The sequence below is a fragment of the Saccopteryx leptura genome, chromosome 4 (genome assembly GCF_036850995.1).
Source record: "Saccopteryx leptura isolate mSacLep1 chromosome 4, mSacLep1_pri_phased_curated, whole genome shotgun sequence".
In the NCBI taxonomy this organism is placed as follows: Eukaryota; Metazoa; Chordata; class Mammalia; order Chiroptera; family Emballonuridae; genus Saccopteryx; species Saccopteryx leptura.
Genome location: NC_089506.1, coordinates 220429005 through 220713506, shown reverse-complemented (window position 1 = coordinate 220713506; position 284502 = coordinate 220429005). Strand labels below are relative to the sequence as shown.

The 284502-nt window shown below is 49.6% G+C and overlaps 2 protein-coding genes and 1 long non-coding RNA gene across 13 annotated transcripts; 2 read left to right on the top strand and 1 right to left on the bottom strand.

Moving 5' to 3' along the window:
• Positions 1-27084: 27084 nt before the first annotated feature.
• Positions 27085-33627, bottom strand: LOC136403988 (uncharacterized). Of its 3 annotated transcripts, none has more exons than XR_010751208.1 (3): positions 33389-33627; positions 32486-32757; positions 27085-27449 (listed from the first exon to the last, which is right to left on the bottom strand). It is a non-coding gene; the product is annotated as an uncharacterized lncRNA (long non-coding RNA). The 3 variants fall into 3 exon arrangements; XR_010751207.1 differs by having other exon boundaries at positions 32534-32757; positions 33389-33624; XR_010751209.1 differs by lacking the exon at positions 27085-27449 and adding an exon at positions 30840-31015 and having other exon boundaries at positions 32534-32757; positions 33389-33626.
• A 9196-nt stretch (positions 33628-42823) lies between these two features.
• RBBP6 (RB binding protein 6, ubiquitin ligase) lies at positions 42824-73967 on the top strand. 2 transcript variants are annotated; one of them, XM_066383398.1, is made up of 18 exons: positions 42824-42989; positions 47007-47106; positions 50108-50144; positions 54826-54870; positions 56953-57041; positions 57163-57259; positions 57589-57728; positions 60547-60719; positions 63638-63741; positions 63870-64204; positions 65242-65338; positions 65459-65537; positions 65630-65684; positions 66805-66873; positions 68173-68532; positions 68822-68923; positions 69833-71581; positions 71922-73967. In XM_066383398.1, the coding sequence occupies exons 1-18, from the start codon at positions 42824-42826 to the stop codon at positions 73546-73548; spliced, it is 5424 nt and encodes a 1807-aa protein (XP_066239495.1). In that variant the 3' UTR covers positions 73549-73967. The 2 variants fall into 2 exon arrangements, with proteins under 2 accessions (XP_066239495.1, XP_066239496.1); XM_066383399.1 differs by lacking the exon at positions 68822-68923.
• A 16784-nt stretch (positions 73968-90751) lies between these two features.
• Positions 90752-273923, top strand: TNRC6A (trinucleotide repeat containing adaptor 6A). Of its 8 annotated transcripts, none has more exons than XR_010751205.1 (26): positions 90752-91002; positions 115680-115808; positions 188589-188636; positions 208773-208860; positions 217790-217811; positions 237416-237754; positions 237978-238031; positions 245758-248355; positions 249596-249772; positions 250672-250847; positions 251919-251951; positions 253414-253494; positions 253819-253870; positions 255998-256140; positions 256790-256927; positions 257339-257467; positions 258904-258978; positions 259188-259398; positions 262096-262227; positions 266250-266408; positions 266940-267080; positions 269012-269119; positions 269688-269909; positions 271233-271303; positions 271722-271849; positions 272036-272170. XR_010751205.1 is itself a non-coding variant. In XM_066383396.1 (26 exons), exons 2-26 carry the CDS (start codon positions 115726-115728, stop codon positions 272796-272798), a joined length of 5889 nt encoding a protein of 1962 aa, XP_066239493.1. In that variant the 5' UTR covers positions 90752-91002; positions 115680-115725; the 3' UTR covers positions 272799-273923. The 8 variants fall into 8 exon arrangements, 7 of the variants coding, with proteins under 7 accessions (XP_066239493.1, XP_066239487.1, XP_066239488.1 ...); XM_066383396.1 differs by lacking the exons at positions 237978-238031; positions 271722-271849 and adding exons at positions 256523-256669; positions 272423-273923 and having other exon boundaries at positions 272036-272175; XM_066383390.1 differs by lacking the exon at positions 271722-271849 and adding an exon at positions 272423-273923 and having other exon boundaries at positions 90753-91002; positions 272036-272175.
• The last annotated feature ends 10579 nt before the right edge of the window (positions 273924-284502 follow it).

The following is a 284502-nucleotide window of genomic DNA, read 5'->3' as shown; positions in this document are numbered from 1 at the left end:
CCTGTCAGAATGTCTGGGGAGGGGACCGCCCACACATTTCCTGCTTCACTCAGCCCTCCAGGAAATTCTGACGCACACACGTTTCAGACCCACTGGATGAGCCGGTCTCTGCGTCTCTCAACCACCGTTAAGGAACATGAAGAAGACAGGCAGGCAAGGTGACAATTCTTCTTGGTACCCTTGACACTCTCGATGACCATTCTTCTTCCCTCTGCTTCCTCCCCGTCTTCACTGATCACCGCCTTCCCCTCTGGTCTCTGGGGCTCGCCCACGCCGCTCGGGGGCAGCAGGCATTGTGTGGACGGTCACACGCCTCTTCTGCACGACCACCACCGAGCCGCCATTTCTGAGCCGGCTCTGGGGATGCAAACAGGAGCTGCACCTGTTGGTCCCTGGCTGTACCTTTGGCTCTTAGGATGGGGCCTGGCATAGGGGGGGCCCTCCGTAACTATTTGGGTGAACCCTGCATTCCCCCCCCCCCCCGCCAAGGGCCCCTGAAGGTGACAGAGAAATTCTCAGACCTGTCCTGGAGTCTTATCTTTGTCTGCCCGGGCTGTGGTAACAACATACAACAGGCTGCAGGGCTCAAACAATAGAAATTTTTTTTCTTCTCACAATTTTGGAGACTTGGACTGAGATCAAGGTCTAATGGGCTCAGGTTCTGAGGAGGGCTCTCTTCCAGGCTGACAGGAAGCAGCCTTGTCCCTGTGTCCTCACATAGCCTTTTCTCCTTTGTGCAGAGAGAGAGAGAGAGAGAGAGAGAGAGAGAGAGCAAGCTCCCGTGTCTCTCCTCTTAGATTCTAAGACTTAGAAGGACACCGATCCCATCTGAACGGGGCCCCACCCTGATGACCTCATTTAACCTTAATGACCTCCTTACTCCACCTGTAGCCACACTGGGGTTCGGAGCTTCCACGTGTGACCTTGAGGGGACACAAAGCATTCAGTTTCTTGGCTAAGCAAACAGTCCCCTAAGTCTATGGCATGGACCACTATCTCAGCTGTAGCGGTTTGGAAGCCTTCCGCTGTGACACGCTCCCTGAAGGCAACAGGTTTTTTTTATTTCTGAGGGTTTGAACAAAAAGGGTCATGGGGTAAGGGAACTCTCCAAGGGGCAAATCGCAGAGCAGAATGCTTCCCCTCCACACAGATCATCAAAATGTGAGACCGGCACTACATCACGAGAGGGACTTTTCCGTTCCAGCTAAGTGAGAGAGGGGGAGATGAAGGGGGGAAAAGACGTTTAAGATGAGAACAATCACAGATGTAAAATAATTTTTAAAAAGCAAAGTGCAGAACCTCATAGATGATGTGACCTCATTTTAATTAAGGAGTGAGTAGCAATATGTTTACAGAGGGGGGACCCTGAGTGAGGCACACACCCACATGTTCACAGGGAGTGAGAGTGGGAGAAAGGGGAGGTTTTAGCCTCCTATTTTATGCACCTCTGCCTCTAAATAAACCTATTACAGGCTTCATGTGAATAAAATGTGAAGTGTTACGGGAGGGAGAATGAAAAGGCTGGGTACTTGAGATACAATTATTCTTTTATTAACAGTCCAGTCGAACAATGCTGAGATTTTATTTTATTTTAAAAATAAGTGTGGCTTGATATGAAAGAATGGGAATCAATGCTAAGAAGTTACAACAGACACTGCAGGTTTTAAGAATACCCTATGAAAAATGAAAGGTAAAAATGTTCAAGTTGAAAAAGTCAAAAGATATGACCGTGAGGAAGGGACTCGAATCTATATTGAAAAAGAAATTGTAGAAGAAAATAAGAAAACAAAGACCCAAATTTAGAGACCTCAAAGAAGGTGAAGGAGGGCAGGTGTTAGAAGTAGCTAAAGAGGACTTAGCTGGTTGGCTCAGTGGTAGAGCATTAGCCCAGCATGTGGACATCCCGGGTTTAATTCTGGTCAGGGCACACAGGAGACGTGACCATCTACTTCTCCACCTTTCCCCCTCCCTTCTCTCTCTCTCTATCTCTCTCTATTCCTTCCTCTCCTGCAGCCATGCCTTGAATGGTTCAAGTGAGTTGGCCTCGGGTGCTCAGGAAGGCTCCATGGCCTTGCCTCAGGCACTAAAAATAGCTTGGTTGCTGAGCAATGGAGCAACAGCCTCAGATAGGCAGAGCATCTCCCATCTGGGTTTGTCGGGGGGATTTCAGTTGGGACACACGCGAGAGTCTGTCTCTTTGCCTCCACACCTCTCACTCAAAAAAAAAAAAAAAAAAAGCAGCAGCTAAAGGTGAAGCTTTGTTAATACAATTCCAGCCTGGCTTCCCCATGAAAAGTCTCCCATCAGAATCACCTTGTCCAGTGGACACGCGCAGCCCGCTCTGTCTTCACCTCATACCCCCGGTGGCTCCACTTCTGTCTCCAGGCAACGGTGTGATCACAGGGTACGGCTCCTTAAGTCAACAAAAACACAGCCCAACAGAAAGCCAGTGCGCCGGGGGGCCCTGGGCGAGAGAGAGAGAGAGAGAGAGAGAGAGAGAGAGAGGCAATGTCTGTCCTTGGCGGCTCAATCAGCTTTGCAGAACGTCGCTGGAATCCTCGCTGCCGCTGCCGCTGCCGCTGCCGGAGGGGGCGCACGGTCACCCTCACTGCAGCGGGACTGAGCTGAGTTCAAACCCAGGCAGGTCCCCTTCCCCACACCTCCATCTCCTCTTCTGCAAAGTGGGGGGACACGGCGAATCCGCCTGGTGGGACTGTTAGAGGGCCGAGCACACGTGAAAGGTCATTAGCCAACACTCAGGGGAGTCTTTGGTTCTCTCCTTCTTTGCAGAGGAGTGGAAGGCAGTCGGAAGTCTTGTCCAGCAGCACGCGGCACAGAGGGAGGGGCGTTTCCTGTCTTCTCTCCAGGGGCCACGGGTCAGTCTGCCAGGCTTTGTTTGGGGGGAGTGACATTTCTTGTTTGTCTCCAAGGGACGCTTTGGGTTGCATGTCCTCAAAGGTGTTGAGAGGTTTTCACTGAGGGAGGCTGTCACCTCCTCCCGCCGCCCCCACTCTCTGAGGATGAGTAGAGCCCCCTGAAGCGGGTTACAGGTTCAGCTTTCACTGGAAAGAACCTCTCTCTCCCTTTAAATAAGAGGAAGACGCTTGGGTCCCCCCGCCCCGAGGTCGGGTGGGAGGGCACCTTGGCCTTTCATTTCCCTGTCATTCCGTTCCCTCATTTAAACACACCGACTGAAGGGTTAGAAGAGGGCCATGTCCTGGAGTCGTCTTTTTGTAAGAGGAATCAAAATGATATGAAAATACTAAAACGAACCAAACAGACATTAAGCAGTTAGGAACTGCCCCCTGCACTCTTGATCCAGGAATTCTGGAGGTCCACAACCCTTGGGGGGGGGGGGTCCTTGGCTTTGAGCAGGAAAGAGTTCAAACCCAGCCAGCTTAGAGTTAAAGTGACAGTGAGTTTATTACTGAAGCAATGAGATAGAAAGGGGAGGGGGGGGGCTACTCCAGGGACCTGGCAGCCCCTCCCTGGGGGCACTGACTGCTTTTCTTGAGGCTCATTTCATCCAGGGGTAGGACATTCAAGAACGGGGAGGAGCATTGAGGATTGTTCTGGGAAAGGGGTGGAGACTTCTCAGAAGAGCCCCGTTGGGCATTTTGTGTCTTTATATGGGCTTTCTGTTTTCTCATCCTGCCGTGGGGGGGGGGGGGGGTGGGGAGGGGGCGTTTAGCATGCTAATATATCACAGTGAGCGTGCAGTGAGGCTAGTGGTGACTGCAAGGTGGAATCAGTCGCCCTGTTGGATGGAGCTGGTCTCTGCGGTCCTAAATCATCAATGCCTTTGACAGTCCCGGTAGCCAGTAGCCGTTATCAGTTACAGCCCTCTCGCCACCTACCCTAACTCAGCCCCAGAACCCAAGGCTACTTGAAACTCTCTAACATCAGGACTCACAGCCAAGAATGGGATTAACCCAAGGGAAGCAGGCCCAGAGGAGAGGGTGGAACCATCTCAGTCTCCTAAGCCAAATTCCCTTGACCGCTTCAGTTACTCCAACCAGTATCTTATTTTTAAGCCGGTGCGCTTGGTGTCTCTGCCGACTGCAATGGAAAAAGAGCCTTGGCCCTGGCCGGTTGGCTCAGCGGTAGAGCTTCGGCCTGGCGAGCGGGGGACCCGGGTTCGATTCCCAGCCAGGGCACATAGGAGAAGCGCCCATTTGCTTCTCCACCCCCCCCCCCTTCCTCTCTGTCTCTCTCTTCCCCTCCCGCAGCCAAGGCTCCATTGGAGCAAAGATGGCCCGGGTGCTGGGGATGGCTCCTTGGCCTCTGTCCCAGGCGCTAGAGTGGCTCTGGTCGCAACAGAGCGACGCCCTGGAGGAGCAGAGCATCGCCCCCTGGTGGGCAGAGCATCGCCCCCTGGTGGGCGTGCCGGGTGGATCCCGGTCGGGCGCATGCGGGAGTCTGTCTGACTGTCTCTCCCTGTTTCCAGCTTCAGAAAAATACAAAAAAAAAAAAAAAAAAAGGAAGAAAGAAAAAGAGCCTTAGAAATATGCCCCCCTCCCCCCCTCTCTTCCCAAAGAAGTTTTTAGGCTGAACTGTCCTGCTTCAACAGTGGACTCACCTCACACCCATCACATGGCAGCTTGGAGACTAGTGGGGACGAAATCCCAGTAATTTCAAACGTGTGCTCTCTCTTCGGGGGTAATCCCAAAGGCCAGCAGGGTCACCGTGTCGCCCTGGTATCATTCATTCAAACCATAATGAGGAGGGGACTCCAGGCTCTCCTCCAGGGACACTGGTTCGTCACTGCGTTCAGATTCCAATGACACTGCATGATGTCTCCCCGACCCTGGGCCAGGCAGGGGTCCATCCACCTTTATGGTTTGTCTTTCGTCCAAAGAATGGCTGACAACACCTGTCCAGCGGCCTCTGTGTGTGTCTCTGGGGTTCTCAAAACGCCTCCACGATGTCGCCTCCCCGTCTAGCCTGGAAGCCACTCTATGCCAGCAGTCCTTTCCGCCCCCGGGGACTCTGCCCTGGCGCATCGGGCTGTCCCCAGACTGCTCACCACCCTCCACTGGCCCCCCACTCTTCACCGCCACCGCCACTGTCCTGGTCACCTGGACTGCTTCAGCTTCTGGCCCCTTCCGCGCGCCTCCACGACTCTCCGTGGCCCCTTCCGCGCGGCTCTCCGTGGCCCCTTCTGCGCCCCCCCCCCGCGGCTCTCCGTGGCCCCTTCCGCGCCCCCCCCCGCGGCTCTCCGTGGCCCCTTCCGCGCCCCCCCCCGCGGCTCTCCGTGGCCCCTTCCGCGCCCCCCCCGCGGCTCTCCGTGGCTCCTTCCGCGCCCCCCCCCCCGCGGCTCTCCGTGGCCCCTTCCGCGCCCCCCCCCCGCGGCTCTCCGTGGCCCCTTCCGCGCCCCCCCCCCGCGGCTCTCCGTGGCCCCTTCCGCGCCCCCCCCCCGCGGCTCTCCGTGGCGCCCCCCCCCGCGGCTCTCCGTGGCCCCTTCCGCGCCCCCCCCCCGCGGCTCTCCGTGGCCTCCGTCCCTCTGGCGGGCCAGGAAACACCCGCCCCTGCAGCACCCGGACTTTCTGAAGCACCTCACCTTCCTGTCCTGTGTCTGGCGGAAGCAACTGCCCTGAACCTGACCCCCCCACGCGGGGCAGCCAGAAAGCTGACAGTGGTGCTTAGCGGGGGGCAAGCGAGACCCACAGACTGGTCGGTCTGAAGATGCCAACCTGGTTGGTGCCAAACGAGCAACCGTCTTGGACCCCTTGGGCTGCCGGAACGGGACCCCAGGGACTGGGCACCTTACAAAGAACAGAGATTCGTTTCTCAAGTGCTGGAGGCTGGAAGTCCAAGTCCAAGGTGCCAGCACAGCCGGGCCTGGTGTCTGCTGAGGACTCCTTTCCTGGTTCACAGACAGCGGGGTTTTCAGTTTCCTCGCAGGGCTCTCGAGGGTCCCTTTTCCAAGGGCGCTAACCCCCTTTGTGAGGGTTTCACCCCCACAACATCCAGAGAGCGTGCTGTACGTGCTCCTGAAAGTTCAGTACCAGAAACATTTCCTTCTCATGTCAATAAAAACACCTTTTCCCTTTTTTTTTTTTTTTTTTTTTTTTTGCTGTTACAGAAATCTGAATGTAAAACTTTTTTTTTTTTCCCTGCGTGGCCAGTGCTCTCTCAGCGTAGGACGGGAATGGAGACAATAGGAGACAAAGACAGGTGTTGACAAGTGTTTTTTTCTCCTTCCCATTTTCATTTGTGTGGGAATTTTTCATGCCACGCAGGGGCATAAAAGCCTTCACGCAGGTCAAACTGTTGGGTGAACAATTCTATGTAATAATCGTAAATAAACCAAGTAGCTATTTTCTGAACTATGGCGACATCATGGATTTTTAATACAAGTACATTTCTTTCTTTTCTTTTTTTTTTTTTTTTCCGGTAGAAGATGAAATTTATTTCAGATTTAGAGATAAAGCATCAGTGCTTTGAGAGCAGTGTGACACTCAGTCACAGGTTGTGAAAGACTAGAAACACATCCACGGGAATGTTTGAAAGACGTTAAAACAGGATTTTAAAAGTTACCGCTGTCAAAGAGTAATTAATTGGTAAGTACTCCTAGCACTAATTAGAGACCAGAGAAGAATGCATCAAATTTAGTAAAATCAACATGACAGGCTGTTGGTATTGACAACATACTCCTCACTCGGAGTAAGGGCCACCCATACTCCTTACCTGGTCAGGGAATTCCGAGTCCAGCTCCCGGGAGCACTCTTTCTCTGTTGTGAAGACTGCCCTCTTCCAATGACAGTCATCTATAGGCAGGTACCTTTCTTTCTTTCTTTCTTTCTTTCTTGACAGAGACAGAGAGAGGGAGAGATAGGGACAGACAGACAGGAAGGGAGAGAGATGAGAAGCATCAATTCTTTGTTGCAGCTCCTTAGTTGTTCATTGATTGATTTCTCATATGTGTCTTGACTAGGGGGCTACATACAGCAGACTGAGTGACCCCTTGCTCAAGCCAGCGACCTTGGGCTTCAAGCCAGCGACCCTGTGCTCAAGCTGATGAGCCTGCGCTCAAACGGGCAACCTCAGGGTCTTGAACCTGGGTCCTCCACATCCCAGTCTGATGCTCTATCCACTGTGCCATCATCACTGTTCAGGCTAGCAGGTACCTTTCTTTTTTATTTTTTATGATTTTTTTAAAGATTTTATTTATTCATTTTAGAGAAGGGGGAGAAAGAGAGAGAGAGAGAGAGAGAGAGAGAGAAAGGGGGAGGAGCAGGAAGCATCAACTCCCATATGTGCCTTGACTGGGCAAGCCCAGGGTTTCAAACCAGTGACCTCAGCATTCCAGGTCGACACTTTATCCACTGCGCTACCACAGGTCAGGCCACAGGTACCTTTCTTACGGGTGACCACTAACGGATGTTTGTAGCACCTTTCATCGTATGGTAAATTCCATTCATTCGTTTAAAAAAAAAAAAAAGAAAGAAAGAAAGCCACCCTACAGGTAAACACAGGTGTGAGTGTACTTCCCTGCTGTCCCCGTGTGCTTGCTATTAGCAGGGAGTGACTTGGATGTGTCGATATCATGTTTAATGTCATGCACAGCAGGACAGCATTTATTTTACTAGGAAACCGAAGCCTGGTGTGGTGTGGGGTGGGGCTTCAGAAACAGTCCTGTGCATCCACATCACCTGGGTTGTCCGGTTAAAATGTGGTTCCGGTTCAGCGGGCCTGGATGTGTTGTAAAGTAGCGTCCCACCGGGTCTACGTAGAGACACTAAGTCCGAATGAATTTTTAGGAGTCTTATTAATAGGAGGAGATTTATTGATAAGCCGGCTGCCTATGACAAACACGGGGTATAGCTGACCCCAATCGTGGTGTCCAGAATATAGCTCTGAGGCTGGTTACAGACCCTTGATCACATACAGGTTGGCGGGGAAAAGGAGGGGGGAGGGGAACATGACATCATCATTAACATTCGTCTGTAGGATTTATAAAAAACATTCTTACATATTAAAACTTATAAGGTGACGCAATAGTGAAAAATGTTGTTTTACATATTAAAAGACATCCCTAAATCTTTTCGTGTTTATCTGCCATCCCTTTGTTTCAGAGGTACGTACATCAGTCGCACGTTTTCAGGATGGGAGGGGGCTCACAGGATGTCACAGGATAAGCGTTTGTGAATCGCCCATTAAGGAGAAAGAAAAGGGGGAAAAGGAAAAGGCTGCTTACTCTTTCTTCCTTCCTCCGCACCTGGCTAGCCCTTTCCCTCCTTCCTCACAGGTGGGGAGGGGAGGGGGCCCAAGGCTCCTTCCTACTTTCATTCGAAACCCAGTACAAAAACCTCTCCGTTTACAATATAATAGCCCTTCCTAAGCATGAATGCGATCCCACCTTGAGCTGTTGCAAATCACACACAAGTATAAAAATCATACTTACAAAATCTCTCTGAATGCTTGGCCTAAATTAAAAAAAAAAAAAAAATGTCTTTGAAGCCTCCTAGTAAAAAGGGGTTTCTTATCTCAGTACATAGGATGTCCAGGAAACTCCCACATTCCTCTCCCTCCGTTCTCTACAGAGAGGAGGGGGCAAAAAAACCTGACTCTTCCTCCTAAAATATTAATCTTTGCGATTCTTCGGTACGTTACTACAGATGGGGGCCTGAGATGCTGCATTTCTGACAAGCTCCCGGGTGACGCCTGGGGACCGCGCTTTGCAATGAGGGTTTATCCTCCTCAGACCCGCACGGCTCGGCGGTGGCCCTTGTGGGAAAGAAGATGTGGGTCTCCTTCTGTTTCCACGACACTGCCCGGACTTGACTGTTTCATGAGGCCATCGTCCAGTCCATCATCCAAACCGGACACACGTTTATAAAGCAGAAGGGAACGCCCACGGCCGGCCGGCACCAGGCAGGTAGGAGGGCTGTGGACCGTCCACCAGACTTACGGGCACCCTGCTTGGCTTCACCAGAAGTGGAGATTATCTCCCAGGGCACAAGATGATTAAAGCATTCATTGTAAACCCATCGGCAAGAAGCGCCTTAACTTCCTCCAAGAAAAAGAAAAAAGGAAAAAAAAAAGAGCCCATCTAAAATATTTTGCCGTTGCTGGAGAGATGGTGGGAAGGAAGGGTAAATCAGGACTTGAGGAGAAGAAGAGGCATGCGTTTAATTTGTCTGGTTGTTCACCAGGCTATTGATAAGGTGCTCAGGGGAACAGCTGATAAAGATGAGTCAGCAGAGGACGGAAGGACTGCTCCTTGGTGATAGGAAGCTGACTGGGAGCCCAGAAAACAAAGGCCACGGATAAATAGGCTCTTATCTAGCCTCGGGTGGGTGGCCAGCCAGCTGCAGCGCCTGCCTGCCACCCCCCCCACCCCCACCCCCACCCCTAGAAAAAGGACAGGTGACGGGATTGGCTGTAAGGCTCTGAGAAGGTGTACTTGGCTTAAAATAAGGCAACTGAGCGCCTCAAAAATGCAGCTGCAAGGAGTTTCGGCACAGGAGTGGGTGAACGGGGAGGGTAGGCTCCATGCAAGGAGGAGATACCGCTCTGAATAGGGATCAGCCTCTCTTTTACTCAAAAGGCACAGGAACTTCAAGGCAAATGCAATTTAAAAAGGAAAAAAAAAAAAAAAAATTTGCTCAGCTTGTCAGTTCGGATGAGGATCGAGAGCAAAGTGTGTGACTAAGGGGAATACTCTGCAAAATTGCAACGAGATCTAGCAGAGTTTCTAGCAGAGGCTCCACACCAGCTGCCTGCCTGCCACCGTCACCGAGGGGGGGGCGGCGGGAGGGGGGGGGCATCTCTGCAAGCTGGCAAGGCCCAGGCTCCAAGCGGGAGCTGCTTGAAATGACAGGCTCCAGGAGAGGTGGGCTCAGGCCTCTGCGTTTGAGGGTAGAAATGCTGCCCCCCCCCCCCCCGCCCCGGGAGATTGGGACACACAGCCCAGGCTGAATAACAATGAACTGACTAATAAGAATGATGTAGGGATAAAGGCTGGTGTGTGTTAACCAAAGAAAAGGAATTTCAATTAGTTAATGGAGCAGAACAGCCTGGTGTGTAATTCTTAATCTTCGTCCTCCTCCAGCCCTCGATGATTGAGAAATAGAGCTCGCTCCTTCTGCCTAAAGCACATAGAACTTAGATCGTGTACAGCGGACACGCGTGAAACCACCACCGTATCCAGAAGGAAGGTGATGGCCGGCCTCCCGGGAGTCCCGCGTGGGGCCCCCTCCCTTCCTCTTTACCCTCAAGAGGCAACCACAGTCCTGGCCCTTTCATAATCGATCCTTCACCTGACCAGGCGGTGGCGCAGTGGATAGAGTGGACTGAGCATCGGCCTGGGACGCGGAGGACCCAGGTTCGAAACCCCGAGGTTGCCGGCTTGAGCGCGGGGGGGTCGCCGGTTTGAGTGCGGGATCATAGACGTGACCCCACGGTCACCGGCTTGAGCCCAGCGTCCGAGCCCTTCCCTCCCGGGAGGAAGCCACCACCGTGGTGGTAGTACCCAGGCGAGGAGAGGGCAGGCTCTGGGGGGTCTGAGCAGCCTGAATTCCAGCTCCGAGCAGCCCGCTTCACGTGCGACCTTGGGCGCGTGACGTGACCTCCTGAATCCTCGATCCTCTCATCTAAAGAGGGTGTCCACGGCGCACGCCTCGCACGGCTGCTGTGGGGATTGAGATACGATTGAGTTCACGGTTGAGCGCTCAGTGATTAATTTCAGCCGAGATGTATGTTGAGATGCCTCTCGAAGCGTTTTCACGCTGTGAAGAACCTCAGACAGACAGTGTCTCGTTGCGCTGAAATTTTACAAACGAGAAACTGAACCCCCCCCCCCCCCAGTTCACTCCACTGGACTATATCCATACATTCAGTGAAATGCTATACATATGGAATAAAATGACATATCTCTGCTGGGTTTTGTTTTTTTTTTTCATTTTTCCGAAGCTGGAAACGGGGATGCAGTCAGACAGACTACCACATGCACCCGACCGGGATCCACCTGGCATACCCACCAGGGAGCGATGCTCTGCCCACCAGGGGGCGATGCTCTGCCCATCCAGGGCGTCGCTCTGTCGCAATCAGAGCCACTCTAGCGCCTGGGACAGAGGCCATGGAGCCATCCCCAGTCCCCGGGCCATCTTTGCTCCAATGGAGCCTTGGCTGCGGGAGGGGAAGAGAGAGACAGAGAGGAAGGAGAGGGGAAAGGGTGGAGAAGCAGATGGGCGCTTCTCCTGTGTCCCCTGGCCGGGAATCGAACCCGGGACTCCTGCACGCCAGGCCGACGCTCTACCACTGAGCAAACCGGCCAGGGCTCTGCTGTTTTGTTTGTTTGTTTTTGTTTTTGTGTTTTGGTCTCCAGAGTCTTTGATACTGAGACGTAATGTGTCTATTCCAGGCTTTGGAGACACAAAGCTCCCTGCTCCTACGAAGACAGATACTGCAAAGCACAGGAATATACGGAGTCCTCCGGGGTCCCCTTCAGGCCGTTGGTTTGGGGGTGTCTGATGAACCTGTGGGTCAGAAAGACACCGCCGATGACACAGGGGGACAGGGAGAGCAGCCACTGGCGAGGGCAAGGCAGTGGACGGGAACTCCGGGCGTCCACTGAGAGGGGTCTGAGGCAGACAGCCGAGACCGTCACGCCTGGCTCTGTCATCAGAAATCAGCTCATTAGTTCAAAAACAAATAGAAATTGGACCATAATTAGGCCCAATTAACTCATCCTTCAGACACATTTTCTGTCGTGGACATCTGTTGTTGTGACTGCCTTTCTGGTAATTAGAACCCATTTTCCCGTGTGACTGTTTGAGAGTGACCCTGTCCCTAACTCCAGGAGGGGGGCCCCACTAGCTTAAGCCAATCAACTAACTTCATTCCCCCCACATCCCAGTCCAGGGACAGGGTCAGAATCTATCAGATCTAAGGAGACTGATAGGGTGTCCATCGGGGGAAAGAGGTCATTCTTCCTCTAGACCAGGGGTCCCCAAACTACGGCCTGCGGGCCACATGCGGCCCCCTGAGGCCATTTATCCGGCCCCCGCTGCACTTCCGGAAGGGACACCTCTTTCATTGGTGGTCAGTGAGAGGAGCATAGTTCCCATTGAAATACTGGTCAGTTGGTTGATTTAAATTTACTTGTTCTTTATTTTAAATATTGTATTTGTTCCTGTTTTGTTTTTTTTACTTTAAAATAAGATCTGTGCAGTGTGCATAGGGATTTGTTCATAGTTTTTTTTATAGTCTGGCCCTCCAATGGTTTGAGGGACAGTGAACTGGCCCCCTGTGTAAAAAGTTTGGGGACCCCTGCTCTAGACGCACTGCGGCCATCTTGCCAGCCTGTGGAGGGAGGGGGTCTGAGGAACGGCGTGCTCTGGCCGTCTGAGCCTGAGAGCACACCGCTTCCCGATCTCTCTCAGTGCTGTGCGCCTGCGCTGCCGTGTGCGCTCAGGACAGACGACCTTACACACACACACACACACACACACACACACACACCGGGAGATGTCGAGAGTAGACGACCTTACACACACACACACACACACACACACACACACACACACACACACCGGGAGATGTAGAGAGTTGTCCTATATTCTCCAGGATGCCCAGGGCTCAGAATTATCTTGCTTGTGTCACAGAAGCTAGGCTCTGCACCCGGTCCTCGCTGCAATCCTCTGTAATTCTCACAACAAACGAAGGCTCGGAGAGTTGAAATAACGTGCTCCAAGTCACACCGAAGGTCGGTAATGTGGAGTTGGGCTCCTCATTCAGAAATTTTTCTCTAAACCCGGTGTATTCCACTCTCGGGGCTAATTTTTGAGTCAGATAGAACAAACAGGATTAACACATGCTTTTAGGAGCGAGTTTCCAGAGCCTGAGGCTCGTGTACTCAGACTAAGTAGATGCTAGTTGCCTATAGATCTTGTTATTTTTTATTTTTTATTTTTTTTTTTAGATTTTATGTATTGATTTTAGAGAGAGAGGGAGAAGCAGGAAGCATCAACTCATAGTTACTCCTCATACGTGCCTCGACCAGGCCAGCCCAGGGCTTCAAACCGGCAACCTCAGCGTTCCAGGTCGACGCTCCATCCCCCGCACCACCGCCACCAGTCAGGCTAGATCTTGTTTTTAAGCTCGCTCATTGATATGATATAAGAAGAGGAGCAGGAAAGAGAAATATCATAACCTCATTAAGTGCGGACAGATGCCCAGCTGGGTCTGTCTCCCTGCAAGGGGGGCGTCTATGGGATGGTAGTAGTAGCTCCCCCGCAAATCCGGTCCCTTCTCTCTGGGTATGTGGCTGAACTACATTTCCCAGCCTCCCTTGCACTTAAGGCATTACCATGTGATTTGGTTCTTGCCAATGGAATTCGAGTGGAAGTGATGTGCATCCTAGACCTTCCTCGGCGGTGGGAGTGGGTCCTCCACGTCCTTCTCCTTTCCCTTGGATGGGACCCTTGACCATGCAGAAGAGGTTAGTGCCCCAGTATATGACAAAGCAACACGATGGAAGGAACCTGGTCCCTGAAAGAACCTGTGGATTAGAGACACCCCGGCAATCAGAAACGCTCGCCTCAGGACTGTTACGTGAAAGAGAATAAACAATTTCATTCTTGAAGCCAAAAATTGTTGGATAAAGTTATCCCCTCTTATCCTCAGGGGATACATCCCAAGACCCTCATGTCTGAAACCTTGAAACTTTGGAGAGTACCAAACCTTGTATGTACTGTTTTTTCCTACACATACATACTTATGGTGAAGATTAATTTAGACCCTGGCAGGTTGGCTCAGTGGATAGAAGGTCCGCTCGGCGTGAAGATGTCTTGGGTCAGGGAAGACAGGAGAAGCGACTATCTGTTTCTCTTCCCCTCCCTCTCCCCATTCTCTCTCTCTTCCCCTCTCACAGCCAGTGGCTGGGTTGGTCCGAGCGTCGGCCCCAGACATGCTGAGTGAGGATGGGTTGGTTAATTTGAGCATCGGCCACGGACAGGGGTTGCCAGGTGGATCCCGGTTGGGGCGCATGCGGGAGTCTGTCTCTCTATCTCCTCTTCTCTCATTAAAAAATAAAGATTAATTTATAAAAATCTACAGTAAGAAATTAACAATAATAACTAATAAAGTAGAAAAGACTGTAATAAAAATTACATGAATGGCTTTAGAGCCATTATTGAGTAAGATCCGTGTTTCTTGAGCCGGAGCGCTGATACCACTGACAGTCTCTCTGATGGCTGAGACGGCTACTAAGTGACAACGCTACTAAGTGACAACGGGCAGGAGGCATACACAGCACAGAGACAGCGGACAAAGGGACAGCTGACGTCCAAGGTGGGACAGAGCGGGATGGCACAAGACTTCAGCACGCTACTCAGAACAGCATGCAATTTAAAATTTGTGAACTGTTTATTTCTGGAATTTTCCACTTAACGTTTTTGGACCACGGTTGACCATGGGTAACGAAAACCACAGAAAACAAAACCGCGGGTGACAGGGGATGACTGTATTCTTGTCACAGCAGCCCAGCGTTCTACTCTACCCCAGCTAAGACCAGGGTCTAGAGGTCCCGCGGGAGAACTCGTCACCTGGCAGGTGAGCTCAGGGAGTGCGTAAGCTCCGCCCCCTAACTCAGGTGGAAAGCTAGTCTCCCGCCTCTCCCTCCCAGTGTGAAGACTCACTGCCGCCCGTGAATCAGTCCAGTCCCTCCGCGGGCTGTGGAGGTCTTGAAGCGGGGGAGGGGGAAGGGGGGGCGGGGCGGGGCAGCAGCTGTGGCAGACCCCAGAGGAAGGGGGCCACGTACCTGGGAGTGTCTCCTAAAATCCTGGTGCCATGAGCAGAGCCTTGGGAACTGGTGGACCCCAGAGATGTGAAGACCAGAGACAAAAGGACTCCTCTGCCTGGGGTAAGCTTCCCAAAATATTACTTTGATGGGATTCCTTAAAAAAGAAATCAGGCCCTGCCCGGTTGACTCAGCGGTAGAGCGTCGGCCTGGCGTGCGGGGGACCCGGGTTCGATTCCCGGCCAGGGCACATAGGAGAAGCGCCCATTTGCTTCTCCACCCCCCTCTCCTTCCTCTCTGTCTCTCTCTTCCCCTTCCGCAGCCGAGGCTCCATTGGAGCAAAGATGGCCCGGGTGCTGGGGATGGCTCCTTGGCCTCTGCCCCAGGCGCTAGAGTGGCTCTGGTCGCGGCAGAGCGAAGCCCCCTGGTGGGCAGAGCGTCGCCCCTGGTGGGCGTGCCGGGTGGATCCCGGTCGGGCGCATGCGGGAGTCTGTCTGACTGTCTCTCCCCGTTTCCAGCTTCAGGAAAAAAAAAAAAAAAGAAATCAGACAGTCCAGAGATTCATTGATAGCAAGGGCTAGAACTCTTCTCCCTCTCTCTCTCTCTCTCTCTCTCTCTCTCTCTCTCTCTCTTTCTCTCATAGTACCAGCACGTGGAAATCACCTTCTGGTGAATTCATTTCCCCAGTATAAGTAGTATAGACTCCCAGTCCCTTGGAGCAGATAGATATTACCCGTGCAGGCAAAGGTACAGGGAGGTGACCGCCTCAGTCTGCTGCTATGGATGATGAAGAAGAGCACAGTGTGGTGGTTAACAGCTAGGACTCAGCCTGACCAGGCGGCGGCTCGGTGAATAGAGCATCAGACTGGGACGCAGAGGACCCAGGTTCGAAACCCCAAGGTTGCTGGCTTGAGTGCTGGCTCACTGGCTTGAGCGTGGGCTCACCAGCGCTTGAGCCCAAAGGTCACTGGCTTGAGCTCAAGGTCACTGGCTTGAGCAAGGGGTCACTCGCTCTGCTGTAGCCCCCAGGTCAAGGCACACATGAGAAAGCAATCAGTGAACAACTAAGGAGCCACATGAAGAATTGATGCTTCTCATCTCTCTCCCTTCCTGTCTGTCTGTCCTTATCTGTCCCTCTCTCTGTCTCTGTCACACACACACACACAGAGAGAGAGAGAGAGAGCGCTAGGACTCAGAAGCCAGCTCTACCACTCACTGGCTCCATGACCCGGGCACATGCGGCTGATTCAGCTTCCTCGTCTGCAAAACGGAGACGATAGTAACTGTCCCTGCTGCATGCCATCGCCCTGAGATGCAGGTCTTAGGATAGTGCCTGCCCCATCATAAACACTACGGGACATTCGTGAAATAAACATTGATACCACCTCCAGGATGAGCTTTTGACCACAAATGTTAAAAGCCTCAACTCAGCAATTCCACCTGTCAGAATCTTTCCCAGGGAGATCATCTTTGACACGTGCAAAGATTTATCCTCCAAGAAGCTCTCTGCAACCCAGCCCTAAGTAGGACAGGCAGCAATGGTGGTCGTATTTATACGAGGGGTGGTATCGTCGAAGACCCCACAGCACACAACAGTCCTGCTGTGCTAAATGTCCTACAGAAAACCGGGGGCAAAGCAAGATATACGTTATTCAAATGTGGCCCATAAAGCAGTAGTCGATTAATATTTTATATCCCATGATTTCAAAGTGCGTAACTCACATTGTCATTAAATGTCACCTGACTGGGTCTTTATTATGAAGCCGCACAAAAAATTTGTTACGGCAGAGTAAGCAATGGCACCCATGAGCCGTCCACTCTAGAAAGTGTGGCCCAAGGCTCTATTGGAGCAAAGATGGCCCGGGCGCTGGGGATGGCTCTGTGGCCTCTGCCCCAGGTGCTAGAGTGGCTCTGGTCGCAACATGGCGACGCCCAGGATGGGCAGAGCATCGCCCCCTGGTGGGCAGAGCGTCGCCCCTGGTGGGCGTGCCGGGTGAATCCCGGTCGGGCGCATGCGGGAGTCTGTCTGACTGTCTCTCCCTGTTTCCAGCTTCAGAAAAATGAAAAAAAATAAAATAAATAAATAAAAAAAAAAAGAAAGTGTGGCCCTGTTTTCATCCGAAGCTTTTTTTTTTCTTTCCTATTTATATATTTATTTTTAACTCTATACAGATTTTTTTTTTAAAGATTTCCATTTATTTGAGAGAGAGAGAGAGAGAGAGAAGCATCAAGTCATTGTTTCAGTTCACTGTTCCATGTGGTTGTGAGCTCCCTGGTCGCCTGTTCAACACTTTATCTGCTGAGCCACCGAGCCAGGGCCAACGCGATAGGAATCTTTCACACCGAAGTCCTCAGGACTCTCAAAACAAAACAAAAAAAAAGTTCTCTGGAGGTTGAGAAGAGATTTTCTTCTCCTTGTATGGCAGGACATGCGAGGTCACGGGGCTGCTTCCACGATGCTGTCAGTGGTTGGACACGTCTTGCCGCCCGGCTGGGCCGTGGGTGTGGACCGGAGCTGTGCTGCGTGGCTTCGGTAGGGAGTTGACGATGACGAGTGGGTTGGGCTGGCCCAGCGCCCCCTCGCTCACCGAGATGCCATTCAGGGACTGCTGGGGCGTCCCGAGAATGTCCGTCCATCCGTCCGTCCGTCCGACAACTGGGCGCGTCTGCGCTGGAGGCTCGGCTGCCCCGGTCTCGCCTGGTTGCACCGTTTCCAGAAATTCTCCGTCTGCCGTCTCCTCCGCCAGGTCCTCCGTGAGCTCGCCGGGGCCGGTTTCCTCTCTCTCCTCCTGCTCCTCGGGACTCGAGGTCGATGAATAAAAAGGCAGTACTTCTTCCTCCCCTGCCTCTCATGTCCTACCTACTGCGGGAAGTTTTGGGGTCTCGGCACCCTTACCGACAATCTTCCTCGGGGCCTTGCGGGCGGGAGGCGTGACTCTCCGGCGGGGGGTGGACTGAGTTCTCCTGTGTCCTCTGGACCTTAGGTTATCGCAGTTGTGCAAGAACCAACTGCGTGTCATCACAGATGCACCGGTTCCTTCTTCACCCGCACGGCTGTGCACTGTGACCATGCCCATTACGGTCACCAGGGACTCCTGCAGTCTCTCTATTTCTTTCACCTGGGTGCCCATCTCTTCTGGTCCTTTGGGGCAATGGTGTAATTCTCGAATGCATTCTGGATCCTTCCCCCACAGGTCTTCCCCCACCTTCTCTAGCTGCAGCCTTAGAAAGTTCCTGTCTCAATTCTAGAAAGTGGCCCCAAATTAGCCCATGCTTGGAATGACCCTGTGAGTGTCATTCCCCCGGCAACCTCACACACCCTCGCGCACTTTACAGCACAGTAGAGCGCAGGGGTTGCCCATGATAATGGCTGTGTTTGAGGTCGTCCCACGAGCTCTGGGGACTTCGGCTTGCTTTCCTACTCAGAATCTATACCAAGGGTCCCCAAACTTTTTACACAGGGGGCCAGTTCACTGTCCCTCAGACTGTTGGAGGGCTGGACTATAAAAAAAACTATGAGCAAATCCCTATGCACACTGCACATATCTTATTTTAAAGTAAAAAAACAAAACGGGAACAAATACGATATTTAAAATAAAGAACAAGTAAATTTAAATCAACAAACTGACCAGTATTTCAATGGGAACTATGCTCCTCTCACTGACCACCAATGAAAGAGGTGCCCCTTCCAGAAGTGTGGCGGGGGCCGGATAAATGGCTTCAGGGGGCTGCATACGGCCTGCGGGCCGTAGTTTGGGGACCCCTGATCTATACGGTTCTGCTCGGTAGCCAAGAAGGCATCTTGTAGGGAGTGAATCTCTTCTTCATCCCGGCCCATCGCTGTCTTCCTCTGGGAGATGAGACTCCGTCCCTGCTCTCTTCTGTCTCCGCCTCCTTAGTGAGGGTCTCCTGCTCCGGGTTGTAGTTTTCCTGCAGGGTGTGGAGTCGGCATCTCTGCAGGGCCAGCCGCTGGCCAATGTTGTGCCCGCGGCCGGGCAGGGCGTGGTGTTACTGCCCCTCGGCTTCTGACAGGTCCTTAGCTGAACCCTGGGTAGGAAACAGAGTTACCGTGTCAGCCGGATGGCTTTGCTCTGCGTGCCAGCGCTGGGCCACCTGGGACGGATGGGGCTGGATTGAGTTGTCCGGCACCAGTTCAAGAGCCGGGCACAGGCATTTTTTTTAAAATGCTGAGAAAATATATATCAACATGAAAAGTGTGCTGGCAGGATTACTGGAAACATTTTTTTTTTTTTCCGAAGCTGGAAACAGGGAGGCAGTCAGACAGACTCCTGCATGCGCCCGACCAGGATCCACCTGGCATGCCCACCAGGGGGCGATGCTCTGCCCATCTGGGGCGTTGCTCTGTTGCGACCAGAGCCATTCTAGCGCCTGAGGCAGAGGCCACAGAGCCATCCTCAGCGCCCAGGCCATCTTTGCTCCAATGGAGCCTCGGCTGCAGGAGGGGAAGAGAGAGACAGAGAGGAAGGAGAGGGGGAGGGGTGGAGAAGCAGATGGGCGCTTCTCCTGTGTGCCCTGGCCGGGAATCGAACCCCGGACTCCTGCACGCCAGGCCAACGCTCTACCACTGAGCCAACCGGTCAGGGCCTTTATTTGTTTATTTTATTTACCTACGTTTTCTATGTTCTGGACAAGAAACGTGTATCATTTTTCTAAGAAGAAACAACAAGAGGAACGTTAAGGAACAAACGTAACATTGATACTAAGAGAACTTTGAAAAGGGTTACAGAAACATTTATGCAAAACAAGCCTATTCATAAAGGAAGATAGCTCCAACCTGTTCGGTGATGTCTCTAGTCGGTGAAGCGGAGATTGCTGTTCTCTAGTATTTGGTCCCGGGAACAGATCTGGACAGGACACGGCGGAGCTGACCAGAGCTCAGACGGAGCTCCCATCACCCATTTCCAGACAGAGTTAAGTAGAAGCCACAATACACTGGGTCCTGTGCTCCAGATGCCTGGGCATGTGTCTCCTTTGAGACTTGAGGATGCTCTTACACAAAACAAAATGCTCTGGCGACTCAGAAAAGAGCAAGGGACACTTAAGAGTCGTCAGCCAACTGCCCGAGCTCAGTTTGCCTGACACGCTCCATGTAGAGTGAGAAGGAGAAGGAGGCTGCAGGTCTCCACTCACTGCCTCCTGCCCAGGGAGGGGACGGTGGGGACGTGGCAGGGGCGGGCGCCCAAGGGGAGGAGGGGTCCCCCTCAACAGCCATGCAGGCTGTGGCTTCCTGAACCGCCCGTCCGTCCCAGGGTTGGCAGATGGTGCCGTTAACGCTCATTCACGATCTCACTGACCTCATTCCTCACACCCGCCGTCCCGAAAAATTGCCCACTTGAAAACTCCTTTTTCCTTTTCTTCACTTTGACAGACGCTCTGCGCGAGGTGAATACATGCACACGGCTCACCTGGTTTAAGCGTCACAAAGACGTCTGTGAATTTTCGGCTGTAAGAGGAGTCGGTTCTGAGGGTCTCATGCGAAACATGGGGGTGGACAGTGGGTGGACGCTGTACTGCATAACTGAACTTTGCCAAGAGAGTAGAATTTCAATGTTCTCACCACAATGATTTTTTTTTTTTTTTAAGAAGAAAGACAAGTAGGTGAGGTGATGACGTGTTAAGGAGCCGGATGAGGGACCCCTTCCCCCAGGCAGATGTATGTCACATCACCGTGAGGCACCGCATTTCCCCCCATGTGTAAGACGCTCCCACGTAGAAAACGCACCTTAATCTTGGGGCCCAAAATTAAAAAAAAAACAAAAAAAAACGGTATTACATAAAGTTATTGAACTCAAGTTTTATTCATCATCAAATTCATACCACTCCTCATCGCTGTCAGAACTCCCGTCCGTGAGCTTGTCCTCCTCTGGGTCTGATGACGCATCCCCGTCTTCAACCACGAGCGCAAAGACAAGCGCTAAAAAGCGGGAAACGCAAGTAAAAAAAAAAGTCTCCAGCTGCCGTCTAAGATGCACCCAGGTTTTAGACCCCAGATTTTTTTGGAGAAGGGGGCGTCTTATACAGGGGGGGACACGGTTCACTGAAATCCCTTCCGGTCTGGTCCCTGAGACTCCAGGCCGCTGACACGGAGAAGCCGAAACGAAGGAAGCGCCCGCAGCCGACACGACAGTCCCCCATTCTCGCTGAGCGGAGGGGACAGTGCGGCAGGCAGCCGGGCGCTTGGGCTCCCGCCCGGGTCCTGGGTCCGCGGGGCTCCTGAGGGGCGGCCGCTTCACCTGTCCCTCCTGCCTCCTCCTCCGTCACGTGCGGTGACCTCGTGGTTCGCTGTGGCGAGGTCTGAGAAGAGAGCCCCGCACGGAGCAGACGTTGGGTCCACGTTCACGGTGACGCGCTGGAGGAGGAGGGCTGGACTGTCACCTGGCCCGTGGTCCTGCGACAGGGCAGTGGGTGAGAAGCTAGGAAGAGTCCTGGGCAGGTGGAACGGGGAAACTGAGGCAGAGGGCTGAACACACTGGCCGAGCAGTTCACAGCCAGAGGCAGAGTGTCACCTCCTCAGACGAGATCGGGCGCCTTCAGGGTGGTCTGGCCGCAGACTGCATGTCACCTCCCCAGAGATGAGGTCGAGGCCTCAGTTGTGTTTTGGCTCCAGGCCCAGGTGGGCACAGCCCTGACCCTCTTCTCCAGCACCCTCCTCCACCCCCCTCCTGCCCCGCTCATGGTCCCCTGGGGCTGGCTGCTCGGTGGGGTCTCACTCGGACAAGCAGATGAATATTCTGTTGAAACCCTCCCCTAAACTCCCAGTCTTTAAAAAAAACACACCTCCAGGCCCTGGCCGGTTGGTTCAGTGGTAGAGCGTTGGCCTGGCGTATGGATGTCCTGGGTTTGATTCCTGGTCAGGGCACACAGGAGAAGCAACCATCTGCTTCTCCACCCCCACCCCCTCCTTCCTCTCTGTCTCTCTCTTCCCCTCCCGCAGCCAAGGCTCCATTGGAGCAAAGATGGCCCGGGCGCTGGGGATGGCTCCTTGGCCTCTGCCCCAGGCGCTAGAGTGGCTCTGGTCGCAACAGAGCGATGCCCCGGAGGGGCAGAGCATTGCCCCCTGGTGGGCAGAGCGTCGCCCCTGGTGGGCGTGCCGGGTGGATCCCAGTCGTGTGCATGCGGGAGTCTGTCTGACTATCTCTCCCCATTTCCAGCTTCAGAAAAATAAAAAAAATTAAAAAAAAAAAACAAAACAAAAAACACACCTCCAAACACACCATTTCCTTCCCCTTCCCCTCTTCTCACCCTTTCTCTCTTCTCTCCCCTCCTCCACACCCCCAGCCCTAAACTTGCAACCAGGGGGCCCATGGACAGTGGCAGCTGGTCCCGGGCTGACTCCCTGAACCTGTCCCCAAGGCCCCCTTTTCTCTGCTCACTTCTTGCCCTTGAGGTTCCTAACGAGCCGAGGTAGACCCCCCCCCCCCGCCCCACGCCCTCTGTTCCTCCTTCTGTTCTAGGCCCGTCCTTGTGTCACCGTCCTGTCCTACCCCCCCCCCCCCCGGCTTTAACAGACGTGCTCTCAGGATCACCTAGACCCGTGCTGTGACGTCTGTCCTGCAGGAAGTCAAGCACCCGCACACGACTGGCTGGCCCTCGGCAGGCCCGTAGGTCCCCGTGCCCGTCCGGTACCGCGTCCACGGCCAGTGTCGGAGCCCAGGGAGGCCCGGGCTTCCTGGAGGTCCTCCGAGCTGGAGGTTGGATGTGGGCCTCTTCTGTTTCTCAGTGTCTTTCATGAGCCAGCCCGGGCTTTCCGCTCCCTGCTTGAGGATACAGAGTATCTTTCTAATGGCTGATTGAGGGTCCTTGTCACCTGTCCCATCCTCTGTGTCATTCCTGGGCTGTGTCTATCGATGCATTTTTTTTCTCCTCATTAGAGCTCATTTTTCTGCTTCTTTGCATGCCTGGTGATTTTGACTTTTATCAGATGCCAAACACCATGAACTTTACATTAAGTGCTGAAGTTTTGTTTTGTTTTGTTTTGTTTTCTTGTCCTTTGGATTCCTTTAAATATTTTCGGGTTTGGTTCCAAGATGCCGCTCAGTTGCTGGAAATGATTTGAACTTTTTGAGTCCCGCTGAGGGATGAAGGGTGCTGGGCAGGACCAGAACCACGTTCCGTCTCGAGCTAATCCGGGCGCTACCTGGGCGGGACCTTTCTCGGGGTTCTGCTTGGGTCAGTCCCTGTGTTCGGAGTGCTTTTCTATCAGGCTGAAGAGAACACCAGTCACTTCTGACCCTCTGTAAGGTCTGCCTGAGAGTTCTCGGAGGCCTTTCCTGGGCCCGGGGGGGTTTCCCCGTGGGCCCGTGCTAACCAGCACATGTACAGATTTGGGGGGATCCCTCTGCAGACCTGCAGGGGCCTCGTCTGCCGGACACAGGTGGTCTCCCTGCCCCAGGCCCTTGCACAGCCGCTGAACTTGCGAGGTCTGCCACAGTGCCTTCGAATTAATACATATTGTACTGCTCTCCGTGAGTTAAGCCGACTTGGGTCACAGGGCTTAGCCTTCTGGAAAACCTGTCACAATTGGCAAATCATGGGAAGATTCGCCCTTCAAAGAGAACAAAACTTTATGTCTCCAAGAGAGATTAAATTGGAGATAAACATAGCCCTGTGTGCTTAGGGCCATCTCCTTAAAAATAGGATGTAATGAATTTTTATTCTGATAACATGTTGAAGCCATGACAGTTTAGACATACTGGTTCAATAAAACATTTTTTTTTAAAATAAATTTTTATTTGAATGGGGTGACATCAATAAATCAGGGTACATACATTCAAAGAAAACATTTCCAGGTTATCTTGTCATTTAGTTCTGTTGCATACCCATCACCCGAAGCGAGATCATCCTCCACCACCCTCCATCCAGTTCTCTCTGTACCCCTCCCCCTCCCCTTCCTCCTCTCCCTCCTTCCCTCCCCCCACCTCCCGTAACCACCACACTCCTGTCCATGCCTCTTAGTCTCGCTTTTATGTCCCACCAATGTATGGAATCCCGCAGTTCCTGTTTTTTTCTGATTCGCTTATTTCACCCCGCACAATGCTACCAAGACTCCACCATTCCTCTATAAGTGATCCAATGTCACCATTTCTCCTAGCTGAATAATATACCATGGTGTATATGTGCCCCATCTTCTTCATCCAGTCCTCTATTTTTTTTTACAGTGATTAAAAGCCTTTAAGCAAACTCTTGGCCAATACAACAAGAATCCCTAAAAGAGTAGTGTCCTTAACATGTTCCCCAAGTCCAAGTTGGCCCCATCACCATGCCAAATCCCTGAAACATGCAACCCAACCACAGTTCAGTCTGTTAGGAGCTGTCACAGGGAGCAGGAGTCCAGGAAAGTTCCCCACAGGAAAAGTCCGCATGGCACTGGAATTGTTGTCACCATTCTATATTTTGCAGCTCATGTCCAAGTCCCAATGACCGCTGCTTCTAGCTGGTAATGATTCAGGTAGACTGGAAAAAGCCATTTGCAGCATGCGTGGATATGAAGCTTCTGTTCTCCTCTGCCTGGAGAGTTGAGACCAGGTAGCTTTTTCCTGGAGCTCTGTGAGTGGGGCCTGGTAAAGAGAACCTTGGGATACACTAAGCTGGGTGGCAAAGGTAAATTCATAATACAAGTTGGCTAAAGGAGGAAAGAGAGCTCTAAATTAGGAGTAGGTCCCAGCCTGAAATATGAGTGGGGCATTGAGGTAGGAGGGATAAAGGAAACACTATATATTAAGCAAAGCAGCAGTCAATAAAACATTATTAAGATGAATTCCAGCCTGACCCGTGGTGGCGCAACGGATAAGATGGCGACCTGGGAATGCTGAGGTCGCTGGTTCAAAACCCCAGGGAGCTTGTCCGGTCAAGGCAGGTATAGGAGTTGATACTTTCTGCTCCCCCCCCCCCGTCCTCTCTTCTCTCTCTGTAAAAATGAATAAATAAAATTAAAACTAACTAACTAAATAAATAAAAAGCCATCGCTTGAAGATTTTAAAGTAAATAAATAAAATGAATTTCACTGGAATCTTTTTACCCTTCTCAAGGAAAACGTTTTCAGTGAGGCGTGTGGCCCGCGCGCTGTATATTTCCGTTGGCCAGCGCTGTCCTGGAGGGAGAGGACATCCCAGAAGGGCAGGCCTGGGCTGGCTGCAGAGCCTTAGACCCCAGCCCCCACCCCTGAGGCTGGCAGGTCGGGGGGGACCTCCTGGGAAGGCAGCAGAAGGGAGGCAGGATCCAGACAGAGGCGATACATTCCGATACATTCCACCTCGAGTTCCTTGCTCTGACTCTGCTCCCCACCCGAACCCCCCCCCCCCCCGCAGGCAGCGTAGCCTGAGTCACCCCTCCATCCCCTTAGGGAGGAAGCTGTCAGGCAAAACCAGAGAACAAGGGCAGCCTGTTCTCAGCGTTTAAGATCAAAAGCCAGAGGAAAAGTCAAGCTCCAGGCTACGTAGAGCCACCACCGCCTTTCTTGGACAACATCCTAGACAAGGAGTCCGGACAATGGATGGATGACATTCAGACCCAGCTGTGCCCCGTGCTGGCTGTGTGACCTTCGACCACGGACACGAAATTTGTGTACGTCAGTTTCTTCTTTGGTAAAACGGGGCTCTTACCAGTCAGTACCCGCCTCACAAGGCTGCTGTGGGGGCTAATTTGTATCAGGGCTGCCATCCTGAGTTGATGCTTCCTGCTCCTCCCCCCCTTCTCTCTCTCTCTCTCTCTCTCTCTCTCTCTCTCTCTCTCCTCTCTAAAATAAATAAATTTTTAAAAAATCTTAAAAAGTAAATAAAATTTCATTAACCAATGTCACCCCATTAAATTCAAAAGACAAAAATAAAAATAAATAAAAAACAAACAAAGAAAAGGACAGATAAGAAACAACCAACTATAACTTGATTAAATGATGAAAATATTTCTTAGGGAAAAACAAACAAACAGGCTCCCTTCAAGAATTCATATTCCAAAGGAGACAGAAGAGGGAGTCAGAGAGGTTGGAGGGTTACCTGTAAGGAAGGGTCTACATTTTCCAGAGGGGAAACTGAGGCTTAGCCAGGTACACACTTGCCCAGGCCACACAGCCGGCGAACAGCAGCGCCAGCATTTGAACTCACGTTCTCTGCGTACCCCCAAAGCAAGGGGTCACGGGCCCTCCGTCTTCCCTCGCACTTGGACGACGTAGCCCAAGACCAAAGACTCAGGCCCTGGGAGGTGGCTCCCAGCCAGTGGCATCCCACAGACCCCAGACCTGGAAGAAAGCAGCTGGTTCTGAGCCGCCTGCCTGGACCCAGGCCCATCTCGATCTTTTCAGTCTGTGCTCCAGCCTTTCATCTGTAAAATGAAACTAAAAACACCTGCCCCACAGCGTTCTGTAAGCCCTAAGGGGATGTTATGAACGCTTCCAGCACAGAGCTGACACCCAGAAAGTCTTCTTACTCTCAGCGTTGTCCTTTTTTTTTTTTTTTGTCTCCTGATATTTCTCAGAAATATATGATTCAACGTAGTTTCCCTCAATGGGCGTCCCCAATCCTCTCAGCCTGGGTGGGAAAACGTTGAGTGCTGGTTGGGAAGGACAGAGACGTACGTGTCCGGTGTCACCGGACCAGGTGACTCTGATCTTTGGACACCAGACCCCGGTTTCTTGGTTAGGAGCCTTTAACTTTGGGGTTAGCCTGACCTCTAGTGGCCAAAGAGAGGACTCAGCGGGAAGCGTGCTCAGATGTTGAAACGTTAAAAAAAAAAAGCTCCAAGGTCCATGGGCTTTTATTGAGATCTTACTGGACGCTGAGCTGTGCTCACCCACAGAGAAGTCACACCCGTGGCGCAGCCCACACGGTGTATAGGCGGCAGGGGTGGGTTTTGATCGAATCCTGGCTGGCTTCAGAATCCTCTGGCTTATTGTCTATCCACAAGGCAGGCACAGCACCTGGCTGGAGAGAGCCATCGTCGTGGACTCGAAAAGAAAGTCCCACTTACGTATCAGGAAGCCCTTTTAATAAGTCAGAACCAGAGGGGTGGTCCCCGCTCCTCACTCACCCAAATGCTCTTTTCCCTGTGACCCTGGGGACACTGCCACGGAAAGCCGGCTTGTTCGGGCGGGGACGGCTGGTCTTGGTCTTCCCACCTGAACTAGAGACTCAGCTTACACAGGCTTTCCGCGGCTTTATTTATTTATTTTTATCTATTTATTTTTTTTGTGACAGAGGCAGAGAGAGGCGCAGACAGGAACAGACAGGCAAGGAAGGGAGAGAGATGAGAAGCATCCATTCTTCATTGTGGCACCTTAGTTGTTCATTGATTGCTTTCTCATATGTGCCTTGACCGGGGGGGGGGGGGGGCTAGAGCAGAGTGAGTGACCCCTTGCTCAAGCCAGTGACCTTGGGGTCAAGCTGGCGGCCTCAGGCTTTCAAACCTGGATCCTCCACGTCCCAGTCCAATGCTCTATCCACCGCGCCTGGTCAGGCTGACCATGGTTTTATTGGCTCCTGCTGTGTCTTGTCCTCGGGTCCTCGGGTGGGACCGTGCCTGCGGCTCAGGACGTCCCTCGTTTACGTGGGTGGGAGGGGCTTATGTTCCACGAACACGATTACTGCCAGGGTTAGGGATTGCTGGTTGCACGTGGGCCCCGCCTGGCACGCCACTCAGCGTTCCCCATGCGTCCTGCAGTTCATCCTCACCGCACCCCGACGGGCCGGTTCTATACAGAAGAGGAAACCCTGAGTCCAGTTCTGACTCCAAACCCCACACTTTTACCAGGACACTCTATCCCAGGGGTCCCCAAACTTTTTACACAGGGGGCCAGTTCACTGTCCCTCAGACCATTGGAGGGCCAGACTATAAAAAAAACTATGAACAAATCCCTGTGCACACTGCACATATCTTATTTTAAAGTAAAAAAAACAAAACAGGAACAAATACAATATTTAAAATAAAGAACAAGTAAATTTAAATCAATCAACTGACCAGTATTTCAATGGGAACTATGCTCTTCTCACTGACCACCAAGGAAAGAGGTGCCCCTTCCGGAATTGCGGTGGGGGCCGGGTACATGGCCTCAGGGGGCCGCATGTGGCCCGCGGACTGTAGTTTGGGGACCCCTGCTTTATCCCCTGTAGAGACCAACCAGGGGATGCCCAACGTGAGCTGGCTGTCGTTAGACCCACCGCGTCACAAGTTTGGGCAAGTACGACAGAAACCCAGAGGACAGCAGAAATGGCCCATTCAGGACCGTTTCTGAGCAGGTCAGAGGGCTGACTTCAGTTACACAGACACAACACGTGGCCCAGACCTCCCTGTTATCTATCTCTCTGGCTGTGACACTCTTCCTCATTCAGACCTCTGTCCTAACGAAGGGCTTTCCTCCACACAGACACGGAAAGTAAGAAAAGCCAAGCCCGGTCCACGGACACTCGGTCCATCAGTATGAGCTGAAAACACTCCGTGTCCCCATTCAGGGGCAGGTTCAGGGGACTGGACAGAGCGACTGGACATTAGACCTGGTCATCCACGTGGTGAGAAGAGCGAAGGGACGCCTGGGCAGTGGTGAGTGGCCCACAGGACGGGTCAGCAGCCTTGAGGGAGCGAGATGGGCAGTCAGAGGCTGTGAGGCAGAATCCACAGGTGACCCCGTAACTCGTGTCCGTGCCGCCAGACAGCACCCTCCGAAAGAAGGTCACTGACCGGGCGGACGGGCGGACTCGTCCAGCAGAGACGGAGCAGCCTCTGTATTCAGCTATCACTGGGCGACCGCGGTGAGCCCGTGCGAGAGATAACTGTAAGGTGGGTGGATAGAGGGATGGTCACATAGGCGGAGACTCGGCCCGGGCCGCACCACGGGGCTTCCTCCCACCCAGGCGGACCCAGCCACTGCTGTCACGCACAGTTTGCCTCTTGGCATCATCTCTTGACCCTATGTACGGAGCCACGACTAGGAGACCCCAGGCAACCCACTGGTGAAGAGCTGCTTGCCTTGGACGCCGTCTACCCTGGAGCGGACAGTGACTGGTCCCCGCTGTGACCCACGTGGACCCCACCTGGAGGCTTGTTTGCCTTTCCTGTCCACAGTGCCTTGGTCAGCACCAACTACCTCGAGACTCACAAAGTGTCTGATTTCCCCCCGCGGGGTCCTGGATAACACACTCTTGGGCTCCGGGACTTAGTTTATGCTGAAGGAGAGCTGACCGTGGACATGAGTGATAGTCACCGTCGCTCCAAAGCTGTGTGTCTGGTCAGCACTGACGTGGCCTCTTGGGAGTGACAGACACCTCGGCCAGGGTGTGGTCCCTCCAGCTGCAATCTGTCCTTTGAACCGATGGTCATTGTGTGGCGCTGTGTCCCCACAAGTTAGGATGAACGGGTCTGAGAACCAGCGGGTGGTGGCCGCCCCTCCATGGTCACTCCCGGCGACCCGCTTAGGAATCTGTGTTTCCTCGCCCAGAAATTTTAAGCTCTGCTGAAGGGTAAGCCCTGTTTCCCACAGGAGGGGTGCTCCTCCCCGGTGAGAGAGTCACCCTGCCACTCACCTGACCCCGCTACCTGGTCATTTGGGGCTCCTTATGCCAGCAGCCCAACAGGGAAAAACAGAAACACACCCCAGCGGCTCCTGCATTGTCAGGGCTGCCTGACGTTCACTCTCACGAGGACGTGGCCTCTCTCTGCTGGAGAACGAGCACAGAAAGGGGGTTCCGAGGTGCAGAGGACGCACCGGGGTGCCCCTGGCTGCTCCCGTACGTGATTTTAACCGTGGAGAAGGCGATGACAGCCACCCCGACTTCCTTTAGGCAAGAAAACCAGGGGCACCAGAAATCTTCGAGGATGAAGAAGATTTAGGCCGGATCATTGGAGGAGCAAAACGCAGAACCGGTGGTCAAACTAAGCAGACAAGATGACACTTTACCATCGGTCGTTAGGGAAACGCAAATAAAGCCACCGTGAGGAAGCACCCCACACCCACCAGGGGTGGCCAAAATCAAGAAGAACAAGCGTCGGCAAAGACGTGACAGACACCAGCGCCCTCCGGCATTCCCGGTGGGAGCGCGCCAGAGCACAGCTGCTGTGCAGAACAGTCTGGCAGTTCCTCAGACGGTGACGAGTTGGCACTTGACGAAGCCGTCCCACCCCTGGGCATCTCCCCAGGAGCAACGGAAACAGGTGTCCACGTAGAGACTTGTACACGAAGGCTCACGGCAGCCCTGTTCAGAGTCGCCAAAACGTGAAATGAGTCCATCTTCAATGAATCAACGGAAATAGGACATTTCTACAGTAGAATATCATTCCGCCACACACAAAAAAGAATGAATTACTGATATGTGCATGCTATAGCATGGGCGACAGACTCCTTGAGAATATTATGCTCCGTGGAAGGTGATCACAGATCGGGTGATTTCAATTCTGTGACGAGTCCAGAATAGGCAAATCCTCGGAGAGAACAAGTAGATCAGTGGTTGCAGGGTGCTGGGGGTGGGGGTGGGGGTGGGGAAGGGAGTGGGAATGACTGCTAATGGCTAATGGGTACAGGGTGATAAACAGGGTTTTGTTGTTATTGTCATTGTTGTTTTAATTCAGTGAGAGGAGGGGAGGCAGTCAGACAGACTCCTGCATGCACCCCGACCAGGATCCACCCAGCAAGCCCACTGGGGCATTGCTCCATTGCTTAGCAACCAAGCTCTTCTTAGTGCCTGAGGCAGAGGCCATGGAGCCATCCTCAGTGCCAGGGCCAACTCGCTCCAATGGAGCCATGGCTGCAGGAGAGGAAAAGAGATAGAGAGAGAGAGAGAGAGAAAGAGGAGGGGAGAAGGGTGGAGAAGCAGATGGGCGCTTCTCCTGTGTGCCCTAAGTAGGAATCGAACCCGGGACATCCTCACGCCGGGCCGACATTCTACTGCTGAGCCAACAAGCCAGGGCCAAACATGTTTTAAAACTAGATAGTAGCAATGGTTGCACACTTCTATGAATATATGTAAAGCCACTGAATTGTATATGTGTCAAAGGTAAATATTATGGTATGTGAATTATATCTCACTAATGCTGTTATAAAGACAAGACAGTGGCAAATAAGCCCATGGAACGATGCTCCAATTAATCAACTATTGGGAAATTTACGTAAGAAGCACAATAAGAATGTCTAAAGCAAAAGACAGTCGGCACCATGTGCCAACAAGTTTTCATTCGAAAGGAATAAAGCCAGTTCAAATGCAACATGTTCCGTGAAAGACACCAGCCTCAACCAGCAAACACACTGTGTGATTCCATTTATACAATGAGCTAGAAAAGGCAAAACAGTAGGCATTAGACCCTGGCCAGTTGGTTCAGCAGTAGAGCGTCGGCCTGGTGTGTGGAAGTCCCAGGTTCGATTCCCGGCCAGGGCACACAGGAGAAGCGCCCACCTGCTTCTTCACCCTTCCCCCTCTCCTTCCTCTCTGTCTCTCTCTTCCCCTCCCGCAGCAGAGGTTCCATTGGAGCAAAGTTGACCCCGAGCGCTGAGGGCAGCTCCATGGCCTCTGCCTCAGGCGCTAGAATGGCTCTGGTTGCAACAGAGCAACACCCCAGATGGGCAGAGCATCAACCCCTGGTGGGCATGCCGGGTGGATCCTGATTGGGCACATGCGGGAGTCTGTCTCTCTGCCTCCCCACTTCTCACTTCAGAAAAAATACAAAAAAATAAATGAAAAAAAAAAATGGTAGGAGTTAGAAAGCAGGTTGCCAGTTGTCAGGGGCTAGGGGTCGAGGGCCACAAAATTCAGAAGGTGATGAAGATGCTCTGTATCCTGACTGTAGCGGTTGTCGCGTGACGGTAGTGAGCTAAAAATCAGAAAACTGTATGTAACCCAAAAAGGGTGGCTTTTTGGTATGAAAATCATACTTTAATGAATGTGACTTAAAAAAAAAAAAAGACCACTTTTTGCATCCTATATTGGTTCTGCTTCCTAGGTTGGTTGACCAACCACTCAATTTCATTTCCTCTTCCCGGAAAACAGTGCTCTTCCCAGCGTGGGGGCACCCTCTCAGCTTTCCAGAAATATTCTACGTAGACACAAGCGTATATGTACATATATGCACATAGCATGTGCATATACACATGTACAGATATAAATATAGATGTAGACGTAATTTAGAAGTATAGTATACAATGTTTTATTGTGCCTTCTACTTAACTATATACATATACTGCTCAGAAAAATTAGGGGTTAGGTCAAAATGAATATGAAGCGATAAAAAAAAAAGGAAGCATTTGATCTTTTTTTTTTATGAAACAAGAACATCAGAAAAGCAAACGGCAAGTCAAAGAAAGTGGTTTGATTATGCAGATGAGATGCAAAACCAACTTGTAATTCACGGGTGACCGTGCGCTTCTATAACAGGCTGGTCGTACTGGAGTGGCTGCACGTTCCCCGACCCCCTAATTTCTGCGAGCAGGGTAGTTGCATACCCTGTCCTATGGGCACACTGCGTGACTGCCTCCCGGGGGTGAGTGGCAGCTGGAACACCAGCTCGCCCTCGTCCAGCCCTGGCCAGGAGAGTTGACCTGCCCACAGAGATCCGGGCCGAGTCCACACACGGTCTCTGAGGCTACTCCTCCCCCAGGAATCCGCCCTCCGCTCCCGCTTCCGGGGGCCGTGTTTGTGCGTCCCTGTCCCGGTTCTGCGGACCAGCGCAGCGAGGTGGTATTCCAGCCCAGCTCCCGCCCCGCTCCGCTCCCTCCGCAGGGACTGGTCCTGCCTCTGCGACACTCACCCAGCGTTGTCCCTTGCCTCCCAGGGACGGCACCCCTCTAGCGCTTGCCTGGGTTCGAGTGCTCCCCAGTGTTTCCAGGGAGTGACATTTTCTCCAGAGTTTATAGTCGTCATGTGTGCAGAAGTGATCTGTGACGGACACCGGGCGTCTGCCCGTCTCTGACCGCTGCATTTCACCTTCGGCACAACCCTGCTCGAAAGGTCCTATGATTGCCTCCCGTCTGCAAACAGGGGCGCTGTCTGCCTGGTAACGCTCAGATCACGTGAGTGAGCCTTTGGGGGTGGAGTGTGGAGCTTTTTGTTGTTGTTGTTGTTGTTGTTTGTATTTTTGTTTTTGCAAATAAAAAGCCCTGTGGAGTCAGACGCTGGGGGCTCTGCACTTGGAACAAGCCCCAGGCCTGGGCACAGAGGGCATTCCTCTCCTCTCTGCACCTCTCCCTCTCCTGCCTCGCGGAGGAGGACTTCTGCGTCCAGTCACAGGCCCAGACCAAGCAGCAAGGTTACCTTTAATGGATGGCTGACAGATCTCTGTCACCCGCCTGCAGGACAGGGGATCTCTGTCACCAGCCTGCAGGACAGGTGGAGCAGGCCCCAGGAAATACAGGATCCGTCTTGGGGCCAATCCCTCCCCGCCTGCCTGAAGCCTGAGCCCTGGTGACTGGTGACGTGACCCTGGGGAACAGGCTGTGAGCTAGGCAGGGCCTGTGCAGCACCGCCCTCTGCCTTTTAAGTAAGACCCGCCCAACACCCCTGCGCTTCCCTGGGCCTCCCAGGATGCGCTGAAGGTAATCAGAGCTTGGCAGTAACTTGCCTCTTAGGGACCTGTGCTTCCCCCCCCCAGCCCCCCTCCATACTCCAATTGCCCTGAATATTATTAACACAGGGTGGTCCTGAGTTCTCATACCTTTCTAGAACATTCCTCTCTCAAATAAAAATGTTCAGATGGCTTTTATAATCCTACAGGATCTGGCCTCTGCCCTTCTCTCTGGCCGAAGGCCTGTCACCCGCCTCATGACCCATACCTCAGCCACACTGGCCTTTCGACTGTCCCTGGATCACACCTCAGGACTCTCGCACGTGTCCCTCACTCCGCCCAGAAGCGTCTTCCCCTAGGACCTCACCCCACCTGTCATTAAAACGCCAGCTCAGATGCCGTCCCCTCCCGAAGCCCTTTCCTGACCGCGCCGCGCCCATCACCCCTTCCCACTCCATCTCCTTAGCTCTGCCTCACTGTCTTCACGACATGTGAGCGCTGCCTGCGAGGTTGAGGGCTTCTCTCGGCTCCTCTGGCTGCTCCCTGGGTCTCCCGCTCACTGGAAGGGACACTCCGGGTTGGCAAAGCCTTGCCCGCCCTGCTCATCTCTGCGCTCTGAGCACCGAGAGCGGTGCCAGGAACAGGCTGTCAGCCGGTGACCGTCTATAGAATGAATGAGTGCTTTCCTCCCATCCACCCCACCCCCACCCCAGGCCGCTTTTATCCAGGGGCAAAGCCAGCAAACCAAAGGCCAGGTATGTCCCCGACACCAGCACGGGTATGACAGACTCCACCAGGAACAGCCTGTCCGGGAAAGTGAGCTCACCACTGAGTTCGAATACCGGCTCTCCGCCTGCATGAGCTGGAGAGGAGAATGGCACCCCCCCACCCCCCCACACACTCCCCCACCCCCACCTTGTGGTTAAGTCTGAAGGAGAGAGCCCGGGGGACATGGGGGGGCACTGAGCCTGGCACTGCTGGAAGGGGAATGTGGCCCAGCCACGGGGGAGAGGGGGGGGGAGAGCAGGTGGAGGCCGGACAAAGCCCCAGAGGACACCGTGTGAGTGAGGGCGTCCCCGTCTGCCCTGAGCCCCTTCCGCAGTAGAAGGGGAGACTCCGGCCACTGCCCTGCTCCCATCTCCCAAGCTTGTGACCGCTGGAGAAGCCGGGCAGAACCAACTCCTCAGGAGTCATCTGGGGCCCCACCGATAACCCGGCAGCACCTGGCAGGTGCCCTCGGGGAGGACGTAGAGAGGAAGCAGGGGAGGTCCGTGCCCTCCTGGAATTGGATCGGGGAGTAGGGACGAGATAAAAACATGAGACCAGAGATCCGAGGATAAGCGGGAGCCAGAGGGAGGAAAGCCTGCCAACTGTGGCTGGCACGGGACCCGCTGTGCCCCCGGTGCCCCGACAGAGGCAGTCCCTTCCCTTGGGCCCTCGACAGGACAGTCACTGGGGCCAGAGACTAGTCAGTAGGGAAGAGACGGCCCTTCCCAGCCGGGCCCGCCCTGTTTTACATTGTGGCACCTGTGTGACCTCAAGCGGGTGACTTCACCTCTCTGAGCCTTGTGGCCACGTTTCTGACACGGGGATAATAGTGGGATGTGTCCACAGGGCGCCTGGGAGGCTTGGAGGGAAGATTACACGGAAACTACTCGGCAAGGGCGTGGTGAGGAGGAAATGCTTGGTGAATGCCAGCCGTCGTTTTCCGCGGTGGCGTTGAACGTGCATCCAAGTTGGAAGCACTTCAAAGGGACATCTCTAGCATTTGCCGCTTGAATTTACTTCCCAAACAACACTTTTAATGGTGCTTGTGTGTCCTAGGCACTGTTGTGGAATTGTCTTAATAACCTTATCAGGAAGGTACTATTTTCTTCTGTCCTTTTTTTTTTTTTTTTTTTTTATAACACATAACGTGACATTTTTCATCCTAACCATTTTCAAGTGCACTGCTCACTGGTGTTCAACATACTCGCATTTTGATACAACAGATCTCGGAAAGGTGTTCATCCAAAACTGAAACTCTCTGCCTCCTGACTATCAGCCCCCATGCCCCTCCTCCCCCAACCCCTACTTTCTGTTTCTAGGGAGGCACTATTTTAACTGTTTTGCAAATCAAGAAGCCAAGACTAGCTACATAATATGCGGGGGGGGCAGGACAAAATGGAAATGATGATGAAAATGATGAGCAGGACCAAGATGGCCACAGCAGACCCTGAGAGCAAGCACTGGGTCCTTCCACGTGCCGTGAAGGAACCAAGGGCCAGAGACGTTACATCACTTTACCAAGGTCACACAGCAAATCCTGGAGTCTCTCAAAGTAGATGACTTCCCTTACTTTAGACTAGGAAACGCCCTGCAGTAGGGGCTCTGATCTGTTGACCACAGATGGCCAGGCCCCCCAGCCCGGCACCTGGCACGCATCAGCACTTGTGACATAGTTTGTATCCGGGGAGAGAACGAACCAGTTGCACCCGCTCAGAGAAGAGGTGTCTCTGGCACGCTGTGCTCTGCCTTGGCTCCGGCACAGTGACACCCCCATTGCTGCTCCCCCATTGCATTCACCGAAAGCTCCTTGACTTCCTGGGGGAAGCCAGCATGATGACATGTGTCTGCCCATCTCTAATGTCCCAGGGGGGGGCCCCTTTTATGAGGCCCCGCCTCGTACAGGGATCCCTGGTGTTGAGTCCCACTTGGATAGGGTGGAAGGAAGTGAGAAGTCCCTGGATGGTGTGCAATCACCGGTGACATTTGTGTGACTCCGGGTCTCCAGGAGTCCGGCCAAGTCCCTTGGCTGATCTCAACACAAGAAAACCAGAGCCGAATTATTATAGGATAAGTAAAAATGAGTTTTTCTTGTGCTTATGACATTCATGTTGTGAAAGAGTTTAGGAAGCTAGGCTAATTTTTTTGTTTCTCAAAGGGACTTTTTTTTTTTTTTCCTCCCTCTGTACAAATGCTTGTGACATTCTTGGTTGGGAAGAAGGGAGGGAGGGACGGAACCTCAGAGGCATGTTGGTGGATTAGTCACACCTCTGGCCTCATGGCCTCTCGTCCGCATTGTACTGTGCCTGGCTCCCTTCTGACTTGCCTGTCCTCACTTGGTTCTGTTTAGCAAAATAGAATATCTGTGAACCCGCCCAAGAACGAGATTATCACCAATAATTCCTATTCCATCTCCTAGGTAATCACTATGCTGAATTTTGTGTTTTCAGGCCATTTTCTTTCAGATGGGTTAAATTTGTGTGCCTCGCTAAATAATGTAGTATTTTTTAGTTTTATTTGTTTTCCAAACTTACAGAAAGGGTATGATTATACAATTTTTCATCTTCTGAAACTTGCTTGTTTTGATTCAAGAACAGCTACAAACATCCCCATCACCATATTGTTGGATGTAGCTGTGGTTTATTCATTTTCACTGTTGTGTAATATTCCACTGTCTGGATAGACTATAATGTGCTTGTCTCTTCTCCTGTCATGAGCATTTGGGTTGTTTCAGCTTTTCACGATTAAAAAAAGCTTCCATGAAATTCCTGAGCAAGTCCATATGCGTTCAATTTGGCCTGAGGCCTACAACCAACTCATAGGGTGTAGAGATTCTTAAATTTACAAGAGAATGCCAAATTGTTCTTCAAACACTCCTCCAATGGATGCTCCTCCAATGCTCATAGGGGATCCCACCGATCCCCATCTCCCACAATGGGATTTTCAGATTTTTTTCATTTTGCCATTTGAACGTGTGTTGAATGAATAACTGAGTTAATAGTGGAGAAACAATAGATTGCTTACATCCATTTTCAAAAAACTGGGCCGTGGCCGGTAGGCTTAGTGGTAGAGCATCAGCCTGGCGTGTGCAAGTCCCAGGTTCAATTCCCGGTCAGGGCACACAGGAGAAGCACCCATCTGCTTCTCCACACTTCTTTACACTTCTTCTGCAGGGTTCTGATCCACTCTACTCTGAGGGCGTGGCCTCCGTCGAGTGCATCAAACTGATTAAATTACCGTGAAATGAGGTGGGCAGAGATTAGCCACAGACTAGTGAGAGGATATAGACAGAGATGGTTCCTCATTTTCTTGTCTGGTTTTTCTTTCATTTGAGGCAATTTCCCCCCTTTTGTTCTCATAGAGATTCTTCAAGAAGAGGAGCCATTCTGAAGAGGGCGCACAGGCAAGAAAGTTTGGCTGCCTTACGGAAGAAGATAAAGGTGGGAGGCATTGGTTACATATTGTTTTAAAAAGGAGACAACAGGCTCAATAAGGATTTACTTATGGCGGGCCCCACATCAGCAACACCAAGATTTAATACTTAACCTAACTGCAGTTTCAGCGCCCCAGTGACATAACCTTTAACCTGCCGACACGGTCAGCGCTCGTGAGACCATCTGATCGGTGGGACGTCACTTCTCCCCTCAGGAGGGCGGCACCCCCTTTCCACAGCCATGAGGAGCTCCCGTCCATTTGCTGTGGGATGTGGCCTGGCTCGTGGGTCTTTCCATAAAGCCACTTAGATCATGAAAATTGGACTCAGTTCAATTTTGATAATACAGTGCTTGCTTCAGCAGCGCATATACCAAAATTTCAATAATACAAAAAGCACTGGTATGGATGATGTGGTTGAGTTGAACTGGATTTTCATTTCTGGGGCTGGCTTGACTTACCAAAAGCTTATTGCCATGATATTTGTGTAGATCATGCAGAAACACACACAAAAAGTGTAGTTGTTTAACACACATTGATTGAGTGCCTACTATGTTTAGGCAATGTTCTGGGAGTTGGAGCTACAACACAAACAAGAGACAAACCCTTGTTCTGAGGTGCAGGGGGGACAGAAAATTAAAAAACACAATATAGCCCTAGCCGGTGGCACATTGGATGGAGCAGTCCTGGAGCACTATGGTCACTGGCCTGTTCCCCAGGGCACCTGCTCGGCTGGAGGACAGCCACGGTGAGGGCACATATAAGAAGTAATCAATGGCACAACTAAGTGGAACAAGAATTGATGCTCCTCTCTCTCTCTCTCTCTCTCAAAAATAAATAAAGCTGGCCCTGGCCAGTTGGCTCAGTGGTAGAGCGTCGGCCCAGAGTGTGGAAGTCCCTGGTTCAATTCCCAGTCAGGGCACACAGGAAAAGCAACCATCTGCTTCTCCACTCCTCCTCTCACTTCTCTTTCTGTCTCTCTCTTCTCCTTCCCTCCTGCAGCCATGGCTCAACTGCAGTGAGTTGACCCCAAGCGCTGAGGATGACTCCATGGCCTCCGCCTCAGGCACTAAGAAGAGCTCTGTTGCTGAGCAACAGAGCAATGGCTCAGATGGGCAGAGCATCACCCCCTAGTGGGCTTGCCGGGTGGATCCCGATCCAGGTACGTGTGGGAGTCTCTCTGCTTCCCCTCCTCTCACTGCATAGAAATAAACAAATAAACATATACCACATGTAGCAGTGATGGGTGTCTGGTAAAAACGAGTCTAAAGGAACAGAGAATGATGGTCCTCCTGTTTAGATAAGGTAGTTTTGGGAAGACTTTTCGGACAAGATGACGGAGTTAAACCAAGTTCAGAGAGAATGTGGAGTCTGCATTTAGGAGGTCCCTGGCACATTTAGCCACCTCTTGGCTGTGTGATCTTGTTCTCAGTGACTGACCCAGCAAGGATGAGGAAAACGCATTGTAAATAATAGTGTTACAGTTCATGAATGCAATGTTATTATATTATGAATGTTATGGACGTAATAACTTCCACAGGCCCCCGGGGAAAAAATATTCCAATCCACTGAGGGATATCTTGGCACAATTTCCAACTTTTATAAATGAGATTTTGGACCCGCCACTAAGCAGGCATTGCCCTGACTGTGCGAATACAGAAAATTCATGATGGCTAGTTTCAGTTCCCTCCTCTGTAAACTGAAGATAATGGTTGTGCTGACCACCCAGGGTTTTCTGTTGATGTTGATAAACTGACATTGATCAAACCACACTTATTGAGACACACTGAACCCTATTCCAGGCAGGATCCTAAACAGTGGAAATGCATTCAATAATTTAATCCATAACGACTCGGTAAACCAAATACTATTTTTAATGGAATTTTTTTTTTTTTTTTGTATTTTTCTGAAGCTGGAAACAGGTAGAGACAGTCAGACAGACTCCCGCATGCACCCGACCAGGATCCACCCGGCACGCCCACCAGGGGCGATGCTCTGCCCACCAGGGGGCGATGCTCTGCCCCTCCGGGGCCTCACTCTGCCACGACCAGAGCCACTCTAGCGCCTGGGGCAGAGGCCAAGGAGCCATCCCCAGCGCCCGGGCCATCTTTGCTCCAATGGAGCCTCGGCTGCGGGAGGGGAAGAGAGAGACAGAGAGGAAGGAGGGGGTGGGGGGGTGGAGAAGCAAATGGGCGCCTCTCCTATGTGCCCTGGCCGGGAATCGAACCTGGGTCCCCCACACGCCAGGCCGACGCTCTACCGCTGAGCCAACCGGCCAGGGCTTAATGGAATTTTTTAAGAAATTAAATGTAGCCTAACCTGTGGTGGCGCAGTGGATAAAGCTTTGACCTGGAACGCTGAGGTCGCTGGTTCAAAACCCTGGGCTTGCCTGGTCAAGGCACATATGGGAGTTGATGCTTTCTGCTCCTCCCTTCTCTCCCTTTCTCTCTCTCTCTCTCATCTCTAAAATGAATAAATAAATAAAAAAGTTAAAAAAAAAAAAAAAAAAAAGAAATGTACTGGGATGGCCGTGGTTAAGAACATTATCTCGGTGTCAAGTATGCAAAACTGCAACACAACATCTGTATCTTGCCTGGTGCGCTCGTCACCCAACATGTATGGCGACTGATGCAAGGAGACCAGACTTGACCAGCATGCTCCAGCCAGTGAAACTGCCGTAGGCAGTCAGACAGGCATGAACCGATGGGTCAAGCACAGAAGGTCAGGGGGCAGAAAAGCCCCAGGTGCCTAGCAACGGGCAAAACTGGCAAAACAAGGACCTCGCCACCAGGGTAACTTTTCCTTCCCTAGTTTGTCACTGCTTAGAGCCTCCCTAACTAATAAGGGGCAAAATTAAAAGGACACACCAGGAAAGCTGACAAATAGTCTATGCAGATCCTCCCCAAGACCGCCCCTAAAATCCGGGTTCTTAAAAGCCATTAGGGGCTCTGGCCGGTTGGCTCAGCGGTAAAGCGTCGGCCTGGCGTGCGGGGGACCAGGGTTCGATTCCCGGCAGGGCACATAGAAGAAGCGCCCATTTGCTTCTTCACCCCCCACCCCCTCCTTCCTCTCTGTCTCTCTCTTCCCCTCCCGCAGTGAGGCTCCATTGGAGCAAAGATGGCCCGGGCGCTGGGGATGGCTCCTAGGCCTCTGCCCCAGGCGCTAGAGTGGCTCTGGTCGCAGCAGAGCGTTGCTCCTGGTGGGCGTGCTGGGTGGATCCCGGTCAGGCACATGCGGCAGTCTGTCTGTCTCTCCCCGTTTCCAGCTTCAGAAAAATACAAAAAAAAAAAAAAAAAGCCATTAGGCCAGAGGATCCCGTGCAGCTGTCTCTGACTCTCTTTCTCTCTATCCAGAAACACACCAGCGCTCCACACACACACACACACACACACACTTCTTTTGCTTCTCTCTCTCCTAAGCTCCAAGGGCCCGTCTTTCGCCTCTGTAGCTTCTTTCCTGAGCCCCTTCCTTCTGCAGCTCACCTTTCTACCTCCTCCCGTTCGAGCCTCGACTCTAAACTCTTTCTTAGCCAGAACTCAAATACCCCAGGTCGCTGAACCAAGACCCGGCGGCGTGACATCCACCTGTCTAAAACCTGCTGCTGCTACCCTGTCCCCCACGGAACGGTGGCGCAGAGTTAAACCGAGGAGCCCGCAGGCGGGTGGCCTGGGTTCCAGCCCACACAGCGTGGCTGCAGAGCCTCGCCCCGAGCACGCAGCACGAGCTCAGTCCATCTGCCCGGTTCTCTCCCGCGGTTGCTCCCTTCATTTTCCCCTTAGGACAGCAGAATGCAGCGAGTCTGTTACCCCGGGAAGCTAAGGGACGCATGCACAACGGCCAGCACGCTCACTTAAATTGCGGGGTGCTCGGAGGAGTCGGGGGCGTGGGCACTGGGGAGTTAGCCCGGAAGTTTGCACTCTGCGGTGCACGCGGGTGCAGTCGCAGCTGCTGCTGCCGCGGCTGAAATCGGAACTCCCCCTCCCGGATCCGCCCGATGAGCCGGTCTTCTTTGCATCCTTCTCCCCCCCGCCCCGTGGAGGCAGATGGTTTCTTCCGTCCTCCCGGCTGCTTCCGGTTCCGTGCTCGGGCGTCACAAAGCGCGGCGGGGAGAGGTGGGGGTGTCACGTGGGGAAGAGTGAGCTTTGTGACGCCGACGGCCCCGCCCCTCGAGCCGCCGACGCGCGCACGTCGGCCCCGCCCCGCCAGCGCCGCCCGTGCGCTCCGTGCTTAAGAGACCCCGCGGAGTGGGCGCTCGCCTGGAGCCAGGCCGCGTCCGCCATAGTGCCCGGTTCGGAGTTGTCGCCGCGGCTGCCGCCTGGGGACAGCCCGAGAGCGGCCGGGTCAGGACAGAAAAAAAAAAAGAAAAGAAAAAGGAAGGAAGGCCTAGTCGTCGTCGTCGTCGCCCGGCGGCGTCCCGGGCGGGTGCTCGCCGTTGCGGGCCGAGCAGCGCCGGGAGCGGAAGGCGAGGGAAGCGCGGAGCCGTCGACGAGACAGGAAGCGTCGGGGAACTACCAGGGTCCGCCGGGGGCCTCCCCGCCTGCCCGGCCGCGCTGCGGGGCCCGCGGAGGCCCGCGGCCGGCCCCGCGGAAGCGGCGGCGGCGGGGGGGTGGCGGCCGGCCGCGCGTCCGGGCCTAGGCGGCGGCGTGGCCGCGGCCTCTCCGGGGAGCCGGCGCCAGGGCGTGCGGGGGCCTGCGCATGCGCACGCTCCCGGGCCCGGGGCAGCGACGCCGGTCGTCCGGAAGCCGGGAGGAGGCGACAGGCCGCCGCTGGACTCCGGGCCTCCGGGCCTAGGCGCCCTGTGCCCGCCGCGGCCCTCTCCCGGGGTCCGGTCGGGTCACCCCCGACCGCGGAGAGAGAGAGAGGGGGAAAGAGACCCACCCACCGCCCACCGGGAGGTGCGGCCGCGCCATGGACCCCTGACCCCCGCGGGGTCATCCGGACTCTTTGAACGTGTGGACTGACCGCTACTGACTGCACCGCCTTCTGCCCCCACCTCGGGCTCCGGCCGGCCCGTCGCCTGAGCGAGGGGGACGCCGCCGGGTGACATTGTGCCCGTTGGCCGCGTCTCCGCTCCCCTTGTCCCCGCTCTCGTCCGCCTGCTGCCCGCACAGGCGGCGGTGGTTCTGAGCGTCGGGGGTTCTGGATCGCTCGTTTCACGGACCCCCCAGCTCCCCCCACACACACACCTGCCTGTGGTTCCGCTGGGACGGACGGGGTGGGGGGTGTTACTATCGAATCCGAGGCCTGCGGGCCCTGCCGTGTCTTTTCTTAAGAGTGTCTTGTGTGTGTACCTTATTCTGCTCTTGAGTTGATAAATACACATTAACGTTGAGCGTGTCCACGTGGGTCTCCTCGCTGAACCTTAGGGACCCTCCTGTCGGCACCACCATGTCTTGTGTGCATTATAAATTCTCTTCCAAACTCAACTACGACACCGTCACCTTCGATGGGCTGCACATCTCCCTCTGCGACCTCAAGAAGCAGATAATGGGGAGAGAGAAGCTGAAAGCCGCCGACAGCGACCTGCAGATCACCAACGCGCAGACCAAGGAAGGTGAGAGCGCGGGCGCGGCCCGTCGGGGTGCAGGTGGCTTGCTTGGGGGGCGCGTCGCCCCTGCGCCTCCCCGGGGGCCCGAATGCTTTCCCCGCAGCGCTCGTCGATACCCGGGGTGGTGGGGCTTTAACCGGGTTTCTGCGGACGTGGATGGTCTGGAACAGGCCCATCCACAAACGTGGGAGTCGGCTTGCCTTCAAATGTGTGCAGATGAGGGTTTGGGTGGGGAGAGGAGGGGGGTTCTCGGGGTGCTCGCCTTTCATTGGCAGGAACGGGGGAGAGCAAAGACCCAAGGCTTCTCATTTTTTGTAAAACCAGATACTTGTAACTTTTCCAACCGGACAGCGCGTTGGGGGCTTCAGGGCAGATTTTGTGTCCTTTTCTCCCTCCCCCTGCCTTGTCTGTTTTTCATTTTTGGAGTTGCCCGTGTTGTGAAGGGATCCTCACTTGAATATTTCGGAGGCTTGGATCCAGCCAATCTTCAATATTGCAATTGCTTTGGAACTTGATAGGTTGTAATGTCACCCCCTTTTGTCTTGTGTAAATTTTAGAACTCAGTCATACAGTAATTAAGTAGTTGAACTCTTTGTTCATGTTTACTAAGTATCCCAAGTAGAGACTTCAGAAGTTGAATTGCTGGACTTGACATGATTCTGTTGATAACTAGACTACTGAAGACGAAGTTGCTGCCTCATGAACCCCAGTAACCCACTGACTGTACTCTTCTTCTCTTTAAAGGCACTTTATAATCCTGAGAATTTTAACAGTCAATATGAAAATGGGACTGACCTTAGATTCGAACTCTGACCCTGTTTTGGTTTCTTTTCCTTGGTATTGGGATGATGATCTGTAGTGTTCAGTTGGTCAGTCTTTTTTAGTTTGATCGATGACACAAGAAGAAACAAAGGGAAGTTCTCAGTAGATGAGGGTTTTTCTTGATTTCTAAATTTGGTTTATGGTGACAGGTTCTTTTGGGTGCGGTTGGGGGTGCCCCCTTCTCGCCTGCTGTTGGGTAGTTAGTATGAAAGAGCTCACGTGCCAGTCACATCCAGACCCAAGTGCCTGTGTTGTGTCAGGGAACAGCACTGCTCACCGTGCTCACGGTCACTAGTCAAGAACACTCACTAAGGAAGAATTTTATTTACTCGCGTGATAATATGTGAAGGAATGGTCTTCACTTCCCCCTTTTTAATAAAAGTTTCGTACCTAAGGGACACTTCATGTTAGGCTGTAGTCATTGTAATTATGTGCAGCGTCTCTACTTGAGAGGAAACATTATTGGTCATGAGCATTTGAGAAACAGTTTTTAAAAATACTATTCAAAAAACACCTTAAGGGAAATACTGTATTCTTTAAGTTCACCATACATAAGCATTCCTTAAGTATGACAGTCACCCTTCACAGGGGAGTGTATAAGAATGTCAGGCCTTGAGAGGATAATGGGGTACTTATGAATGGAGTTAGAGGAAATGAAGTCAATCTTAATCATTACACACTAGGCAAGTTTCATTTGGGGCTAGACTGTTTGTTTTTTCCACCTAATAATTGAATATGACTTCATTAGGAGTAAATTTGATGGAATAGGGTCGATGAAATTCTTGTCCAAAATTTAAGAGCTTTGTGATGTGTTATTTTTGCTTTGCCCAGCAGCAGATTTATTTTGAATATCTGTGTGAAGCTTCCTTATTGGGGAGAGATTTGGTAGATGGGTTAAGAGAAGGAACTTCAAGGGAGAAAATGTACACTATTTGCAGTCCTCAAATTGGGTTTTTTCTTTCTCTCAATCAAAAATTGTTTCATTTTTTATAAGAGAAATATTGTAGTGCAGGGGCTAGTCTGTGAGTTTTATTGGAAGTACGTAGTATGCAGTGTCCCACGACGGCTAAGAGTGCTGTTTGGTTTTAGCGCCGTCCAGTGAATTAAAGGGGACAAAGGAATGTTTACAAAGCTTCATAATTAGGAGATTGTCTAGGAGAAAATGCTGAAGTGTATCATCACAAGTTTGAATTAATGTTTAAATTTCCTAGTCTATTATGCTCGAGATTCTCAAATCTTGATTAGATCAAAATGGCTGGCTCAGAATTTCATGTTTTAGATGTAAGAATCCTCCTTTATTTCTACACTGTATTTCAAAATGCATCCAGTAATCTTTTTCCTATATAACCTAACTATTTAAATTTGTTTTCCTACGTTTCTATAGCCCCACTCCCCCCAAAAACCTTCGTTTTGAATTTAGTCTGAAAGATTAGGAAGCTGAGATTGAAGTATTTTAAAAATACTTCTTTCTTCATTTCTCAAATTCATCTTGTTTTTCATTCTGTTTGTGTCTGCATATGTTTTTAGACTAAAAAATTACACTGGTGGGTAGAAGGGGCCTTTTGAAGTTAATAGGCTACTTGTTAAAGAAGTATTTAAGGGCAGAAAATCATTGTACATAAAAATGAAAAGGTCAATTAGAGCATCTGCTGTTCGAGCATATGAACACATGTGCTATTCCCCACCCCCCAGCGAACGCTTTCGTTCTTACGTATTCAGAAACTGTCAGGTGTTTGACACCAAGTTTTGATTCTAGAATTTGCTTTTTAAAGATTCCCCATCTTGTCTGTTTCTAATTTTTCTTACTCAGAGCTTGCTTGAAATCTGGACTGTCATGAACTGTGCAAGGTGATGGGCTTATGTTGGTATTCTCGGATGTAGGAAATTGCATCACCCTAACTGAACACTGTAAGATACAGTTTGCTGCTTGAAACAGACTGAAGAGACCCCTCTCCTGAACAACGTACTTGTAACAGGAAATACTAATAGTATTAGGATTAAAAATAATAGAAGTGGTATATAAGGTATATAGGTATATATATGTATGTGTGTGTATAAGTTGAAAATGCTTAGGTGTGTGACAAACTTGAAGTACAGTCATTGGAAATCAGTCACTTGGTGCTGAGTAACTCGGGGACACAGCGATCCCTGCCTCGCCCGAGGAAACCCTGCTCTCTGATGGTGTGACTAAGGGAGACGGGCACATTTTGACAGCTAGCTCCCTGTAGTGGATTATTTTTCTTTTGGTAATTTGACAGATTCTCTCCTTAGCAACTCTTTTTACCATTGTTAAATGTATTGGTCTGCTTAACTTTTAAAATTCCATTCCTACAGAAATATTGCAGTAATAGTTCAGAGTAGAAAACTAGTATCCACTTATCTTCCCATTTGTCTTCTCAGAAGGTGACATCACTGTTCATCCAGTTGCTTAAACTGGGAACCCAGAAATTCATGCCCAATTCCCATTTCTCCTTTACCCCCAAACCTTAGCAAACCTTGTAGGGGTTTGATTCACCCCCAAACCTTGGCCTATTCTGGCGCCATCCCCAGCACAGACCGTCCTCGCCTCCAGCCTGGACTGTGCACACTGCCCCCTGAGTGAGCCTTGTTCCTGCTGTCACTCCTCTCTGGGTTCACCTCCACCAACTACCACAGTATCTCTGCTTGTTTATAACAAACTGCCATCGTTTGTGTTTAAGTTCCTTTAGCGACTTGTTGTACTTAGAAACAAAATTTAGGTCAATGTATGATCAGTACCTTTCTACCTGTATTTAATGTCAGTCTTTCATTTTCTTCAGCTATTTGGTTTTTTTTGTGTCATTTTCTTTTTCACCTGCTTTTCTGTGTCTTACTATAAATTACAGCTTTTTTCATAGTGCAGATGTTCAGCGTTATTGGCGAACCAAACAAGAGACTGACTTAGTCTCACTGAAACTTGGGGTTCCGCAGACATAGTGTGCTGGGGCCAAGAACCAGCTGACACTATTTGGGTCCTTTAAAGAGAAGTACCTTGTGGTTTTGGATATTTGTTCTGACAGTATTGGTAATCAAGATGTAAGGCACATGGAGTTGTTAATACTCCTTTTATAGTTAACTTTAATTCCCATAAAATTCATCTTTGGTTCAAGTTCTCTAATTCCTGAGGACTGTGACTTACCCAAATCCCCAAATAGACATTCAGTTCTATTGTTTTATTTACAGACTATACTGATGATAATGCTCTAATTCCGAAGAATTCATCTGTAATTGTTAGAAGAATTCCCTTTGGAGGTGTTAAATCTACAAGCAAGACATATGTTATGTGAGTATTTATCAAATTTCATGTATTTAAGTTCTCAAAATAATAGACCTTTTTTTTTTTTGTATTTTTCTGAAGTTAGAAGCAGGGAAGCAGTCAGACTCCCACATGTGCCCGACCGGGATCCACCCAGCATGCCCACCAGGGGGTGATGCTCTGCCCCTCTGGGGTGTTGCTCTGTTGCAACCAGAACCATTCTAGCGCCTGGGGCAGAGGCCACAGAGCCATCCTCAGTGCCCGGGCCAACTTTGCTCCAATGGAGCCTTGGCTGTGGGAGGGGAAGAGAGAGACAGAGAGGAAGGAGAGGGGGAGGGGTGGAGAAGCAGATGGGCGCCTCTCCTATGTGCCCTGTCTGGGAATTGAACCCGGGACTTTCACATGCTGGGCCGACACTATAGCTGAGCCAACTGGCCAAGGCCTAGACTTTTTGTTTAAGAAAGAACCAAGGGTATTTTAGAACCAAACTCATTATTTTAGCCTAATGAATATATCTCCTGAAGCATTAAAATTGTGAGGATGAGATTGTTTTTTTCTCAAATTCTTCCCCCAGTTAGGTTAACTTAACCTATATAGTTAACAGAAAGCGCTATTAGAAAGAATTTTTGCACAAGAAAATGATGTTCAAATAGTGAACAAATATTTCTGTACCTTCCTTGTTTTTATTTGCTTCTGTGCTTTCTTTTTTTCCCCTACTGTTAAAAAATGTATTCTCAGTTTCTTAGGAGATCTGTCCTAAATATTTTGACAGCATCAAGAATACTCGGTAATGCTAACACTCGCTCCTTGTCAGGAAGGGTTTTTGTTGGGAGGCTAGAGGGCTCATGGGAGTTATGAACAGACCCTGGAATCAGACTTCGGTTTGACTCCCTGTCGCTTCACTTGTGTGACTTGTGTGACTTTGGGGTAGTTACCTAAAGTCTGTGCCTCGGAGTCAACAACGCCTCCGACGTGGTAAATGGCCGTTGTTAGAGGGAAAACAGCAACATGTGCAGAGGAGCCCAGAGGTTAAAAAACGTCACTAAAGGGGCAGGATTAACATTTTTGTCTTGAACTCTCTGCTTCCTTGCAACGTGGATAGATGTGTTGCAATTCTAACGTAAGCACAGCAACCAGGCTGGTGAAAGGACAGGCCTTTCCCTTAGAAGGCAGGTGGCCTTATTTAAAATCTTGACAAATCCTGCTTTTGGTTACTGAGGAACTCTGGGTTGTCAGTTTGCCAGTCCTGGGACATGGAGTGGGTTCTTGGAATTGAGGTGCAGGCGTTGATTTCCCTGAGCTTCGGCCCCGGTGGGCACGCGTGCACTCTTCCAGGTCGTCCGCGTGAATGCCACTGTGTCGCCACGCTCGGAGTCCTTTCGTGTGAGATCCCCTGTCCAGTGACAGCCCGAAAAGCAGAGTACCTCCTGGGTGGGCCGTTCACAGCAAGTGAGCTGTGTGCTTCTTAACTTAATGGATTTTAAGAAATCATAAGGAAAGATTGACTTCTAGACTCTAGTATGAAATTACACTTTCTTTTCCAAGTTCCTTTTAAAACTACTGAGTTTCAGATTCTTTTGATATTCAGAACTCAAATTATTTGAAGAACCTGGGAAAATAAGTTGGCTGTTATGGGATTGCATGTTTTTTCACTGTGGGTGTGGCTTCCTTTGTAAATGTGTTTGTCTCATAAAATGGGTTTGCTGAGCAAATAGTAGAAAATGAAAACTTTATTTGTATCTCAGGACTTCCAAATCATGCACAAACTTACAAACTTCTTTCAGGTGCTGGCTAACATTCCTCCAGAGCAGGGTCGTCAGCCTTTTTATCCCTACCGCCCACTTGTGTATCTCTGTTAGTAACATTTTCTAACTGCCCACTGGTTCCACAGTCATGGTGACTTATAAAGTAGGGAAGTAACTTAACTTTATAAAATTTATAAAGCAGGGTTACAGCAAGTTAAAGCATATAATAATAATTACTTATCAAGTACTTTATGTCGGATTTTCGCTAAGTTTGGCAGAATAAATCTTTATAAAAGAACTTACTATAGCTAAATCTTTTTATTTATACTTTGGTGGCTCCGCTACTGCCCACCATGAAAGCTGGAACGCCCCCTAGTGGGTGGTAGGGACCGGGTTGACCACCACTGGTCTATAGTGTGAAGTTAAATGGAAACGAAGCATCTGGAGGCTGTACTTAGCCGTTCTCCTCTGGCCTGTTTCCTGTGGGGACTTTTACAGGAATTTCTTTTAGGGCTTATTTGTGTTCTTTTTCAAAAATCAATGTGTCCCAGTTCTCCGTAACTGTTTAACTTACTCTTTTTTCTAAAATGTTCTGTCAGATTGTGGTATTTTTCTGCTAGTTAGAATTCTTGTTTAATCTTTGACCATTGTTTTGAGACTTTTTTAAAAATTAAAGTTACTATCCAGTAGTACATAAATTTTAAAAGCAATTCTGTATCAATAAAGTGTTTTTCAAACTAAAAAAAAAATTAAAGTAACTCTATCAATCTGTGTTTCTGTATTTGAAATCTGTTTTTGGAGCTCAGCCATTTCTCAGGGATCCAAATTACGAATGTCACAGTGGTCTTCCTTTCAGAAAATCGGACGTATGAAAATTTACATCCCTGCCTGTTAAAAACCAGGGGATGATTTAATTGTTCAGCCTTCTAAGAAATAACCACAGAGTTTCTCAAGAAGTCCTCAGACTTCCTTTCAGAAAACAATGTAAGTGGCAAGATCCACCTATTCTAGTAATTTAAATTTAAAAAGAAAAGTGTACCTATTCTAGAATTCCCCAGGATGGATTTTTTTTAAACCACATATTAAACTGTGTTCAGAGGTGATAAAGATTAATCAAAGTAGTGCATTCCTTATTTTGGAGAGTAACCACTTTTAGATCTTTGTCCCAAAGGAAAATTGTCCTATAAATGAGTGATTTAAAGATATGTGTTAAGGATTTATAGCACAGAAGTTTCTAAATAGCTGCTTATAGAGCTAATGTTATTTTTGTTTTTGTTTTTTAGAAGTCGAACTGAACCAGTGATTGGAACTTCAAAAGCAGTATGTAAAAACACAATCTCACACTTTTTCTACACATTGCTTTTACCTTTATAATGTAGCAGTGAAGTAAATCATTTCAGACCTTAATATCCTACTGGTCATAGTACATGTTGTAAATAAAATGTATTTTGCTGACAGCTCAGTTGAATCTGGATATATGTGGCATAATTTTGCACACTTACTTTGTAGAAATGGGGAATTTGTGCCCAAAAACCACATGTTCATATTTCCTATGACAGCAACCCTGTATGACACTGTGTTGCACAGCTAATGTATGATCCTCTTTAGATCGTGTAGGTTTTACACTGATGAACATGGGACCGTGTTCACATCTGTCTGTCTAGAGTTAGTATTTTGTATGTATGTACAGGCTGTTGTGTGCTTTTTGTTTCTTGCAATAAAAAATGTTTGGAGTGTATATTTTGCCACTTTCACGTTGTATCACTTAGTTTTTGTTAGATTTTTTTTCCCTGCCTGATGGGTGGCTCTGAAAAGTGCATTAGCCACCACATTAAGGTTTGATGCTTTCTCCGAGTTCAGACACACGTAGGGGAGAGCATTCCAGAGACCCCTGGTGCAGCTCAGTTACTTAGTTTTGCTTTATTTGTCATTTTGAGCTCCTGTTCTGTTTTTATCCATACTATAAAGTGAAACCTGAAATTGGGTCCCCACAAGTGTATCAGTGTCTCCTGGATGATTTTGATGATTTTATACAATTGAGTACATTGTTTCCAAATTTTAGTACAAGGTCTTTCAGTGCTAGTCTGCCCAAATTAAAGTATTTTCATCTTTCTCGTAGATATTAAAATACTGTGTTAATGGTAAGCTGATTAAGAGTTGTAGCTTACCAAAGGTAACTACCCTTAACCAGGGTACTGTCCTGATTTTATCACAGACTAACCTGAGGTGCGACACCCTTTTTACTTGGAGCTCACAGTTAGTAGCATTCCCCAGCTGTGGGCTGAAGCGTCTGTTTCCGAACACAGGTCTGCAGGGATGGGTTCCGTAAACTCATGGCTCTGTGAACATGACTGCTCAGGCTGATTTGTACACAATACAGGGGGTCCTAAATCTTCATTTAGAAGTCAAGGGGACGGCCTGCTGCTTCACTTGATCCTTTTTCGATACTGATCTTGAATTGTGTATCAGGCATTTCACTAACCTTGGACCACTGGGTCTTAAACATGATCATAGAGACAATCTGAACTTTGGACTTGCTCTCTGAAGTATATGTGGCCTTTAGTTCCCATGGAACTAAGTACAGTGATCCCAAACTCATAGTGTTTGGGTCCCCCCTTCTCCCCCTCTTTTGGGGTATATTTGGGGTTTTGTTTTTGTTTTTTAAGCATAATGCTGTAAAAACTGTCCAAGTTTCTGTTTTGCTGGTAATTGGTTTAAAACTGATTTTCATGTATCCAAATGCTAGCACGAAGTAGATGCCTATCCTGGTGACTGTAGTGGTTAATGTAACACATTTTGTATAAAGTACCTTTTATATAGTATTTAAACGCATTCAGATGAAATTTTATTTCTTGAAAACAGTTATTTCCTTTTTGTTTATTAGCATGTGTATAAACACAAATCACATGTTCATAAATAAAGTTAACATTCTTTTAGCCTTGTGTGTTCCCTGGCATGTCTGTATTACACTTATAAGAAGCAGTTTATTTTATGCTTTTTAGGTTTCTCTTTTTTTTTTTCTTTTTTTTTTTTTTTAAGTACTTTAAAAGTGGCTTTAATTTTTAGGTAGAATTATCTGAAACAGATGTTAGGTAGTTGGATACCCCCGTCATGGATTTGTTTGCGGTGCGTTGGCTGACGTTGAGGATGAGAAGAGGGTCACTCAGTGTGACCTGTGCCCAGCTGGGGAGACTTGAGAATCCACATGTGTTGTACCCACTCACAAAGGCCGAGTAAGATGGAGCAACCAAACCAGGCTTTTAAATTCTGATTAGTGAGAGGGAATGTATGAACACGTTGGTAACTTAGCCGTCTCTAATCAAAGATGGCTGTTCTCTTCAGCTTTGTTGACTTAGCTGTACTTCTGCCTCGAGACATCAAAGCTGACTGCTCCTCTACTAACTGAACGTCAGAATTACATTGCGTAGGGTCCTATCATTTCAAGCAAGTGTATTTGGCATAAAAGATTTTAGATTCTTGCTCCCAGAAGTAAGACCACAAATTAGATGTGGAGAGAAAGGTGTCTTAATTTCAATGATGTCTACAGTGTGCATCAATTAATTGTTTTGAAGACTCCTTTTTTTTAAGGTAGCGGATTTTTTTTTTTGATTGGTGGTATCTGAGAGTTACTGCATTTGCTGACGTTTAGTACATATAAATTTCTAGTCATTTTTAAGCCATTCCCCGTAAGCAGTTTCCCCTTACGTGTTCATACCTTGCTATACGTAGAAAACAATAGGATGGCCTTCATGTGACTTCCTTGTGGATGATAAGATATTTAGGTGCTATGGTGATTGTTTGGTGGAAAAAAAGTGATTTAGATGCTGTTGAATGTCTGCAACCACTTTCAACCCAATAAATATATATACTAATAACAGGTTGGCAGAAAGCTAAAAAAAAAAAAGGACAAGGAAATCTGGCATAAGAAAGAACAAAAAGCTACATTTTAAGTGTCAGGAGTAGGAAGAGCAAAAATGTTCCTTTTTTTAGTTCCGGCCTTAAGAAAGTAAGATTACTTTCTAAGGAAATAATCAGTGTTATAATCTCGGTAGTAATAGACCAGGAGTCGGGAACCTATGGCTCGTGAGCCAGATGTGGCTCTTTTGATGGCTGCATCTGGCTCACAGACAAATCTTTAATAAAAAAAATGATAACATTAAAAATATAAAACATTCTCGTATTACAATCCATTTCCTTCTGCTCATGTTCATGGTTGTGGGTGGCTGGAGCTAATCACGGCTGTCCTCCGGGACAACACCAAATTTTTATTGGATAATGCGTAATGTACATGGGTCGTTGTATGGCTCTCACGGAATTACATTTTAAAATATGTGGTGTTCATGGCTCTCTCAGCCAAAGAGGTTCCCGATCCCTGTAATAGACTGTTTTTAAAGACTCTTTATTTCATTGATTAGAATCATAATATAGATGACGGCTGACCGGCTGACCACAGTTTTTGTTCAGTTCTTGTTACTTAAATTCAAGTAATTGCTGGCTGAGGTAAAATGTATCCCCGCTTTAAAATAGATTGACTAGGTCAATTTATTCTGGCTAAATACAGGGTATTGTAAATTTTTTTAAAATTTACCCCGAGATTAGTTCGATTAGAAAAGAAAACTTCAAAGCTGGACAAGAACTAAGAACCCAGGGGTAGATTATATGGTTATGTATTAGGAATGTGGGATTAGTGCATTATGAGCTCTCGTTAGTTCCTCAGTATAGAGCTAAGAACCTTACGGATAATTATATAAGCATCCCGGTAATAATATCCATCAAACTAGCTTTTAAAATCATGTTATTTATAAGATAAAATTTAAATTTAGTCGACATTATTTTTATTTGCATTTATTGAATTTCTACTGTGGTGGGCATTGTGCCAAGAGGTTCATATTGAAATTTGTTACATTTCTGTTTGGGGCTCTTAAAATCATGGTGCTTTTTTTTTTTTAATACTTTAAATTCTGTGGAACATTTGGAAAAATACCCAATGAAGACTTACTTCTTTTTGTTTTCCTTCTTTGATTCAGACATTCTTCCCATTTTTAAACTAGAGTTATGACCAAGGATGCATGAGAGAATCAGAGCATGCTCCTTACTTAGTACACAGGAAGCTAGTATTTCCATTTGGGTACTCCTGTGGGGGCATCATATCTTTATAGTTACATGCTAACGATATATGTGTATGTATGTGTGTGTGTGCATACACACATACACACACACACACACTTTTAAAAAACTGATAGATTATTTCAGGGAACCAAAGAATGAAAAATTCAAGAATGGCACTTTTGAGAAACACATTTTAAAAAGCCCTCTTATATCCTTCATATATAATCCTTGCTTCGTTTAATGAACTTTTCTTCACATATGAAAGTCACCCTCACATGTACCAGTTCTGCTGGCCCGTGCCCCCGAGCACCTTCTGTTTGCCTTACCATCTTGGCCTTGATAAAATGGTGGTTTCCGGGTCAAGAAGCTATGTTCCTCTGTGTGTAAGGGGGGGGGAGTAAGCGTTCTCAGACTGAGGAATTATGTGGGTCTTGTTTTATTGAAGAAGGTCTGAGCCTTTAAGGAGCTGCTTGTTTTACAATGTATAACAGTGGTGTTCCAGGGCAGTTAGATTTCCTCTCCTCTCTCCTGCTGTCCATTGTCTTGAGCGTCATCAAACTTAGCGACCATTGCCAGACGCTGGAGCGCAGGACTAGTCTGAACAGAGGGCCTCTGTGGTCGAGACCAGATTTTTGCCCTGCCTGCCTTCTCGTTGTGGCTGAGCCCCTTGACTGTTAGCCTTTACTAGTCGGAAGGGCGTGGGGGACCGTGAAGGGGGGGGCGGGTAAGCTACATGGGCAGCTTTAAAACTTTTTTTTGAAAATAACATTCTTTAGGAAACGTCTAAGAAAATGCCCAATATTTAAGCATTAAGTGGCAGTAGGGACTAAATGAGCACTTTCAGATGTTATCAGTGTGGAACTTGAATGTGTGTTTAATTTTTTGTGAACAGATTGATGACTCTTCTGCATCTATTTCTCTGGCCCAGCTTACAAAGGTATATATACATATATATATATATATATACATATATTGAAAATATAAATCTTTTTCTAACATTGTAGTTTTGTGTGGGACAATTGTTTAGGAGGGATTGGGGGAGGAGGTATTTTGTAACAAACAAACAAATCACGTTGTACATGTTCTTACTATCCTGTGAAGAGTAGTTGTGGTTTTGAGAAGATAGAGGGAGTGTTTTATCAGCCTCACCATAATGTTGGAGTATTTTCATCTTCAAGACAGAAGAAACACGGGAAGCTACACTTGTTATCCCCCCCCCCCCCCATACATTTGTTTAATTACACATTGGAAACTTAGAAAGTTCTGGAGGAACTCCCTGTTTTTGGCTGTAAATTACACGGACTTTTCTCTGAGCAGCCAAATAGAAGCTTTCCTTTTCACGGACGATTGCCTGGTTCTTTCTTGAGTCTTTGAATTGAACCCATGATGGTCAACATTTTAAATGGGATACAATTGCTCCTTTATGCTATAGACTTGTAGTCTGTCTGCATTAGAAGAGTTTTTAAACAACTTAATTTGTTTGAACACAGACTACATGAATTGTGTAAATGTGTGAAGCTGTTTGCAGGAATATTCCAATGTGTGTGTTTGGCAGAGGGGCAAATTGTCGCCTCCTGAAATTACTGTATATGCCGTGTTTTGCTATAAAATTGCCTACATTTTCTACTCAACGATGTGTACTTTTTGTTTGGGAAAGCACTAGTGATGATGGACCACTTTTTAAAGCAGAAGCTCTAACTTGCAAATCATGCCTTAGAAAGAAAAGGCAAATATCACAGGATAGGCAGATTTTTGAAGGCCAAGAAGAAAGTTTTTCAAAAATTATTTTTTCCTACTACCAGAAACGTGCAACCAAATCCACCACCAAGATGAACGAGTTGGGTTTGCTGCTGGTGCTGTCCTCTCCTTTCCTTGGCTTTGTGGTAGATTGTGTCCTTTTCCTAGAATGTATCCCCCAAAATGTCTTAGTTACAAATACAGCTTTAAAGCTCCTTTTCTGGGAAAAGTAAACATTAAAATTGATGACTCTAAAACACAAAGTGGGCTGAAGCCATCTGCTCAGGATTTTCTCATGCCAGGTGGGTGTAGCACAGAGGTAACATCATTAGTAGCTTATAGTTTACTGTTTTAATCTTACGTGCTTGTAAGGACCATATTTGAGTTTGGGTCTATTTCTACCGTTGTTTCTCTGGGAAGCAGTTGGGGAATTTTGGAGGTTTGGGGGATTTTTTTTTTTAACTATTTGTAAATTAATGTTTGGGTTCAAACAAATTAGTTGTTCAACATCTGTAATCCAGTTTTCTGTAACTGTTGCTGCTGTTCTAAGCTCTGTTAATGTTAAGCATTCTTTGTATATAAAATTACAATAAAATGTTAAACCTGGTTGCTTGTTTTGTGGATGAATGTAAAGATGAAAACCCAAGTGAATGGTGGTGTGAGTGCTAGGTGCCTGGAGATTCCCGTTGTAAGGGCGGGCTCACTCCCTTAGACCCTGCTTATATCTAGACTGTCGTATGGCCCTGAAAGAGGAAGTTCAGAAATCTCTGGAGAGTTGGAATTTAAATGATGAGCACTCATTGCATGTGCTTTGCACTTAATTTGATACTGACACCACTCCCTAAAGAGCCTCCTGATTGTGAACATCAGCTGTGTAATGAGTTCAGCTGTTCTGCCCCCACTGCTCCCTCCCCAGTTTTAAGTATAAATTGAAGTCTACACGCTGTGAACACTTGAATCATTTTTAAGGTCGCAAAGCATCAAGTGTTGCTTTCTAAGCTGAATCTCAGGTTTTAACTCTTAGAGGAGTGTTCAAATCTTAACGCAAGGTACAAACAGGGTCTAAGGTCTTGAGTGCCCCCAGAAAGACTCTCCAGCCCCCCCCGCCCCAGGCATTCAGACACCCGAGGGACCCCAGGGCCTCTCCTGGGGCGTCCGTGTAAATAGCCGTGTTTATGGGAGACTAGCTGACTGCTCTTTACAGGATGCGTGGTGTAGTCTTTGGCTGTGTGGTCTTAAATGTGTTTCTAATGTGTGTGTCAAATAATTACCTGTTAAACAGACCGCCAATCTGGCTGAAGCCAATGCTTCTGAAGAAGATAAAATTAAAGCAATGATGTCGCAATCTGGCCATGAATACGACCCCATCAAGTAAGTCTGAAGTACTTTCTATACAAGTAGGGACTTTGGGGTGGGTGTCCCCCACCCCCAATGAGACGCGTTCTTTTTTTCCCAAGTCTCTGTGTACATGAATTTTCTTTCTCCCTTTCAGTTACATGAAGAAACCCCTAGGCCCACCACCTCCGTCCTATACCTGTTTCCGTTGTGGTAAACCCGGCCATTACATTAAGAATTGCCCGACAAACGGGGTAAGTGCGGAGTGCGAAATGGGGTTACAGCTTATTTTTCTTGCAGTTACTGGTTAGCTGTTGTCATTTTTCTTGGTCACGTATGTAGTACAATGGCCAGTGGCCACAGCCTCTGCAACCCAGGGGCCGCGCTGGCCGAGCGAGCCCGCTCCCAGCCTGTGCTCGTTGTGCTGGGAAGTGACCAGGGCAGCCTCACGTGGCTGCCCCGGGGGCTCAGTGAAGTCCTGTGTGGAGCAGCCCACGTAGCATGCTGTAATAAGCACCGCGTTCCGGCCGCTGGGAAGTAACGGTGACTGCTTCTCTCCCTCTCTCCTTTCCGCGCTGCCAAGGATAAGAACTTTGAATCTGGTCCTAGGATTAAAAAAAGCACTGGGATTCCCAGGAGTTTCATGATGGAAGTGAAGGACCCGAACATGAAGGGTGCCATGCTCACCAACACGGGGAAGTACGCCATACCGACTATCGACGCGTGAGTGTTCACTCTGGGCTGGCGGGCGGCCTGCTGTGCTGTTCTGTGCTGTGCTGTTCTGCTCGGGCCGGGGGCCGGGGGCCAGGGGCCAGGGGCTGGGCTGCCGGTGCTCCGTGCAGAGCACGTGTAGAATCGACTTGGGGCCTTCTGTTCTCAGGAGTGCCACTTCCCTTGTGGTGGTCCAGATTTTTCTTTCTCCGCCATTCCCTGCTTCCTTCCTCATTCATCCACCTGCTGCCCCACACTCTGACATGCTACCTGAACTTTTTAAGTGAGCGAGACAAGTGCCTGAGTCATTTTGAGTAGCAAGAGGCTGCGGTGTGAGTGCCAAGAAGCGGCCTCGGTTCTGCGGGCAGCCCGGCCTGGAAGCCGCTGGGTCACCCCGAGCTCTGGGAGCCAGACCTCGGCCTCCCTTCCCTGTGCTTTCAGGTTCTGTTTCTGAGCCAGTTTGTACTGAAATTGGCGATAGTCATGAAAACCCAGGGAAAGAGTTCAGCTAGATAAGTCACTGATCTCGGTGCTATCAGCTAAGTCTTCGAATGATCTTGTTACCCTCAGCAGTTGTGAACTCACACGTGCAGTATTCTGTGTTTGGGGCCTGGGATTCTCTGTCGTGCATGAGGATCTGGGAGATGAAGTGGTCTGGCTACGTGCCTCCTCACCGCCTCCGTTTGACTCGGGCTCCGTACTAGGACTCTGGTTATGCGCTTTTAACAAGTCCCCCAGCAGATTATGAAATTCCTGCAACACACATGACTTCAGAGAGGGGTGCCCCTGTTCTCAGTGACAGGACCGCTGTATGTAGAGCACGGTCTGTCCTGGGCTGCTTGCTCTGTGGTGGAGACGCCAGGGGAGGAGGGGGCCTGGCGGTGCCCTGGGGCGGGACTGGGCAGGCGAGGGTCTCTGAGGAGGGGGCGTGGTGGTGCCCTGGAGCGGGACTGGGCAGGCGAGGGTCTCTGAGGAGGGGGCGTGGTGGTGCCCTGGAGCGGGACTGGGCAGGCGAGGGTCTCTGAGGAGGGGGCGTGGTGGTGCCCTGGGGCGGGACTGGGCAGGCGAGGGTCTCTGAGGAGGGGCTGAGGAGGGGGCATGGCGGTGCCCTGGAGCGGGACTGGGCAGGCGAGGGTCTCTGAGCGGGTGCTCAGGCGGAATCGCTGTTTTCTGGTACTCCCAACTTCGCCCCCATCTGTTCTGTTTCTTTTCTCAGTCACCATCTTATGTTTTTGCCTCATCTTAGAGCAGTCAGTCTGTTACGCTTCCCTAATTCCCACATTTCATACATGCTTCCAAACAACTTTAGGTTAAAATTAATGACTCTTCAGCTGCAAGAGCAGACCACTTTATCTTAATAATATACTGAAGAGAAAGTATTAAAGTACATAGAAATGTGTGTTGAGAAATGAGCGTTGCCTGTGAACGTAACTAGTAATCCATTGCTTCTGAATGCTGAGATACAAACGGCCGAGCACACAGCCCGTGCCGGGGAGGGGGGTGCCCAGACGCTGTCCTGAAACGCTCACCTTCTCCACCAGCACACTAACAAGCGACTCAGACGCTTCTTCTGTTTCTTTTTCTGTCCTCTCTCCTCCTTTGTTTGTTTTCTTTCTCGGGCAGTGGGAGACTCCTCTTTCACAAATTGGGAACACTGGGGCATAAGCAAATTGACACTTATTTCTGGACTCGTGGTGATGTCTGTGGAGCAGCTGCAACACAAATAGCACACCTCAGGTACCTCCTCGTCCGGCCACGATGAGCACACTGTCCCCCCGGAGGCAGAGAGGGCGGCTCCAGGGAGCCCCGTTTCCCAGGCCGGCCCGCGCACAGAGAAGAGGGGGTGTCGGAGGCGGCGCTGCCGATGAGTCTGAGGGGAGCAGATTTCCTGTCTTTGCTTTTAATTATATTGAATATCTAACATTTCTGCAGAATCATATCTACAAAAAAAAAGAAAAGAAAAAAAGACCCAACATGTCTAATGAAGTAAACTTGAAATTTTTGTCACGCGTTCAGGGTGGGGCAGTTGTAGGTTTACAGTTACTGAAGCAGACAGTCTGTTCTTCTGTTGTTACTTTTCATTATTACAGTATTTCCCATACCAACAACTGTAAACCTGCTTTTGCTCCACTCTCTATTCCAGTTGTTTAAGTAAAATTGACTATAAATAGATAAATCTTTTTTAAAATGCCAATTATAGGTGGACCCCTGGCTGTTGGCATGGGTGGTGGCACCAGTTTAGTGTCCCGTGTCAGCACACTCACCCTCAGGACTTCCACGGGGTCAGGGGTCAGGGACTGCTGAACCGCGGAGAGGAGCTCTGTTCCTCCGGGCAGCACGGCAGGGTGGATGGTTCAGTGTCCCATGTCAGCACGCTCACCCTCAGGACCTCCACGGGGTCAGGGGTCAGGGACTGCTGAACCGCGGAGAGGAGCTCTGTTCCTCCGGGAAGCACGGCAGGTGGACAGTGTTCTGAGGGCGCCGTCCCGTCCGAGCCGAGACCCTGTCCCTGCCGGGGGTGGCCCTGAGTGCGTCACTTGACCTGGCAGGCCCCCAGTCTCGAGTTACGAGTTCTAAGACCCTTCCAGCCACCTCTGAAGCACTTCTGTGTTTCTTCCTGTTAACTTGCTGAGGCTTTTGTTTTGTGTCTTTTTGTTGTTTAGCAGGGAAATGTCCCTAACTGCTCCCTGGTTTTGGAAGGTATTTGCTTGTGTCAACTAATGAGGCATTGTGCTGAGTGACACGCCATTTTGGTGTAGCAGAGCGTGCAGCTGTCTGGGACATGCTCCGCCTCCTTGACGGCGGTGACAGGCCCGACGTTCTTTTACAGGGAAGCGTACGCAATTGGGAAGAAGGAGAAGCCCCCGTTCTTACCGGAGGAGCCGTCCTCCTCCTCCGAAGAAGATGATCCCATCCCAGACGAACTGCTGTGTCTCATCTGCAAAGACATCATGACTGACGCGGTGGTCATCCCCTGCTGCGGCAACAGCTACTGCGACGAATGTGAGCCGTGGGGTCCTGGGGAGGTGGAGGCTGGGGTGTGCAGAGTGGGGGCCGGGGGGCCGACCCCTGTACACCGGCTAGTGAGAGAGAGAGCAAGGGGTCAGCTGCCTCCCATTCCTGATACTCGGAGAGAACTTTGACTCCCCCAGAGCTTAACCACCGAGAGCCCGCTGTGGACTGGGAGCCTTCCCGAAGAACCCGTCCATTGACACAGAGTGTGTGCTCCAGGCCTTGTGTTCTGTATTCCCCCAGGGAAGTACGCTAGAGAGAAGTTATCAAGAAAATCATTTGACCGGGAACGCTGAGGTCGCCAGTTCGAAACCCTGGGCTCACCTGGTCAAGGCACCTATGACAGTTAATGCTTCCTGCTCCTCCTCCCTTCTCTCTCTCTCTCTCTCTCTCTCTCTCAAATGAATTTTTAAAAATTAAAAATAAGTAAATCATAAGAAAGAAAATATTTTCACAGTAGATTACACACTTAGGAAAAGTTAATGCATAAATGGACCCGTGCATTTCAAACCCATGTTCAAAGGTCAAGTGGCTGTTTTACTGCCAACGGCACCTAGCAACATTGTGTCTTTTAATAAGATAGGAAATACTGGTAATTGACGTAGCGTTTAATAATGAGAATTCTGTTTTTGCTGCTATACTTTTTTTGTTTTTAAACAACAGCCTCATTCTTTTAATATTAGAATTAACTACTGTACCTTCACCAGGGCAACTGACTGTACTGAGGTTTTACAAACTGTAGAATTTTAATTTCCTACACATTTTAAATGGTATACAGAACTTTAAAAGCCTTTTTGGGCCTTTGTAATCTGGAAATATTTTTATTTTTTATTTATTTATTTATTTTTGTATTTTTCTGAAGCTGGAAAAGGGGAGAGACAGACAGACTCCCGCATGCGCCCGACCGGGATCCACCGGGCACGCCCACCAGGAGGCGCCGCTCTGCCCACCAGGGGGCGATGCTCTGCTGCCACCAGAGCCACTCTAGCGCCCGGGGCAGAGGCCAAGGAGCCATCCCCAGCGCCCGGGCCATCTTTGCTCCAATGGAGCTTCGCTGTGGGAGGGGAAGAGAGAGAGGAAGGAGGGGGTGGGGGTGGAGAAGCAAATGGGCGCTTCTCCTAAGTGCCCTGGCCGGGAATCAAACCTGGGACTTCTGCACGCCAGGCCGACGCTGTACCACTGAGCCAACCGGCCAGGGCCTGGAAATATTTTTAAATGGTAACTAATTCCCTTTCCTGGATTATAAAAATATTTTACTGTAGTTCCCCTCTTATCCGAAGCTTCACTTTCTTTTTTATTTTTTAATTTAATTTTATTTTTTTAGTGAGAAAGAGAGCAAAGGAGAGAGATGAGAAGCATCAACTCAGTTATTTCACTTTATTTGTTCATTGATTGCTTCTCATATGTGCCTTGACTTGGGGGGTGAGGGGGCTCCAGCTGAGCCAGTGACCTTGGGCTCAAGCCAGTGACCTTGGGTTCAAGCTGGCAGCTCCACTGGCGACCCCACACTCAAGCCAGCAACCTCAGGATCTCAATCTGGGGACTTCCGCGTCCCAGGTTGACACCTGATCCGCTGAGCCACCACTGGTCAGGTTGAGACTTCACTCCTGTGATTTCAGTTAACTCAGTCATCCATGGTCTGAAAATATCAAATGGAAAATTCCAGAAATAAACGGTTCATAAGTTTTAAATTGCGTGCTGTCCTGTGTAGCGTGAGAGCATCTCATGTTGAGTGGTTTTGTCCCCCGGGACCTGGCTCCTCCCTCTGTCCAGCGTCTGTGTGCTCTGGACACTCAAGGCCCCCCTCCCTTGAGTCACTGAGGGGCCGTCTCGGCGTCTCCTCGGCTGTCATGGTCTCACAGTGCTCGTATTCAGGTCACCTGGTTTTCCTTAACAACGGCCCCTTGCACGGAGTCCTGAGGCTGGCGGTTCACGTTTGCCAAAGAGAAGCTGGGAGGTGCTTCCTCTGAGGGCAAAGATACAGGGAACGTAGTATATTTAGGGCTCAGCACTGGCCAAGATTCCGTTCAGGTGTCCACAGTGGGGTCTAGGAATGTGTCCCCTCCCACCCCCGTCCCGCAACGGAGAAGGAACAACTACGCCCCAACACTTCGCCATGTGGTTCTTGTGACTTTGTTTTTCTGATGACTCACACTGGCATTGTCTGTCCCCTGCCACTATCCTAAGTTCATTTCACTCGTACTGGCATTGTTTGTCCCCTGCCACTATCCTAAGTTCATTTCACTCACACTGGCATTGTCTGTCCCCTGCCACTATCCTAAGTTCATTTCACTCGTACTGGCATTGTTTGTCCCCTGCCACTATCCTAAGTTCATTTCGGAAGATAGTTTTGAGATATAAATCTGTATTTTGGGGCCTCTTTAGAGAAGCCCAAATTCATTCAAAAGAGGAGGTCACTTAAGACATGTTTCCAGAGTGCGCCTGGGACTTAACAGACCCCTTACTGCTGAAGTTTCTGCCGCTCTGGAACAGTGAGCCTGAGCTCAGTCATTCCTGCTCAGGAAATCTCTGATTTCTGTGAAGAGTGTTTCCGTTTCTTATAATGCCCTTCTCCCATGATGTTTTTTTTAAACCCTGTGTAAGACAGGTGAAGTTTCTCTTTTTCAAGATAATTTTTCCCTGTAACATTCCAATTACTAGCTCAACCAAGAGAATAGTATCTGGGAAAGAGGGCTTTTTCCCCTCCATTTAGATGTTTTTTAAAATTATATTCATGAATTCTGTTTTTAAAGCAGAAAGGTATTAGAGCAGAGTGCTAGAGGCAAGAGATTTTGCGTTTTTGAAGTTTCTTAATCTAAGAATACACATGATTAGTGACATACTTTGGAAAACAGTAATGTAACTGAACAGGGCTACACTTTTATTAATATTTCAAATTTTTTATATAGGTATAAGAACAGCACTCTTGGAATCAGATGACCATACATGTCCAGCGTGTCACCAAAATCATGTCTCTCCTGATGGTTTAATTGCCAATAAATTCTTACGGCAGGTAGCTATCCTTCTCTTCCTTACATGATAACCCTTTTGCGGAAAAAAAAATGTTTAATCTTATAACTGATTTAACTCTATTGAGTAAACTGCCTTACGTTCTCTACCTTTTTATGTTTGTATCTGTAGGCTGTTAATAACTTCAAAAATGAAACGGGTTATACAAAAAGACTACGAAAACAGTTACCCCCACCGCCGCCCCCAGTCCCACCCCCGAGACCCCTCATTCAGCGGAACCTGCAGCCGCTGATGAGGTCCCCGATATCGAGACAGCAGGACCCTCTGATGCTTCCTGTGACATCCTCGTCAGCTCACCCCGCCTCCGTGTCCTCGTTGACCTCCAGTGCGTCCTCCTTGGCCCCCGTGGGGCCTGGCAGCGTGTCCTCTGGCCCCGCGCCCGTACCTGACATCACGGCCACGGTCTCCATATCGGTCCACTCAGAGAAGCCAGACGGACCTTTCCGGTAGGTTGGCGGGTTGCTCAGGGTCCGGAGACAAGCAAGGACCCGCTGTGTGGCTTTCGTGGTTGTCTATTGCTTCAGTGGTTGTCTTGGTGATCTGCAGTGTGTGTGTCCTGTGGACTGTGCACTCAGTAAGGGGGGTGACTTGTAAGAAATGGCTTAGTCTTACAGGAGGAAGAGGCAGAAAAGAGAGATTGATTGGCAAATAATTAAGCATCCCAAAGTCCAAAAGTATACGGGTTGCCAATGCCCCCTGGTAAATGTTGCACTGTATACACAGCTGCTGTGCAGTTCATGGGGAGAGTCCCTGTGGTCATAACGGATGGTGTTGAGGAAGAATGGGTGTGAGCAGAACCAAGAACCATTTCCAATAGGTAGAGAAGGAGGGATGTAAAACATCAGTAGAGGTCGAGACCTGAAATAATCATTGTTTTGGATAATAATTCTGTAGGAAAGTAGTGAAGACGCACTGAAATTCTTCTGCTTGAGGAATAAAAGGGACCCTTGACCAGGTAGTCCAGTGGCTCATCAATTCTTTAAATAAGCAACCAGTTTTTGGGAAGTAGATGCCAGGGGCCTGTCCCAGACACACTGGAGGGCACCTTTGCATGTAGATTTAAGGGAGCCCACTGACCAGGGTAGGCTGTGTGCTGAACACAGCAGGACCAGGCCCGGGGTTCTTGGCTTGCCTCAGAATTGCCCTTTGATTTTAATGATGGAGGCAGAAGTAGAATTTAATCTTAACCCTGGCTGTTTTTTTGTTTTTGGTCCCGCACTTGGAACTTTTTTTACGCTTTACTCTCCTGAACTGCTTTCTGTCGTCCCCATCGTAAGTCCTCGAGGACATTTACGGAAGTTTCTTCTTCTGGCTTCTCACTTGTATATGAACGGCTCTCCAGAAGTGCAGTCTCTCGATTGCCTCAAATGTTGTTGTGGTCTCTGGTTTAACTCGTCTTAATGCAGGTGGTCAGTAAATCGTGACTCTTAACCCCTCGTTTCTGCAGACGTTTTGATCCACTGTCGGTCACATTGTCTCCTAGGGATTCTGACGGTAAAATGTTGCCGGCCTCGGCCCTAGCGGCAGAGCACCCGAAGGGAGCCTCTTCGATCGCGATCTCGGCTCTTATGGAGGAGAAGGTCAGTTCCATGGACGTTTACACTGGAGGACTTTTTTTTTCTTTTTTTTTTTAATATTTTGTTTGTTTATTTGGGGGGTGATTTTTTTTTAATCATTCTTTTTGTGTCTTTTCCCCAAAGGGTTACCAGGTGCCGGTGCTGGGAGCCCCTTCTTTGCTGGGACAGTCATTACTGCACGGGCAGTTGATCCCGACGACTGGTGAGTAAAACAGTCTGGGCGGGGCTTTTGTCCTGTGGCTGGGCTCAGACATAACTTCGTATTTACTTACTGTTTTTATTTTTGCTTCCAAGGTCCAGTAAGAATAAATGCTGGCCGTCCAGGTGGTGGCCGGCCAGGATGGGAACAGTAAGTATATATATATACGTTTAAAATAACCCTCCGCCGCTGGCTCAGACCTAGATAAGGGAAGCGGGGTCCAGTTGTAATCCACGCACTCCGCGTGTCCTCTGTTAAAACTCTCTCATGTCATGTCAGTGTTTTTATGTAGAATGTCACACATTCAACATTGTAAGAATTATTCTCTAAAAGACTGAGTAAGTAATTCTTTTCTAAAACGTAATACCAATTCTTTTTACTTTTATGTCTTAACAAATAGTGATCTTGACAAGGTTATAATTAATGACTAGATAAGAATTACTTAAAAGAATATTTTAAATACTGAGTCGCTTACTCAAATGAACTAAAGTTCTGAGTGTTCAAAACTTGAATAAATACATATTAAGATTAAAGCTTACTGAACATAGAATTTCTCATGTTGAATAGTCTGTGTTAATGGAATTTCACTGCATATTAAAATCTATAGGATGTGGTTTTCTGCCCTGAAATACAAAGAATTTAGACTTTCTTACAGGATGTTGTATGGCATTAAAAAATCAGTCAATTTATTTATTATCTTTTTATTTATGTAATTATTTCTTACATAATTCATATAAATAGGCTTGTTTGTTTGAAAGATAAACCAAATTTCCTATAGAAGGAGTTTGTTAAATTAGAGACCAGCAGAATGTATCGGTAGAAAGAATGTGGGGTCTGGAAATGGGCAGAGCTGGGTTTGAATCCCAGCGCCTCCATCTGCCAGCAGCGCGACAGAGGCGTGTGGTCTGACCTCAGCCTAACTGCGTGTCTAAGAATTGAATGTGCGCTGCCAACCTCTGCATGTAGCTTGCCTACACAGTGCCCAGCAGATACAGGGCTTTCTTCCATTTCTCACAGACTTCTAGAATGCCAGCTAAAATATATTGCAAGAAATAGTCTATATTGAGGTATAATTATTGTTACAATATGTTAATCAGAAAAATTAGTTAAATTTTAAGCAAATGTAATGCTTCTTTATATCTGATCTGTCTGGAACCAATGTAAGAGTTGGGATCAAGGAGTAAGAAAAAACGTTCAGAGTAGTTAAAAGCGTGTGCACACTAGAAGGTAACGTGTTGTAACCAGGCCTGTGTACTCTGTTTGCACACAGCTCCAACAAGCTGGGGTATCTGGTTTCTCCGCCACAACAGATGAGAAGAGGGGAGAGAAGCTGCTACAGGTAGGCCTGCTGGAAATCGCCAGGTGCACTCATCTGATGACTCTGAGAGACAGAGCAGAGATTAGAGCATAGCAGTGGTTAGAGCACACACAGATTAGAGGCAGTGGGCTCCACGTCCTCAGTCCTCAGGAGCTGCCCTCAACTGGCCCAGAGAAACAGATGACCCTTAGTGTGTTAATGATGGTTTTCAAGGCTTCTCCCCAGTGACTGCTTCCTCCCTGTCGGCACACAGCAGGGTATTGGCTCGCATTGACTCTCTCCAGGGCAAAAGGAAGTCGCTAAGGAAGGCCCAGGCAATATTTAAGAGGTTAACCAGCTCAGCTCCCAGGTGTGGAGAAAGAATTGCATTTGTTTCTCTTCTGGACGCAGTTGTCCTAGTCTTGTCTTTTCCTCCAGCCCCCGAGAGGGGAAGGGGGTGTGAGGGGCTCAGGGCTGCACTGGCTCGGGCAGTGTTCCTCTGAGAAGGACGCGTGGGTCTCACCGTGTAGGGCATCCTCGCCCCCAGGTGAGGGCTCCTCCAGATCACCTTGGAAACGGCATGAGTCAAGGTGTTTTTTTAATGCACATTGAGACTGTGCCGAACTTCTGAAACTTGACTAAGATTTTGTTACAGGTCATGTCAATGAAAGATATATTTACTAAATCAGACTGAAAAGAACTTAAAACCTAACACCTGCTGCTGTGTACCACTGACCTATCATTTAAGACTCTAGTTGAACAGAAAGGCCACTCTTTCTTTGATGAGGCACAAGTCAGAAACTTTGGGCAGCACTGTTATTTTACCCTTTGAGAGGAAACGGAAATTTTCAGTTGTTCATTACAAATGTTAAAACTAGTATCTATTCTACTTTGCAGGGTATTTACCCACTTCTTCCCTCAAAAAAAAAAAAAAAAAAAATGACAGGAACTGCTTTTCCTTCTTTTAAACTTTTGGAGAGAACTGAGTGCCTAGGTTACAGAGACAACTGTCAGCGAGTTCCTTTCAAGGACAGATGAGGAAGTGATGAGACCTTGTGGAGTGGGACTGAGTCGGAACTTCACAAGAGAGCCTTTAAATACAGCGTTTCCATAGAGAGAAAGCCCTAAACAGACATCCCCCCAGCCCCTGGGTGGCCGTGGGGATTGTTTTCACATATCAGTGGTGGCACACAGTAAATGACATGGGTTCTCATGATTACTTGTCCTTCCTCTGTTCCCTCATCTGTGAGTTTGAGAGTAACTGTGGATAGAAAAGCCAAGCTTACTTGTCTCAGAGGATTTTAGTTTGAAGGAGTAATATCTCGGAATTTATTTCTCCAGAAGTATAAACCGTGGACGACACCACAGCGAAAGATCACAGAGAACGCAAGGCCCGTCACTACCAACAACGCCTGTCTTTGTGCCCGTCCCGCCCCCTCCTCTGTACCCACCGCCCCCGCACACACTGCCACTGCCAGGTGTTCCTCCCCCGCAGTTCTCTCCGCAGTTCCCTCCCGGCCAGCCGCCCGCTGCGGGGTATAGCGTCCCTCCCCCGGGGTTCCCTCCCGCGCCAGCCAGTTTGTCCACACCCTGGGTGTCGTCAGGCGTGCAGACCGCTCACGCAAACACCATCCCCACCACACAAGCACCGCCGCTGTCCAGGGAAGAGTTCTATCGAGAGCAGCGACGGCTGAAAGAAGAGTAAGTGTTTTCATTCGAGATCAGTCCGCACTCTCATTTCCTGATGTGACCTTAAGTCGGCACCTTTGGAAACACTTCCCAGTGTCTCCCGCTAGCACGAGAGCAATCACCTAGAGGCCGAGCCAAAGCCACGCAAGCACCTTCCTCAGGGACTCCTAGTTATCTGTAGTTTTAAAGTGGAAAACTAATGGCAATTTCATTCATTTCATTCATGGTCTGATTACATTTGTCTTGTTAGTTTTCGTAAATGGTTTTTGTTAACTTTCACTCTTTAACTTTATTTTACTAGGGAAAAGAAAAAGTCCAAGCTAGATGAGTTTACAAATGATTTTGCTAAGGAATTGATGGAATACAAAAAGATTCAAAAGGAGCGTAGGCGCTCATTTTCCAGGTTAGTGTTTTGCAAGCCTTCACAACAGAATGACAAACGGGACTTTGCATATCCAGGGACTAGCTGTGGATATAAGTAACACTGCACTTGCATATCCAGGGACTAGCTGTGGATATAAGTAACACTGCACTTGCGGAGTTTTCTGATTCGGTCTAGAGATATATCTATATGTAGATAGAGATGTAGCTGACTTCCCAATATCCTTTAATTGAATAATGTATTCTCAATGTCAGTTCTACTGTGTGTAACTAGCAGTTATGGGGATTAAAGTGCCCTTGTCCCTCGAACTTATTTATACTGTGACAGAATCGGGAAATGTGTGTGGAAGCAAAGGAAATAGGGGAACAGCCACAGCACATTTCTGAGGACCCTGTTACTTAAGGCTACAGCTTCTTGCTGGAACATTAACCTGTGTAATCATAATATATGGCAGAAAATAAGTTGCTTTTTATTGATAGAAAAGCTAAATTGTAAAAATTCCCTGGAAATTTGTTAAACTTATACTTGAAATGTGGTTTCTTTTCAAGTTAGACCATTGGCCAAGATAAAACAAACAGAAATTGCTCATACTTAAATAAGCAGAGAGGAAGTAAAACTTAAATTTAATTGGCATTTTTTAAAAATATTAAGTTAATTAGCTCGTATGACTCACGGTACATTAATGCACTTCACTCTTGACGGTTGAGATTCCGCTTTTGTTCTGTAGCTAGTGATGGGTCTGACCTGTCTGTACCTTATTTCATTCCGTAGAGGCCTCTGCGCCTCTCGAATCATCCAAGATGAAATTTGGTAGAAAGATGGAGCCGTGAGAAGCATGCTAGAATAGGAGATTTCATTTTGTATCTATTTCTGTCTTTTATTTTGTATATACTTCTCAACTGTCAACTATTGTTTTGTTTTTGTTTTTAGGTCTAAATCTCCCTATAGTGGTTCCTCATATTCAAGAAGTTCTTATACTTACTCTAAGTCAAGATCCGGTTCAACGCGGTCACGTTCTTACTCTCGGTCCTTTAGCCGCTCGCACTCCCGTTCCTACTCACGGTCACCTCCGTACCCCAGAAGAGGCCGAGGCAAGAGTCGAAATTACCGTTCACGGTCTAGATCCCATGGATATCACCGGTCTAGGTCCAGGTCACCCCCCTACAGAAGATACCATTCACGATCAAGATCCCCTCAAGCGTTTAGAGCCCAGTCTCCCAATAAACGCGCGGTACCTCAAGGGGACACGGAGCGTGAATATTTCAATAGGTACAGAGAAGTTCCACCGCCTTACGACATGAAAGCCTATTACGGGAGGAGCGTTGACTTCCGAGACCCGTTTGAGAAGGAGCGTTACCGCGAGTGGGAGCGGAAGTACCGCGAGTGGTACGAGAAGTTCTACAAAGGCTACGCGGCCGGGGCCCAGGCTCGGCCGTCTGCAAACAGAGAGAACTTCTCTCCGGAGAGGTTCCTGCCGCTGAACGTCAGGAACTCCCCGTTCACGAGAGGCCGCAGAGAAGAGTATTCCGGCGCGCAGGGTCATCGAAGTCGAAACTTAGGGGGCGCCTATCCAGAGAAGCTGTCCACACGGGACAGTCACAACCAGAGGGACGGCCCCAAGTCCAGGGAGAAGGAGAGCGAGGGCCCCGGGGACAGCAAAGGCAGCAAGCACAAGAAGCACCGGCGGCGGCGGAAGGGGGAGGAGAGCGAGGGCCTCCTCAACCCAGAGCTGCCGGAGGCCAGGAAGCCGCGGGAGCCTGCCAGTGGGGAGGAGAGCAAGCCGGACGCGCTGTTCGCTCCGCCCAGCAGGGATGACGCGACGCCGGTCCGCGACGAGCCCATGGACGCCGAGGCCATCCCTTTCAAGTCTGTGTCCGAGAAGGACAGGAGAGAGAAGGATAGACCAAAAGGAAAAGGCGACAAGAGCAAACGGAAAAACGATGGGTCCGCCGCGTCCAAGAAAGAGAGCGTCGTCAAACCGGGGAAGGGGTCCCAGGAAAACCCGGAGGAGGAGCGTGAAAAATCGCCCCGGTCCGAACCGCCCGCAAAAAAAGCCAAAGAGGAGCCCCCGAAGACGGACAGCACCAAGTCGTCATCGTCCTCCTCTCAGAAGGAGGACAAGAGCGCCGGCACCCCCAGGAAGGCGCACTCCAAGTCGGCCAAAGAGCACCAGGAGCTGAAGCCCGTCAAGGAGGAGAAGGGGAAGAAGGACTACCCCAAAGACACCAAGCCAGAAAAGCCGCCCAGCAAGGAAGACAAGGCCAAGAAGCCGAACGAGAAGAGTAAGCCGCCAGACAGCAAGGCCGAAAAAAGAAAGAGGAAAACGGAAGAAAAGGGTGCAGATAAAGATTTTGAGTCCTCGTCCACAAAACTCTCTAAACTGGAAGTGACGGAGATAGCGAAGCCGTCGCCTAAGCGCAAGATGGAACCTGACCTCGAGAAGATGGATAGGACCCCGGAGAAGGACAAAATGTCCTCGTCAGCAGCCCCAGCCAAGAAAATCAAGCTCAACAGAGAAACCGGGAAAAAAATCGGAAGTACAGAAAATTTATCGAACACAAAAGAACCCTCTGAAAAATTGGAGTCCACATCTAGCAAAGTGAAACAAGAAAAAGTCAAAGGAAAGGCCAGGCGGAAGGCCGCGGGAGCCGAGGGCTCCACCCTCGTGGACTACACCAGGTATCTGACGGCGGGCCGGGCCGGGCGTCCCTCTGGGAGGGCTCGGGGGTGAGCGGGGCTGGTGGGTCTGTCCATTCAGGTAGAACTCGTCTGTTCAGAGTGTGTTGATATTAGAGGTTAGTCGGTTTACTCTTGTCTTTAAAAGGAAGGAATTGTTCAAGATAAAGGGTGTAAGTAGATTTGGGGGGTCAGTCCCAGTTTTATGCAGTCCTCTACTTCAATCAGAATAGTTCCTTTTGAAGGTTAAAAAAAAACCCTTATCATTTGTTAGCCTTTTATATTTATCAGTGTTTAATAATAGTAAATTCTTCATTAATTAAAAATATATTTTTTTCTTTAGCACAAGTTCAACTGGAGGCAGCCCTGTGAGAAAATCTGAGGAAAAGACAGATACAAAGCGAACTGTCATCAAGACCATGGAAGAATACAATAATGACAACACGGCCCCTGCCGAGGATGTCATCATCATGATCCAGGTTCCTCAGTCCAAGTGGGACAAGGACGACTTTGAGTCGGAAGAAGAGGATGTTAAAGCCACACAGCCCGTGTCGAGTGTCGGGAAGCCTTCCAGCATCATCAAGAACGTCAGCACCAAGCCGGCAAACCCAGCCAAGTACCCCGAGAAGGACAGCGAGCCGGCAGAGAAGCTTCAGAAGCTCGCCAAGGAGATGAGCCATGAGCTCCTGCAGCACGAGGCCAAGGGTTCGAAGAGCGCTGTGTCCAGCGACAAAGGGAAAGGCAGAGACCGCGAGCACCCCGCACCGGAGAAGGACACCGCCGAGAAGAGGAGGGGCGGCGCCCCGGTGGAGAGGGACGGGGGCGCGGACCGCCCGACCGAGCAGGGACACGCGAAAGGCTCGTCTCAGTCTTCCAAAGAGACGCGGGCTTCAGAGAAGCACGATTCCTCCCGGGGGCCCTCCAGCAGAGACTTCACTCCCAGCAGAGACAAGAAGGCGGACTACGACAGCAGGGAGTACTCGAGCTCCAAACGCAGGGACGAGAGGGGTGAGCCAGCAAGGAGGAAAGACTCTCCTCCTCGGAGCAAGGACTCCGCGTCCGGACAGAAAACGAAGCCCCGGGAGGAGAGAGATTTGCCTAAAAAAGCAACAGGGGACTCCAAGAAAAGTGCTTCTAGTCCCTCGAGAGACAAAAAACCTCATGATCACAGTAAAGCCACTTACGATACTAAACGCTTAAGTGAGGAGACAAAGCCCGTGGATAAGAACCCTGGTAAGGATCGTGAGAAGCACGTGTCGGAAACGAGGAACAGCAAAGAGCCAGGCGGCAATAAGTTACTTCACATCCTTAACCCGCCGGACCCAGCAACGGAGAAGGAGCCGGCCCCTGGGCCCGGTGACAAGACGGACAAGAACGCCGCCAAGCCCAAAGCCCAGTCCAGCCACTCCTCGCGGCTGTCCTCCGACCTCACCAGAGAGACCGATGAGGCCGCCTTCGAACCAGACTATAACGAGAGCGACAGCGAGAGCAACACCTCGGTCAGAGAGGAGGACGCCTCCGCCAAGACGTCGAAGGAACCGAAGGAGAAGGTCGTGGAGAAGGCCAGGGCGAGCCCAGACCCTGCCTCCGCTGCTGCCGCCACCACCACAACCACCACCGCCACTGGCCAGGCCACGGCCACGGCCGCCGGGGCCCAGAGCCAGAGCAGCCCGAGCGTCAGCCCCAGCAGAAGCCACAGCCCCTCCGGGAGCCAGACGCGAAGCCGCAGCAGCAGCGCCAGCTCCGCGGGCAGCCAGGACAGCAAGAAGAAGAAGAAGAAGAAGGAGAAGAAGAAGCACAAGAAGCACAAGAAACACAAGAAGCATAAGAAGCACGCTGGCCCCGAAGCGGACTTGGAGAAGAGCCAGAAACACAAACACAAGAAGAAGAAGTCCAAGAAGAGCAAGGACAAGGACAAGGAGAAGGAGAAGGAGAAAGACGACCAAAAAGCGAAATCTGCCCCGGCGTAGAGGCAGATTTTTAACCATTGACTTAATTATTACTAAGTCATCTGTATTAAATTTTGTTATAATGTAAAGAGATTCAAGCCTTGTAAATAATGGTATGGAAGACCCCGTGCTGCACTTAAATATTGCTGCTTGAGTATTTGATTTTTACATCAGAGCTTTATAACACGGACTTTTGTACAGAACTGTGAGTGGTGACCATGTAACAGGGGGTCTCGCAGGGACCTCTTATTTTTAACCACCATTAATTAGTTGGGGTGGAGTTTACTGTACTGTGAAATTTTCACATTTGAATTTTTTTAATTGCCTGGCAGAAGCTGATACCAGTTCTCAAAGGTCAGCAGAATGATTTGCTGGATTCATTACAACCCCTGTTATGTCCGTTTTTGATTACAATAAAAGTTTTCAGTAAACTTTTCAAATGTGGGCTGTTCGACATTATTTGGAGGAAGGTGTGCTGCGCCTTTTTCTCATAATAACCGGGTGAGCCTGTGCTGTCAGGTGAGCCGGACAGACAGAATTCCGAAGTGAACACAGAAGGAAGGTATGCTTTACAGGGGCTGGCAGGCGGTAGTGGCCAAAATAAGAAGTCAGGATTGATTGGAGATTTGGTTGAAATAAATCTAGAAGGGCCTTGAACGGTCATTAGCAGTTGGACTTGAATTTTTAGAGATGAGGAGTTGTGATTTTGTTTATGGTCCTGTGTCTTTCTTGAAACCCTGATGAATGAGTATGAAATTCCTTGATAAAGTGCCAATAAATATGTGCCCCGTCGACAAAGACAAGCCGTGAGGTCCAGGAGCCCTGGGTACAGCTGAGGGACTTCCTTAATGGCTGTGGTGCAGGAAGCACTGTGTAGACAAGTGGTTGTCAACCCTTTTACACTCGAGGACCAGTGAAGATAGGATTATTTCAGCAACTGCCAAGGCAGAAGTGTCACCCTGAGCATAAGCGAATTTGACTATCATCTGCATAGGACACCAGGGTGGTCAGCTCTTGCATGGACTGGCAGGAGACTTCTGGCGGCTGCTCCACAGTCCAGCAGTTGAGAAAAGTAAACACTGGTGTGGGCAATGAAAAGCTGTTGGAAGGATTTGGGAGTTAGGACCCTTGGAAACATGGCCATATAAACAGGGATTGGATTAAGGAGACAGTGGCTAAAAGGGGGGGGGGGGCAGCTCTGGATTCAGGGTCCCCTGAGTGTGCGTGACTCCAGTACTGTATACAGTCATTGGTACCTGATTTCTGGTGGTACCCAGACACACTTTCATAGATGTTTTATAATGCAGTGTTTAATATTTAAAGAAAAATCATGCAGGGAACACCTGAAAGCTGTTATGGACTGAGTGTAATTTGGGAAATGCTACCTTTCCATGAAGCCTGCTTGAAAGGGCTCTGTTTTTGTTCCCATTCTCAAATCACATTTATTTTATCCCCAGACATTTGTCACTAAGGACATCCTGCCCACTCCCAGCTTCCCCGGCCCCCCACCCACAAAACACACCAGCCCTGCTGCTTGAGGCATTCTGAATTCCTAGCAGTCTGGACCCAGACCCAGGTTTCATCTCCCACAGTCACCGAGGATGATCGAAAACTTTGCCGGGCGGGGTCGGTTTTATCACCTAGGCTCCCTGTCCTTTAATTTTTAAGCTCACCTGACCTTCGCTCCTGAGACCGTTTTTTGAGATTTGTCATCACCTGTGGTCATTCCCCTCCGGAGTTTTAAACTCAACATTTCCTCTACGATCTGGTCTTCCAGCTCTCGTCCCGGTCCCGGCCTGAGCTGTCCACTCATTCCTGAAGTCACTGCTTTCTACTGTTTCCTTTTTGTGGTGGTCTGCATCCTGACATTTCAACCACATAACACCCCCTCCAGACCTGCTCCCCTTGACCCATCCCGGTGTGCCTCAACAGCGTCACCGCCTAACTTAGGTCAGGGTGCCGAGCCCTGCCTGCTGACATGAGAGACGTTAAAATGGAGGAGATAACCTTGCCAGGCACAGTACTAGGCACTTGTACTTATCTGACCCTTAAGAATGTCTAGTAGCCTGACCAGGCAGTGGCGCAGTGGCTAGAGTGTCAGGCTGGGATGCGGAGGACCCAGGTTCGAGACCCCGGAGGTCGTCAGCTTGAGCGCGTGCTCATCTGGTTTGAGCAAAAGCTCACCAGCTTGGACCCAAGGTCGCTGACTCGAGCAAGGGGTTACTCGGTCTGCTGTAGCCCCACGGTCAAGGCACATATGAGAAAGCAATCAATGAACAACTAAGGTGTCTCAACGGAAAACTGATGATTGATGCTTCTCATCTCCGTTCCTGTCTCTGTCCCTATTTATCCTCTCTCTGACTGTCTGTCTCTGTAAAAAAAAAAAAAAAAGAATGTCTAGTAGTTCACGATGTCTGATATGCTACTTTGAACAGGAAACGCCACCTGCCAGGGAAGGTCTGGTCCAGTCTGGAATACTCAAGCCCGGTGCCTGACCAGTCACCCTCTTCCCTGCCTATCGGAGGAACTGGACACCGCGCCAGACCCGCCCGTGTTAACGGTCCCCCGAAAGGCCGCCTGTCTCCCTCTGTATCTTCTGCCTTTGGCGGTTCCACCTGGCCGGAATGTTCTTTCTCCTCCGCCTCCCTCACGGTTTCCTACTTACTGTTCAGGAGTCAGCCTTCCTTTTATGAACGACTCCCGCACAGTGCCCGCCCACCCACGCCCACACGCAACAGCCGTGGCCGCGAGGCGTGTGCTCCGGCGACACGCCACGTTGTCTTCCCTGTGCCTGGTCTCCCTCGCTGGACTAAGTGTGAGATCCTCTACAGGAAGGCATCTGGTCTCATTCCAGAAGCCAAGCCCTGCCCCGGCCCCTAATGTTTGAACTGATCAAATGAAAGGACTTTTGTTGTTTTTAGATTTTGCAAACTTGCTGTGCAAACCAGTGGTCTGTCGCCTTTTCCAAGGGCAGAAAATAATTTTTGAGCTACGTAGGTTAGGAAAAGAGTATCCTTCCAATGCCTAGCTGCTTCTTTCTGTGTGCCAAGGGAATTAGGAAGCCTTACAATTGCCGGGGGGGGGGGGGGGGGTCCTGCCAGGGGGGCTGAAAATAACTCCTCTGCTGAGTGTCCTGCAAAACGGGTACGCCAGGATTCCGGAGCTGCAGAAAGCTAGCTGATGGTTTATTCATCCCGATTCGTTCAAGTGTCCCCATCTGCCTGTCCACTTTCTCCCCGTCCCGAACTCCTTTCATGAATGCCGTTATTGTACAAAACTATGGAACAAAAGCCCGACTCGGAACATGCACTTCTTTTCTGAGTCCTTTTATACGACGGCCATTCACCCAGTCTGGCTCCAGCAGGTCTCATTTTAACAACAAAAAAGCTTCACGAATACATAGATGCGTACATCGCGTCCCCTGCTGCTTCTCCTCCTACGTCCTCAGCACTTGGAATTTTAAGAACTGCACGGGGTCACGAAAGAAGAGAACTGGACAGTGTAAACCACGTCCATCCTTGACCCCGAGCACCATGGACGGCTGTCTGTAGCAGTCCAGCCCACTGGAGAAGAGGGGAGGCCCTCTGGTTCCGTGGGCATTGCCAATGCAGTTTAAACAGCGTATCAAGCCTCCTCTTTGTTTTTAAGTCAGATTATTTTAAAGCTCATGTTAATGTGACTGAAAAAGAGCTATTGCTATTTCTTTCTGCACGAGATAAATAGCTAATGGAGGGTGAACAGTGATTTCATGTTAAAGCCAAAACCAACCTGAATCTTTTCTCCCCCCCCCTCCCCCCACTTGGAAAAGGAGCTATTTGGTAATTTGCTCTGAACTAAGCTTGGCCAGTATAAATATTTTTCTATTTGGTTTTCATTTTTTAGTAATAAAAGATACTAATGGAGGAGTGGACATAAATCTAGGATTCAAAATAAAACCTTCGGTAGAACCATTGGCCCCTTAATACAATTAAAATCTTTTTAAAACTTTAAATTGCAGTTAGTGATCAATATATTCCAGGTGTGCAACCCAGTGATTACACATTTAAGAAGTGATCACCCCAACAAATCTCGTACCCACCTGACACCATACAAAGTTATTACAATGTTACTGACTACATTCTCTATATGTACTTTTACATCCCGTGACTATTTTGTAACAACCAACTTGTACTTCTAAACCCCTTCCCGGTGTTCCCCCACTGTCAGACCCCCTTCCATCCGGCAGCCGTCGAAATGGCCTCTGTCTCGAGTCTGTTTCTGTTCTGCGTGTTCGTTTATTTCGTTTTTTAGATTCCACAGGAAGTCACTTGGCGTCTGTCTTTCTCTGACCGACTGCACTCAGCACGGCAGCCTCCAGTACATCCATGTTGTTGGCAAAGGGGAAGATTTTATTCATTTTTAAAGCTGAGTCATATCCCATTGTATCTATGCACCACTTCTTTATGGATACAAGTTGCTTCCATATCCTGACTGTTGTAAATAATGCTGTAATAAAACATATAGAGGCACATGTCTTTTTGATGTAGTGTTTGATGTTTCTTCAAATAAATACCCAGAAGTGGAATTGCTGGGTCTTTCTCTGTCTCCTTTCTGTCCTTTGTTCTAAAGTGTATTTTGGCTGGTAAGGCTCTCCCAGCTTTTATTCTGTTTCCATCTTCATGAGATTTTTTTTCCCATCCCTTTACTTTCAAAGCGTCTCTTGAGCTGAAGGAATCTCCTGTAGACAGTCTATGTAAGGATCTTGTTTTCTTATCCATTTAGCCACCCTACATGTATCTTTTGATTGGAGCATTTAAGCCATCTGCATTTAAAGTAATTGTTGATAAATGTATTTAGTGTCATTTTATTGTTCATATTTTTTATCTTTTTTTCTTTTCTTCTTAAAGAAGACCCTTTAACATTTCATGTAATGCTGATTGGGTGGTGATGAACTCCTTGAGCTTTTTCTTGTCTGAGAAACTCTTTACCTGTCCTTTGATTCTAAGTGACAGCTTGTCTGGGTAGAGTCATCTTATTGTAGGTCCTTGCTTTTCACCACTTTGAATATTTCCTGCCCCTCCCTCCTGGGCTGCAGAGTTTCGCTTGAGAAATCAGCTGACAGTCTTATGGGAGCTCCCTGCTAGGTAACTAATTGCTTGTCTCTTACTGACTTTAATATTCTCTCTCTGCCTTTGACCTTTGCCATTTTAATTATGATGTGTCCTGGTGTGGGTCTCTTTGGGTTCATCTTGTTTGGGACCCTATATTTCCTGGATTCGTGTCTTTCTACTTCACCAGGTTAGTGAAGTTTTCAGTCATTATTTCTTCAAATAGTTTTTCAATCTCTTGCTCTCTCTCTCATTCTGGTACTTCTCTGATGCAGATACTGTTATGCTTGATGTTAATCCCAGAGGTCTCTTAAACTGTCTTCATTCTTTTTCTTTTTGCTGTTCTGAAGGGGTGTTTTCTGCTACCTTCCAAATCACCGATTTGATCCTCTGCTTCATCTGATCTGTTGATTCCTCCTAGTGTCTTCTTCATTTTCTTCACTGTATTCTTAATTTCGGACTGGTTCCTTTTTCTGGTTCCTTTCTATGCCCTTTAGATGCTGTTGAAGTTCTCACCAAGTTCCTTGAGCATTCTTATACGTTTTGTTTTGAACACTGTGTTTATTACAGCTAGTGCTCGACTTACGACCACGATTGGTTCCGACAGACCGGTCGTAACACAATTTGGTCATAAGTTGAGTAGGCTATATGTACAGTACTGTGAAATGATGTTATAAAAATCTTTAAGTCATATTTTCTCATAATTTTCTTTCATTATTGTTATATATCATAATTTTCTTTATTTTATGCCACTTGTATCATCTCTACACCATTTTGTTTATTTTTACATTCATCAGGTTTAAGTAAAACACTGCATTACCAGTACAACTGGTTTAATATTTGCAAAGACAATTTCCTCTTGGTAGACAACTTGGGAGGAGTTTGATGAAAAATATCCAAGACACAAAACACAAATTGCTGTACCGAGTCTGTGATAACAGTTGAAATGGTGCACGCGGAGATGGTAGTGCTGCCGGAAGCTGGTCCGCACTGTTGTATACCCAGCTGGGCAACGCTTGTGCTGCCAGACACGGAGCAGTCGTGGCTAGCGATTGTGGTCGTAAAGCCGAATGGTCGTAAGTTGCATAGATCGTAAGTCGATCGGTATTTGTAGTTTGCCTGCCTCCATTTCATTTAGTTCTTTTTCTGGAGATTTCTCCTGTTCTTTCATTTGGGACGTGTTTCTTTGTCTTCCCGTTTGGACTGTTTCCCTGTGTTTGTTTCTATGTATTGGGCAGGGCTGATATATCTCCCAGACTTGGTAGGGTAGCCTAATGTAATAATGTCTCATAGGTCCAATGGCTCAGCCTCCCAGGCCATGAGCTGGCGCTCCGGGTGTGCCTCCGTGTGGCCTGTGTGCACCCTCCTGTCGTAGTGGAGTCTTGAATGCTGTTGGGGTAGAAGTGGAAAGGGTTGACCCCATGAGGACTGGCCACAACTACAGTGGGAGAGCAGCTGCGTGGGGCCTACCCCATGGAGCCGGACTTGCTCCAGCCAGTTCTATGGCCTGATGAGTCTGCCCCTGGAGTGTGTCACCCGTGGCAGTGATTAGGTGGTGTTACAGCATGGTCTGCAGCTGTCCACTGGATGTGCTGGCCCTGGGGCCTCCTGGGAGATGAAGGCCAAGGTCGGCCACTGCCTTTGCCCTGACCAGGGCCACCTGGCATGAGCTACAAGATGATTTTCAGATGGTTGCTACTTATACTGGGCTTTGAGGGACCCAGGAGAGGCCAAGCTGCAAACTGGGACCAGCTGCTACTGGTGCAGGGCCTGGGACCACTTAGCAGGAGGTACGGGGCACCCTGCAGGCAGATGCTGCGTTTGGGGGTTTTGTGAGATTTCAGGAAATGCTGCAGCATGAGCAGAGTCAGGCCATGGAGAAAGCCACTGGATGCAGCACCAAGATGGGGGGCGGGGTCTCGAGGAATCGCCGGGGAGGGTAGGACAGTGGGAGCCAGGGTGATGGAGGCTCAGAGACGGCACCCACCTGTGCCCACAGAGGCGGGGTCTCGAGGAATCGCCGGGGAGGGTAGGACAGTGGGAGCCAGGGTGAAGAAGGCTCAGATACGGCACCCACCTGTGCCCACAGAGGCGGGGCTCAGCGGAGGAATCGCCGGGGAGGGTAGGACAGTGGGAGCCAGGGTGAAGAAGGCTCAGATACGGCACCCACCTGTGCCCACAGAGGCAGGGCTCAGCGGAGAATCAGTGGTCTCGGTCCACCTTCAGACAATCTCATTCCTTCCCGTGTGTCCTCAGTGCCTTTTGAACTGCAGCCCCCAGCGCTGGAGCTCAAAGTGAGTCCAACTGCATCCACACGCAGACAGGAGGGGGGCCCCTGGGAGCAGCCCTGTGTCTCACCCGGCCAAAATCCCCACAGGTTTTCACAGCCAGAAGCTACGGGGACTTCCCTTCCTGGCACTGGAGCCCTGCGCTCGAGGGCCTGCTGTGGGGCTGGGACGCCTCATTCTTCAGAGGGTGGTGTGGGTGGGGCTCCACAGCCAAGACGTCCCTCCTGATCCTCACCCACCAGACGTGGGGGTGGGACCAGCCGGTTCCGAGTCCCCGCCCCTCCCCCCGGTCCCGCTGTGGCTCCTTCCTCTCTCTATCCTGACCCGTAGGACTTCTGTTCGGCTAGACTGCAGGTGGTTCCGAGTCTCCGCCCCTCCCCCCGGTCCCGGTGTGGCTCCTTCCTCTCTCTGTCCTGACCTGTAGGACTTCTGTTCGGCTAGACTGCAGGTGGTTCGGAGTCTCCGCCCCTCCCCCCGGTCCCGCTGTGGCTCCTTCCTCTCTCTATCCTGACCTGTAGGACTTCTGTTCGGCTAGACTGCAGGTGGTTCGGAGTCTCCGCCCCTCCCCCCGGTCCCGGTGTGGCTCCTTCCTCTCTCTGTCCTGACCTGTAGGACTTCTGTTCGGCTGGACTGCAGGTGGTGCTCACTGGCGGTGGTTCAGGAGTGGAGCTGGAATGTTGGTGTGGTCATAACAGGATGACTGTACATTTACCTCCTCTGCCATCTGGCCGGGAAGCTCCCCTTGATACAATTTTGATCATTGTTTCTAAGTATGTTTTAAGCCAGGCATAATAGTGATGTCTAAATAAAGCTGGTAGAATGATTTTTTTGTTTTGTTTTCTGAAACAAGGACAATAACAAATTTGACCAGGCGGTGGCACAGTGGATAGAGCGTCAGTCTGGGACACGGAGGACCCAGGTTCAAAACCCAGCAGTTGCTGACTTGGGTGCGGGGTCACTGGCTTGAGTGCGGGGTCACCGGCTTGAGCGTGGGATAATAGACATGCCCCTCCATGGTCACTGGCTTGAGCCCAAAAGGTCACTGGTTTGAAGCCCAAGGCCACTGACTTGAGCAAGGGGTGACTGGCTCAGCTGAACCCCGCCCCCACCCCCCCACCCCCCCCACCCCCGGTCAAGGCACATATGAGAAAGCAATCAATGAACAACTAAAGTGTTGCAACTATGAGTTGATGCTTCTCATCTCTCTTCCTTCCTATCTGTCCCTGTTTCTCTCTCTCAAAAGAAATATTTTTTTTGATGAAAAATGAGTACGGGGCGGGGGGGGGGGGGGGGGGAGGATGTATCACTGCTAAAAGCCAGGAATAGAACGAGAGTGGCAGACATAGCCAGAAATGGAAAATTTTTGCCATAAGACCACATTTTAAAAGTTTTTAACGAAAGACATGCCCAGAATTGTCTCTTTTGAGAAAGAAGAGGCCGCCCTCTTGGGTAGTACGAGCAGAAGGTCCTGGGCAGCGTGAGCACCTTATAACCAGGAAGGATGGGAGTAATAGAGCACATGAGAGTCATTGCCTTGAAGGTCACCTCACATGATGGAAGTCACCCAAAGTCACCCAAAGGAAAACTCAGGCATGGGGCTAGGGGAAGGCTCTATGCTCAGGTGGGCCTGCTACCCTTGGTCTCACTGCCAGGGAGGAATCCAGGCCAGACTGGCCTCGGTCCCCTCCCTGACTGTCACGGGGCGGGGAGGGGGGGCACACTCAAAAACACACCGTTTTCAGAGTCCACGGTGCTCACCATTGCACCCCCGGACCTCCAGTGTCCGAGTCTCAAATCATGGTGGTCTTGGTGCCGAACTAGGCACTAGACAAACACATCGGTAGAATTGAATAGTCCTCCAGCGATTGGCCCTAATAGAAAGGCATTTAATAATGGTTAAAAGAATAAATGTCTTAGTAGTTTTGAGAGTAATGGATAATCCTTCAGAGAAATCTCTATAAATTTTTGTCTATTTTTCATCGAGCTATTTCTTTGTTTGCTGTGGAGCTGTGTGAATCCTTGCTATATTTTGGGTATTATCCCTTTATCAGAGAGATGGTTTGTGAATGGATTTTCCACTTTGCAGGATTTTTTTTAGATTTTATTTATTCATTTTTTTTATTAGAGAGAGAGAGAGAGAACAGGGGGAGGAGCTGGAAGCTTCAACTCCCATATGTGCCCTGACCAGGCAAGCCCAGGGTTTTGAACCGGCGACCTCAGCATTTCCAGATCGACGCTTGATCCACTGCGCCACCACAGGTCAGGCCCACTTTGTAGGTTTTGCCTTTTCACTTTGTTGATGCTCTCTTTTTCTGCGCAGAAGACGTTTAGTTGGACCTGTTTATTTTTGTTGCTGTGGTTGTTGCTTGTGTTTTACATGTCATACCCCCCCCCCAAAAAAAAAAAAATATCCAAAATTTTATGTCATCGTGTAGCCCGAGTGCTGATCAGTTTTCCTCCAGTTCCAGGACCCCCTTCTCTTTAGTAGGTTAGGTCTCTTTTTTTTTTTTCCAAGTGGCTGGTAAGACAACCAGGATCTTCCCCCAACATTTCTGTCGCTGCCCTGAGACCGGGAGACCTGCTCTGCCTGGCTTTGCGCCTTTCTGGTCTCCTGAGGTTTCCTCCTGGCCCTCATTTTTCTCTCCGGATCCCCGCTGCGGCGGCGTCTCAGTCTTCACGAGCTTCACGACACTTCTCCCGGAACACATCGCGTCGCCCTCTCCTTCTCTGTACACCACACCCCTTCTTTTCGGCCCCACGCCCCGGGTTCCTTATCTTTCAAACTCAGAGGAATCAGGAAGGTATTTTTCTGAGCCCAGAAACAATTCCTCCATGATGAATTATGCCATTAGAGGGCAGAAGAAGCTGTGGTTAGCCCCTTTAAAAAGAAATTTATTTTTCCTTCTCAGATTTTTTTTTTGAAAATTACCAACTCAACTAATACACAGAAATACATACAAATGGCCGATTAACATTTGAAAAAGTTAAATGTCACTGGTTATAAAAACGCCAATAAAACGAAGTTCCGTTGTGTTCAGGCATTTAGAGTCACCTGTGAGTCCCACTCCTACCTAATTCTCAATCCTCCAAAACCCTGACGTCACCCCCAGCCTTTGTCTATGATGGATTTGACTTCATTGCGTTTACCAAGATCATAAGATGCAGTCTCAATTTCAGGCTTAAACATTTTTTTGTTTGTTTTTATTCCTAACAAAGCCAACCATGGTTTAAAAAGTCACAAGTTCTTTCAAGACAACAAAAACCTTCAGTCTCCAGCCCTACCTATCGCACTCTGACACCAATTCTTCAGAGACAATTAATTTCAACTTTTTTTTTTTTAAGTGAGAGGAGGGAAAGGCCCTGGCTGGTTGTCCCAGGTTCGATTCCCGGCCAGGACACACAGGAGAAGCACCCATCTGCTTCTCCACCCCTCCCCCTCTCCTTCCTCTCTGTCTCTCTCTTCCCCTCCCGCAGCCAAGGTTCCACTGGAGCAAAGTTGGCCCTGGGCACTGAGGACGGCTCCATGGCCTCACTTCAGGCACTAGAATGGCTCCGGCTGCAAATGGAGCGACGCCCCAGATGGGCAGAGCATCATCCCCTGGTGGACATGCTGGGTGGATCTGGTCAGGCGCATGTGGGAGTCTGTCTGTCTGTCTGATTGCCTCCCTGCTTCTCACTTTGGAAAAATACAAAAAAAATAAATAAAGTGAGAGGAGAGGAAATAGACAGATTCCCGCATGTGCCCCGAACAGGATCCACCTGGCAACTCCTGTCTGGAGCTGATAGCTGATGCTCGAATCAATCGAGCTATCCTCAGCACCCAAGGCCGACGCTCCAACCAACTGAGCTACTGGCTGTGGTAGGAGAAGAAGGCGGGGGGAGAGGAAGGCAAAGAGAAGCAGATGGTCGCTTCTCATGTGTGCTTTGACCTGTCCATATGCTGGGCTGATGTTCTATCCACTGAGCCAGCCGGCCAGGGCACAACTTATTATTTATATTATTTTTATATTAAGTGAGAGGCAGAGAGACTCCTGCATGCACCCCAACCGGGATCCACCTGGCAAGCCCACTAGGGGGTAATGCTCTGCCCATCTGGGACATTGCTCCGTTGCTCAGCAACCAAGCCAAATTAAGCTCCTGAGGTGAGGTCACGGAGCCATCCTCAGTGCCCAGGGCCAACTTGCTCAAACCATTTGAGCCATGGTTACAGGAGAGGAATAGAAGGAGAAGGTGGGCCCTGGCCGGTTGGCTCAGCGGTAGAGTGTCGGCCTGGCGTGCGGGGGACTCGGGTTCGATTCCCGGCCAGGGCACATAGGAGAGGCGCCCATTTGCTTCTCCACCCCTCCCCATCTCCTTCCTCTCTGTCTCTCTCTTCCCCTCCCGCAGCCAAGGCTCCATTGGAGCAAAGATGGCCCGGGCGCTGGGGATGGCTCCTTGGCCTCTGCCCCAGGCGCTAGAGTGGCTCTGGTCGCGGCAGAGCGACACCCCCGGAGGGGCAGAGCATCGCCCCCTGGTGGGCAGAGCGTCGCCCCTGGTGGGCGTGCCATGTGGATCCCGGTCGGGCGCATGCGGGAGTCTGTCTGACTGTCTCTCCCCGTTTCCAGCTTCATAAAAATACAAAAAAAAAAAAAAAAAAAAAAGAAGAAGGAGAAGGTGGAAGAATGGAGAAGCAGGTGGTAGCTTCTCCTGTGTGCCCTGACTGGGAATCGAACCCAGGACTTCCACACGCCGGGCCAACTCTCTACCAATGAGCCAACTGGCCAGGGCCACAACTTATTATTTAAATGTTAGACTTTTCTGGGATAATCCTCCAATATTCTTATTCCTTTTCACTTATTTTCCATCTGTTTTTGGGTGGTGAAGTTTCTTAAACATTTTCCAATTTTTATTTCCGCTACCATATTCACAATTTCTCAGGATTGTTTGTCTTCTTGTTCCCTTTTTATAACCTTCTGCTCTTGTTTTCATGGATGTAAAACCGGGTTTGCAGAGACCCGCAGAGTTTCTTGATTGTCTTAACGCCCCTTGCGTTAGTGACGGTGTGCAAGTTTGTCAAGTGGGTTCCCTTGTTAGGCTGATCTGATTGGGTCACTCTGTTGGGGATCCCCAGCTGCCGATACTGTCGAGGCACTTTCCTTGGGCTGGTGTCCCCGGAGAGGAGCCCTCCACGCTTTAGAATGAGATGGAAGAGACGCCGCTGTCTAACAAACCCGGCTACGGGCTCCGTTCGGTGTACAGACTCCCTCATCGGACCTCAGTCCGGCGTGACCTGCTCACGGCTCTGCCTGGTGTCCTCCCACCCCAACGCTTTCCGTGGGGTGGTCCTCACATACCTGCTTATTGCAATTACCTGGGGAGCTTTGAAAAATCCTGATAAACTGGGGAGCTGCCACCCCGAGTTTCGGAGTCACTACATCTGGGTGACCTGAGCATCAATCAGGGTTGCTAGACTCTGCCCCGGTGACTCAGGCAGGCAGCCGAGGTTGGGAGCCACTGTCCCGGTGAACCTCCCCAGCGGGCTAGCCCCCATAGGCCCCATTTCCGGGCTTTCTCTGTCTGTTCCATCGACCTATATGTCCCCGCCCCTTTGGCCCTGGCTGCATTCCTGCGTTCAGTCGTGTCTGTCACCGACACATTCTGGTTTTTTTCTGGGCTTCTGTTTAATGAACAGTCGGTCTAGCTTGGGGCTTCTGAGCCTGAGCTCGGATTTTCTGGTCTGCTGTATACGTCAGTTACCTCTTGTCCATTAGAATCCCACCTTCCCAGATGTGTTGCTCTGATTTCCTGTGCTAGTGGCCTCTTTGTTCTTGTTTGTTTAAGCCTCCCCCCCCCCCCTTATTGTCAGTATCGTGTACTTTCGGAAAGAAGCAAAGGGAGTTTCTTCAGTCCACCACCTGGAGCTGGGATTTCTCAGCCCTGCCCTTTCTCAACAAGAATATCGTTAAAATGTCAGCTGGCAGCTTGCCAAGGCCTCCAGCTTTAGCAAAACTTGGGTCTGTGGAAGGAATGTCAGGGCTTCCCCCAAGGTTCTGCGCATTTCTGAACTGCTCATGTTTCCAAAGCGATTCTAGACGTGCGATGTCTCAGGCTCCTTGGTCAACCGAAATTCTTTCGTTAGATCGGGAAAGTTTTCTTTTCTTCCATGATTTCCTTTTTCTTTTTCTCCTCATCTGCCAATTTTCTTTATTTCTTTCTTTTGGTAAATTTGTTGTAGGGTTGGAGATCAGGGTTTTAGAGAGAGGAGAGAGAGAAGCGGGGGAGGAGCAGAAAGCATCAACTCCAAGTAGTTGCTTCTCATAGGTGCCTTGACTGAGCAAGTCCGGGGTTTTGAACTGGCAACCTCAGCATTTCCAGGTCAACGCTTTATCCACTGCGCCACCACAGGTCAGATAGACCTTTATGGTTTTGAGTCTAACATTTAAGTAGTCTTCAATCCATTTGAGTTGTCTTTATGTGGTTTTGGAATTAGGATAATGCTGGCCTTGTAAAAGGAGCTTGGGAGTCTTTCTTCATCTTGAACTTTTTGGAATAGATTGAGGATAGGTGTTAGTTCTTTGAATATTTGGTAAAAATTCTCCTGTGAAGCCAGGGCATTTTGTTAGGAGTGTTTTGATTACTGCTTCACTTTTACTAGCTGTAATCTGTCTATCCAGCTTCTCTGATTCTTCCTGATTCAGTTCTGGACCATTGTATGTTTCTAAGAATTTACCCATTTTGTCCATATTGTTCCATTTGTTGGCATATAGTGGTTCATAATATCAATATATTTTCTTACAATCTCTCGTTAGCATACCGTCGGCTCTTGCTTTTTTATTCAATCTGACAATCTCTGTTTTTGAACGAGGTCTTTCTAGACCGTTTACATTTAATGTCATTATTGATGTGGATAGGTTAAAATAACCTGTTGTTTGTTCCCCCCTTTTCCTTTTTTTCCTTTCTTTCAGATGAAATACATATTTTTTATCCCATTTCATTTTTTACTGGCTTAGTAACGATGATTCTTAATTATGTTATTTTGGTGGTTTCTCCAGGTTTTATAGTCTACATCTGACTGTTTTATCACATAAAATTTACAGGATCTAATCATGCTCTTTTGTTTTGTTTTCTGGGGCTTTTCATGTTATAATGGGTGCTGGATAATTTTGGTTATAAACTCATTTGCAACAGGAACTTAATTTGTTGGACATTCTGTGAGGCCTGGGTTTGGGGCACTTGCCTCTCAGTCAGGTTTCCGTTTGCCTCTCTGAGGTTCTTCATGTTTTCTTACGTTCGGTATTCCTGAATCAGGAAGGTCGTGTACATTTCAATATCAGGGGCACACGAGGACAGGCTTTGGTTATTAATTATTAGAAGGGTCATTTTTTTTTTCTTTGACCCAGAATTTAGGTCAAATCATACACGCTCCTCTGTCTCTCTGGATATAAAGGTAAACTTCTTGTTGTTGTCCCACCTTTTCACGGGGGATATACTTTTTTTTCTTTTTCTTTCTGAAGCTGGAAATGGGGAGAGACAGTCAGACAGACTCCCGCATGCGCCCGACCGGGATCCACCCGGCATGCCCACCAGGGGGTGACGCTCTACCCACCAGGGGGCAATGCTCTGCCCCTCTGGGGCGTCGCTCTGCCGTGACCAGAGCCACTCTAGCGCCTGGGGCAGAGGCCAAGGAGCCATCCCCAGCGCCTGGGCCATCTTTGCTCCAATGGAGCCTTGGCTGCGGGAGAGGAAGAGAGAGACAGAGAGGAAGGAAGGGGGTGGAGAAGCAAATGGGCGCTTCTCCTATGTGCCCTGGCCGGGAATCGAACCCGGGTCCCTCGCGGGGGATATACTTTAAGGGCCCTACGTTGAGGTAGAAATTTCAGTTTCAGCTCTCCCAGGCACCCGACACTATCTCCTACACCTGTTGAGGGTCCAGTCCTACGGCTGCCACGTCCCCAACCAGCACCGGTCCCCCGGGGTGGACACAGTCTTCACTCTTGTGCTTACCTCTCTGGTTTTCTGTTTCTTTTTCCCTTTTCAGAATGTCTAGCATAGTTTACTCAGAAATTGGCAACAGCCAAGTTCCAAGGGGTGCTATTTTGGTTCGGATGTGTCCCACCCCAAGTGATCAAAAAATCCCCGACTAGAAAATGGCGTACATCTTTCTAAGATAGGCGGGCTCTGGAGTAGGCCAGGTGTTTGCCACATCTACCTTCTCTGCCACATCTACCTTCTCTGCCACATCTACCTTCTCTGCTTCTACCTTCTCTGCCACATCTACCTTCTCTGCCACATCTACCTTCTCTGCCACACCTACCTTCTCTGCCACATCTACCTTCTCTGCCACATCTACCTTCTCTGCTTCTACCTTCTCTGCCACATCTACCTTCTCTGCCACATCTACCTTCTCTGCTTCTACCTTCTCTGCCACATCTACCTTCTCTGCCACACCTACCTTCTCTGCCACACCTACCTTCTCTGCCACACCTACCTTCTCTGCCACATCTACCTTCTCTGCTTCTACCTTCTCTGCCACATCTACCTTCTCTGCCACATCTACCTTCTCTGCTGCTCTTGTGGAGGTGGGTGTAGAACAAAACCTCTGCTTTGGAACAGAGGCGTTTTATACCTCCCGCTGCCCAGAAGTCTGGAAACACAACCCTCCTTCACTCAGACAGACCCCGAGACGGCAGAGTGACCATCAGACTATCCCCTCCTCCGGGACACGGTCCATACCGTGTGTTTACTAGTGTATCAGAGCTGAGCATCAACCGTAGGGTGTGGCCTGACTGAAGAGAATTCTGTAACTTGGCTTTCAAGCTGAAGCAGAGAAAAAAAATCACTCCGATGAGTTTGTTTGGAAGTGACTGGGTGGCATTTCCCATATTGGGCAGAATGGGGGTAAAGGGGGAGGGCTGGAGGAACGAAGTCCCCGTGTAGACAAATACAGGATTTCTGTGTTTGCCTGCCTGACTTTGGTTGACCCTCAGATTTGTTTACGGCTTTGCCGCTTCTAGCAGACAACGTGTATGGACCTCAAGGTCAGACGTCTTGTTCTATGCGTCTCTTGAACACCTTCCGCACCCTCCCCGCCTCCCTCCTGGGTGCCCAGCCCGGGACTGCGACGCCGCAGGCGTTCTGCCAGCCGTTCATCTAGTTAAAGATCGCTTGAGTCCATGAATAAATGAGAAATGGAGGTGACGACGTTGCGAGGAAACAAGCCTCGCTGATTTTTTTTTTAAAAAAACCAAATCGATTTCACTGTGTTGAGAGAGAGAGAGAGAAACAGAGAGAGAACTGCAGACACAGAGCAGAGCTGCGGCCGCTGAGTGAGGAGCAGACAACCTAATCCGAGAGCAGAGGGCCCCACCTGGCTTCTACTGCAGCTGGGAGGGAAAGGACTAGAAGGTTCGGCAGGAGCTCTGTCCCCTTCCGCAGCCCACAGTCCCGCCCCCCCCCCCTCCCTCCACCGCTCAGGAGGGGCGTGGACACCGCGCGCGGGGAGGCACCAGGTTGGGCTCTCCAGAATGCAGCGGGATGGTGTGAGCTCCAACGCCCTGCAGTGGCAGGCGACACTGGAGTTATTCACAAAGGCTGGCATTCAAATGAGCCTGGCACCCCTCCAAGTCGCAGTGGCTGGGGAGAGGGAGGATGGAGCCCGGCGCGGGCTTGGAGGGGGGGGTGCTCCATCTGCATCCCCCCCCCCCATCGCTGATGGGGGGGCGGGGGAGAGGGGGCGCCTCTCCAGAAACACTTGAGCTGTCAGTCTGGGAGCCGGAGGTGGGGGTGGGGGGGTGGGGGCTGAAGTGAGGCAGATTGGTCTCATCACATGATGGGGACCTGTATCATGTGACGACTCCGGTGAGGTTGGAGGCAGCATGTGACTCTCAGGGCTACGTGGGCTCAAAAACAATTTAAATACAAAAACACAAGCAGGTTCCCCTTCTCTCCCTGGCCTTCCGGGCTGGCTCTCCCTACCTGGGGGTGGGAGCCTGGCTGCACCGGAGAGCTGTCATCGTGCAGCCCCTAAGCTGTGCGCACCGGGGACCTGCGGCCAGGCCCCTCTGCCGCCCCCGCCCCCCGAAGCTGTGCCCAGCATTCTGCAGCCCACTGACTCCCGGCTGGTAAGTTACGGAGCACTCGCAGCAATTATCTGCCAGGCTGCCCTGGACGGCCTCCTGAGCGCGCGCCGGACATCCTGGTGGGGCGCGCTGCGAGGAGAGTGCCCACGGCCGTCCCCGTCCCGGGCCGCTGTAGCCCACAGCCCCGAACTACGCAGGCTTCCTGGGGGGGCAGTGCTGGCTGCCTGCAACGCTGCTGCGGTAGAAGGGGCTTCTCCCTCCCCTCTTTCAACCCCCTCTCCCCTCCTTCTCCTCTCCCTCTTCCCTCTCTCTTCACCTCCTCCCCTCCCTCTCTCCTCCTCCCCTGCCTCTCCCTTCCTGCTCCCCTCCCCTCCCTCTCCCCCCTCTCCCCTGCCTCTCCCTTCCTGCTCCCCCCTCCCCTCCCTCTCCCCCCTCTCCCCTGCCTCTCCCTTCCTGCTCCCCTCCTCTCCTTTCCCCTCCCTCTCCCCCCCTCCCCTGCCTCTCCCTTCCTGCTTCCCCTCCTCTCCCTCTCCCCCCTCTCCCCTGCCTCTCCCTTCCTGCTCCCCTCCTCTCCTTTCCCCTCCCTCTCCCCCCTCCCCTACCTCTCCCTTCCTGCTCCCCTCCTCTCCTTTCCCCTCCCTCTCCCCCCTCCCCTACCTCTCCCTTCCTGCTCCCCCTCCCCTCCCTCTCCCCCCTCTCCCCTGCCTCTCCCTTCCTGCTCCCCCCCTCCCCTCCCTCTCCCCCCTCTCTCCTGCTTCTCCCTTCCTGCTCCCCCTCCTCTCCTTTCCCCTCCCTCTCCCCCCCTCCCCTGCCTCTCCCTTCCTGCTCCCCTCCTCTCCTTTCCCCTCCCTCTCCCCCCTCCCCTGCCTAGCCCTTCCTGCTTCCCCTCCTCTCCCTCTCCCCCCTCTTCCCTGCCTCTCCCTTCCTGCTCCCCTCCTCTCCTTTCCCCTCCCTCTCCCCCCTCCCCTACCTCTCCCTTCCTGCTCCCCTCCTCTCCTTTCCCCTCCCTCTCCCCCCCTCCCCTACCTCTCCCTTCCTGCTCCCCCTCCCCTCCCTCTCCCCCCTCTCCCCTGCCTCTCCCTTCCTGCTCCCCCCTCCCCTCCCTCTCCCCCCTCTCTCCTGCTTCTCCCTTCCTGCTCCCCCTCCTCTCCTTTCCCCTCCCTCTCCCCCCTCTCTCCTGCTTCTCCCTTCCTGCTCCCCCTCCCCTCCCTCTCCCCCCTCTCCCCTGCCTCTCCCTTCCTGCTCCCCCTCCCCTCCCTCTTCCCCCTCTCTCCTGCTTCTCCCTTCCTGCTCCCCCTCCCCTCCTCCCCTCTCTCCCCTCCCTCTCCACCCCTCCCCTCCCTCTCCACCCCTCCCCTCCCTCTCCCCCCTCTCTCCTGCTTCTCCCTTCCTGCTCCCCCTCCCCTCCCTCTCCCCCCTCTCCCCTGCCTCTCCCTTCCTGCTCCCCCCTCCCCTCCCTCTCCCCCCTCTCCCCTGCCTCTCCCTTCCTGCTCCCTCTCCCCTCCCTCTTCCCCCTCTCTCCTGCTTCTCCCTTCCTGCTCCCCCTCCCCTCCTCCCCTCTCTCCCCTCCCTCTCCACCCCTCCCCTCCCTCTCCACCCCTCCCCTCCCTCTCCCCTCTCTCTCCTACTTCTCCCCCCTCTCCCCCTTCTCCCCTCCTTCTCCCCTCCCCGCCTGCCTCCCTCCCTTCTTTCACTCTCCCCACTCAATCTCGCTCCTCTGGGTCTCTCTGCTCAGTCCCTCTGACCTCTCACCTGCTCCTCTCCACCCTCTCTCCATTCTCTTTTTATTCACCCCCCACCTTTTCTTTCTCCCCGACTCTTTTTCTTAGGGTTCCCTCTCCCCTTCACCTTTTAAGCTTATTTTTGTTGAACCCATAGCTTTTCTGTTCTTTCTGTCCAGAGCCTGAGAGCAGCCCCTGTAGTGACCGGAGACGTGCTCAGCGGCCCCTGTAAAACGTTTCCCTGCCCGAGACTGTGCGGGCGGCTCAGGCCCAGGTCCTGCTGGGCATGCGCGCTGTGTGCCTCCGCCGTGAGAGGGAGCGGCGTATTCCTCGGGGCCATCAGAACTGTGGAGTTCTTGGGGGGGATGTTTGTTGGCTCAGCGAGGGGAGCATCAGGTGGTAGAAAGGGCAGTTACAGCAGTATAAACAGGAGTATGGATGTAATCGAAGCCGTGCCCCAGCCCACACGGGAAGGCGATGTGGGCTGTTTCAGGAGCTTCTGGTTTGCTGTCACCCAAGTATGTTGACGTCGTTTGGCAAGTAATAATTGACACCTGTATTGAACACAATCCACCCAACAGCCCCACCGGCCGGTGCTATTTTTACCCCCATTTTAGAGGTGGGGAAACTGAGGCACAAAGCAGGTAGGTGCGTCGCTCGGCCAGTAAGTGATAGAGCTAGGATGTGAGCCCAGACCTCTGTCCTCCAAAGCCTCAGTTAACCACTATGGTGACCTGCCTGGAACAAGGTCTCTCCGCATTACCAGGTGACAGGTCGTGTGCGGAGTTCGGGCTACATTTGTGAATAGAACGTCCTATTCTCATAATCTTTACAACCCAGCGGCGCAGGTGGCTGTGAAACATACCGTCACACAGGACAAGGTAGGGTTTCGAATTGGGGTGTCTGCTAAGAGAGGGCAGGAGCAGGGCGTCCTGAGAACATCGAACCAGAGACACGCGCCTTTCGGAGGGTGAACAGGGAAGAGTTGGTCAGTGCAGTCCCCTGGATGTTCTATTTCAGTTGTGACCTGAGAGGAGAGCAGGGGTCAAGCAGGTGGAAAGCAGGGAAGAGCATTCCAGACAGAGGGAAGAGCGTGTGTGAGGGCCCTGAGGTGGGAAAAAGCTGAGACCCCTGGGGGAGCACGGCGTGGGAGAGGGCCCGTACGAGGAGGAGGTGAGGCCGTCCAGGATGTGGGGGGGTCTCCGTGGGCGTGGCTAAGCGACTCGGGTTTGACCCAGGACCAATGAATAATGATTGATTAAAGCATTTCGAGTAGAAAAGGAGCACCAATGGGTTTGCAATATAAAAAGACTTCTTCAGGAGGTGTCTCTGGGTTTTTGCTACATCACAAACTACCCCAAACCTTGGTGGCTCAGAACAGCCATCATTTATACCTCCTTATGCTGGGAGTTGGTTGGGACAGTACTTCCACTCCTGCCTGGGTTCACCCGTGCAGCTAGTCCACGCTGCTTCATACGGTGGCTGGGTGGGTGCCAAAGGCTGCAAGAGAGGGGGAGCCCTGGCGCTGGCCGGTGGGCTCAGCGGTGGAGTGTCAGCCGGTGTGTGGAAGTCCCAGGTTCAATTCCCACCCAGGGCACACAGGAGAAGCGCCCATCTGCTTCTCCACCCCTCCCCCTCTCCTTCCTCTCTGTCTCTCTCTTCCCCTCCTGCAGCCAAGGCTCCATTGGAGCAAAGTTAGCCCGGGCGCTGAAGGTGCTAGAATGGCCTCCACCTCAGGCGCTAGAATGGCTTCAGTTGCAATGAACAACACCCCAGATAGGCAGAGCATCACCCCCTGGTGGGCATGCCGGGTGGATCCCGGTCGGGCGCATGCGGGAGTCTGTCTGACTGCCTCCCTGCTTCTAACATTGGAAAAATACCAAAAAAAAGGGGGGGGGGAGCCTCAATGCATAAGAACTTCGTAAACATCTGCTAGTGTCATGTTTGCTAGCGTTCAACTGGCCTAAACAAGTGACGTGGTCAAGGGAGGGAGAGATACACCTTTTGACCGCAGGAGCTCCAAAACATTGTGTGTGTCTCTTTCCATTCTCCTCCATGAACTGAAACGGAGACGCAGGGTCGTTTCTTCCGTTATTCGAGGAGGAACTAAAAGCCAAGAGGAAATCTGGTACCCGTTTTGCTCTAATGGGAGATGAACTTAGACTTGGTTGTGTATCAGACTTTGTTTTTTTGCTTAGAGCAAGCAGGAGCCTGAGCATTGGTTTTGTAGATATAAATCAGTAGGGTGTCTAGAACGTGGTGTAGAAATGTCTCTTTCTCTTTCCACTGAGTATTTGGGAAGGACTTGGAAGTCCAGGAAGACCTGTGAGGTTATTGCGGGAGAATGAAAGTTGGGCCATGCGAACCTCAGGATGGGTTTTAAAGGTTCTAGGCAAGGCCGCAGCGTGTGCAAAGGCCCCGAGGGGAGGACGTAGATGGCTTTCAGGGAAAATAAGAGGCAACTTAGTTTAACATAATGATAGTGGAGAGGAAATGGGAGTGGATCGGAAAAAATGCTCTAGGACAGTGGTCCCCAACCCCCAGGCCGCGCATCAGTACCGGTCCGTGGGCCGTTTGGTACTGGTCTGCAGAGAAAGAATAAAAAGCTTACATTATTTCCGTTTTATTTATATTTCAGTCTGAACAATGTTTTCTTTTTAAAAAAATGACCAGATTCCGTCTGTTACATCCGTCTAAGACTCACTCTTGACGCTTGTCTCGGTCACGTGATACATTTATCCGTCCCACTCTAAAGGCCGGTCTGTGAAAATATTTTCTGTCATTAAACCGGTCCGTGGCCCAAAAAAGGTTGGGGACCACTGGTCTAGGAGGTGGAAAGGACAAGCTCTGCTGATGGGTTTTGATAGAAGTTGAAGGAAAGAGAGACATGAAGGAAGCCTGATTGATAAGACTCTTTCCTAAGGCGGAGGGAGCAGCGGAGGGCTGGACCACTTTGGGGGTGGCAGGCGGAGGGGGCGCAGGAAAGGGCAGAGAGCGAGCAGGCGTTCTGTCTACTGGGGAAAGTGCCGAAACGCTGAGGTAACTGAAGACAGGAGAGTGTCTACCTGACTCCACAGCACAGAGGCAGCTGAAGACTTTGACGCGAGCGATTTTGGTGACGCGGTGGGAATGGAAATCACACTGGAGCAGGTTAAGGAGTGAGTGAAGGTCAAGACACTGTAAACGGAAAGACAGAAATCAGGCAGTATTGAGCTGTGAGTCAGGGTCAAGGAACTATCTTGATTTTATTTGCTTAAAAAAGAAAAATCAATACTATCAGGAGCCTCTAGATCAGTGGTAGTCAACCTGGTCCCTACTGCCCACTAGTGGGCATTCCAGCTTTCATGGTGGGTGGTAGCAGAGCAACCAAAGTATAAATAAAATGATAGATTTAACTATAGTAAGTTGTTTTATAAGGATTTATTCTGCCAAACTTAGCGAAAATCCGACATAAAGTACTTGGTAAGTAATTATTATTATATGCTTTACATTGCTGTCACTCTGCTTTATAAATTTTATAAAGTAAAGTTACTTCCCTACTTTATAAATCACCATGACTGTGGAACCGGTGGGCGGTTAGAAAATGTTACTACTAACAGAGATACACAAGTGGGCGGTAGGTATAAAAAGGCTGACCACCCCTGGTGTGGATCCTGCAAACTGTTGGAGCAGTCTGGTTGAAAGGGAGATTAAACAGGACCCAAAGTGTGTGTGTGAACGAACAGGTTATGCTATATTTTAATTTTATATAAGAAGGAATCACAGGAAATAAGAGAGCAGATAGGTGAAAGGTGAAAGCTTGTGTATTTGGTGTTGAAAGAATGAAGAATTCCCTGTCAACTTTTATTTTTACAATGAAGTCTAAGGCATGGCCATGAGCCGAGAGAGAAAGACGTAGGGAGAGCGAAGAGGAGATCATAAAAGCCGGTCATCTTGGAGAGGTAGAAGGAAGCACTGTGAGCAAAGAAGTAAGGCTGTGGGCCCCTTAGGGGGAGAGAGAGGGGGGGGGGAATGTAATGGGCTGTGTTCTCCAGCATCGTTCAAGTGCATGGGTTCACGCACCTGGGTTGGGAGCGTGCCTTCAGGTTAAAGGTTTGCTGGACAATCTCCGCAGAAGAGAAAAGGGCCAAGATGGTGGAGAGGTGGACAAGGGTGTGCTTGCCGAGATAAACTGCAGACTCTCTTCCAAGATGAGCCTGGAAGGAGTGATGGAGGATGCGGAAGTGGTAGGCTCCGCGGGACAGAGGTTCTGAGGAGGGGAAGACCTGCGTTCTTAGAGGCGGTCTGCGCTCAGCCTCACGGGGGCGCCTGCGACGAATGCAGGACCTCACACCCCAGCCCAGATCTGCTGCCGTCAGTCCGCAGTTCAACCAGATCCCCGGGCGAGCCACATGCATGCTCAAGATTGACCGGCAATGACTGAGATTGTCTCGTGGGAGAGAAGGGTGTTGTTCTGGGCAAGGTGAGAAGGGAATGAACCCCAAATAAGCCTTTCAAAACAGATCTCAATTTAGCAAAAGTTTTCATTTATTGCCTGAGTTTTTATTTGTTTGTTTGTTGATTGATTGATTGAGAGAAAGACAGGCAGAAAGGGAGAGAGATGAGAAGCATCAACTTCTTGTTGTAGCACTGTAGTTGTTCATTGATTGCTTCTCGTATGTGCCTTGATGGGAAGGAGGGCAACTCCAACCAAGCCAGTGACCCTTTGCTCAAGCCAGCAACCTCGGGCTCAAGCCAGCAACCTCGGGCTCAAGGCAGCAACCTTGGGCTCAAGCCAGCAACCTCGGGCTCAAGGCAGCAACCTTGGGCTTCAAGCCAGTGACCTTTGGGCTCAAGCCAGTGACCATGGGGTTTAACCCACGCTCAAGCTAGTGACCCCACACTCAAGCTGGAGACCTTGTGGTTTCGAACCTGCTTCAGTGTTCTAGGTTGATGTTCTATCCACTGCACCACCACTTGTCAGGCATACTTTAATTTTTAAAATGCAAAATTTCAAACGTTAAAATTTCATGAAACCTAATATACCATCATTAGCTTCAGTAATTTTCAACTAACAGACAATCCTGTGGGGTTTTTGTTTTGTTTTGTTTGTTTTTTATTCCTTTTTTGTTTGTTTTTATTTTTTGAGAGAGAGAGAGAGAGAGAGAGAGATGAGAAGCATCAACTTGGAGTTGTATCACTTTAGTTGTTCACTGATTGCTTCTCATATGTGCCTTGACTGGAGGCTCCAGCTGAGCCAGTGACCCCTTGCTCAAGCCAGCGACCTTGGGCTCAAGTCATCGACCTTGGACTTCAAGCCAGAGGCCTTTGGGCTCAAGCCAACAAACTTGGGATCATGTCAACGATCCCATGCTCAAGCCGGCGACTCTGAGCTCAATCTGACGAGCCCGTGCTCCAGCCAGCAACCTCAGGGTCTCAATCCTGGGCCCTCAGCATCCCAAGTCGACGTTCTATCCACTGTGCCACCTCTGGTCAGGCAATCTTGTGTTCTTTATACCAACCCTCCCACCCAGAATTATTTTGAACCAAATCTTAAACTGATTTAATTTAATTTTTTTATTTCATTCATATTTCATTAACTAGCTCTAAAAGACAAGGATCACCCCCCTCCTTTCAAAACATAACCACTGTACCAACACTTCGTCCCAGTAGAATCAAGAATCAATCCTTCTTATCCTCAGATATCCAGTTAATGTTCGCGTATCTGCAATTGTTATGATATGTAATTTGTAATTTGTTTGTTTGAATGGGGTCCAAACAAGGTCCCTGCATGGCAATTGGTTAATTTGTCTTTTATGTTTTGTAATTCCAGGCTCCTTCTTTATCTCCTTGTTTTTCCTGGAAATTTTGTATCAAAGAAACAAGACAATCTGTCCTCTAAATTTTCCCAGAGTCTAGTCTTTGGTGATTGTTTGGTCATGGTGCATTTTTATATGTTCCGATCCCCTTTGTGTTTTCTGTAAACTGGTCATTAGAGCTGAAAAGAATTGCTTTTGAAAAACACTTTTATGGTGAAACACATCACATAAAGCATATATAAAATATATATGTATAGACTGAGGCATTAAAGTAGCCTTGTAACAACCACCCAGTGTCTCGGAAGCCCATTAATCGCATCCTTGTTCATCTTTCCTAGAGGTAGATGCTATTTTGACCTCTGTAAAAATAAATAAATAAATTTCTGCTAATTTTATCACGTATGCGTACTTCCCTAAGCGATATACTATTTAGGGTATTGTGGGGTTTGTTTGTGTTTTGCAAATTTTTGAGTTGTCTGTAAAGATACTCATACCGCAGATATTTTTCTGTGACATTTATTTTGCTCAATATTTTATTTTTGAGGCTCACCCACATTTAAGTTTCTAGCTACTGTGCATGGGTTTCACCGATGTGGAGTCATCCATCCTCTGAACGTGCCACAGTTTATTTATCCATTCTACTCTTGATGGGCGTTTGGCCCCCGCCCCAGTTTGGGGGTATTGTAACGAATACTGCCACGAACATTCTTGTACGTGTCTTGTGTACGCATGCAGGAATTTCTCTAGGTAGATATCTAGAAGTGAAAATGTTGAATCTCAGAGTATGCCTAAGTTCAACTTCACACAAAAAATGCCAGATTGTTTCCTGCAAGTCAATTTTGTTTTATTCCAATTTTTATACCCTGTAATTTCTTTTTGTTGCCTCATTCGACCCACTCTGGCTTCAAATACAGCACAGGAGAAAAAAGCAGTTATCCTTGTCTCATTCTGATCTCAAAGGGAAAGCATTCGATGTTACACAATTACGTAATGTGTTTGCTGAACTTTTTTTTTTTTTCTGAAGTTGGAAAGGGGGAGGCAGTCAGAGAGACTCCCGCATGTGCCTGACCGGGATCCACCCGGCACGCCCACCAGGGGGCGATGCCCTGCCCATCTGGGGCATCGCTCTGTTGCAACCAGAGCCATTCTAGCGTCTGGGGCAGAGGCCATGGAGCCATCCTCAGCGCCCGGGCCATCTTTGCTCCAATGGAGCCTTGGCTGCGGGAGGGGAAGAGAGAGACAGAGAGGAAGGAGAGAGGGAGGGGTGGAGAAGCAGATGGGTGCTTCTCCTGTGTGCCCTGGCCGGGAATCGAACCCGGGACTCCTGCACGCCAGGCCGACGCTCTACCACTGAGCCAACCGGCCAGGGCCCTTTTTTTTTTTTTTTTTAATCAGATTAAGAAACTTCCTCTCATTTTCTTTTTTGCTCAGAGGTGGGTTGGCTTTTTTTTTTTTATGGTGACTGGTGAAATTTTTTTTAATTTTATTATACTTTTCCTGCATCTTTTGAGATTATAACATAATTTTTCTACTTTATTCTTTTAGTGTAGTATACTTTATTCATTTTCTTTGTTATTTTCCCCTGCTTTATTGCCATATTGACATATAACATGTAAGTTTAAGGTGTACATGTGTGGTGATTTGTCTGTTTTCTTTTTATTGAATTTATTTGGGTGTACACATGGTAATTTGATACACATATATATATAGTGGCATGATTACCACCATAGCATGAGCTGACATGTCCATCACATGATGTAATTACCATTTTTGTGAGTGTGTGTGTATGTGTGTGTGAGGTAATAACATTTAAGATATACTCTTACCAACTTTCCAGAGTATCACACAGTATTGTTACTTACGGACACGATGCAGTACGTACGTTCCATCCCCAGGAGGCGTCCTCTCAGCTGGAAGTTTACACCCTGGAGCCCACACCTCTCCATTCCCCCACCTCCTAGCCTAGCCCTTGGCAACGAACATTCTCCTCTCTATGTCCGGGGGTTCAAATTTTTAGATGCCACCTGGGAGAGAGGACAAACACTGTTTGTCTTTCTCTGACTTATTTCACAAAAGTCATTAGGCCTACACGTGTTGTCACAAAAGGTGGAACTCCTGTTTCTTTCTGGGTGAATAATGTGTATTGTACCGACATGCCGCAGTCTGGATTCATCCATCAACGGGCATTCCGGCTGTCTCTCTGGCTCGGCTACTGTGAATAATGCTGCAATGGGTTGGGTGCAGATATCTCTTTGACATAGTGATTTTAGTTCCTCCACATATATAGCCAGAAGCAAAATTGCTGGATTATGTGGTAGTTTTACTTGTAATTTTTTGAGATGTCTCCATACCGCGTTCTACGGTGGCTGCACCAGTCTGCGTTCCCACCAACGGGGCCGGAGGGCTCCGTGGTCTCCACATCCTCGCCAGTGCTGGTCTCTCGTCTTTTAGAGAATCGCCATTCTGATAGGTGTGAGGTGGTGGTTTATTCTGATTTGGATTTGCTTTTACCCAGTTAGTGATGCTTGAGTACATTTTTTTATGTACCTGTTGGCAATTTGGGTGTCTTCTTTGGGAAAATGTCTATTCAACTTCTTTGCCCATTTTTTTTATTTTTTTATTTTTTTATTTTTATTTTTTTTCTTTTTTTTCATTTTTCTGAAGCTGGAAACAGGGAGAGACAGTCAGACAGACTCCCGCATGCGCCCGACCGGGATCCACCCGGCACGCCCACCAGGGGCGACGCTCTGCCCACCAGGGGGCGATGCTCTGCCCATCCTGGGCGTCGCCATATTGCGACCAGAGCCACTCCAGCGCCTGGGGCAGAGGCCAACGAGCCATCCCCAGCGCCCGGGCCATCTTTGCTCCAATGGAGCCTTGGCTGCGGGAGGGGAAGAGAGAGACAGAGAGGAAAGCGCGGCGGAGGGGTGGAGAAGCAAATGGGCGCCTCTCCTGTGTGCCCTGGCCGGGAATCGAACCCGAGTCCTCCGCACGCTAGGCCAACGCTCTACCGCTGAGCCAACCGGCCAGGTCTTTGCCCATTTTTAATTGAATTGTTTTCTTTTTCTTTCTGTTGAGTCGTACAAGTCCCTTATATAGCTTTAGACATTAGCCCTGTATCGGATAGATGTTTTAAAGATATTTTCTCACACTCTGTTGGTTGCCTTTTTACTTTGCTGATTTTTGCTTTTGTTGTGTAGAAGCTTTTAGCTTGATGTAGCCTTACTTACTGATTGTCTCTTTTGTTGCTTGTGCTTTCATTGTCATTTCTTTTTTTTTCACCATTTTTTTTTAAAGTGAGAGGAGGGGAGATAGAGAGAAAGACTTCTGCATGCATGCACTCCAACTGGAATCCACCCAGCAGTCCCCGTCTGGAGCCAATGCTTGAATCAACTGAGCTATCCTCAGCACTTGAGGCTGACACACTCAATCAACAGAGCTGTCCTCAGAGCCCAGGGCTGATGCTTGAACCAATGAATTGAGCCACTGGCTGCAGGATGGGAAGAAAGAGAAATGGCAGAGGGGGAGGGGTGGAGAAGCAGATGGTCGCTTCTCCTGTGTGCTCTGACCGGGAATCAAACCCAGGACATCTACATGCTGGGCTGACGCTCTACCATTGAGCCAACTGGCCAGGGCTATGGCTTTAAGCTTTCCTGTTCAAGCTGCTTTGCTGCTTCCTATTCCTTTTTTGTGTGTAGTGTTTCCATTTTTGTTTGTGTCTAGATATTTTTATATTTCCCTTTCAATATCTTCTGACTCATTGCTTGTTCAAGAGTCTGTTGCTTAATTTCTACATATTTGTAAGTTTTCCAGTTTTCCTCTTGTAACTGATTTCTAGTTTCATGCCCTTGTGATCAGAGGAGATACTTGTTATGATTTCAATCATCTTACATTGGCCAAGCTTGTTTTGCAACCTGGCGTATGCTCTGTTTTGGAGACTGTTCCATGTGTGCTTGACAAGAATGCATATTCTGCTGCTGCTGCGTGGAATGTTCCGTCTATGTATGACTACATCTCCATCTTAGGTGTAGTTCAAGTCCAGAGTTTACTCCTTAATTTGCTCTCCGGATAATCTGTCCGTTACTGAAATGGGCTATGAGAGTTCCCTGCTATTATTGTATTGTTGTCTGTTTCTCCCTTCAGATCTATTAGCATTTACTTCATTATATATATTTAGGGGCTCTCATATTGGGTGCATTTATGTTTACAACTATTCTATCCTCTTGATGAATGAACAATTTATCATTATCATTATATACAATGACCTTCTCTGTCTCGATGCCTGCTTTAGAGTTCATTCTGTCCGATGTAAGTGTGACTTTGTTCTTCTTTGGTTTCCGTTTGCATGGAATACATGTTTCCACCCCTGCACTCTGAGCCTGTGTGTGCCCTTAATGCTGACGTGTGACCGTTGTCAGAAGCGTGGAGACAGGCCTTGAGTGTTTAACCCAGTAGCTACTTTCTGCCTGTTGATTGGAGGATTTCATCTGTTTACATTTAAAGTAATCGTTGCTAGGTAAGGACTTACTAATGCCATCTTACTGTTTTGTTTTTTTTTAACTGCCTGTGCAATTTCTCAGTTTGGTTTTTTCCTCCTCTTTCGCTATCTTTCTTTGTGAATCGATGATGGTCTCTTGGTTCCTTTCTCTTTATCAAGTTTTGTATATATTAATATATCTACTGTCCGGTTTTGCTTTGTGGTTACCCCTAGGATTGCATAAACATCTTTTTTGTTTGTTTGTTTGCCACTGGCAAGTTTATTACATGATTATAGTTCCAAATAAAAAAAAAATAATAATAGTAACCAAAATCTCAGCAGGGAGGCTAGAGCCAGAGTCTGGGAGGGCTGCTTCTCCGTCCCCAGCCTCTTGGGCCAAACCCAGCCCTTGAGCTCCGTCTGGCCCCGTCAAGCTCCCCCCCAGGACTCGCTCCAGTGCCCTGGACGTCTCTGCTGTTCCCACTGGGGACCGAGGCCTCCGGCACCGGGGCTCTGGTGAGGGCCCCAAACACAGCCCTGGCCTGAGCCACCAGAGTGGTGACATCACTGGGGTTGAAGTCCAACAGAGGACAGCGTTGGCATCCTCGGCCAGTCCGGAGAACATGCCTGCACACTGCTCAGCCACAGCCGGCGAGGGAGGCGGCTGCACCTCCGCTGTTGGTGTTGGAGCCGCAGCCAGGATGAGAACAGCTTCAGCTTTGGCCGTGGCCTCGGCCTTGGCCTTGACCAGAACTGCACTGGCTTCTCCTGCTGCCTGATTTATCTGTGTTCCACCTTTTTCTGGCTCAGAGGCCAGGATCTGTGCCTGCTTCTTCTCCCGCAGCCGTGACTTGATTGTTTCGAGTGCATTAGCCTCGGGCTTTTTGGAGCCGCCCCCTCAGGCACTAAAAATAGCTTAGTTGCGAGCATGGGCCCCAGATGGGCAGAGCATCAGCCCCAGATGGGGGTTGCCAGGTGGACCCCAGTAGGTCAGGGCACATGCAAGAGTCTGTCTCTCTGTCTCCCCTCCTCTCACTTGGAAAAGAAGGGGGGAAAAAGCAGCCCACATTTGCAGGGGCGCAGACACAGCGTCTCGGCTGCGATAGTGAGTGTTCAGAAGAGCTTAGAGACCCCTGCTCCGAGCCTCTGCCTTCTATATTCTCCTCAGAAAGAATACAGCTAACGGGCTCACTTACAGCTTTCTTAATTACAGCTGATCTGAGGATATATTCTTGTCACCTTGGGAGAGCTGTGGTTTCCAAGTATCCATAAGTACTATCCCCACGATCTCTCAGAGATAGTGAATTTAAAACGTTATCATTATCACGGGTCTCACTCTCAGAGAGTAAATAGAAGAGGCTAACACAGAGAAAAGATCCTCTGTGCCTCATGAAGTTAACTAGTTGTGATTATAGACGCAATCAGAATTCATTCCGCTCCCCCGCCACCTGAGAATAACACTGTCGGTAGGGAATTACCTATTAATTGAGGCATAAGTCAATAAGCAGAGCTGACTCATGGCAAGCCAGGGGACAGGTCGATACAATGTAGTAAATTATGTTCTGTCGTGTTGTCATTCTCCATCACTCAGCTGTCACTCTAGACACCTGTGTGTGTCTCTGTCCGGAGACTGGAAAGACATAAAAATTTGGGCTGATGTTACAGGCAGAAGAACAATCCTAGGAAGTGGGCGGAAGGAACGACTTCGCAGAGAAGACTCCTGAACGGGGTCGTTCGTGGAGGGGGAGTGAGAGTTCAGCAAGGTGACAAGGGGAGAAAGGAGAGAGAACACTCCAGACAGAGGAAACAAGCCGGGCACAGACACAAGCAGCAGGTCACCTCACTGGGTAACGGAGGCCGTGGGGCACAGCCGGGGCGCACGGGGGGCGCGCGTGTCCGTGAGAGGATGCAGCAAGGGCCCGAGGGGCGGACTGGGGAAGCAGGTCAAATGGCTTTGAGGAGTGAGACCAGCTTGGGGGCAGATTCCTGATTGGCCTCTGGCAGGCTCTGTGACCCCGAGCAAGTAGCTGGCCTCATTCACGTTTGCCTATCTGTAAATTCACAGGCAACTGGGATGCTCACCTCCCACCTCCCCAGGTGATTGTGAGCTTGTGAGGGAATCCGTTTGTGATGCTGAGAATGGTCACCTAGGACCATGTAAGGCCCCGGTAAATAAACACTGTCATTGTCATACTAATCGAGGGCTAAGATGATGAAAGGATTTATCTACCATGTGAAAGAGTTCGGGCTCTATGGTTTAATTCATTGTTTCTAAAATGTGATCAATCTGTCTGTAAAACAAATGGCTCTCAAGTAGTTTGGCAGTTTTAGTGGCATAAACAATGAAAAAGAATGTGCTTAAGATTTTTTTTTTAAAGGGTTGGTTCAGTGGTAGATAGAGCATAGGCCTGGCGTGTGGAAGTCCTGGGTTCGATTCCTGGTCAGGGCACACAGGAGAGGCAACCATCTGCTTCTCCACCCCTGCTCTTCTCTCTCTCTCTCTTTCTCCCCTTCCTGCAGCCATGGCTCAAGTGGTTCAAGAAAGTTGGCCATGGATGCTGAGGATAGCTCCATGGCCTCACCTCAGGCGCTAAAATAGCTTTGGTTGCCGAGCAACAGAGCAGCCACCCCAGATGGGCAGAGCATCACTGGAAAGGGGGCTTGCTGATAGATCCCGGTTGGGGCGCATGCGGGAGCTTGCCTGCCTCCCAGACTCTCACTTAATGAAAAAAAAAAGAATTAAAAAATCTTTTTTTAAAGAAGATTTTATTTGTTGATTTTAGAAAGAGGAGAGAGAGAAACGCGGGGGCAGGGGTAAGGAGCAGAAAGCATCAACTCGTAGTTGCTTCTTATATGCGCCTTGACTGGGCGATTCGGGGGTTTCGAACCAGGGACCTCAGCATTCCGGGTAGATGCTTTATCCACTGCGCCACCACTTAAGAATTTTTGAACTCTGAATTGGAGCCGTTATCAAATACCATTATGTTCATTAATAATGGACAAATGTGCAGATGGCTCAAATCGGTCAGACTCTTTAACAAGGCGTAGTTAAAATTCGGTTGCTAAGGTAGCCTGTCTTAGCAATAACATTTGCACAGCGTCGTCTATGTGTATAGAACCTGCGTTTATTTTATGGTTACCATGATGCTGGCTTATGGCTCTGGTGCACACAGGTAGATGAAATGACTAAAAGGTGGTTTCCTGAATTGCAAACGCAATGACAAAATCAATGCTACCAACACTGCAGCTCAGAAGCATAATTAGTGAGCGGGACTTCAGGACCTGTTGGCACAAGAGCATCTGTGAATGCGATGATTTCACCAGAGCCGCTCAGAGGAAAAAAAAAAAAAAGTGTGAATGAGAAGCGTGGCCGTGAATACCGAACAGCTGGGTTTCATTGAACAAGAGCTCTATTCCCGTCCTGTCGGCATGCTTATAAAATCAGCTTCTAAGGCGGGACAAATAAAATGCTTGGAGAGAAAGCAAAGGTAGCCACCGGCCAACCTAATGAGAGCGTTGTCTGCCCGCCCACAGCACAGACACAGACAAATATGGCAGAACTATTCTGATTGTCATGAGGACGGCCCGATATTTTCACAGCCGAGCGAAACCATGGGTTGGGGACACCAGCTCCTTAACTCAGCTGTGTATGTACGAACGGGAAAGATATAGTCGATCATTTGAGTTCTATTGATCAATGAATCCGATGTTCTTTTTTTTGTGAGACCAGGTACCAGTTAGAAACGTACAGGGGGTGACGGCCGGTGGAGGACCCCGTTGCGTATCCAACAAGAATGCAGAAGCAACGGCAAGCCACGTCTTTTAAATAACAAGACTTGACTCACCTCCTGAGTCTGCAGGCCAGCTGGGAGCTCTCTCCACTTCAGCGAGGCTCTCTCAGGGGCCAGCGCTGAGATATGGAAGGGCCGGCTCCGTCATTTGTGGAGCTCGGTGCAAGATAAAACTCTGCATCCCTTACTCAGAGATTATTAACGATCAAGAATGGAGCCTCTCTTAGCGCAGGACCCTATGGGACTGCAGTGGTCACATGGCCATGAAGCCAGCCTGGGCTGTGGGTCATGCGGGCAGGCTGCTGCCCTTGGCTGGGTTCTTTCACATGTCTGGGTATTAGCGTGCCCTTGGCTGGTCTGGGATAGACCTGGCCGGGACAGCTGGGGTCATGCAGCTCTACCCCAGGGATCTTATCCTCTGGCTGGCCGGCCGGCCCACGCCTGTCCTGTGGCCCAGCACATGAGCAAGGATGAGCAAGCCCAAATAGGCAAGCACGTGTCAAGTCTCCGCTTGGGTTCCATTCATTACCATCCCATTGGGTCACAACAGGTCACGTGGCCAACTCGGGGGGGGGGGGGGAGAAGGGGATGCCACCCTGATATACGACAAAAGGCATGGGTACAAAGCAGGTGGAAGAATTGGGGCCATTTTTGCCATCTACCTCACTTGGCTACTCAAACTTAGTGGTGTGTGAGTGCTACACTGTCCACTGCTTTCCTTCCTTTGAGCCAGGGGTCTCCAAACTTTTTACACAGGGGGCCAGTTCACTGTCCCTCAGACTATTGGAGGGCTGCCAAATACAGTGGTCCTCTCACTGACCACCAATGAAAGAGGTGCCCCTTCCAGAAGTGCAGTGGGGGCTGGATAAATGGCCTCAGGGGGCCGCATTGCGGCCCGCGGGCCGTAGTTTGGGGACGCCTGCTTTGAGCAGTGCGCATCCTATGTTGATTATTGGAGAAGTAATGAAAATTGTCAGCGCCATCAAATCTCAGTAACGAAATCAGTCTTTCCTGTGTTTGTGGGGAAGTGGATGGCAGGGTGGCGGGTGCTGATACTGCTTTTCCACCCGAAAGTGGGCTCACTGTCCAAGGGGCAGGCACGTGTGTGAGCGACCAAAATGAGAGAGGAGATAAGATGTCTTCCCCCCCCCCTTTTAAACGTTTCTTTCTTGATTTTAGAGAGGGAGGGAGAGAGATAGAGAGACAGGAATATCGATCTCTTCCCCTATGTGCCCCGACCGGGGATCGAACCGGCAACCTCTGCGCTTAGGGACAATGCTCTAAACCAACCAAGCCCATCTGGCCAGGGCAAGGTGTCTTTATGACGCCGAGAATGCCATGGAAGACCAGAAACCACCCATCGGGACTTTGTGGTCATCACCAGTGTTGTTGTACAGAAATGTTATCTCTACGGTTTCCAGTGGGGTGTCGACATGCTGAGGTCAGTAGCTGGAAAAGCTTGAACCCCTCATTCCAGGCCCAACAGGACAGGTCATCACTCAGAGCCGCGGGTGAGATGTCAGGAAACGGAAACTGTGGTACATGCAAGTGACTGCAGCAGCAGCAGTGCTGACTCGCGTGCCCCTGGATCTTCTTCCTTCTCTGGAGAGCGAAACCCATGACGTCTTCGGGGGCACGTTTAAAAACCGCCCCCCGTGCCAGAGACCAGGGAGGCGTTCTTGCCAGGGCTGCGTGCTAACAGAAAACAGTGGGTATTCATTGGGGGCGGCCAACCTCCCCGCCTTTGAAAGTGGTCTTGAACAGTTTTTAGGTTTATGTCTCATCCAACTACACAAAGCCATCAGTCAGGGCCACCAAACATCTCCCACTTTATCTAATATCCTGTCATTCTTATTGAGTGCTTTTAGAGAGGAGAGAGAGAGACAGAAAGAGAAGGGGGGGGAGGAGCAGGAAGCATCAATTCCTATATGTGCCTCAACCAGACAAGCCCGGGTTTTGAACCAGCGACTTCAACATTCCAGGTCAGTGCTCTCTATTCACTGCGCCACCACAGGTCAGGCCTTAGTGCTTCCTAATTTAATAAAACAAAATAAATTGAATCCACTATACATACATATACATATATTATATATTTTAACGTTCGACTGCAAACAACAGCAGCGCTTTTGCTGATGTGATGATGTTTCCAATGATCTGACATTTGCTACGGCAACTCTCTCTACCCGAATTCAGGATCTGAGTATATTTCAACACTTCCTTTTTCTAGTAAGGCTGGTATATACTACACTATCCAAACTCTTGCTTCTTGTTATCCAGAATTCAAGTACCGAGTATATGGGAATTACACTGGATGTATCCTTCGCTACATGACCTTGAGGTACTCTGCCTCTGTCTGTTGCCTCCCCTGGAGCAATTCAAGCCATAACATACTTTTCAAGCCCTTTCCCTGGCCCAGCGTCAACGGAAATCTTATGAAACTCTAGTTCTAGATCTTCATCACCAGTGTTGTTTTCCTCACAACATGCACGTCCACATTTATTTAGGGATAGCCATACGTTTTATTAGGTCTTTTTTTTTTTAGACACTATGCTTCTAGGACGCACCACTTCTTTTCTGTGGAATTTGCGCCGTGAGAAGCCGAAATCCCCTTGCAAATGAGGTCCCAGTCCTTCAGGCACCAATTCCTGGACTCTTAAGAGATAGAGGTAACCCGGACTGCCCGCCCCCAGGTAGCTTGTATTCTAGGGGGGAGGCATTCTAGCCTTCCTGGGAGCTGAGGATCACCCAGGGCCCTGCTAGCCTCTTTCGCAGCCCCTGTGCCACTCAGCAGTGCCCCACCTTGGCGAGCTGCCCGGGTACTGTGTGTGTGTGTGGGGGCGGGGGGGGGCAGGCATCGGAGACCGCCTTCCCTCTGCCCCCCCAACCTCAGCCCCTGTTGTTACGCAGACCCTGTTCAGAAAGGCTCTGCTTTCCCAGCCAGGCCAGCCTTTGGGTGTTGAGAGCCTTCCCCAGGAAAAGGACCCATTCACTGCTTCAAAAAGTAGCCCTGGGTCTTTATCCTGGGGACTGAACCCTCCCGAAGCTGCCAGCCAGAAGGGGACCTTTGACACAGCCAGGCCACTGGTGGTCCTGTATTTAATGATTTAATGACCATGACGACTGTGCTGCCCCCCCCCCCCACCTGACCCCATTGGTCACACCCGAGACCACGCGCTGGGGGGGGGCTTCACTCTGCTCATTGGTTAAACCCGCTGGGGGCCTGGCTCAGCCCATTGGTCACGCCCAGTCCTGGGGGCGTGCCCGGCCCATTGGTTGCACCCAGGACTGTGCTAGGGGACCTGCTCAGCCCATTGGTCACACCCGTTTCCCCAGGCTCCCTCGGGAGAACTGCCCTCCCTCAGGACTGTTCAGCGTCCCGTGTCTCTATCCTGTGTTGCCCTCCTGTGTTCTCTCTTACAGGAAGTCCTCACCGTTTCTAAGTTATTGATAGGACTCTGTTGTTTTTTAGCAATTATGGATCCATTATGCAAAATTTGCATGTGTATGTACACATAAGATACACCTACATTTCTCTGTCACTTCCGTGGAATTTTGGAACAGAGGAGGAAAAGATTGAGAAAATAAAACAGAGAGACTTGGTATCAGATGGCATCTCATGGGCAACGGCCATATTTTTTGCAGCTAAATTTGGGAGTTTGTGCATAAAAGAGTGCACTTCCCGTTACTTGTGTTTTAACTAATGTTCAGTTTACTGAAGTTGTCGATGGAAATAGCTTGTTTTCTCCAAGTCTTTAATATACAACTCAAAGATCATAAAGCTGGCCTGACCTGTGGTGGCGCAGTGGATAAAACGTCTACCTGGAAATGCTGAGGTCGCCGGTTCGAAACCCTGGGCTTGCCTGGTCAAGGCACATATGGGAGTTGATGCTTCCAGCTCCTCCCCCTTCTCTCTCTCTCTCCCTCTCTCTGTCCTTTCTAAAAATGAATAAATAAATAATTTTTAAAAAATCATAAAGCTAAGCCTAGCTCTATCTTACCTGCAGTATAACTAATTTTTATTTGTTCTTATATCCATGTTAAATTGTAACTTTAACATCACTTATAAACTTGATCAATTACATTTCCTTGGCTTGGGTGTTTTTACCCACAATTACAAATTTAATTCTCTTAGGTGCTTCAAACATCTGACAAGACAGACTTATAAATGCAAGGAACAGAATTGCTAAGCACTGGAACAGTATTTACAAACCTAGTAAGTCTGGAGTTATTGACTAAGCCAGAAGTTTTTAAATGTTTAGTTTTAGTCTAAGTCAATCAACTTATCTTAAATATTGTTTTAGTGATTTATTTTTATTTTTATTTTAGCAAGAAGAGAGACAGAGACAGACAAGAAGGGAGAGAGATGAGAAGCATTAACCATAGTTGCGGCACTTGAGTTGTTCACTGATTGCTTCTCATATGTGTCTTTTTTTTCTCTCTCTCATGTGTCTTGACTGAGGGGCTCCAGCTGAGCCAGAGACCCCTTACCCAAGCCAGCGACCTTGGGTTCAAGCCAGGGACCCTGGGCTTTGAGCCAGCAACCTTGGGATCACGTTGATAATCCATGCAAGCTGGTGAGCCTGAGCTCAAGCCAGCGACCTCCGGGTTTCGAACCGAGGACCTCAGCCTCCCTGAGCGTCACTTATTCCTCATAGTCCGCCGTTTCCGTTTTAGAACTCTTCCTCTTCCTGCAGCATTTTCTTTTTGTTTCTGCCGCTGCAAGTCTTGACTTTTCACCAATACGGGGGCGCTCCTTCTTCTCATTCGTGGAACCCGCCCCGGTACCTTCTCTGTCTGCCTCCGAGCCGCATCCGCCATCGTTCCGGAGACGTTCCGTTGGGGGAAACTATTGTGCTCTTTCTGGGTTTATTTCGTACACTACTGGGACTCTGTTATTAGTTCTCAGAGTTGCTGGAGGGTTCTCTCGGGTTACACGCAGGGAGAGACCAGTTTTGTCTCGTTATTTCCAAGCGCTCGGCCTTACTTTGTCTCCACGGTGTGTTTGTTTTGCTTGCGTTTCCGGTGGGGGGGGGGGCGGGGGCGGGGAACACTGTATAAGAATGGCAGCTCACATCCTGGCTTCGTTTTTTGACTTTAAAGGTTTTCCTTCGGCGTTCTGTTGTTAAGTACGATGCTGACTGTTGATCTGAGATGCTTTTATCATCTCTTCTTTAATTCCGTACATCTTGATTGGTCCCCGTCCAAATGCATTGGACTCGGCCGTATGTAGGGCGCCGACCGCCTCGGGGAATCCGTTCCCCTGGCGCGGCGCCAAGCAGAAGCAGGGTGCAGTGGTTCGCGGAGAGGCCTGCGGTTCAGTGACAGGCTTCCGGAACGTTGATGAAAATGGGCCAAGAGTGTTCATCAGGAACGTAGCTGATGTCTTTTTAATGCTGCTGCTGCCTTTTTTTTTTTTTTTTTTTTTTTTTTTTACAGCCTTTATTAGTTAAATGGTAGGGTTATTTTTTTTTTTATTTGACAAGTTGGGATGATTTAACATAGTAATAGATTTTCATTCGTTCATTCATTCAAGAAATATTGATAGTTGAGTGCCTACTCTACGTCAGCCAGCCTTCTATTGTCATTTTAATTTTGTGATTTTTTTTTTTTATAAAATGTCGAGTTTTGTGATTTTTAAATATCAATTTTTTTTTTTACTGTACTGGAATAAATTCCACTCAGTTGTGGCGTGTTATTCTTTAACTTTGTGCTACTAAATCAATGGTTCTTATTATTAAGAATTCCAGCCTGACCTTTGGTGACTCAGTGGAACGCTGAGGTCACCAGTTCTAAACCCCGAGCTTGCCTGGTCAAGGCTCATATGGGAGTTGATGCTTCCTGCTCCTCCCCCCTCTCCTCTCTTTCAGTCATGTCTCTCTCTTCCATCTTAAAAGTGAATTTTTAAAACAATCTAAATTCAAAAGATGCGAAAGCATATAAAGCCAGCAAGTTCACAACTTCCTAATATCCCAAGGAAGAGTTCCTATTGATAGACATTTCTAGACCTCTTTCTTTTTTCAGTTTTTTTAAATTTTTTTAAAATTTATTTATTCATTTTAGAGAGGAGAGAGAGAGTGAGAGAGAGAGAGAGAGAGAAGGGGAAGGAGCAGGAAGCATCAACTCCCATATGTGCCCTGACCAGGCAAGCCCAGGGTTTTGAACTGGCGACCTAAGTGTTCCAGGTTGACACTTTACCCGCTGCGCCACCATAGGTCAGGCTCTTTTTTTCAGTTTTAATAACCCTTGAACACTCATTGGCAGGCATTTTCTGTAGGATTTTCCCATTGATGATATTCACGGTCCAGGTAACCCAGTAGGAGAGCTACACCTGACTCCACATCCGGGTGCCCCCTCCTGCTAAATGGCACTTGGGTGCCGTTCCTGAGCCATCTCCTCTGTCTGGGTGGCATGGTGTCCCCACCAGCTCCAGGCGTGCTGGGTGCCATGCAGAAGTAGCCGAGGTTCACCGGTTCCAAAGGTATTTACTGAGCCCTTATCGGGCCGTAGGGAGCTTGCGCTCTAGGCAAGGGGCAAATCCTAAAACACATCTGACGTACAGTGTGTTAGATGGTGGTGAGAGCTAGGGAGGAAAGGGTGTGGGACATGTTACGGGGAGGGGGGGGGCCGTAGCTACTGTGGGAAGGAAAGTCCCATGTGGGAAGACTGTGTGTGTGTGGGGGGGATATTGCTGAAGAGATTTCAGACAGAAATGAGAATGAATGACCTACAGCTACTTATGCAGGACCGGGGACTCTGGCAGATGTCATGTGGAACAGAGTAAGTGAGGCACAGGAGAGTGCCCTCTGGACGATTCCATGTGCAGAGAGCACAAACGTGGACATCGCTGGTCCCACTGTGACCCTCAGCCAGCGGTGCCCGCGCAGGTGAGGGAGACACAGTGGGAGAGAGGCTCCTCTTCTGTTTCTTCCTCCGGGGGCTGTGGACACACAGGTGTCCCACTGTCGAAACCCATCCAACCGCACGGGTGTAGTGTGGGCATTTTCTATGTGAGTATGAGGTGTCGACAGTTTCATTAGCATTTATTTAATTCAAGAATTGGCTCTCTCATTGGTAGATGACACGACCGTGACAGCGACCCTCTGGAAACCTGCCACTTTGGCTGGCTTGTTTCCCCAAAACCAGGCACACAGAAGGGATGTATCTGTCATGTGCGTGTGTGTCTGAATGAATGCGTGTTTAAACGGATACGTCTCTACTTAGTCTCCCTGAGACTGGTCACCTGGGGAAATGAAAGCTATAGCTATTGTTACTGTCATTCCAGGGTTTTAAAAATCATCTCTGCCCCCCCACTGCTGACATGAGAACCATGAACTTACTCGGCAGACATTCAAACACTTTTAGGATTGTGAGTCCAGACATCAAATAAAGGGAGGATCAAACATCGGTGCAATGGATTTGGTAACATGCAGGTTCTGGGTGATGTTGGGGGGACCAGCTTCACTCACCTGGAGGCAACGGATGCCAGTTTGCGGAGGGTCAGTCGATGAGAAGTAGCGGGTGAGAACCCGGGATCGGCCAAAGCTGGCAGGTCCTCAGGTCCTTTAAAACCAGGAAGTGCGTGGAGCTGATCATACTTTTTAGCGTGTCTGTGATTGTTTGTCACCAAAGATAAAAAAAATAAAATAGAGTGTGTTTACATGCTCAGAGGGGGTGGATCATAGACAAGGATCGTTTCGTTCATTTATTTCTGCCTTCACTCTTTTGGTCACTTGTGTATTCAACACCTACTTCCTAAGAGCTGTGTGTGCCAGCGACCCTGACAGAAGTCACCGAGCAGGGAATAAAGACACTAGACTCGGGATCTGCCCTCCTGCAGTTGACAACAGCCTGTCAGGGAAGAGAGACGTTGAAGGCAGGTGACAGCGACAATAATTGTCATAATTGTCGGAGAGGAGGGACGTCAAGGGGAAGAATTAGCCTGGACAAGAGGAATCTTTTCTCTCCATGAACACCAGCGACATCCCTTTCTTACAAAAGACTCACAACGGCGAGCAGTACAAACATTGACAAGAAAAGGGGTTGAGACAGCAGCGTGGGGGACGCTGAGGCAAGAGCGTGGAGGACGCTGAGGCAAGAGCGTGGAGGAGCCGCGCCCGGCGGCGGGAAGCCACGTGGAGGGGGCGCCGTGCTCGGGGAGACCTTAGGGACACTGCTCCACCGCGTCCAGCCTCAGCTCGGGGGTCTGGCCGTTGGGAAGGGAAACCCGTGACACCTGTCCATGAGATTAGAATTCTGTGGAGTCACGGCTGACATGAGGGTCCGAAAGCCAGGGTCGCAGGCCAGAACCTCACAGAGTCAGTCGCCGTGAGGAGGAAGGGGTCCTACTGGAGGGGACAGGCTCCCGTCACGTTCTCTTCCGGCCTCGGGACAGCTCTGTGTTTCTCCAGGTGAACACGAGCTGACATTGTCATTGGTTTGCATGCTGGGACTCTGTATAAAAATTATTTGTGTGACTTTCGGCTTGGGGACCTGGCTGGATTGGGGGAGGGGGGTTTGCAACAACCGAGGGGAATGGACATGAGTGGGTCCACATTCCCGTCCCGTGCTTCTTCCTGACTGTTCAGGCGCCCTGTTTCTCTCCTCACGCCCCCTCCCCTTTCCATTCTGAAGGTGGGTAATGCGATCCTGGCCAAGTGTCACTGGGGCGGTCAAAATGCCAGGCTGGCGGCTGACCGGTTCTTTATGATATTAACAAAAGCACGTTCAGACGTTCTGGGCGGTTCCCCTGCGTCCTGCTCTCTAGGGTGTCCTGAGTGGGGAAGGAAGGGGTGAGGTCAGCACCCCGGAGCTGCGTGTGAGTGGGGGTCGCATACGTGACCCTACATCACTGGCTATGTGCGTGGAGGCGGGGGGGGGGGAGGGTCACAAGTAGAGAGTAACTACTAATAGAACGCAACGCTCCGTCTCTCAGGTGCGCCGTCCGAGGCCCGGAGAGGTGATGGGATCTCCCTGAAGTCATGCAGCTCGTGGCGGAGCCAGGCCTAGAAGCCAGGTGTCCCGACTCGCCAGACACCCTGCGGCCCCAGGAGGCATGGAACAGGTAGTGTCACTCACCCGGGGGCCGTGGGTCAGTCCGCCTGGGGGCGGGGGCAGTTAAGGAGGTCGGGAGGCACGTCAGCTCCCGGTTCTGACAACTGAGTGACGTAAGGGTGACATCCGAGCTGGGGACGAGAAAGATGGCGAGCCCTTGGCAGCCGCCACCTTCTCCGGGAGGACCCCTGTCCGGCTGTGCCATGTCCCTCTTCAAACAGCTCGGTGGTGAGCCACCTTCCAGCCGTTCCGCCAGCCCGTGCTGCCGTCTCCAACGCAGTGGGCAGACTGTGTAGGGAAACCAGCGGCCACTTGCCGGGGGGGGACAGGCGGGGGTTTGGGGGGGGAGACGGGGGTCAGGAAGACCAGGAGCAGCTTTCGCAGAGAGCCAAGGGAAAGACGATGAGAACCGGCTGGCAGGTGGGGACATCACCTGGGGGAGTGGCGGGCCACATGGGAAAGGGAGACTAATGTGGCAGCTGCCGCACAGCGGGGAGAAAAAGAGGGCTCCTGCTTCCACAGATACCCACCTGCTGTTTCTCAAGGAATAGTCTAAAGACCAGCATTGATAAAACAGACACTATTTGGTTACGTGCTTTACGTAAATGTGGGTCACTGCTAACGGGTGCTGATCCCTCTGAGGGGTCTGAGCCGTAGTTTCTTCTTGTTGTAGTCAGTGAGTGCCTACCGCGCACCTACTATGTGCCAGGCACTTTGTGGGCACTAAGACTGCGTCAGGCGAACCAAACAAGCCCGTGGAACTCCACTGGGGGAAGGGATCCAGGGAAGCTAGTCTCCTGGGAAAAACAATAGAGGAGAAAGCTGGGGAGGGGGGCAAATTGCTAATTGGAGCCGTATTAATTAGCACAAAAGCCAGAAAGTAGCATATGGATAGGATGAGTTTTGCTGAGTCCCTTGCAGAGAAAGGTTTCTGAGCAGAGAGAACTGAGATGATGGAATGACCGTGGCAAAGGGCCTACCCGGATCGGTGGCCTCGATCTGGTGGCCCCTGAAAAGACCAGACTGTGGTGGTGGTGGTGGGGGGTAAACCGCATTGCAGGGGGTGCCGTAGGGAAGGGCTTGAGGCGAAGGTCGCGTGAGGAGTTCAGATCTGTAGGCGGAACAAAGAAATTGTCTGTTTAAGTGGGTCGTTGGACTCTAAAAGAGCCGGCAATCTTGTCACAATGTTTTATAGCAGTGGTCCCCAACCTTTTTTGGGCCAAGGACCGGTTTAATGTCAGAAAATATTTTCACGGACTGGCCTTTAGGGTGAGACAGATAAATGTATCACATGACTGAGACAAGCGTCAAGAGTGAGTCTTAGACGGATGTAACAGAGGGAATCTGGTCATTTTTAAAAAATGAAACATCGTTCAGACTTAAATATAAATAAAACGGAAATAATGTAAGCAATATTTATTCTTTCTCTGCGGATTGGTACCAAATGGCCCACGGACCGGTACCGGTCTGTGGCCCGGGGGTTGGGGACCACTGTTTTATAGCACAAGGGGTGTGGAGAGCAAGCCATGGAAAAATCTCTGACCACCGGAGATCCGGTACGTCAGGCAGGGATGGACAGAAAGCAGGGCTGTGGTCACTGGGTTGAAAAGTCAAAGGAACATTTTCAGCTTCCGGGAGGAATAAGTTACATCCCAAGCAATGCGTGAAGACAGGGATTCAAGTCCAGGGATTGAAGAGGGGGGAGGCCGTCAGAACCAGGGGCGGAAGAGAAGGACTGGGTTGCCGAAGCCCAGTTATAAGCTGGACCCTTAACCAAACCTGAAATCGTAGCCGGAGGGACTGAGCTCCTGAACCTTTCACTCGTCCTGGATTAAGATCACAATCTGTTCTGTGGACCGGACCCGAGCCACATGACCTGGTCTATAGAGAAAGCAGACTGAGGGGACAGGAAATGGGCGGAGCCCTGCCCCATTCCTCCTCCGCGGAGCCACCGCCCTCCCCCACGCAGGATGTCATCCTGCGCCTCCTGATGTCAGCAGGAATCCCCACTAGGACCTTCATGGTGGCCCTGACACTGATGGTTCCAGAAAGTCCTCCTCTTGATTTAAACCAGGCGTTCACTCCAGAGCCCAGAGGATGGTTTTTCTTAGCAGAACGGCTGGTTGGGACAGGCGTGGGGTCCTCACCTGCCTCTCACCTCATCTCGATGGGCTTCCTCCCATCTCTCACCCCGGCCACCACTCCTCAGTGGAGCTCATGCTTCACTCCACTCTCCACCCCATTTCCACCTTTCTACCTCCCACCCGGCTTTCCTGTTCCCTATCAGGAGGCTTACCTAACCCTTCAGACTGGGTGCTTGACGCCATCTTTGTCCGGTCTAGCATCTTCCTCTGGCTCCACTTCACGTGGACATCCTGTTTGCTTCTGACCCCTTGCACAAGCCAGCCACCTTGGGCACAAGCCGCTGAGCCTTGCTCAAACCCTCAAACCTGTTGAGCATCACCACCCCCATTAGTAACAGCAGCACTGTGCGGGGAATTCAGAAGTCTGGTCCACGCTGCCACTGCCACGACGTTGAGTTGCACTCCCAGCCAAACCTTCTGTCTCTGCACCACCTACCCCATAATAATCCCAGCCCCAGGAGGGGTCCTCTGGATGCCCAGGCTCAGGGCTGCCTGCTTGGATCTGGCTGTGTCAGCTTCCACAGCGGAAGCTGGGAGAGGGGGCGAGCCCCTGAAATTGCCCCCTCTGTCAGACCTAATCACCTGGGGCGGTTCTCCCCAAGGGAGATCTGGACCAAGAAGAAGGGATGGGTTCAATAGCATAATAATGTATGCCGCCTACGTAATTTAAAATCTTCTAGTAACCATATTTTAAAAGGTAGGAACAGGGGAAATTAATTTTAATGTATTTTATCGAACCCGCTCTTTCTAAAAAAATTTTTGTGTGTGTATGACAGGACAGAGAGAGACAGAAAGAGGGACAGATAGGGACAGTCAGGAAGGGAGAGAGAAGAGAAGCATCAATTCTTCGTTGTGGCATCTTAGTTGTTCATTGATTGCTTTCTCATATGTGCCTTGACCAGAGGCTACAGCAGAGCCAGTGTCCCCTTACTCAAGCCAGCCACCTTGAGCTCAAGCTGGTGAGCCTTGCTCAAACCCTCAAACCTGTTGAGCCCGCATTCAAGCTGGCGACCTCGGGGTTTCGAACCTGGGTCCTCCACGTCCCAGTCCAATGCTCTATCCACTGCGCCACCACCTGGTCAGGCTATTTCTAAAATTTCTTCACCTCAACATGTCAACTCATAAACATTATTCATGAGCCCTGTTCCCGTTCGTTGTTGTTGGTTTAAGAGTCTGAAGTCCAGGGTGTGTTTCAAAGCACAGCACAGCTCAATCCGGACACTACATTTTCCAGTGAAAGAGATCTATGTGTATTTATGTTTACAGCTGAAAAAGTGGAATTGCAGACTCACATTGTTCCAAGCACACTTTAAAGTTTTCCAATTACTGAATCAAGTACCAAAAAAAAATCACTTTCCACATTGAGAAAGCAAATTCATCTTTCTTAGGAGAATAGTTTGAAGCAAAAGCGAATCACTTTCAAAACCGTGCCCGCCATGTTCACGGGGTCTGTCAGCTCAGTGTTATTAACATGGAATGTGTGGGGGTTGGATACACTGAAAAATAACTCAAGTTTATCAATATCAACAATATCGTTCTTCACATTTTTCTTGCCGGCTTCACAGATAATTTACATAATGCTGGTATGACTATCCAAAATATTGTGCATCTTGACTTAGAAAATGTATAAAATCATTCCTTTATTTTATTTTTTGTGACAGAGACAGACAGACAGAGACAGGGACAGAAAGACAGGAAGGGAGATGAGAAGCATCAATTCTTTGTTGCGGCACCTTAGTTGTTCATTGATTGCTTTTTCATATGTGCCTTGACCGGGGGAGCCTCCAGCAGAGTCAGTGACCCCTTGCTCAAGCCAGCGACCTTGGGCTCAAGCCAGCGACCTTGGGGTCATGTCTAGGATCCCACACTCAAGCCAGCAACCCAGTGCTCAAGCTGGTAGGCATGTGCTCAAGCCAGATGAGCTTGTGCTCAAACCGGCGACCTCTGGGATTCAAACCTGGGTCCTCGGCATCCCAGTCCAATGCTCTATTCACTGCGTCACCGCCTGGTCAGACTGTAGAATCATTCTTATTAAATTGTGTTAGGAAAAGTTTTGATTTCAATGGAAATTCTTATGCCCTTGTAGTTTGGTGACAAGGACGCCCTTTCTTTCCTTAGAGCTTCAGATGATCTCACTCCTGCACCACGTGATATCAATGAGAAAACAGCAATCACACCACCATGTTTGATCTTTGATCATTATCAAAACTGGGGTAAAAATTCCTTTAATTTCAAGAAAATCTTAAATCAGAATTGAGAGTAGTGGAGATCTTTGTCAGATTCTCCCATGATGCAACCAGTGCACCTAGATGAAGATGCCCCCTGTTCTGTCCTGTGCACTGGGGTCCGCACCCAGCATCTGAACATGTGCACCGAACGGCTTTAATTAACAACTGTGTCCACCACACTTTCCAGAGCGTCTGCTTCTGAAAATGAGCCTGGGCACCTTCAGTACGTATCATTCAGTGGGATGTGAGGCACCAAGGGAAACATTAGTCTCTGGTTTTGAAATCTCCGTAAATCCAGATTTTTGACTGACCACAGCTGGAGCACCGTCTGGCACGAAAGAAACTAGTATTGTTGTTATATCCAACTGAAATTCTTGTCAGATGCAAAAAAAAAAAAAAAAAAATCTCTGCCACCATTTACCATTTGCTTTCTTAAAACCATGTATTGGCAGTGTCCCTTCATAATTTTAGAAGACCTTTGAGACTGTACCCAAAGTATTGATTGGGCAGCATCACATGATCATGACTCAGCTAAAATTTGCTATTTTTTTTTTCAAAAGTTGAGTTGCCTTTGGCAAGTGTTTTTTTTTTTTTAATCTGTAGGCAATGAGTGACATCACTGAAGATTGTTTACTCTTTCTAAACCATCTTTTCAGCCTTTTTCTCCTAATTTTCTAAAGATTTTTCACAACCAGAAATAATTTCTTTTACCATTTTTTTCCATTACAAATTTTGTGCGAGCAGGTGTGTACACGAATCCGAGTCATTGTATAACCGGACAAAATTGCCATCTCTGATCTGTTCACACCTATCTTAAAATTTTTTTGGTTCAACATTTTAGTCTGGTTTCAGACAACTCTTTCATAGGTTTTTCTTCCTTTTTTTTTCTAAAATAGACATAACGTCACATGCATCCTCCTGACCGTTTTTCGGCGCACAGTTCTGTGGCCTTAAGCACATTCACATTGCTGCGCAGTCATACCCACCATCCATCCACCTCCAGAACTTTTTTTTTTTTTGTATTTTTCCGAAGCTGGAAACGGGGAGAGACAGTCAGACAGACTCCCGCATGCGCCCGACCGGGATCCACCTGGCACGCCCACCAGGGGGCGACGCTCTGCCCACCAGGGGGTGATGCTCTGCCCCTCCGGGGCGTCGCTCTGTCGCAACCAGAGCCACTCTAGCGCCTGGGGCAGAGGCCAAGGAGCCATCCCCAGCGCCCGGGCCACCTTTGCTCCAATGGAGCCTCGGCAGCGGGAGAGGAAGAGAGAGACAGAGAGGAAGGAAAAGAGGAAGGGTGGAGAAGCAGATGGGCGCTTCTCCTGTGTGCCCTGGCCGGGAATCGAACCCGGGACTCCTGCACGCCAGGCCGATGCTCTACCGCTGAGCCAACCGGCCAGGGCCCAGAACTTTTTTTTTTTTATCTTCTGCAATAGAAACTCTGTCTCCTTTAAACACAATCTCCCCATCCCCTTCCACCCCATCCTCGTTAATCCCCGTTCTACCCTCTGTCTCAGGAATCTTGACTATTCTGGGAAGCTCACAGAAGTGGAGTCATACAATAGTCCTTCTCTGGTGACTGGTTTCTGTCACTTACAATAACGTCTTTCTAGAGTTTCTCCGCGTGGTGGCCTGCATTGGGATTCCCTTCCTGTGTCAGGCTGGACGGTATTCCACCCTGTGTCCAGCCCGTGTTTTGTTTACCCGGTCGTTCATCGGTGGGCACTCGAGTTGCTTTCAGCGTCTGGCGACTGCGAACTGTGCCGTGAAGAACTGACGTGTGCCGATACTTGTTCAGATCCTTGCTTTCGCGTCTCCCGAGTGTGTCTACCAAGAAGTAAAATTATTGGGTCATCTGATGTTTCTATGGGTTTCGTTTTTTGAGGCATGGCCATACTGTTTCTCGTAGTGATTATACCATTTTAGAGTCCCACCAGCAATGAACAAAAGCATCAGTTTTGTCCTTTACCAAAACTTGTTCCTTTCTGTTTTTTGTTTCATTTTGTTTGCTTTGTTTTTGCGGGAAGGGGGATAGTACCCATCCTAATAGATGTGAAGCAAGTATCTCATTGTGGTTTGTTTGGGGTTTTTGGTTTTTTTTTATATTTTTCTGAAGTTGGAAACGGGGAGGCAGTCAGACAGACTCCCGCATGCGCCCGACCGGGATCCACCTGGCATGCCCACCAGGGGGCGATGCTCTGCCCATCTGGGGCATCGCTCTGTTGCAACCAGAGCCATTCTAGCGCCCGAGGTGGAGGCCATGGAGCCGTCCTCAGCACCCAGGCCAACTTTGCTCCAATGGAGCCTCGGCTGTGGGAGGGTAAGAGAGAGACAGAGAGGAAGGAGAGGGGAGGGGTGGAGAAGCAGATGGGTGCTTCTCCTGTGTGCCCTGGCCGGGAATTGAACCCGGGACTCCTGCACGCCAGGCCGATGCTCTACCACTGAGCCAACTGGCCAGGGCTCATTGTGGTTTTGATTTGCATCTCCCTAATGACGAGTGATATTGGGCATCTTTTCCTGTGTTGTACCAGTTCTCTTTTAAATGTTGAGAAAAAAACTCAAATTCACGATGTATTTGCTGAACATATCTTACTATTTCCACTTTATTTTTTTAGTGTTTGTTTCACAACAAACACAGCATGTCCTCATGAAATCTATGATGTCTCTTCCTTCTGGTCCCCGTTTTCTGTACTGTCCCGGTCATTGCACTGGCTTCTGCATCTCCACTTGATGCTGCGGCCGTTGTAGAGCTCCGTTTTCAACGTAAACTCTTGTTTCCCCATAGAAAACTAATAGAATTACACGATAATTAAATTAAGATGTATTTTGATTTAATTGCCAGTTGTAATTTATCAAGTTATCATGCAACACTTACTGTCTGCATAAAATATTTAAGTAAACACATTACGTTCTTAGATCAGTGTGCCAAAAAAAAAAAAAAAGCAGCATTCAAACTGAATCAGTCTGTTGAGACCAATTAGATTGGTGATGTGTTCTCACAGAACCTTAGAAACATGCACATGTGGGCAACTTATAACAAGGCACATGCCACGTGCACCCAGCATGTGCCCCACGATATAACGATACTATTGTATGCAAGGCAATTATCAGAGTGTAATTATTTGTTTGTCCTAGAAAAATAAAATTGAGTTTAACAGGAAAAAACGTCTTGTACTGATTCAATGTTGCATTTTTTTTAAGTGACAGGAGGGGAGATAGAGAGACAGACTCTTGCATGCGCTCTGAGCAGGATCCACCCGGCAGCCTCGTCTGGGGCCGATGCTCAAATCAACCCAGCTCTCCTCAGTGCCTGGGGCTAATGCTTGAGTGAATCTAGCCACTGGCTGTGAGAAGGGAAGGGGGGGGTGGAGAAGGAGAGGATGAGAAGCAGATAGTTGCTTCCCATGTGTGCCCTGACCGGGGATCGAACCTGGGACTTCCGCATTCCAGGCCAACACTCTACTCACTGAGCCAACCGTCCAGGGGCAATTTTGAAATTTCAATCATTAAATAAAGCTAAAAATTTAGTTCTTCGCTCCCATTAGCCACATTTCAAGTGCTCAGTGGCGACACGTGGCTAGTGGCTGCTGTGCTGGGTAACTTAGTTCTAGAAACAATGAAACAACAGCAATCCACTGAGCAGCCCCACAGCTTGGTTTCTCCCCTAAAGGACCTCGCCGTAAGTGCATACGAAGCCCGTGGCTGGGTGTCCTCAGGACATTGTTTCCAATGGCCAGCAACCAGAACAGCCCCTCATATCCATCTGTTGAGTTATGGCCCCAAAATTGTGGTGTATCTAGTCTAAAGAATTTCATGCTACAGTTTAAAACAGATATAGTTGATCTTGGAACAAGATGGATTTGACCTGGGCGGGTCCACTTAGGTATGAATGATTTTCAATAAACACTGTTAATTGTTTTTTTGACAGAGAGACAAAGAGAGCAACAGATAGGGATAGACAGAAAGGAAGGGAGAGAGATGAAAAGCTGATGGATAGACAGACAGATAGATAGATTGACAGACAGGAGAGACAGGTGTACACCAGAGAGGTTGCCTCTGTGCCTCTCTGGGGGGGAGACAGAAAACTTAGGCTAACTTGGCTTTAATAGGAACAATGCATTCCTGTATTACTCACATAATTAAAGTTAATTTGGAGACAAGAATTTAAGAGAGAGGAAGTCTTGACAGAAGTGGGAAGAGGAACAAAGACACCCATTAAATATAATTAACTGCCATGCAGATGATAAGGTGTCTAAATACGTGTTAACACGTGGTGATAATATTTAACACACATGTCGAAAGTAATTATTCAAAAAGAAGATACACAAAGTATCTAGCGGCTTTTTCCTATAAGCCAAGAATGGAAGAAAATGCCAAACAGTGCTCAGCACCGAGCTCTGAGGTTTGCCGGCCCCGGTGGTGGCGACCCACCCCGGCGGCTACTGCGTTAGAAGCGTCCGGGCCGCGGTCCCGACCAGCATCCAACCCACAGTCCCGCTGTTGTCCAGCCCACCAGTGGTTATTGTGGTTCCTGTTTCTGTACCCACGGTCCTTGTCCTCTGCTCTCTTTGTTTCTTATGTGTAGATGTTGGTGAAGTGGTAATTAGGATCCAAACAGGTGGAGACAGGAACAGATGGCATAACTTTCCTCAGGGAAAAGGAGGGGGGGATCAAAAGGTTTGGGGTCCTCAGTGTGCCCTTCCACCCCCTCAGAGAGACCCCAACTCGGCTTCTCGGCAGCCCGGTGCGAGGGTCCTGCCTCCCCGCAGCACTGTGGGGCCCGCGGGGCACAGAGCAGTCCACGTACCATCATCCTAAAGCCCTTCAGCCCGCTTGACGTTGAGTGGATACATCAGTCACGGAAAACAATGACGCGAGCTGGGCCGCTGAGCAGCGTCTTGAGCTTCTGTATTCAAGCGCCTGACATCAGAGCTTCTTGGGAGCACTGGCTTGCAGCCGTTTTCCAAACGGAGCTTGCATTCCTCTCCTCTAAGATCACCGCCCTTCCCTAGTGCAGGATTCTGGAAACTCTGAACTGTCTGAGTGGGGGGTGGGTGGGGGTGAGGCGGGTGTCCATTGCATAAACTGCAATGAACAAGCCTATCAAGAGCAGAACCATCACCCTAAGAAGGTGGCATGATTCCTCATGGGAATGACAAGAGGCAAAAATAAACACAAGAGCGTCAACTTCATAAAGTAGGAAAACATGACGTAGATGATAAGGCCTAAGATAACTGAAACTAAAGGTAGTAGCCAATCTTACCTTTAAAGAGCCCTTTAGGTTAAAAAAAACAAAAATCTAGCTATGTTTTCAAGAGACACACTGCATGCATAGTGAATCAAAGTATTAAGAGAAAAAAGGGGGAATGGTCAAAAAACATCAGACGTACAAAAATAAATAAAACAGACCGTAAAATTAACTTGAGAGGATGCAGGACATATAACCACAAGCAGTTCAGATAGAGTTGTTATTTTATGATAGAAGGTACAAACCCTCTAAGAGTTAATGACATGTACGAACAGCTATGAGATAAAAATAAAAAATAAAAAAGCAAAATACTGACAGAGAAAAAACAACAACGACAGAAACCGGCAAAGACACATCTTACTTTGTGCTTTCAAACCTCTAAGCCACCCTTTATTTCCGTGCCTTGATGTAAGGTGAGGAGAAAAGTCTTCCAGGAGCCTTCCTTCTGAGCCCAGGAGAAGGAACGGCGTAAGCGCTGGGTGGGTTTGTTACAACTGGTTCGGGAAGAAAATCACCCTCCCGTGAGACGTGTAGCTCACAACCTGAGGAAACACCGACATTCCCTACAACACACGCTCCGGCAGATGCCATTTCCTGTACGACACCTTTATAGGTTTAAGACTTACTTTTTTTAAAGGTGGGAATGTTTATTCAGCTGGTTCATTCTGAAGGTATTTTATTTTATTTTATTTTTTTGTGACAGACACATACAGAGAGACAGAGAGAAGGACAGATAGGGACAGAGAGGAAGGGAGAGAGATGAGAAGCATCAATTCTTTGTTGTGGCTCCTTAGTCTCCTTAGTTCATTGATTGCTTTCTCATATGTGCCTTGACGGGGCGGGGGGGGAAGTATAGCAGACTGAGTGACCCCTTGCTCAAGCCAGTGACCTTGAGCTCAAGCCAGCAACCATGGGGTCATGTCTATGATCCCATGCTCAAGCCAGCGACCCCACGCTCAAGCTGGTGTACCCACGCTCAAGCCGGAGACCTTGGGGTTTGAACCTGGGTCCTCTGCGTTCCACCGACGCTCTATCCACTGCACCACCACCTGGTCAGGTTGTTTTAAGATTTTTAACAGTCCTTGGAACTACAATATTAAAGCCAATCCAAATTTAAGGAAGCTTCTTGGCTTTCTTTGTTATCAAACGTAGACAAAAACTCAATTTGAAGGCAACAGACATTTGTAAAAGTCCACCTTGAACTTAATCTGATGACGAGCGTGCGTTATCTTTTTCACATTTTTTTTTTTTTAAAGAAAGCTGTTTGAGTAAAAACCCGTGTTTCCATTCTCAAAAGAGCTGGAGTCCATGGTTTTTTTAAACTTGGAGCTTTTTGTGAAATGCCATTGTGTGTGTTGTCTCAGATTTAAAGCAAGGCTCAGGCAAAGAATTTGAAGATTAAAACTAATTATTCCTATGAAGTTGTAAGGAATATTGACAGAAGTAACATTGAACAAGAGATGAACACACTTCCCATTCTGACAGATCAAAATATCATATAAGAAAATCAGGATTTGAATAACGCTATTAATACATTTTAGAAGACCTGAAACCTGTATAAGTTTAACCTGTGTCACCCCAATACATTCAATTAAAGTAAATAAATAAATAAATGTTAGATGATAGATACCTATCAAAAATACATATGCTTTTCAAACATATAGAAAAGACATACACGGCCCTGGCCGGTTGGCTCAGCAGTAGAGCTTCAGCCTGGCGTGTGGGGGACCTGGGTTCGATTCCCGGCCAGGGCACACAGGAGAGGCGCCCATTTGCTTCTCCACCCCCCCCTTCCTCTCTGTCTCTCTCTTCCCCTCCCGCAGCCAAGGCTCCATTGGAGCAAAGATGGCCCGGGCGCTGGGGATGGCTCCTTGGCCTCTGCCCCAGGTGCTAGAGTGGCTCTGGTCGTGGCAGAGCGACGCCCTGGAGGGGCAGAGCATCGCCCCTGGTGGGCGTGCCGGGTGGATCCTGGTCGGGCGCATGCGGGAGTTTGTCTGACTGTCTCTCCCTGTTTCCAGTTTCAGAATATAAAAAGAGAAAAAAGAAAAAAAACACAACACCTAAGTAAATGTCAATGGCAGAAATCTTACAAGAGAAATTATGTGATAAAAACAAACTTTAAGTAAATAACACCAGACTAATGAAAAAAAAAATCAAACTACTTAGAATTTTAAAAATTACCTATATAAATTACTTTGGGGGGGAAAAGAAAATTAGAACTTCACTTTCTGTTTATGTACGAAATAACACAAAACTGATGAGATGTGGGCAACCCAACCATATTTTTAAATGCTTTTATTAACAAAGAATAAAAAGAGGCCCCTGGCCTGGTGGCTCAGTGGAGAAAAGTGTCACCCTGGAGTGCCGAGGTCGTGGATTTGACACTCCCCCCCCCCCCCAGGGAGAAACCACCCGTGAGTGCACAACTCCGTAGAACAACGAGTTGATGCTTCTCTTTCTCTTTCTCTTCCTTCCCTGCTCCCTCTCTCTCTCTCCCTGCCCCCTTCCCACTCTCTCTCTCCATTCCTCTTTCTCTCTCTTTCTCAAACCACTGGGGAAAAAAAATTTTTTTTTAAAGAATAAAAGAAATGAAATGTTTCTGATAAAAGAAAAAAAAAGAGGTTATGAGTAAGAACCAAGTAAAACTCAAATAGTAGGCCGGTGGAATCTCTTACGATAAAAGCAGACATTGTTAAATTAAACAACCGAGAGAAATAAAGGTTAAATAAATGATTGAGCTGAACCTTTGATAAGATAAATAAAACTCTATAGAGAAGTTTATCAAGGGAGATGGAGTGCCTGTTTCAAAATTTGGAAATATTTTAGTTTTTTTTGTGTGTATTTTTCTGAAGCTGGAAACTGGGAGAGACAGTCAGACAGACTCCCGCATGCGCCCGACCGGGATCCACCCGGCACGTCCACCAGGAGGCGATGCTCTGCCCCTCCGGGGGCATCGCTCTGTTGCGACCAGAGCCACTCTAGCGCCCGGGGCAGAGGCCAAGGAGCCATCCCCAGCGCCCGGGCCATCTTTGTTCCAATGGAGCCTCGGCTGCGGGAGGGGAAGAGAGAGACAGAGAGGAAGGAGGGGGTGGGGGGTGGAGAAGCAAATGGGTGCTTCTCCTGTGTGCCCTGGCTGGGAATCGAACCCGGGACTTCTGCACGCCAGGCTGACGCTCTACCACTGAGCCAACCGGCCGGGGCCTTTGGAAATATTTTAAATAGAGGGGAGGGGACAGAGTTATCTAGGAAGACAGTTAAGATTTAGAAAGATGTCAATTTTATGCTAGTACATGAAATTTTTTTTATTATTATATGATGCTTTTGGGGGGGGGATCAAGATACATGATGAACGACACTTCTTAATAGATACCCGAGTGCTGAGCGTGTACTGCATTTCTGAAATATTAAGTTTTCTTTAGTGATATCTTATTTAACATGATATTTACCAATGAGTTTGGTATATAGCTTTTGTGAAATGATTTTCCAGTTTTGACGTGGCTTTCACAGAGCATTCTTTACTTCTTTGATATGTTTAGACTTTATATAGCAGCGGAATTGTTTATTTCTTAGCTATTTAGAAGAATTCCTCTAAGAGGTCCTGTGGGTCTAGTGCAGGGGTCCCCAAACTTTTTACACAGGGGGCCAGTTCACTGTCCCTCAGACCGTTGGAGGGCCGGGCTATAAAAAAAACTATGAACAAATCCCTATGTACACTGCACATATCTTATTTTAAAGTAAAAAAACAAAACGGGAACAAATACAATATTTAAAATAAAAAACAAGTAAATTTAAATCAACAAACTGACTAGTATTTCAATGGGAACTATGGGCCTGCTTTTGGCTAATGAGATGGTCAATGTGCTCCTCTCACTGACCACCAATGAAAGAGGTGACCCTTCCGGAAGTGCAGTGAGGGGCCGGATAAGCGGGCCGTAGTTTAGGAACCCCTGGTCTAGTGGATTCTTCTTAGTGAGCTGGTTCTTAATATTTTCAGGTTTGTTTCTGCTTACCATTTTAAGATTTCTAACATTGTGTTTATTTTTGGTATAGTTATTGATGTGTTTCCAGGAAATCATCTATTTTATTTGGGTTTTCAAGTTTAATGGCACAAAGTTTTGCCAGGTACTAAATCTTTTCATTTCCTCTGTTTGGGGCTTTCCCCCCGTCTTCTAAATAGTCTACTCAGTAGTTGATCTGTTTTCCTCTCTCTGAGCCTATCCCAAAGAGCCTTCGGGGATACTGGTTAATTCTATGTTTTTTAACTTTTTTCTAATTTACTCATCTCTTTACTATTTTCTTTTTTCTGATTTAAGATAGGTTGTTGTTCTTTTTCTAACTTCTCTGATTGAATATTACATTCATTTATTTCTTTTGCCTTCTTTACAAAGGTATTTATTTCCTCTTAACCCCGCTGTGGCCGTGTGACATAGGTTTCGATATGTGTCCACTGTATTTTATTATTCAAAACATTGAGAAAATTTGGTTTGAAATTTTACTTGGACATCTTCTTTTCTTTCCCCACACTTCTATCTGACCCCGATGGATGGTAGGTTTTTTTCCTTCTAATTTTGGTTGCTAATGTCTAGTTTCCTCATAGTGTGATTTGAAAATGGTCTGTACCATTTTGACTTCTTGCATTTTGTTGACATGGTCTTTGTGGCCTGATCTATAATCCATTATTGTGAAAATTCCATAAGCACACGAAAAGATGTATGAGGTTTATAGCATTTGGTGCAAAACTACATCAGCTTTATTTATTTATTTATTTATTTTTTATTTTTATTTTTTTTAATTTTTTTTAAGATTTTTTTATTTATTCATTATAGAGAGGGGACAGAGAAAGAGAGAGAGAGAGAGAGAGAAGGGGGGAGGAGCAGGAAGCATCAACTCCCATATGTGCCTTGACCAGGCAAGCCCAGGGTTTTGAACCGGCAACCTCAGCATTTCCAGGTTGACGCTTTATCCACTGCGCCACCACAGGTCAGGCCTATTTATTTATTTATTTACTTATTTATTTACAAAAGAGACAGAGAGATACAGAGACAGGAACAGATAGGGACAGACAGATAGGAAGTGAGACAGATGAGAAGCATCAATCCTTTGTTGTGGCTCCTTTTGTTGTTCATTGATTGCTTTCTCATATTTGCCTTGACCCAGGGGACGCCAGCAGAGTAAGTCATCCCTTGCTCAAGCCAGCGACCTTGAGCTCAAGCCAGTGACCTTTGGGCTCAAGCCAGCAACCATGGGGTCATGTCTATCATCCCACACTCAAGCCAGCGACCCCACGCTCAAGCTGGTGAGCCCACGCTCAAGTTGGAGACCTCGGGGTTTCGAACCTGGGTCCTCAGCATCCTAGACCTATGCTCTATCCACTGTGCCACTGCCTGGTCAGGCAACATCAGCTTTATTAAATGTTCAGTCAGATCCTCTCCGTCTTTATTTTCAATTTCCCTGTCCACTGTGGACCGGGAAAGCTCCAGTGAGCTCCAGTGGGTCTGCTCTGTTGGCCTCGGGTGTCTGTGAGAAGCTGGCGCTCGAACGACTCTGAAGCTGTCGTCCGCGGCGCTCTTGCAGCGAGGAAGGCTTGGCCTGAGCGCAGAGTTTAGACAGCCCGTGTCATCACAGAGCACCCCAGCGGCTCCTGAGTGCCTCGTTTAACTGTGGACCCACCTGCGTCTGATACTCACATCCTGAACCCAGCTTTCTTTCTGTGAGGTTTCCCCGGCATGTCTTTGTTCTAGACCTTTCAACCTTCCCAAGAAACTTGGTTTGACATATTCTTTCTATTTCAACCAAAAGCTGGGTTTTGCTTTATTGGTCCAATCTGAAAGTCTTCTCTTTAAATTACCTCTTTTTTTTTTCCCCCTTATTTAACTCCACATACATTTATTGAGGTAACAGATACGATTTGTTTCGAGTCTCCCATCTTCTGTTTCCATTGACAACATTCCCTGTGTTCTCAGTGATGTGACACAAGCACTACGCCCCCTTGGTTCCGCCTTACTTTGTAGCTATGCGTTTCTGGGTCATTTTTAGCTTTATAATTTTAGGTTGGCTTTATCCTTTCAGGTAATGTTTTAAGTCTCTCTTTTCTGATTTGTCACCATCAGAAAACATCTGTTTAATTCCCCAAATAAAAGGAAATAGGTATCCGCCTGCTGGATTTCTGTCCTGTCAGTTCTTCCGCTGGGGAGGGACTGGGGCAGAGCTAACCTGAGCCACCGAGTAGTGGGCACAGCTGGCACTGGCTTCTGCTTCATTCATCACAGGGGCCCCCCAGACCCCCCTTTTAGCCAGCAGTGGCGGAGGCGGGGGGGGGGGAGACCAGGGGACAGGCAGGGCAGACCTCCACCAGCCACACACGCCCTGCGGACACCTGTCCGATTATTGTCTTGATCAGTCCAGTCCTTCCAGGCAGGGAGTGGTTGGAGCCAGGTGTTGGTGTGACGGGTCTGCAGCAGCTCTGGGAACACGGGTGCCACCACGCTGGTTTTCTGCCCTCTGGTGGGACGCTGGGACAGGAGCCTTGGGCTCCTTCTCCAAGGGCGGGTGAGGCTCTCCCCCCACCCCACCTGCTAGGCGGCTGGCTCTTTCCCTAAATTGTCTCTTCTCCAAATTGGGGGGCAGGAGTAAGACGTTTCAGGATTCTCGCCCTCACCTTCTACCTGTTTTTCACAGCTCTTTACCCTTCCTGGGGCTGCCTATGGATCGCAGGGGACTTCTGTATCTTGATCATTGACACTTTAAAACCACAACGTGGGGGAGAGGGGGGTCCATAAACCTTCCTTTTTTTTTTTTTTTTTCCGAAGCTGGAAATGGGGAGAGACAGTCAGACAGACTCCCGCATGCGCCCGACCGGGATCCACCCGGCACGCCCACCATGGGGCGACGCTCTGCCCACCAGGGGGCCATGCTCTGCCCCTCCGGGGCGTCGCTCTGCCGCGACCAGAGCCACTCTAGCGCCTGGGGCAGAGGCCAAGGAGCCATCCCCAGCGCCCTGGCCATCTTTGCTCCAATGGAGCCTTGGCTGCAGGAGGGGAAGAGAGAGACAGAGAGGAAGGAGGGGAGGGGGGTGGAGAAGCAGATGGGTGCTTCTCCTATGTGCCCTGGCCGGGAATCGAACCCAGGTCCCCTGCACGCCAGGTTGACGCTCTACCGCTGAGCCAACCGGCCAGGGCCTCCTTTTTTTTTTACTCTAAATGTTTCCAGTGTCTTTTTAAAATCTGGATTCTTGTCGATCTTTTGTTCGTTTCATTGTATTGGGAGAGGGAAGCGTCTCCCATTCTAATGCTTCTGCCCACCCGTGTATTTCAGAAACTTCCCTTATTCGCTGCGGTTTCATATTCTGTTCTGCAAAGGTACCATACTTTAGCTAATCATCCTCCTATTTACAGAGCCGTTACTTAATTACTGGAACAAGCGATCAATGCCCAAGCAGGGAAACCATCGTGTTTACACAGACCTGGTGGAATTTATATTGGAGGTCACCCCCAAAAGTCATCATCTATCAGAGATCATACAGATATCTGTGTTCTTTAATGCAGACATTCCGTTTGTAGAAATGTATTTTAAGCTAATAACTACAGAAACGCCCCGTGATTATTGTGCAAGCATCTTGACTGGTGCTCTATTTGGAAAAGCAGAAATGTGGAAAAGATCCAGCGATCCAACAACAGAGAACTGGTTAGGAAAATGATGGCCCGTTCCCCCAGCGGAATCCGTGTGGCCCACAGCCCCGGTGAGGTTGTGGGAAAGGGGCCGTGGCTGTATTTGCAGGGGCCGATGCTAGGTCCGCCGCCAGTTGTATTTTTCGGTTTACGTTCACTGGCCTTCTAGCAAGTAGAAGTGACCCCTAGATTCTAGCAATGAAGAGACTCCTCGCCCCAGTTCTGGGGAAGGTCGGACCGCTCTGAGTGTGAGTGTGTGTGTGTGTGTGTGTGTACCTTATCCGAGAGTGTTTGCGAAATCTGCGTGATAATCTTTTCACCTTCGTCACTTCTGTGGAAAGCGCTGGGTTTCTTGGAAAGAGATGGCCTGATAGGCTTTTTTCGACAAGGGTTTGAGGCCACAGAAGGTCTAGATGCGGTCAGGAATGCCTCGCCGGACCCAAGGGACGAGGGAACGGGCAGATGTCCCCGGCGTCCCCCACGTCATCGTCAGCTTGGAGATGTGCTCACAGCCTCGCAGAGCTCAGAGAAGCTGGAATCTTCACAAAGGTTACAGCGGCGGCAGCGGAAGGGCACGGATTAAAATCAGCCGAGGAGAAGGGTGCAGGGGGCAGAGGCCAGGTGCCGGCTTCCCGCTGGGACGCCCCCTGGAGTCACATGCTTAATGCTTCCACAGCGACATGCTGACCACACACAGCCAACGTTGTCAACTGGGGAGGCTCACCTAAGCCGTGGTGCCCGTGGTTGTCACTGGGGGGCAGGGGGGGGCAGTCATGTGGACATGCGGTGACCCTGTGGCGGTCTTAGTTACCTTTCTCCAGCCGCCCCAGAAGCCAAACTGACCTGGCCTGGCCCCAGGCCCCAGGTACATAAAAACACTCTTATCAGTTAGGGTATGCCAAGGACTGCTAGGTTATCTCCCCGGAGCAGATCAAAGGCCAGTCCTCTGGGGCGGAATGGGCCCGGAATGTGCCGGGTTTGACCACCACGCCAGCCTGCTGAGTTAACCCTTTCGTGCACGGAAGGGAGGAGTGAATTTAGAAAGGAGGGAAGGGATCAGAAGACCCCGCCCAGTGACTGCGCCCTTGCCCACCACCTCCCAGAGGTCCGGGAGAAGCCTGTGTGGTCCATCTTGGGGACGCTCTCTGTAAAGGAGGAGAGCCTGGGAGCACGGAGGGTCGTGTCAGAGAAAGCGTGTCTGGGCGTTACGGGGTCACAAGGGAGAGGCCCGAGGACAGACAGACCGGGGGAGGTAAGCCGCAGGGACAGCGAGAAGGAAGGGCTACGGTCAGATTCTCACGTCAGGAGCGCAACCCTGGAGGCCAGGAGGCTGGTCAGGGGAGGAGGCGAGGCACACATATTGTTGTGAGACACGTGGCATGGTCTTCTCTTGTGTTTTTTCCAAAGTGGTGGTTTTCAGCTCACCCACCCCACTCGTGTTAGAGTCTCTGAGCATCGGGGCTGGGCATTAATATATATATGTATATTCCCTGGATGCGTGGCACAGGGCTGAGATTCAGCACTCAAACGCGTTTTTTGCCGTAGCGCCGGTGGTGATTTTAGGTGGGACCTTAATTCAGGGTCTCCCAACCTCACTGCTATTGATGCGTCAGCTACTTGTCTGCAGGCCGTTGTCTTCTGCATTGTAAGAAGCCCACTTAGCAGCACCCCGCCCTATCCACTGTCTGCCCCTGGCTTGCACCCCACTCCCCAAGGCAGACTCTGAAAATATCTCTGGACACTGCCTACGCCCCTAGGGGGTCAAAATTGCATTTGTTTGAGAACCACGGCCTAAAAAGAGTTGCTCAAGGTGCCACTTGTGGAACTTTTCTTGGTGGTGGTAGTGGTGGTGGTGGTGGGGTGGCAGCAAGTCTTCCCCTGCCCTCCTGAATCCCGTGCTGCCGGTGCGTGGATCTAACCTGTGTGAGGTGCTGGCTGGCGCGGGGCCGCAGATGTGGGTGAGATTGGCACTGAGGGAATGCTGCAGGCCACTGTGTGCCAGAAATCAGAAGGTGTCCGAGAAACCTGGGGAAAGGAATACAGGAGTTCAGCCTGGGGACGGTGGCAACTCCGACAGCTTCCTCGCTGGGTTACCTTGTTTCTCCAGTAGCTTTTACGGACCGAGGCTGTTCTAAAATGCCGTGGTTTAAAATAACAGCACTCCCGGGTTCAATTCCCGGCCAGGGCACAAGGAGAAGCGCTCATCTGCTTCTCTACCCCTCCCCCTCTCCTTCCTCTCTGTCTCTCTCTTCCCCTCCCGCAGCCGAGGCTCCACTGGAGCAAAGTTGGCCCGGGCGCTGAGGACGGCTCCATGGCCTCTGCCTCAGGCACTAGAATGGCTCCGATTGCAATGGAGCAATGGCCCACATGGACAGAGCATCGTCCCCTGGTGGGCATGCCAGGTGGATCCCGGTCAGGCACATACGGGGAGTCTGTCTGACTGTCTCCTCACTTCTCACTTCAGAAAAATACAAAAAAATAAAAGAAAATAAAAGAACAGCACTCCTTATCACGCACGAGCCCACCACTCGGCTGGGGGACGGCTCTGGTCTTGTCTGGGCTCTCCCATGGGTCTGTGGTCAGCGACCGGCTGGAGAAGCTGCTTGGCTGGTCCTGGCAAGGCTCTGCCACATGTCTGGGCCTCAACCGGAATCACTGGACTTCGCTCCACGTGGTCTCTCGTTTCACAGAAGACCAGCCAGGCCTGTCCAGGTGGTGGTGTCAGGAGGGGTTATGCATGGCCCCTGAGGCCCAGAGTTGGAACTGACCCATCGACCCTTCCCCTGCCTTTCTTTTTGGTCCAAGTAGATCACAGGGCCAGTTGCTAGGAGAATAGATCACCTGTCTTGATGGAGGGAGCTGCAAAGTGACTTTGAGACGTGACGGACGGGGGTGGGGTGGGGGGGTGCAGAGTTAGGGCTGTTTTGCAACCTGCCACATTTGGGCAAGTGACTGACTTGACCTCGTCAAGCCTCGGTCTTCTTATCTGTATAACAGGGATGGCACTTCCGGCCTCCGCGTGGCTGTGAAGATTAACGCCTCGTGTGTCATCGTAACCGCTTCTGAGCAATAGCCGTGATTCCTCTCCTGTCCCCGTCCTCTTTAATCGTGTTCAGCGTGTGCGGCTCGCTCAGGGAATGACGTCTGAACGCTTCCGCGTCCCTCGTCTTGCCTCTGTGAGGCGGCCCTCGTGTCCGTCCGCCCCCCTCCCCTCCAGGGATTCTGCAACACTTGACGTGGTCCCAAGGTGCCTCTTCCTGCCGCGTGCCCCGTGCTGTCACCAAAGCGGATCCTTCCACTGGCATGTCCCCTGGCCCCTGGGGGCTAGCCCCGCCCTTGCCCCTCTGAGACGAGGTTGGTATCTGTTCTTAATTAAGGTCAGCAGTGGCGTTGGGGTGAGGGGCACCCACGGAGCGTTCGACGTCACTGCCCCACAGAGTGAGAGTGTCGCCCCCTCTAGTCGCTTTTCAACCCTCCTCGTCACAGACAAGGTGCATTCGGGTGCTCGCGCGCCTTGCACGCCTCCTGAACACGCACCCGCCCCTCTTCCCACGGGCAGCGTGAGCCTGGGTCTCAGACTTTCAGCAGGAAACGCGGGTCCGTCGGAATTGGACGGCGTTGACTGTTTCCATCATTTCTGTGTTTCCAGCCACTTTCTTTTCACGGCCAGGGATACAGAGTAGCTCCGCATTTTCTTTCTTTTTTTTTTTTTTTAATTTTTATTTATTCATTTTAGAGGAGAGAGAGAGAGAGAGAGAGAGAGAGAGAAAGGGGGGAGGAGCAGGAAGCATCAACTCCCATATGTGCCTTGACCAGGCAGGCCCAGGGTTTTGAACCGGCGACCTCAGCATTCCAGGTCGATGCTTTATCCACTGCGCCACCACAGGTCAGGCAGCTTCGCATTTTCCACCATGCTGTCGAGCTTCTCTCCACACCACGTTTTTTTTTGTGTTTTTTTTTTTGGTTTTTTTTTTTGTATTTTTCTGAAGCTGGAAATGGGGAGAGACAGTCCGACAGACTCCCACATGCGCCCGACCGGAATCCACCCAGCACACCCACCAAGGGCGACGCTCTGCCGAAACCAGAGCCACTCTAGTGCCTGGGGCAGAGGCCAAGGAGCCACCCCCAGCGCCCGGGCCATCTTTGCTCCAATGGAGCCTTGGGTGCGGGAGGGGAAGAGAGAGACAGAGAGGAAGGAGCGGGGGGGGGGGGGGGGGGGGGGGGGTGGAGAAGCAGATGGGCGCTTCTCCTATGTGCCCTGGCCGGGAATCGAACCCGGGTCCCCCGCACGCCAGGCTGACGTTCTACCGCTGAGCCAACCGGCCAGGGCCACACCACGTTTATTTGGCCAACAAAAAGGGGAGCAGTTTCAAGGGGAAAACTCTGATAGAGGGAACCGTGTGTGTAGCACTCAGGACAAGAACGGAGAGGGAGCGCGGGGGTGACAAGTCCAGAAAAATACTGAGATCCGTCAGCCGCGCCATCTCTTCTAGCCAAAGCCGCGCGGCTCCAACAGCACCCCGAGCTGGTCAGGGCGCCCTGCCTGTGCCTGCCGCTTCCGTCCGCAGTCTGCGAGGGCGGTGGGACCACGTCGTCCCAGCCTCCGGCCCTGCGCTACCCTGTGCCAGAGAAGAGGGAGTGGAGTCACGCGTGATTCACAATCCTGCGCTCAGCCCAAGGGTGTTATCTCCATGGTGACAGGAAGAGGAAGCGCAGGAGGAGGAGGAGGAGTACTTGTAGTAACAGTCGGAGCAGCAGCAGTCACAGTAGCGGGGGTACCCGCAGTCACAGCAGCCGTCGTGTGACGGAAATATCCGTCGTAGTGATAGTAACAGCGCTGACTACGCCTCTGATGTGGGTCAGGCCTCGGGCTTGCCTCTGCACCCGCTCGTCTAGTCCTCAGCAAGCCCCGTGCTGCACCCTCGCGGCCCCCCTTTCCCAGATGAGGGGATTGACACACACGGAAGGGAAGCCATCGGCCCCAAGCCGCTTGGCTGGGAGGCCGCGGAGCTGGGGTCCCGGGGTTCAGCCTGACCCTCCAGCTGCTGCTCCCCATGGCCGGCTGGAGACTCCACCGTGCTTGGTACGTCCCCAGAGGTAATGGGGCGCTGTTGCCACAACTCACGGATAATCCATGGGAGGGAATTCTGAAGCGGTTTGAATATTTAAATCACGCCCTAGGACAGCAGTACCAGGTATCTGCCTCTTGTCCATCCAGGGTCCCCAGGAATTGAGCAGGAGAGCTGAGGACTCTCCCGTCTCCACCTCCAGACACCCCCCCCCCAACCCCACCCATGCCATCCGCTGCCTCTGATCTCTCCCTTCACTGAAAAAAAAAAAAAAAAAAAAAGATTCAGATGGAAAAATACTGGCACAGGCTGGACCTAGGCTCCTAATAAAGACACTGCGTCTCCTGCCTCCGCTGCTGCTGTTGCTATGGTGACGGCAGCCCTGGCTCTCAGACGGCTTGAGTCTGGAGGGAGGGAGGGTGGACCACGGTGAGGAAACAAGTGGATTTCTCCAACCTGTCTGCAGCTCTCTCACCTTCCCCGTCCCTGTTCCCTCCCCCACCCCCGGACAGCCCCCGCCCCCGCACTTCCTCAGAGGGTGGCTGAAGGTAGGGGCGCCGCCCCCGGGGTCCTGGTAATGAGCATCTGGCCTCCAGCCAGGTCTTCTGGCCTGAGCTTGCTCCACGTCCTTCTCCCAGCATCCCTCTGACAACACTGCGGAGGTGGTGGAGGTGGTGCGGCAGCAACGGCCTCAGCGCCAAGGTCACCCCCAGCGCCCTGCCTGGGTGGGGGCTGGGGGGGGGGAAGGGGCGTTACACACACCACTTAACACCTCGCTGGTGTCTGAGCCTTCTGGGTAAAAGATTGGAATTTTGAAAAAAGGGGGAGGTGTCCTTCGTGAGATGGTTAAGGCTAAGCGCCAGTTCTCTGAGAGGCCGAGAGATGTCATTTGGCTTTTTGGGGTTCATCCATCAAGTTGTCCAGGAGGAGGAACCAGAGCAAGATCCAGCATCAGAGATCCGAGAAGGATGAGGGCAGAATCCGAAAAGTGTGTGTGTGTGTGTGTGTCAGGATAGGTTTGGAACCTAGCGTGCTATAGCAGGGGTCTCCAAACTTTTTACACAGGGGGCCAGTTCACTGTCCCTCAGACCATTGGAGGGCTGCCAAATACAGTGGTCCTCTCACTGACCACCAATGAAAGAGGTGCCCCTTCCAGAAGTGCAGTAGGGGCTGGATAAATGGCCTCAGGGGGCCGCATTGTGGCCGGCGGGCCATAGTTTGGGGACTCCTGCTGTAGAGGGTGGTGGTGACGATGACCGTGGTGGTGACAACAGCACCATGTACTGAGCATCCATTGTGTGCCAGAGACACGGCACTTAGCACTGGACAAGCGATGCCGCATTTAAAGTCGGCTACGTATATACACTAGGATAACAGCAGTCGTTGGCGGCTCCTGTTGCTACACCCATTTCAGGGATGGAGATGTAAAGCCTGGCAAAGTTAAGGGTCACATCCTGGGGGGGGAAAAAAAAACCAGTCATGCCAGTCCAGAATGTGGAACATTCTACAAGACCATTGGCCTCGGGGCTTCAAAAATATCTATGTCATTTACGAAAGGGGAGGGATCTTTTCTAAGAAAAAAAGAAAAGAGAGGAAAGAGACAGAAAACCATGGGTGATCCCACACTGAACCAGGATGTGGAAGATAAAAACAGCCACGGAAGACATTTGCGAAACCTAGGTGAAATTGAACGTGGGCTGCGTGGTAGAGGTCACCGGGAAACGTTGTCAGTTTCTGCTGGGTGTGAGACCGGTGTGGCGCTGGTGTAGGGGAGTGCCCTCCTCTGTAGGTGAAATTGAACGTGGGCTGCGTGGTAGAGGTCACGGGGAAACGTTGTCAGTTTCTGCTGGGTGTGAGACCGGTGTGGCGCTGGTGTAGGGGAGTGTCCTCCTCTGTAGGCGAGACGGGCTGAACTATGTCAGAGGGCGGGAACTGTCACAACGCCTACAATTTACTTGCACGTATACTTTTCCCGTGATGTTTTCCAACAACCAATTCTCTGGTTCTCTGGACACCACCAGGGTGTCCTGAGACAGTACAGCCCTGTCCTGACACCAGCTACCCAGAGTTAGCCCAGATCCCACAGGCGGAGGGCTCAATCCCACAGGACTGCCCCGTTTCAGATGCCAGTCTCAAGCCCCGGTTGTCCGTCGCCTGTGCCTCTGCCCCACCAGGTGTGTGTCCAGCTCGGGTTTGGACGTTTCCTCTCAGACAGCCCACTGGACTCAGGAAAGAGCTTTACTCCCATTTACCGGCGTATTTGGAAGGATGCAACTCATGAACGGTGGAATGGGAAGAGATGTGTACGGCCAGGGGTGGGAGCAGGGGTCGAAGGTTCCGTGCCCCCTCAGCCCCCCACACACACCCTCCACCAGCCCGTCAGCGTGTTCACCAACCAGGAGCTCTCTGCACACCACTGTACGAGCTGTTGTGGAGGCTTTGAGACATACCTAGGCTCAGCAGGGCTGGTTAGATCGTTGGCCTTGGCCGTTAGTGGTCAGCTCAACCTCCTCTCCCTGCAGGTCTCTGAGGCTGAAAGTTCCAACCCTTTTACTCATGCGTTGGGCCTTCTTGTGATCAGCCCTGTCCTGAAGCCACCGGTCATCTCCTTAGCACACAAAAGACACTCCTCTCTGGAGGGCTTTAGGAGCCTTGTGCCAGGAAGCTGGGAGGAAGATCAAATATTTACTTATTTTATTATATTACACCTGCGCCCGTGCGCACACACACAGACACGCACAGCCAATGTAGCAAAATGTTAACAATTGTTTAACCTAGGTGGTTTTTCATTGAGTTATCAACAATGTATCATATTTGCAAGTCACGCGAAGCCTGGGTTTTCTTCTCCGTGTCACAGTGACACAGTGAAAAGCAGGTCCATTGTTCAAAGGTGTTGTGACAGAAGCTGATACTCTTTATGCATTCTCCTCCAGCAACCGCTCAGCACACACATGCACACGTACACATGTGCGGAGGTTGCTCTAAATCTGAACAATCTTGTGAAATAAACTTTTTTTTTTTTTTTAGAAAGCATCACTAGAAAGATTAGGGAGTGGCTGCCCAAGGACCTGTGTCGGTCAGTCCGCTCAAATTCTCACAGCAACCCCGCTGATTCAGAGTGGCGTTCTGATCGCAGAGGGGGCCCATCAAGAAAGCAGGCCCCCCCCGCCCCCGCATGGAGAGAACAAACTGAGACACCAGAAAAACACAAAAAATAGGATATCTTGCATCAGAAAAGTTTAGATTCTCCCTAGTTAGTGACGCCGGAGTTTCCTAAGAACGCAGGGTGTCAGAGGGTATGGAGGCGTGTTAGCTTTGGAGGAGGGCTCCTTGTAGGTCTGGGACAGGGCGTTCACACCACGCCGGTCTCTGCAGCCCAGGGTCCTGGGCGGGACACAGCTCCACAGTCCCCGCCCAGGAGGGGATCCACCCGGCTTTTCTTCCCACTCCCCCCCCACACCCCGTGTCGGAAGCAGTCCTCTTCGTTTTTGCCTGACGGGACTATTTCCAATCAGAGCATTAGTGCTGAATGAAAACACACACACACAGCCAGCCTCCCAGACCCTCAGAGAAGTCCCAGGAGAGACATTTAATTCAGACGGGCCTTGTAACGCAGGAACGTGCCGGAAGGGTGAAACAGTGAAGGGCGGTTTATACCCGGTGTTTCTGCCCCTCCCCCTCCCGGGCACCCCATGTCCTTCTGACCCCCCCACCCCCACCCCATGCCCCCTTCCGAAACCACTCTCATCCTGGGCACCAGGCCTCCTCTCGGTCACCTCGGTCCAGGAAGACACCTTGAATTCTTGACCGGGTCTGATGTAGCTGGTCCCTTACTTTCCTCCCGACGTTTTTCTCCTTCAGAACCCATGGCCTCCAGTTCTCATCCCTCTCACTGCTCCTTTATCTTCTTTCTCCCTTTTCCCTGTTTTCTTTTCCCCGCCTCTTAGGTAGTCCTATTCCTCGGGGTTCCACTAAGCTCTTTTCTCTCTACACTTAGTCATGTGTCTTTCAACGTCACCACCGTGCCCCTGAGCCCCTACTTTGGTGCCCGGCGGTCTCCTGCATATCACCTGCTTGTTCTTCAGCTCAACGTGTCCAACGCTGGGCCTGTTGTCCTTCCCCGAGTCTGTCCCTCCTCCAGGGTCCTTCCTCGCGGGCAAAGGCCCCAGGCTCCACCAGTGGCCCCAACCTCGAAACACAGGGGTCATCCTGACTGCCTCACTAGCCACGTCCAGCCGGTCCCAGACGTGATGAGCCTGCCTGTGACGCTGGTTGTGCGTGGCAGGACCGCTGTCTTGTGTCTCAGGCTCATAATCTCTAGTGGCCTCGTCACGCCTCGGCTATTCTGTAGAGGTCATGAGGGTTTGAGCTTGGGCTCTCACGTCCGTCATTTTATCCCACGTACTGAGGATAGGACCCATGTACAAAATAAGTGTTTAGTGTCTGTCTGTTGAATTACCAAATAACCCTCTGAACAGCCCCCGCCTTGTGTTCCCGCCGGGGCTGGACTATCTTCCCCACGGGGGAGGACCTCCAGGATGTCCGCCAGTGGCTCTTGCCTTCTGACTCGCACGTCCTTTGGATAAGCTCCTGCCCTTGGAGTGAGTTTGGCCTATTCAACAACTCGTAGTAAAGAGAATACGGCATAAGAGGCGATGGGATGTCACTTCTAAGATGAGGGGATGACGAGACCCTGGCTTCCATTTTGCTTGCTGTCTCTGAGGGAAGACACGACCGTGTTGTTGGCTAGCCTGTGGAAGGCTCAGCATGGGCAGGGATTGAGGAGGCGCCTCCAGCCGGCGGGCGGCAAGGAGACCTGCCAACAACAACCGTGTGAGTAAGCTTGGAAGTGGACGGCTGCCCCGCTTGACCCATTACATGAGACCATAGTCCTGGCCAGGATGTTGGCTGCAGCCGTGTGTGTGTGTGTGTGTGTGTGTGTGTGTGTGTGTGTGTGTGAGAGAGAGAGAGAGAGAGAGAGAGACTGGTCCACAGAAGCTGTGAAGTACTAAATACTTATTGTGTTAAGCTGCTAAATTCCAGGATAATTTGTTACGTAAATATCCATAACTAACACATCACCTAAGACACAGTTTCAAACTGCATGCTCTCAGCCCTCTCAGAGCCTAAATTAACTGTGGTTCATCCACCCTGCGAATCCTAAGGAGTGGTTAAGAGACTAAATTGATACAGTACTAATGTGAAAAGGTTTTCAAGACATGAGCATTTACAAAGCAAGGTTCAAAACAGTTGTTACTGTTCGTGTAAGAACAACACAACTCAACACAAGAGATTGTAAGATGTAAATACATGTGACTGCGTGGACATCATTCTGGAGGTACACATGTCAGCTGACCACGGCGGTCACCTTGGTGGTTAAGGACTTAAAACTTCGTCTACAATTTTTGATGGCTTCACAGCCTTTGGGCTTGGCTCAAGTGTCTACAGTTTTTGAAATTTTTACACAAAGACGATGTTTATGTGTAATTTTTGTAATTAAAAAAGCAAATACTACTTTTAAAGGAAGTAGAGGTTTAATGTTAAGAATGGAAGAACCTTTTTTTTTCAATAAGTGAAGTTTATTCCAATAAAACTCAAACCATAAGACTATATAAAGGAGAACATAAAAGTCCATAATTACCTTATCTTCCCAATTAATTATTAAAAACAGTTTGTCTTATATTCTTTCATACTTTCTTCTAAATCCAATAAATAAAAATGGGATCTTTTCTACTTACTTACTATTCTGTAGCCAGATTATAGTTCTATTAACGATATATGTGAGCATCTTTCTACACTCATCTGTATGGAACTACTAATTTTTTTGCATAGTTGCATGTTATTCCATATATATGTGTGTGTGTTGTAATTAATTCAACTACTAAAATTTAAGCTCCATGAGACTAATATTTCATAAAGCTTGTCTTCTGCTGTATCTCAGGGGCTAGGACAGTGCGTGAACCTTAGTGGTTACTCAGAAGATACCTGTTGAGTGGAATTAATGGAACTAGTCAACCACTGATAGTTGGTTTGATTTCACAACAGTACATGTTTTCACACCAGCACGAATGTGTCCTTGAGATGAATCACTAAAGAGGACATTGCTGGGTCACAAGAGATATCTTAAAAGTTTAAAACACGTTGCCAAATTCCCCTTGTGTTTAGCTTCTACTTTATTAAGATCCTTACCCACCTAGGTAAAGCCCCCGCGTCCCCACGCCCTCACCGTGGTGAGGCAGAATCCACCCCCCAGCAAAGCTGGGACAGGAGACACAACTGTAAATATTGTGCTGGGGAACTGGAGAGCAGGGCTTTGGTGAGATTGGGGCAGAAGGCGCTGAGCCTACCCAGCATGCCTGGCAAATTAATTTAAATGAAGAGTGCCCCGGTCAGGGTCCCAGCAGGGTATGAAAAGGCACGCTCTAATTAGGTCATTTGAAGAGCAGTTAATAAGGGGGCTCTCTCTAAAGGAGGGCAGGGAGTCAGAAAACCACAAGCATCTTCAGGTGCTAATTACAGTGTGCTCTGTTATCACCCCTGTGGTCACCTGGAGGCTGAGAGGTTTATGTGGAGGGGGCCACCTCGCAGGAGCTGCGACCCTCAGGCGCCAGGATCCTGGAGACCCCACAGGAAGGAAGATGGAGAATTAATACCCACCCTCATTCTACTCTTCCCCCACCCCAGTCAGCTTCTGGGACTCCCCAGAGGGTCCAAACCATTGACTTCTTTGAATAGTTCATGTGCTTGGCTTCCCAAGGCCCAGGGCATACGGCATCCAGTAAGTGCTCAATAAAGATGCCATTCTATTTAACTATAGCAACAATCCTTCTAAGTGGCCACTTACCGTCCACTGCGGAAACTGAAGCTCAGAGAGATTAATTAGCATACCCAGGGTCACACAGCTAGTTTTGGAGGGCTTCCGAGTCCCTTAAGTGCTCTGGAGCTTGAATCTGGGGGCAAGGAGCCGATAGTCAGCACCAACACTTGGCCCAATATTAAACCCCTCCAACGCCAGCCAGGCCCTGAAGAGCGATGGTGGCAGGAACAGACGCCCCAGCAGCGTCTACACCGCCCGCGGTGGTAGCTCAGGTGAGGTGCAGCGGAAGAGCCACCCACTCTCAGCCGAGCTCCGGGGTGGCATCTCCAGGGCCGGCACCCAGGGCGGATGGGCACCTGGGAGAGGCGACAGAGCTCAGCCCCGCAGGCAAAGTACCTGACTTCAAGTCCTGGCTCCGTCCCCAACCGGCCCTGTCCACGTGGGCAAGCTCCTGAGCGCTACCTCCCGCCCGTCTCTTCGTGTGTGAAATGAGGCTGACCCTCGTTCTTCCTTCGGAAGGACTGCCCTGAGGACTCGGTGGGTTAAAACAGGGGGGCTGGTGCCCACCCAGCACATTAATATCAACATACACTCACGGGGGACGGCCGCTTCCTGGCCTGGCTGCTCTTCAAAAGTCCTGCTGGACCGCCTCTCCGGTATTAGACAGAGGCTGCACCCCGAGCCACAGGTATCTTGTCCAAGGCTCAGCAAACATGGCCCTCCCATCCAGGGCCATGTTTTTCAGCTCTGTGGACCACATATCTCTGCCACCACGACTGAGCTCAGCTGTCCGGAGCCGGTCCCTAAAAACATGGGCGTGACGGTGCCCCAATGAAACTCTGTGGCGACTGCAGTTCTGATGTCACCCAGTCCTGACTTGTCACAAAATACGATACTGTTTCGACTTTTCTTTTTTCCAGTGACTTGAAAATTTTAAAACTAGTCTCAATGGGCGGGCCAACAAACACAGGGGGCGGGTCAGATGCAGCCGTCTGTCTGTCACCAGCCAACCAGGAAGGGACCCCCGAGCGGTGCACGTGAAACGTGATGTCCTTCTTCTCTTCTGTGGAATCAGGTCGGGGAGTGAGCCCCCTCCGCCCCCACCCAACCTCTTCCCGTTGAGAGAGAGGTCTGCCGCCAGCCCTCTGGGACGCAGCCTCTAGGTGGTCCCCTCCACGCTGTCGGGAACCCCAGCCCCTCGGGCCTTCCTCCTGCTCTTCCCGGGAGCCACGTGCGTCCCACTGTGGGGCTTCCAGAGGGCCCTGGTCCCTGTCCCCACTGCACCTGCCCGTCCTTAAGCGGCCGGGTCCTGGGACTACTACTACCTTTGTCTCCTTTCAAACCCAACGTAGCGCCCGATAAACACCCGTCCAGGTCTGCGCTGCTGTACCAGTGGGGAAACTGAGGCTCAGAGGGATTTTTTTTTTCTTTTTTTTAATGAACTTGTTCAAGGTCTGACAGCTCGTGTCGGAGGACCCAAAGCCCTGTGTTCTTGTTCTTACGTGCTCTTTTCTGCTAAGAGTGCTGCCCTTGGGCGAGTCACTTAACCTCCCTGTGCCTCCGTGTCCTCCGTCAGCGGTGACGGGCGGACGGTGACAAGCGCGCCGCCTTCCCCGTCAGGCTGTCGTGGGGACCGAATGAGCTAACGCAGCTCGGACGTGCAGGAATGTGCCTGGCACCCAACCAGCACCGCACGTGAGTCTTGTCAGCCACGAAGGAGACGCAGGAGCTCTTAGGTCTTAGGTCTGGGCAAAAAAAAAAAGGCTCGCTCCTGCAGCCCTGGGGCGACACGGGCCCCTCCCCGGGACTCGGAGCGGGCGGGGCCACCGCACAGCCCAAGCGCCAGCGCCGAGGACCCTCGGAGGAGAGGCTGCCGGCCGTTTCTAGCGCAAACCGGATCCCTCCGACTAGGAAGTGAGGCCCGCCTGGCTCGGTGGGGGTTAAGTCCAACCAGAAAGTGTTTATTTTCCCGTGTCTGGAAGGGCCTCTCTGGTCTCCATGGCAACGTGATTTCCTGTCCTCGTTTTCCCTTGGACGAGATACCTGCTGAATGCAGAGCCACCCGGCTGCAGCCAGGGGGGGAGACCAGCCCGGAGGCTGTAACGCCCCCCTCCCCCTCCCGCGCTGGCCAAGGGGCTGGCGCGGTCCCGGGTCCGTGTCACAAGCGCCTTTGTTTACCGGTCCAGACATCCGACTTGACGCTGACGTCATGGAATCCAGCCCGGAATCCAGCCCAGAATCCTGGTTACGCCCCGTTTTCTTTCTTTTCAAGGGTTTTGTCTCCTTCTGAGGCCAAAGAAACAGGCTCGCAGGCACCCCGTGGCTCGCTAAGATGATTTGTAAACCCTTCGAATCACGGGGCCTACCTACCCTGGGAACTCCACTAACAATCATTCATTCATTATTTTATTCATTCAACAAACCCCTGTGTACTGGATTCAATGCCCAGACCGTGCTGGAGCTGAGGAAACAAAGGGAAATACATGGGGTCCCTACTCTCGGGGACCCTCTGCCCTGGAGACTAGAGCTAGGCACGTACACCACTGACCACTGGACAATACGCTGGGGACCTTGACAGAGGAGGCCTCTTCCGGGCTGGAATGTCACTGTGGCGGGCAGTCTGTTCCCTGTTACCGGCCTGAATTCAGATGAAGCTCTTAAACTCTGTAAGCAAGTCGTAGCCCAAGCCTCAGTCTTCTCATCTGTAAAGTGGGAATAATAGTGGTCCCCCCTTGGGGGGCACGTGTGTGTGTGTGTGTGTGTGTGTGTGTGTGTGTGTATAGCACAGTGGTTAAGAGTCTGTCTTCTGGCCTGACCAGGCGGTGGTGCAGTGGATAGAGCGTCGGACTGGGATGCGGAGGACCCAGGTTCGAGACCCCGAGGTCACCAGCTTGAGCGTGGGCTCATCTGGTTTGAGCAAAAAAGCTCACCAGCTTGGACCCAAGGTCACTGGCTTGAGCAGGGGGTTACTCGATCTGCTGAAGGCCCGTGGTCAAGGCACGTATGAGAAATCAATCAATGAACAACTAAGGTGTTGCAACGAAAAACTGATGATTGATGCTCCTCATTTCTCTTCGTTCCTGTCTGTCCCTATCTATCCCTCTCTCTGTTTCTGTAAAAGAAATTAAAAAAATAAAAATATGTGAGCCAAATATATAATTAAAAAAAAAAAAGAGTCTGTCTTCTGGAGTGAGCTGCTGGGTTCCGGTCTGAGCACTCCCACTTTCTAGCTCCGTGTCCTCCAGCCTCTCCATTCCAGGCGGACAGTCCTAATGCCCACTGCGCAGAGCTGTCTGAGAGCTAAATAAGGGAACGCATGCATTTAAGACAGGGCTCTTAGACCTGCTGTGTTATTACCACTACTCTCAAGGGACCCCCTGGGAGCCAAGAGGAGGGTGATGCCCAGTGTTGCTAACGAACTGGGAGATGAGAAGCGAGACACACTCTGCCAGGGGAGGTGGCATCTAGGTAACTAGGTGTTCGATGTCTACTCCCCCCCCCCCCTCACCTCCTTGAGGTTAGATCACACCTGCCCCGTTTCCCCGTCTTATCCGCCCCTCCTCGCACTTCCCGTGCGGTAGGAAATCAGTGCGCGTGAGGACGGCTGAATGGCCGATGCGTCAGTCCAACCTCTTCACCACGGCGTCTGAGATCTTTTACAAGGTGACTTAAGACCCACGGGGATGGTTCATTTTCTGTGTCAACGTGACTGGGCCTCAGGGCGCTTAGATGTCTGATTAAAACATTGTTCTGGGTGTCTGTGACAGTTGTTTTGTTTTTGGTTTTGGTTTTTGGATGAGATGAGCGTTTGATCCATAGACGGAGTAAAGGCAGATGACATTCCCAAATGTGGGTGGGCCTCGACTAACCTGTGGACACAGCCTGAATGGAATAAAAGGTTGGGTGAGAAAGAATTCCGTCTCTCTGCCTGACTACGACACTCCAGCTGAGACCCAGTCTGCTGCTTTCACACTCGGGCCCAGGCTGGGGTTCACACCGTCGGCTCCCCTGGTTCTCGGGTCTTCAGCCATAGACTCACACTGGAACCGTACCACTGGCTCTTCTAAGCCTCCATAATCATACAAGCCCATTTTATTTATTTGCTTATTTATTTATTTATTTAGCAAGTGATAGAGAGAGATAAGGGAGGGGGGACAGACAGACAGGAAGGGAGAGAGATGAGAAACATCAATTCTTCGTTGCGGCTCCTAGGTTGTTCATTGATTGCTTTATCATATGTGCCTTAACTGGGGGGGGGGGGGGTTCCAGCTGAGCCAGTAACCCCTTGCTCAAGCCAGTGACCTTGGGCTCAAGCCAGCGACTTTGGGCTTCAAGCCAGCGATGTTTAGGCTCAAGCCAGTGACCATGGGGTCATGTCTATGATCTCACGCTCAAGTCAGCGACCCTGCGCTCAAGCTGGCGAGCAATCGCTCAAGCCCGCAACCTAGAGGTTTCGAACCTGGTTTCCTGGAGTCCCAAGCCGACGCTCTATCCACTGTACCACTGCCTGGTCAGGCTATAAGCCAATTTCTTATACTAAATCTCTTTATACATACTTCCTATGAATTCTGTCCCTCTGGAGAACCCGGACAAATATGCTTAGTCTAATTTCTAGAAAGTCTTTCTGACCCTTCAGCAGCAGGCTCTGGTTGTAACAAATCTTAAGAAGCCACGGCTCTGTAGGCTGTCCCAGCTTTCTTGGACATCCTTGGTTTCTTCCCTAGCAGGTGAGCCCCGACTCACTCATTTATTCACCTACTCCCGTTTATTCAAAATAACAATGGTGACCATCCAAGGAGCGGTGTGCAGGATGCTTTGAGATAAATCGTGAAGGAGATGGTGCTACTCCTTCTCTGTCCCCGTCTCTGTTCCCTGCTCAGTCCTCTCTCTGCCACCCAGAAACTCCCTGGGGCATGGATTGACCCTCAGCTCCAAGCAAGCAGGAAGAGGGAGGAGCTGGTTGATCAAAGCCCCAATCGTGACTATTTCATCCTCCATGGCAGTGACTGATTGCGAAATCCAGGCCATTCTCCTCGAGACAAGGGTTGGTTTAAAAAGGGGCAGTGACCCAGCTCAGTCCAGTGAGGTCAGTGGGAACTTAAACAAGGGCTCGTGAAACTTAAGAGAAAGCATCAAGATTGCCCGGCCTCTCCTCTTCCGAACGCTGTTGAGTGAAACGTTGAGGCCAGCGCCGAAGCTGCCTCTTCCTTCCGAGCCTGTAAAAGGAAGGAAACCTCTGTAGGGCAGAGCCACGGCCAGCAGAGCAGGAGCCGCTGGGTCAAACCAGACTTGAGTTCTCCTCCATATTCATGTCCCCCCTTGGCTAAGCCAGTTGGAGGTAGGTTTTCCGGTTTTTATTTATTTATTATTATTTTTTTTTTCTTTCTGTATTCTTCTGAAGCTGGAAATGGAGAGAGACAGTCAGACAGACTCCCGCATGTGCCCGACCGGGATCCACCCGGCACGCCCACCAGGGGCGATGCTCTGCCCACCAGGGGGCGATGCTCTGCCCCTCCGGGGCGTCGCTCTGCCGCGACCAGAGCCACTCCAGCGCCTGGGGCAGAGGCCAAGGAGCCATCCCCAGCGCCCGGGCCATCTCTGCTCCAATGGAGCCTCGGCTGCGGGAGGGGAAGAGAGAGACAGAGAGGAAGGAGGGGGGAGGGGGGCGGAGAAGCAAATGGGCGCTTCTCCTATGTGCCCTGGCCGGGAATCGAACCCGGGTCCCCCGCACGCCAGGCCGACGCTCCACCGCTGAGCCAACCGGCCAGGGCCGGTTTTCCGGTTTTTAAAAAAAAAGTCAGGAGCATCCTGACTGGTATAAATATGTCATATGGGGGTTTCGACATCAAGGACACCATTGATTCTTCCAGAGAAGAGAGTGATGTGGGCTTTCAAAAGAGCCCTCTGGTGGCACAGAGGAAAGTGACCAGGATGTCAGATGAGGCTGGACCAGGCTGGAGGGTGTCGGGAGTGGACACGGTTCAGGAAGAAATGAAGGGAGGACACCGAGAACAGGAGGCTAAAGTCAACAAGTATTCTTTCTCCAACTCTACATGTGCTGAGGCTGCGGGTCACATGACAGGCCCAGGGAAAATATAGGAATATTCATCCATGCGTTTATCCTACACAGTCTTTGAGCTCACATTTTAGTGCAGGGACAGACAATAAACAAAATGAGCGGGTGCACGTATAAATCAGTCACGTAGTAATACATGCTATGGAGAAAACTTGTTTCAAGGGGAAAGGAGTAGGGTGTATCAGGGAAGGGAAACTATTTAGCCAAAGGTTCCCACTCCCTAGTCTTCAAAGGTGCAGGTCTTTCTCAACAGGAAGCTCCAAGGAATGGTACCTTTCTGTAATCTGTGGCTGACAATGTACAGGAAAAACAAAGCTATTATAATAAACTAACCCTTAAAGTTATTGGGTGCCTACTATACAAAAACCAAAAGGATTGTTTCAATCTGTCCACAAGTGTTATTTTAATTAATACAGTAATTCTCCCCTTCTATGTGGGGGATACACTCTTAAGACCCTCAGGGGCTGCCTGAAACCTCAGATAGTACCGAACTCCATATGTACCATGTTCTTCCTACACAATGCACGCACACACACACACACACACACACACACACACACACACACAGAGCTTTTCACTTAAAGAAAGCACCTTACGACTTCTCTTTGACACATCCAAATTGCCAACATCGCTATTCCTACGCTTTGGAGCCGCTATTAAGTAAGATCAGGGTGACTCAAACACCAACACTGAGATACCTGGGCAGTCAGTCTGATACAGAGACGCCTGCTGAGTGACCAACGGACGGGCAGGTCTACAGCACGGACACGCTGGACAAAGGGATGAGTCACTCTAGGTGGGACAAAACTGCTGGGCACGAGATTTTATCACATTACTCAGAAGGGTGCGCAATTTCAAACTTTGGAACTGTTTATCTCTGGAATTTTCCATTTGATATTTTTTTGCCGCACCGTTGACGATGGCTAACTGAACCCGAGGAGAGTGAAGCTATGAAGAAGGGGAAACCACTGTATCTATTTTGTAGGTGAGGGAACCAAAAGTCAGTGATGTAGAGTCAGCCACCCAAGACGGCACGGTGGCCATCGTTCCACACCCGGGTTTACATAGCGCCGGACCCTTTGTTCTGCCTTTTGACCCTGTGATGCTGATTCAGTATGGTAACTCCTCTTTGTTACAAATCTGTGTTTCCTGGGAACTATGACTAGTTAGTATTCGCTGAGGCAAATACAGAGAAAATGAACTCGTTACAAAGGCTATGTTTGGTAAGGTAAGCGAGGTCTTCCCAATGCGTTCCAGGAGGGGAAGCATGACAGTTAGAGACAGCTGTCTTACCTCAAGAAGTATCTAGCTTTTTCACCAGGATTTTTGTTTGTTTGTTTGTTTTGTATCCCTCTGAAGCTGGAAACGGGGAGAGACAGTCAGACAGACTCCCGCATGCGCCCCACCGGGATCCACCCAGCACGCCCACCAGGGGCGACGCTCTGCCCCTCCGGGGTGCCGCTCCGCCGTGACCAGAGCCACTCCAGCGCCTGGGGCAGAGGCCAAGGAGCCATCCCCAGCGCCCGGGCCATCCCCGCTCCAATGGAGCCTTGGCTGCGGGAGGGGAAGAGAGAGACAGAGAGGAAGGAGGGGGGGGTGGAGAAGCAAATGGGCGCCTCCCCCATGTGCCCCGGCCGGGAATCAAACCTGGGCCCCCCGCACGCCAGGCCGACGCTCCACCGCTGAGCCAACCGGCCAGGGCCTCACCAGGATTTTTTATTATCTCTCACTCCCTTGCTACATGTCTCTCCTTTTAAATTTCATTTTATTATTATTATTTTTTTTTTTTTTTGCTTTCAAACTTACACTCTGCAGGGCCTGCCTGCAGTTTAGTTTGTTGGCGGTCTGGACCGTTCCAGAAAAATGAAGGTCTTTGGTCCTTGGAGCAGTGAGTCAACCAGACTGCAGAGAAAAGATGCCTTGTCCCTTGCTCTTACAAAACAAAACAAAAAACCACGTAGTTATGGAAACCCCACATTAGAGACCCAAGGGCCAGCGAGCAAAGCAAAGGGTGCTGCGTGGATACCCCTTGTTTGAGGTTCCATGGCTCCTCTACCGCCGCTATTTTTAAAATATACTTATTGGGTACCGTTAATGAATAACATCATATACATTTCAGGCGTATACGTGTATATAACACGACATCTGCATACTCCGGTGTGTGCTCCCCACCCAAGGCCTGGTCTCCTTCGGTTATCACGTATTTGACCTACTTTATCTTCTTGCCTTTATTTCCAACCTCCTCTCTTCTGGTAACCGCCAGTCTGTTGTCTCTATCTAGAAGTTTGGTGTGTGGGGGTGTTGTATTTTTTTAAGTTGTTGCCTTCTGTTTCATGCTCTACATATTAGTGAAACCCTGTGGTTCTTGGCCTTTCCCCTCTGGCTTGTTTCACCGAGCATGATGCTCTCGAGGTCCCTCACGTTGTCACAAAATGCTTTATGTCATCCTCTCTTACGGCTGAGTAGTATTCCGTGGTCACTATGTGCCACGTCCTCTTCATGCAATCACCCGTCAAAGGACAGTGCGGTTGCTTCCATGTGGTTTTTGATTTGCATTTTCCTTACAACTAGTGATGTTGGGCATCTGTTTACATATATGTTGGCCACCTTTTCAAAATTATAATTTAACTTTTTAGTAAATTATTTTAATAACGCATATAATACATGAATATATTCTCCTTAAAAAATAATTCATGTGGCCCTGGCCGGTTGGTTCAGTGGTGGAGTGTTGGCCCAGTGTGTGGAAGTCCCAGGTTTGATTCTCGGTCAGGGCACACAGGAGAAGCGGCCATCTGCTTCTCCATCCCTCCCCCTCCCTTCTTCTCTCTCTCTCCTCTTCTCCCACAGCCTTGACTCAATTGTTTCAAGTGCATTGGCCTCAGGTGCTGAAGATGGCTCCATGGAGCCTCCCCCTCAGGCACTAAAAATAGCTTAATTGTGAGCATGGCCCCAGATGGGCAGAGCATTGGCCCCAGATAAGGATAGCCAGGTGAATGCCAATTGGGGCACATGCAGAAGTCTGTCTCTCTTTCCCCTCCTCTCACTTAGAAAAGGAGAAAAAAAAATAATTAATATGTAACAGATAAGGTTAAAACCCTCTTAGTTACTATGGTCTATCCTAGGCTTCCCTGCCCTGCCCTGTTCAGTGTGTTTGGAGTATATCCTTTCCAATGTTTTTCTAAATGTTTTCTTTCTTTTTCTCTTCTTTTCCTTTTCTTCTCTTTTTTTTCCTTTTTTTAGGTGAGATGAGGGGAGACTGAGGCAGACTCCTGCATGTGCCCCAAAACTGGGATCCACCCTACAATCCCATCTGAGAATGATGCTCGAGTACTGAGCTATTTTTAGAGCCTGAGGCTGACCTGGTTGGACCAACCGAGCTATACTCAGCTCCCGGAGCCATGCTCCAACCAATTGAGCCACTGGTTATGGGAGGGGAAGAGAGAGAGAGAGAGAAGAAGGAGAGAGATAGAGGGAGAAGCAGATGGTCACTTCTCCTGTGTGTCCTGACTAGGAATCAAACCCAGGACATCCATACGCCAGGCTGATGCTCTGTGCACTAAATGATTTCTTATTCTATAGAATCTGCATACTGTTGCTATCTATGTGTTTTTAGAAAAAAAATTTTAATGGTGTCATACTGTACATGTAATTTTGAAATTTTTTAGTCTTTAAGAGGTTGTTAACACCTCACCAAGCATTGTTCTTAGTGAAAACCCATGAAGAAAAGCTAATATTTATCACAGTTCCAGTAGGTGCCAGACACTAAACCATTTACGGACATAGCATAGAGATCTCAGATTTGAGCCAAAGGCTATATTCCCCCAGGGAAAATTGGTAAATATATTCCCAACTGCAGATATTTAAAATAATTGGTTATTAATAATAACACTATGGAAAATAATCATAATGAACATACTCGTCCTGTGGCAAAATAATTTAGTGAGCTATTAATTCATCATTTTTTTCCAGTGGATTTCCCCCTCCCTGCCTCCAAGAAGAGAGCCAGACTGTGTTCTGTCACCTGCAGGGTCTTGGTCGCAGGGAAGAAAGCAGAAATAAGCTCAAAGCACCCCCATCTCTGGCTTTGTCCTTCAAAATCTCTTTGCTGTGGGACATATGTTAGGTCATCTCTGAGGACGGAAGATAGGCAGGTATCGTAGACGGAGGAGAGGCAGAACAGTGAACCTCGGGGTGGGCAGAATTGTCCCCAAGACCAAGAGTAGGCTGGAGACAGGCCTGTCCCCATCCATGTCCCACCTGGGACACCCCCCGGAGAAGGTGGCAGTGTCTGAGAGGGAAATGACCTCACGTGCCCATACGGACTGTGGCCTAGGGCTCCCAGTTTAGCCAGCGCCCCTGTGTCCAAGCCCTGTGCGGTGGTCAAGCCACTTCTCTGGAAAAAAAAACCAGCAGGTGAACTCGGACAACGGGGCTAACTAAGCGCAGTGACCCAGGTGAGTGACCCGAGAGCAGCTCCCAGAACCCTCTCCCTCGAACGGCTGAGCTGAAACGTCCAGTGGATCTAAGGCAAGTGGTCCCCAACCTTTTCTGGGCCACTGGACCGGTTTAATGTCAGAAAATATTTTCACGGACCGGCCTTTAGGGTGGAATGAATAAATGTATCACATGACCCAGACAAGCGTCAAGAGTGAGTCTTAGACGGATGTAACAGAGGGAATCTGGTCATTTTTTTAAAAATAAAACATCGTTCAGACTTAAATATAAATAAACCGGAAATAATGTAAGTTATTTATTCTTTCTCTGTGGACCGGTACCAAATGGCCCATGGACCGGTACCGGTCCGCAGCCCGGGGGTTGGGGACCACTGGTCTAAGTGACAGGTTGCCCCACCACCCTGAGACTTTATTTTGATGTAGAAAAACGAAACACAAAGCACGGTGACATTCCTTGTACCTGCGTGTCCCGGGCCCTGTACCCAGCACTTTGTAGGACCTCTCATTTCAGCCCCTGGCTGAGTTTCTGTCCCCTTGGGGCAGACAAAATAGAGGCTCTTGGAAGTGAGGTCAAGCGGTTAGCGAGCGGGTCAGCCTGCAGTTTGTTCGGTGCGGGGACCCACGCCTATAATTTCCCCGCACGATGATGATGTGCGCCTGCGTTCGGTGTCTCCGCGGCAGGTCACGGGAGTCCCGTGCACACTTGCTTAGTTTGAGGAAGAACATTCATTGTGTCACCAAGCCAAACGGTCCAGGGACGGCTTACGGGGGTCACAGATGTCGTGCCGCTGTGCTTCGTCCCTCTCCCCGTTGCAGCTCCTCACAGTTGGCTAGGTTTTCGGTGAGGTTACCCTCCTTGTGACTTCAAGGGGACTTCCGGAAGCTTCCGAAGCTATGGCCGTCCTTGTTGGCATTCGGCGTGGGAAGCAGGGCTGCGTCTCTGCTGTTTCAGGAGAAAGCACTCACTGCATTGAGATTTTTCTTCTCTCTAATGATTCGTTTAGCTTTGGGGATTGATTTCACTGGTGAGGTTTGGTGGCCAAGCTAAATATCGATCCTTGCCCCCCAAAACTCCCTCTGCTGACTTTCCAGGCAGCACAATGCCTGAGAAGCCCCCGGGAACACCCCTATTAGGATGCCTTGCTGTCCCCACAGTAGTTGGGCTCATCCTTACCAGATTGGCTGTCTTGTCAACTCCGTCGTGGGGGTGGAGGCACAGCCCAGCACACCTCCGGGGGACTCCAGCCCTGCCCACTTCAGCTCTGCTGATTGATTTGCTATTAGAGCACCCCTCAAAAAATCTGAAGAGGCTAATAATATACATCATTAAGTAAGAATAAAGGGTAGGAATGGGTGTCAGGATTTCTATATCAGAGTATCTTCTTTCCCAAGGACACGAAGTGATTCACAAGCCTTTTTAGCTTTGCCACAAATTCCTTTCTCATTTTCAATCTGATGACTGATTTGGCCGGGAACCAATTACTAGCAGTCTAGTAAGATACAGTGCACTGATTGGCTCAGCCTTGAGCCGAGGGTTCCTCAGTTTTGTCAAAGCATAAGGGTTAGGGGGCGAGGGCAGAGGGGAGGGTGGAGTACGTTTCTCAAGACAGAATCACTGTGCTGTCGTCTCGAGAGAGGGAAGAGCTGGTCAGAGGCAGGGGGTCCACTGTTCTCTTTATGTGTGCAAAAAATGGAGAAGCTTCCTGGGAAAGAAATCATGCTAACTAACTAACTAACGAATAGGTACTTGTCCTGCTCAAACAGAATGGGTCAGAGGTGAGGGTTGGTTCTGAGGCCAGGCGCAGGTTTGAGCCCTGGAGGCAGGGAGACACTACTTTATTAACCCTGTGATCCGAGAGTGGCAAGAAGTGGTGTGCGCACACCACTCTGGGCGTAAACACGGACTGAGGTCGGACCTGCCCGTGGCTTATCTCATATCCGTTCCTCCCATTCTTCCCCGTTTTATTCTGGGCAGGGCTGGACCCAAACATCTTCCCACCCTTCCTCAGAAGCAAGTAGGGCCGTGTGAAAGCATTCTTACCAATGAGATGTAAGCAGAGCTTGGTTTTTGTAGGGGGGGGGGGGCGGGGAAGTAAGGTGCACTCAGTTCTGGCCCTCCCCTTGACCCATCCCCCTCTTTTCTGCCACGATCGTGGGCTTGACGGATGGAGCTGCAGCAGCTCTGTTGTGGCCAAGAGTGTCACAGAGACACAGACTCTGATGACATGAAAATGCTGAAACTGTGAACTTGTGTGTCTAGGCATCTTTTTAGTTCTTTCTTATTACTCTTTCCAATGTGCTTGTTTCTCCCAGGTTTGTGAGAACAACAAATCCTCCTTATTAAGTAAAATATGGTCCGTGGACCTACAACATCAGCATTACCGGGGACCTTTTTTAGATGCAGAGTCTCAGGTCTGCCCCAGCTCCCAAATCAGGATCCGCAGGACCTCCAGTTGAGTCATAGGCACAGTCACGTGTGAGAAGCGTGCTTGCGGGAACCGTGAGAGCGTGGCTGACGGCAGTCTCGCCCGTGCACAGAGTGGGGAACCCACAGGATGGGGTGAGACGCCGTGTTTGGCACCGACAGTCTTGGGGATCATGACGGGCAGCTGGAATGGCAGAGAAGGGACGTGCAGGGCGGCCAGGAGGGCTCAGGTGTCGAGCATACTTCAGATATTTATTAAACAATTACAAGGTGTTTGCTCCGTTCCAGGCATTCAGGCAAGAGTAGTTGATTTCATCTCCGTCCACCCTGATGACTCATTGCATGAATGAGTAAACTGAGGCACGAACAAGGTAGACCACGGCGTTGGTCAGTGGTTGAGCCAGGGTTGGAAGAAGCCATGCTTCCTGTTTCCAGGGTGCACGCATTCTTCCCTGGGGTCCCCCCCCCACACACACACACACAATCTTTGGGGAGATTTTTAAGAAAAGCAAAAGAACCGGTAGAAAGGGTAGAAGGTGGACAAGTGGACTTTCCTGTGCCCACTTTTATACCCTAGCTGGTGGAAAGGGTAGAAGGTGAACAGTGGACTTTCCTGTGCCCACTTTTATACCCTAGCTGGTGTAGTTTGGGGGAGGCGGGTGCCAGCTGTTCATTATCTTCACCGAATCTTCAACCCTTCATCTCGTCAGCACGTTATTTGTTGGCTTCCCGGTGTGTACCTTGAACTGGGGACTCAGTGGTGAGCGAGACACTGCTCTCGCCTCCACAGACTTGTGGTGGGGGGTGGGGAGGGGACAGGTCAAGAGCTGGGATGTGGTCCTGTGAGGGAGGTAAGCAGTGGGAGACCGACGCCTAATGCAAGACAGCTGGAGACAGACAGAGCCAATTGAGACCTTGGAGAATGACCAGCAGATACCTGGACACAGCTGGGTTGTGTCAAATGTGCTTGTGTGTGTGTGTATGTGTGTGTGTGTGTGTGTGTGTGTGTGACAGAGGCAGAAAGAGGGACAGATAGGGACAGAGAGACAGGAAGGGAGAGAGATGAGAAGCATCAATTCTTCATGGCGGCACCTTAGTTGTTCATTAACTGCTTTCTCATATGTGCCTGGACCGGGGTGGCTCCAGCAGAGCGAGTGACCCCTTGCTCAAACCAGCGACCATAGGGTCATGTCTATGATCCCATGCTCAAGCCAACGACCCTGCACTCAAGCTGGCGACTTTGGGGTCTCGAACTGGGTCCTCTGCATCCCAGTCTGATGCTCTATCCACTGTGCCACCGCCTGGTCAGGCCAAAGGCACTTCTGAGGGAATAACAAGCACAAAGGCCCAGAGATGGGCAAGAAAGCGTTGTGCTGCAGGGCCACTCATACCACTTCTCCCACAGCCAGCCCCGAGGGATGGGTGTTACTAATTCCCATTTTACAGATGTGGAAGCCGAGGCTCTGAGAAGCGCAGCCTGTGACAGATGTCAGTGCTGCCCAGCAGAGAAGTAGCAGAGGTGGGCTCACATCTTCATCTGATGCTCAATCCACCTCCCTTTGTCCCCCTCCCTTCTAGACTAGGGGGCCCCAGGCCTCCCACTGGCCAGCGACTCTGACCAGCAAAAACTCCAGTATCTGGGGTCAAAATGGACCCCTGAGAGTTCCCTCACACTCCCCTCTTTCTTCTGCGGTACTCCCAAACCCTAACGGGCTATCTGTCTTGATTGGCTGTGCTCAGTTACAAGGTCCAAGGTAGCAGCGGGGGGGCTGCTCCTGAGCCAGCCCCCACCCCCAGGAGAGGTTGGCTGCAGGGAATACCCCACGTATGCCTTCCCCCTCTCGCCCTCAACCCCACCCCTTTAGACCGTTCCCCTCGCCTCCACGTCAAACACCTCTCTAGTGTCTTTGACCAACCCCTGGCCGCCTCCTACCCCACGTTCTCCTGTGGCTAGCAAGGGGGACTGGCCCCTGCCCAGGCAGAGTTCTCTGTGCCGTGTGGATGTGCTTGTCCCTGTGACCCCAGGCCAGGAGGGTGCCAAACGGGAACCTGGTCATCCCAGGCCGACCTGATCAAAGCACGGGGGCCCAGAAGCCAGAGTCGGATTTGAATCAGCCCTTCCTGGGCAAGAACATTCAGTTCTGGGGGGGAACATTGCCAAGGGGAAACGGTCCCAGAGGGAGAGGCTCAGAGCCAAGGTGTGTGAGTAATGCTGGAAGGGCTGGGGTGGTGTGGCCCGAGGCGGGGATGACTCAGGAGGAAATGGCTCCCCAATCTCGGAGGGAGGCTGCAGGGGACGGCGGGGGACGTTCAGGAGCCCCCTGCCACTGCCACCGCCGCTGGCTGTCTGGCTGACACTCTGTGTCCCTCCCTGTGGGCTCCTCTCTCACTCCCCCCTGTGCAACTCCTCCAACTCGCCCCTCTCCTGAAGCCCAGGGTCCCGCTCCGTCTTCTCCCGTTTTCACAAATGCTTTTGCCATCTTTCCGGAGAAAATGGAGGTTAGTGAGAAAAACCTTCTCTGCTGCACCCGCTAAGCGGTGCCTGAACTCAGTCTCGCCCTCTACCTTCTGGTCCTCATGGAAGAGAGACTGGGCTCCTTCCCAGGGGATGTCCTCCACCCGGGCCTCTGGGGTCCATCCTTCAGCCTTGTCCCTTCCTCCCTTCAGTGTCCCCACCCTGCTGGCTCTCTCTTGTCCTCCTGAACGAGAAGCCCAAGTCTGTCCTATCCTAAACAAGCAAGCAAGCCTCCCACAAACCCCACCGACTGCCTCTGCTCTGAAACGCTCCTGCAGGTGATCTTTACAACTCCCCTGCTTTCCCCAGCTTGACGCACACACTCTTATCACATCTTCAAACCAGACCACACACTATGCCGGTGCCATTTAACCTACGGTAGACCATGACATCGGGCCGTGTGGCCTCGCTGTGTTTTCGGTAACAGCTGTATTGAGATATAATCCACACACCTCACAATGCGCACGTGTGAAGTGTGCGATTCGGTGGTTTTTTAGTCTAGTTACAAAGTCGTGCCACCGTCACCACAATCCACGTAAGACCATTTCATCATGCCCCACAAAAGAAACACCCCAATATCCTTTATCTACGATTTTCTCCAGTCTCCCAATGGCCACCCCCGGGATAGGCAACCCCTATTCTACGGTGTGACGCCGTAAAGAGATTTGCCTCTTCTGGGCATCTCGTCATAAATGGAATCACGTAACACGCGCTCTTTTCTAACTGGCTACTTCCACGTGGCGTCGTGTTTTCGAGATGCGCCCATCTCGTGGCGGGTCCCCGTGTTTCATTCCCGTCTGTGACCAAACAGGACTCCGTTGAGTGGATCTCCTCCACTCACCTGTGCACTCCTCAGCTGACGGACAGCTGAGCCACACCTGTCCACTCCGGGCTGTGACAAACAGAAGTATCAAACACACGGAGGTCCCGAGTTTCCGCACGGACGTGTTTTCCCTTCTCTCGGGTCTGGACTTGGGAGAGGCGTTCACGGGTCCTGTGGTAACTCCCTCACTTCCCGAGGAGCTGCCAGACTTTTCCAACGTGGTCGCACCGTTTGACATTCCCACCGGCCGTGTCAGAAGGTTCCTGTTTCTCCATGTTCTATTCAGCATTCGTTACTAGCTGTCTTTTTTTCTTTCTTTCCCCCCCCTCCCCCGCATCGCCCTGATGATACTAATGATGTTGAACATGGTTTCTATTGGCTGGTTGTGTACCCTCCTTGGAGGGATGTCCATGTGGCTCCTTTGCACATTTCTTATTTGTCTTTTTATTGAGTTGTAAGCGTTCTTTATATTTATTTTCTAGATATAAGTTCCTCAGAAAATACAGTGTGTCTGTAAAGTCATGGTGCACTTTTGACCGGTCACAGGAAAGCAACAAAAGACGATAGAAATGTGAAATCTGCACCAAATAAAAAGAAAACCCTCCCAGTTTCTGGAGGATGATGTGGCAGCATGTGCGCATGTGCAGATGATGACGTCACACCGTGTATACAGCGGAGCAGCCCGCGGCCATGCCAGTCGAGATGTGGACGGTACAGAGGAAAGTTCAGTGTATTCTGTGGTTCACTAAATTCGAATCTGTGACCAAAGTGCAACGTGAATATCGGCGCGTTTATAACGAGGTGCCACCACAGAGGAATAACATGACTCGGTGGGATAAGCAGTTGAAGGAAACCGGCAGTTTGGTGGAGAAACCCCGTTCTGGTAGGCCATCAGTCAGTGACGAGTCTGTAGAGGCTATTCGGGATAGCTACCTAAGGAGCCCTAAAATATCTATGCGTGAGCCCACATCGAACTGCACTGAATAGGTATGAAACTGGGAGAGTTTTCCTTTTATTTGGTGCAGATTTCACATTTCTATCGTCTTCTGTTGCTTTCCTGTGACCGGTCAAAAGTGCACTATGACTTTACGGACACACTGTATATATAAGGGCACCTATTTTCTCTTATTATATGAATGGCCTTTTCATGTAATTGGTAGTGTCCTTAATTTTGGTGAGGTTCAATCTATATATTTAATTTACCTATTTGGTTCTTGTCTCTTGTGCTTATGGCGTCCCATCTAAGAAACCGCGGCCAAATCCAAGACCGTGAAGATTTACTTTGCTGTTTTCTTCTAAGAGTTTTCCAGTTTTAGCTCGTACATCTGGGTCTTGGATGCATCTTGAATTAATGCTTCTACATGGCGTGAAACAGGCATCAAACTTCAACCTTTTGCATTTGAACATCTTGTTGTCCCGTCACCATCTGTTGAAAGATGACTCTTTCCCTCATTGAATTATTTTAACATCCTTGTTAAAATCAATTCATCAGGCCCTGGCTGGTTGGCTCAGTGGTAGAGTGTCGGCCTGGTGTGCAGGAGTCCCGGGTTCGAGTCCCGGTCAGGGCACACAGGAGAAGCACCCATCTCCTTCTCCACCCCTCCCCCTTTCCTTCCTCTCTGTCTCTCTCTTCCCCTCCCGCAGCCAAGGCTCCATTGGAGCAAAGTTGGCCAGGGTGCTGAGGATGGCTCCATGGCCTCTGCCTCAGGCGCTAGAATGGCTCTGGCCACAATGGAGCAACGCCCCAGATGGTCAGAGCATCGCCCCCTGGTGGGCATGCCGGGTGGATCCCGGTCGGGCGCATGTGGGAGTCTGACTGCTTCCCCGTTTCCAACTTCAGGAAAAAAAAAATCAATTCATCAAAAGATGAGGCTTTATTTCTGGTTGCTCAAGTAGATTCCTTGATCTATATGTCTACCCTTATGTAGATATCAAACTGTCTCAATACTCTGCTTTCTAACAACTTTTGAAATCAAGAAATGTGTGTCCTCTAACTTTGTTCTTTTTCTAAATTGTTTTGGCTCTTCTGTTTCATATAGATGTTACAGCTGGAATTCCAATCCAGATTGGGTTACATCTCTTAGTCCATTTGCGGAGTGTTGCCATCTTTACAATATTAACTCTTCCGGATTTCCTTTCATTTATTTAAATCTTCTCTCATGTAATTGCTGCAGACTAATACTGATACGCAAACCAGAATCCAGCAGCACCTTAAAACTATGAGCCTGTTAGCGACGAGGGTGGTTAAGTTTCCTGAGGGGAGGGACATGGGGGGGGGTCTTCCGGGGTGAAGTTTGTTGTGTTTGCTTTTGTTCATCTAGCTTTGCACTTATGCATCTTATCCTTTTATAAATAAATACGTTTATTTATATAAACAACAACAACAACAAAAAGCTTAGCACTACAATTGGGGTTATTCCAAGAACGTCCTTCGAATGATGAATACTTATAGAGCAGTGACTTTGACCTGGACTCTGTTTGAGGACCTCCTGTATATTTATTCACTTACATCCTGCGACAGTTCTTTGAGCAAGTTGCTGTTGTTGACTCTTGTTCTGTAAAAGGAGGAACACAGACACCACGGGGTTAAGAAACTTGCCCAGGCCACGCACACAGTCAGTGGGAGACCTGGAATTTGAGCCAGCCGGTCTGGTGACTGAAACTCTACATTCTACAGATTCTGTGGTGACGTTAGAGGAACTCTTAACACTGGTTAAAGGAGAATAAACTGCATGACTTTCCTTAGAAACTAAAAGAGCATTTAATAAAATTGAACGTCCAATATGGATGGGATAAAAAAAAAAAAAAGAAGTTTCAGCTTAAAAAGGCATCATGTTTAAGGTTGAAATACTAGAAGCGTTTTCCATGAACGTCAGGAACAAGATAAGCAAAACAAGACGGCCGTGATTGCTGAACATTATTCTATTAGATGTGCCAACACTAAAGTGTAACTTGAAGAATTGCCAAAGTGGATACAATATGATGATCAGCGGTGGGCACTGTAACGGCATATCTAGACAATCCAAGAGTACGATTGGAAAAATAAAACTCCTATCCAAAATCAATAGCATCTTCATATTAAAAAAAAAAAAATCAAAAGCTTGAAAACAAAACAGAAAAAAAAATGTACTTTAAAAAAACACCAACACCCACTGGACAAAATCAGCAACAACAGAAATGAAGGAAAGTGAAAGAAGAAATAAAAATGCATCTCCTGTTCGTCGATAAAAATGTTTGATGGTGTAAAGATGCATGTTGCCTTTAAATTAACCTTTATGTTTAATTTTATATCAATAAAAAATGCCTAATGAAGATTTCTTTTTTTTTTTTTTTTTGGAAGTCAACTCACTGAGTCTAAAGTTCACGTGGAAAAATAAACAAGCGAGGCCAGCCAGGAAAATTCTGAGAAAGGAAAGTAATGAAGAGAGATTAACCCTAGGGTGCACTGAGGTGTCTTAGAAAAGCACGGACGGAAAACGTTGGTCCCGGTGCAGGAAGAGAAAGGCAGAGGAAACAGTTAGAAGACAGTGAAACAGGGTAGAATCTAGAACTAGACCCAAAGACGTTGGAGAAGCTACATTGGAGGAAACAGTTAGAAGACAGTGAGACAGGGTAGAATCTAGAACTAGACCCAAAGACGTTGGAGAAGCTACATTGGAGGAAACAGTTAGAAGACAGTGAAACAGGGTAGAATCCAGAACTAGACCCAAAGACGTTGGAGAAGCTACATTGGAGGAAACAGTTAGAAGACAGTGAAACAGGGTAGAATCCAGAACTAGACCCAAAGACGTTGGAGAAGCTACATTGGAGGAAACAGTTAGAAGACAGTGAAACAGGTTAGAATCCAGAACTAGACCCAAAGACGTTGGAGAAGCTACATTGGAGGAAACAGAAGACAGTGAAACAGGGTAGAATCCAGAACTAGACCCAAAGACGTTGGAGAAGCTACATTGGAGGAAACAGTTAGAAGACAGTGAGACAGGTTAGAATCCAGAACTAGACCCAAAGACGTTGGAGAAGCTACATTGGAGGAAACAGTTAGAAGACAGTGAGACAGGTTAGAATCTAGAACTAGACTCAAAGACGTTGGAGAAGCTACATTGGAGGAAACAGTTAGAAGACAGTGAAACAGGGTAGAATCCAGAACTAGACCCAAAGACGTTGGAGAAGCTACACTGGAGGAAACAGTTAGAAGACAGTGAGACAGGTTAGAATCTAGAACTAGACCCAAAGACGTTGGAGAAGCTACACTGGAGGAAACAGTTAGAAGACAGTGACACAGGTTAGAATCTAGAACTAGACCCAAAGACGTTGGAGAAGCTACATTGGAGGAAACAGAAGACAGTGAAACAGGGTAGAATCCAGAACTAGACCCAAAGACGTTGGAGAAGCTACATTGGAGGAAACAGTTAGAAGACAGTGAGACAGGTTAGAATCCAGAACTAGACCCAAAGACGTTGGAGAAGCTACACTGGAGGAAACAGTTAGAAGACAGTGAAACAGGTTAGAATCCAGGACTAGACCCAAAGACGTTGGAGAAGCTACATTGGAGGAAACAGAAGACAGTGAAACAGGGTAGAATCCAGAACTAGACCCAAAGACGTTGGAGAAGCTACATTGGAGGAAACAGAAGACAGTGAAACAGGGTAGAATCCAGAACTAGACCCAAAGACGTTGGAGAAGCTACATTGGAGGAAACAGTTAGAAGACAGTGAGACAGGTTAGAATCCAGAACTAGACCCAAAGACGTTGGAGAAGCTACATTGGAGGAAACAGTTAGAAGACAGTGAGACAGGGTAGAATCCAGAACTAGACCCAAAGACGTTGGAGAAGCTACATTGGAGGAAACAGTTAGAAGACAGTGAGACAGGTTAGAATCCAGAACTAGACCCAAAGACGTTGGAGAAGCTACATTGGAGGAAACAGTTAGAAGACAGTGAAACAGGGTAGAATCCAGAACTAGACCCAAAGACGTTGGAGAAGCTACATTGGAGGAAACAGTTAGAAGACAGTGAGACAGGTTAGAATCTAGAACTAGACCCAAAGACGTTGGAGAAGCTACACTGGAGGAAACAGTTAGAAGACAGTGAAACAGGTTAGAATCTAGAACTAGACCCAAAGACGTTGGAGAAGCTACATTGGAGGAAACAGTTAGAAGACAGTGAGACAGGGTAGAATCTAGAACTAGACCCAAAGACGTTGGAGAAGCTACATTGGAGGAAACAGTTAGAAGACAGTGAAACAGGTTAGAATCTAGAACTAGACCCAAAGACGTTGGAGAAGCTACATTGGAGGAAACAGTTAGAAGACAGTGAGACAGGTTAGAATCTAGAACTAGACCCAAAGACGTTGGAGAAGCTACATTGGAGGAAACAGTTAGAAGACAGTGAAACAGGGTAGAATCTAGAACTAGACCCAAAGACGTTGGAGAAGCTACATTGGAGGAAACAGTTAGAAGACAGTGAAACAGGTTAGAATCCAGAACTAGACCCAAAGACGTTGGAGAAGCTACATTGGAGGAAACAGTTAGAAGACAGTGAGACAGGTTAGAATCTAGAACTAGACCCAAAGACGCTGGAGAAGCTACATTGGAGGAAACAGTTAAAGACAGTGAAACAGGTTAGAATCTAGAACTAGACCCAAAGACGCTGGAGAAGCTACATTGGAGGAAATAGTTAGAAGACAGTGAAACAGGGTAGAATCTAGAACTAGACCCAAAGACGCTGGAGAAGCTACATTGGAGGAAACAGTTAAAGACAGTGAGACAGGTTAGAATCTAGAACTAGATCCAAAGACGTTGGAGAAGCTACATTGGAGGAAACAGTTAAAGACAGTGAGACAGGTTAGAATCCAGAACTAGACCCAAAGACGCTGGAGAAGCTACATTGGAGGAAACAGTTAGAAGACAGTGAAACAGGTTAGAATCTAGAACTAGACCCAAAGACGCTGGAGAAGCTACATTGGAGGAAACAGTTAGAAGACAGTGAAACAGGTTAGAATCCAGAACTAGACCCAAAGACGTTGGAGAAGCTACATTGGAGGAAACAGTTAGAAGACAGTGAAACAGGTTAGAATCTAGAACTAGACCCAAAGACATTGGAGAAGCTACATTGGAGGAAACAGAAGACAGTGAAACAGGGTAGAATCTAGAACTAGACCCAAAGACGTTGGAGAAGCTACATTGGAGGAAACAGTTAGAAGACAGTGAGACAGGGTAGAATCCAGAACTAGACCCAAAGACGTTGGAGAAGCTACATTGGAGGAAACAGTTAGAAGACAGTGAGACAGGTTAGAATCTAGAACTAGACCCAAAGACGTTGGAGAAGCTACATTGGAGGAAACAGTTAGAAGACAGTGAAACAGGGTAGAATCTAGAACTAGACCCAAAGACGTTGGAGAAGCTACATTGGAGGAAACAGAAGACAGTGAAACAGGTTAGAATCTAGAACTAGACCCAAAGACGTTGGAGAAGCTACATTGGAGGAAACAGTTAGAAGACAGTGAGACAGGTTAGAATCTAGAACTAGACCCAAAGACGCTGGAGAAGCTACATTGGAGGAAACAGTTAAAGACAGTGAAACAGGTTAGAATCTAGAACTAGACCCAAAGACGCTGGAGAAGCTACATTGGAGGAAACAGTTAGAAGACAGTGAAACAGGGTAGAATCTAGAACTAGACCCAAAGACGTTGGAGAAGCTACATTGGAGGAAACAGTTAGAAGACAGTGAAACAGGTTAGAATCCAGAACTAGACCCAAAGACGTTGGAGAAGCTACATTGGAGGAAACAGTTAAAGACAGTGAAACAGGGTAGAATCCAGAACTAGACCCAAAGACGCTGGAGAAGCTACATTGGAGGAAACAGTTAAAGACAGTGAAACAGGGTAGAATCCAGAACTAGACCCAAAGACGTTGGAGAAGCTACATTGGAGGAAACAGTTAAAGACAGTGAAACAGGGTAGAATCCAGAACTAGACCCAAAGACGCTGGAGAAGCTACATTGGAGGAAACAGTTAGAAGACAGTGAAACAGGTTAGAATCTAGAACTAGACCCAAAGACGCTGGAGAAGCTACATTGGAGGAAACAGTTAGAAGACAGTGAAACAGGTTAGAATCCAGAACTAGACCCAAAGACATTGGAGAAGCTACATTGGAGGAAACAGTTAGAAGACAGTGAAACAGGTTAGAATCTAGAACTAGACCCAAAGACGCTGGAGAAGCTACATTGGAGGAAACAGTTAAAGACAGTGAAACAGGTTAGAATCTAGAACTAGACCCAAAGACGTTGGAGAAGGCTGACAGGCATTCCTTGTTTTCACTGTGCTCCGCAGACATCGCATTTTTATTTTTACCGCATTGAAGGTTTGTGGCAATCCTGCATCCAACAAGTCACCTGGCGCCGTTTTTCCAGCAGCATGCGCTCACTTCATATCCCTGTGTCACATTTCGGTGATTCTCATGCTATTTCCAGTGTTTCCCATTACTGTTCTGTGTGTTACGGTGACCTGTGCTCAGTTATTTCTGATGTCACCGTTGTCATTGATTTAGGGGTCCAGGAACTGCACCCACAAGGTGGCGAAGCTCATCAGTACACCTTGGGTATGTTCAGCCAAGTGGTGAATACAAGAGGGAATGTTCTGGAAGGAAAGTAAAAAGGTCTGCACCAGGGAACCCACAAATGATAAGAAAGCAAACGGCCTTACTGCTTGCTGATGTGGAGAAAGTGTTACCATTTCTTTTGTAAAGATTTTATTTATTGACATTGTAGAGAGAAGAGGGATGGGCGTGGGGAGGCTGGAAGCATCAACTCAGAGTCGTTGCTTCTCGTAGGTAGGTAGGTGCCTTGACCAGGCAAGCCTGGGGTTTTGAACCGGTGACCTCAACATTCCAGGTCGACCCTCTCTGTCCACTGTGCCTCCACAGGTCACACAGAACGTTTTAGTCGTCTGGGTAGAAGATCAAACCGGCCACAAGGAAGGCCCTACTCTTCAACTCTAGGAAGGCTGTAAAGAGGTGAGGAAACTGCAGAAGAAAAGTGTGACGTCAGCAGAGTTTGGGTCACGAGGTTTAAGGCAAGAAGCTGCCTTCATAACAACGTGCAAAGGGGTAGCAGCCGGTGCTGACGGCGAGGCTGCAGCTCGTTACCCGGAAGACCAGCTAAGAGAGTTCGTGCGGATGGTGAAATGACAGAACTGTCACGGAGCTGAAGCCGCCTTACATTGGAGGAAGATGGCAGCTAGGACTTTCATAACCAGAGAGGAGAGCCCACAGCTGACTTCAAAGCTTCAGAGGGAAGGCTGACCCTCTCGTTAGGGGCTAATGCAGCCGGGGACTTTTTAGGTTGAAGCCAATGTCCATTGCCGTTCCAAAAAAACACAAGCCCTAAAGAATGATGCTAAATCTATAAATGGAACAACAAAGCTTGGATGACAGCGTATCTGTTTACAACACGCTTTGCTGAAGATCTTAAGCTCACTGTTGAGATTTACCGCTCAGGAAAAAAAAGATCCCTTTCAAAATGTTACTGTTCGTTGACAAGGCACCTGGTCACCTATGAGCTCCGTGGAGACAGACAACGAGATGAAGGATGTTTCGGTGCCTGCTAACACAACATCCATCCTGCAGCCCGCGGGCCAAGGAGCCGTTTCGACTTTCAAGACTTACTATTTAAGACACGCATCCTGTCGAGCTACAGCTGCCTCGGTCGGCGATTCCTCTGAGGGACCCCCTGGCCAAGTGAACCGGCAGACTTCTGGAAGGGGGCTCAGCATTCTGTACGCCGGGAAGGACAGGCGTGATTCACGGGAGGAGGTCAACACGTCAGCATTCAGAGGACGTAGGGAGAAACTGACCCAACCCTTTGAGGGGTGACCGTGATGGGTGCAAGTCTTCGGGGGAGGTAGGAACGGCCGGGGCGGTGGAAGCAGCAGGAGAACCAGAGTGACAGGGGGTGGCCGAGAGCAGGGCCCAGCCACTGCAGCCCCATGGCGGGACTCGAACAGAGGGGGCGGGACTCGAACAGAGGGGGCGGGACTCGAACAGAGGGGGCGGGACTCGAACAGAGGGGGCGGGACTCGAACAGAGGGGGCGGGACTCGAACAGAGGGGGCGGGACTCGAACAGAGGGGGCGGCTGCCGCTCCTGGACCAGCAAAGGAAGCGGCTTCTGGGGACAGTGTTTCCTGCCGGCCAAGGAGATGGGTGCTTCTCTTGTGTGCCCTGACCGGACCGGGACTCGAACCCGGGACTCCTGCACACCAGGCTGACGCTCTACCACTGAGCCAACCAGCCAGGGCCTGATGAATTGATTTTAACAAGGATGTTAAAATAATTCAATGAGGGAAAGAGTCATCTTTCAACAGATGGTGACGGAACAACAAGATGTTCAAATGCAGAAGGTTGAAGTCTGATGCCTGTTTCACGCCATGTAGAAGCATTAATTCAAGATGCATCCAAGACCCAGATGTACGAGCTAAAACTGGAAAACTCTTAGAAGGAAACAGCGAAGTAAATCTTCATGGTCTTGGATTTGACCGAGGTTTCTTAGATGGGACGCCATAAGCACAAGAGACAAGAACCAAATAGGTAAATTAAATATATAGATTGAACCTCACCAAAATTAAGGACACTACCAATTACATGAAAAGGCCATTCATATAATAAGAGAAAATAGGTGCCCTTATATATACAGTGTGTCTGTAAAGTCATAGTGCACTTTTGACCGGTCACAGGAAAGCAACAGAAGGCAACAGAAATGTGAAATCTGCACCAAAGAGACTGTTGACGGGACCACAAAGGACTTAGAAGGTTCCATAAACGTAGTGGGTAAAGCAGCAGCAGCAGCAGCAGCTGCAGGGTTTGAGACAACTGACTCTGATTGGGATAAAAGTTCCACCGTGGGTAAAACGCTACTGAAGAGCAGCACGAGTTACAGACAAATCGTCCGTGAAAGAAAGAGCCGGTCCAATGCGGCAAACTTCACTGTGGTCTTATTTTTAAAACACAGCCACAGCCACCCCAGATCGGTCAGCAGCCAGCCACCAACGTGGAGGCGAGATCCCCCCCCATCTCACCCCACCCCCGCCTCCAGCTAAAGGGCTCAGAGGATGGCCAGCATTTTTTAAGAAATAAAATGTTTTCAAATTAAGATATACGCATTTAGACTTAATGCGATTGCCCACTTAATAGACAACAGAGCAATGTAAACCTCATTTGATAGGCACGAGGAGACCGCAGAATTGGTGTGACTCACTTTATTGTGACTCTCGCTTTCTTGTGGTCATCTAGAGCCAAACCCGCAATGTCTCTGAGGTGTGCCCGTATGTGGTAAAACCTCCTATCGAGTCAGAGGGAAAAAAAGTAAAAACGATACAGTCCAGGAATCAGGGTTGGGTTACTTAGCTGACCATTTGGAGGAACATAAGTTCTAGCCGGATGCCTAGCTGATTCCTTACACCAAATAAGTTCCAGATGGATAAACAATTTACATGTCAATAAATAAAACAAAGCATGAACGTGTATACAGGCACACCGAATTCTGAATCTGGGGGGGACTATTTCTGAGCAAGACACAAAACTCAATGACGGAAACATCACCTTTAAAAATAGCAAGCTAGAAATCCAGATTACAGATGAAAAACAACAACAACAATTTCCTTAATATACAAAAAGTAGTTATACATAAAAAGGAAAATATGAATACCTTTAAAATTGGACAAAGAATATAAAGATGTAGTTCACAGAAAAAAAGATAGAATGTGTTTATAAACATAAACTTTTTCTCAGCTTCACTCGTGACTGAGCAAATGCAAATTAAAAAGGGGTGACAGGCCAACAAAGAGAAAGGGGTAACACAGTGCCCCATGAGCAAGAGGAAGTCGGTGGCGTGATAAATTGCTGACAAGAGTGGCAATCGGCACAATCTCTTTGAGAAGCAACTTGGTAATATTTATCACCTTTTTAAATGTTCATAGCTCTTGACTCAGCTAGTCTACTTCTAGGAATCTACGCCACGGATTTCTCAAATACAGGAACAGATGTGTAAATAGAAGAATTTTTTTTTTTTTTGACAATTGCAAATTAACAGAAAAGTTGGAATTACAGAAAAAACGACTTTTTTTTCCCCCCTGAGCCCATTGAAAGTAAATTACAAACCCAATCCGGACACAGACCCCCAATACACGCCACATCACACTAGAATATCTTAGTAAATATTTCCTACGAGCTAAGGCAATTCTCAATACAATCCTTGCAGTCAAGAAGTGAAGATTGATAGCCTCCAGTCCTCAGACCCCCTTTGAGCTTCTTAATCATCTTAATAGTGTCATTTTAGCAAAGGGATCAAGTTCAGAATCAAGCGTTGCTTTTTGTTGTCCTGTGTCTTTAGTCTGGACACAGGACACCAAGAACACCTCCTTAGTCTTTCCTTGACTTCCATAATCTTGACACTTAAAAGAAAAAAAAAAGGCCAGCCAGTTATTGTAAAGAGTGCCCCACAGTTTAGTTCATCTGATGTTTCCGGTGCCTCACTCGCTCCGGATGACCTCTTTGGCCACTCCGTTAAGGGGGTGTCTGCCAGGCTTCTTTAAGGTAAAGTGACTCTTTTCCCTTTATCATTTAGAAGTGTTTTTGTAGCAAGTATTTTTTTTTAAGATTTTTTTTTTTATTAACTAGTTTTATTTATTTATTTATTTATTTTTTACAGAGACAGAGAGAGAGTCAGAGAGAGGGATAGACAGGGACAGACAGACAGGAACGGAGAGATGAGAAGCATCAATCATTAGTTTTTCGTTCGGCATTGCGACACCGTAGTTGTTCACTGATTGCTTTCTCATATGTGCCTTGACCGTGGGGCTCCGGCAGACCGAGTAACCCTTTGCTTGAGTCAGTGACCCTGGGTCCAAGCTGGTGAGGTTTTTTTGCTCAAACCAGATGAGCACGCGCTCAAGCTGGAGACCTCGGGGTCTCGAACCTGGGTCCTCAGCATCCCAGTCCAACACTCCATCCACTGCGCCACCACCTGGTCAGGCAGTAGCAAGTATATTTTGAATTATATAACTATGGTGCCCTGTTCCTTGTCGAACAATTTTTGGAAACAGTCTCATTAACTCACACATGTAAAGTGTGTAATTTGATAAGTTCTGACATAAATACACAACTGTGACGCCACCGCCGTGGGATATTATTGTCTAATAACCATTCCCATCACCCTAAACATTTCTTCTGCCTTCTTGTAATGCTTTCCTCCTGCCTTTCCCTGACTCTTCACCAAACCCAAGCGATCACGGACTCTACTTTCTACTACTATTAGAAGTTGCATTTTCTAGACTTTTATATAAATTGCATTGTACACATTGCATTTTTTTTTTTTTTTGGTTTGAGTTCTTTCTACCAGCATAATTATTCTGAAATTTGTCCATGTTCTGTAGAGTTCATTCCTCTTAAGTGCTGAAGAATATTCCATAAGATGGAAAGATGCCAATGTGTTAATCCATTCTTCTGTTGATGGACAATATGCTAGTTTTCACTATTGAGTATGATGTTAGTTGTAGAATTTTTTTTTTTTTTGTATTTTTCTGAAGCTGGAAACGGGGAGAGACAGTCAGACAGACTCCCGCATGCGCCCAACTGGGATCCACCCGGCACGCCCACCAGGGGCGATGCTCTGCCCACCAGGGGCGATGCTCTGCCCACCAGGGGGTGATGCTCTGCCCCTCCGAGGCCTCGCTCTGCCGAGACCAGAGCCACTCTAGCGCCTGGGGCAGAGGCCAAGGAGCCATCCCCAGCGCCCGGGCCATCTTTGCTCCAATGGAGCCTTGGCTGCGGGAGGGGAAGAGAGAGACAGAGAAGAAGGAGGGGGTGGGGGTGGAGAAGCAAATGGGCGCTTCTCCTATATGCCCTGGCCGGGAATCGAACCCGGGTCCCCTGCACGCCAGGCCAACGCTCTACCGCTGAGCCAACTGACCAGGGCCAGTTGTAGAATTTTTGTAGATGCCTTCATCCTGTTGAGGAAGTTTCCTTCTAGTCCTAGTTTGCTATGAGCTTTTGTTTTGTTTTATTTTAAATTAGGAATGAACATTGTAATTTGTCAAACACTTTATCTGAATGTATTGAGATGATCACATGGTTTTTCATTTTTAGTTTTATAAGTTGACATATAAAACTTATAAATACTTCTTATTGTCACTTTAGTATCTGCAGAATATATAATGGTATCTCCTCTTTCATTTCTAAGTTACATTGATTGACTTTCTGGGATAACACCACTTGCCTATGAAATGTCATCATATTTATTTATGATTGGGGTTTTTGGCAAAAAAAAATTATAATTTGTGCATTTGTGTTCCTAGAGGTGTTGGTCTATAGTTTTCCTTTTCTTTCTTTCTTTTTTTTTTTTTTTACAATGTCTTAGTCTTTGGTACTGAAGTAATGTTGATCTCACAGAAGTCTATACCTCCTCTTTAATTTTCTGGAAGAGTTTGATAGAATTTGCATTATTTATTTTTTTAAGTATTTGGTAGAATAAATCTAGACCTGCAGTTTCCTTCATGGAAAAGTTTCTAACTACAAAGTAAAAATATTAAATAGATATTAAGACTATTTAGGTTATCTATTTCTCCTTGAGTTTTTATAGTTTGTCTTTCAAAATATTTGTCCACTTTACTTAAGTTGCTGAATTTTTTGGCGTAAACTGGTTCAGAATACTTCTTATTGTCACTTTAGTATCTGCAGAATATATAATGGTATCTCCTTTTTCATTTCTAATATTACTGCTTTGTATTTTCCATCCTTCTTTTCCTGGCTAAAAATTTATAAATTTTATTGCTCTTCTCAAATTTTTGTTTTGCTGATTTTTAGTTATTCTTTTTCTGTTTCTTGTTTCACCGATTTTCATGTTGATCTTTATTATTTCCTTCCTTCTCTTCATTTTTGGGTTTCATTTGCTTTTCCTGGTGTCTTGAGATCATTGATCTGAGACCTTTTTTTCTAATATAGATATCTGGTATGCTATTAATATTCCTTCAAACACTCTATTAGCTACATTCTACACATTTTGATATCTCATGTTTCATTTTATGTATACACTCTTTCCCTTTTGATTTCTCCTCTGACCTTTGGGTTATTGAGAAGTGTGCTATTTTGTTTCCAATTCATTAAGAATTTCACAGATCTCTTTCTGATGTTAATTTCTAATTTATCCCATTGAGGTATGAGAAGGTAGTCTGTATGATTGAAATTCTTTTTAAAAATCTATTGAGATAGTTTTATGACTCAGAATGTTGTTTATCTTGGTAAATGTTCTGTACATGAATGAAAAAAAATTGTTTATTCTGCTTGTTTTGTATTGAGTGTTCTGATGTGACAGTTAGCTCAAGTTGGTTGACAGTGTTGTTCATATATTAGTTTTCTTACTCGTCCACTGTCTACTTGTTCCAGCAGATATTGAGAGAAAAGTGTTGAAATCTTTGGCTATAATTGTGAAGTTGTCCATTCCTCCTTGCAGTTTTATCATTTTTGCTGTATTCTGAAGCTCTTGCAGTAGCTGCATAAATTTAGGATTGCTATGCCCTATTGATGAATTAACCCCCCCGTAATAGTCTTTGCTCAAAAATCTATTTTGTCTGATATGAATATAACCACTTTCAGCTTTCTTTTTATTAGTGTTAACATCCGTTTGCTTGTAACCTATCTGTATCTTAGTATGTAAAGGGGGTCTCTGATAGACAGCATCACAGTCGGTCCTTCTTTTTCATCTAGTCTGTCTCTGCCTTCGAATTGGGACGTTTAGACTACTTATATCTGAAATGACTTAGTAGATTTAAATTTTTCATTTGACTATTTTTTCTTTTTGCTCTTTGTCTTCATTTTCTTTCTCCCCATACATTCTTTTAGTTGAGCTATTTTATTTTATTTTATTTTTTTACAGAGACAGGGAGAGAGTCAGAGAGAGGGACAGATAGGGACAGACAGGCAGGAATGGAGAGAGATGAGAAGCATCAATTATCAGTTTTTCGTTGCGACACCTTAGTTGTTCATTGATGGCTTTCTCATATGTGCTTTGACCGCGGGCCTTCAGCAGACTGAGTAACCCCTTGCTCGAGCCAGCGACCTTGGGTCCAAGCTCGTGAGCTTTGCTCAAACTAGATGAGCCCACGCTCAAACTGGCAACCTCAGGGTCTCGAACCTGGGTCCTCCGCATCCCAGTCCGACGCTCTATCCACTGTGCCACCACCTGGTCAGGCAGTTGAGCTATTTTTGTGATTCCATTTTACTGCTTTATAGGGTGTCAGAATCATCCAATAGTCAATAGTGACAGGACAGTCTTCCAACAAAGGTGATAAGAAAACCGAATATTCACATGCAAAAAAAACCTTAAGTTGGACCCTTACTTTACACCACTTTACTTCTTTGTTGGTTTATTAGCTATACTATAACTTTTTTTTTTTCTGAAATGAGAAGCAGGGAGGCAGAGAGACAGACTCCCACATGTGCCTGACCAGGATCCACTTGGCATGCCTACCAGGGGGCGATGCTCTGCCCATCTGGGGTGTTGCTAAGTTGCAACCAGAGCCATTCTAGCACCTGAGGTGGAGGCCATGGAGCCATCCTCAGCGCCCGGGCCAACTTTGCTCCAATGGAGCCTTGGCTGCGGGAGGGGAAGAGAGAGACAGAGAGGAAGGAGGGGGGAGGGGGTGGAGAAGCAAATGGGCGCTTCTCCTGTGTGCCCTGGTTGAGAATTGAACCCAGGACTTCCACACGCCAGGCCGACACTCTACTGCTGAGCCAACTGGCCAGGGATATACTGTAACTCTTTATTGTGTTATTTTAGTGGTTGCTGCAAGGTTCCATATACACTCTTAAATTATAGTTAACTTATTGTCTACCTTAACTCATAGCCTTTCTTTAAGCAATAGTATACATCTTGATAAATAGATGTTGCAACAAGACATCCACTTCCCCCCTCCCAGATTCTGTGTGATTGTCATCTTATATTTTATTTTATTTATTTATTTATTTATTTATTTATTTTCATTTTTCTGAAGCTGGAAACAGGGAGAGACAGTCAGACAGACTCCCGCATGCGCCCGACCAGGATCCACCCGGCACGCCCACCAGGGGCGAAGCTCTGCCCACCAGGGGGCGATGCTCTGCCCATCCTGGGCGTCGCCATGTTGCGACCAGAGCCACTCCAGCGCCTGAGGCAGAGGCCACAGAGCCATCCCCAGCGCCCGGGCCATCTTTGCTCCAATGGAGCCTTGGCTAAGGGAGGGGAAGAGAGAGACAGAGAGGAAAGTGCGGCGGAGGGGTGGAGAGGCAAATGGGCGCCTCTCCTGTGTGCCCTGGCCGGGAATCGAACCCGGGTCCTCCGCACGCTAGGCCGACGCTCTACCGCTGAGCCAACCGGCCAGGGCTATATTTTATTTTTACATATGGTGTAAACCCCCAAATACATATTTTTCTCATTTTTGTTTTAAACAATGATATTTTAATAAAATTTTTTTTCATATTTATTTATGATTTACTTGTTTAGGTACCATTGGCAGTGCTCCTCATTCTTTTATATAACTAGAGATTCATCTCACCTCATTTTTGGAAAATACAATGTCTGAGAAAAAATATATACTGAAGGAGATTAACAATAGACTAGACATTTCAGAAGAAAAGGCTAGTGGACTCAAACACATGACAACATAAACTATTTAAAATGAAACAGATACAAAAAAAAAGACTAAAAATAAAGAGATCATCAGTGACCTGTGAAACAGCTTTTTAAAAGCCTAGTTTATGTATTGTTGAGTGAGTCAATAAAGTCTCAGTTAGTATTGGCACTTGAATCTCAGCTGTGTTAGTACGAGGCCCAGAGACCCTCAGGGAAGGGCTGTCAGAGAAGGGGACACAGGAGCGAAGTCGACAGGGCTTTGAAGTTGAAGTTTGTTAGGTCGACGTGTTAGGGGAGCTGTTCCCCTCAGAGGAAAGAACAGGTTCAAGTCATGGAGGCCTTGAAAATACAAGGAAGTATCAATAACTCAGTGCCGTGAGATCACAAAGTAGCAGTCCTAGGAAACGGCACAGGCTGGGTAGGTAGGTACTATGCTGTCGGATACCGAGAGCCGTTCACCGGTTTTCAGCAGGTAACAGGATCTGACTAAACTGACTTGTTAGAGAGAGACCACTTTGGTGGCAATGCGGCTATTTGGATACAGGCCGGTCAGCAAAGCATAGGTAAACAATCCTTCTTTTATTTAATACAATAGTAGGAAGGGGCCAACCTGTGCTAGGTGTTGTGCTACGTAGGACAGATACAGTGACAGCAATAAGGTGGACACGGTCCTTGCTCTCCTGGAGGTCACAGAGGATCTGGAGAATCAGAGATTAAACAAATCATGGCAGAAAAGCTCTATGCCAATGTGACCGTGCGATGATGAAGACGTAGAGGATGTCTTTAGAGTAGGTGACTGGGGGGGGGGGGGGGGGCTAGACGGGGCAGGGGGCGGTCTTTCCTGAGGCAGTTACCTGGGAGCTGAGCGCTGAAGGATGCTGCTGAGAAGCAGGCTGGGTGGTATAGAGGAGCTGGGCACCTTTGAGAAAGGAAAAGGAAAACCTTGGATGGTCTGCAGTTGGTGGGGAGTGACCAGTAATAACATTGGAAAGACACTGCAGACCATGTTAAAGATACTAAGCTTTGAATCAAGAGACTCAGCCTCCGCGTTGTTGCAAGCTGAAGGGTAAGATGGTCAAGTTTTCATTTTAAGAAAAAAAAAAAAAAATCTCTCAGGCTGCTATTTGGGGAATGATTTTAAGAGGCTAACAATGCACAGTGCCATGCTAGCGAGGACAGGGAACAACCAGAGTTCTTCCTGGGATTGGACACGCAACCCAGTGTAACCACCGTAGAAACATTTCATTGGTTGCTATAGAGTTAAAAAAAAAAATACACTTCTCCTGTGATGCAGTAAATTCTGTTCCTAGCTATTTATCCAAGAGAAATAAAAACATATGTCTGCTATCCACACCCAAAAAAAGATTTGTCAAGAAAGTGCATAGCAGCTTTCTTCATAATAACACCAAACTGGAAATAACCCAAATGTCAATCAACAGGAGGATGGAAATGAAATCGTGGTGCATTCATTCAATAGAATACTTCTTCGTATTAAAGAGGAATAAACGTCTGATACATGCGGCAACATGAACGACTCTCACGGACACTGTGCTCAGCGAGAGAAGCCAGGCATCAAAGGATATATACTATATGACTCCATCTATACAGGGGGAGGCGAAAGGAGGTTTGCAGTTGTTCATATGGAAAATAACGCAATAATTAATAAATAACAATACAAGAATAAGCTGTGTTTCACATACTCACAACCGTCAGCCTGCTTTTGCCCACCCTGTATAATGTCCTAGAACAGACCGGAGTAATGTATAGTAACACCCGTCAGAGAAGTGCTTTCCTGGTGTCAGGCATGCACATGGCTCAGCCATGGGTACTGGACAAGTCCAGTCCCACAAAAAGGAGACTCCTCCTCTCTCATAGGCAAAAGGCATGTTTATATTTATTTGAGTACCTAACACCTTATTTTTTTTATTTTTATTTTTTCTGAAGCTGGAAACAGGGAGAGACAGTCAGACAGACTCCCGCATGCGCCCGACCGGGATCCACCCGGCACGCCCACCAGGGGCGATGCTCTGCCCACCAGGGGGCGACGCTCCGCCCCGCCGGGGGCGTCGCTCCAACGCGACCAGAGCCACTCTAGTGCCTGGGGCAGAGGCCAAGGAGCCATCCCCAGCGCCCGGGCCATCCCTGCTCCAATGGAGCCCTGGCTGCGGGAGGGGAAGAGAGAGACAGGGAGGAAGGAGGGGAGGGGGGTGGAGAAGCAAATGGGCGCCTCTCCCATGCGCCCTGGTCGGGAATCGAACCCGGGTCCCCCGCACACCAGGCCGACACTCCACCGCTGAGCCAACCGGCCAGGGCCCCTAACACCTTATTTTTGCAAGTTGTAATATGCCTTGAAATGTCCAGGCATGAAATGACCGCCTACATGGAGGGAGAATTGTTTCCTAGGTGCTTAGAACTTCGCCGGGCCTTGGTCTGTAGCCCAGAAACATGGCTCCGTCCAGCGTCACGGCAGGTTTTGGTGTGCGACTAGCTGTGACACCGCCATCTGCCTTTGCCGCAGTGACTCTGCACCAGGGGGTCAGCCTCCTCCTCCCTAACTGAGGCTTCCCGGGCACGGACCAGGGCAATGTGTTATCTCTTCATACTTCCTTTTCTCTCAGAGATAAATCATTATATGTGTGTTTTGAAATTACGTTATTAGGGAGATTATGTTATCTGTGTTTGCCGTTTGGGGAGAGTCAAGGGTGGCGCTACAAAACATTTATCGCAGGGGCTGCAGGGTCCGAGATGAGTGAGAAAAAGAGTGGTTAGTACCCCTGGGCTTGGGAGCCAAAGAGTCTGGTTCTGTTAATTATACTATTTATGTGACTTTGGGGCAAGTCAATTATCCTCATCTCTAAAATGGGGGTGAGCATGTCTACCCCATCAGACGATGGGAGGACGACAGGAATAACGGTTTTAATATTTGTCAGATACTCACCTCAGAGCAGGTGCATGACTGGCCCATGTGAGGCGCCGGAGGCATTTTAGGTGAAACCAGCACAACGCTCTCTAAGAAGCTTTGTTCATGGTCATGCCTCACTTTCATTCATACATTGTTGTGGAAATTCTTCTAAATTTAAAAATATTTTGAGTGAACTTCACCTAAAAAAACCCCCCACAAAACACAGACATACCTCCTGGTGGCATTTTACGATGGAGACCTGGGAGGGAAAAACAGCCACCTTCTCCCAAGGGCGTGGTTCCCCGAGTGTGAGGCTAGCTGCGTCCTCTTCTCAGTAAGATAGGAAGAGAGGTTGGAGAACGTGTATTTTCTGGTGACTTTAGGGACCCACAGGACAAAGCATCTAAGGAAAGAAAGGCCTTATTTAAATATAAATCGGGACAGCCTCCATGTCTTATTATGCTTCCTGAGGAGAGCGAGAGGCTCTTCCTGAACGAGTGCGTCAGAAGGGGCTTAACATCGCATACCTTAAATTCCTTAACTGGAGACTCCAGCCACGAGGCCTGCAGGGATTCTCACACATACTGAATCTGAGGGACATGCTGGCTGTCAAACGCGGCATCGGCCTGCTTAAATGAAACGGAGGGTCCAGTGGGCCTGAAGTACGCAGTCTGTTTTCCTGCAGAAGGACCCGCAGATTCAGACCCCCAGCCCGGGACCCTCCTCTGTGTACTGTCTCGGTCCCCTTAAGCTTTTTGGTGAAGCTTTACTTTTTTTTTTAAGCATTCTATTTATTTATTTATTTATTTATTTATTGGCAGAGACAGAGAGAGTCAGAGAGAGGGACAGATAGGGACAGTCAGACAGGAAGGGAGAGAGATGAGAAGCATCAATTCTTTGTTGTAGCTCCTTAGTTGTTCACTGACTGCTTTCTCATATGTGCCTTGACCTGGCGGAGGAGGGGGGGGCTACAGTAGACTGAGTGACCCCTTGCTCGAGCCAGCGACCTTGGGTTCAATCTAGTGAACTTTGCTCGAACCAGATGAGCCCACGCTCGCTGGTGACCTCGGGGTCTCGAACCTGGGTCCTCTGCATCCCCGTCCAATGCTCTATCCACGGCGCCACCGCCCGGTCAGGCAAAGCTTTACATTTTCAAAGAAACCTTCTTTGACCACACAATCTAGGTCAGGGTCCCCAAACTACAGCCCACAGGCCGCATGTGGCCCCCGGAGGCCATTTATCCGGCCGCACTTCTGGAAGGGGCACCTCTTTCATTGGTGGTCAGTGAGAGGAGCATAGTTCCCATTGAAATATTGGTCAGTTTGTTGATTTAAATTTACTTGTTCTTTATTTTAAATATTGTATTTGTTCCTGGTTTTTGGTTTTTTTTACTATAAAATAAGATATGTGCAGTATGCATAGGGATTTGTTCATAGTTTTTTTTATAGTCCGGCCCTCCAACGGTCTGAGGGACAGTGAACTGGCCCCCTGTGTAAAAAGTTTGGGGACCCCTGCTCTAGATTATATGTTCCTTTGCTTCATGCTTCCTTTCCTTCTGTGCACTTGCCATAGTTTGTAGTTATACACTGTATAGTTTCCTTTGCAAAATAAATTAAATAAATAACAACAATAACAACAACAAAAACAACCCCCGGTTTGCCCCCTTACTAAACTAAATCCACCAGAGTAGTTCCTTACAGGTGTCAGAGAACTAAGCCCTAACACAGCCCTTAGCACATAATAGGTGCTCAGTAAATCTTTGCTGTGTCGTCTTGACATTCTGGGGTACGCAGGTGAATATGGGCTAAAGGTATGAATTTGAGACTCATCTGTATTTAGATAGCATTTAAATATAGGACAGTGGGCCCTGGCCGGTTGGCTCAGCGGTAGAGCGTCGGCCTGGCGTGCAGGGGACCCAGGTTCGATTCCCGGCCAGGGCACATAGGAGAAGCGCCCATTTGCTTCCCCCCCCCTTCCTCTCTGTCTCTCTCTTCCCCTCCCACAGCCAAGGCTCCATTGGAGCAAAGATGGCCCGGGCGCTGGGGATGGCTCCTTGGCCTCTGCCCCCAGGCGCTAGAGTGGCTCTGGTTGGCGGCAGAGCGACGCCCCGGAGGGGCAGAGCATCGCCCCCTGGTGGGCAGAGCGTCGCCCCTGGTGGCGTGCCGGGTGGATCCCGGTCGCAGCGCGATGCGGGAGTCTGTCTGACACTGTCCTCTCCCCATTTCCAGCTCAGAAAAATATCAAAAAAAAAAAAAAAATATATATGTATATATATATATATAATATATATATAATATATATATATATATATATATATATGAGAGTGGATGATCGAGGAGGGAGGGAAGGTCTGGAACAAGGTCTCAGGGATCTCGTACATTTATTTGGTATAAAGAAGAGATTTTGGGAAAGGATACAAAACAGGAATGGTTCAAGAGGAAAAACGAAATTCAGGGGAATGTGCTGTCAAAACAGCAGAGAAAAGAGTGTCTCAGGCAGCTGGGAGAGTCGGTTGTGGCAAATGCAGCAGAGAAGTTCATCGAGATCAGGAGACCAAGTGTGGCCACAGAGTTTGGCCGCTTCAAGGTCATTTGGGAGCCGATGAGAGTAATTCCAGGCTAGGAGCGGGGATGTCAGGTGAGAGCGGGTTGGGAAGGGAGCCAGGCAAATGGCAGCAGCTTGCGTAGAACACTTTTTCACTTTTATTTTTTTCATTTGCTGGGAAGGAGAGCAAAAAAATGGAGCTGGAGAGAAATGGGACATCTACCAAGCTGTTTTACGTTCTGTTTGTGTATTGTTTCTTTTAGTTGAAGTTACTGGAATATGTTTGTATGATGATGAGAAATATCTAAAAGAAAGAGGCTATTTAATAAAGGAAAAGGATAAAAAGTGGAAAAGATACATTAGGAGAGTCTGGCTAAGGAATCGATTCTGGTCTTATACTGTGCCATCATGCTTCTTTGAAGTCGTCCTATGCACCGAGTTTAAGTAAGAGAGAGTTAAAGAGTGATTAGCATGACTCCATCATGTAACCCTGGACGTGTCGTATGGCACACGGCAAACCACTCTGGAAGGATCTTCAAGATGTATCTTCTCGGCCCTGGCTGGTTAGCTCAGTGGTAGAGCGTCGGCCTGGCGTGCGGGAGTCCTGGGTTCGATTCCCGGCCAGGGCACACAGGAGAAGCGCCCATCTGCTTCTCCACCCCTCCCCCTCTCCTTCCTCTCTGTCTCTCTCTTCCCCTCTTGTAGCCAAGGCTCCACTGGAGCAAAGTTGGCCCAGGTGCTGAGGATGGCTCCATGGCCTCTGCCCCGGGCGCTGGAGTGGCTCTGGTCGCAACAGAGCGACGCCCCGGAGGGGCAGAGCGTCGCCCCCTGGTGGGCGTGCTGGGTGGATCCTGGTCGGGCGCATGCGGGAGTCTGTCTGACTGTCTCTCCCCATTTCCAGCTTCAGAAAAATACAAAAAAAAAAAAAAAAAAAGATGTATATTCTCGGCCCTGGCTGGTTGGCTCAGTAGTAGAGCGTCGGCCTGGCGTGCGGGAGTCCTGGGTTCGATTCCTGGCCAGGGCACACAGAGAAGCGCCCATCTGCTTCTCCACCCCTCCCCCTCTCCTTCCTCTCTGTCTCTCTCTTCCCCTCTTGCAGCCAAGGCTCTACTGGAGCAAAGTTGGCCCAGGTGCTGAGGATGGCTCCATGGCCTCTGCCTGAGGCGCTAGCATGGCTCTGGTTGTGGTGGAGCAATACCCCAGATGGGCAGAGCATCGCCCCCTGGTGGGCGTGCCGGGTGGATCCCAGTCGGGCGCATGTGGGAGTCTGTCTGACTGCCTCCCTGTTTCCAACTTCAGAAAAATACAAAAAAAAAAAAAAGTATCTTCTCCCTTCCCTGGGGCTGGGAATTGGTTCCAGGGTTTCTCCGCCTTGGGCGCTGTTGGCATTTCAGTTCAGATACTCTTGGGCTGTGGGCAGGGGTGGGATTCAGCCGGTTCGCTCTGGTTCGGCAGAACCGATACCTAATTTTTCATTGAGTGTGGCAAACCGATTGGTAAAATGGCCCTTGTCATCAGGGTTCTCTCTGAGGTGGGCGCCTGGGCAGCCGCCCAATGTGGACATCACACATTGGCGTTCCTCATTCTGTTCTGAACGTCCACCTGCACAACAGTGCGTTCTAGGTGCCCGTCGCCGCGTTCATTCCGTCCGTAGGTGAAAAAAATGTGACGGGACTATGCTGGTAGTATTTATTTACTCATTACATAACACTCATCATACTTTGGATGAAAGGCTACATTGTAATTCCCTCGCCTTTGTTACTTCAGTAAACAGACGCATAAGGTAAAGAGGAAAAGTGCCAAAAACAGCTAGAGGGTGACAAGCTCTCGCTGCAAATACCTTAAATAACATCTCTATTTTTTTTTTTAGATCAGGTATACTTAATATTTTTTCATTAGTATTTTAAAACTCTTACCTAGTTTTGTGTGCCTCTTTTGTTGTTCTTATTGAAGTATCAATATTAAATGTATGAGATAATAAACTACCTTACAGTATATCGGGGTTTTTTTTTTTGTTGTTGTTTGTTGTTTTTTTGTATTTTTCTGAAGCTGGAAACGGGGAGAGACAGTCAGACAGACTCCCCGCATGCGCCCGACTGGGATCCCGCCCACCAAGGGCGAAGCTCTGCCCACCAGGGGGCGATGCTCTGCCCCTCCGGGGCGTCGCTCTGCCGCGACCAGAGCCACTCGAGTGCCTGGGGCAGAGGCCAAGGAGCCATCCTCAGGGCATGGGCCATCTTTGCTCCAATGGAGCCTTGGCTGCGGGAGGGGAAGAGAGAGACAGAGAGGAAGGAGGGGGGGGGTGGAGAAGCAAATGGGCGCTTCTCCCATATGCCCTGGCCGGGAATCGAACCCGGGTCCCCCCGCACGCCAGGCGTTAAATTATTTGCATCCCATCACTAGTTGTGGGGGACTCTCCTGTGCCTTGCAGGATGTTTAGCAAAATCCCTGGCCTCTCTACCTACTGGATACCAGTAGCATCCAGTTGTGACAACAAAAACCAAACATTGCTAAATGTCTTCTGGGAGAAGAAGGGGACACATTGCCCCAATTAAGAACTGCTGAGTAATTCAAAGCTAAGAAAGTCTGGTTGTTAAAACGTCAGCTAATCTTGACAGCTGTGCAAATAAATGTTGATAAGTATTCTTGTTTTCATCGCCTTAGGCTGTTGTGGACCATTATTCATAAACCCAGAATGAAAGCACTCTATGATTCATATTTTTCGATTCCTGAAGAAATACTGTAATATAATGTTTAACATTTTAAATAGAGATAACCATTAAAGAAAACCAAACCAGATATGTGTATGGATGATGGAGAGGCAGGATGATGAGAGAAAAAGGAAAGTCACTAGCATTTATTTGGTGCTCCCTACATATTATATTTTGTAAACCTGCTTTGTTTTTTTTTTAAATAGGGATTTAAAAAAAAAAATCTCATTGTATATATATATATATATGTAAAAAATCCAGATACATTAAGAGAATAAAATTAACATTTTGGTGCACATGTTTAAAGTCTTTCTGTGCGTTCATGCATTCACTTATTCATTGTTATTTATTATACATCTTCTTGAGAGAGAATAATAACTGGGCAGTCAGGGTTTACTCTCTTTCTAATGGGAGAGATTTGGGCATTAAAATTTCCCTCCCAGTAATTTGAGAAAGAGGGGGGGGGAATGGGGTGAGACAAAGAAGCATCAACCTGTTACATTTGGTTGTGCATTCATTGATTGCTTCTCCTTCCACGCCCTGACCCTGGATCGAACCCGCGACCTGGGTGCACGGGACTGTGCTCTATCCACTGAACCAGCTGGCCAAGGTGATTTAACATGCTTTAAAGCCAGTGGAAGGGTCTCGTTTACAAAGAGGAAAACGGGATGAGAACAGAATCCACGCTCTCTCAGAATGTAGAACGGATTTTAAGCAGAGAGGAAGAATCATTTTCAGATTAGGAAAAGAATGCGCATGAATATATGTATTCAACCGTATTTACCCACCTAGCTGTTGGTTTGTATGTAGCTCGTCTCTCTCTGCATGTGGGTATATTGTCTCACTGGATCTACACTTATGTATCTGACTGCATCTACATACGCAGCATCTTAAGTACCTGTCTGCTTCTTACCCTGTGAGCGACCTTGGAACCTGACTTTTCACTTGTTCTGTTGCAACCATGTCCCCCGTGCCGTTACTCTTGTTTTCCTTCGGGCTTTTTCCCCCCCGTAAATACCCTAAATGCAAGGATTTTCAACCGGTTTGCTGCAAGGGGCACGCCAGTGATAGATACATTCTTACAGCCAGGATTTTTAAAAAACATGCAACACCTGACTCCTTATTCAGGGGCACTAACCTCTTTTCTCTTCTCTGGTCAAATTTAAAAAAATGGCAACAACCATCACAACAATTGCGTCAGCTGTGAATGAATCAAAATTATACCTTTTTTTTTTTTTTGTCAAGTCGGGAGAATATATATATTTTGCTGCAGAATTTTAGTGATTCGTTTGTGTGCCATGAGATGAAAAACAGGGCGAACATTGCTGTTCGCGAGCATCCCAGCAGACCCTCCGCTTTTGCTGCCCCTTCCGTCGTGTTAGAGAGACATTCGGGCTGTTGACGAATGTCTCACCACCATCCAAACCCAACGCCAGGACTTCGTAATTTGGATGATTGAAATATTTGTTAGAGAGCGAGAATTCTTTTCTGGATAGACACTCACTCGTGCAAGTGCAAGGATCTGGCAGATGAGGTGGGGGTGGAGGGGGAAGAACGACTAAAAACAAACAAACACCCGCCCCCCCTTTTAAACCTGCCAGCCCGCCTGGGTGCTGAGCAGGGAACAGAGGAGGGAACCTCAGAGGAGCGAACCCCAGAGGAGCGGAGACCAAGTAACCGACTCAAGGTCAAACATCATCACAGCCGCCAGGGCTCATCAGGCTGCTGTGGGCGCAGAATTTGAGGTTTAGGAGGTTTTCCTTCCTGCGTGCGTGTGTGTGTGTGTGTGTGTGTGTGTGTGTGTAAGTACGCGCGCGTGTGTCACTCGGTGGGGGAGGCGCCGGCAGCAGCAAAGGGAACTGGTGTCGCAGCAAAGAGGGTAGAGGACTCCAATCCGGGCCCGGGGCCCCGCGAAGCCCCCAGCGCGCGGCGGGGCGCCCGGGCGACAACGGCGGCGGCGGCGCACAGGGAGGCCCGGCGGGGCCCACGCCGTACCCTGGCGGTTGCCAGGGGCTTGCCCGGGCCGCGGGCCCCGTTGCTAGGGCGTCCATCTTGAGGCCGACGGCGCCCCGGAAAGGCTTGTGGAGCGGGGCATTCACTTCCGGCCTGGGGCCTGCGGCGGCGGCGGCGGCGGCGGCGGCGGCGGCGGCGGCGGCGGCGGCGGGTCGGTGTAGAAAATGGCGCTGGCGCGGCGGCTCGGGCCTGTCCCCGCGGCGCTGCGGAGGGCGTGAGGCTCGCGGCCGCGCTCGCCGCGCCCCACTCGCTCGTGCACTTTACACACATGAGGTGAGCGGCGCCGGGCCTCCCGCGGGAGGAGCCTCGGGCGCTGCCGCAGGGCCCGCGGCCGCGCTGGGCTGGGTGACGGCGGGCCGGGCCGGGGGCTGCTGCGCGGCGGCGGCCGGAGCGGGGACCCGGGACCCGGGGGGCCGGGCGCTGCCTCCCTCCCCGCGGCCGCAGCCAGCGGCCCGCGGCGCGTTCGTCTCACGCCGCCCCTTTCTCTTTCTGTTGCAGAGAATTGGAAGCTAAAGCGACCAAAGACGTGGAGAGGACGCGGAGCAGGTACGGCGGGCGCCCGGCCGCCCTCGCCCCCGGACCCCTCGCCCCCCGCCCCTGCCTGCCGCGCGGGCTCCCACTCGGGCTCGCCCTCCCCGCGTGCACCGCTGCCCCGTGTCATTTTCTCGCGCACGCAGCGGGCACACTCGGGGGAGGGGGAGGGGGCCGCGGCCGCGGGGGAATCCCGGACGGGGGGACCGCGGGGAGACAGATGCGTCATGACGCGCGTGTGCCTTGCTCGGGGGGGGGGGGGGGGTGCCGCGGAAAGCAATTCTCGCACACCTACAAGTATTCTCACCCTTTTAGGATGTAATTAGGGGACTTGTGCGTTCAGGGCTCTTTATATTGTAAGTGGCTGCAGGCATTGTGTGACTCAGGGTGGAGGCGGGCTGTCAAAACTGTTTTGGCTTCCCCCCCCACCCCTCCCCGTTATTACTTTGTAACTCTCAATTGTTGCCTTGATAGAGAGATACTATGTGTTCGCTTCCCCGCCACTCCCACTCCCACCCCGCCCACCCCACCCCCACCCCTGGAGTGAGGAGGGTTCCGTGGCTGGGAATGCTCTTGCCCTTGAACTTGACCAACCAGGAACTGCGTTTTGGTTTGCCCCACTGCATTCATGTCGATCTTCTTTTTTTTATAGGCTGGTGAAATAATTAAAAATGTCCCCCCCCCCCCAAAAAAAAAAAAGTGGTTATCATTCTTACTGGGCCTGAGTGCTTTTTCCTCTGGTAACTTAATCACCACAAAAGGGAGTTTTCTGTTTTGTTTCTTTTTAAACGATGCCTTTGTGGAAATGATTAGCTTTATTGAGCTGTAATTGCTTCAGATCAAAGCATCGTGAGCGCGCTGTAACTTTCACATTTCCTGTCTTACAGTCTTCTTTCCTCTCTGTTGCTTTCTTTTTTATAGTTTTTGGGGGGCAACATTCAGAGAAACTTCTAGATTTAAGCTAAGGAGGGAGCAGCTTTCTTTCACTTTTGAACAGGATCAAGTAAAAATTTCTCCTATCTCAGGTCTTGATGTAGTAAGTTTTAGGTTCCTGTTGAGGTTGTGAACACGTAATTCAAACTGCCTGACCATTTTTTTCTTACCGTATGGAATCATTTCAAATTGCTGGTCGTTGAGTTTTTGAGATCTGAATCTGTTTGGGGGATTGCTAAAGATTCTGCTCAGTTGGTGAAGGGTGGGCATCCTTGGCATACCAAATGAGAGATTTTCTGTTACTCAGAATAGTTATGGGGCCGTTTAAAGGAAATTAGGCATGACGTCACTGACTTAACTGTTTTCTGGACACTGAAATATGTTTTGTTGTCAAAAGCTGTTGAGGAAATGTTAAGATAAAAATAGGTGGAGTTTTAAGCGTGATTTCAGCAGCAGAAAGGAGCTTGGGAGTTTAGGTCTATTTCTTCCTCTAGTTTGGCTTTGTCAGGTAACTATATCGGTATAATTTCTGTAGAGATTTTCCGAGACTTAATTAAAAATGGTCTTTGCCAGAGGTATAATTTTCATATGTGATTACAGTCATTTACATAGAGTTTGGAGTCTCTGTATCAGCTGGGTGTCAGAGTTTGAATCCCAACTCTGCCCCTCACAATATGACCTTGACTCTTGGCAATTCACTTAGCCTCTCTGTACCTCATCTGTACAACAGCAAGCTTGGGCCAGACAGTTGCTGAGGTCTCGGGGCCCCTTGCGTTGTATTAACAGGAGTCAAGTGTTGTCCCTGACCATGGAAAGCTTGTCCAATCTAGTAGAAAGGGTGTTTCTTATACTAAGTACGGTGGTCCAAAGAAGACACCATCTCATTCATATACTTGATGATCTTCCGTCGGCCAGAAGGGATGAAACGGGCCCAGGAGGTCCCAGGGCAGTGTGTCTGATTGTGAGAGGGAACATACCCTAACGCAGGGACCCCTGCCCTAACGGGTGAGAGTGTTCCACGGAGGGAGAGATGCGGTTAGGTGGGCAGATGCTTCCTTCCACTTCAGCTCTGCGCTTCCTTTCCCCCCGAGCAAGGAGCATCTCTCTGTCTTGAGCCATTTGTGCGCTCCCCAGGAAGTGCAGCCAGCATGCATTCAGGAAGCGTTTGTTGGGCATCTTCTGTGTCCTGGGGGCTAGACTAGGACCTAGGGACGGGAGGATAGGAACTAAATGTATTGAACGCTTGTATTATATTTGCAATGTCTAGGTTGGGCGATCACCTTCGGAACTGAACTTGAAAGGATGTCATCGATTTTGAAAGGCAGAGTAAAGGGCAGTGTGAGAACAGCTGGAGCGAAGGGGTGCAGTCCAGAAAGCACGGGCACTCGGCAGCGGCAGCGAGTGGTCCAGCTGGACTGGCGCTCACGGGTGGGGGCAGGTGAGAGGTTCCTGTAAGTGGCAGAGTGAGGACTTTCTGACGAAGTAGTGAGATGACAGAGTCATGATGACTGCTAATGGAGGCAGGAGACCATGAGGGTCTGAACTGAAGTGACAGAGAAGGCGAGAGTGTCCCGTGCCGAGGAAGTGTGGTCCAGGGCGAATTGTGAGCCGTCTGCATGCAGAAGGCTCTCCGTCTTGGGTGAGTGGGGAACTGACCCAGCCTCTGAACAGAAGAGAGGTCAGAACAGAAATAGGAGTTTGGGGGAACGGCACTATGTTACATTTTATAATTATAAAAAAAAAAAATGTAACTCAGCTGATCTAATAAAATATTTTGGAGGCCAAAACTGTGGAATTACGGAGTCTTTAGAGCTGAACCATGACATTAAACAGAGACCAGTCAGCCTCTGACCCCGTTCATTTTGCAGATGAGAACGCTGGCTGAGACAGCCAGGCACTCACTCGGTCAGGTCAGGCATACGTTCTCTAACAAGGGACAGGCCTTTGACTCTCACTGTAGGGTTCTTCCAGCTGTGCCGGCTTTTATTTTGCATTGCACCACAGGAAAAAGATCACTGGTTTCTCCTTCCTTTCTGAAAATGTAAGGACAGTTTCTCTCCATATTTTGTGCCCATTCTAGTCATGAATTTACCGTATGTAGGGCATATTATCTAAGGATAGTAGAAGTTACATGCTCCGTGTTATGCTTTTTGGTTTTTTTTTTCTTCCCTAAACCAATTATTAAATGCCATCATATAAGAAAAGTTGTTACGGATGTTGTAGTAATAATGTTTAATATAACTTCTAAACTGGGTCTTTTAAAAAAAATCTGAGATGCTTTTGCCTGGCGCAAATGCTACTTAGAAAAGATCAGGCAAAACAGGCATCGACCAGGGCCCTGGGTCCCCGTAGGTGGGGTGGCCCTGCTTCTCCTCATCACCGTCTGTCAGGAACAAGGGCCATGGGATTGGTCCGGGCTCTGCTGCTCTCTGGCCATAACAATTTGTAGACCAGCCAGTTCAGACTGATGGTTTTCTCTCTGGCTTACTGGAACAGCTATGTGTTAGTTAAGTCAGTGGGTAGAATCAGTGAATCACAAACTGTAAGCTTACCTTGAAAATGCATAGCAACCCTCTGGAAACTTTAAACGTAAACTTCCTGAAAAAAAATCTAAGTGCCTTTCTGTAACCTCTTGTGAATTTTGGCATCTGACGTCAGTCTGCAGGAATGAGTTGAAGTCTTTTACAGTTGTGTTTTATGACATTCAAGAGTCTTACTGTGATTGTGAGACTAAAGTAGGTGTGTGCTGAGTATATTCTGTTCAGACTGACTTATGACACGTGTCTCGTGCAAAATTGGAAAAACATCCTCCCATTTACAATGAAAAAAATGCTCTAACTCTCAGCAAAGAAGCGAGAAAGGTGACGTGCACACCTGTGTGTCCACCTAGATTTACTGGTCATTACTGTGTATTTGCCACATTAGTGTTTGTCACACCATGCCACCCCTAAATAAATGTCCCTCCCTGCAACAACCAAGGGACTCTGCCTAAAACAGGTCATTATCACGCACAGGAAAGTTAACTTTCTTCCTGCTGTTGGGTCCACATTCAGATATTCCCATTTCCCAACAACGTTTTTTTTTTTAAAAACATGTTGGTTCCTTCCCTTCCATTCCTTAATCCAGGGCCACCTAACTTGCTTTGTGTGTAATTCCTTTCCTCAGGGACAGTTCCTTCCTCTTTTCTTCTCTGTCCGCGACACTGACGTTTTGGTCTGGTCCAGACCAAGTCGTGTTTGCAGGCTTCAGCTGTGATTTGCCTGGTTGTTTCTGTGTAGTTAGACTCAGACAAGACCTTTGGGCAGGAATATCGTGTAGGTAACGTGGCTGTTCTCAGTGCGTCACCCCCACCCCCACACTATTTTAAAGCAGATTAGCAAAGTTCACCCAGTCTGTTTACTTTTACACTAACTCAATGTTTCTTTTATGTTAAAATGTGACAATTAGTTTAAACTGAATTATATTTAAATTGTTTGAGGTTACGATAAATACAAGTCTTAAGGTCTAAATCAGGGGTCCCCAAACTTTTTACACAGGGGGCCAGTTCACTGTCCCTCAGACCATTGGAGGGCCAGACTATAAAAAAAACAAATCCCTATGCACACTGCACATATCTTATTTTAAAGTAAAAAAACCAAAATGGGAACAAATACAATATTTAAAATAAAGAACAAGTAAATTTAAATCAACAAACTGACCAGTATTTCAATGGGAACTATGCTCCTCTCACTGACCACCAACGAAAGAGGTGCCCCTTCCGGAAGTGCAGCGGGGGCCGGATAAATGGTCTCAGGGGGCCGCATGCGGTCCGTGGGCTGTAGTTTGGGGACCCCTGGTCTAAATTGATCAGTTGTCACCATTGCAGCCTTGTTGAAGGGTTATTTGGAAGGGAACCAACGCCCTCCCTTGTGGTTGGACATCAGAGTTCCCTATTTTCAGCTTTCACTAGTAATAAACTTATAACCCTGGTAAGAGAATGACACATAGGATCTGGACTTGTCATAGGCATTCTTGAAAAGAATGCCCTGTTGAAGTTAGTGTCAGTGTGGCACCAGAACAGGGGTTCTCGTCCTGAATTCCACAGAGGGGCACAGCCCCCCAAAGATAAAGAACCCTTGTGTTATGTATGTATGGGGAGGCTGTCAGAGGAGCTGAGTAGTGTCAGTAAAAGGGAGGTTTTAAGATTCAAAAGGGAGAACGTAACATTCCACTGAGTCATTCGTGTCTCTTAATAAGAAATTCAAATAAATACAGTTTAAATTTATTAAGGTAGTCCTGTTTTTTTAATTATTTATTCATTTTAGAGAGGAGAGAGTGAGAGAGAGAGAGAGAGAGAGAGAGAGAGAGAAAGGGGGAGGAACAGGAAGCATCAATTCCCATATGTGCCTTGACCAGGCCAGCCTGGGGTTTTGAACCGGCGACCTTGGCGTCCCAGGTTGATGCTTTATCCACTGCGCCACCACAGGTCAGGTGGTAGTCCTATTTTTTAAGTGGTCTCTGCTCCCTGTGTGAATTGGCGCTGAAGCAGAATCCTAGCATTTCTGCTCCTGTAACTAGGAAACAGCGTCTTCCGTTTTCAGCAGTAGTATATTATATGACGATGACTCAGCTGCCTGCCCCGTTCAGACGGAATGTTCAAAACAGATTGAAGCCTGGTTACGGAATTTATACTTTGAACCCTACAAGACATTTTCTGCGAACAGGAATTGATTGGATTTTGTGTAATGACAAACAGGACTAAACCTAGTCACTTGTTGGCTGCTCTTCCTAGTGGTGTCACGTCTGCGAGCACTGACTGAGTAGCTTGCTGCAGGGTGCTGAGTACTTGATAATTCTGACGTCTGTGTTTGGTTGACTCTGGTCCCTTCTTTCTCTTATTCTTTTGAAATATTCCCTAAAACACAAGGAAACAGTGCTGTGTGTGGTACTTAAATAGGGACTGGTTTTAAATGTATTTTTAAGTATTATTTCCCTCTCTGAAAATGGGCCGTACAAAAGATGTTAGAGAAACAGATTTCACTTAGTTTTCTGCTTGGACTCCTGGGTAATGTGAAGCCAGCGTGTAAGTGAGGCTCCTACCATGTGAAGACAGAAAGGGACAGAGTGTGCATTCTCTGCACGGCTGAAAGGTAGTCGTCCTCCAGCATATCTCTCACTGTTAGAAAACTGCTCACTCCCTAGTGACTCTGGAACTTTTATTTATTTGTATTTGTTTATTTTTTAATTTTAAATTTATTGATTTTAGACAGAGAAAGGTGGGGGAGGAGCAGGAAGCATCAACTCATAGTTGCCTCCCATTTGTGCCTTGACCAGGCCATCCCAGGGCTCGAACCAGTGACCTCAGCCAGGTGACACTTTCTCCACTGCGCCACCACAGGTCAGGTGCACCTCTGGAATCGAACCCCAAACTGCAGTCTGTGCTCAGCTTATCTGTTCAGCTTTATCCCATCTACCTCTTGTCCTAGCCTTGACTCCTCTTCCTGTGTGACTGTACCCTTCAGTTTCTCGAGATAAAAGTAACCCTTTAAAAATGTACGATCAGTGGTTTTAGTATATTCCCAGAGTTGTGTGATTACCACACTCTTAATTTCAAAGTATCTTGATCACCCTCCCTCTGCCCCTGAAAAGACAAGCCCTGTGCCCATTAGCATTCACTTCCCACTCACCCTGCCCCCTGCCCCCTGCCCTTGGCAACTGCAAATCTACTCTCTGTGGATCTGCCTGTTCCGGCGTTTCCTATAAATGGAATCACACCCTGTGTGGCATTTTGTGTCTTGCTTGTTCCACTCGGCGTGTGTTCAGGGTTCATCCATGTTGTAATTAATGTGTGTCAGTGCTTCCTTCTCTTTATGGATGAAAGCTGTTTCATCCTATAGTTTGTACTGTATTTTCTTCATCCATTCGTCATCACTGATGGGCAGTAGGGTTGTTTCCAGTTTGGGCCCATTATGAATAATGATGCCACGAACATTTGTGTACACATGTCTGTGGGACATATGTTTTCCGTTCTCCTGGGCGTGGAGTTGCTGGGGAATATGGTAATTCTATGTTTAACTTTTGGAGGGCCGTCCACACTGTCTCCAAAGCAGCTGCCAGCTGTGCAGGACTGTTCCACTCTTTCCACACTCTTTGAGTGTAACACTCTTTGATTGTAGTGTTAGTGGGTGTGAAGTACTATCTCGTTGTGTGCTTTTTTTTGTGTGTGTGTGTAACAGACAGAGAGAGGGACAGATCGGGACAGACAGACAGGAAGGGAGAGAGATGAGAAGCATCAATTCTTCATTGCGGCACCTTAGTTGTTCATTGATTGCTTTCTCATATGTGCCTTGACGGGGGAGGTGGGGGCTACAGAAGATCAAATGACCCCTTGCTCAAGCCAGCGATCTTGGGCTAAAGCTGGTGAGCCTTGCTCAAACCAGATGAGCCTGTGCTCAAGCTGACGACCTTGGGGTCTCAAACCTGGGTCCTCCATGTCCCAGTCTGATCGATGCTCTGTCCTCTGCACCACTGCCTGGTCAGGCTTGTTGTGGTATTGATTTGCATGTCTCTAATGACTGATGATGAATGTCGTTTTGTGTGTTTATTAGCCACTGTGAATCTGATTTGGTGAAATGACTATTCAAATGTGCCCTTTTTAAAAAAATTGAATTATTAGGGTACAGGTTTCAGGTGTGAAGCTCAGTAAAACATCATCTTCACACTGCATCTTGCACCCATCACCCAATGCAAAGTCTTCAGATACATCCTTTTTTTTTTTTTTTTTTTTGTGGTTGAGAGGAGGGGAGATAGTGAGGCAGACTCCCACCCAGCATCCCTTGTCTGTGGCTGGTGCTTAAGAAACAAGCTATTTTTAGCACCTTAGGCTGATGCTTGGATCAGCGAGCTATTCTTAGCACCTGGGCCTATGCTTGACCCAATCCAGCCACTGGCTGTGGGAGGGGGAGTTGAAGGGGGAGAGAAGTAGGTGGTTGTTTCTCCTATGTGCCCTGACCAGGAATTGAACCCGGGGCATCCATACGTCAGGCCGGACACGCTATCCACTGAGCAAGCCAGCCAGGGCAGAGGTGTTCATTTTTAAATCTGGTTTTTTTACTTTTTATTTTTCTGAAGCTGGAAACGGGGAGAGACAGTCAGACAGACCCTCGCATGTACCCGACCGGGATCCACCCGGCACACCCACCAGGGGGCAATGCTCTGCCCCTCCGGGGCGTCGCTCTGTTGCGACCAGAGCCACTCTAGCGCCTGGGGCAGTGGCCAAGGAGCCATCCCCAGCTCCCGGGCCATCTTTGCTCCAATGGAGCCTCGTCTGCGGGAGGGGAAGAGAGAGACAGAGAGGAAGGAGAGGGGGAGGGGTGGAGAAGCAGATGGGCACTTCTCCTGTGTGCCCTGGCGGGGAATCGAACCCAGGACCTCTGCACGCCAGGCCGATGCTCTACCACTGAGCTAACCGGCCAGGGCCATCTGGTTTTATTTTTATTGTAGCTATAAGAATTCTTGACATATTCTAAGTACAAGTCCTTTGTTACACAGGTGATTTATAAATATTTTCTCCCACTATGTGGTTTACCTTTTCACTTTTTCTTGATGTTTGTCCCTTTAAGCACAACAGTTTTCGATTTTGGTACATTCAGTTTACCATCTTTTGTGTACATTTGAGTGATAACAAGCACATTCACAATGTTGTGCCCTCTCACCACCGTCTATCTCCATAAACCTTTTTATCTTGCAAAACCGAAACTCTGTACCTATTAAACAATAATGTCCCATTTTCCCTTTTCCTTAGCTCCTGCCAACTCCTGTTCTACTTTCTGTCTCTATAAATTTGTTCTACATACTGCATATAATTGGAATCACAGTACTGTGTTTGTTTTGTTTGTTTGGTTTTGTGACTTATTTCACTTAGTGTAATATGCTCAAGGATCGTCCATGTTATAGCACATCAGACAATTGATTTTTGTATGTTGATCCTGTATCCTGCGTCTGTGCTGAACTCTATTTTTTCCATTTGTGTGTGTATGTGTGTGTGTGTGTGTTCATTTATATATATGAGATCATGTCATTTGTGAATAGAGATGGTTTTTCTAACTTCCTTTCCTATCTTGGTGCCTTTTATTTATTTTTCTTGCCTAGTTTTTCTGACTAGAACCTATACAAAGTAATGTTGACTAGAGGTGGCAAAAGCAGACAGACATCCTTGTCTGGTTTCTAATCTTAGAATAAAAGCACTCAGTCTTAAAAATAAGTATGATATGAGCCAAGGCCTTTTTGGCAGTTGCCCTTTATTAAGTTAAGAAAGTTTCCTTCTCTTTCTGCTTTGAGTTTTAGTCTTGTCATGAAAGGGTGTTAGATTTTGTCTATTGAGATCATCATGTAGTTTTTGTCCTTCATTCTATGGATATGTTGTATTTTATTGGTTGATTTTCATGTTAAACCAACCTTATATTCCTGGGATAAATCCCACTCGGGCAGGGTGTGTCATCCTATGTCGCTACATTTGATTTATTAGTCTTTGTTGAGGATTTTTGTGTTTGTATGCACAAGGGTTATTGATCTATAGTTTTCTTGTGATCTTTGTCTTCCTTTGGTATCTGGTACCTGGTTTGGAATCTGATATCTGGGGTCTTGAGCTGTTTGCTTTGGTATCTACCTCATACTGCTTTAATAATTGCTTTTATATATTAAGTTCCATTTTCATTTTTTCTAAAATTTTTCAGCTTTTTAAGGTATGATTAACTAATAAAATCAATTCTACCCCCCCCCCCTCCGTGGTCACTAACTGCTGCCAATGAGTGGCATTTTTTTTTTCTTAGTTGAGAAATTATTGACAGATCTAATAGTGTGAGTTTAAGTGTAAGGTATACAATGTGGCAATGTGACACATTTAAATAGTCCAATAGGATTACCACCAAATCATTACGTAGCACCTCTGTTATGTCACATAGTTAACATTTCTTTTTTCTGGTGAGAGCACTTAGGACCTAGTATCTGCGCTTTGAATACATAGTACAGTGTTGTTATCTGTAGTCAGTGTTCAGGGCATTCCATCCAGAACTGACTCCTCTTCCAGTTGCAAGTTTATATCCTTGAGCGGTTCCCTCACTCCTGGGAACCACTGGTTTCTACAAGTTCAGCTTTTGTAGAATTTACATATAAGTGATGTCATACAGTATTTTCTCCTTATGACTTAACATCACTTGTCACAGTCACCCATGTTACCGCAAATTGCAGAATTTCCTTCTTTCTCGTGGTTGAGTAGTATTTCATTGTGCGCGTGCGTGCGTGCACGTGTGTAGCCCGTCTTCTTCAGCCATTGACAGACACTTAGGTCATCTCCATGTCTTGGCCATCATGAAGAACGCTGCAGTGAACATGGCAGCGCAGATATTTTTTTGATCTCCTGTTTTCATTTCCTTTGGATATATATACCCAGTAGTGGTTTGCTGGGTCATTGGTCGTTGTCTTTTTAATTTTTTGAGGACATTTATATTATTTTCCTTAGTAAGTGAAGCAGCTTACCATTCCCATCAACAAGTGCACAAGGGTTCCCTTTTTCTCAGTGTCCTCACAAACACTTCTGCCCTGGTGTTCTTGGGGACAGCAACTTTTCAGAGGTGGCAGTTCCATTTTCCACTGTGCGTTCTCCCTTCTTTGGCAGCACCCTTAGCCATTGCAGGGTTTTGTATTTGGTGTCTTGTAGCTAGCATGTAGTGTGTACTTACTATGTACCTCTGTTACACTCTTGCTCCACATTACCTCATTTAATCTTGACCACAACCCTTTGAGGGAGGTGCAGTTTGAGACCTCCGCAGATGAGATGACGACTTGAGAGAAAATACACAATGCAGGGACACAGCAGGCAGTGGAATTGAGAGTTGAGGCCACTTCTCATTGTCATTGGAGCCAGGGCTCTGCCCTGCGTGCCGTGCTGCAGGGAAAAGCTCGTTTCGGTCCTAGATTGGGTTCAGACTGGTCCTTAGAGAAGTAGATGTGAGTGGAAGTTAACAGTGAAGAGGGCATGGCCAGTGGTGGTGGTCGGTCTGAGGGTCATTACCAGCAAGGAAGCAGGAAGCAGCATTTGCTGTGGTGTCCAGTGCTGGGTACACAATACAAGTAGAACTGGTTTCTGTCCCCAGAACTGCAACTAGTCTTATTTGGAAGAATGAGATTAACATCTGAAATAATTAGAAAATGAGTATTGTTTAATTGGAGGTCAAGGATGAGGTTTGTATGAGTTTGAAAGGAACTAGTAATTAATTTAACCTCAAAAGAGGATGAGAATTTGGGAGGGTAGTTTAGCAAACTGGATTTGGAGTCATCCTCACTACTGCCTTGCATCATACGAGTCACTTAGACTTTCTGATCCTTAATTTCTTTAAGTGTCAAATGGGAATAGCGTCAGTTCTCTGTCAGGGTTGTGGGTTCAAAACAATAACTCACAGCATTTTGTAAACTATAGAGTGCGTCTGTCTTTATGGTGGGGTAATTTCTCATTTCACCAACTGTCCTCAACCTGAGCTTTTTATTTTAAAATAATTTCAGACTTGGAGTTTTTGTAAGAAGAGAGCAATGAACTCCTCAATATCCTTCACCGCTGTTCCTCAGCTATCGACACTTAATCTCATCTGCTCTGTTGTCCTCGCTCCTTACACATGTACTTTTTTTTTCTGAACCTCTTGAATATAACTTGGAGCTGTGATGTCCATTTACCCCTAGAAGCTTAAGTATTCATTTCTAGAGTTCAAAGGTATTTTAAAATAACTACAGTACCATTATCAGAATTGGGAAAGTAATATTGATGCATTCTTAAAGCAAATTTATAGATGCTACTCAAATTTTGCCAGTTGTCTTAGCAATGCCTTTTAGAGCAAATAGAAATGATTTTTCTGCTTGGAGGTTTAATCCAGAAGCCCAGGTTGCATCTCTTTTTCATGTTTGTTTAGTTGTCTGCACTCTGGAAGAGGTTCCAGTCTGGCTTTGTGTTTGAAGACCGTGACGTTTTTTCAAGAGTACAGTGCAAGCTAGTTATTGGATAGAATGTCCCTCGCATCTGTACTTGTCTGGTGTTTCTTCTTGATTAGATTCAGGTTGTGCAGTTTTGGCAGGAAAGCACAGAACTGATGCTCTGTATTGTGTAGTGCATCATATCTGGGGGTTAATGATGTCCATTTATCTCGTTGCTGGTCATGGTACCTTCAAGTTGACTTGGTTAAGGTAGTGTATTGTCAGGTTTTGCCATGGTAAAGCTAGTATTTTCCCCTTTGTAATTAATACTGGTGGTGTTGGGAGACCTTTGAAACTAGATATCTTGTTTCTCACCAAGATTCTTGAGTAAATCAATGGATTGCCAAATAGTGATTCTTGAAGTCTATCTTTCTTTCTATGTTAGTTGACATTTTACTGTAAGATCTTTTCCTTTACCCTGTTTATTCATTCATCATTCATTAATTTCACAGATAGGGTCTCGTGGGTTCTTATCTTTTTCAGTGTGTTGTAATCCTTTACGAGCATTATAGCAAGTCCTCAAATAATGTCATTTCGATATAATGTTGGTTAGATGCCATCGACTCTTGTTTATTTTGAGTAGCCTGTGGTAAAATTGGTTTTGTTAGGTGCCATTTTGCTTAAAGTTGCAGAGCCTCTCAATGACATCACATGAGGACTTACTGTATTGTATGGCTCAGATTGTGGGGCTAGTGGAAGCCGCCTTCAAGTTGAACCTCGTTGTTGAAGAGATCCAGATTATGTATTGTCTGGATGCTCATCGCTACCTTCTTGTGTTCTATTTTCCCTTCACTTTAAGAGGAAGGTGTGTTGACTTATCACTACTACCCCTGTCCCCCAAAGCCGAGCTTTCTGCCTGTGCTTCGTGGGTGAGAATAAAAAACTATCAGAAATACCCAAGATTGCTGCCAGCCGGTCTTGTCCTCTTTTTTCCCCATATTCCTGCCACAAAAATGTTTTTTTTTGGTTTTGGTTTGGTTTTTTTTTTGGCTTGGTGTGTGTGCTTCTGGAATTTCTTTATGCAGATACAACACATGGGGATATATATATTCCTATCTCTTCCCCCTTTTTAACACAAAGATAATATAGTGAACCTTAGTTTTTCCCAGTTAGCTGTATGCTTTCTAGATCCTTTCATACCAGACAGACCGTGGAGAACTTCTTTATCTGTTTTATAGCTGCATAGTATTGCATTTTATGGATGTTCCAATTTATCGAATTCCTTCAGTATTTGTGGCTATAAGCTACCTGTCACTGTAAACGAGCCATCTCTTGTCACTGTCTCTGATACCTTTATTCCGTCACCCGTTTTCTACTTCCAAGTAAGCACGAGTCTTATTGTTAAAACAATCCCCCAAACTTCATTTTTATCTTGTTCTCTTTTTACCACTGCCAAAGTTTTTAAGAAGTGATCCACACCCCTGACTTCACGCTAACTTATTTGTGCTGCAGTTGGGTTTCCCTCTCAACCTGGTAAAGTTACAGTTTCGGAGGGGACCAGTCACTTCCTGTTGGGTAGTGCTAGACTGGCTCTGATGACTTGTTTGGTGTAGGAAGATGTGGAGAAGGCAGCAGGAGAGCCAGAAGACGGGAACTGTATTTTATCACCAGCTTGTAACGTGCCACCTGGTGACAGTGCACTGGGTTATGGCACCGTTGCCGACTGAGAGGCTAGTTGGGTCTTCTGGAATGTTTCTCCCGTTTTCTCTTTCCTAACGCAGAGCAGAAACATCTGGACTCTGTCCCGTTGTTATCATTCCTGACAGCAGAGCTCCATTTTTAAATTTAGCTTTCTAAAATTCTGAGTTGTCATTAACAGCTTTCTTTTGTCATTCTTATTAATATTGTCAACTGTTTCAGTTTCTTACGATTATCTTGGATTTATTCTTTGCTTTTTATTTCCGCTGCCACCGTTACGGATTGGGACGTTACACACAAGGATAGCGGCAGCAGTTTCTCACCTCATTTAGCAGTTGATTTTCTACCGTACCCAGCGCTTCTCCTTGGTCCTGCCTGTCAGTACTGGGTGTCTGAGATTGTCATGCCGACAAGGCTGCGTGACCTCTCCTGACCACAGAGCCCACCTCTCTGTAGAAGTCTTGCCTCTTTCTCAGGCCCAGACCAGCCTCCTGCTCCATGAAGCCTTCTGCCGCTACCACAGCTGCTGTGCACCCTCTTCTCCCGCACTGGAGTCCAGTCACTGCCCAGCGACGGCCTGCCTTCCTGGGCCGGCGTGTTCCGCTGTGGTTGAAACCCCGTGATTTCTCCCTGGTCTGTCCCAGAGCACAGCAGACTGCTTGCTTTATAGGGTCCCAAAGCTCTTTCTTACCGCGTTAGTCACTGAATATTGTGTATCTAAATCATTCTAAATGATTGTCATTCTAAATCATTCGGATGCAGAGCATGAGCTCATCCAGGTACCTTGACGGTCTGCTCCCCTCTGCTTCCTTATTCTGCTGTGGGGAATGTGTCCTTTTTAATGGGCTTTTGTTTTTGTTTCTGGCAAATGATACACATAGATCTGGACCTTGACCTTTTTGACTAAGTAGTGTGTCCTAGAGATCTTTCTCTGTAAAGTCATGTTTGTCTGGGGTACCCAGAACCACCCTCAGATTTGCTGGTTTACTAGGAAGACTCAGGACTCAGCACATAGTATTTTCATGACGGTGGTTTATCACAGCGAAAGTGTGCGAACCAAAAGCAGAGGAGAGGCGCACGGGACAGACTCCGGAGGCAGCGAGGCACACGCACACTTCTGAGAGTTCTCTGCCTGTGGTGTCCCACAGGACGTTCCTCCTTTCTCCAGCATCAGATTGTAACCAGGGTCACTGTCTGTGGAAGTGCTGACGACAGATTCAGTGCCCAGGGTTTATGTTAGGGATTAGTCATAGGCACCCTCTGCCTCACACAGACCAAAATTGTAGACTCCCAGAAGGAAAGCAGGTTTTCAGCATAAAACACTGCTTTTACAGTTACCCTGGTCAGTTAGGGACTGTGAGAACCTCCCTGAAGTCCACGTTTCTTGGCACCAGCCAAGGACCGACCTGCGGTCTCTCTCAGGATCGCAGCCTCAGACCTGTTGTGTGAACTTCTCTGTCCCCTGGGGAGTCTGCAGCCTCTGCCTCTCCTGAACTGCTGCTGTAAGTCACTCCCTGCTATGAAGACATTTTGCTTTGTTTACTGTTTCCCTACTGATTGGCTTTTAGACTTTTATTTTGCAGTATTTTTGTGTAATTCCTTTTCTGGAGAACTTAGATGGAATTGATGGTCATGACATGGTGACACTTAAAATTTTAGAGTTAATGGATACTTTCAAATAGCTCATCAGGGGGCTTTACTGGCCCTCAGACACTTCCAGCAGCGGTTTGCACAAGGACCCTTTGGAAGTGAGTGCATTTAATGCTGTTCACGTTGGGGTGTAGGGAAAACTGCCCGGCCGACATCAGAGCAGGACCAGGAGGGACAGTCTGGGCCCCAGGTGTGTGCTGCCGTTTGGGTGCTTGGCTGACCCATTCTCTTCCTGGTTCCGAGACTGTTGGTTCTGACACCCTGCTACTTCATCTTCATCTCTGATTTTCCTCCTTCTTGCCTTTAATTATTGGTCTGGAGGCTTATGTTGTTTTTGTCTGCTATTATGGGAAATTTCAAACATACACAAAAATAGACGAGAACAGAAGAAGGAACCTGCTTCTCATTACCCATCTGCAGCAGTTGTCACCAATTTGTCAGCTTGTTTCATTTTTCTTTTTTCTTTTTGGGGGATGGGGTAGGGCCTGGAGTTGTGAAAGCAAGTCCTAGACATTATAGTGTTTACAGATTTTTTATACTAATTAACAAAAATAATGCATGCTTACCATGCATTGTAAATATAGATGTACTTTTAAGAGAACTTAGTTTCCCTAAATTCTTAGTCCAGTTGTGAGGTTGCTCAGATGTTTGTATTTCAGGAGGGTGTTTCCTCGTGTGGTATACGGTTGTACAAACATACAACTTAAAAATGTGAGTAACATTGTTCACGGTTCTGCAACTTGCTTTTTTCATTTGACAATATGTTAGGGCCATGCAGTACATGTGCTATGCTCTGATGTGACAGCCATTTCTATGTTGCTGGGAATTCTGTGTTTTTCTGCTTTCCGGCCCTTGTGAGTCTGGTAGTGAACTCTTTTATATGTGTGTGGCCTTGTGTACCAGCACTTCATTATTGTAAAACACATGCTGAAGAATGGGATGGCTTGTTAGAATATGTCTAACTTTGTTAGTTATTACCACAGTACTTTCCAAGAAGTTTTAGTAGTTTTCTTTCTGTAGTGTTATTTTTTTAAATGTTTGTTTATTTTAGAGCGAGGAAGGGAGAGAGTGATGGAGAGACAGGAACACTGATCTGTTCCTGTATGTGCTCCAGCTGGGGGTCAGACTGGCAGCCTCTGTGCTTCAGCACACGCTCTAACCAACCGAGCCGTCTGGCCAGGGCATTTTCCTGCCAGCAGTGAAGGAGAGAACCTCTTAACTGTCATTCCTGCTAGCTACTTTTAAAGATTTTTTTTTTTTTTTTTTTTACCAATTATTGGTTAAAAAAATAGTATACCATTATAGCTTTAATTTGCCTTTATGAAAGAAAACTCAGCAACTTATTTAAAAAATTGAAGTGGGTATATACTAGCAAGTGTAAGTTTGATTTAATACTAGAAAATCCATCGATACAATTATATCAGCAATCAAAAGCCAGAAATCGTATAGTAGATAGGATTAATACAGTGAGGTCTCCCTCTTGTCGCCACCCAGTCTGCCCCTTTCCTCCTGTCCCCCCCCCCCCAGTCGCAGTTAGTTTCTCTGGGGTTGTTGTTTCAGGGTCATTTTCATACACAGGCAACTATGTATGTCTTCCTTGCTTTTGCACTAATGGTAGTGCACTCTCTACTCTGCCACGCACCTTGCTCTTTTCCTGATGAGTTTTCTTTTTAGAACAAGACATTTTTGCTCATTTCCGATAGCTTTCTAGATGCCTCCCTGTTTCTTGTTTTAAAATAAAGTATCGAGTTCCTCAAATGTGGGACCTTACCGCTTAGCTATTCACTATCGTGGTCTATGTGTTTCTCCCACAAACTTTCACAGAGTAGAAAGACTGAAATGGCTCTCTCTCTCTCTTAAACACTGCCAGAGCCCGCTCCCTCTTGTCAAAACCAGCGGCTGTTCAGTCTTTGCCTTTGATTCTTTCGCTGTTCTTGCCCCTGATCACATATCCTGGTGCTTCTTGGAACTGGGATACTTTGTGTTTTCTCAGTCATTCTATTATGTTCTTGTAGAAGGTGGGAGGAGATTGGAAAAGGATGGTGGAGGGCAGTCTGGGAAAAAGATTTACTCCAACTAAGCAGATCTATGCCTTGCTGCATAGGAAGGAAAAGGGTTTATTCTACGCTGCTCCTGTGAGGAGCGAGGCCTTCGCTCGGGAGAGGAGGGTGGAGCTGCCATGACCTTGAGAACAGACTGGAGTCCTGGCTCCACCCTCCCGGCTCTTTGACTTTGGACGAGTCACTGACATTTTGGAGCTTCAGTTTCTTCATCTGTAAAAGGGAAATCTGTTTATCATTTGTTTAAAGTAACAATTAAGTGAGAAAGTACGAAGTGTCCGGCGTGGTCACTGACACTTGGGTCACTGAAAGGCTGTTCTCATTCCTGGGTCCAGAGCTGGCAGACTCAAGTGTCCTGCTACCGAGGGGCTGGGTAGTAAGATGGATACTCAGGTACCTGCTTTAGGGGTTGTGTGACTGCTGCCTGGAGAGTTGTCTTTGAGACGCGAGTGTCAAATAGGGTGGCCCACTTAGACCTGTCGGTTGATATGGTTAATGATAGAGCCAGATGTCTTCAATGAATCTTTACCAGCGTTTACATCCTCAAGGCTGAAGTGTCTGGGCACAGGAGGGGTGTTTGTGTTTCCGGGGGGATTTCTGGAGGAGGAGGGGAGGGGAGGTGCGCCTTGGCCTCGGTGACAGCGCTGAAGAACAGAACCCCGTGTGTCCACAGTGCCACCTGATACTGCATGTTCCTTGTGGGGACTCGTGGTGTGTCCTTAAAGTACTAAGGAAACCGTTTTTGGCCAGGAAGACACTTGCTGACCTCATCAGAAACCCTTCAAAATGACTTTGGGAAGGGAGAGAAAATCCCAGGTAGGTGGTGAGGAGCATCCTGTGGAGGAGATGAGCGGTGAGGAACAGGGTTAGAGACGCCCGACCACCCAGGGCCGGTGCCGGCCACCCCTGACCTCTCTGCACAGTGCCCAGAGCACCCTGAGAGGAGCAGGCGAGAGTCGGTGAGGGACAGGCCAGACTAGGCATCTGAATGCTTCCTAGAAGATCTACGTCAGGGACTGTTCCTCACCCTCCCCTTCGACGTGACGGGGCGGTGCCTGCAGTCATGGATCCCCAGGCTGACTGCAGACACTGAGGCAGGAAGTATTTAGAGCTGGTTCACTTTGGGTGGGCAGCACCACAATGCTGTGTCGTACTTAGCCTTGTTTCCTGACCGCACTCGGCCTGCCTGCTGTGCCGGCTGCACCCCGACTCGCCAGGGTGCCGTGCGTGAGCACCCGTCACCTCCTCACGTGGTGCACAGTGCGGGAGTGTTGAGTCCTGTTTACAGTCGCTGCCAATGCCACTGCTAATCTGTTAGCCACGTGACAGTTCCACTGGGGACAAGTGACAACGAAATGTAACAAGTCCTACTGTTCTTCCAACTTCTGATGGTAGCAGTCATGCTGGACAGTTCCAAGTCCTCAGCCCTCCGTCGGTCACTCGCCCAGTCAACCGTCTCCTCCCTCAGCCCAGCCGGTGTGAGTTCTGTGTAAGCTCAGCGCAGGGCACCCGCAGCGCCCTCCCGTCTCTGACACATGGCTCCTCTCATCTGCCCTCTCCTTCGTGTCCTTCAGTCCCTCCCTGTCCTCCTGAGAGTCATGGTGTCCCTCCTGGAAGGACTCCTCAGGGCCATCTAGAGGCACTTTCTCCTTGTGTGTTGGTTTAATGTGGGCGACCTGAGTGGGCTGCCCTGGTGTCGTCCCCCCCCCCCCAGCCCCAGCAAGGGCTGACACTGAGCTCTGGGTGAAGGGTGTGGTGGGCAGGCTTCACTTGAGGGTGAGATTGGGGAGGGGCTGTGGTTTCCTATAAGAAAGGCTCTGACCAGGGGCCCCAAACCTGCCTCCTGCCAAAGCATTAGAACACATCTTTACCCAGTCAGGTCTAAATTTAGTATGTGTTGAGTTAAAGTTTAGTTTTTAGAAAGTATTTCTTTGGTTTTAGGCTGGATTCAAAGGCCATGTGGACAGGAGCAGGGCAGGTGCGTGGGAGGGCTTGCGTGGTGGCCCCTCGTCCCTAGGCAGCCATTCCGCTCCGTGGTTCCTGCTCTCCCAGCTCTGGGCTTGGAGCGTCTCTGGGGCGCCCCCAAAGACGGCACATGCGTTCTCTCGGGACCTCGTGTTTATTCTCGGTTTGGAGCTTCTGCTCTTGTTTGTTCCTCAGTCTGAACAGTTCCTGCCTTCCTCTCCTATCATTGCTGTGCGGCAGAGTGGAGAGGAAGAGGAACCACACTTACCCAGTCTGTCTGTCGTTCTGTCATCCTGACATCCTGAGCCAGAGGTTCTTAAGACTAGGACTACTTTGAGTAACTGTGACATTAAGAATTGAAACAAACTTATTTTATGAGTGCATTATTATTCTATTACTATAGAATATTAGGAATGCTTATAGAATGTGAAATTATTGTAATACTGAAATACATCCTCTGTGGGTGAATAACTTGTGTTCTAAAAATCATTGTGAAGTTTTTTAGAGCAAGGACAGCCAAAGATACCCCAGATCCCTGGACAGGAGAGGATTGTGGGGTGTTGCCATTAGCTACTAATAATTGATCATTGGGGCCAGAAGCAAGGTAACTCTGGCTCATGTGATGTTTACCTTCTAGAATTGTTTCTTGGAGTGACATTTGCTTATTTTAGATTCTTACTTGATATGACATTAAAATAAACCCCCTACTGCGTGCGGCTTACTGAAGTACTGTACAATGGCTGTATAGTTAGATTTAGGTTGCCATTTGTGTGTATTTCCGTGAGTGATAAAAGAATAATTTTTCATGTCATTACTCCTAATAGAGTGAAAATGAATCTGTATGCAACATTATTTTTATCTCTTAATACATTCTGGGAAAGTTAATTGCAACTGTGTGGTTCAGGGCTTTAGTGCAAGAAGAAGAACAGTTGATGGAAGAAAAGAAAAAGAAAAAAGACGACAAGAAAAAGAAGGAAGCTGCTCAAAAGAAGGTAGTAGTATCTGAATAAACTATTTCTATTCAGTTTAAACATAAATTTAAAAATACAATTATTCTTATGAATTTTTAAAGAATTTGATTTAATGTTTTAACTTTGATGGAGTTCCATGTTAACATTTGATGTCTCTGACCGTGCATATATATAGTAATTTGGCAAATGCATACAATTGAAATTAAACTTAACGTGTGGTTCTTGAATCTTGCCGATAGTTTTTTCAAAGGTAAGTGCTTTCTCTGAGTCTCTGTCTGCAGTGAGCTGTCTCTCCACAGAGTGAAGAACGTGGCGGGGGTGGGGGGGGGAGGGGGGCTCTACGGAGCGGGTCTGGAACCTGCTCTCACAGGGGGCGTGCGGCAGGGTGCCTTCCAGCACTTGGTTTGGCCTCTCTGGGCCTCGAACATTTTCTTATGTTTTGTAAAATGAGAAATTAAACGAGATAGCCTAGTACGTACACATAATACTACACTTAATTCAAAGTAGAGTCATGCAGGAGCACAGCAGTGGAGGGAACAGAGAGGCACCTGGTGGGAAGGTCGGTGTCACTTTCCTTCTCACTTTTTACTGGTACCTGCACTCTTTTTTTTAAAATTTTCAGTTTACATTAGTATATTTTAAATCTAAGACATAATTTGTTGCAAAAGATCTCTAGCCAGTACATCGTCAGAAACTAACCAGAGCAGTACAAATTGCAGAAAAATGAAAGATTATGTCACATAATTATAAAAATTTTTACAAGTTAAAATTAACGGTGTCTGATGGTTAACTCTGCTGGCTTTGATTCACGGTTCCGAGGTTTCAAGGCCTTTAACATGTTCTAGAAGACCCAGTGAATGACTGCTCTATTTTTCTATTTTAATGAAAAATTATAACTTTAACATATCCGCACCTCTTTAGTGCGGAATGCCAGGCGCTGTGCTAGGAATTGGCTGTACAGGATAGGAGCACACCTGGTTCCACACTGTGGCGTGCAGCAGGGAAAGCAAGGAGGTGGAACTCCTCTGTTCAGGCAACGTAAGCGCAGAGAGGAGTCTTAACTCAGCCTGAAACTGGGCAGGACGCAGGGCGGCTTTGTAGACTAGAAATGAGCTTGATGGCATGGAGCGCAGAAGGACCCCAGCAGAGGGGCTGCAAGGGGCCTCCAGAGCCCGCGGGGAGTGTGGGTGTGACGGGGAGGGACAGCGGGACCGAGGCTGGAGAGGCTGTTGGAGCTGTCAGCCCTTCGAGGGGTTGGGGCCGCTGGCTTTGCCGGGACAAACTGTGGAGTTGGACTGGAAGGGGGAGGAGCCAGCTAGATGCTGGTGAAGGGACTGTTTTTAAAAGTCCACAGAAGTGTTTGAAAGGATATGAAGGGAGAGGAACCTAGGTTGACTCTTAGGTTCCAGATTGAGTGACTGAGTCCGTCTCAGGGGCAGGTGACCAGGTTAGGGACGCACACACAGAAGGAGAAGTGATAGGCAGCTGGTCCTGGAAGAAGATGTTGATAAGATACAAACTTAACTTCTGTTTGTATCAGTTAGCCTGTGGTAAATTGGTTTCATTAGACTCTGTTCCCCAAATTTCTAAGCACCTGTCCAGGACATCAAGTGAAGATTTAATGTAATTCTGGACATGTAGGGTTTAGGTGTGGTCAGCAAGTCCTGGGGAGGGGTGGAGTACAGAGCAGCGGGGAGGAGGGTTAAGCTGTAGATGACAGGTGGCTCCAGTCCTTGCCTTTGTTTGCTCTCAGGAATGACTGGAAGGAGGCACATCAGTGATTGCCATAGTTAAGGTTTTGAATCGGTTGCTAGTACAGGTGTGCTTGTGTTTTTGAAAGTTCACTTGACACCACTTTGCTGTAAAGACCTACATTAGTACATTGACGTTTGGTGATTCTTTGGGTGTCTGTCAGAGGCCTGTTGACATAGGATGGTCTGCAGTCTGATGAGTCTTGGCTCAGGATTTGATGTGAAAAAGTCCTCTGTAAGTCTCGCTCTTCCATGTTCTGAAGGCCGTTTGCTTAATGAAAAGAACTTGTCAGAAAGTTAAGAGGCTTACTGAGGAAGAGGCTCGGGCATACTTCACGTACAGTCAGCGTTTGGTGTGCGTCTGAGGTTGCACTAGGCCCTGTTGATCCCTGCTGCTCAGGAGTCAGGTCCAGCCGGGCAGTCAGGCCGCCTGTGGGACTGGGTAGGAGAGAGACCTAAGGTCGTATGTGACGGCATGTTGGTCCCTGCTGCTCAGGGGTCAGGTCCAGCCGGGCAGTCAGGCCGCCTGTGGGACTGGGTAGGAGAGAGACCGAAGGTCGTATGTGACGGCATGTTGGTCCCTGCTGCTCAGGAGTCAGGCCGCCTGTGGGACTGGGTAGGAGAGAGACCTAAGGTCGTATGTGACGGCATGTTGGTTTGGAGTTTACCTGTTCACTGAGGAAATGCTAAGAAAGGGATCCCTCTCTGGAATTTCTTTGACTATGTGTTTTAAAAATATGTAATATGAGTATAATTTTTAAGTTGTAACATACCAATTATGGCTCTCACTATTAAAGTTTATATTTTTTCATATTTAATCTCTAAACCACCAAGTCAGTGTCTTTAATACACGAATGATGATTTTTGTGCCATTTGGCTTCTCAACAGATCTGAAGTGACCGCTTTGCATATTTTTTCCCACTCCGTGCCTGCCTGACGGTTACGGCTCTCGTCTCTCGTGTCAGCCATGTCCTGCTGGAACCATCATCAGAGGCCGAGAGGTCTGGGGGCACTTTCTTCTTTTGCCAGACCGTCAGCACTGGTGGTGTGTTCTGTGTGCCCCTAGATGCAGCCTACCTACTCACTGCACACACTGTGGGAACGTTCTGTGCCTCTGAGGGTCAGTTTAGGAGGCTAGACTGCCACTGTAAGACTGTTCTTCAAATTCCAAATAACCCGCTTACAACTGAAGTGAAGTACAACCTGTTGGTGAAGTGAGGACAGCTGGTATTTCTGTAGGCTGCTACCAAGTAGCTTTGAAAACAAGACAAAACAAAAGTCTCTCCAGGAAGCACACTTACAGCCCACAGGAGAGACTGTGAGGCACAGCAGTGTGAAGAGTCACACGTTTCCTGGGACTTGTCTGTGTGTCCAGTGGGTCACGGACATCTGCACAAGCCAGGCAGGCAGGCCCGTTACATAACTGTTGGAACGTAAACTCATGAAAGGGAAAACAGTCTGCCTGTTTCATGTGATCTGTGTACACTTTTAAGAAAACTATCTTTCATTTCTGAAAAAGACTTCAGATACTGTATGTTCTGATCCATTCATTACGTGTTTTATCAGGGTGATGGAACTAAGACCTGAAGTCTTCTAACTCTCCCAGCTGGTGCTTTCCTGAGCTCAGGGCAGTGGCTTCATCCAGAACCTTCTTACACTTTTGCTTTATTTTTCACAATCTAAAGTAAACTGTAAAACTAGAAATAGTATATTTTGGTGATCTTTATAAGGCATTTAGAAACTCTTTGTGTCATGAATACAGAAAACATAGGCTCTAGTAGCCACTGTAGTCTTTTAAAGAGATTTAACTTCAAACCACAGGTGCTATTTTTATTTTAAATAAAAAACCAGATGACACAACTTCTTATGTGACCAATTAGATACCAGTAAGTCTCACTACAATGTTTTTATTATGATAGTTTTTCTTATTTTATCTGCTATTTAAATGAGTTTAAGTCCCTCTTTAAAGAAATATTACACAAAAATTACATGATGTTTTTATGTTTTAGCCCCAATATAGAGATCATTGACTAAATAGCTCTGTTTAAAAATCATTGTTGTCAAAGCCTTCTTTTTCACAATTGAGAAGCATAACTAGTTTCTTATCTTCTGGTTCTGAGACTTAGAAAATAATTTGACGTAGCAGTGGGAATGCAGTCTCTGTACTTAAGGGGGGATGGTAGCCGTAGGTTGTTACCATTGATTTACATCCAGGTTCTGTTTTTAGGAGACATTTCTAGACGGTAGCTTGAGGGAATGCAGTGAGGAGGAAAAGGGAGGTTTAGAAATGGGTTAATTATAGAGGGGATGATATAGCATAGCCTTTACTTGAAGCTTGTAATTGTAGTTCCTAGAAAGCGTGTCCTCGTGAGGACTGGAGGGAAGCAGGTGCGAACTGGGCCTCGCGTTAGCAAGACAGTTCTGTTACTGTGTGCAGAGGAAGGGTCTGTGTAGACTTCCTGGATTCAGACGTGCTCAGTTTGAGTTTAAATGAGACCAGGCTGTAGCAAACCTCCAGCTGGATTCTCTTGGAGATTTCAGTGTTTACTTTTCACGACCACTTTGTTCTGAGCCGAGGGATGCTATTCAGCAGGAAGCCAGGTGGTACTGGAACCGGGCCTAGAGCCTTCTGCTCGGCAAGGGTGGCCCTGTATGGTCCTGCCTGTGTTTCCGCTCCCTGCAGTCCTGTGCCACACGGTGACGTCTGGACCATACTGACTGCATATACGACAGTGGGCCCATAGACCGTTGAAAACTTCTATCGCCTAGTGACGTGGTGTGCTTGTACACAGACACCACTGTATTACAGTTGCCTACAGTATTCAGTACAAGTAGCATGTGGTGCAGGTTTGTGGTCCAGGAGGTATGGGGGAACAGAATTTGTCACCCCAAATATGTCTCTCTGGCATCAGGATTATTTTAGGCTGGCTCTGAAGACCAAGTAAAAGTTACTCCGTGTGAAAGACGTCCACATTTTAAGGGAAATTTCCATCTGTCAGGGTGTCCCTGTACCAGGAGGAGAGGGATGACCGTGTCTCTGGAAACGGTGCAGAAGGTAATGCCTTAGGTCTGTCCTCAAAGCCACCTTTCCCCGGGTTACTGTGCCTCCCTGGGCACCTCCGTAACTGCCTGCCCAGCCCCGCCCCTTCCGCCTGCAGCTGCGGAGGGTGATGGTGGTGGTCTCACCTGTCTGGGTGAGTTACCTAGTTCTCCTGAGTCACCCAGCCCCGCCCCTTCCGCCTGCAGCTGCGAGGGTGATGGTGGTGGGCTCAGCTGTCTGGTGAGCTACCTAGTTTTCCTGGGTCTCTCATGTGTACAGGAGGTATGTGTGCCAGTAAACTTACTTGTCGTTCTTCTGTTAGTCTTCTATTAAGGGGGTCTCTCAGTTAAGAACCCAGAAGGGTAGAAGGGAAGTTATTTCCTCCTTCTAGAGCAGTAGATTTTACCACTCATACTAGGTTAGACTAGGTGGTGTGAGTGCCTCTGCTCACACAGCCATATCCCTCAAGACACAGTTCTCAGAGTGGATCCCTATTGGTAAGCAGCATGTGACTATTCTTTTCCTTTTTTTTTCTTTTTAAGCTCGTTTTTATTCAGACCTGGGTTGTAGACTGGGTGCTGCTTGCTAAGAAAATCATAGAAAAGCTCCCTAACCACTAATTATCTCATTTAAAGCAAGTGAGTTCAACTATTAATTCCTTATTCTAATACCTAGTACTGTTAACACATGGTAGATGATTAGGAAAAGAGAAAAAAGCAAGACTTTGGGGACCTGAAGTGAGTTTATGTCAGGTCCTTTGCGAATATGACAGAAAGGACTGAGCCGGACCACGGGCCAGTGGGGCTGACAGCAGCAGCCACTGAGGTCTTCTGAATGTCCTCCGGAGGCCAGACAGTGTCCTAGGCGCTGTCCGCGATCACAGCACTTTCCTGCACTGCCACACTGGCTCGGAGTTTTCGTTCTTGTCTCACCCGTGAGGAGGCCAGGCTCAGAGGAATTAACTCCTTGTGACCTCAGGCACACAGTGTCAGGGGTGGAGCCAGGACTCCTACCCACGCGGTCTAGCTTCAGACTCTGAGCTCTTCACCGCCGAGTGTACTCAGGGGTGGAGGGGCTGGGACGGCTGCAGAGCCCGCAGAAAGCAGGCACCTGTCGTGCTGTGTATGCCACCTGTCTGGTGCCTTCCTTATAGTGAGTGGAGGCGATTGTGGGCGTGCTTGTGGAGTCACAGCTCAGGGTTTGGGGTTTTTTGTTTTTTTTTTAGAGCAAATGTAGATTTTTTTAGATTCATTCTGAATCTAGACTTCCCAGAATTCTTTAATTTTGTTATACAAGAAGGTCTGTGTAACAATACCTCACATTTGGATAGTGGAGTGTATTTTTCCACAAACAATGTTTTTGTATTTTACTTGAGCCTCATAATAGCCCCAGAAAAGTAAGCAGTATGGAGTTTTTCCCACAGTTGAGGAATTAGGAAACTGACACCCAGAAAGTTTAAATGTCAAGGTCATTTAAAAGTGAAAAACAGTTGAAGTTAATTTTATACATTCTATGTAACCCAGTATATAATCAAAATATTAGTTTTATCAGTATAAAATATTAATGAGATGTTTCCCTTCCTTTTTAATACTAAATATTAGAAATTTGCTATGTGTTTTGTACATAAGAGTCTGGACTAGCTGTTTTTCATTGGTCAGCAGCCACAAATGAACAGTGGCTCCCATGTTGAACAGTGCAGATGTTTACACTCTCCGTGGTCTGAACAGTGCAGATGTTTACGCTCTCCGTGGTCTGAACAGTGCAGATGTTTACGCCCTCCGTGGTCTGAACAGTGCAGATGTTTACTCTCTCCGTGGTCTGAACAGTGCAGATGTTTACGCCCTCCGTGGTCTGAACAGTGCAGATGTTTACGCCCTCCGTGGTCTGAACAGTGCAGGTGTTTACACTCTCCGTGGTCTGAACAGTGCAGGTGTTTACGCCCTCCGTGGTCTGAACAGTGCAGATGTTTACGCCCTCCGTGGTCTGAACAGTGCAGGTGTTTACTCTCCGTGGTCTGAACAGTGCAGGTGTTTACTCCCTGTGGTCTGAACAGTGCAGGTGTTTACACCCTCCGTGGTCTGAACAGTGCAGATGTTTACACCCTCCGTGGTCTGAACAGTGCAGATGTTTACACTCTACGTGGTCTGAACAGTGCAGGTGTTTACACTCTCCGTGGTCTGAACAATGCAGGTGTTTACGCCCTCCGTGGTCTGAACAGTGCAGATGTTTACGCCCTCCGTGGTCTGAACAGTGCAGGTGTTTACACCCTCCATGGTCTGAACAGTGCAGATGTTTACACTCTCCGTGGTCTGAACAGTGCAGATGTTTACACTCTACGTGGTCTGAACAATGCAGGTGTTTACATCCTCTGTGGTCTGAACAGTGCAGATGTTTACGCCCTCCGTGGTCTGAACAGTGCAGGTGTTTACACCCTCCATGGTCTGAACAGTGCAGATGTTTACACTCTCCGTGGTCTGAACAGTGCAGATGTTTACACCCTCCGTGGTCTGAACAGTGCAGATGTTTACACTCTACGTGGTTTGAGTAAATAGACTAGGTCCTGGACCAGCCCACAAAAACCTGTTTTAAGAAACTGGACCTCTTATCAGTTACATGACCTCCCAGTCAGGAGCTCCTGGATTCTGTTAGGTTTCTTCCCTATGGTAGTCAGTGTTCAGATGGACAGACACCCTCAGGTGTCTCTAGGCTGCCACGTTCTGTAGATGACACACACTGGATGAGACGGAGCGTTGTGCAGCAGCATGGACTGTTGGCAGAGAAGCTGCAGAGCAGGAAGCCTTTGTGTTGCAAGGTCTGGGAGAGCATGCCCCAGGGCTGGAGGAGCAGCACGACACCTCGGACTTCAGTGGTGGATCGCAGTTCTGTGTGCTGTGGCACTTGTTTCCTGTGGAAGTGGACTGGAAGAGACAGGAGAGATTTTTAAAAAGGAGTTTCAACTTGTAAAATAACTTTTATGCTAACGTTTTGACTTAAGAAGATTACGTATGTTATTGTTTGACGTGATGTTTCTAATAGATCAAAGTATTATACTGAATTCTCTTTAATAAGACAGTTGTACTGCTATTCCATTTTTAAAACAATTTCTCCAGAAAGAAATAAATTGTTTGAGCTCATTGACTAATGTTTTTGCGTCCTGCCAGTGCTCTCAGACTTGGAGAGGCACCTCGGTGCCTGGATGGACTGACTCTCCCAGGAGAGACAGACGTTTGGTGTACTCGGTATTAGAGCCGTTGCCATGTAGTTCTTTACCGTACAGCGCTCCAAGGAGAGCATTAAAAACTGGCATTTTTGGTTACAACCACTGTAGATGATTAAGCGGAGTGAATTATAAAGGCCCGTGGCAGGCAGTTAAGAAGTGCTCTGTCTGCGTTTAGAAGCGGCTCTGGACTCCCCGCCTACCCTCGCGCCTTTTGTTGTTAGGACTCCCATGCAGTTGGTCTTAATCAGAATGTTGGGTTTTTTGTGGCCTCTGCCTGTAATCAGTCCTCTGCTTCAGGCACTGTGAGGAAGTCCTCTGGGTGGGTGTCACCAAGAGCAGAAGCTGGGCAGACATGGCAGGCAGAACTTGTGTCATGGGAGTTGACCTTCTGTCCGATGTGTCAGAAGTGACATATATTAGGAAATTTTTCCCAGTCAGAAATGCTTAAAATTAACTATGTTTAACTGTAATAGCAGCCTAGCTATTAGTAATATATCCAAAGTGGTTATCTGCAGATTTTCTTCCAGAAAACTTAATTTATCTTTTACCATTCGAAAGAAGAATTTTTGAAGCTATTTAAATATGTGCAGAATTTATTAGATCTATCAATGGAAAGGTGACAGTTAAATAAAAACCATTTAAAAACTAAATGACGAGGAAAGTGCGGTCCCATTATTTATCGTACATTGCCATACAGTGTCTTCTGCATTGTGTCTACAGAAACATTTTACTAATAAATATGGTATTAGGGACAATTGGGCACATCTATGGAAAAAACATGTTTTCTTTGCATATCTTTTCCAGTGTAGTTCATCTAAATGACAGATTGTGTAATAAAAGTGTATGTCTTGTATAATAGTAATCTATGAGCATTTTATCATAACAACCCATTTCAGTTTCATATTTACATTGTTTTTTGTTTGTTTGTTTTTATTTTAGGCCACTGAACAAAAAATCAAAGGTACGTCATTTAAAGCTCTTTTTTTATTCTGTTGTTTCACTAAAGTAAGGTTGTTGGTATGCATTTTTATTCACTCTTAGGGTGGGAGAGAGACGAGGATGCCGGACTGGTGGGGTGGGCACAGCCTTGTTCAGGACGTCATCCTTCGGGGTTCATGCGTTGACATGGTGGACCTTCCACGTTGAGGCTGGGCTGCCTCGAGGCCTCTTTTACAGCTGTCCTCGAAGATGAGCACCACCTCCGAGCAGACACCCTGGATTTCAGTGCACGGCTGCCTACCTTTCCTTCAGTCTTCCATCAGGAGTCTTACCTGGAGCTGCCGCTAGGGCTCGCCCTGTCTCCCTGGTCTCCCGCCCCTTCCTGTAGGCGCGGTGGCGGGTACTCGAGCATCACGGGTGATGGTAGACGCTAGCCTGCGGCCACTGCGCCGGGCACAACAGCTTCCAGCACGTAGCAAGCAGAGTTCAGGGAGGGGTCGCGGGACCTGCGTTCCTCTCAGAGCCTAAACCGGGCTGCTTCGCTCTCCAGGGACTCGACTCCTAGGGAGGAAACACGTGGAGCTCCCAGGTGCTGGACTCCCTCCGTCCAAAGATCCTGAACTTGCACTTTGAGCCGTATCCGAGGTGTGACGTGTGCCTTTGCTTGATTGACACAGTCAGTACTGCCTGTTTTAGTTGGAAGTCAGCATTGTTGAAGGTGACATTTATCAGTACAGTTGTAGAAGAGGGAACAAGAACAGGCATAGCTTCTGTTTTACGGGAGAAAGTGGCAATAGAAGACAAACACGGTGTAATATGATGTGATTTGGCTAAAGGAAAAGTGCCTAAGTTGTCCTGAAGCCTAGAAGGGTGACAGTAAGCTTAACACCAGGGTTAAGGAAGGCCTCCTTGAGAACGCCCCTGAGATCATGAGATCCGAAAGATGGAACCACCGTTCCAGAGAAAGGAGCCTGAGGCGGCAACAGGGGCAGCGTGTGAGGGCTCGGGCACAGGTGATGTGCTGTCACGTGAGGTGGTGTTCCCGGAACTCTGCACCCAGTGGTGAGGGCGGGGCTTGGGTTTCTCTGAAGGGATAGGCAGGGCTCAGGGAAAGACGGCCCATATTCTGTATGGACCAAGAAGGTGGGACTTTTTTTCTCTTTAAAGATTTTACTAATTTTAGAGGGGGGGAGGAGTGGGAAACGTTAACTTATAATAGTTGCTTCTCATGTGTGCCTTGACCAGGCAAGCCTTGGGTTTTGAACCGGCAACCTCAGCGTTCCAGGTCGATGCTTTATCCACTGCACCACCCCAGGTCAGGCACTAGGGGCTTTCATAGGCAGGTGGGAGCCACTGAGGAGTTGAAGCAGAGGAGTGACATGGTTGGGTTTCTTGTTCCTTTCTTAGTGCTGTCCACCACTGTGTGTGGAAAGTGTGGGCTGAAAGATGCAGGAAGGAAAGGTTCTCTGTGGAGAGGAGACGGGAGGAGAGCGTGGGCAGGAGGAGGGAGTCTTCAGAGCACCCTGGAGGCGCTGGTGGAGCGGCAGGGGCCTGTGCTGGTTAGAGAGTAGAGAGCCAGCCAGCGCCTCCATTTAGAGGTCCTGCCTCTAAGCTGGAGCTCAGGAACATTCCTCTGTCGAGTGTCCAGCGTTGCCAGAGAAGGTGGAGAGGGAGTGGAGACGGTGACGAGGCTCCGAGCTCAGGTCTTGGCAGTGGGGGTAGAACACGAGGGACCAGTGTGTGAGGCGTGATCAACACCTGGTGAGGTGGGGGGTTGAGGGTGACGTGTGGCTTTGAACCTGGGTGTCTAAGAATGTTGTAGCGCTGCGGAGTAAAGTCTGGGGAACGTTGTTGTGTTAATTTAGTAGGAACGTGAGCACAAGTTCTTAAAACTCCACTTTCCGCACACCACTCCTCTGAAGGGGAGCATTAGGTCGCCCGTTGTTCTCTGCTTCACCAGACCCTCTGGCTGGCTCTCAGGGCCTCTTTAGTCTGATCCTCGTGGTCTAACCAGCCTGTTTCCATCACTCCCATCCTTTCCGGAGCGGTCTTTCTGCGTTCCGAACCCTCAGAGCTCGTGTCTAATGGGTCGCCCTGCGGTCTTCACTGTGGGGCACTGGGTGGTGTTCTGTACTCAGTTTCTGACTGGACACCCCTCCCCGTGGAAGTCTGTTTCTCCAGCACACTCTGAGCGCCTGTCGTTTATACCCTTCCGAATGTAAGCCATCCCTTTAGATCACTCATCAGATGTGGACAGGTGGGAGGCTTGAGACTGTCAGGCGGAGTATACAGAGGTCTCGTCAGAATACAGCCTGGTTTGCCAGCTCTTCATTCACGCCGTTCTTACCTCGGTAGCAGCACCTTCATGGTTGGTCATGTTTACTCCTGGTCACGGAAGTGTTTTCCCTCCCCTCTGTGCTCTGTCGCGGCTGTGGGCTGCTTCTGGTTTGGGTTCTTGTGGGTGTTTACTGAACTCCATTTTGGAATAATTTAGGATTTACAGAAAAGTTGAAAAGATACTACACTGAGTTTCCCATATACCTCCCCTTGAGTTTTTCCATTATTGATATCTTACATTTCTGTGGTATGTTTGTCAGAACGAAGAAGCAGGCATTGGCGTTAAGTGAACCCAGACTTGATTTAGGTCCCACCCTGTCTTCCATGAGTGTCCTCCTGTTCTAGGACCTGGTGCAGGAACCGGGTGGCACTTAGTTGTCATGTCTCCCCAGTCTCCTCTCGTCTCCACACAGTGTTTTTATTATTATTACTGTCCTTTACATTTTTGATTGCCAGTGTTTAAAACTCAGGAGAACCCACCTAATCTAAAACTGCAGTTTCTTACAGTTTGGACTGTCCACATCATTTTTCACCTTTTTCTGTATTATAGTTTATATAAAGCCCATGGTTAGTCATATGTGGCTATCAGGTTTTTGAAATGTGGCTGAGGAGCAGATTTTAATTTAATTGGCCCACGCAGGTCCAGAGCCATGTGGATTGTTGAGAGTCAGGGTTCTGTGCTCAGGAGCTAGACTCAGCACCCCTGTGGGGCTCCGCATTAACAGAGCCATGTGGATTGTTGAGAGTCAGGGTTCTGTGCTCAGGAGCTAGACTCAGCACCCCTGTGGGGCTCCGCATTAACAGAGCGTGTGGATTGTTGAGAGTCAGGGTTCTGTGCTCAGGAGCTAGGCTCAGCACCCCTGTGGGGCTCCGCATTAACAGAGCGTGTGGATTGTTGAGAGTCAGGGTTCTGTGCTCAGGAGCTAGGCTCAGCACCCCTGTGGGGCTCTGCATTAACAGAGCCGTGTGGATTGTTGAGAGTCAGGGTTCTGTGCTCAGAGGAGCTAGGCTCAGCACCCCTGTGGGGCTCCGCATTAACAGAGCCGTGTGGATTGTTGAGAGTCGGGATTCTGTGCTCAGAGGAGCTAGGCTCAGCACCCCTGTGGGGCTCCGCATTAACAGAGCCGTGTGGATTGTTGAGAGTCGGGATTCTGTGCTCAGGAGCTAGGCTCAGCACCCCTGTGGGGCTCCGCATTAACGAGCTGCGCTTTGCTTTCGGAGGCTGCTGCCATTTCCAGTTCGACACCCCTTCTGTGCTGCCGCTCGGCGGTGCAGCTCTTTATATAAAAGCTGGGTTTTGTAAAGTATTGGGAGTTAGGTTCTTATCTAGCTCTCTTATGTGCAGATGACGAGATGTTTATTTCTTGGAGCAGTGGATGCGTGACTCACCTAATAAAAATGTGGACGAGTATAATTAGTGGCAGTGAAATCCTTGGGGGTTTTATTCTTACTTTGTGACTTGAACTTTGCGAAACTATAAAGAGCATGAATAATTGGATGTTTGAATATTTGGAATATTTTTCTAAAAATATGTATATTATGAATATTTCCTTGAAATAGCAGGGGAGTGAAGTGCTGAAAATTTCTAGTGAGGTATAAGAATAGATAAATAAGATACCGTGTGGTCTATACAATGTAAAGACAGGGAGAGAGTTAATGTCACCTCTTCACAGTGTCCTTGGAAACTTGGTTAAGAATAAAGGTCATTTTAAATTTTTATTTTTTAAATGGGTTTGTCTTTGAAAACAGGTTTTAAAATTGATTGATTGATTTTTTGGGGGGGGGAGAGAACCCAACAGATAGAAACATTGATCTGTTCATATGCCCTGACTGGGAATTGAACTTGCAACCTTTGTGTGTTAGAATGATGCTCAAACCAGCCAAGCTATCCAGCCAGGGCAGAGGTCTTTATTTTTTACAAACAGCTTTTTAGCTCTGACACTGGCGTATTTTGGAAGCATGCTGATTGTACAGGCCTTGCAAAAGAATATGTACTGAGCCTGACCAGGCGGTGGCACAGTGGATAGAGCATTGGACTGGGACGCGGAAGACCCGGGTTTGAAACCTTGAGGTCGCCTGCTTGAGCACAGGCTCACCAGCTTGAGTGCTGGGTTACTGGCTTGAATGTGGGGTCATATATGTGACCCCATGGTTGCTGGCTTGAGCCCAAGGTAGCTGGCTTGAGCAAGGGGTCAGTAGCTCTGCTATAGTCACCCCCTCGTCAAGGCACATTTGAGAAAGCAATCACTGAACAACTAAGATGCCACAACAAAGAATTGATGCTTCTGATCATCTCCCTTCCTGGCTGTCTGTCCCTATCTGTCCCCTTCTCTGACTCTCTGACTGTCTCTGTCCAAAAAAAAAAAAAAAGGAAAAAGACTATGCACTGGTAAGTGGTGACAGCTGATAGTTCTCTGCCTGCCTGGCTGGCTCCCAGTGTTTTCTTCAGGTGACTTTGTAAGCAAGCCCTTCTCCAGAGACTGGGAAGCCCCAGAGCTCCTGCAGGAGAGGACCGGGGTAGAAGCAGGCAGAGAGGAAAGTGAAAGATTGTTTTATTTTCTGGTGTCACGTAGGGAAACATTTATTGCTGCTGTTCTTGTTCTGGATTAAAAACTCATGAAAGTTGAATCAACATTTTAAACACATTTTTGTTCCTGCCACAGTTGGAAGCCATTATTCTTACTCAATTCTGTCCTTCCTGTTTTTTTTAAATCAAACATAATTTCATTGCTTAAATCTGTTGATCTAGGGAGTGATCAAAATACTAAAGAGCTATTAAATCAGCTATGTGTTAATCATATTGGAGACATCATGACAACTGACTGCATTCTTACTGTGTGCTTTGCACTGTGCTTTATATACTGTGTTTAGTCAGGGAAGCTGTCCTCAGTATTTAGTTACTAATAACAAATGGGCACCAGTGAGTCAGCGTATGTGCTGGAGCAGCACCCTAAACACTTAATGTCCCAGGAGTGATTCTTTTTATTGAATTTTGGAAAATGTTTGGGACTCGGGAGGGGCTACAGCAGCAGGCTGAGAACTCTTGAGTTTATGCGGTAGATATTAAAAATCACAGTGCGACCCTGGCTGGATGGCTCGGCTGGTTAGAGCACCGTCCCATAGAAGCACAGAGATTGCCACTTCAATTCCCAGTCAGGGCTCCTACAGGAGCTGATCGATGTTTCTGTCTCTCTCTTGCCCTTTTGCCCTTCTGCTCTCTCTAAAATCAATAAAAGAAACATTAAAAAAACAAAAGCCCAGGCCCTGGCTGGTTGGCTCAGTGGTAGAGCATCAGCCCGGCGTGTGGAAGTCCTGGGTTTGATTCCCAGCCAGGGCACACAGGAGAAGCATCCATCTGCTTCTCCACCCCTCTCCCTCTCCTTTCTCTCTGTCTCTCTCTTCCCCTCCTGCAGCCAAGGCTCCATTGGAGCAAAGTTGGCCCGGGCACTGAGGACGGCGCCATGGCCTCTGCCTCAGGCACTAGAATGGCTCCGGTTACAACAGAGCAACGCCCCAGATGGGCAGAGCATCGCCCCCTGGTGAACATGCCAGGTGGATCCCGGTCAGGGTGCATGCGGGAATCTGATTGCTTCCCTGCTTCTCACTTCAGAAAAATACAAGAAATCAAACAGAAAAACCCCCCAAAACCCAGTGTGCAAGCAGGGTTTTATCCTGTGTACTAGCGCAGTCTAAGCCTGCCCTTAATCCCTCAGCAGCCCTGCAGAAGTAGGTAAGAACCGTTTATAGGTACAGTCAAGGCCAAGAGAAAGTGAAGTCACTGACTGGACTGGGCTCCACTGTTTCTTTTTCCTTGAAAACAGCTCTGTTTTTTTATGGAAGGTGAAATAGGAAGGCTACACTATTGCTCATGCTTTAATAATGCTCAATGAATGAACTAAAACAATGCATCTTTTAAAAATATTCCAGAAAGATCTTAGAGTTTATAGTATCTTCCTTCTGATTGAGCACAGCTAAATAAAAAATGACACCACCAGCATAATTTTATGAACCAGGGAGGATTTGACAACTTGGCCATGTATAAGGTGGTTGACTCTTCAGGCCCTTAGAGAAAGCTCTTAAATTGTTTCTTGTATCTTTGAGTATTGATGAAAAAGGATAGAAGTTTTGAGGACCAAGCAAAATGCTGATTCTAGAACCTCTCTTCATGCTTCAGACCTGCATGCAGTAAATGCTGACTCCAGACAGTAAAAGACCCGACTGCTAGCTGAGTGTGAAATGCCTTGCTCCACCTCTCTAAGGAAGTTGTCAAGACGTTTAACGAAAAAAAATCACATAGCCTCCATTTCATGAGTTCTTCAGAAGGATAGGCAGCGCCTTCTGATGGGCACAGGCGGTAGTCTCGCTCTGGATGTTCTCTGGCAGGCGGATTTGACAGAGTTATAGGATGCAGTGTAACTGTCGGAATACGACTGAGATGGCTCAGCTGGAGTGCAAGGAAGAAAGTGTTTAATTTGCCCTCCTCATTAATAAAAAATGTTGTCTACTTACTTTTTCTTTAATCACTGCCAATATCAGCCATGTTTTAAAACCTCATGAAGTCATCTTGGGAAACAAAGAAAAATGTAAAACAGGTGTTTAGTAATCCATTATCCCAAACTTAGGATCCAGAAACTATCGTTAATTTCTTGGTTCACCATTTATGAAATAGTCACAGTGTGCCTACCCTGTTTCACGCACTGTTGTACCCAGACAGAACAAGTCCTGGTCCCCGCTGCCCTGCCAGCCCTACCTGTGTTTTAGTGTAGTACACGTAAGTGTATGTGCCTGTGATCTCAGCTTACCGCTCTGTTTTCTCTCCAGTCTCCAGTCTCTTCACCCTGACCCTCCCGCAGTAAGGGAATCCAGGAACTGGGGGCTTGACCCAGGGTTTCTGTACTTACTGCACAGGTTCTCAGAGGCAGCCGCCAAGGCCCAGATACGCTGTGACTGGGGGTGTGTTGCAGTAAGGGAGTCCAGGAACTGGGGGCTTGACCCAGGGTTCCTGTCCTGCACAGGTTCTCAGAGGCAGCCGCCGAAGCCCAGATACGCTGTGACTGGGGGTGTGTTGCAGTAAGGGAGTCCAGGAACTGGGGGCTTGACCCAGGGTTCCTGTCCTGCACAGGTTCTCAGAGGCAGCCGCCGAAGCCCAGATACGCTGTGACTGGGGGTGTGTTGCAGTAAGGGAGTCCAGGAACTGGGGGCTTGACCCAGGGTTCCTGTCCTGCACAGGTTCTCAGAGGCAGCCGCCGAGGCCCAGATACGCTGTGACTGGGGTGTGTTGCCTGCCCTTGCTCGCATAGAGAGTGGAGGGTACTAACTAGAGAAAGTGCATCCTTGTTTACAGCCTGGGTCAGGGACTGGGAGCCCGCCTTGTTGGGAGCTGAAGGGCGGGGAGCGTCCCGGGGTGAGAGTTCCGCCCTGACACGCAGCAGGTCTTCGGTTCCACAGGAGACAGATCAGGAGTCTTCTGGTTTAAGGAGAGGAGTGGAAAGCAGGATGCTTGGCCAGAGAGCTTTGTCAGTAAGCAGGTAAGAGTGCAAGACCAGGGAGAGACACTGTGTCAGAACTCGCCCTTTCAGTGTTGACTCGGGTTGTTTAGTTCTAATACAGAGCTGTGCCTCCGTGAAAGCTCCTAGGCAGTGCTGGATTTTTAGAAAAATGTGCCTGATAAAACAGAGCATCCCCCTCTGTTACCCGTGGGGGACGTGCTCCAACCCCCGGGGGTGCCGGAAGCCAGGGTAGTGCTGAACCCTGGGTATCCTGTGTTTTTGCCATTACATATGTACCTATCCTAAAGTTTAATTTGTAAATTATATTTACAGCCTGAGGTGAACAACAATAATAAAATAGAACAATTGTAGCAATATACTGTAGTAAAAGGTGCATATTGTTTCAGAGTATCTTACTGTTATACTGTGTATATATATACTCATACCATGTTCTGTGTTCGTCACACTTCTCGTGACGTAAGAAGGTGCAGGACCCACGTGATGAAGCACAGTGAGCTGCTCAGGACAGTGTGCGGTTTCAGACGTGTATTTTTGGAGTTTCCCGCTTAGTGTTTCTAGGACCATGGTTGACCACAGGAAACGGAAGCCACGGAAAGCAGAAACACAGATACGGTGGGGGCAGAGGGGACTCCTGTACTTAAAGTCAGCATTTCGCCACATGCAAAAAGCATTCATTGAATCATCTACTATAGATAATCCTGGAATTGTACTATAAACACAGCATAGTGATTACATTTCCAAGCTTCTGAATCAGGTAGACTTGAATTTGAATATTGCTTTTATAGCTATTATTTCGGTGACTTGGGCAAGTTCCTTAACTTCTGAGCCTCAGTTTGACTCTGCTAAAGGAGATAGTTCAGGCCGCTTAGTGTTGTGGGAATGAGATGGTGTAACGTAGAGCATACATCACAGGACCTTGAAGGCGGTAGATGCTGAGTATGTGATAGGTGTCTTCTTACAGATGCTGAGTGACTTTGTATCTGAGCGACTGAGGCATATAATTAGGCATTCCCCCATTCTTGGGGAATTTAATTTTGCTCTTAGAAATAAGATGAAACTTAATTTATACTAGAAGGAGCGTTGGCTTGATGGTCAGATTTTGTGTTATGTTTCAGCTCTGCTGTTTACTAGATGTTTGATTCTGGGCAGTCTTCTGAGCCTTAGCTACCTCATCTGCAAAACGGGAATAATATTTCAAGTTTATAGAATTGTGCCAAGGGTAAAGAGAAATCTGTTAGATCGCCTGGCACCCAAGTGGATACTTGGTACACTTTAATGCTCACTCCTGTCTGCAGTACCCTAGCAGCCTGTGGCCCTGGTACACTTTCATGGTCACTCCTGTCTGCAGCACCCTAGCAACCTGGAACCCTGGTACATTTTCATGCTCACTCCTGTCTGCAGCACCCTAGCAGCCTGTGGCCCTGGTACACTTTCATGGTCACTCCTGTCTGCAGCACCCTAGCAACCTGTGGCCCTGGTACATTTTCATGGTCACTCCTGTCTGCAGCACCCTAGCAACCTGTGGCCCTGGTACATTTTCATGCTCCTGTCTGCAGTACCCTAGCAGCCTGGAGCCCTGGTACATTTTCATGTTCACTCCTGTCTGCAGTACCCTAGCAACCTGGAGCCCTGGTACATTTTCACGTTCACTCCTGTCTGCAGTACCCTAGCAGCCTGGAGGCCAGATACATTTTCATGGTCACTCCTGTCTGCAGTACCCTAGCAGACTGGAGCCCTGGTACATTTTCATGTTCACTCCTGTATGCAGCACCCTAGCAACCTGGAGCCCCCTTGAAACAGCAGACTAGCCGTCTCCCCAGTTATTTCAGAGTTTCTCCTCACCTGGATGTCGACTCGCTCTTTCCTCTCCTGATTGTAAAACCCCTCTGGCACGGACCACCGTGCTGTGTCTGTCATAGTGCGAGGAATATGTCTGACAACCTGAGAACCAGATATCTCCTCTTTATGAATTTGGTAGGCCAAAATCAGAATCTTACTGCTTTGACCTATTTCTTTATTAATTAGGAAAATAGGATATTATATGTTTAATTATTTGTACTTTATTCCTTATTTGAATTACCCATTCTTATTTTTTACCCATTTACCTCTTGGGCCTAGAGTTTTTGTTACCAATTTATATATTCCATCTGATGTATTTGATGCAAATATTGTCAATATTTTGGACTATAGTACATGTTTGAAGTTCTGAGAATGGGATACTAGGTAGAAATATCTAACTTTTGCCCAATATGAGACACCATAAGGGCTACACATACTGTAGAAGATGCAAATATATGTTCAGAAGAATTAAAGCAAAATTAGATAAGTTATAGTTTCGGCTTGAACTCCAGTCCTGAACTCACTCTCTCTCTCTGTTTTTCTTTTTTTAAAAAGAGAGACAGACAGAAAGGGAGAGGGAGAGAAGCATCAACTCGTAGTTGTGGCACCTTAGTTGCTTACCTATTGCTTTCTCATACGTGCCTTGACTAGGGTGGGGGATGCTCAACCCAGCCAAGTGACCTTGCTCAAGCCAGCGACCTTGGGCTCCAGCCAGAGACTGTGGGGTCATTTTGATGATCCCACGCTCAAGCTGCACTCTGCACTCAAGCTGGCGACCTTGGGGTTTCAAATCTGGGACTTCAGCCTCCCAGGTCTATGGTCTCTGTCCACTGTGTCACCACCAGTTGACCAAACTTAATTTTTTATTTTTTGATTCCTATGCTGAAAAACAGTACCTTTTTTACGGATTTAGAAAAAATTTTGGCTGTTTTCTAAAAATTTAAGTATTTTATAGCATTAACTATAGTATTTATCTAAACTTTTATAATAATTGGAACTTTTCCTATTTAAAAAAATTAGTTAACCATCCTGTATTTGTTAAAAGTAATTTGTGTCTTCCTTGATTTATGGCAATTAACTTTTATGACCCTTCTTAAATTTTAAAAAAAATTTCAGTGGGACTTTTTTCATGTTCCTGTTACAAACTTCTAGTTGATTGATAGGTCTTATCTTTGTTTGTTTGGGGTGGGTTTTTTTTTGAGTCACAAATGGAGGTCAGAAGCTCTCTACATTATGCTACAGAATCTACTAGAAGAGTTTTCCAAATTTACTCAGACATGAGAACCACATGGTGCATTTGTTTTAAAAAATACAAATTCTGGCCCTGGCCAGTTGCCTCAGTGGTAGAGCATTGGCCTGGTGTGCAGGAGTCCCAGGTTCGATTCCCGGCCAGGGCACACAGGAGAAGCACCCATCTGCTTCTCCACCCCTACCCCTCTCCTTCCTCTCTGTCTCTCTCTTCCCTTCCCGCAGCCATGGCTCCATTGGAGTAAAGATGGCCCGGGCACTGAGGATGGCTCTGTGGCCTCTGCCTCAGGCAATAGAATGGCTCTGGTCGCAACAGAGCGACGCCCAGATGGGCAGAGCATCGCACCCTGGTGGGCATGCTGGGTGGATCCCGGTCAGGCGCATGCGGGAGTCTGACTGCCTCCCCGTTTCCAGCTTCGGAAAATGGGGAAAAAAGAAAAAAGAAAAAGAAAAATACAAAAAAAAGAAATACAAATTCTGATTTAATTTGTGAGGTTATAGAATTTGTTTTGTTAACAAGTGCTCTGTAGTAGTTCTGATTAAACAAATTTGGGGATCAATCCTGGAATTACAAGTTATGAAAGAGACTTAAGGGTAGTCTGACATTTTCTCTTTTAAAGGATATGCCTTTGCCTGAAAATACATCTTTTATATTTTACTTTTCTGAATCTCACACGTTTGGACAAGATTTGATGGGCAGGTTAACCAGAGATCTTGGAAATGCCGTGCTGTGAGTATTGTGTGGCATCCTCCAGCTCTTGAACACGTTGCCAGTTTTCCCCGGATTTCTGTCTTATACTGCTGCCTTCCTGTGAAGGTGTCAATAACCATTGGTTTCAGCTGAAGGAGTTGGCTAGTCATGAACTGTCTGGTCCGGATAGTGACTGTGCCGTTGATGGTGGCGGCCAGGAAGGAAAAGGACCCTCCTGCAGACTTTAAGTCATCTCTAGATAACTTAGAGTACCTAATATGATGTAAATGCTGTATAAATAGTTGTTTTATTCAGTACAGGCAACCTGCTATGTTACGTTGCTAACACGTCAGGAACATGACAATTTTGCTTTCCTAGTTTTTTCAGTCCACAGTTGGTTTGACTTCTTGGATGTAGAACCAAGGATGTGGAGGGCTGACTGTATAGTTTGTTACATTTCATAGTAATTTTAAGTCTTACTTTTTGTTCTCAGCCATTCGGTTTAACTTACTTTCTGAGGAGTAGCAGAAGTTAGTGGATTGGGAAGCATTTAGCTATTTTTCAGGTTGACTAGTGGCACTTAAAACTACAACCATTTATCCACAACGAAAATTCTAGTGCGGCATCTATGCACCTGAAAGCCAGACTTGCCGCTCTGTGCCCTTCATTCAGCGTTCCAGAAATGACTGACGCCAGCACAGGACAGGGAATGACCGCGACACAGGGGAAGTGCAGTACAACCCGCCCAGCATGCTACTGAGGAGCCAGGGGGGTTCTTTAGGAGTGTCCTGTTTCCCCCTGTTTAAAATCAGTTTTATTTATAAGCTCATCTTAATTGAGTAGAACCCCCTGGCCTCTTTCTGCTCCTGCCCCTCCCTTAACCTTTTAAATAGTGAGTTTTTTTCATGCTCGCTGACCCCCGGGAGTGAGGGTTCTTCAGAAAATGAAATTAGTTCTAGTTACAGTTTTATTAACTTAAAATCATGTTTGTTTGATACCAATTTATGGAAACAAGAAGAACATACATTTGCCTTTTTTTAATGTTGCCTTCCACATACACGGCCGTACTCTGGACGGTCAGGAGGCATGAGGACGTCCGTGAGCGCTCACACCCCTCACAGGATTGAGATACCAGGGAGATGGGGTTCAGGTTGTTGGGCCTTGGATACAGGCTTACAGGTTGGCAAGCAGCACTTCATACGTAGCCTTTTCTCCGCTTTCTAATGAAAGCCGCGGAGTGGGGAAGCAGCCAATGTCAGAAAGAACTTTTTTTTTGCAATTTCTTGGTGTAAATGCTTTTCTAATCTACTTAGAAGTTTTCATCAGGTTTGTGCTTTCTGAAAATCTGTGTCCCAGTGTGATGCTGCTGCTGCTCATCAGGACAGCCGGGAAGACAGACCTCCCCGTACTGGACTCCCTGATTGTGGGTGGTCTGTCAGGGGCTGTGAGTGGTGTCTCCGGGGCCTGTTGGCACTAGGTCTAGCGGGACTGGGAGAGTGAGGAAGAGACCCCTGCTGGGGTGAGGAGCTGGGCAGTGAGGCTCCTGACTGAAATCGCTTCTCTCCCACCCCTCTGCCATAGCGGCTTCCTCAGGCCATTCCTCCTCCTCTCTGCTGCCAGACCTGCTCCTTGGGTCTTGCCGTTTCTCCTCGCTCTACAGTGCTTGTGCCTTCTTTTCCACCTTTTCTCCTGAACCCTAAACCCGACTTCTGCTCCGGATTTTCCCCGAAGTCTCGAGCTGTCTGTTCAGTTACGGGTGGTGTGGTTTACAGTTACCCCTGAGAGGCTGCTTGGAACTTCATGAGGTCCACGAGGCCACAGCTGTCTCCTTAAGAGGAACACATCTGTTCTGTTCACTGTCCTTCTCTCATCTGTGTACAGGGGCGCTTTCTGGAGGCTGCGTAGTATGGGTGTCACAGTAAATCGGAGGCAGGAGGGAATGTGGGAATCCACCTGCCTTTTGTTAAGCTAGATATTAAGGAGATTGCAAGATTGTAAAACAATGCAAGCTTTTCACTTATTTTGGAAATTTTTTAAAAATAAGTATTTTAATGTATGTAAAGGGTTTATTTTTAAATATTAATAAATATTTTTAAATTTGTTTCAGTTTCTGGGATGGTAGATATCTATAGATATAACCCACATAAAAGATCTTTGGTATTCTCAGTAACTTTTAAAAGTATAAAGGGGTGTTGAGACCAAAGAGTTTGAGAATTGCTGTCCTACAGTAACAATAAACCTAACATTAAAAACTAAACTTGTCTCTCTCACATACCTGCCAAGCTGAACTTCTGTGTTCTCTGTCATCTCTTGGTAAATGGCACCTCTGTCTGCCCAGATTGCCGACCAGCAACTTGGTACATATCCTTATTCCTCCTTCTTTTCCTAAGCTAGGTGACAATAGTGAATGAACTAACATTTATTGAGTACCAACCATATGCTAGTTGCCATTCTTAGTGCCTTCTGTCCATTGTCTTGTTAAAGCCGTATGTGGTATATAGGTCCTACTACTTCCCCCGTTTACAGGTGAGGAAGCAGAGAGCCAGAGTGATTTAAGTATCTTGTCATAGTCGTGCAGCTAGTAAGTTGCAGAACCAAGATGTGAATCCACATAGTCTTTTGAACCTGTACGTCTTTGTTCTGAAACAGTTTATGTAAGAATTTTATTATGTGTTTCTTAAGGATTGTATGTACACACTTCCTATAAAGTCGCCTGGGCATAGTGCTTTTTACAGAGGTAAATCTTGTAGGACCTTTTCCGTGTCTTCTGTTACTGTAGTATAGGACCTTCTCCTAGGAGTTCATTTTGTAAGTCATACTTTATGGAGCAGAGGCTGGAAAACCACAGCTTGGAGAAGCCACATCTAGCCCACTGCCTGCTCTTGTATATGCGGTTTTATTGGAGCACAGTTGAATCCATTCACTGATGTGTTACCTGTGGCTGTTTCTTGTGCCACATCAGAGATGAGTAGTTGCACTAGAGACAGTATGACCTGACCTACAAAGCCCTTGACAGAAAAGGTTTGCCAGCCTTGTTACAGAATGTCATTCCGCTTAGTTGGGCTTCGTGTTTTATTGGCATAGATTGTACATAGTACTTTCTTGACTTTCCAGAGTCTCTATTTTTGAAATTGTCTTTTTCTTTTCTTAATTCCAAGTACTGTTTCTATTTCTTCTTTCCTCCTTCCCCATTGTTTGGTAGTGCTAAAACTTTGTCTAATTTACTAGTAACAGTGTTATGTTGGTGTTCCATTTTATGCTGATTGTTGCAAGTATGCTAGTGAGATAAAAGAAATGTATGGTTGCATTGATCATGGACACTGTCTGATCCTGATTTGTGATTTTATAAATTTCTCTTGTTACTTCTCTTCTAATTAATCTATGCATTTTTCCTCCCTCTTCTGGGGTCAGTATTAAATATTTCCCTCCTCCAGCTTTTCCAAATATTTATAGAGTTGAACCTAAAGAAATATATATATTATGTTAGAAAATCATCTTTTTGTTTTTTTAATTAAAAATATTAAGTTAACTGGTTTGGTTTGCTTTTTCATAGACCCATGTGTTGGACTCATTGGTTTGCTTTGGATGTCGATTGATTTCTACTTTTCTCTTTATTGATTTCTTTTTGCTTCCTTTGGTTTGTTTTTAACTTGAATTGGATGCCTTACAGTCATTCTTGTTGCTGAAAATAATTAAGGCTATGAAGTTTTCTTTGAGCACTGGTTAGCCATAGCTTAAATTTTATTATGTATATTGTTTTCACTGTTCTGTTCTTGATATACAGTTTTGATATTTATTTACTCAACTCAAAACTTATTTAAGGCATTTTATTTGCTAGTTTTGTTTTCTAGTGTTACTGCATTATAATATCTGTATTCTACTTTTCAAGGTGTTATATTATCTGTTTTCAAGGTGCGTTGTTTTGCTTTTTTGTCAAATTTTTCTCTTTCTATCTTCATTTGGTTTTACATGTTTTGAGACTAAGGTTTGATATATAAAGGTTCTTGTCTTTTTATATCTTTTTGTTTCTTTTATAAAAATGGGATATCTTTTATAATACTTTTCTTCTTGAATTTTTAAAATCTGATATTACTGTTTTTTTTCTTTAAATTCTGTTAGCATTTCTTGGTGATATCTGTCTCTCTCTACTCCCCCCCCCTCCTCATTTTTCTGTATTGTTTTGTTTCGAGAGCAATTTTTGCAAAGTATATTGTTTAAATTTGATTTTTTTATTTTTCTTAATCCAGGTTAAGAGCTCTTATTAACAAGTGAATTTAACCCATGCACATTTATTATGATTACAGATGTGTTGGGGTTTATGTTTGGCGTTTCATTTTGTGTCACAGACAAACCACAATATTTTTACTGTATTTTTTGTGAATGAATGTTTTTCTTATTTTTTTTCCTTAGTTTGGATGTTTACTGACATAATTAACCTAAATTTTAACTACACATACAGTATAGCCAATATTATACACTGTTTCTTTATATTTGTTATCCTGCAGCTCGCCCTTGCCCTCCACCTGTGTGCACGGTTCACTTCTCCTTTACTCTTTTGTTTTTTTAAGTGAGAGGAGGGGAGATAGACTCTTATATGTGCCCCAGCTGGGATCCACCCGGCAACCCCTGTCTGGGGCTGATGCTCAAATCACCTGAGCTAACCTCAGCGCTGAGGACCACGCGCGAACCGTTTGAGCCACTGGCTGCGAGAGGGGAAGAGAGAGAGAAGGGGGAAGGGTGGAGGAGCAGGTGGTCACTTCTCCTGTGTGCCCTGATGAGGAATTGAACCCAGGACGTCCGTACACTGGGTGGACACTATCCACTGAGCCAGCTGAGGTAGTACTCTTGACTACTACCTCCCTGAGGTTTTCACTTCAGATTATTTCATTTTAGTATATAGTATTGCATTGTCTTAGTGTTTTTACTGATTTTAGAGAAGCTTTCTGGCCCCAGAATTGAGTATCTGTCTCAGCCTTATTTTCCTCGTGATGCTTGACTGATAAGAACAATGGTTTGAAGTGGGAGTGGGCTTGCTGGGCAGCATGCCTGTCCTGCTTTCACATTCCTCGTCACTCTGGAGGTGATGTGAGGGTTCTCATACGTGTCTTCATGTGGGTCATTCAGTGCTTCACGTTTGTCGTTTTCTGATTCCTTGAATGCATTAAACAGCATCTTCTTGTTGCTGTCTAACACAACATCTGGTTATTAACTTGCTGTCACCACTATTAATGGAGTGACAAAAGAGTCTTTTTTTTTTTTTTTACAGTGAGTCAGAGAGAGGGACAGACAGGAACGGAGAGAGATGAGAAGCATCAATCATCAGTTTTTCTTTTTCTTTTTTTTTTTTTCATTTTTCTGAAGCCAGAAACAGGGAGAGACAGTCAGACAGACTCCCGCATGTGCCCGACTGGGATCCACCCCGCACGCCCACCAGGGGCGATGCTCTGCCCACCAGGGGGCGATGCTCTGCCCCTCTGGGGCGTCGCCATGTTGCGACCAGAGCCACTCTAGCGCCTGAGGCAGAGGCCACAGAGCCATCCCCAGCGCCCGGGCCTTCTTTGCTCCAATGGAGCCTTGGCTGCGGGAGGGGAAGAGAGAGACAGAGAGGAAAGTGCGGCGGAGGGGTGGAGAAGCAAATGGGCGCCTCTCCTGTGTGCCCTGGCCGGGAATCGAACCCGGGTCCTCCGCACGCTAGGCCGACGCTCTACCGCTGAGCCAACCGGCCAGGGCCCAAAAGAGTCTTTTGTAGCAGAGGGTAACTGCACCACTTAAAGGTATATTCATTCAAGTGACAGATACTGTGCTGAGCCCAGCACGATGTAAAAGCCAAGTTAAAGTTTTTATTTCCCTTGTAATTTTATAATTACATACACTTTTTAATTTCAGAGGTACTTTACAATATCCCATGTCCTGTTTTTCTGGTGACAAAGGAATATACATTATTGCTGCATTCTTGGAGCATTAAATTGTCCAGGAGACAAAATGGTCACACATAGAGAAATTAGACCTAGAATATACTTGGTCCAAACTCGTATGTGAAGAAGTATCAATATCAGTGCTCTCCTCTAAGTCCCTGGGCTGTTGGGAGAACAGCGGCACGGGAGGGTGGGCTGCGGAGTGAGGGGACTGCGGAGCTGCGGTCTGAGGGTGGGAATTGTGGACAGGGCCGAAACCGCCCAGACGAGGCTCTGCAGCTTGGCGTCAGACGCACGCTGCGCGTTCAAGTGCTGGGCTGCTTTCTGTTTTCACATCCGGCCTGGCACTCCTGCCCCTTGAGCAGAGTTTTCTCTGTCCTCCCCGCTCACGTGGAGACATTTTGCTTTATTTGTGTGACAGTGGCATCTGTGAAGATGCATGAGAGCTGAGCACAGAAGCGCTCAGCTGCTGCAGCAGCTTAAGGGGGTGTTGTGCCACTCGTGCAAGGGCAGCCTGTTGACGTAGCCTCGTGCTCAGCGTTCTGTGTGCGTGCCTGTTTTAACCTTAGGACAGCTCTGGACAGTTACCCCTTCCACAGAGCACGGGCTCAGTCAGACTTACGCAGCCTGGCCAGGAGCACAGCCCAGGGAAGGCAGATCTGGGCTGGACACCTCAGTCCATCTGGTCCCAGAAGCTCCTATAACATGCTTCCTCGCCGTAGGTTAGAGATTGGGTGTCTTAACTGGTAAGGCACTTCTGTCAGCTTCTGTTCTTACTCCCTTCTGGGAGTTCAGAAATTCACTATCTGTGGTTTCTGGCTGTTCCTATATAGACAAGTGGCTATTCTGAGATTCATTTCTCCAGTTTTGATTACTGTCATAGATTTCATCCTGTTTTCTTTGTACTTACTTTCCTGTGCTCAGTTTATGTGATTCAGACATTTAAACAATAAAAAACGTTAACTCTTTGCTGTTTTGGAAGGAAACTGACAGGTTGTTTTCTACTCTCCTTCTTATGCTGTTATCTTCCAGAGGTAAAAAATAGAAACCATTAAAATAGAAACATTAAACACGAGGCAGATTAAGAACAAATTACCAGGGAATTGAGGGCTTCTTTTGGGATTACTGAATTCTTTCATAATATGAGTTCCATGCTTTTTTTTTTTTTTTGTATTTTTCCGAAGCTGGAAACGGGGAGAGACAGTCAGACAGACTCCCACATGTGCCCGACCAGGATCCACCCGGCACGCCCACCAGGGGCAACGCTCTGCCCACCAGGGGCAACGCTCTGCCCACCAGGGGGCGATGCTCTGCCCCTCCGGGGCGTCACTCTGTTGCGACCAGAGCCACTCTAGCGCAGGGGTCTCAAACTCAACTCAGCATGTGGGCCGCAGAGCAAGATCACAGCCGTTCGGCGGGCCGCACTAGGTCTACAAAAGGCAACTGTTACACAACACTTTTCAGTGTCACAAAACGACCAGAAACTGTAGTTCGTGGATTAGTCTGCCGGCCGCACAAAATTGTTCGGCGGGCCGCGAGTTTGAGACTTCTGCTCTAGCGCCTGTGGCAGAGGCCAAGGAGCCATCCCCAGTGCCCGGGCCATCTTTGCTCCAATGGAGCCATGGCTGCGGGAGGGGAAGAGAGAGACAGAGAGGAAGGAGAAGGGGAGGGGTGGAGAAGCAGATGGGCGCTTCTCCTGTGATCCCTGGCCGGGAATCGAACCCGGGACCCCTGCACGCCAGGCCGACGCTCTACCACTGAGCCAACCGGCCAGGGCCGAGTTCCATGCTTTTAAAGCCAGTGCTCGCAGTCCAGTCGGGGCATGGCCTAGGGGCGGAGGAGACTGGGAGCCCCCCCCCCTGCGGGCACTGCCCTGCAGGCCCAGGACTGCAGTGGTCTTCACGGCAGCCGGGGAGGGACCCTGACTCTCTGACAGGAAGCCGGAGCCCGGGTGTGAGGGAGCCCCGCCTGGAGCTCTGAGCCCTTAGGATTGATCATCTCAGCGCCTTGTTGTGTGATGGCTGATACTCTGGAGGTACACTTCCCTGGCTAATCTTGTCCACCCCTTTTCTTTTGTTGGGATCAGTGCCAGAACAGGTAAAGCCCATTGTAAACCTGCCTCAGCCCGCCAGCTCTAGTAACGGCCCTTCCCCAGCGACCAGCACTGATAATAATGCCCAGCGAGCCACAGCCAGCCCGCAGCCGCAGCCACCGCCGGCCTTGCCTCGGTACCCGCGCGAAGTGCCGCCACGGTTTCGCCACCAGGAGCACAAGCCGCCCCTAAAGCGGGGCCAGCACTTCCCCGTCATAGCAGCGAACCTGGGACCCGCGGCGAGAGCGCTGAGCAGCCAGCCCGAGAGCAGTGCTGGGGCGGGCCCGCCCCCACCGAGTCCCGGAGAGGCGCAGCGCGGCGCGCCCCGGCCAGGTGAGAGGCCTTTCTTCCAGGCTCGGGCGCCCCTGTGGGCGGAGCAGGTGGACATGTCCACGGCGGCGGGTGGTCAGGTGTCCCTGCTCGCTGGCCTCGGGTGGCACAGTGAGGATCGGCCCGGGAGCTGAGGGTCGGGACTCGGGGAATGTTGCTTCTGAGGTCACTGCCCATCCTGCCTTTTTTTTTTTTTTAATTAAAAAAATTTTTTTTTTTTTTACAGAGACAGAGTCAGAGAGAGGGATAGACAGGGACAGACAGACAGAAACGGAGAGAGGTGAGAAGCATCAATCATTAGTTTTTCATTGTGCGTTGCGACACCTTAGTTCATTGATTGCTTTCTCATATGTGCCTTGACCGTGGGCCTTCAGCAGACCCAGTAACCCCTTGTTCAAGCCAGCGACCTTGGGTCCAAGCTGATGAGCCTCACTCAAACCAGATGAGCCCGCGCTCAAGCTGGTGACCTTGGGGTTTCGAACCTGGGTCCTCCGCATCCCAGCCCAACGCTCTATCCACTGCGCCACCGCCTAGTCAGGCCCATCCTGCTTTTAAAGTGACCGTTTTCCTCACCCTCCCTGTCCTAGCTGTGTAAATAAGCGGCTTAGACTCAAGTCCGTCATAGCTTGGTGTAGCTAAGACCTGGCACTTCCCTCGAGTGGTGTGGGAGCAGTTCTGCGTGTGTTGCGTGCAGTGCCAGCAGCCCTGTGAGCCGCGCTCGTCTCCCCTTCTTGAGAGGAGGCTGAAGCTCCAGGACATGACACCTGGGCCTGGGCCGCTCTGTGACCATGTGCCATGAAAGACAGCCCTCGTGAAAATGACCGAACAGCACATGCTCTCAGCCACCTCCGCGCGGCCGTTCCCGGCTCAGTCGCGGTGTGAGGCCTGAGTGCTCTAGCGTGTACTTACACAGTCTTCCTGAAGCCCAGTGTGTGTCCGCGTTTTCATGGGTTCCGGTGGTTTGTCCATTCTTTTATCAAAGTATGTATTTTCAAGCTTTCATCGTAAGCCACGTAGAAGATTGAGGGAAACCGAGGTTCCCATGCATGAAAACACTAGCTGATGAGTACAGGCTCTGGAGCAGACGGACCTGGTCTTCAGATCCTAGCTCCACTGTGTGTGCCAGGTGTCCGAGTCTCACCCAGGCCACCCTGTGTACTGTCCCCGGGGGGGAGAGGGACTCGCCTTCTGCCTCCACGGCCTCCACATAAGCAGGAACTGCTCTGCACACATGGTGGTGTTTCCTGGCTAGTGAGCCGGCTGGGACTCACAGCAGCAGCTGACTCGGAAGCTCCTCTCGTCACAGCACCCATGCCGTGCTTGGGGACAGACTGGCTGTGACAGATAAAGAGGAAGAGGGTGAGTGTGAGTTTTCCAGTGTAGGCAATTAGAGCAGCCATTGTTATTGGAAAGGGTAGAAACTTGAATTGTCATCCTGAGTTAATACTCTCTCCCCTCCGGACATGGACTACCAACTGATCTTGGTCAGATCGCCCCCTCACCTGAGCGTCTCCTAATCTCTGAAGTATGAACAGTAATTGTCCATCTCTAAGGTCGCTTTGAGGATCAAAGTACATGACACGTTAAAGTAAACAGCTTAGTGCTGAATGTGTTGGCACTGAATGAATGACCTTCCCCGTGAGCTGTACAGAGGACTCCACTTTTCAGGAAGAAGTGCCTGCTTTAGACAGAACCCACCCGATGCCAAACAACTGATGACGTGATTGGAAGTTCATCTGGGAAGTCAGATTGGAAGCAGATGGACTGAGTCATCAGCATAATAAAAAATGCAGTTAAAACCTTGAGAGGTTATAGGACGAATGCTTGGGTGCCTCCTGCACATGTGGCATGGTAATTAAACAGAGAAGTGGGTGGTAAATTCAGAAAATGATACATGTTGAAGATGTTTTTTCATTTTGGGAAATGAAACAAACTTGTTTTGAAATGGGTACAACAGCAGTCTAAGAGTCATATTTTTCAAGAATGGACATGGGTCAAAAATCCTGAAAGCATTACAGGTATACATTTAGATGACAAGAAGGCCCAAGATGAGGGCATAGGAAAGAGTCTTCAGAATCGTTTGAGAAGGAAAACTATCCCACCTTTTCTACAAGGACCTCAGAAGGGTGAGCAGCATTACTGTGGAGGGGGGGATGGGCATCAGGAGGGGGAGCAGCATTACTGTGGAGGGTGGGATGGGCATCGGGAGGGGGAGCAGCATTACTGTGGGGGGGGGATGGGCATCAGGAGGGGGAGCAGCATTACTGTGGAGGGGGGGATGGGCATCAGGAGGGGGAGCAGCATTACTGTGGAGGGGGGATGGGCATCGGGAGGGTGAGCAGCATTACTGTGGAGGGTGGGATGGGCATCGGGAGGGGGAGCAGCATTACTGTGGGGGGGGATGGGCATCAGGAGGGGAGCAGCATTACTGTGGAGGGGGGATGGGCATCGAGAGGGTGAGCAGCATTACTGTGGAGGGGGGATGGGCATCGGGAGGGGAGCAGCATTACTGTGGAGGGGGGATGGGCATCGAGAGGGTGAGCAGCATTACTGTGGAGGGGGGATGGGCATCGGGAGGGTCAGCGCCCGCCCGGGGTCTGACGTCAAGTCCTCAAACAGGGAGCGCAGGTGCCGAGGGAAAGCCGCCTGCAGAAGAACCAGATGTGTGCTGTTGTCTTTTTTTAAACATTTGTGAATTCCCACCTACCAGCAGTGTGTCACATATTTACATTCAAACCTCTTAGTAGATGCTACTAGGAATGATGATAGAAACTTTAGCCACAGAATGCACCACTGGGAGTCTGAATCAGGGAAGATTTCTTAGACACTTACCCAGCTCCTGAAAGGTTGACATAGCAGTATAGTGGCTAACCCGTTTGGAGTGCTGACTGTGAGCGCCTCGCTGCGGTAATGCATTTAGTCCTCATTGTGCAGACTAGCGAGGTCACGTCCCCCTCACAGACTAGAGGAGTGAGGAGCAGCACTGTGGACAAGCATCGGGAGCCTGAGCCGTCACCCAGAAACACGTGTCTGCTGCTCTCAGAACTGGGGTCCATCCTTACGGGCCGCAGGGCTCCAACCCACACTTTACCATCTGCTTTTATTTTTGTCTATTTCTGTTCACATTTGGCTTTTTGTTTCCTGAACATGCAGTTAAGGAAGTAGAGCTGACATCTAAATTGATGTATATAATCCATACATAGGAATGTATTTTAAGTTGTTGGTGGAGATGAGGCATGCTGGGTGTGTCTCCCTTTTCCCCGTGTAATGGGTTTATTCAGCGCAGCCAGGCAGTGGGGCTCATGCGTCCGTGAGATTGGGGACTCTGTAACTCGGGATCCCAAGCTGAAATGCCTTCACGGGTTGCCAGGCAGGTCAGGGGACAGGGGACAGGGAGTGATAGGAGCAGGGGGCTCAGTTGATCTCATGCTCTGCATGAAGTAAGTACCTTTACATTCTTACATTAAGTGTTTCAGAACCCTGTGCTGGTCCAGCCAGACAGTGCTGTGGGCGGAGCCCAGACACTTAGTGCCGGTCTCAGCGGACGTCTGAGACCTCCTGCAGTTGATTCCTTAGAGCAGTAAGGTGCAGGCCCTGCCACTCCCCAGATGTCACTAGAATTTGCGAGGACTAATGTGTAACAGGACTAGCTGCGGTCTTGTTCCTGTGGGCCAAAGGGTGCCGACCCGACCTTATCACCCAGCTCACGGGATAAATACACAGGCCTTGAGCGAGTAGAAAAGAGGACCACGCGTCCCGTGCACCCGCATCTGTAAGTTGTTAATGTCCTGATTTCACACGCACACCGCCCTCCCTCACCACACATTCACATACATCCACACATTTGTACATGTGTGTGCACATTCTTCTCTCTTCACCATTGGTGCTTCCACACGTCATTTCCTAAGAGTAAGGACAGTCTCCAATACAGCCATGGTACTAGGACCCCCCCGAAGTGAAAGGACTTACTCAGCAATATCCTCTGATAACAGTTTGCGCTCATATTGCCATTGGTTGCCCCAGAATGTCTTTCTGCTTGTTTACAGTATGGTACATTTATATAAAATATAAAGCATGCAAAGCAACATTATGTATTGTTTGGGGATGAGTTAAAATATGGCATTTGAAAGGGTCCCACGCAGTTTCCCAGTGGGAGGAGGGCGCTGTGGTCAGAAGGGTCACACGGGAGCTTCATACTGCAGCTGGTGTGTGTCTCAAGGTGAGCAGTGCCTAGCTGTGCTGTCTGTTGCTCTTTATAGCCTTTCCTGCTTTTGAGGGTTTTTTAAAGAAGCTCAGGGACATTTGAGCTATAATGATAAAACATCAAGAATTGGGGTTATTTTAACGAAAAATGTTAACATTAAAATTCCCGATGGTGGTTAGGTGTGCAGACATTGCCCGTCCCCTGTGCTGTCCGCTGTCTTGCTGTGGTGTTCGTGTCCCCTCCCCTCCGCACACGAGCCTGCCGCCGCCTCTGTCTGCAGCCTCGGGTCTCTGTCGCCCTTTGCAGTCGGTTCTTCTCAGATCCCCGTTCTCGTGAGACTGTTGTAGAAGTTCTTTCCTCCACTTTGTCTCAGAGTTCTTAAAGGAGGAGTCCTGACTGAAATGTTTTCGTGGTGATTGCTGGGGAGTCTTGTGTGGTAGCTCCGGTTAGAGTAGTATCTGCACACACACAGAGACACACGCACACGTGCGCATGCATGCGTCTTAGGTTTTTCATAACTGACAAGGTCCTGGTGACCCACCCTCGGTAAATGCAGTTTTTGAAATGGACTTTTAATTTAGGTGTTTTTGAAGGTATCAAGTTAAGTTCAGATTAAAGATGGAACTTTAGTGCTGGCCAGATAGCTCCGTTGGCTTGAACGCTGTCCTGAAGCGCAGAGGGTGGCAGTTCGATCCCCAGTCAGGGCACAGAAAGAAACAGATCAGTGTTCCTGTCTCTCCCTCCATTCCTCTCTCTCAAATCTATCAGTAAAGTACTTCTTTAAAAAACGGAATTTTATAAAATAATTACTATTGATATCTCTCCTTCTTTTCCTAAAATACCTAGGAATATATAGCAGAAGATAAATTTAGACCACCACCACCTCCAAACAAGGCCTGGGACCAGATTCTGAGGGAAATTTCCACTAACATGAAAGGTGATAGAGTCAGTTTGAAAAATGTATACTTTGTTGACTCTTAATTTTTATTTATTTATTTATTTTGATGTATGCTGACATGAAAAAGTTTCACTTTTCGGGTAAGTAGTCAGGTCTGTGTCATTTTTATAATGATTTCTTTCTTTGCTTTTATGTATACAACGTTCTCATTCACCAATAACTTCATGCTTTCCTCTTTTAACACTGGGAGTTATTTGGAAAATTGTCTCATTCGAAAAATGTTTTAAAAATATATATTCCTTTCCTCTTCCTGATGTAGAATGCTAAGCTCTGACACCTCCTTGGGTCTGTTTCTGGGTCCCTTGTTCTGTCCAGCCGAGGGCTGACCGTCCGAGAGCGCAGCGCTGTGTCCTGCCGGCCAGACAGGCCTCCCTCCCTCTGCTCTCCCGCTCTTCCTTCCCAGCTTGCCACTTGTTCTCATGAATTTTAAAATCATTTTAATTGAGTTACAGGCTCCCTCATTAGCAGTTTCTTCCATTTGAATTAAACTTCAAACATTGTCACAGCTTCCTCTTCAGGAAATTTCCGTACTCAGTCAGGTTGTCTGCAGTAAAATGGACTCACACTCGACTCTTAAGGGTTCTGTAGCTTTACTCAAGTTGTAGCTTTAAACAAGTTGCCTTTGTTTCCATCGCGCTTCCACACTGATGCTTCCTGGAGGAGAAGACACTTGCTTTCTGCGTGCTAGCTATTTCTGTCTCTTTTCTGCCGTCTTTGCCTCATTTGGGGGTCATATTTCATCGGTTAGTACTTCTAGCACAAAGCTGTGTCGTAGTGTTGGTGGCAAATGTTCCGTCTTTTTTCCTGTTGTTATGGGAGTGCTTCTGATGTTTCATTGTTGAATTCCAGTCCCTTCCCTCTGTTTCCAGCTTCTAACCATCCCACGCTCACAGTTTTATTTCTGTTGTGTGGAGGAGGCAACACACACACACAAGCGAAAAAGCAAATAATGGCAACAGAAGTCCTATGCTGCTGCTTCGCTGCTTAGTTTGGAGAAAAGTGGGCGGAATTGGGACTGGTGATGTTTGGGTTTGCTGGGCACAGGAAGGAATTGGTGACAGATCCTAGGCTTTAGGAAGCTGGCTGAGATGAGGAGTGAGTAGGTAAGTGGGATTGTGTTTTTCCTTCGGGAGGACGTACCTCTGGGGCTGTGCCCGTGCCCGGGGCTGTTTGAAGGGCTCAGTGTGGAAGCACCAGCAGCACCAGGCCACAGCTCTGTGCTGTTGTGGTGGGCGGCTGCTGGCTGCTGGCTCTTTGTCCAGTGAGATCGGCTGGCTTCTGATGGCCTTCATTCTCTTGTGGGCACTGGAAGATGCCCACAGATTTGGTCAGCTTAAAACTGATTCTTTAACAGGGAGGGAAAATCAGTCACTCACAGAACTTTTCGAGTACTACATGTGTTTGTTGAATTGTCGATACACTTTTGGTGGCTTGCTGGTCCTTTTCCCTGCTGCTCTTTAGAGTTCTGTCACCTGCCGTTGCTGACAGCTGTGCCTTCAGAGACAGTGCTGGGAGGCAGGCCTGCAGCCTGTGCTGGGCTCAGTGGGCTGTGACGTGAGCATGTGTTACTGAAAGGCCCTGCAGGTCCTGGCCGGGTAGCTCAGTTGGTTATAGCATCGTCCCAATTCACCAAGCTTGCAGGTTTGATCCCTGGTCAGGACACATACAAGATTTAAGCAATAAATGCATAAATAAGTGGAACAACAAATCAGTATTTCCCTTTCTCTCTCTTTCTCCTCCTTTCTCTCTCTTCCTTTCTCTAAAAACAATAAATAAAACTTTTTTAAAATTTTAAAAAATATGAAAACACTGTATATGATTCCGATTACTGTAAAGAGAACTACAGTATAGGCAGCCTCCTAAGGATAGTCTAAATGCAGCCATCCTCTGTGGCAGTCTCTAACTATGCCCGATCCTTAAACTGAGTCTGCTCCTTACACTCGGACTGCCTGCTCTAACATGGCTAGTGACCATGTGCGGAGGCAGGTCTAAGATGGGGGCTGACTGGAGGGCTGGTCCTCGGTGGTCTTCAGTATCAGCAGCTGATTTTTAATCATAGCAATTCTGTGATCTTCAGCATATCGGTGAACGATTTTTCTGTTGTCTTTCAGTAAACATGGCTATATGGGTAAATTAAGAAATTTGTATGAAGAAGAGAAAACCTAAAAATACTTCTGTCCAGTACTTCAGGTTGCACGTGAACACCACCAAGTGGGAACGTGATGGAAAAGACTTCACAATTCTTCCAAACTTGTCGTAGTACCGAAAACAGACCTGTGCAAAAGCTAGTTGAGAAAGGCTGGAAAAGGGTTCCTTACGCACAGGGTGGGGCAGAAGTGGGTGCACAGTCGTGAGTATGTGCAGCACAGAGCCTTTCCGTGTGTTACCAGCCGTGGTCTTGTCTTTGTGTGACAGCTGTAAACCTGCCTTTGCCCGCCCTGTGTTCCTGATACATGTCACCCAGTCTGGCCTGTTCACCTGTCCTTACCCATCTGCACCTTAGCCTCTTCTTCCAGGCAGGCTGCTAAGCCTGGGCTGCGTTGCGCTCCCCGATGCGTCTCTGCCGCCTCACCCTTCCTGACTCGGAAGTGCTGCCACTCTGCCCCGGGAGCGGTTGGTTCTTTCAGCAGGTGGCCACTGAGGAGCTCTTTCTTACGTGCCAGGTGGACGCTGGGCTAGGCCCTTAGGATGGCATCAGGGGACAGAGGGCAGAGCTCCCCGCCCAGTGCCTGTGGAACCACACTGCCACGCATTAGATCTTGTTGGTGTTGAGTGGCCACATGCATTTACTGTCTAGTCATCGGTTTTCCAAACACTTAATAAAATTCTGTACTTTTATTCCAGATACAAACCACAACACTTCCGGGAGCCATTATGAGAATTTGCAGCGGGGACCCGCGTCTTCCACGAGCGACTCGAGCACCAGCTGTACGGATGTGGTTGTGAACGACGCCCCCGGGAAGGCGTCATGGCCCTCGGCCCCTGGCAGTGACCCAGAGCTGGCTTCAGAATGCGTGGACGCTGATTCTGCCTCCGGTTCCGAGTCAGAGAGAAACATCACGATCATGGCGTCCGGGAGCGCAGGCGGCGAGAAAGATGGCCTTCGGAGCAGTGCTGGCCTCGGCTCCCAGAACAAGTTTGTGGTTGGCGGCAGCAGCAGCGTGGGCCGCGGTGGCGGTGCGGGGCCCTGGGGCTTCTCCCACAGCGCCGTGATAAGCACATGCCAGGTCCCCGTGGATGCCCCCGAGAGCACGCCAGAGAGCAGCGGCGGCCGGCTGGGCGCCTGGGGCCCTGGCAGCCCTCCCTCGGACGGAGGGGGAAACCCAAGCACTCTGACCTCAGTCGGCGGCCACGGGGCCTGGCCAGTGTTGGAGAGCAGCGGGCTGGCCCTGAAGGGGCCCGGCGGGGGCAGCGGTCCCGGCCTCGCTCTCCCCTGCAGCGCCATCGGCCAGGTGCCCGGCAGTCAGAGTGTGAACTCCAAAGTGGGCGGCTCTGCGGCCCACGGCACCTGGGGAAGCCTTCAGGAGACTTGTGAGTCTGAAGTAGGTGGTACACAGATTTCATTCAGTGGTCAACCTCAGAATATCACCACTGACATGACCGGACCAAATAACACTACTAACTTTGTGACCTCTAGTTTACCAAACTCCGGTTCCGGTTCCGGTTCTGTGCAGAAGAAGGAGCTGCCGAGCACCGCGGGGGCCTGGCGCGTGAGCACAGTGGATCACCCTCAAATGCAGCAGATACAGGCACCGTCGGCTGTGAACGGCACCCCCCTCTCTCACCTGAGCAACGGAGAGTCGAAGGGCGCCGGCTCCTATGGTACTGCGTGGGCTGCCTATGGGTCTAACTACTCCGGAGACAAGTGTTCAAGTCCGAGTGGCCAAGCTAACGGGGACACTGTGAACGCAACGCTAATGCAGCCTGGCGCCCACGCGCCTGCGGGCACCAACTTCCAAGGGAACGCAAACAAAGGCGGCGGCGTGTGGGAGTCTGGGCCTGCAGGTGCCCAGAGTGCAGCCTGGGGAGGCGGGAGCGGCGCGGCCCCCGGAGGCAGCCGGCGAGGGTGGGGCGCTCCTGCACAAAGCACTGGCACCAACGCCCCTGGCGTGGAGTGGAGCACGCTGCCTGGCAATCAGCATTCCGGCGACAGTGCAGATGGCAACGGGAAGAAGTTTACAAACGGGTGGGATTCTACTGAGGAAGAGGGTCAGGGTCCTGCCACACCCCAGACCCAGGAGCAGAGCAGCGCGTGGGCCCAGACGGGCGGTGCAGCGGGCAGCGAAGGTGGCACGGAAAGCACTGGACGCCTCGAGGACAGAGCCGCTGGGGAGACTCCGGGCAGAGACAGAAGGAAGATGGATCAGCACACTTTACTCCAAAGCATTGTGAACAGAACTGACTTAGACCCGCGTGTCCTCTCCAACTCGGGCTGGGGACAGACGCCGATCAAGCAGAACACTGCCTGGGACACCGAGATGTCGCCCAGAGGGGAGAGGAAGGCCGACAATGGGACGGAGGCCTGGGGGGGCTCCGCAGCACAGACGTCCAGCTCAGGGCCCTGTGTGGACAAGGCGAGCCCCGGCAGTGCCGACCCCTCGTCCGGATCGGGGTGGGGGGACCCCAAGCCTGCTCTGAGGTGGGGAGACTCCAAAGGCTCAAGCTGCCAGGGGGGGTGGGAGGATGACTCTGCTGCTGCGGGAACGGTCAAGAGCAGTCGCTGGGGGGGCTGCAAGGAGGAGAGGGCCACGTGGAACGATCTGCAGAAGAGCAAGCAGGGCTGGGGCGACGGACACAAGGCCAGCCAGGGGTGGTCCGTGTCCGCCGGCGACCACTGGGGGGACGCGTCCAGGAGCAACCACTGGGGGGAGACCAACAAGAAGTCCAGCTCTGGAGGCAGCGACAGCGACAGGTCCGTTTCTGGTTGGAACGAACTTGGTAAAACCAGTTCTTTCACTTGGGGAAATAATATAAATCCAAATAATTCATCAGGATGGGATGACTCTTCTAAACCTAACTCTTCCCCGGGATGGGGGGACCCTCCAAAGTCCAGTCAGTCTCTGGGCTGGGGAGATTCGGCCAAGCCAGTCGCCTCTCCAGACTGGAGCAAGCAACCAGACATCATGGGGTCTTGGGGCGTCCCCCCAGGCCCAGGCAAACCCTCGGGTACGGGCTGGCTGGGAGGGCCTATTCCAGCCCCGGCAAAGGAGGAAGAGCCCACGGGCTGGGAGGAGCCGTCCCCCGAGTCCATACGGCGCAAGATGGAAATCGACGACGGAACCTCGGCCTGGGGAGATCCCAGCAAGTACAACTACAAGAATGTGAACATGTGGAACAAAAACGTCCCCACCGGCGGCAGCCGCTCAGACCAGCAAGCACAGGCGCACCAGCTGCTGCCGCCCGCCAGCGCCGTGCCAGCCCCGGAGGCGGGCGGGGGCTCCGGTGAGTTGTCCCTTTGTGGAGTCTCGGGGGTCTTTGCACTGCACAGAGCTGAGCCTGTCACCTGCCCCTCATGCTGAGAGGTGCTCAGTGCTTGCTGCACACACGCCCTTCACTCCCACGGGAGAGGGGCGGGGATGTCCACTGTCGGAGACCAGCTCTGCCTCCAGCAGCGCTGCTGTGGTCCTGTGTGGCCCGGTGCGCTCCGTTCTCCACGGCCGTGCAGCCGAGGGCAGGGCAGGGCTGGGGCGGCAGTGCCGGTGGGAGTGCTGGTCGCTTTTCCCAGACTCTCTCGCTTTATTTGACTAAAATACCCCCAGAAATAGAGCACAGTAGCGACAGTACTCTCGGTACTAGAGACTGTATTTGGCCTTAGCAGGACCCAAGTCTGTTAGATACCACGTGTGTATGTGTGTATGGGCACGCGTGTGCACACGTGTGTGCATGTGCCTGAAAGGTTTGACAGTGCCTTTATCCTCACTTCCCCTCAGTACAAGGAGCTGGTTCTGTCTGTGCACGTGATCTGGACAGTGACATTGTCATTCCGTGTCACTGCAGTAGATTGTCTTAGTTGGGCGTGGTGACAGGAGTGTGTTCACGAACTGGCCTTTCAGGACCTATGTACTTTTGTTTTCCTGAGTGTAGTCTGTGGTATTAATGTAATTAATTAGTTCAGTTCTTAGAAGAAACAGCTGTGTGTCTAAGGGGAAGGCTGTGTTGGTTCTTTTAAACATGTTTATGGCTTTCCCTTTGCTTTGGACAACTTAGTGACACTTTGTACAAAGCGGGCTATGCTTTTCCAGAATGAGGACGCTGAAAGGTTGTATGTACTTAGGGTAAAAATTCTATACACTGACTGCTACCCAGCACAATCGCCCGCTGTAATTCACTAGGTTTGGTTCAGACTGACGTGACTTTCCAGGAATTAAATTTATCTTCAAAGGAGGGTGACTTTGTCATAATTAAGGTTATTCAAAGAAACCTGCCTTATACCCAGTTAAGAGGGCAGTTAGGAAGGAAGGGCTGAAAAAAATACACATTACAGTCAAATTACAATAACGGGAAATGATTTGTCTGCTTTATGTAGAACAGCTGCCATATTTTCTGCCCGTCTCAGTATCACCATTTAATACATAAATGTGAAGTTCTTCATCTTTTGTTCTCTGAGTGTTCCTTGTTGCCTCTGATTCCACTGTACCTCCCTACCATGTGCTGATGACTTCTTTTCCCACACTCTCTAAAGGCTGGGGTGAGCCCTGGGGGGAGCCTTCTGCTCCAGCCACAACTGTGGATAATGGTACTTCCGCCTGGGGTAAGCCCATAGACAGTGGCCCCAGCTGGGGGGAGCCCAGTGCTGTGGCATCCAACACATCCTCGTGGGGCTCCAGCTCTGTTGGTCCACAAGCGCTAAGCAAGTCTGGTAAGTCACTGACGCTCGCCGGGAGCTCTTCTGTCGCAGTGGTGGTCTCGCATTGCATATGACTGATTGGCTAATGTCTGTGTCGTTGTCACGGTGTCCATGTGCCATCGTTACTAGATGATCCTATTTGGCTTTTTGAATTTGTAACATGGTTTGCTCTTCTATCCTTCTGAATTTTCCTGTCTTTTTCTCATTTCCTTAGAACTGCAGCTATTAATGATTTGCATATACTTCACCAGATCAAAACTGTATTTTACCAGATTAGGTGATCTGGAAGTAGTTGAGCAGCTCCCAGACCGTCCAACATGACAGACGGCCTAGAACAGTCACGGGGACATGGCAGACTGTCCGGTTTAGGTTCCAGACGGTCCCCGAACGTTATACAGGACACAAGCGAAGTTCAGGAAGGACTTCAGTACTCAGATGGACGTTGTCACTGTTCCATAGATTGTGTGTGGGACATCCCATAGCAATTCCAAAGGCGAGCATAGAGAGAGGATACTTTCTGTGGATGACTTGCAATACTTTTGGTCACTGTCCCTGAAAATATGTGTAAAAACGAACTCCTGTTCATTCTATCTATCCTCTTTGTCCTGTGCGTCACCGTGCAGACTGCTGAGTGTGAACACGAGTGCCACCATTATCCCGTGCTTAGGAGCCCTCTGATTCACAAAAGCATCAAAGATTTTTTTTTAAATTTTAATGAAAGTAAATTCTTATTTAATGAAACTTTGAACTCAGTCTATTAACATACATTCTGGTATGCAGATTTGGGAGGTTGAATAAAAGCAGTTTTTTTTAGGTTTTTCCCACACCCCACCCCTTTAATGGACGTTCATCGTCCAGAAAGAAGCGTGTATTAACGCGTGTTCCTCTTTGTATTGCGAACCCACAACCAGGGCCCAAGTCTATGCAAGACGGCTGGTGTGGCGAGGACGGGCCGCTGGCCGGGGGCCGCCCCGCCGGCTGGGAGGAGGAGGAGGATGTGGAGATCGGGATGTGGAACAGCAGCTCGTCTCAAGAGCTCAACTCATCTTTAAATTGGCCGCCATACACGAAGAAAATGTCGTCGAAGGTAAACATGTCAAGGGCAACACCCTTGAAACTCGAAATTCCAGAGGTAGCTGACCCACAGAGAGTTACCGTTCTGTCCCCCCGTTCACGGCGGTCAGCGTAGTCCAGGCAGTCCCCGCCTAGTGTAGCCTCCTGCCCGGCCAGCCGTGCGCCTGGGGACACGTGCGCCTCAGGAACTTCCTTTCTCCCTCCCCGCTGCTGCAGCCAGGGATTCCTCTCCTTCCCCACGCCGCCTCGGCCGCCGGGACAGCCCGCGCCCCGGCTGGTGCCGGGTGCTGAGGGGGAAGAATGGGCAAATCTCCATGTCGGCTCCTGCCACCATCCACTGCCAGTTCATGTCCCCTTCCATCACTGCCCCTGGAGCCCCTGCCCCGCCCCAGGTCCTCCGCCTCCGCATCCATCCATTATCCTCGTCCCTTTCCCATCCCAGAAGGTCCTGTGACAAAAATCCCAAGGAAAGAGCTGGATTTGGTTTTGCTATTACATGTGGACAGATCTGACTCTCAGAGACCGGGCTGTACGTCAGAACCGGGGGGAGGGGGGGGGGCGGTTCCGAGTGCAGCGTCCTGTCTGCCGGGACGTCTGCAGCTGGACAGTTGAGCCGTGTGTCCTGAGCCAGGCTCCATGTCCTGGTGGACGCTGGTGTCTGAGCTCCTGGTGACCATGTTCGAAGTCAGTGCCCAGTCCCCAGGGGTCTCTGACCCGTCCATCCCCACATCGTGTTTGGAAACCATTCCTTTTTGAGACCCTTGGAGCCAAATACCTTGTACTAGAAATAGGTGACTTGCTGGGGTCCCCGTTTTACTCCTGGGATTCTAGGTCTAGGACCTGCCATTTTCATTTAAAAATGTTTCCTGTTTGGCTGAATTTGCCTGTTGCCTCACCATGTGGCTTATGAGGTGCTTTCCCGTGTTTTACACAAGCTCGTGCTCTCTGAGACTGAGGAGGCTGGTGACCTGCCCGAGCCGCCTGCCTAGGGAGTGACAGAGCAGGGTGCCACGTGGGGCTCCAGTCCAAACCCCGCGTCCCCCCACTGGACCGTGCCCTTTTGTGACTTTGTCTTTCCTTACAGGGTCTGAGTGGCAAAAAAAGGAGAAGGGAAAGGGTGTGTAGCCTTTTTACTCTTTCTCCTTTGTTTCTACTAGTAACAATCTCTTAGAAAGCAACCGCAAACACTCCCGTAGCCTCTGCTGTGCGCTGGGTACTGTGCTTGGAGCTGGGGGTTCAGGACGCTGAGACGGCTGCCGGTCCAGGAGTCCAGGAGCGCAGAGGGAGGGCGGGCGCTAGGAGCAGTCTGAGCAGCTGGCTGGGATCTGGGCGTGCCTGGGGGTGGAGTGTGTTCTGAAGGTCGTAGCCTGACATGGCCCAAGGGTAGTATTTCTGGGCGAGAGGAGATCTGGCGCTGTAGTTAGAGCAAGGCCAGACTGTAAAGGGTTTTCAGTACATGCCTGTACATTCGACCTTAGTCTGTGTAAACGTGGAGCCAGTGAAATCAAGTAGAAAATAACGTCAGTTTGATTTTTAAAAATTAATTTCTTTAAAGAATGTTAACCACTGTTAGAATAAATGGTAAATTGGAACAGAGGAAAGACCAGAGTTAGGGATCTAAGCTTCTGCATTCACTCAGGTTAGTGAAAGGGGCTCGGATTGGGAAGCAGAAATGGGGTGCCCAGTGGAAGGGACAGTCTGACAGACATTGGTAACAGAAGGCAGCTGGCCGGGGTGGGGAGGAGAGAGGGAGAGGAACCAGACCACGTGAGAACCTGCAGAGGCTTAGGCGCTTGCTTCAGAGACCTGCCGTGGGGGGTCAGCTGTGTTCTGTCCCACAGTCGGAAGGAGCAGGCAGTAGCAGGGACTGGTCCTGGGGGTGGAGACACGGTACCCCGGGCTCCCGGGCTCCCTGTCTCGCACCCTCCTCATCACGGACCGTTGGTCCTCTCAGCTCACGCCCCAGAGCAGACTCTGTGGGCCACGCCCCAGCCAGCCTCCGGAAGCCAGCGCCAAGGCGGGAGCCCCAGCTCTTGCTGCTGCTGGGCTTGGGTGTTCTTGGCAACACAAGTCAAAATTTTAAAGTACTTTAGCATATGGAAAATGGTGATTTTTCAGTAGAGGGCACATAGCATAATTAAATTATGAGTTAGGTTGGTTTCTTTGAACCAACCTGAGAATCTAATGACTGTTTTTTACTTTGGCTTGGTGTGAGAATTCTGCAAATCCAAATTACAATCTGTCCTTCAGAACAGAGTCCGTATGTCCGTCGGGAGCTGCCTGGCGAACAGTTCCCGATTATTCAGAGGCCTTTTTGAGGGGTCCTTGAGGCCTTGGCTCTGTCTTCTCCTTCTGACTGCGTGCTTTAGGGGTTCTCTGTGCATCACAGCTGTGCCAGGGGCTGGAGCAAAGGAAGTTGAAAATCAAATAAGTTGATTGTTAATTGTTGACAACTCTGTTAAGAGTCGGTTGGAGGAGAAGTTGGTTAGGAGTGAGGGCTGGGAGCTCTGTTGAGGGTTACTGAGCCTCAGCGCCCGGACCAATGGGAATGCGTGCGTCTCTGCTCTTGTCTCACGAAGGGCATGGTGAAGGGCGGAAGCAAGCAGGAGGAGGCCTGGATAAACCCGTTTGTCAAGCAGTTCTCGAGCATCGGCTTCTCGGTGAGTCTCCCGCAGCCGCCGCCTCCTGCACGGGGCTCCGTGGGCCACCCAAACGCGTCGCTCTGTTCCCTTAACGCGTTTCATCTGTGCGCCCTCCCTGTTAAGCTTGAGGTTAGAGTAAAATTAGCCCTGAAGCCTTTATTTTTTATAGTTTGAGCTAATATTCCCATCACATCATATCTTATTTAAAAAGAATTATTAGGCACTGAAAGAAATTTTATGACCCAATTGAATTTCACAAATAATGAAATAAAGTAGAATTCTTTATTTTTCAATTTATTTTCATTGATAAATGACCTGCTAATGCTTTTTCTTCACTTCCAGAGAGACTCACCGGAAGACAGTGTGCAGAGCAATAAGATGGACCTTCCTGGAGGTGAGGACAAGTTCATCAGTGTGAGTGTGTGTCCATCCTCCATAGACAGCCGTGTGGGACGTGTCCCCGGGCATGACCTGACCGGGACCTGTCGCGGAGGCAGTGGGGACACGCGTCTACAGTTGGGGATTCAAGAGTGTTTAAGCAGGAGAGTGACATGGTTGGGACTTATGTTTTAGAAAACGAATCTTGGCTGTAGATTGAAGGTATCTTAGGACAGAACACATTGGCCGCAGCGAACAGAGGACAGCAGGAAACCTGGCGAAACCAGCTAGAGGTTGCTGCAGTGGCCAGTGGGCGCTGTCTGAGCTCCAGACTGAGACGGGGTGGGGGGGTGGGGTGGAGAACCGGAGTCCCTGGAGGTGTGGCTGTGAGAAGCGGCAGAGTCGGACGTTCGGACGTTTGTTGTGGAGAGGGAGGGACTGGGTTTGCCGCAGGGTGGCCCCGAGCGCGCTTGCCTGGGCAGCTCCGCGGGGCTGTTATGGGTGAGCCCAGGGCAGAGGGAAGTACGCAGTTGGGTGAACAGGGAGGGTCAGCTGCCTCAGGTGAGCGGTGGTGTGATCACAGTTTGGCCAGGAGGAGATACTGAGAAGACGATGTGGCGATGTGAGGCGGTCGGAAGGAGTCCTCACTGACGTTAGGCCTGCCACCTGCCCAGGGAAGAGCCCCTGCCCTGCCTCGCCTCGCCCTGGGGCTGTGACCAACTTTCCCAGACTTTCCCCACGTGGCCTTGGCTCAGCAGGCGGACAGGTCCCCAGGGCGTCACCCCCCTGGGGTTATAAGAGACCGACCTTCTAGGGACGGTGTCCCCCTGAAGGCTCTGTCCAGACCTGCCCAGGCCGCCTGACCGGAGACCGCCTGGTCCCCACAGGGTCTCCCCCTCACTCTGTTGACAGCCCCTGCCGCGGGGCCGGGAGAAGGTGCGGGAATGCTGCAGGAAGCCAGGTGCTCTCCTCAGCTGTGCAGTCTGAGCACGTGGCCGTTCTGTCCTGTCGGAGCTTTTCCTCCCCCGCCAGCCTGCAGGGAGCGCAGTGAGGACTGCGGCCGCAGTGGGGACAGACCAGTCAGAGTCCAGTGTGGCCAAGACAGGGTGGGGGAGGTGGAGGGTGGAGCAGGTGTGGAGAGTGCGGGCAGGGGAGATGGGGAAGGGGTTTTCAAGTCTGTAGGATGAGGAGAAACGGTGCCGCTTTCGGGTCCTATGAAGGACGTTGGGGACATGTGCCTGGTGCCACCTGTTCCAGTGACACTGGAGCAGTCAGGTGCTTTGCTGATTAGCGAGCTGGTAAGATCACGGGACTAAGCTAGGAGTGAAGTCAAAGCGGACGTTTGTATGTGAGGAGCACGTGAGTGGCAGTGACTGCTGACACACAGGTAGTGAGTGAGTCTTGGGAGTACGTTTAGAGAGACGGGCACACTCCATGTCTGTTTTGTCCGCGTCAGCCTTGGGGTGTCCCAGCTGTGGAGAGAGGGGCAGGAGCCAGGCCAGGGTGGGCATTCGGCGAGAAGGCAGAGGCAGACAGCAGTGTCCATGCTTCAAGGTTTGTGGACGTCGGATGGCGCTGGGGGCCAGCTGGTTCAGGCAAAGGTGGGTTGCAGTCTGGGCGTTTCTGTGAGAGGCGATCATCCTTGCTGCAGAGAAATCCGAGTGAGATAAGTGGACACAGCGGGACTTGTTGACTCCAGGGCTCCCCCCCCCCGCCCCCGTCTGCTGGCAGAAGGTGACAGTGGGAGTGAGTTAACAGGCATGACATTGGCAGGCGCAAAGCAAACGAGTGCCTGACACCTAGTGAGTGCTGTTAGGTGGCCATGTGTCCCGTGCTCATTTTCTTACCTGGGACTGGGCACTGTTTACTGTAAAATCAACCAGACTGGAGGTGACCAGAGACATCTGACCTTCTGTGGACTGGCTTGTTTTCAGGGTCATAGGTTCGGTAGAATCCCAGTCCTTGCTAAACCCAGCGTTACTGTGGGAACGTAGGACCTACAGGGGCACGGCCGTCCCTCGGGTCCTTGTCACGGCGGCAGCTCAGCCTGGGAAGGGGGTGTTGATTTCCAGTGCGAGTTTATCTAAAACCAAGTAGGTCAGTTGCCTTCCTACACGGTGACACGGCTCCCTGTATTTGTTAGGAATGTTACAGGACAAGCGAATGGAGATAGATAAACATAGCCTCAACATGGGTGATTACAATCGAGCGGTCGGGAAAGGTCCTGCCTCTCGGCCTCAGATTTCCAAAGAGTCTTCCGTGGAGCGCGGTCCTTACTTCGATAAGGTAGGTTGGCTGTCTCACCCCTGTGGCTAATACACCAACGCATTTCGTAGCGTAAGTCTCCGTTCATATTTTAGCACATTTAACGTAATGTACAGTGTCGTAATCCAGTGTCAGATCTCCTTGCTGGGTCTGCAGTTCATTGTCCTTCCTGTGTCTCAAGTTATGATAGGGATTGCATTGGTATTTTCTTCTTAATCCCATAAAATATGTTTGCTTCTTTTTATGTGCTCTGGAATTAATACTAACCCAATCTCTTCTGTTTTCTGCCTGTTTCCTGTTGATGCTGGAATGTCATGTGACTTCTCCTCTGTTCCTGCAATGGTTTCTCCCTTCCACTTGTGTGCTTGGCTGGTGTCGCGCATCTTTCTGTCTGTCCCATCAGGATGGCATTGTAGCAGATGAACCCCAAAACTTGCAGTTTATGTCCAGTCAGAGCATGAAGCTCCCCCCTTCAAATAGTGCACTACCTAACCAGGCCCTTGGCTCCATAGCGGGGCTGGGTATGCAAAACTTGAATCCTGTTAGACAGGTAAGTCCATGTGTGGTCTGAGGCTCTCTGTGAATGATTTGTGGAACAGTAAGCTCTGTGGATGTGGAGGTGCGGTGGTGAAGTCGGGGTCCCTGAAGAGGTCGGCTGTTTGTTTTGCAGAATGGCAATCCCAGTGTGTTTGGTGTTGGGAACACAGCAGCACAAGCCCGGGGCCTGCAGCAGCCTCCAGCACAAGCTCTCAGCTCATCTCAGCCTAATCTTCGTGCTCAAGTGCCTCCTCCATTACTCTCCCCTCAGGTCAGCCCCAGGGGACACCCCCCCAGGGAACAGGGCTTGTTCTGTATCCGCGGGAGGCGACTGCTGGGCCATCATTGTTTCACTGGCATCCTTGAAAGCAGCTACTTCAGAATTAGCTGTTACTGCAGAAGGATGTAGGAGGGTGGAGACAGTGAGTCAAAGGTTAATGAAAGTTGACCATTACCTTCCATACAACATTCCGAGGAGCGCGATAGCAAAGTACATTTTCTGACTGAAGGGTCATCTCGGTCATCTCTTACTGATCGCGTGAAAGGATGTGTGAACCATAAATTTGTAAGCAAAGAGAAGGGGCACAATCCCTCTAATAATACTGATCATTTAAACCACACAGTGCGTTTGGTTAGTTTGAGTTACTGTATCACAGTGTTAACTCACCATTGTCATCCCAAGGTTCCAGTTTCATTGCTGAAGTATGCACCAAACAGCAGCGGCCTGAGTCCGCTCTTCGGTCCTCAGCAGGTAGCCATGCTGAACCAGCTGTCGCAACTCAACCAGCTTTCTCAGATCTCCCAGTTACAGGTGAGCAGAGCGAGCGCTTCCCGGTGTCCACGCTCCGCGGGCGTCCATTCTCATCAGACGTCTTAGGGGGACACCAGCAAAGTACATTGGCTGCTTTAAGCATCATGTCTGTCTGTCTACCGAGCTCATGTCATCTGTTACAATAAATGAGTAAAGCAAACAGTTGGGCGGTTCGTAACCCCCGAATAACAGTCGCGTGCGTGGCTACGCAGGGCTCTGCAGGGGGCACCGCAGTGGCACACCAGGCCACCCTGGTCCTCGGGGCTCCCAGCTCACAGGGAGGGGGACGCTGGGGAGCAGGGCAGCTGGGGCGGATCGCGGGCTGGGCTGGGCGGTCAGGAGGCAGTGCCCCAGCGAGGTGGAAATTCATCCTGAGCAGCGCCCAGCTGGGGACAGGCGCACAGGGAGGGGGACGCTGGGGAGCAGGGGCAGCTGGGGCGGATCACGGGCTGGGCTGGGCCGGTCAGGAGGCAGTGCCCCGGTGGGATCGCAGGCTGGGCTGGGCGGTCAGGAGGCAGTGCCCCAGCGAGGTGGAAATTCAGCCTGAGCAGCGCCCAGCTGGGGACCGGCCCACAAGGAGGGGGACGCTGGGGAGCAGGGGCAGCTGGGGCGGATCGTGGCTGGGCTGGGTGGTCAGGAGGCAGTGCCCCAGCGAGGTGGAAATTCAGCCTGAGCAGCGCCCAGCTGGGGACCGGCCCACAAGGAGGGGGACGCTGGGGAGCAGGGGCAGCTGGGGCGGATCGTGGCTGGGCTGGGCCGGTCAGAAGGCAGAGCCCCGGTGGGATCGCGGGCTGGGCTGGGCCGGTCAGAAGGCAGAGCCCCGGTGGGATCGCGGGCTGGGCTGGGCGGTCAGGAGGCAGTGCCCCGGTGGGATCGCGGGCTGGGCTGGGCCGGTCAGAAGGCAGAGCCCCGGTGGGATCGCGGGCTGGGCTGGGCGGTCAGGAGGCAGTGCCCCGGTGGGATCGCGGGCTGGGCTGGGCGGTCAGGAGGCAGTGCCCCAGTGGGGTGGAAATTCAGCCTGAGCAGCGCCCAGCTGGGGACCGGCGCACAGGGAGGGGGACGCTGGGGAGCAGGGGCAGCTGGGGCGGATCGTGGCTGGGCTGGGCCGGTCAGGAGGCAGTGCCCCAGTGGGATCGCGGGCTGGGCTGGGCGGTCAGGAGGCAGTGCCCCGGTGGGATTGCGGGCTGGGCTGGGTGGTCAGGAGGCAGTGCCCCGGTGGGATCGCGGGCTGGGCTGGGCTGGGCTGGTCAGGAGGCAGTGCCCCAGCGAGGTGGGAATTCATCCTGAGCAGCCCAGCTGGGGACCTGCGCCCAGGAAGAGGGTGTAGGAAGTCAGGCAGGCCGTGCATGCCTCTGGGCCCGCCGGCCGCATCACCGCGGAGCTGGCACTGCCGCAGTAGCTCAGCGCTGATGCCCGCTCCGCCGTTCTCCCTGCAGCGGCTGTTGGCGCAGCAGCAGAGGTCGCAGGGTCAGAGAAGCGTGCCTTCTGGGGGCCGGCAGCCAGACCAGCAGGTAAGCGGCCTCCCTTGCTGCGCTGAGGCGGCCCCCACTGCCACGTGCCCAGGCCTGCTGCCTGTCCTCAGCACGGGGGGCGTGTTGTGTGGGCTGGGCCCGTCGCGGGGTCGGCCGGGGCGGCTGCTTCCCTGGGGGGGGGGGGGGGCCCAAGTGGAGGCTGGGTGTCCGGAGGGCTGCCCCACAGCTCCCGCCACTGTCGCTCTCAGGGCCGGCCCCTCAGTGTGCAGCAGCACATGATGCAGCAGTCACGTCAGCTCGACCCAAACCTGCTGGTGAAGCAGCCGACGCCCCCAGCTCCACCGCAGCCGCTCCATCAGCCAGCCATGAAGTCCTTCCTGGAGAACGCCATGCCGCACACTACACCCGAGCTGCAGAAAGGGCCGTCCCCCATCAGCGCTTTCACCAACTTCCCCATCGGTGGGTGTCTCCTGGCCATGCGGGCCGCCAGGCGTGGGAGGCACATGCTCGGTCTGTCCCCCTGTGAAAGCACACTGGTCCTTCAACTGTGTCCTCTCCTGGGCTCAGCCCAACTTCATGCTTTGTGTTCTCTGTTCAAGAAAACCACATGATTTCAGAAACCCCCTACTCATTTAAAATGACCCAGGATGAAGACAGTGTTTCATTTTAAGTCCCAGGCTATCTTAATTGCAGGATATGAGAGGAGAGGACCAAAATTATTGTTACTAAAATCACAGCCTGATCGGTGGTGGCACAGTGGGTAGCATTGACCTAGGACACTGAGGACCCAGGTTTGAAACCCCAAGGTTGCCAGCTTTGAGCCTGGGGTCTCTGGTTTGAGCATGGGATTCTAGACATGAGCCTAAGGTCGCTGGCCTGAGCCCAAGGTCGCTGGTTTGAACAAGGGGGGTAGGGGGTGTCACTCGCTCTGCTGTAACCCTCCATCCCCGTCAAGGCACATATGAGAAAATAATCCATGAACAACTAAGGTGCCGCAAGGAAGAATTGATGCTTCTCATCTCTCCCTTCCTGTCTGTCCCCGTCTGTCCTGCTCGCTCTCTCTTAAACAAACAAAAAAAGTTTAGCACACTGGAGAGTTTCTGAGCAGTGCTCCTTTGACGAAACAGCTGAGAACAGTAACGTAGCTTTCCGAACCTGAAAGCTAGGTTGTCCGAGCACTTGCAGAGGATGACTGGAGTAAGTGTAGACGGCGGCTGGGGGCAGGGGTTGCCTTCCTCACGCTTGCTCAGCTTCCCCTTCCCTTTCTGCATCACGTCTCCAGACTTCATCCCCTGGCAGTTCAGGCTCACACGTGTCCCTCCCTAGATCCCCTTTCTTCTGTGCCTTTCTTTCTGTTTTGACCCTTCTTTGTTCACATCTGGTTTATTTTGCTTTTTCTGTCTCTTTTTCCCTTAACAGTGGTTTCGTGTAGAGCAGCTTTGTGGGTTGAAGGTGGTCGGTTACCTAGCGCGTTCTGGTTGGGGGGCGAGGTGGGGCCTATAGCGGCCCCTGCTGCCGCCTCACTGGCTAAGCTGGCCTGCGACCCGCCCTCTCTTCTGCCCTGCCACCACCTCACTGGCTGAGCTGGCCTGCGACCCGCCCTCCCTGCTCCCCTTGCCATTGGCTCAGCTGGCCTGCGACCCGCCCTCCCTGCTCCCCTTGCCATTGGCTCAGCTGGCCTGCGACCCGCCCTCCCTGCTCCCCTTGCCATTGGCTCAGCTGGCCTGCGACCCGCCCTCCCTGCTGCCCTGCCGCTGCCTCACTGGCTGAGCTGGTCTGCAACCCGCCCTCCCTGCTGCCCTGGACTTGCAGCTGAGACCCGCGTTGCAGTCTGAATCCTTGGAACTGTTTACTGTGTCTTTACGTTCCCAGACGCCCTTATCAGTTACCACTGCGGGTTTGACTGTGGGAGCCATTGATGGTGACCAGGCGGTCCCAGAGACAACAGAGTGTGCAGTAGTGGTAAAGGAGCCCTGAGGACATGGAGAGGTTGGGGCTCACCCGGGGAGGGAAGTGACTATCATCAGACTGTTCAAAGCAAACCATTTGCTTTGAAACTGAAGGATAAGAACCATCTGGGTGTGTGTTTCAGATTCTCACTTCATTTTTACACGCGTCTCAGACGATTCTGGTGTGGCTTGTCGTTGAATCACGTTTTAAGAAAGACTCGAGTAGTGGGTCTATTTTCTGTCCATAGTGTTGAAAATAGAAATGCCTGTCTTTGTTCCATGAGAATATCGCTAAATCTGACGTGTATCATCAGATTGGGAGTACATTGCACAGGAGCACGGGGGTCTGGCCCCTGGTCTATATAGTTGTTAGAGCAGGGCAGTTTCACTCTTAAATGACAGCCTTCCTTGGCCAGTCAGCCAGCTGAAAAATTGTTGGGTTTGCAAGCAGAAGATAGTAACTGAAAGTGATCATACATATGTATATAATTTTTCATCTGTGGTACACTAGGAGGGAGTAGCTAGAGATACCTTAGTAGAGATAAACTTAAGAATTTTTAATATTTGGGCTCCGTAAATATTTTATTTTATCAAAGAACTTAAAAATAAGCAAAATTGTATGGAGAAATACAATGCTCACAAAAATTAGGTGATATTTCAAAATGAATATGAAGTGATAAAGCATTTGATTTTTTTTATTAAACAAGAACATCAGAAAAGTCAGAGAAAGTTGTTTGATGGTGCAAATGAGATGCAAAACCAACTTTGATTTAGTGAAAATGCGCTAAACAAAAGGCTGAAAGTACTGGTGTGTCTGCACGTTCCCTGATCACCTCATCTTTGTGAGCAGTGTTTTCCACAGTGAATGCAGTCTTAGAGTGCTAACGTTTGTGGTTTGAAAACACTGTGTTCTCGAGTGTCAGAGTAGCTGCCGCAGACTCGCGTGCGTCTTCCTCGACCTGACCGAGCTGCGGCTCTTTCCGCACTGCTCCTGCGTGACCGTGACCGCAGGCCCCGAGTCTCTGCCCGCCTGCCTGCCTTTGTCGGTAATCATTTGGCTCTGCCACGTTTGCAGGATGGAATTTATTAAGGAACTTAGGGCTGAAAACATTCAATTAGTTACATATGTTTTTCAAGGATGTGGAAGTTGTACCAGAAGAATGTGCTATATTTTATAGTTTTTTAAGTTTTGGTGTTTTTTTTTAAGGCTTGAACTCAAACTTGAATGTAAATATGGATATGAACAGTATTAAAGAGCCACAGTCAAGACTAAGGAAGTGGACTACCGTGGACAGCATTTCTGTGAACACGTCTTTGGATCAGAACTCCAGCAAACATGGTAGGAAATCCATTCTGACCTTGATTTTTTTCTTAAAACAAAGAAAACCTCTGTCATACTTAAGTTAGGCCTTTATTTTAAATATATATGTTAGAAAGCCAAATTCCTTTTTTTGTTTTGTTTTGTGACAGAGACAGAGACACAGAGGGACAGATAGGGACAGAGAGGCAGGAAGGGAGAAAGATGAGAAGCATCAGTTCTTCATTGCAGCACCTTAGTTGTTCATTGATTGCTTTCTTGTATGTGCCTTGACTGGGGGGCTACAGCAGAGCGAGTGACCCCTTGCTTGAGCCAGTGATCTTGAGTCCAAGCTGGTGAGCCTTGCTCAAACCAGATGAGCCCGCGCTCAAGTTGGCGACCTTGGGGTTTTGAATGTGGGTCCTCATGTCCCAGTCCAACGCTCTATCCACTGCGCCACCGCCTGGTCAGGCAGAAAGCCAAATTCTTACAGAACCTTTCCTTATTTTTAAAAGTGCTTTATTAGTAAATCTTTATGGAAACAAAAGAAACAATGTGTTACTGTACAAAATAGACATCACACTGTGCATTGTTTTTAAAAAATTACTTCCTTTTTGATGATATTTTAGGTTTTAGCAATTGATTTTATTGTTGTAACATTCTACTTGTTAACAAATTTTTATCTGATGTAGGGTATTAAAAATTTCCACCAGGCCCTGGCCGGTTGGCTCAGTGGTAGAGCGTCGGCCTGGCGTGCAGGAGTCCTGGGTTCGATTCCCGGCCAGGGCACACAGGAGAAGCGCTCATCTGCTTCTCCACCCCTCCCCCTCTCCTTCTTCTCTGTCTCTCTCTTTCCCTCCCGCAGCCAAGGCTCCATTGGAGCAAAGTTGGCCCGGGCGCTGAGGATGGCTCCATAGCCTCTGCCTCAGGCGCTAGAATGGCTCCAGTTGCAATGGAGCAACACCCCTGGTGGACATGCCGGGTGGATCCCGGTCGGGCGCATGCAGGAGTCTGTCTGACTGCCTCCCCGTTTCCAACTTTGGAAAAATACAAAAACAAACAAACAAACAAAAAAAACAACTTCCACCATAATTTGATTCCTATCAGTTTCTTATATATTGATACATTTCCTTTATATTTTTTGTTGAGATGTGTAAGTCACATCCATTCAATACTTTTTTATCAGTTAGTTAAATTTTTAAATATCATTTTCACCTTATTTAATACCCATTCGTCTAGCAGCGTCAGTGGAGTATCTGCTTCCCCAGGACAGTCTGGCTCCCTGGAATGCCTGGGTACACACACTTGAGTGTATGTAGCAAGTACAAGTCAGCGCCCGGAACAGGGCGCGGGGAGTAATGGGAACCCGCAGGGTGCTGGTCGGGAACAGCAGCGAAGGGGGTGGTGAGTCTGCGCAGGCTTCAGAGAGACTCGTCAGCAGCAGGGCCTTTCAGCTCCCCTGACGCACAGGAAGACGGGGAACGGTAAAGAGAGTACTGCCTGTGCGAGGGTCGGGGACAGGGCTGCCGGGGAGCCCTGTGTGGGCACGTCTGGAGGGGACGGTCAAGGAGAGAACAGGAAAGGTGGAGCTGGGGTAACAGTGGGAACAGAACAAACAGTGCACTGATGTCACCGAGCAGGGTACACAGCAGAGTGGTGGCTGTCTGGAGGCACGAGAGACTTTAGAAGTCTGAGCATGGAGGAGGGTCAGTGGACAAGAGGGAGTCCGCTGAAGGAGGGACCAGCCTTCAGGACCGACGGAGCTCCTTCTGCAGACGTCACGTGCCTGCAGCGTGCCTCCCGGGCCCCTCGCCTGTGGGTCAGACTCCGCTCTGCCGCCTCCGGGCGGCCTCCCGCAGGTGCTGCTCTCAGGGTGCCTGTGTCTGGTGGAAGGAGTGTCCATGTGGGCGCGTCTCTCATAGGAGGGGAGGGCCTAGGCCTCACATTCTCCCCGGCAGCCCCATGCAGTACTGTGCAGCTCGCCCACGCACCAGTGTCACGCTTGGTGACGGGGAGTGGTGCAGCAGACGGGGAACCGATGTTGGACCTGCTGCACGTGGTGTTGGGGGGCAGCTGGGGGTGGAAGAGCCCCGTGAGAAATTAGACCTAGCGGCCCAGGACTCGGAAGGAAAGTCTGGGCTAAAGGAAGACTCCACACTCACGAGAGGAGTGAGGCCGTGGCTTGGTGGGGCTGACAAAGGTGGCAGCAGAGCAAGTCCTCGGACAGAAGCTAGAGCCCCTGGCAGTGGGGAGACCTGCAGACGGAGGCCGGGGGAGAGCACGCGGGGGGACGCGTTTCTGCCGCACGCTGTCCGGCTCCCGGGCCCAGGTCGCGTCCCCGTGTCTGAGTGCGCATCGGAGCCCCAGCTCCTCGTGAACATGGCAGCTCCCTTCCCTTAACTGCCGGTGTAGGTGTTCGTGTCTGCAGCTGCCATGGACCCTGAGCCGTGTGGGAGGGTCCCCCAGTATAGAAAGCCCACTAGAGCTCTCGACTCCCAGAAGTCAGCTCTGATGGCTGCTGTGACGGCCAGCCTCACTGATGACAGAACACGTGCTCTGTGTGTCACACGTGTCCTGTGCCGTACTCTTACAGTGAAGTGAGCTGGAAAAAGTCAGCAGAGCCGTAGAAGGGAAAATACATTTTACAGTATTTGTTGGGAAAAGCCCCGTGTAAGTGGACGGCTTAGCATCAGATGTCCAAGGTCCGTTCGTGTTGTAACCTGAGGACTTCCTTCCTTCATCTGTTGATGGCTGGGTGGGTCTGGGAGACGTGAGTCGTGCTTTCTCATCCGGCCCACCTGTGGCGAGTGCCCTTTCCCCTCCCAGATCCGTGTGTCCGCTGCGTGTCCGTCTGCACAGCACTCTCACGCCTCCCTGCTTCCTCACACCCTCCCCAGTTCTCACAGGGCAGCCAAGTGATCTCAACAGAACCGACAGCATCACTTCCCTTAAAACCCCTTGGAGGGACCATCCCCCATGCTGTGTCCTCCAGAGTCCTGCCTGGGGTGTCCCAGGTTCCAGGCCTTCTAGGAGCAGGCTGGTCTGCCGTGGGGAGGCCTAGGGGGGGGAGGCCTGGGGGAGCGAGACTGCACTCCGCACCTGCCACCTGCAGCCTCCACGTTCTAAACGTTCTAAACAAAACACACTCGGACGCCCTCCCTTCAGGCTCAGGACCCCACCTTCTTGTTGCTCATAGACGGCCCTTCGGCTCCTCCAAGGCACGGAGCCCTTCTCAGCTCCTGTCTGTAGAGCTCTGCCCATGCCGAGAAGCCCTTAACCCTTTGCATACCAGCTCGGCCCCTCCTGGCCCATGCTCTGTCCCTCCTGTCTGTCCCCTTGGTCGCCTTTTTGTCAGGGTGTACTGTTGTTAAGGGAGAGGACCCTGTTCACCTCGCTCAGCTGTGTCCGGCTGCCTACACACAGCGTGGGCCTGGCCCAGTGAGCAAGTGCGGTGTGGGCCCCGGGTGACGTGGGCCATTCTGAGATGTGCTCCAAGATGTTGGGAGACTAATCACAACACAGGCGATCGCCTCCAAGTGTGATTGAGTGTTTTGGGATTTCATCCTCATTCTGGTAACAGGCATCTTGACAAACACTGGGTAATCCCGCAGGGGTGGGGTGTCGAGCAGAAACGTAAATGTCCTGGTGGGAGAGGGCACCGTTTTCTCAGGACCTCCACCTTGTCCAGGCATGGTGGTGTCCTGGTTCCCGGCGCTGCACCAGCCACTCCAGCTGCCCTCAGCCGCCCTCTGCCCCGTGCTCCTCGCCTGCCCGCCTGAACGGGAGCCACCCCGCAGAGGGGGCCCTGGGCTTGTTCTCGGTCTCGGCCGTGGTTCAGGTGTCTACGATCTGGAAGTAATTTTGTACTCTTACTCCGGTCGCTCACGTTTTTCTTGAAGTAAAATGAACTCTGGCGATGCCGGATCTCAGCCTTGACAGAATGGGAGCGGCGCGGGTCTGCAGGAGGGCAGGGCTTTCTCTGTCCCTGCGGGCCACACCGCAGAGCTCAGGGCACACGTGGGCCGTGCGAGGGCTCCCCTCTCATGTCACGTGTCTCCTCTCAGGTGCTATTTCAAGTGGTTTCAGGCTGGAAGAGTCTCCGTTTGTCCCCTATGACTTCATGAACAGCAGTTCTTCACCAGCCAGTCCTCCGGGCTCCGTCGGGGATGGCTGGCCACGTGCCAAATCGCCCAGCGGCTCCAGCAGTGTCAACTGGCCACCAGGTAACGTCCAGCAGCCTCCGGCACGACTTAGCAACGACTCGGCCCAGCCCTGGCTGGTGGCCGGCTGTGCTCAGGATGCGAAGGGACGCAGGGGTGTGGCAGGCGGGCGCTGAGTCCCCGTTAGCAGTGCCTCTGCCCTGGGGGGAGGGGGGAGCAGTGTGGAGCCAGCGTGGGCTGTCCTTCACCATCCGTGTCCCCGGACCTCGGCCGTGTGGGCAGTGGGCAGCCGTGCGCCCAGAGCAGGGTGCCCAGCAAGTCCCTGCAGCTCTGTGGCGTGTAACAAAGCACTTCACACGTCACTGTGGAGTACGTGTAACAAAGCACTTCACACGTCACTGTGGAGTACATGCAAATCCAGAGCATTGGTTTGTGTTGTAAAAACATGCGTGTTATTCATATGGAACAGCTTATATTTTATTACTGCATCAAAATATTTGAGACTCGCATAGACTTTAGAAGTAAAAGTTTTGTGTAGTTAATGATTTTAAAGTGGTGATTAAGCCTGAACTAATTTTGAATTTTCATCTCTAGAATTTCGCCCTGGTGAACCATGGAAAGGTTATCCAAACATTGACCCTGAAACTGACCCTTACGTCACTCCTGGCAGTGTCATAAACAATCTCTCAATTAATACTGTGCGGGAAGTGGACCACCTCAGGGACAGGAACAGTGGTATGTAGGCGGGGACGTGTCCGTCTCTAGACAGCAGGGTGTAAGGCCAGAGCAGGTGTGAGGTCAGCAGCAGCTGTGGTCACTCTCACACCACCGCACCTGACCTCCGGGTGGCCTGGCGGTGCAGACAGGTGGTCAGTTTTCCCATGGGGGACCCTTCTGCTACTTTAAAAATGATGAGGATTTACTATCACTTGATATGGTAAACATATTAACTTGGATTTTTAAGATTTTATTGACTTTTAGAGAGAGAGAGAGGAGGGAGGGGGAGAGAGAGATACCAGGCAAGCCCAGGGACTTGAACCAGCAACCTCAGCATTCCAGGTTGACACTTTATCCACTGCGCCACCACAGGCCAGGCGGTAACACATATTAAGATGTTAGTATATAAAGGACCGACAAGTATTTGCTTTCTAGTAACTGTATTATCAACTGTAGGTGGTTGCCTACTTTAGAACAGCTTTCAGTATTGTGGTTATTAAGAAATGGGAGTTTCTCGGCCCTGGTCAGTGGCTCAGTAGATAGAGCCATCAGCCTGGCATGTGGACGTCCCAGGATCAACTCTCTTGTCAGGGCACACAGGACAGGCAGCCATCTGCTTCTCTCCCCTCTCTTTCCTCCTCCTCTACCTCTTCCCCTCCCGTAGCCCAGGGCTCGATGGGTTCGAGCGTGGGCCCAGGGGCTGAGGATAGTTTGGTTGGTCCCAGCACATCAGCCTCAGGTGCTAAAAATGGCTTGGTACTCGAGCATCAGGCCCAGATGGGGGTTACTGGGTGGATCTCCGTCCAGGTGCATATGGGAATCTGCCTATCTCCCATACTCTCACCTTAAAAAAAAACAAAACTTTTTTTGTAAAAGATGTTTGTGATTATTTGTTTATATACTCTGGATATTAAAGGATTTCCATCCAGAGAAGCACTTTGGCTTTCTCTATCTCAGTGAAAATAGTGCAGCTTTTAAGGGTCCCTGTAGTCCAGGCGGACTTTGTATTGGGTTATCGAAATCAGAGTATCTCACCACAGGCACCTGTGGGCATTTCATGCACGTGCTGGAAGAAAGGACAGTGACATGAATGAGAGTTTTGTTTCTGTGACACCTGTCCTTCCATTTATCCCTTTAAACAACTTAGGATGAAAACATCCACCGGCCAGCATGTCACGTTACAGGTGTAGCCGGCGAGCAGGCGATGCCGTAGCACGGTGGTGACACAGCTGGACTTAGCAGACAGCTGTGAGACAGAAAGAAAGCCACTGGGTTCACAGGACGGGAGTGGGGGACAGCCAGGTGTGAGGGCTCACGTCCGGCCGTGCCCGAGAGACTGCGCGCACGGAGGAAGGCTTCCTGTCTGCAGACGTCTGAGTTGGGGAGGGATGTGGGCTGGGTACTAAAGAGGGGAACCCCTGAAGGATTTGAGTGGAAGACGGGACATCTCCGGTGGGCCTCAGACAGTGGGGACCTGGAACTGCAGTGGTGGCCAGGCAGGAGCCATCCCAGGGATGCAGGGACGGTCACATTGGGGCTGAGCAGGAGACAGAATGGCTAGGTTTGGGGACCGAGAGTGGGGCATGATGGAGGGGAAAAGCCTGGGCCCTGGCGGGACCTGAGTGCCGCCATGAGCTGTACCGTAGGAGGCCCTGGGGGCCGAGGACAGGATGCAGCCCAGGCCCGGGCAGAGCCAGGGCACACTGACTGCTGGGGTGCACTCTCAGACCCCCGTGGGAGACAGGAGTGGGTGGAGGGAAGCTGCCTCTGCCTGTGAGGACCGGGCTAGGGCAGCTAGGGCAGCGGCTGGTGCTCAGGCACCGTGTGACCTGAGTGCCTGGCTCCTGTGGCCTGCTCTGAAGGGGCCGTTTTACCGGAAGCTTTTGCTTATTGTCAGACACCATGTCCCTTGCTCTGGCGATGGCTAATTAGGCTCTTCCCCCACGTAGGGTCATCCTCATCCTTGAACACCACGCTGCCTTCAACTAGTGCCTGGTCATCCATTCGTGCCTCCAACTACAACGTTCCCCTCAGCAGTACAGCACAAAGCACTTCAGGTGGGCGGGGCGGCGGGGGCGGGGTCTCCAGCTTCCTTGCCTCCAGCGATTAGTCCCCTCCTGTCCCCTGCGCGTGCGCTCTGTGTGCCTGTCCCGCACTCCCACCGTTTCTGCGCCGCAGCACGCTGCAGGAAGTGACGGCATCCTGGCTCCGCCCTGAACCCGTGAGCGGGCACTTAGCCCCTTGGACCCTCCGGGTGTGTTGGGTAGCGCCCCGATGCCAGGCGCCCTAAGGCGCAGAGAGGAGCTGGGACTCCCATCGCAGTCCCTTTGTCCCCGAGCCAGCAGAGATCGGAGATACATTATTTAATGGCTTGTTGCTACTTTAAAGTAATGAAACACAACAGTTGGTTTTGTGCGCTGGGCCAAATCAAGTATCAGGGTCTCAGCACTGCAGACGCGTGTCTGAGGACTCGGGGTGAAGGGCGCTTTCTCTTCGGTCGTTTTTTTTATAGTAGTTTCATTTTGTTTGTTTGATTGGGTTTCAGTGGGAGAGTAGATGTTATTATTTAAATTTACTCTTTGCTAAAAGTGTTTTCCCCCCTCACACTGTCCTCCCTCTGAGTAGCCAGAAATAGTGATTCCAAACTGACGTGGGCTCCGGGCTCTGTCACAAACACCTCTCTGGCCCATGAACTGTGGAAGGTCCCTCTGCCACCTAAAAACATCACTGCTCCGTCCCGCCCGCCTCCGGGACTCACTGGTCAGAAGCCGCCCTTGTCTACGTGGGATAATTCTCCGCTTCGTGTAGGTGGAGGATGGGGAAATTCTGACGCCAGGTATACCCCAGGTAAGATGGGGTACGTGGGCTGGGTTTCTGAACGCTGGCGGCCCCCGGGTCTGTGCGGGCAGGCGGCGCCCCTGTGGAGTTGGGGAGACGCTCAGTGGGCACACTCCTCCCAGGGCATTGCCTGGTGTCCCGAGAGCCCTCACTGGCTGCCGGGGGGGGGGGGGGGGCGCTTTCCCCTCGGGTTCCCAGGGCGCGTCCTCTAGTGCGCAGGGACTCCTGCTCGGGACGGACTCAGAACCCAGCACGTCACGCGGCGCACAGTTACTAGAGCGGAGGGAGGGGAGGGAGAGCCTGTCCGGCCGTGAAGAACGAGGCCTGCTGGGTGGAAACTGGGCCGAGACGTAGGGGTGACAAAGCGTGCTGTTCAGACGGGCCTTTGGGAGTGACGGGGCCGTGGCTCACACGGGGCCGGCTGGCAGAGTGCAGGCGGGCGGGAGATGGGCAGGTGGTCCTGCCCTGCTCCTGTGAACGACCAGCACCGGACGAGGCTGCTGTGCCGGCCTGCCCTGCGCCCAGTAAACGTGCGCCCGCCCCTCCTTACGCCCCGCCCAGCTGTCATCTCCGGGCTGAGAAGGGCAACACCTCCTTAATCCCGATCTCTTGGCAGGCGGCTGGTTGAAATAAAATAGTATTTACACAAAGAGAAACCTGAGTCTGTCTGGGGCTGCTGAATGCAGGCTGCCGTATGGGGTGCTCCACGTGAGCCCGCTGTTGGCCAGACACCCGTGGCCAGCAGTGCAGGTGAGGGCTGTGTTAGGCCAGGCCCGGGAGCCCCCGCCCCGCCCCGAAGGGAGGCCGCGGGGAGTTGAGTGGGGTCAGGAAGCCTGGAGGTAAGCGAGGCAGAACCAGGGGAACAGCGGGCGCCCAGGCCAGGCCCGGGCTGCGCCAGGTCCCCCGTGGCCCTCAGGAGAGCGCAGGGCGGGCTGTGTTCGGGGCCAGGGGCAGCGGCACAGAGCTGCCCTCCGGCCCAGGCCGGAAACGGCCGGTCTGCTGCGGGGGAGAGGGTGAGGCCGGGCAGCAGGATCCTGTGGTCGCCCAGACCGCATGAGGCTGCCCGCACAATGGCCAGCTTCGTGCGGGACGTCCAGGCCAGGTCGGCACAGGACGCCTGAGGGAAGCACCGATGGGACTCCCGCAGGGGCCTTGCCAGCGACAGTCCCGGCCTTAGCGGTGAGACGGTCCCGGGGGCGTCTCCCATGCGTGCCCCAGCCGGGACCGGGACCCTCCCGCACCCCTGCGCACTGGCTGGTGTGTGCTTGTCCCAAGTCCCCTTTCAGGCGGAGGTCTTAGGAAACTGACTTGTCCTTTTTCTTCCTCATTTAGGGTCCAGCTGGGGTGAGAGCAGCTCAGGGAGAATAACAAATTGGCTTGTTCTAAAAAACCTCACACCTCAGGTAAGGGCGCCAGGCGTCCTGGTGTGGACGGTACTTGGTGCCATGGGAACGGAGGTGAGGGCTGCCCAGCCTGCTGGCTGGTACTGAGTAGAAGTCAAACTGGTAGAGGAGATGGCAGGGGACGGTCTTTAGATTCTCAGGCAGGCTGTGGTCTGGTCCAGCCATCCTTATCCTGTAAAGTGTGCGTGGGAGCTGACCAGAAATGCAGAATCCCTGGTCTCTGCCCAAGGACTCCGGCCCAGTAGCTGTGGGCTCGGACCAGGCTCCGCCCTCTCCTAGGGCGCGCAGGCGCGTTTGATGCCGGTGGTCCTGCTGTTGCCCTTGGAGAAGCCCTGGACAGTGAGAGCGTTTTCTTAGTCCCTGGACTGCCCCCTCCTCTGGAGGCTGGGTGGTAAGAGCCCACCCCCCTCCTCCCCAGGGAGCAGTGCCTTGATGGATCCTGTCCTCAGGGCAGGGAAGAGAGAAGACTTGAAGCCACAGCAGGGGCAATGGCTAACTAAGGAATTGGGGATCTGGGGAGTGTCCAGGAGTCTAGAGGCCACAGAGGTATGGCTCTGGGACCAGAGGAGGGGAGGGGGGCACTGTGCCTGTCCCACAGAGAGACCCAGTGAGGAGTGGCACCAGAGTGAAGAGCCTTGGGCAGGAGAGAGGAGGAGAGTCCCGTCCTGGGACGGCCGCCCGGTGGCCCCTGGGGCAGCACGTCCAACCGGCCGCTCCCCGCTCTGTCCCCAGATCGACGGCTCTACTCTGCGCACTCTGTGCATGCAGCACGGCCCGCTGATAACCTTCCACCTGAACCTGCCGCACGGGAGCGCTCTGGTCCGCTACAGCTCCAAGGAGGAGGTGGTCAAGGCCCAGAAGTCTCTGCACATGTGAGTGCCGGCCCGGGAGTGCGCCCCACTGGGCTCTGGTGCTGGTGGCCCGGGACCGTCCTGGAGGGGACAGCAGGACTTCTGAAGGCACGGCTGTGACTGGGGGAGGGGGTGTTTTTCAGTCCAGTGCTCACAGAGGGGCAGGCGGGTGTGCCAAGTCTTTTGTGTGTGTCGGACACCAGTGTCCCCCTCGCTCTGGACCGGGCAGCCCCCGGCCGCTGCGCCCTGACCGCCGCCTCTCTTCCAGGTGCGTGCTGGGGAACACTACTATTCTCGCCGAGCTGGCCAGTGAAGAGGAGATCAGTCGTTTCTTTGCACAAAGTCAGTCTCTGACCCCTTCTCCCGGCTGGCAGTCCCTCGGGGCCAGCCAGAGCCGGCTGGGTGCCCTGGACTGCTCGCACTCGTTCTCCGGCCGGACTGATCTCAACCACTGGAACGGTGCTGGGCTGGCGGGGACGACCTGTGGAGACCTGCACGGCACTTCCCTCTGGGGGACCCCACACTATTCCACAAGCCTGTGGGGCCCCCCCAGCGGCAGTGACCCCCGGGGCGTGAGCAGCCCCTCCCCCATCAGTGCTTTCCTCTCGGTTGACCACCTGGGTGGGGGTGGAGAGTCCATGTGACAGGCCGCCTAGACTCCCGACCGACCCGTGACCTCAGAACACGAAGGGAAGAGGCACTCAAGTCGAGCTCGCGCCTGCAGCCGGGGCGCCTGTGGGAACAGCTCTCTGCACATTCTCCACTTTGCTTTCCCCGAAACATATCAGTTTGAATACTTGAATCATGCAGGCCAACATTATAATGTGAAGGTGTCTCTGGTTACACTCCCGCTGGGGCGCCGTGCTGGCGGGGGCTCCCTTGTGTGCGTGCATCGTGTTTAGCCTTTGGGGGTTTTCCTATCCCCCCACGTTTTTGTTATGTTGGGGGTTTTTTTGTTTTTGTTGTTTTTTTGTTTTTGGGAGGGGGTTGGGTTATTTTTCATTTTTGTTTTTTTGGGGGGAGTTTCTTTTCCTTTTTTTTTTTTTTTTTTTTTTTTTTTTTTGCGAAACCATTGTTTGGGCTAATGATGTATGAGCTTTACCTTTGCACTGAAAGATGTTCTCTCCGTCTGATTGGCAATATGGGGGGGCAGCTGTTCTGGCGTAATGTTTACTCAAGGATGTTCTTACGGTGTCGCTCTGCTCTGCCTTGATGTCCGCCTCCCTTACTGTGGTGTCGTGGAGTTTGAGATCACTATCTGATGCTGACGTAGGACTATAAATGAAAAAGTGTTGCACCCATTTGTTCATGTTATGAAACTAAAGAATTTTGCCCGCGGTTTGAGAAACTGCGGCCACAGCTGTGACTTGCAGCCCGCCTGCCAGGACGGGCCCTGCACTTTGAGTAGGCTTTCCATTTTGTTTTGAAGGCTCCCACGTTGAACCTTCTTGTTTACAGATTTTTTTGTTTTGTTTTTTGAGAAAAAAAAAAAATGTTTACTCTTCCATCATTTAAAAAAGAAAATGTAAAAGACAAAAAAAAAATGGAGGATGATTTAAAAGATGCTTTCTATCTCTGGGAAAAGGAGCGGCATTTGGCCATGTTCTCTTGTTTTCTATTCCTGTCCTAAATCAAAGAGCATGGTTCTCAGGAAAACCAGTTCCCCAGTTTAAAAAAAAAAAAAAAGAAAAAAAAGAAAAAAAATTCCTTGTAGTTTCTTATAGGAAAAAAAAAAAAAGGAAAACCCCCAACTTCTTAGCACTGATAACTACATAATGCTCTGTCCAAGAATTTTCTCTGCCAAAAAAAAAGAAAAGGAAAAAACAAAAAAACGCTTCAAGCTGGAGTTTGACCTTCCACTTCCAACGCTGTTGTTTTCTTAGTGGTGATGATGGTTTGCTATGATCAGTAGGTGATAATTTTTGTAACTCCATCAAGTGGCTCTCTCTCTCTCTCTCTCTCTCTCCCCCCCCCCCTCTCTCTTTCTGCTCTCGTGACTGTGTCTATGTTTAACTGTCGTCTCTCAAAGCCAGAGTCAGTAACTATGCATCCTGTAAGCGAGGTCCCGGGCTTACAGAGTCGTTCATTGTAGAAAGAAAATTTTAAATGTTGCTGCCGACTTTAACGAGTTACACCATTTGTACGCTTTCTTTCTCTCCTCCCCCCTCCCCGGCCCCTTATTTCGCCCACAAATGGTATTATAATGCTTGTTTGGTCGAAGAAGAGACTGAACAAGGGTAAAAAAAAAATGTTAACAATACAGAATTCGCCATCATTTCATTGCCTTGATTCTAACTGTGTCCTACGATGCAACACAAGTCAGTGGCTTTTAACTGTTTACAAATAGAATGTGATTGTAAAATGTACAGTTTGGTTGTGTTTTAATTATGAAATCTCTTCAGATATAATAAACCATGACTTTTTTGGCTGCTCACATAATTGTCTTTTTTGTGAATTTATTTGTACGCCCTTTTTTTATAAATGAACGTTTTCAAGTTGCTGTGTATGAGGGTTCTCATAGAGCAACCAATTTAAAAAAAAAAAAAATCTGAGCAAATCTTTGAACATTTTACCTGAACTTAATAACCACAGTGTCGCCCTGAAGTAATGTGAGAACTGTGGGAAACTGTAGCTGGCTCCATCCTGCCCTCTCTGAGCATCTTTGGGGTCTCGTCCCTCAAAACCTCCGTGACTTCATCTTCCTTACCATCTGTGCCCATCTCAAACCTCAGCCAAGAGACCACTGGGGACGTGAAGCTTAATGACTGACAGTGTTCTAGCGTCCAACTCGTACCTCCGTCACAGGACGGGAGCCGCCGCGGCCGGGGGCCCCTCCTCCTCCCTGCGGGAGCTCCGGGGCCAGCCCCCTGCGTGTCTGCGTGTGGCTTCCAAGCCTGCTCCAACTTGCCAGGCGTAAGCTAATCTTGTTCGGTGCGTTCGATGTATATTGACTTCCATACTGGTTTTTCCGAAAACCAAAGGTCACTTTGAAAAACCACGTCTGGAAATGTGTGGAACGTTAAGCTGATTGACCTTTTGGGGCTTTGAGTCATCTATAATTGACTTCATACCTGCGTTAATTGTATCGTTCAAGTGTTTGGGAGTTTTTTGCGCTTGTTATGTGGAAATAAAAGTGTTTGATTTAAAAAATTAAAGCGGCTTTTGCGTTTTGTGTGGCCCTTAAAATAATACATACAGCCCTGTTCCCTGAAGTCAGTGCGTTGCACCGAAGTTTACCTTAAATCTCCCAACTGCCCCTACCTTGGTCCGGGCTCTTAGCCTTGACTTGGGACGTTTCCCTGGCTTAAATAGCTACACTCACTGGCAGCCGGTCGGAACATTGTAACACGTGTGGGTGGGACATTGTAACACGCCTGCGGTCCAGTCCTGCATTTCCAAGACAGCTCACAGTGGCCACAAGGCTCCTGCCTGCTTGCAGGGTGTGTTCTTGGCTGTGGCCACCTGAGATGCTCTGCCCTCCACCCCAAAGCAGGTCTGCCCAGCACGACCTCGCCCTCAAAGATGTAACAACTGCTCCCTTCCTGTCCAGAGGAGGCATCCCTTGCCATTGCTGCTTGCTGCAAAACCGTCCTGTCTCCCTCATGAGCTTGAGGTCCTGCCCCAGGTGCTGGGGGAGCCCTTGCTCATTTGTGTGATCCACACGGTCAGGCACATGATCGCCGCTAAAGATGGGAAGGGGTAGGCGGCTACCTGTTGACGCTTGAGGACCAAAGATGGTGGTCGTGCCCCACTCCCTTACGCTGGAGGGGGGGGGGGGATGAGCCGGGCGGGGGAGGGGAACTTCTCCACAGGGAGAGTCCAGTTCAGACTCAGGGAGGTGTTCCGGTCAAGATGGGAACTGCAGGTCCAGGTGGCACGGACCAGGTAGGCCCAGTACCTGGCCGAGAGACCGTGTCCGCGCATTGGGACGTGGCTGGTGTACCCTCTTCTCCAGAGTTCAGGAGGTCTTTCCCTGTGGACCCTGCGCTTTCAGACACCAGCGGCAGGGTCGCTGGAGGAGAGCCCCTTGCACAGACTGGGCAGCCCCCCAGGGAAGGGGGATGCCATGACTTACTTTGGGGTCACACGCCAGGTGCTTTGCGCACAGGTTTCTCGCTTAGCCTGGCGCTCGGCCCAGGCTAAGGAGACGCATAGCATGGTGTTTCTCAGGTGAGCCGCCCCCCCCTGTCCCCCAGTGCAGGGGGCAGAGGGTGTGCCTCCCCTCAGCATCAGGGCAGAAGCATAGCATGGTGTTTCTCAGGTGTGCCCCCCCCATCCCCCAGTGCAGGGGGCAGGGGTGTGCCTCCCCTCAGCATCAGGGCAGAAGCATAGCATGGTGTTTCTCAGGTGAGCCGCCCCCCCCCTCCGTCCCCCAGTGCAGGGGGCAGGGAGTGTGCCTCCCCTCAGCATCAGGGCAGAAGCATAGCATGGTGTTTCTCAGGTGAGCCCCCCCCCCTCCCCCAGTACAGGAGGCGGAGGGTGTGCCTCCCCTCGGCATCAGGGCAGAAGCATAGCATGGTGTTTCTCAGGTGTGCCCCCCCATCCCCCAGTGCAGGGGGCAGGGGTGTGCCTCCCCTCAGCATCAGGGCAGAAGCATAGCATGGTGTTTCTCAGGTGAGCCGCCCCCCTCCTCCGTCCCCCAGTGCAGGGGGCAGGGAGTGTGCCTCCCCTCAGCATCAGGGCAGAAGCATAGCATGGTGTTTCTCAGGTGAGCCCCCCCCCTCTCCCCCAGTACAGGGGGCGGAGGGTGTGCCTCCCCTCGGCATCAGGGCAGAAGCATAGCATGGTGTTTCTCAAGTGAGCCGCCCCCCAGTGCAGGGGGCGGTGGGGGGGGGGGTGCCTCCCCCAGCATCAGGGCAGAAGCATAGCATGGTGTTTCTCAGGTGAGCCGCCCCCCAGTGCAGGGGGCGGAGGGTGTGCCTCCCCTCTGTATCAGGGCAGAATTTTAAGCTTTGTGTTTTAGGTTAAGGCTGAAGATGTTGCATTCTGCCCTGTCACATGTTGAAATAGCCAAATGGCTCGTCAGAAAGTGTGAGGAAGCTCACGTCCCCCTGAAAGAGTGGAAAGCTGTGAGCTCCAGGTCCGGAGGACCCGGGTGGCAGAGTGCTCAGCCCAGGTGGAGGACCATCCCCAAGTCCGCGGGCCCTGTCTGGGCCCTTGGGGACCAGGATGGCCCCTGTGCGGCGGGCTGTGACCCAGCAGGCAGGGAGGCATCCCAACCTGCCGGGGGAGCAGGACTCACGTTGGGTGGCTGTCTCCGCAGTGCATCCAGCTTCCAGGAGAGGGCAGACTGGAGTCCTAGTCCCAGGCCCCTGTTAACATCTCACCATTGCACCAAACCTCGTGGGTTTTCACTGATTCCATGGTTTTTACAATAAACCCAAATCCAGTGATGGACGAAGGGTTGTTGAGGGTGCAGAGAAAGGCAATGCCGCTCGCCAGAAATTACAGGCAACCGTAGAGGAAACACTACAAACCAAAATAATGCACCCGGTTCCTGCTGGAGACGGGTCAGATGCCGTGGAAGGGTGACACATGCCACCCATGACCTGCCCAGCATGCCCGACCACCGAAGGGACAAGCTGCCTTCATTTGTGACCCAGCGCTGGCTCCTCCTTCAGCTAGAAACCCCTGTCAGCCGCCTCCGCCCCTGGGGGAACCAGGACCCAATGGCTCTTCTGGGACAGTCGAGGTGCGTGCGTGTGTGCGTGCGTGCGTGAGTGTGCGTGCGTGTGTGTGTGTGTAGGGGCCAAGGTCACCGCCCAAACGTGTCCCCCCAAGGCCGAGAGGGGCGTCTGACATGGGTGGCGGACCAGGGCCAGTACAGACCAGCCAGTGAAGGAGGCGGGAACAGGTAGGTGCCGCCTGCTTGGAACTCCTGGGGGCTTCCAGAAAATCCCCACAGAATCGGGTGCCCTGGGGCCTATAAAAGCATATTTTATAACCTTTTTTTTTTTAATCTATACTGCTCACAAAAATTAGGGGTATTTCAAAATGAATAAGAAGTCTTTGATTTTTTTTTTTTTTTTTTTATGAAACGAACATCAGAAAAGCAAACAAGTCAGAGAAAGTTGTTTCGATGAAGCAAATGAGGTGCAAAACCAACTTTTATTTCATTGGCGAAAATGCACTCGACAAAAGGCTGAAGTCCGGAGTAGCTAGCTGCACGTCCCCTGCTCTTGAAAGTGCCTTTTGAAACATCCCCGAATTTCTGTGCGCAGTGTGTATAGAGCACAAGTTACCCAGGCTGATGGCCCTGGGCAGTCCTGCTGTGTGTCTGACCTCTACCGGAGCGCCTCACACGTGCCCCGCACCCTGTGCCCCTGGCCCCTGGCGTGCGGCCACAGGGGAGGCACCAGCACCGGGGTGTGACCCCGTCGGGCACCGGCTCACTGCTGGAACGGACACGTGCTCTCCCACGTGCCGCGGGATGGCCGGCGGGGCGGGGCTCCCGTCAGCCCCGCCCCCCGGACTCCAGCCGGTCAGTGTCCCCATCGCCCTCAGCGTGCTCCCCGCGCCCTTGTTTCTTTCCTGTGGCCTGGGACGCCCTGTGCGATCCGTCTCGCCTGTGCGCGCGCACGGCCAGGAGGCCTCACGGAGGACGTTCACTGGTTCCGAGTCCACTTCCTTCACTCTCAGACAGAGGTACCGTCCGAGCTCACCACCCCTTCTTTACAATCCTAGAGTCCAAACGGCTCAGAGAACCAAAGGCTTTCCGGTCAGCTAGTGGCAAAGCCGGCTGGTGCCAAACCGACCTGAGGTCGCTCAGGGGTCTTATTCCCAGTGTGGAAAGTCCCAGGTCTCACCGCGGACCCGGGGGTGGTGGCGGCGGACGAGGGTCCCCGTGCTTGCCGGCGGGCGGAGCAAACACCAGGAGAGTAACCAGGGCCGTGCCCTCACCGCCACCGGCGGCAGGAACCATGTTCTCCGGGCGGAGCGGGCTGAGGCCGAGCTGTCCTGATCCGGCCCCGCGGGAGAAGGCTGCCGCCGGACAATGGGGGTGGGGGGGACAACGGAGAGGTGGCACCTCGCCAAGAGTGGCCGTGTCATACTCGGAGTGTGCATGAGGCGGGCAGAAGCTCCTGTCCTGAGGATGCTCGCCGTCCGGGAGCGCAGCAGGAGTTCAGGACTAGGAACCCCAACACCAAGCAACGAACAAGACGGTGCCTGGTCCAGCGTGACTGGCGGGTGAGCAAGGCAGCCCAGGGGTGAGCCCCCACCACCCCTCCCCGCCTGACTGCAGGTCTTAGGCAACGGCCTTAGGAAGGTCAGAAATCCTCTTGAGCACCGTGAGTCCTTGTTCTCCGGGGAGGGAGTGTGAATGGGGCAACCACTCTGGAAAACAGTTGGCAGCTTCCTACCAGGGATCCAGCCACTTCCCGCCTAAGAATACACTCAAGAGGAAGGACTTTAGTGCAGTCACTCCAAACTAAAAACAACTCAAAGACAGGCCAACAGATGACTGGATAAACACATGCTGGTGCCTCCAGACAATGAAGCTGTTAATAAACATAAGCGAATGGATGAGTCCCAGAGTGACTTTGCTGGTTCTGGCTGGTTGGCTCAGTGATAGAGTGTTGACCCGGCATGTAGAAGTCCCAGGTTTGATTCCTGGTCAAGGCACACAGGAGACACGCCTATCTGCTTCTCCACCCCTCCTCCTTTTGCTTCTCTCTCTCTCTCTCTCTCTCTCAATCTCTCTCTTCCCCTCCTGCAGTCATGGCTCGATTAGAGTGAGTTGATCTTGGGTGCTGAAGATGGCTCCATGGCCTCCGCCTCAGGCACTAAGAAGAGCTCAGTTGCTGAGCAACAGAGCAAGGGCCCCACATGAGCAGAGCATCACCCCTTGGTGGGCATGCTGGGTGGATCCCAGTGGGGTGTCTGTCTCTCTGCCTCCCCTCCTCTCACTGAATAATAATAATAATAATAATAAATCATGCTGAGCAAAAACCCAAAAAAGAAACACACCAGACAAAAAAAGAGTGCATGCTAGATGATGCCCTTTATATAAAATTCTAGAACATGTGAACTAATCTCTAGGGATGGGGGTGGAGTGCTTAGAAACTTTGGGAGGTGAAGGAGATTGTCTGCGGCAATGGTTTCAGACATGCATGTGTGTTTCATAATGCACCCATGGGACATTTGTAATATGCATGGTTTTTAGTGCATTAATTCTATAGAGCCATTTTTCAGCAGAGGGAGAAAAAAAAAACTGCCTTTGGCCAGTCTTGCATGATAACCCTTGGACACAGCTTTTGTGGCACCAGCTCTGGTGGTGGGAAGTAGCTTGAAACCGCCCAGCCAGACCTGGTGAGAGTGGAACCCTTGTATGCTGAGGGCTGAACTCACCGTTGGTGGGTTTGGGGCTGCAAATTTCTTCAGCCCCGAAACCAGCTGCTTGTCAGTGGAGAAAGTAGCCACCAGGGGGCGCACAGTGACTTGCTCTTCCTGGAAGAAGTTTGGAGACGTCAGAAGTCCCCTACGAGCGGGGTGAGCAGGCTTTCCCACCGGCTTGTAATTAAACCTAAAAAAAAAAAAGAAAGAAAGAAAGAAAGAAGGAATACAGCCAAACAAACCACCTCACAAACTTTGGTGAAAGTCCTTGTATGGGCCAGAGAGGCTCTGGTCCAGGAGAGCCTGGCTGGTCACAGAGAACTGAAAGCTGACCCCTGGACAGTTGGCTCAGTGGTAGAGCATCAGCCTGGCGTGCAGGAGTCCCGGGTTCGATTCCCAGCCAGGGCACACAGGAGAAGCGCCCATCTGCTTCTCCACCCTTCCCCCACCTCTCTCTCTCTCTCTCTCTCTCTCTCTCTCTCTTTCTTCTCCTCCTGCAGCCATGTCTCAATTGGTTCAAGTGCATTGGCCCTGGGTGCTGAGGATGGCTCTGTGGAGCCTCCACCTCAGGCACTAAAAATAGCTTAGTTGTGAGCACAGCCCTAGATGAGCAGAGTATGGGCCCCAGACAAGGGTTGCCGGGCATAGGGGGCACATGCAGGAGTCTGTCTCTCTATCTCCCCTCCTCTCACTTGGAAAAGAAGAGGGAAAAAAAAAAAGCTGAAGCCTGACCAGGCGGTGGCGCAGTGGATAGAGCATTGGACTGGGATGCAGAGGACCCGGGTTCGTGACCCCGACGTTGCCAGCTTGAGCGCGGGCTCATCTGGTTTGAGGAAAAGCCCACCAGCTTGAACCCAGGGTCGCTGGCTCCAGCAAGGGGTTACTCGGTCTGCTGAAGGCCCGCAGTCAAGGCACGTATGAGAAAGCAATCAATGAACTAAGGTGTTGCAATGCGCAATGAAAAACTAATGATTGATGCTTCTCATCTCTCTCCATTCCTGTCTGTCTGTCCCTGTCTATCCCTCTCTCTGACTCTGTCTCTGTAAAAAAAATAAATAAATATCCATCCGTGAAATGTCACTTTCGTCTGCGTGGGCCAAGATGCTCCTTTCCCATAGTCACTTCCTAGCCGGTGAGAACATTTGCAGAGAGTGTAAACACACACACACACACACACACACACACACACACACACACACACACACAAATCAGGACATTGAAAATACAAGTGCCCTGTACTTGAGAAGAGAAATGAAAGAAAAAAGAGAGGCAAAGGCTTCCCGAAAGGCCACCTGAATGTCTTCTGTCCTAAGAACGCAGTCAGGTGGGAAGTTCCAGCACACAGACAGACCGACAGGCACCGGGGCCAGTTCCGCTGCGGCCGGCGTTCAACCACACAGCGGCCAGCCCCCGAGGAAGTGACTGCTACGAGGGGTGTGCCGATCAGATTAGATAGTTGGGAAGTGCGGTGAGGAAGCGAGGGCTTCCAAATAAAGTAAACAGGATGAAATACTTATTTTTAAATCATGTGCCTGGGCTGGGTAGCTCAGTGGGTTAAGAGTGCTGTCCCATCGCCAAGGTTGTGGGGTTAGATTCCCGGTCAGGGCACGTAAAGGAGTCAACCAGGGAGTGCGTGAATAAGTGGAACAACAAATCGCTGTGCTTTTATTTCCTCCTCTCTATCCCTTCCTCTCTCTCTAAAATCAGTTGATCAATCAATTGATCAATCAAATATTGATAAGGGTGACCCAAAAAGAAAACAGAAAGGAAAACCACGGGACTTGTCCCAGGAGGGTGGAAAATCATTTGATGGGTTAATTTGTTTTTAATCGGGATAAATACAACAGACATTGACAGGGTTAGAATAAAGGTTTTAGTATATAGCACTACCAAAGGCTGAATAAGCTAAAGAAACCCCCTGGGGGGTCCCCATTATTAAAGGCCCCCCCCCAGACAAGTCTGCTTTATTTACCCCAGTGTGGAGAAGTCTAAAAAGCTAGGAGGCAGGGATGACCATGAGAAACCTGAGCAGCAATTTCTTGGGCAGCCGTCAGGTCTGGGAGATCCGGCTGAAGGTTGGTAACTGGGCCGGGGTCCCCTGGACTCATCCCTAGGTGGGACCTGGCACTTAAGAGTGGGTAACACGGCAAGGGGGTCAAAAAGGGGGATTTCCGGGGCTCCTAGAGATAGGAATGCTTAAACCATGGTGCCAGGCTCTGACTCAGACTATTATCAGGTGAAAAGAATAGAGAAATGTAAGCACGCCTGTTGGGCAGATAAAATACATTACGCTCACTTTGTTAAAGATGGTGCTGCCCACGTGGTGATGTTAGCCGTCGCCCAGGTGATGTTAATGTGTGTTGGGGGCGGGCTGTGGGCAGGCAGGATCCTTGTAGCCTGGGGCTTGGTTTTGGGACTAAGCCTTTCCCACCCTTTTTGATGTGGGGTGGTGCACTCTTATGAGGAATCCCATTATGCCTCAGATAAGTGACTTTGTATCAGAAACTTCCTTGTTTGTATATTGGATTAAAGGTTTTGATTTCTACACTATAAAGTGGGGCAGACAGGGAGCTTGCTCTCTCTTGGTTCCTGAGATTAGCATCAGAGGAGAGAGCAGAGAGGAGAACAGAGAAAGGCCACATGGTGGAGGTCAGGAGAAGCAGCCAAGATGGCGGAGTGCTGAAGAAGAAGCCAGTTTGTGCAGAGTTTGTGCAGGGAGAAGGAAGGAGATGGGGAACAGAGGTGAATAAGGCTGGTGAGCTAGAAACCTTTGATTCTAGGAAACTCGGATAAGTCAGTAGCTTTGTGCGCACTGAATGTGAGTGGGTTTTGGAGCCCAGTGTGTGTTTTTACTTGCCCGCCGGGTGCAAGCTAGGATTAAAGCTAATGGCCCACCAGTTCTTGGCTCCATTGTTTCATTACCGTCTGTCCAAATCTAATGCAAACCTGCATGGGCCAGGCAGCTGTGATGGTGGCAGTGCCTACTGGCTTTACATTTGGTGTAGTTGGCAGGATTTTATACAAATGAGTATGGAGCCACCACCACCTTTGAGTGGTGGAGTAGAGGACTGGCTGCTTTTATGGTTCCCCATGGCTGTCCTTTTGGGGGCCATAGGCTGGCTGACTTTTACAGCCATGCGTGAGGAAACTGAGAGCTCTGTGGAAGAGGCTGCCCGGGACCTGCCAACTGAGCAGCAAAAGGAGCTGGAGCAAACGTGGGAGAAAGAGATGCTGACCCTGGAGCTGGAGGAAGCGCTGGAGGAGGAGGCCGACCAGGTTTGCGAGATTCGCCTGGAAATGGAGCAGCTGCTGGAGGAGGATTCACAGGTTCGTGAGTTGCAGCTTGCCCTGGACATTGTGGAGAGTCAGCAGCTGTGGGAGGCTGGGGCTGGGGCTGAGGCTGGGGCTGAGGCCAGGTCCGGAGCTGCAAGGTCTGAGGAGCAGAAGGCTGCAGCAGCCTGGGGCTTGAGCCCGGCAGTGGGAGCTGGTGTTTTCAGTTCCTCTTTGGAGGATGAGGAGAATCAGGCTGGAGTTGCAATCCGCAGTCTCCAGAAGGTGAGAGCCCAGCAGCAAGGAGTACCTACTATGTCCCTGGTAGGTCTGCGATTTGGGGACATAGGGGTGGACACCATTATGCTCTCTGGAGCAGAGATGGAAATGCTGACTGCCATTGCCATGTGCCTCTCTTTGGGAAAGTGTAAGACCCTCCAGGATGGCAGGGATGAGGGGGTGGCTGAGGCCCCATGTGCGTGGACTGATTTCCTGGACTACGACTGGAGTGGACACTGGCTCCTTTGTTGGATGGACTTACGGATTTTGGACAATGTGAAATACCCTGATGGGGATGGGGGGGCGGCTTTGCTGGAAGCACTCCCCTGCCCCAGGAAGCTTTTCCCATGGCTGGAAAGAAGGCCGAGGACATTTTGCACTTTTGGCAGTGCTCAGAGACTGGTGGAATGTTCCTTTGTAATTGTTGAAATTGTATGATTTGTCATGTATTCGTAATTTGTGTAA

What these genes read in the sequence shown, in the direction of transcription:
- RBBP6 (XM_066383398.1), top strand. Translation starts at nt 42,824, where the DNA reads ATGTCTTGTGTGCATTATAAATTCTCTTCCAAACTCAACTACGACACC. An exon ending in GGGGAGAGAAGCTGCTACAG is followed by an intron (nt 66,874 to 68,172) that starts GTAGGCCTGCTG and finishes TTATTTCTCCAG; the next exon opens with AAGTATAAACCGTGGACGAC. An exon ending in ACCCTCGTGGACTACACCAG is followed by an intron (nt 71,582 to 71,921) that starts GTATCTGACGGC and finishes TTTTTTCTTTAG; the next exon opens with CACAAGTTCAACTGGAGGCA.
- TNRC6A (XM_066383396.1), top strand. Translation starts at nt 115,726, where the DNA reads ATGCAGCTCGTGGCGGAGCCAGGCCTAGAAGCCAGGTGTCCCGACTCG. An exon ending in GGAGGCGGGCGGGGGCTCCG is followed by an intron (nt 248,356 to 249,595) that starts GTGAGTTGTCCC and finishes CACTCTCTAAAG; the next exon opens with GCTGGGGTGAGCCCTGGGGG. An exon ending in TCTCGAGCATCGGCTTCTCG is followed by an intron (nt 253,495 to 253,818) that starts GTGAGTCTCCCG and finishes CTTCACTTCCAG; the next exon opens with AGAGACTCACCGGAAGACAG.